Here is a 288,358-nt window from a genome sequence, read left to right on the forward strand (position 1 = left end):
CTAAGGAACTCGACGGATCCCACTAAAAGTCAATGGAATCCACCAGGTGCTGGAGGTGTCCGTCTGAGAGAACGAGCACTGCGTTGTGGTTTCCATTCAGTTTCCTAGGACGTTTCAGTCTCCAACATTATTTGTAATGCTGAATTTAATCAAAGAAAACAAAGGTAGGTGGGGGAATTTCTCTAAATCACAAACATGCATGATACTCTAGACATGCAGTATGTGTGGGTGCAGAGACACGATGTGGAGTAGGAAATGATTTATGAAAGGTCAAGGTCATAGCTCCATCTGAGAACAATCTTCTACCGAGGAATACAATTCAATGCCTGCTTGGGTAAAATATGGACAACATTTAAATAGCCGCACCAGATAAATATACAAATCATCTTTTTCTTGTCCATAGCGTTAAGTATAAAAGCAGTTAGTGTTTTAATGTAAGACCATTCTCACTGCGTTATTAGACAGAGCAGGCAGGATGTGATATAAAAAAAAATGGGGACATCCTCAGTTTATTTTCTAGATTATCAGGTAACTGAATAACTGGTAGGAGGACTGTGACAGTCTGACACTGGGACTATTATAAAATGGTTTGATCTTCATCCTCAATACAGCTGTAGTTTGCAGTTTATGATAGAAATAGAACTGAACTTAATGTACGAGAAATTTCTCAAGAGATACAATAAAATCACTAGAATGAAAATGGAATTCCTTAAAACATAACTTTTACAGTTAATTTATTTTAAAATTGTATTACATGGCGTTTACAAAATAAAGACTGTAACATATATGGCAAGCTTTATTAGCAGTTGGTTTCTTCTTCCATGTCACTTATGTACATATATATATACATATGAAGACATCTGGTAGTGCATTCAAAAATATCTTCCAAACTGATGAAATGTACACAAAAGGAGATAACAGCAATTTACGCTATCCCTTTGTGGAACAAATGCTCCATTATTGATATATGTTTGTTTTTTCCACACGTCACCTTGTATATAGTAATAGAGCCTTAGGGGCGATCAAACCCCCTACCCGTTCTGATGTAAGGTGGGTTCAAATCAGCTCCTCAAACAAGGGGACCAGGAAACCTCTCTTTTGTATTGAGTATTAATTCTCTCTCCCAATGTGTTTATTATTGACCCAAATTCATCAGGGAAAATTGGCCCTTTAGCCCTTGTGTCGTCCTTGGTTAACAGAGGCTATGAAATCCGCTGGAGCTATAACTGTTATAAATTGCCTTGCAGTGGCAAGGGAGGTTTGTGGCACATGTGTGGCCCATGTTGTGATAAACGCGTGTTCACGGCATCTGACGTCATCCCCTTTCTTATGATCGGTAGAGGTCCCGGCGGTGGGGCCCCCAGTGATCAGAAAATACTGTGAGTAGGTGATAATTTATGATTCTGGGAAAACCCCTATAAGTGATAAGTTATCACACTGCAGCAAGTTATCAGAGTCAATATAAGGATTGCTACATCTGTATTATACTCTGGGTATAGTGCAGGTAATTCAATAATTTAAACATGATATGACTGCCTTACAACCAAAGTGATGAATGTATAACTCGTGTTTTGATCATCATTCAAGCCCTTTGCTATTACCTCCTGGTGCGGGGGTGGAGGAAAATTATGCGCGCTCACGTGCTGACCAATGGTCCCTCTAAGTCTTGGCAGCACCTCAGCGGGGCAGTTAGGGAGCAGGGCAAGTCTCCATCAATGGTGGGCGATCTGATGACCAAAAGTAATACCCCCAATAAACGCTGCTATAGCGACTAAATAAGTGAATAAGAAAACTTATTTTAAATTAGTTTTAATTACTTTTTTAAATACTATAATATTACAAGTACACCAATAAAATAGACAGTTATAAACACCAATTATAGGCATCAATGAAAGAACCCCTCATTACACCACTGTCATTATAGATAGCTCCACAGACCCCCTGTAGATTGTGCCACACAGACCCCTGTAGATAGCGCCACACAGCCCCTGTAGATAGCGTCACACACATCCCCCTGTAGATAGTGTCACCCCCCCTGTAGATAGCGCCACACACAGCCGCCCCACTGTAGATAGCATCACACATTCCCCTGTATATAGCGTCACCCCCCTGTAGATAGCATCACACGCAGCCCCCTGTAGATCGCACCACACGCAGACCTCTTGTAGATAGCACCACACAGCCCCCCTGTAGATACTGCCACACAGCCCCCTGTAGATAGCGTTACCCCCTGTAGATAGCGCGCCACACACAGCTGCCCCCTGTAGATAGCATCACACATCCCCTTGTAGATAGCGCCACACGCAGCCCCCTGTAGATAGTGCCACACAGCAATCCTCTGTATATAGTGCTATACAGCAATTCCCCCCTGTATATAGTGCTACACAGCCCCCCTCTCCCCTTGTATACAGTGCTACACATTCCCCCTCTCCCCTTGTATATAGTGCTACACAGCCCCCCTCTCCCCTTGTATATAGTGCTACACAGCCCCCCTCTCCCCTTGTATATAGTGCTACACAGCCCCCCTCTCCCCTTTTATATAGTGCTACACAGCCCCCCTCTCCCCATGTATATAGTGCTACACAGCCCCCCTCTCCCCTTGTATATAGTGCTACACAGCCCCCCTCCCCTTGTATATAGCGCTACACAGCAATTCCCCCCTATATATAGTGTTACACAGCAATTCCCCACCTGTATATAGCGCTTCACAGCCCCCTCCTACCCTTGTGCATAGTGCTACACAGCCCCCCTCTTCCCCTTGTGTATATAGTGTTACACAGCAATTCCCCCCACCTGTATATAGCGCTACACAGTCCCACTCATCCCCTTGTATATAGCACTACACAGTCCCACTCCTCCCCTTGCATATAGCCCCACTCTCCCACAGCTCCTTAAAAATAAAAAAATTGTACTTACATTGCCCTGTTCCCGCGACAGGCGGAGTGCTACACTGCCTCTCCGACGGGACGCATGCGCAGACCGGCATGATGTGACGTCGTCACGCCGGTGTGCACGAATCCCAGTGCCTTATAGGCTGCAGACCTAACATGGTCTTCAGCCTATAGTATTAATTTGTATGTGCGTCCTGAGGACGCACATACAAGTGAATTTGGCTGTTGCTAGCACCGGAGCCTCCTCCAGTGCTAGTGACGCCACTGCATCCACCCGCCACCCGTGACAGCGCACAGGCTTTAAACTTTAGTGAGCGGGCGGACCGTGAAAGGTGCGCGGCCGTGCAGCCGCTTACCTTATAGTGAGCACTGCTGCTGACCCCGCTGCATACGCTACGCGTGTCAGCCGTTTATTGCAGCTGACACCCGGGACTAATGGCCTTGAACAGCGATTGCGCTCTTCCTAGCCATTTAACCCCTTAAATGTTGAGGTCAATCGGGACGGCAGCTCATTGGCGCACCCACAACGCGATCGTGGAGTTCCGAAGGTTGTCATGGCAGCCCAGGGGCCTAATGAAGGCCCCCAGGACTGCCTTCACTCTGCCTCTGTTAAGCCCTGCCACAGTGAAATAAAACAAAAAAAAACTTTTTCCAATTTTTCCTCTACAGTAATGTAAAAAATAAAAAAAGTAAACAAAATTGGTATTGCTGAGTCCGTAAAAGTCTGAACTAGTACAATAAATCATTATTAAAAACGACATCTGGTCCTGCAAATAATAAGCCCTCACACCGCTCAATCGATGAAAAAATAAAAAAGTTATGGCTCTCAGAATGTGGTGAAACAAGTTTTTTCTTTGTAAAAGCAGTAAATTTAAAAAAAAACAATATAAATTTGGTATGACCGCAATCGTATTGAGCCTCAGAATAAAGTTAAGTTGTCGGTTTTACCGTACATTAAAGCCGTAAAACGAAACCCAAAAACAATGGAGGAGTCGCAGTTTCTCCCAATATCAGCCCGCAAAGAATTTATTTTCAATTTTCCAGTACATTTTATAGTACTTTAAACTGTGCAACTCCTCCCACATAAAATAAGCCCCCACACCACTCCATTGATGGAAAAAATAAAAAAGTTATGGGTCTTGGAAGGCGGGGAGTGAAAAACAAAAATGAAAAATAAAAAAATGACACATGAATATACAATACAAATTACCATAGTACAATACAATGCAATATTCAGTTTCAAATATGTATTCGATAGATTGGTGGACCATGATAAAAACAGTATATATGATTAATGATCTGCATGTTTAATATTTGCTGCATAACAATTCTAGGCATTTTGGTAACCGTCACACAAAGGATGAACATGATATGCAGAAAATGCATTTAGCAATGTTTATTTAATAAGTTAGAATTTAGATATGAGTTTGACTTTCTACCCATTACATGAGGATAAGTCTAATTGCGGATACTCAATAGCTACTCAACAGCAAGATGTCTGCGCTGCCCTTGAGGGTATATGCTCCCTCCTATCAAAGTTATCCATAATAGTATTATAGTGAATATAGGGATTAGTGAATAGTATATACAATGTCCATTCTCTTATAATTAAAGCTATTTTCGGTGTGTCAAATCCCGATGAACATGAACACATAAAGACTCTATTGATCCAGCAATATATAAATGTTTATTTCCTTATGTCTAGAAATATATATAATATCCATTCATTTTTGATCCAATGTGCAGGTGTATAGTTTTTAGGCAAAAAAGCAAAAAGAGGTTATGGCTAACCCATACCCCCAATTGTACCTGAAAAAGCAATGTAGATAAAGCCCGGTGCCATTTCTGAAGACATTATAAACCAAAAGAAAAAGAAAAAAGATCCAGAAATATATGCAGGCACTCTCAGGTATACACAATTCATATAAAAATCCAATTTATTTAAACCTCCGAATAACCTCGTGTGAGGACAACTTAACAAAAAAAGAACGAAAAGCTTTGAAAGAATTAATAAATGAAAAAAATATAGTGATAAAACCGAGTGATAAGGGTGGTAATGTTGTCCTCCTCAGGGAAGAGGACTATGTTGGTGAGATCAATAGACAACTTAATACGAACACCTATACCCCTTTAACAAATAACCCATTGGAAAATATAACTGAAATACTAAATGGGAAGTTGGCCCTTGCACGGGACGAGGGTTTGATTAATAGAAATGAATTCCAATATTTGGAGGTGAGGGACCCACGAATACCGACTATCTATGTACTTCCCAAGGTACACAAAAATAGGGATATGCCACCGGGCAGACCCATTATTTCAGGGTGTGATGGCCCGACTGATCACCTGGGGAAGTACATAGATGAGAAGTTAAAACCATTTGTCCGTACATTGCCTTCCTTCGTTTTGGATACAGGAGACCTTCTAAACAAAATCGAGAATTTAATGATTGATGATGATGTTATCTTGGTGGGATTAGATGTCGAGTCCTTATATACATCGATTCCGCATGATGTCGGCATGAGAGCGGCTGCACACTTCCTGGAGAGGAGAGGAGGAGATTGGTCTCATCAAAATGAGTTCATCATAGAGATGTTGGAATTCATTTTGAATTATAACTGTTTCTCCTTTGATGGTAAATTTTATCGTCAGACACATGGAACGGCCATGGGATCCTCCTGTGCACCATCATACGCGTGCTTACATCTAGGATGGTGGGAGGAGTTCATTGTATACCATCATCCCCTCTTTAGGAAGTGTGCATCAACTTGGCTCAGATATATGGACGATATCCTGCTTTGTTGGAAAGGGTCTCTGGATTCTCTTAATGAATTCATTGGGGATCTTAATATTAATAATTTGAATATCCTTTTGACGTTCACTCACAGTAAAAACACCATAAGCTTTCTCGATCTCAATATTTATAGGCATGGAAATAGACTTAAAACAACTACTTATAGAAAACCCACATCGGGTAATACCTTATTGGCAGCAAGTAGCCATCATTTGCCTTCTCAAATTAGGGGGATCCCAATCAGTGAGTTCCTTCGAATTCGTCGGAATTGCACTGATTTTGAGAATTTTAAAAAAGAAGCTCAAGATCTATCCTCCCGTTTTATTAACAGGGGGTATTCTAAAAAATTAATTAAAAAAGGATACAACAGAGCACTTAGACAAAGTAGAGAGGAAATTATGAGGAGAAATAAGGGAGATAATAGTGACAATAGAGTTCGATTCATTTCCAGATTTGGGTCTCATTGGGATATATTGCGGAACCTTATGATAAAGAACTGGCCACACTTAACATTGGACAAAAGAATTAACTCAATAGTAGGGAACATCCCTAGTATGGTCCCCAAAAGGGCACCTACACTTAGGGATAAACTGGTTAGTTCTGAATTTAAGAGAAATACCCCGGAAAGGGACCTATGGCTGCAAAAACGCCCGAAGGGGATGTTTAAGTGTGGCTCGTGTAGATGTTGCAAGTATGCAACAAAATCAGATACCTTTTTTGATAGTGAACACAAAAAAGAATTTAAAGTTTATAATTTTATCAATTGTCGCTCGATGATGGTGGTTTATTCTGTTACTTGTCCTTGTGGGAAACAATATATCGGAAAAACAAAACGTGAGCTACATATACGCATAAATGAACACATCCGAGACATTACCAAAGGGGAAATAAAGAACCCACTTGCAGCACATTTTAAGACACACCATGAACAGTCACCTGTTGGTTTGAAATTCATGGGAATCTATCAATTGTTTGAAGATAGAAGAGGGGGCGATCGGAATCGTATACTCCTGCAAAAGGAGACTATGTGGATTTATACGTTAGGGACTTTAAGTCCCAAGGGACTTAACAACGAAATAAAATTCAATATGTTCCTCTGAATATACAGGGTTGGGAGCGGGTTGATCACTTCTGGGATGGCTGTCTTACCAGCGTCTTGAGCAGTCTCCACTTGCTCCCAATTATTGAAAATGGAATGATTAAATTTCTGTTCTTTATAGAATTTCCCAATACCATAGGATGACAAGATATGGGCCTTTTTTCCCCTTTCCCCCCCCCCCCCCCTTTTTCCTTTATAGTTCCCTAAAATAAATGGTGATTCCAGTATATATCAGATATCCCTATGTAAGGGTTCTAATTTTGGGATGTGATGATAATAAAAACTTTAAAATTTAAAATTACAATAAAAATAATTGAAATAAATACATAAAGTACTTCAAGAATATGGAATGATTTGATTTTGGAACATGGAGAAGATTTGACTTTTGTTCCAAAAAAAACTTCTCGTGTGATCAGAAATTTGCACAAAACGTTCTTAGGAATAGGTATTCTATATAACTAGTGGAGAAACACAAAATTAAAAAGGATTGTCCTATATGGAATGATAATAAAAACTTTGCACCAAGAATGCTTTATTAAAGGAATTTTCCTTGTGGTTATTGGTTATGGACTTGTGGACTCTTGGAGTGGGTGGGGACACAGGTTTCATTGCCTTTTGGCATGAGGCCTGGTTTCCCTGCCCTCTCCGAGAGACTATATAGTCGTAATAGTGCATGACACTATAAAAGATGAGATCTTGGCTGTATGTTTGGAATGGTCCCACTGGGGGAGGATAATTAATTCTTTGCCCGTCCCACTATTAGTTAATATATAATCTGTAATGATAGAATTATCGCAAAAATGTTCTTTATCTTTCGCTACTTATGTTTGAACCTTTGGAATATTTCAGTTCCTTTTGAAGGTGTACCACTGATCCTCCGCTATTATGCGAATAAATGGAATATTATACAGATATGGATTTATAATAAGATGAATTATCTGTTTATTCGTTCAGAATAATCTGTAAAAGAAAAAGTTTTTCTTTTCTTTTTGGAACGAATTATAAGTTGTGAATAAATACAATGTACAAAGAATCTATACACATTTTGTCTATATATATGAAATGAAGCCTCTTGATATCTGCAATGGAGGAACCAATAAAACACGTTTGGGACACTATAAATACAATGCCCTTGATTACACTGGCTAAAACGGCTCTGAGGAAATCCCGTGTAGGGATGAAACGCGTCAGCTGTTCTAATGGATCTAATCAAGCTGGACAGGTAGTGACGTCCTTACCTGGCCCTGCAAATCCCTGACCAAATTTGGAGACACGATATGGAAGGAAACACCATGTGAATAGATGTTCACTCATTTACCGGCATATGCTCTTGCCCTCCCGGACTGTGTATCTCCTCGTGCACGTTATGGACTGAGTGGATGTCGAAAGGAAAAAGTCGCCGGCCATCCAATTTTGCAGTGGAGTTTGAAAGTGGTCTGATATACGGATGATCATACAGCTTGGGACTTCTCTTTGGAAGGTCTCCCCGTCCCACTTATGAATAGACTGCTCCTGCATATGGATCACAGAGGCTGACCTGAACATCAGAGGTAAAAACATAAGCCTCCAGATAAAATCTGGGAAAATCATTCGCCCTCAAACAAAGAGGATGGAGTGGGATCTATTGCGATCTTGTGTCTATTGAATAGACTGCCTATATCTATCCATCTTCCTTAAAATATAAGGCTGCATGAAATAGGAGGGAAGAGCTTAATAACATACATATCTGCCGTCAAAACAGCTTATGTACCATAGGATTACTCATTTCCTAGATCTAAATCTCCTACGCATAGGAGTTTACTACTCAAAAAAGAATGTTACCTATTGCAAATAGGGATGGTGGCCACCCTGAAATGATAAAATTTATTTTGTCAAAAAACGCAAGTGTGAACACAACCCAGTGATTGTTCAGATTATTTTCTCTTTTCTTCTTTTTTGTCCCTATGCTTAGTGAGAACAAATGTAGCATATGAGTGAATTTATCTACATTTTGGGTGTCTTAGATCACTTGTTATCTATCTCTTATGGTCAGGAGATTTTTTTATATAATATTTGTATGTATATATTGATATATCTGGAATTATTCGGAGGTTTAAATAAATTGGATTTTTATATGAATTGTGTATACCTGAGAGTGCCTGCATATATTTCTGGATCTTTTTTCTTTTTCTTTTGGTGTATAGTTTTTAGGCCTTGGAGTCTAATGGTATATGTTAATTAATCTGTTACATTTTTCCGCTGACCATATGCCACAATTGTGGTGCAATGACCCCGGCCATGCGCCTTCCTTTCCCCCACCATCGGGCTTAAAATTAAAAAGATGTATACTCCCCACACTGCTCCTCTTTGCTTTTCTCCTCCCTATTCCCATAGAATGCTGCAGCTTATACCAGATCCTGGCGCCGAACAGCGTTAAGGTCTTATATTTGTTCACAACACTCAATGCACCTGTCGTCAGTACGTTGTATGAGCTACGGCCTGTAGTGAGAGCCTGAGGGGATCCGGAGGGGAGAAGCATAGAGGAGTAGTGAAATGAGCATCCATTTTATTTATTTTTGTATTGTTCAGTGGGGGATAGTCTAAGGACTATCTAAGGCAAAAGATTTCTATTTGTACTCTCCTGAACACTAAGGCCTCATGCACACGACCGTAGCCATGTGCACGGCCATGATTTTCGGGTCGGCCGGCCGCGGAGTCACACCCGCGAGCCGCCCGCAAATTGCGGGCCATGCACATGGCCGCATGCATTATTTCCTATGAGTCTACGGTCCAGGCTCCTGGGCCATGCATGGACCGTGGAAACCACGGTCGTGTGCATGGGCCCATAGGAATGAATGGGGCCGCAATTCTCCCGTGGATTTTCAGGAAAATTGTGGCCGCAAAAGCACATTCGTGTGCATGGGGCCTAAGTATAATGTTCTTTTGCGTACTCTTTTAAGTCAACATGTCAACTATGATATATAGTACTATATTATATAGTACTATATTACCAGTACTTAATTATATTACTATAGTACCATTACACATGCTCTAGGAGTGAACTGTAGCTGTGTTCATTTCTGTCAGTGATTCAACCTGTACTATAAATTACATAATATGAATTAGTGAGTATAATATCTCTAAGCAGGACTGAGTGACATGAAATATATATATGTCTACCATTCATTCTCAAACGGTAAAGAATTAATGATAGTTGATCCTCAGTCAAAACTGCCACCAAAGGCAGCTGTTTCTTTTCTTTTCTGAAAATCCAGAAGACCTGTGCTCTGTATAATATGTGCAATTTGTGATAGTCATTTTCAGTGAACTAGTAGCTGCAAGAAACATACCCATGACACAGTTCTAAGCCAAGGCCTGAATTTTATCTCAGCATGAGACTGGACTGTACTTTAACCAACTCCGCAAGAATAAAGTGACTGCATCTTCAATACTCGATTACAACTGAGCTGGTTCTATTTTTGTAAACGCATTATGACTTTCTGGGTCACATCAAAACTGTTCAGATACATCTTTTGTCTCTTTCTCTACTCAGCCAAAAATGGGAAATTTATAGCCACTACATAAACAGATAGTAAGGGAAGGAACTAAATGGAAGGCATTTTCCTGTATTCTAAGAAAATATACAGTGAAATATCAATTAGAAAGCAAAGAAAAATAGTTGGCAGCAGAATATTCATGTCAACAATTCTTACATTTTCTGCCCAATTATAGGTGGTAGAACAGGTAATCCAACACATAGTGTAGCTTTAAGAAACTTACTATCTGTATTGAAAGACGATGTACAGTATCCAGAAACCCAATCCACCTGGTTGAATTTGACCTCTTCTCCCAATATGGATAGCAAGTTAGAGAGGAGAAAATTGATTATACACAAGTCAAATTCTGTGTGAATTCTCCAAAAGTTTCAAACTCGGCCGACGCCATCTTACAGATTTAAAAAAGAGTCCCATGGACGCAATATGGTTTCCTCCCTCTAGCCATATATGTTGCTGTCACTTTCACATTACATGCTGGCTTGGCGTTAAAGAGCTTTTAATGGGGTTGAATCTTGATTGGATACAGTCCTGGAAGACTTCATAGTCAGACCTGAGTTTTGAGCCCAATTGGGGCACTTTCCATTTATGACTTTACTTGAACCAAAGCTGAATTGGATGGCCGATTTGACTAAGTCAGACACAAACATTTTTTTAGACGTTTGTTCATCTCTAGTAGCAAGTGTCTGTGCTGGCCAGCATGTTTTTCTGTGACTTATCTCTGGCATGGTGAGATTTTTTTTGTGATTTACGCAGAAAATTACATTTTAATCCCAAAGGCACCTCAATTGTTAAAGGTTTTTCATAGTACGTCTTAAAAATTTGTCCCTCTAGAGGAGATCTCAGGGGCTTAGGCTGAGGTCACGGCTGTTGGCTTACATAATCATACCCCTGTATGCAACACTACGCAGATCTATGTGGATGTACAGTGAAGGAAATAAGTATTTGATACCTTGCTGATTTTGTATGTTTGCCCACTGTCAAAGACATGAAAAGTCTAGAATTTTTAGGCTAGGTTAATTTTACCAGTGAGAGATAGATTATATAAAAAAATAAAAAATAAATCACATTGTCAAAATTATATATATTTATTTGCATTGTGCACAGAGAAATAAGTATTTGATCCCTTTGGCAAACAAGACTTAATACTTGGTGGCAAAACCCTTGTTGGCAAGCACAGCAGTCAGACATTTTTAGTAGTTGATGATGAGGTTTGCACACATGTTAGATGGAATTTTGGCCCACTCCTCTTTGCAGATCATCTGTAAATCATTAATATTTCGAGGCTGTCGCTTGGCAACTCGGATCTTCAGCTCCCTCCATAAGTTTTCGATGGGATTAAGGTCTGGAGACTGGCTAGGCCACTCCATGACCTTAATGTGCTTCTTTTTGAGCCACTCCTTTGTTGCCTTGGCTGTATGTTTCGGGTAATTGTCGTGCTGGAAGACCCAGCCACGAGCCATTTTTAATGTCCTGGTGGAGGGAAGGAGGTTGTCACTCAGGATTTGACGGTACATGGCTCCATCCTTTCCTCCATTGATGCGGTGAAGTAGTCCTGTGCCCTTAGCAGAGAAACACCCCCAAAACATAATGTTTCCACCTCCATGCTTGCCAGTGGGGACGGTGTTCTTTGGGTCATAGGCAGCATTACTCTTCCTCCAAAAACGGCGAGTTGAGTTAATTCCAAAGAGCTAAATTTTAGTCTCATCTGACCACAGCACCTTCTCCCAATCACTCTCAGAATCATCCAGATGTTCATTTGCAAACTTCAGACGGGCCTGTACATGTATATAACCTACAAAAGAAGATGCCTGAAGACTGGAAGTATATGAAATTGAGAAAATACTTTATTGAAAACAACATATAGACATACTAGAATAAAAAACGAATCCATAGACCAACAGGTTAAAAGGACATACAAGCCATGCAGCTCATAAGGTAAGTAATATATGAATATGGATGCATGAAAAAATGCCTGGTAGTGGACACTATCGTTATAACATTTATCACAGAGACAAATGAACTCCTACCCAACACAGTTAGTAACAACATGAAGTAAGGGAAAACATGATGAAATGATTATAAAACAGGTATGTGTGAACAAGGCAGATAGAACACATTTCTAATAAATGAACGAATAGTGATGGGAAAACTTACCCATAATGAGTCCAGGACTGGATGCACAGCAGTATGTCCACCCCAACGCGCGTTTCGGCGCTAATGCCTTCGTCTGGGGGTAGTGCTGGACAATGTACGTACCACTTTAAAAAGGGGAGACCAGCCAATGATAATAGAGTATCCAAAGTGAGGGTCCCAAGAATAGAAAGTGTGTACATACCTCGCTGTCTGAATACAGGTCGCTGCCTCGAGGTGAAGCAAGATGGCCGCGCCGCCGGAAACACCGCCGATGAGGGGCCGGACTCAGAGACGCGTCACCGCGTCAGCTGACACGGTCACGTGAGTCCGAGATCCGACACGTCACCCGCGATGGAACGGAGGCCCGTCACTCGTCCACCCAAAGGAGCGACACAGCGAGGAAGGGGTAACCCTGGGATACAAACACAAAATAAATTGGCTGGTATAGGAAATATAGAAAAATATTAGGTGTATTTGGCCAAAATCATCTGTGCAACCATACCAAAAATATGTATTTGATATAATAACATAAATTAATGAATTAATAAACAGATGCTAGCAAAAAAGTATATGAAAGTGCATGACATGAGAGTGAATTATAACACTCCACAACAAGAAACACAATATACAAATATGTGCCAAAAAAGCATGTGAGGAACGGAGTGAAGGGGGGGGGGGAGGAAAAGGGGACGGGGGGACGGGGGGGACGGGGGACAGAAGACCGTGTGGGTGACATGTGTGTATGTGTGCAAGTAACGAACAGCACCAACGACAGAAAAAACCATCGCATGGGGCCATATAATAGTGAAGATGAAAAATAATAATAAAATTTATATGAATAAACGTATGCAGTGAATGATGGAGAGTGATGGAATAAATAAATGAATGAAAAACATGAATGGAAATTTATGTTAAAAATATATAAGTGAGGTGTTGGTGCAAAATAAATATGTGTATATCGTCATAACAAGAATAAGTGCACATAAGGTATTGTGATATATAAAATATTCATATTTATTGTGTTAGAAAACAGCAAAAATAGTACAATAGTATAATTGTGATACATAAAAGATGATATTTATTATGTTTAAAAAACATCAAAAATAGTTGCAATAGTATAATAGATAAGCACAATGAAGAGGCCAGACGAATGATAATTCAAGATGGAGATCCCCAAGAAACGTGGACAAACAGGAAATCCAGATATGCTGAGAAAAATCTCAATTAAAAGAATCTAATCTGTCGAATACAAAATAAAAAATTGTTAAAATCACAAAAACACAAACTCTATGTATATACACATATCTATGATTTAGCTAATAAAAGAAACCAACACCACTAAAAATACTGGCAGTCAGAGAAATGATGAGAACCCCATGGTCTCGTTGAGACCCTTGGGGTGCATGGTTTGGAGCCTCCAAATCCATTTGCACTCCCTCTGTAGTAGACGCTTTTTAATGTCACCCCCACGCATGTCCAGATTAATGTGGTCAATACCCCTCACCTTCAACATACTGGATTTACAGGCATGATGTAGGCGGAAATGTCTAGGGATTGTTTTAAGTTGTTCAACATCGTCTGCATTTTTCGCGTTTTCAATATCCCTAACGTGCTCTCTGACTCGCAACCGTAATTCGCGGGTGGTCATGCCAATATATATCAGCGGGCACGGGCAAGTTGCATAGTAGATGACCCCTTTGGTGTTGCAAGATATGGGCCAACAGATTTTGAAGTTGTTGGTACCACTAGAGTCCAAAAAAATGTTCGACCGTTCTACATTGGGGCAGCTAATACAGTCACCACACGGTTTGCAGCCCCATTTGGGTCCTTTTGTGCCAAAAGCCTTACCAGGCTTGGTAGGTGAAAGATAGCTGTGTACCATGGCATCACGCAGATTGGGAGCTCTGCGTGGCGCCATGGCAGGGTAGCGTGGAAGAACCCTCTGTAGAATGGAATCGGTCATCAAAATGGGCCAAAATTTATTCAAAGTATCCCGCATCTCAGCCCAGCGTGAGTTAAAGGTGGTAACAAATCTCACCTTTAATTGTTTACGTTCCTTAGGAATAACCTGGAGTAGTTGTTGTCGACTCACTACTGATGCACGATGACGGGCTTTACGTATACAACGTTGACTGTAGCCTCTCTGGGTGAACCTATCTCCCAATTCATCAAAACGTGATTTAAGGTCAACTTCACTAGAGCAAATCTTCTTAACGCGTAAAAATTGGCCTACTGGGATCGCTTCAATAGTGTGTCGAGGATGTGAAGAGGTGGCATGCAAAAGTGAATTAGTTGATGTCTCCTTCCGAAAAAGGTCCGTCTGCAAAAGACCATCAATATCCTTTTTAATCAAAATATCCAAAAAATCAATATTAGAATGACTCCATTTATAAGTGAGTTTAATGTTGAGGGAATTGCTATTCAAAACATTAATAAACGTTGAGAGATCGTCTGAAGTACCCTGCCAGATCATGAAAATGTCATCAATGAACCGTGCCCAAAACAGGACACGGCTCATCGATGGCCCATGATCTGACATGAAAAGGTTCCTCTCCCACAGCCCCAGGAACAAATTAGCATATGAGGGTGCGCAAGCTGCCCCCATAGCCGTGCCCTGGAGCTGTAGGAAAAAAGAACCATTAAAGGTAAAAAAATTGTGATGAAGAGTGAAATCGAGAAGAGACAAAATGAGTTGAGAAGTTTCCTTCTCAACATCACTCATGAGTAGGAAATTTGCCACTGCATGAAGGCCGTCCCTATGTTGGATGCTGGTATAGAGGGACTCGACATCGCAAGTGACCAATAAATGGTCCGAATCTAAATGGATCCCCTCAATCTTCAGCAATAAATCAGCCGAGTCACGCAAGTAGGACGGCAGACATTCTACCAAGGGTTTAAGATGGAAATCAATCCATTTGCATGCCTTTTCAGTCAGACCCCCTGTGCCCGAGATAATAGGCCTACCTGGCGGATTTTTAGCATCCTTGTGGATCTTGGGTAACAGGTACATAGTTGGTATGGTAGGTTCTGGTACATAGAGAGAGTCACTCAGTAGTTTCGTGATTGTACCATTTTCCAAAGCATCTTGCAAAATCTTGTGAAACTTGAGTCTAAAAGATGACAAGGGGTTAAAAGTAAGTTTTTGATAGCAAACTGAGTTGCGTAATTGACGGTTTGCCTCGTTGACATATGACTGACGGGGCCACAGTACTACGTTACCCCCCTTGTCAGCTGGTTTCACCACAACATCATTCCATGATTTGATTTTAGCAAGACTATCCCTCTCTAGTTGGTTTAAATTGTCATAACTGATTTTGCGAGATATCGTACTCCACTCATCCGAGACAAGTTTCACGAACAAATCCACTGCTGGACAAATGGCAAGAGGGGGAAATTTAGTGGATTTGTTCACTATGCACTCGGGTATCTTACCTTTAGGTAAGGAATCATCCTGATTAAGTAAATCTTCCAATGCACGTAGTGTTTCTTGTTCCTGTGCTGTTGTGAAGGTAATATCATCCTCTTTGAAATACCACCTCTTAAATATCAGGGATCTCCCGAACAGCTGTAGATCCTTCACTGCCAGAAAATGGTCAAAGGAGGAAGCAGGGGAGAAAGTCAAACCCCTTCCCAACAAAGACATATCACTGGCAGTAAGTGAATGCTTAGATAAATTAATTACCTTTAGATGTTGGTGGCCTAAATTAATTTCCGGATTAAAGTTAGGATTCACTTGTCTGGGATTGTAATCAGCTCCTCTGTTGGCCCTTCTTTTTGGATATACAGAATTGTTGTAATTGACTTTACGTTTTTGTCTGGTGCTAATACGACCAGGAACCGTGTTACGTGTGGTCATTTCATATTGGTCGCTGAGAGATGATATGGATGAAATAGAAGACGAACGACTGATATTGGCAACAGGCGTTCTACGATTCCATCTGTACATCCTATTCTGTATGTAATCATCATGATCACGAATCAGTTTTTTGGTCTTAATAGACCCTATTTCCTTCTCCCATATGGTGCATTGTTGCTCCAACTGTACATTGAAAGTCTCTAAATTCTCCTTAGTCATCTCAGATTTGAAACGTGATTGAATTGTTTCCAACTCCAGGTCCATAGTATCTATCGACTTAGAGTTTAAGTCAATAAGGAGATCCATCATTTTACGTGAACAGGCGTTGCAATTATTCTCCCACGAGGATGTGAAATTCACATCCTCGATGGGAAACGATGGAAACACCTGAACACGCAAGCCCCTTGGAATGAGATTATGCTGGAGATAGTTTTGCAAAAAAGCACGATTCCACCATATTTTCATCCTTTTGTGCATGAGGTTTTTAAAATAATTCTGGGACTCCCTAACATCTCTCTGACTGCCAGCACCTGCGGTTAAGGATCCATCTCTAAAAACATTTGAAATTTGGGAGAGCCATGATAATTCCCTGGCCCGAAAGTCCATAGTTGGATTGCTGCTGTTATCTGTAAAAAACAGAAACACACAAATAATATAACCGAAAAACACAGCATGGATCAGAACAGCCCAACAGAAGTACCTTGCGGCTGTCAGCAAACAAGAAATTAATTAGTATAATATGAGCTAGATCCTGGGGCGTGTACCCACATAAGCATCCGAAACATAAATATATAACCTACAAAAGAAGATGCCTGAAGACTGGAAGTATATGAAATTGAGAAAATACTTTATTGAAAACAACATATAGACATACTAGAATAAAAAACGAATCCATAGACCAACAGGTTAAAAGGACATACAAGCCATGCAGCTCATAAGGTAAGTAATATATGAATATGGATGCATGAAAAAATGCCTGGTAGTGGACACTATCGTTATAACATTTATCACAGAGACAAATGAACTCCTACCCAACACAGTTAGTAACAACATGAAGTAAGGGAAAACATGATGAAATGATTATAAAACAGGTATGTGTGAACAAGGCAGATAGAACACATTTCTAATAAATGAACGAATAGTGATGGGAAAACGTACCCATAATGAGTCCAGGACTGGATGCACAGCAGTATGTCCACCCCAACGCGCGTTTCGGCGCTAATGCCTTCGTCTGGGGGTAGTGCTGGACAATGTACGTACCACTTTAAAAAGGGGAGACCAGCCAATGATAATAGAGTATCCAAAGTGAGGGTCCCAAGAATAGAAAGTGTGTACATACCTCGCTGTCTGAATACAGGTCGCTGCCTCGAGGTGAAGCAAGATGGCCGCGCCGCCGGAAACACCGCCGATGAGGGGCCGGACTCAGAGACGCGTCACCGCGTCAGCTGACACGGTCACGTGAGTCCGAGATCCGACACGTCACCCGCGATGGAACGGAGGCCCGTCACTCGTCCACCCAAAGGAGCGACACAGCGAGGAAGGGGTAACCCTGGGATACAAACACAAAATAAATTGGCTGGTATAGGAAATATAGAAAAATATTAGGTGTATTTGGCCAAAATCATCTGTGCAACCATACCAAAAATATGTATTTGATATAATAACATAAATTAATGAATTAATAAACAGATGCTAGCAAAAAAGTATATGAAAGTGCATGACATGAGAGTGAATTATAACACTCCACAACAAGAAACACAATATACAAATATGTGCCAAAAAAGCATGTGAGGAACGGAGTGAAGGGGGGGGGGGGGAGGAAAAGGGGACGGGGGGACGGGGGGGACGGGGGACAGAAGACCGTGTGGGTGACATGTGTGTATGTGTGCAAGTAACGAACAGCACCAACGACAGAAAAAACCATCGCATGGGGCCATATAATAGTGAAGATGAAAAATAATAATAAAATTTATATGAATAAACGTATGCAGTGAATGATGGAGAGTGATGGAATAAATAAATGAATGAAAAACATGAATGGAAATTTATGTTAAAAATATATAAGTGAGGTGTTGGTGCAAAATAAATATGTGTATATCGTCATAACAAGAATAAGTGCACATAAGGTATTGTGATATATAAAATATTCATATTTATTGTGTTAGAAAACAGCAAAAATAGTACAATAGTATAATTGTGATACATAAAAGATGATATTTATTATGTTTAAAAAACATCAAAAATAGTTGCAATAGTATAATAGATAAGCACAATGAAGAGGCCAGACGAATGATAATTCAAGATGGAGATCCCCAAGAAACGTGGACAAACAGGAAATCCAGATATGCTGAGAAAAATCTCAATTAAAAGAATCTAATCTGTCGAATACAAAATAAAAAATTGTTAAAATCACAAAAACACAAACTCTATGTATATACACATATCTATGATTTAGCTAATAAAAGAAACCAACACCACTAAAAATACTGGCAGTCAGAGAAATGATGAGAACCCCATGGTCTCGTTGAGACCCTTGGGGTGCATGGTTTGGAGCCTCCAAATCCATTTGCACTCCCTCTGTAGTAGACGCTTTTTAATGTCACCCCCACGCATGTCCAGATTAATGTGGTCAATACCCCTCACCTTCAACATACTGGATTTACAGGCATGATGTAGGCGGAAATGTCTAGGGATTGTTTTAAGTTGTTCAACATCGTCTGCATTTTTCGCGTTTTCAATATCCCTAACGTGCTCTCTGACTCGCAACCGTAATTCGCGGGTGGTCATGCCAATATATATCAGCGGGCACGGGCAAGTTGCATAGTAGATGACCCCTTTGGTGTTGCAAGATATGGGCCAACAGATTTTGAAGTTGTTGGTACCACTAGAGTCCAAAAAAATGTTCGACCGTTCTACATTGGGGCAGCTAATACAGTCACCACACGGTTTGCAGCCCCATTTGGGTCCTTTTGTGCCAAAAGCCTTACCAGGCTTGGTAGGTGAAAGATAGCTGTGTACCATGGCATCACGCAGATTGGGAGCTCTGCGTGGCGCCATGGCAGGGTAGCGTGGAAGAACCCTCTGTAGAATGGAATCGGTCATCAAAATGGGCCAAAATTTATTCAAAGTATCCCGCATCTCAGCCCAGCGTGAGTTAAAGGTGGTAACAAATCTCACCTTTAATTGTTTACGTTCCTTAGGAATAACCTGGAGTAGTTGTTGTCGACTCACTACTGATGCACGATGACGGGCTTTACGTATACAACGTTGACTGTAGCCTCTCTGGGTGAACCTATCTCCCAATTCATCAAAACGTGATTTAAGGTCAACTTCACTAGAGCAAATCTTCTTAACGCGTAAAAATTGGCCTACTGGGATCGCTTCAATAGTGTGTCGAGGATGTGAAGAGGTGGCATGCAAAAGTGAATTAGTTGATGTCTCCTTCCGAAAAAGGTCCGTCTGCAAAAGACCATCAATATCCTTTTTAATCAAAATATCCAAAAAATCAATATTAGAATGACTCCATTTATAAGTGAGTTTAATGTTGAGGGAATTGCTATTCAAAACATTAATAAACGTTGAGAGATCGTCTGAAGTACCCTGCCAGATCATGAAAATGTCATCAATGAACCGTGCCCAAAACAGGACACGGCTCATCGATGGCCCATGATCTGACATGAAAAGGTTCCTCTCCCACAGCCCCAGGAACAAATTAGCATATGAGGGTGCGCAAGCTGCCCCCATAGCCGTGCCCTGGAGCTGTAGGAAAAAAGAACCATTAAAGGTAAAAAAATTGTGATGAAGAGTGAAATCGAGAAGAGACAAAATGAGTTGAGAAGTTTCCTTCTCAACATCACTCATGAGTAGGAAATTTGCCACTGCATGAAGGCCGTCCCTATGTTGGATGCTGGTATAGAGGGACTCGACATCGCAAGTGACCAATAAATGGTCCGAATCTAAATGGATCCCCTCAATCTTCAGCAATAAATCAGCCGAGTCACGCAAGTAGGACGGCAGACATTCTACCAAGGGTTTAAGATGGAAATCAATCCATTTGCATGCCTTTTCAGTCAGACCCCCTGTGCCCGAGATAATAGGCCTACCTGGCGGATTTTTAGCATCCTTGTGGATCTTGGGTAACAGGTACATAGTTGGTATGGTAGGTTCTGGTACATAGAGAGAGTCACTCAGTAGTTTCGTGATTGTACCATTTTCCAAAGCATCTTGCAAAATCTTGTGAAACTTGAGTCTAAAAGATGACAAGGGGTTAAAAGTAAGTTTTTGATAGCAAACTGAGTTGCGTAATTGACGGTTTGCCTCGTTGACATATGACTGACGGGGCCACAGTACTACGTTACCCCCCTTGTCAGCTGGTTTCACCACAACATCATTCCATGATTTGATTTTAGCAAGACTATCCCTCTCTAGTTGGTTTAAATTGTCATAACTGATTTTGCGAGATATCGTACTCCACTCATCCGAGACAAGTTTCACGAACAAATCCACTGCTGGACAAATGGCAAGAGGGGGAAATTTAGTGGATTTGTTCACTATGCACTCGGGTATCTTACCTTTAGGTAAGGAATCATCCTGATTAAGTAAATCTTCCAATGCACGTAGTGTTTCTTGTTCCTGTGCTGTTGTGAAGGTAATATCATCCTCTTTGAAATACCACCTCTTAAATATCAGGGATCTCCCGAACAGCTGTAGATCCTTCACTGCCAGAAAATGGTCAAAGGAGGAAGCAGGGGAGAAAGTCAAACCCCTTCCCAACAAAGACATATCACTGGCAGTAAGTGAATGCTTAGATAAATTAATTACCTTTAGATGTTGGTGGCCTAAATTAATTTCCGGATTAAAGTTAGGATTCACTTGTCTGGGATTGTAATCAGCTCCTCTGTTGGCCCTTCTTTTTGGATATACAGAATTGTTGTAATTGACTTTACGTTTTTGTCTGGTGCTAATACGACCAGGAACCGTGTTACGTGTGGTCATTTCATATTGGTCGCTGAGAGATGATATGGATGAGATAGAAGACGAACGACTGATATTGGCAACAGGCGTTCTACGATTCCATCTGTACATCCTATTCTGTATGTAATCATCATGATCACGAATCAGTTTTTTGGTCTTAATAGACCCTATTTCCTTCTCCCATATGGTGCATTGTTGCTCCAACTGTACATTGAAAGTCTCTAAATTCTCCTTAGTCATCTCAGATTTGAAACGTGATTGAATTGTTTCCAACTCCAGGTCCATAGTATCTATCGACTTAGAGTTTAAGTCAATAAGGAGATCCATCATTTTACGTGAACAGGCGTTGCAATTATTCTCCCACGAGGATGTGAAATTCACATCCTCGATGGGAAACGATGGAAACACCTGAACACGCAAGCCCCTTGGAATGAGATTATGCTGGAGATAGTTTTGCAAAAAAGCACGATTCCACCATATTTTCATCCTTTTGTGCATGAGGTTTTTAAAATAATTCTGGGACTCCCTAACATCTCTCTGACTGCCAGCACCTGCGGTTAAGGATCCATCTCTAAAAACATTTGAAATTTGGGAGAGCCATGATAATTCCCTGGCCCGAAAGTCCATAGTTGGATTGCTGCTGTTATCTGTAAAAAACAGAAACACACAAATAATATAACCGAAAAACACAGCATGGATCAGAACAGCCCAACAGAAGTACCTTGCGGCTGTCAGCAAACAAGAAATTAATTAGTATAATATGAGCTAGATCCTGGGGCGTGTACCCACATAAGCATCCGAAACATAAATATATAACCTACAAAAGAAGATGCCTGAAGACTGGAAGTATATGAAATTGAGAAAATACTTTATTGAAAACAACATATAGACATACTAGAATAAAAAACGAATCCATAGACCAACAGGTTAAAAGGACATACAAGCCATGCAGCTCATAAGGTAAGTAATATATGAATATGGATGCATGAAAAAATGCCTGGTAGTGGACACTATCGTTATAACATTTATCACAGAGACAAATGAACTCCTACCCAACACAGTTAGTAACAACATGAAGTAAGGGAAAACATGATGAAATGATTATAAAACAGGTATGTGTGAACAAGGCAGATAGAACACATTTCTAATAAATGAACGAATAGTGATGGGAAAACGTACCCATAATGAGTCCAGGACTGGATGCACAGCAGTATGTCCACCCCAACGCGCGTTTCGGCGCTAATGCCTTCGTCTGGGGGTAGTGCTGGACAATGTACGTACCACTTTAAAAAGGGGAGACCAGCCAATGATAATAGAGTATCCAAAGTGAGGGTCCCAGGAATAGAAAGTGTGTACATACCTCGCTGTCTGAATACAGGTCGCTGCCTCGAGGTGAAGCAAGATGGCCCCGCCGCCGGAAACACCGCCGATGAGGGGCCGGACTCAGAGACGCGTCACCGCGTCAGCTGACACGGTCACGTGAGTCCGAGATCCGACACGTCACCCGCGATGGAACGGAGGCCCGTCACTCGTCCACCCAAAGGAGCGACACAGCGAGGAAGGGGTAACCCTGGGATACAAACACAAAATAAATTGGCTGGTATAGGAAATATAGAAAAATATTAGGTGTATTTGGCCAAAATCATCTGTGCAACCATACCAAAAATATGTATTTGATATAATAACATAAATTAATGAATTAATAAACAGATGCTAGCAAAAAAGTATATGAAAGTGCATGACATGAGAGTGAATTATAACACTCCACAACAAGAAACACAATATACAAATATGTGCCAAAAAAGCATGTGAGGAACGGAGTGAAGGGGGGGGGAGGAAAAGGGGACGGGGGGACGGGGGGGACGGGGGACAGAAGACCGTGTGGGTGACATGTGTGTATGTGTGCAAGTAACGAACAGCACCAACGACAGAAAAAACCATCGCATGGGGCCATATAATAGTGAAGATGAAAAATAATAATAAAATTTATATGAATAAACGTATGCAGTGAATGATGGAGAGTGATGGAATAAATAAATGAATGAAAAACATGAATGGAAAGTACAGGAGGAAAGTAAGTATGAACGTAATATTATTTTTTTTTGGCATGTATGTATGTTGGCATGTATGTATGTATGTATGTATGTTGTCATGTATGTATGTATATATGTGCATGTATGTTTGCATGTATGTTGGCATGTATGTATATATGTGCATGTTTGTATGTATATTTGCATGTACACTACCGTTCAAAAGTTTGGGGTCACCCAGACAATTTTGTGTTTTCCATGAAAAGTCACACTTATATTTATCAAATGAGTTGCAAAATGACTAGAAAATATAGTCAAGACATTGACAAGGTTAGAAATAATGATTTTTGTTTGAAATAATAATTTTCTCCTTCAAACTTTGCTTTCGTCAAAGAATGCTCCATTTGCAGCAATTACAGCATTGCAGAACTTTGGCATTCTAGCTGTTAAGTTGCTGAGGTAATCGGGAGAAATTTCACCCCATGCTTCCAGAAGGCCCTCCCACAAGTTGGATTGACTTGATGGGCACTTCTTGCGTACCATACGGTCAAGCTGCTCCCACAACAGCTCTATAGGGTTGAGATCTGGTGACTGCACTGGCCACTCCATTACAGATAGAATACCAGCTGCCTGCTTCTTCCCTAAATAGTTCTTGCATAATTTGGAGGTATGCTTTGGGTCATTGTCCTGTTGTAGGATGAAATTGGCTCCAATCAAGCTCTGTCCACAGGGTATGGCATGGCGTTGCAAAATGGAGTGATTATCCTTATTCAAAATCCCTTTTACCTTGTACAAATCTCCCACTTTACCAGCACCAAAGCAACCCTAGACCATCACATTACCTCCACCATGCTTGACAGATGGCGTCAGGCACTCTTCCAGCATCTTTTCAGTTGTTCTGCGTCTCACAAATGTTCTTCTGTGTGATCCAAACACCTCAAACTTCGATTCGTCTGTCCATAACACTTTTTTCCAATCTTCCTCTGTCCAATGTCTGTGTGCTTTTGTCCATATTAATCTTTTCCTTTTATTAGCCAGTCTCAGATATGGCTTTTTCTTTGCCACTCTGCCCTGAAGGCCAGCATCCCGGAGTCGCCACTTCACTGTAGACGTTGACACTGGCATTTTGCGGGCACTATTTAATGAAGCTGCCTGTGAGGCGTCTATTTCTCAAACTAGAGACTCTAATGTACTTGTCTTGTTGCTCAGTTGTGCAGCGGGGCCTCCCACTTCTCTTTCTACTCTGGTTAGAGCCTGTTTGTGCTGTCCTCTGAAGGGAGTAGTACACACCGTTGTAGGAAATCTTCAGTTTCTTGGCAATTTCTCGCATGGAATAGCCTTCATTTCTAAGAACAAGAATAGACTGTCGAGTTTCACATGAAAGCTCTCTTTTTCTAGCCATTTTGAGAGTTTAATCAAACCCACAAATGTAATGCTCCAGATTCTCAACTAGCTCAAAGGAAGGTCAGTTTTATAGATTCTCTAAACAGCAAAACTGTTTACAGCGGTGCTAACATAAATGCACAAGGGTTTTCAAGTGTTTTCTAATCATCCAATAGCCTTTTAACACAGTTAGCAAACACAATGTACCATTAGAACACTGGAGTGATAGTTGCTGGAAATGGGCCTCTATACACCTATGTAGATATTGCATTAAAAACCAGACGTTTGCAGCTAGAATAGTCATTTAGCACATTAACAATGTATAGAGTGTATTTCTGATTAATTTAATGTTATCTTCATTGAAAAAAACGGTGCTTTTCTTTCAAAAATAAGGAGATTTCCAAGTGACCCTAAACTTTTGAACGGTAGTGTATATATTTGCATGTATGTATGTATGTATGTATATATGTATGTATGTTTGCATGTGTGTACGTTTGCATGTATGTATTTTTGCATGTATGTTGTCATGTATATATATGCATGTGTGTATGTATGTATGTATGTATGTATGTATGTTTGCATGTATGTGTGTTTGCATGAATGTGTGTTTGCATGAATGTATGTTTGCATGTATGTATGTATGTATGTATGTATGCATGTTTGTATGTATATTTGCATGTATGTATGCATGTATGTATGTATGTATGTTTGCATTTATGTATGTATGTATGTTGGCATGTATGTATGTATGTATGTTGGCATGTATGTATATATGTGCATGTGTGTATGTATATTTGCATGTATATATTTGCATGTATGTATGTTGTCATGTATGTATGTATGTATATATGTGCATGTATGTTTGCATGTATGTATACATGTGCATGTTTGTATGTATATTTGCATGTATATATGTTTGCATGTGTGTATGTTTGCATGGGTGTTTGCATATATGTATGTTTGCATGTATGTATGTATGTTGTCATGTATGTTTGCATGTATGTTGTCATGTATGTATGTATATATGTGCATGTATGTATGTTTGCATGTTTTTATTTTTGCATGTATGTTTATATATATGTGCATGCTTGTATATATGTATGTATGTACCTTTGCATGTTTGTTTGTATGTATGTTTTCATGTGTGTGTATGCATGTATGTATGTATGATAGTTTGCATGTATATATGTGTGTATGTTTGCATATATGTATATTTGCATGTATATATGTGCATGCTTGTATGTATGTTTGTTTGTATATATGTATGTATGTATGTATGTATGTTTGCATGTATGTTTGTTTGTATATATGTCTGTATGGCCATGTATGATACTGTCTGCTGGCGCCCTGTATCTAAGTCAACTTCGCGGCAGGCTTCTATACACGGTATAACAGTCAGTATCACACATTAAACTTAATCTAAGCCTACGACATGTTTTATTCAATATTTTTTTTTTTTTACAGGTTTGGTGTTTGGACTACGTCGGCTTCGAGGACTAATTAGATTACGTTTTTTTTTCTACAATAAAATGGTTAATGAGGGTTGTGTTGGGGGTGCTTTATTTCAATAAAATATTTTATCTATATCTTTGTCTTTTTCTTTTCAAATTTTATTACTACCACTTTAGTAATGGCCGCTGTCTGAGTGACAACATCCATTACTAAGGCGAGGCTTAGTGTTAGCCGGTGCTGAGGCTAACACTAACCACCATTATTACCCCGGTACCCACCACCACCAGGGGTGCCGGGAAGAGCCAGGTACGATCCAGTACCCGACCATCTGTTGTGATGGTCGGGCTCTGGGGCGGCCGCAGGCTGGTATTATGAGGCTGGGAAGGGCCTAAAAGAGTGGACCTTCCCACCCTTGTAATGCTAGGCTGCTGCTGCTGTGTTGTATCTGGCTGGTTATAAAAGTGGGGGGGACCCCACGTCATTTTTTAAAATTATTTATTTATTTTAATATTTTTTTAAAAAAGACATGGGGTTCCACCCAATTTATCATAACCAGCCACATACAACACAGTGTTATTAGCCTGGGAATGGACAAAACCAGTGGCCCTTCCCACCCATGTAATGCCAGACTGCTGCGGCCTTGTATATGGCTGGTTATTAAAAATGTGGGGGACCCGTCTATTGTTAAATTAAAAAAAAAAAACGACGTGGGGGTCCCTCCCCCATTTTTATAACCAGCCCGATACAACACAGCAGCAGCAGCCTAGCATTACAAGGGTGGGAAGGTCCACTGTTTTTGGCCCTTCCCAGCCTCATAATACCAGCCTACGGCCGCCCCAGTACCCGACCATCACAACAGATGGTCGGGTACTGGATCATACCAAGCTCTTCCCGGCACCCCTGGTGGTGGTGGGTACCGGGGTAATAATGGGTGGTTAGTGCTAGCCTCTGCACCGGCTAACACTAAGTACCGCCTTAATAATGGACGCTGTCAATCAGCCAACTGCCATTATCTAGGCACTAATAAAGTTTAAAAAAAAACACAAAGACAATTATTTTTTATTGAAATAAGAAATCCCCAACAAAACCCTCGTTAACCATTTTGTTAAAATTTGAAAAAACGTAGATCTACGCAGAAGTCCAACGAATCGAAGATGTAGTCCAATCGGTACATCAAAATCTGCAACAACATAAAAAAAAACAGTTATCAATGTGAACAATACCAATACTTCTACTCACCTACACACATATATACACGCACACACAAACAAACAACCATACAAAAACACACACATATATACACAAACACAACAAGATATACACACACACATAAACAGACAAACACAGACACATATACACAAACTCACACATATACAAACAAAAACACACATATCCAAACACACACACACACACACAGTTATACACACACATATACACAAACACATATACACAAACACACAAACACACACATATACACAAACACATATACACAAACACACCCATATATACACACAAACACACACACAAACACACCCCCATATACACAAACACACACAAACATCTACACACAAACATATACACAAATACACTTATATATACACAAACACATATACACAAACACACCCATATATACACACACACACACACATACACAAACACACATAGACACATACCCAAACACACATATATACACAAACACGGTTTCTTTTAAATGCTGCTGGGGAACCCGCTCGATCCACTATATAAGGCTGCGCTACAGTGCAGCATTTAAAAGAAACAGGATCCTGACCTGTCCATAGAGTTTAAGGCAGCACAGAGTATTTCAGGAGATGAGCGTGCGGATCTTGTGCGGGGTGGTGACTTGCCAATCATGTGAAGGTGTTATTGAGGACAGGAGTGGAGGAGAGGTAACAGACTGAGCTACGTAATGGTAAGAGCAGAGTTTACAGCAGCACAGAATCTGCACGCTCCTCTCCTGAAATATTCTGTGCTGCTGTGAACTCTGCTCTTACTATTACGTAGCTCTCAGTCTGTTACCTCTCCTCCACTCCTGTCCTCAAGAACACCTTCACATGATTGGCAAGTCACCACCCCGCACAAGATCCGCACGCTCATCTCCTGAAATACTCTGTGCTGCTGTGAACTCTGCTCTTACCATTACGTGGTGACTTGCCAATCATGTGAAGGTGTTATTGAGGACAGGAGTGGAGGAGAGGTAACAGACTGAGAGCTACGTAATGGTAAGAGCAGAGTTCACAGCAGCACTGAATCTGCACGCTCCTCTCCTGAAATACTCTGTGCTGCTGTGAACTCTGTTCTTACCATTACGTAGCTCAGTCTGTTACATCTCCTCCACTCCTGTCCTCTATAACACGTTCACATGATTGGCAAGTCACCACCACGCACAAGATCCGCACGCTCATCTCCTGAAATACTCTGTGCTGCTGTGAACTCTGCTCTTACCATTACGTGGTGACTTGCCAATCATGTGAAGGTGTTCTTGAGGACAGGAGTGGAGGAGAGGTAACAGACTGAGAGCTACGTAATGGTAAGAGCAGAGTTCACAGCAGCACTGAATCTGCACGCTCATCTCCTGAAATACTCTGTGCTGCCTTAAACTCTGTGGACAGGTCAGGATCCTGTTTCTTTTAAATGCTGCACTGTAGCGTAGCCTTATATAGTGGATCGAGCGGGTTCCCTAGCAGCATTTAAAAGAAACAGGATCCTGACCTGTCCACAGAGTTTAAGGCAGCACAGAGTATTTCAGGAGATGAGCACGGGCAGCCGTTCGTTTTTCCGAGCCGTGCTCCCATTATGCACACGACCGTAAAAACACCCGTTATTGCGGGTCGTAATTACGACCCGCAATAACGGGCTCATAGACTTCTGTTACCCACGGGTACCTTTCCGTTTTCTCACGGGAAGGTGCCCGTGCCATTAAAAAAATAGAACGTTCTATTTTTCTATTTTACGCGCCGTGCTGCTATAATTATAATGACAGCACGGTTCGCAAAAGCGGCCGGCTGCCCGTGGCCGGCCGTGCTCGTAATTACGAGTCGTAATTACGAGCACGACCCGTAAAATAAAAAAATAGAACATGTTCTATCTTTTTAACGGCACGGGCACCTTCCCGTGAGAAAACGGGAAGGTACCCGTGGCTAACAGAAGTCTATGGGCCCGCTATTTCGGGTCGTAATTACGACCCGTGATAACGGGTGTTTTTATGGTCGACTCGTGTGCATGAGGCCCCATAATGACGGGTGGCTACATGTGTGCACCCGTCATTACGGCAGCGTTGCTAGGCGACGTCAGTAAGGGTATGTGCACACACACTAATTACGTCCGTAATTGACGGACGTATTTCGGCCGCAAGTACCGGACCGAACACAGTGCAGGGAGCCGGGCTCCTAGCATCATATTTATGTACGATGCTAGGAGTCCCTGCCTCTCCGTGGAACTACTGTCCCGTACTGAAAACATGATTACAGTACGGGACAGTTGTCCTGCAGAGAGGCAGGGACTCCTAGCATCGTACATAACTATGATGCTAGGAGCCCGGCTCCCTGCACTGTGTTCGGTCCGATACTTGCGGCCGAAATACGTCCGTCAATTACGGACGTAATTAGTGTGTGTGCACATACCCTAAATAGTCACTGTCCAGGGTGCTGAAAGAGTTAACTGATCGGCAGTAACTGTTTCAGTACCCTGGACAGTGACTACCGATCACAGTACCTGTAAAAAAAAAGACGTTCATACTTACCGGGAACTCCCTGCTTCCTCCAGTCCGGTCTCCTGGCCGTTGCCTTGGTGACGCGTCCCTCTCGACATCCGGCCCGACATTCCTTGATGACGATGCAGCCCATGTGAGCGCTGCAGCCAATCACAGGCTGCCGCGGCCTCTGCAGCCAATCACAGGCTGCAGAGGCCTCTGCAGCCAATCACAGGCTGCCGCGTCAGAAAAGGTCGGACTGGAGGAAGAAGAGGGACTCGTCACCAAGACAACGACCGGGTACGTATGAAATGCTTTTTATTTTATTTTTAATCAGCAGCCTCTTTTCTCTATCAGTGATTGATAGAGATAAGTGGCTGCCGATTTGTATAATGTTTTTGACCGGGTTCGGTCAAAACGGGTTCGGCCGAACCCGGTGAAGTTCGGATTCGCTGCGAACCGAACTTTTCCGGAAGTTCGGACCGAAACCGGGTTCGGTTGTCCCGGTTCGCTCATCTCTACAGGTGACCATGTAAGACAGCTGTCTGTAATGCAGGCACCAAGTTGATTTGGAGCGTGTAACTGGTCTGGAGGAGGCTGAACTCTTAATGCTTGGTAGGGGATCAAATACTTATTTCTCTGTGCACAATGCAAATAAATATATATAATTTTGACAATGTGATTTTCTTCTTTTTTTTTTTATATAATCTATCTCTCACTGGTAAAATTAACCTAGCCTAAAAATTCTAGACTGTTCATGACTTTGACAGTGGGCAAACTTACAAAATCAGCAAGGGATCAAATACTTATTTCCTTCACTGTAGCTATGTAGACAAACAGTACTGTCCTTAGCTGTGGTCCCCATGGTTTGCTCTTGGCAGCATGACAAATTGTAAATACTTTAAAAGAGGTTGTCCCACAATACATATCTATACACATGATAGGTATAAATGTTAGATCACTTGAAGCCCCACTGCTGAGACCCCCACTGATTGCTTGTATGGGTGTCCCGAGTCCCCCGTTTCTCCACAGTAACACGACCGGATTGAGGAGGAGCTTGCATGGAGCAGTAGTTAAGAATACGTACTGACTCTCCATATGAACTGTTGGGAAACAGCCGAATGAAAGAGAACGGCTATATCCATAACTCCCATAGTGTTTATATGGAGTGGCAGCATGTATGCTCGACCACTGTTCCATACAAAGTCCTTCTCACTGCAGGATAGGTGGTAACCAAATTAGGTTTATTCTGAAAGAAAAAAACTATTAAGTGCTTAGTCTATGGGGTCCTAAAGTGGTTGTCGCAACAAGACAACTTCTTATTAAAAGTAAGTAGTCGCTGCAAGTCTGGCTTCTGAAACACCTAGTAATCACCTTTAATCACTGGGGGAAGTTGTGGCCTTGCCACACATATTAATGCAGTAGCCACTATAGGAGAAATGTAAGATTACATGACGCCATTCAAATAGATGGGCATCCATGAAATTCATGGACAGGCTGAGTCCACGAGAGTTGTAGTCACTCTTTTTTAGGGCTTTTCACTTTGGCTAATAGACATGAGTGGCAAACACTCCTCTATGACATCCACGCCACTCTAGTAGGTAGTGTAATCATTGTAAGACACATTCATATAACAATACAGTGGTTACATTTATATTTATATATGTAATAGAGGCCTAGACTCTGACTTACAGGACGGAAAACGAACAATGAAATGTATAAATATAATGACAGTAGAGTGTGTTAAAAGGGCAATACAATGTATGTTGGTGTTTGATACAGGAAATGTTGCATTGTTAAAGCATTCAGGAACCACAAAGGTAGCCAGATGGAGAAGGCAAATAATATAACGGCATAAATAAACTGCTACAGAGCAGAACGTATTTGCTTTTATAAACTCATCTGATGTCATTTACTACATTTATGAGCAGTAAATAGCATGCTTGTCTCTGAAAGTTTTCCAAGAGGAAAAAAGGGTTTAGTACATTCCTTCACTTCCTAGGAAAATCTTCCCATGTCATTCACAGTTAGGGCACTGTTCACAGCTGGAACATGTCCACTAGAAAATATATTAATAATAGGTAATCCTGTCGTGCTGCCCCATCCTGTAGGAGTGTAGCTATGTGTAGCCTAGTGTTGCTGTCATAGACTGACACTGACTGGAATGTACTGTGAAGAAAAGATTTAAGGATATTTAGTAATGCCTCAACTACATCTGCTGTTTTACTTGAACTGTGAATACTTTTCAACTGACATAATGCCTATGGATTGCAAGGACAATGTGCCCTCTCTTCACAAATAGGCTGGGAATTACCACTAGCTACATGTTCAAGATCATTTGTACATATTCAAGAAAACATTATCTGAAATATCTTGAATTTAATATAAATATATAATAATAAATATCTAAATTAAAGGGGATTGTGCGGCACTGGACCCTTTTTCATACTGATAACCTATCCACAAGATAGGTCAATCAGTATATGATCGGTGGGGTTCCGACACCCTGAACCCGCAACAAACCGTATTTTATGCACTTTATGCAGTGTTCGGTGCCGGTAGCAGATGGCTCCGTACATTGCATAGCAGTTGTGCTGTAGAACTGCAACTCTGCTCCTATTCACTTGAAAAGGAGTAGAGCTGCAGTAATGGACAGCTCGGCTGCTATATTGTGACTGGAGCCATCTGCTTCCAGACAACCAATGCCCGGACATCCCCTTTACGCCTACAGTCAGGCCTATTTACTGCCCCGGTCTAATTCTTTGATTCCAGAACGGAATTCTGCTTGCATTTTACATTTTGATTTACTTTTATCTCAGATGTTAAGTTGTTGGGTCTTTCTACAACTATAGTTAAAATTTTTTTTTAGAAATAGGCTAGGGCTCCACAGCAACACAGTGTTGCAAGTCATGGAAAAAATTCAACATTACTGCGGCTAACAAATGACCTCTAAAGAAAGTTGAACGACAACTGCAATAATTCCTACATAGTAGTAATTCTTGTGGTTGTCGATAGTCGCTCGCATATTTTTCCCTCAAAGGGAAACATGGAGGTCACTTGCGAGTCAGGGTAATGTTGCAATTTTACCATGTCACGCAGGCAACCGTGTTTTGCTGTAAAGCCTTAGCCATAATGAGCAAATTCAGCCACAATGCTGAATCTGAATATTCGTAAAGAACAGGAAAAGTTTGTACCGATCAGAAGTGGTTTGTAAGAAACAGGAGAGTTATCCTTAGAAAATAAAGTACTTTATAACTGCCTATAATATGTTTATGAACTTTGTTTAAAAAGTGGATTAAATGTTGTGTATATTCTATGTATCTTTTAGGCCGGATTCACGCACAGCGTTTTGCATGGAGTTTTCTATGACATTTATGGAAAAAATGGGGACATATGCGCACCACTATGTATGAAAGAAATGTATATGGGTTGCTGCAGTAATATGCAAAAAACATGCATACTAGGAGAGAGGGAAAGGCACATACGGGAATGAATAGAACAAACTTTATTATACACTAAATAAAAAGTAAAAATGAAACTGGAAGCAAACCACAGATAGGATTCCAAATGGGACAATATGAGCCAATATCAAAAGAATACAAAAACCGTATAAATGTAATATGTACAACTAGTAAAACTGGAAGGTAACCACATGCTGAACCACACAAGAATATAAAGTGCAAGAGTGAAAGATAATATCTATTCCCCAATGAGGGGGAACTATAGGCACATAAATATGAATATATTTGCTTGGTGAACTTATCTGCAATAGACGGGTACAGCACTGACCACTCGTCGTCACAAGCATTGCGGTCCTAGGCATAAAAAGCATAAAGGCATAAAAAGCGGATGCTATTAGATCTAAAGAGAAATTATCATGATAGAGTAAATTGATACACGACCCAAATAGGTTTTGGAATAAGGACAGACGGCCCCATGCATATCGCTGCCTCTGGGTGCAGCTTCGTCAGGGGTGAATGAAATAAGCCCATAAGTGTAGAGCATAAATAGACGTTCAGTCAATTATACAGCATTAGAAACAGATGAGAAGAATGAATCACTCCAAAGATTAAACCCCAGTTGCAGTTACCTCCCAATGCAGCTCCTACACAATGTTCTCACACCAGGACGCGAGCGGCGTCCGGATATCCGCACTGCGCATGCCCAGGGCAAAAAACCGGGGCATGCGCAGCGGGCAAGCCAGCGCCGCCCGCATATGAGGGCAGAGAGAGAAATCAAAACCCAATGCCCATTCGCATTTGTACAGAATGCCACTAAACCCGAGCCCATGTAAGATGTATACTGATAATGAGTGAATGATCAGAAGCTTGAGTAATGTATCAAGAAGATACAAATAACCCAAGGAGTAGCGCTACCATTTAAGGGAAAGGTGATAGTAAGAAGTTATCAAACTAGCATAATTGTCAAGCACTAGATGGAGTGTGGAATTTTGAAAGTCAGAAAAACGCATGCAAAAATATATACATAAGGAAATTTGGTTGCTAGTTATTTACTATACTGAAGATTTACCATTGTACAAAGAAGGTTCATAAGAAAAAAAAGTAATGTGCATATAGCAGAGCTGTGTGTGTAACATATGCAGTTGTGCTGTGTGTGTGCAGTCATATAAAAAAAATTCTATGACATTTATCACTGTCTTTTATCGTCAAAATGCTGCGGCAAAATATTACGTTAAAGTCTATAGTGAAATATTGAAAATGCAAAATTTTGGTTTGTGCTGTATTGGTTTTTTTTTGTTTTTTTTTAGCTCAGTGGTGCATGCTCTATGTATGGTTCAGTATATTTTGGGTATGATGTTTTTTCTGGAGCTTCACCTATAGGCTACTCTATAGGACTTGAAAAACGCTTGTTTGAAATGTTTCAAAATAAAAAATGCCTTGTAAAAAACGCCAAGAAAAATACTTGAAATTCATGGTGTGTTTTTTTTACAAGCGTTTATAAACTATAAAAGAAGGTGAGTGTAAAGGAAGCCTAAGTCATAAAATAATGTCTGTCAAATAGTCTCTAGAGGGAAAGAACACTGAAGGTCTATCTCCACAGATGGGGAATAAACTTTTTAACCCCTTCACACAAAATCACGTAACTGTACCGCTGCATTTAAAGTGTTTGAATCAGGGGGGCGCCCCCTCAAACACGCGATCGCGCCCTCCCGCGGCACGATCGACCGGTAACAATGGTTGCTATGGCAGCCTGGGGGCCGAACAAAAGCCCACAGGTCCGCAATCTTTGTACTCCTCCGGCAGGGCTTCAAAGGAGACTGTCAGACTCACGATATACTGCAATACATTAGTATTGCAGTATATCATGCAAGCGATCCAACGATCCCTGCTTCAAGTCCCCTAGGGGGACGAATAAAAAACAGTTAAATAAAGATTTTTGTTATGTTCCAAAAACAATAAAGTATTAAAAGTTCAAAAAACCCCCCTTTTCATATTTTTCCCCAAAATCAATATTAAAAAAAATAAAAGTTAACATAACTGGTATCACCGCGTCCACAAAAGTCCGAACTATCACAATATAGCATTGTTTAACCTGCTCGGTGAATGCTGTAAAAAATATATATATAAAACACGCAAATTGCTGTTCTTTGGTCACCTTAGCGCTCCAAAAAAAAGAAATAGAAAATTATCAAAAAATCGCATATACGCCAAAATGGTATCAGTGAAAACTACAGCTCACCCCGCAAAACTTAAGCCCTCACATCAGTAAATTGATGGAAAAATAAAAAAGTTATGGCTCTCAGAATATGGCGACACAAAAGTTTTTTCTAATTTAGCAACTGGTTTTATTTTTTTAAAACTGGTAAAACATAAAACAAAACATATAAATTTGGTATCGCCGTAATCTTATCAACCTGTAGAATAAGGTGAATATGTCATTTTTACCGCCTGACGGACGCCGTAAAAACAAAACCCCCCAAAATATGATGTAATCACTGTTTTTTGCCCTTTTCACCCCACAAATAATTTGTTTTCAGCTTCCCAGTACATTATGCGGTATAATAAATGGTGCCATGAAAAACTACAACTTGTCCTAGAAAAAACAAGCGATATATATTTATGGCGATATAGACGGAAAAAGAAAAAAATTATAGCTTTTGAAAGGAGAAAAAATCAAAAGTGAAAATTTGAAAAAGGGCTGCATCCTGAAGGGGTTAAGAAAAGGAAAATTAACATTTAGAGATAGGGATGAGGTGCAGAAGATTTTAGATGCCCACCTTATTGCATATCTGTCCTACTGAATGGTTTCTGATCTGTAAACGAGAACTCCCTAAGAGCCAGAGCAGAGAGCCACTAAACAGACCTGGTCTATCCATTTATTAGACAGTAAACTTATAGTACCAGTATGACCAGAGCAAACAATGATAATAGCTGAACTCCAAGAGCCAGATTTGCAGCAATCAATTTCATACCAAAGTTTACAGAGGATTTTTTCTCACAGATTTTGTATAACTCGATTGAGCAATGTATCAATGGATGCTGTATTATGGAGATTTTCTCTTCTAGAAGTGACGCTTCTAAAACAGAGTACCTCTATAATACAGTGTCATACGAAATCGCCCTACCGTGACACATGAAGTGCATACGGCTCTGTAGTATGGAACCATTGGGACTTACTCAAATTCCCTTTGTCTAATATTTCATTGGTTTTTAGATCTGAAACCATTCAGTGTCACAGCGGACATCTTTCTTATCAGTTTACTACTTTGTGCATCAATTATGCATTCCATCCTCCATCAGCTTCTTGAGATTTAAAAAAGGCTTTCCCACTTTAGAAGTGATGGCATTTAGCTAAAGATATGTCATCACTTCCTGATCTTCAAGGATCTAAATGCTGGAAGCCCCACCAGTCCTCAGCATTTAAATTGAGCTGTGCTGCTGGAAAAAAGCCAAAGGTCAAAGGTCCCTTCATTTTCAGGATTGGCTGGTGTCCCAGAGGTCAGACCCCCACCGATCATAATCTTATGTCATATCCTAACGATATGTCATAACATTTGAACATTGGAATAACCCTTTAATGTAAAAATAGGACAGTATGTTAACTATTCAGTTCATATAAAATGTATATTTTATAAATAAATTTATAAGGAAACTGAAATGGAAAAAGTTCTTTAGAACTCATGACAAGTGACAGTGTGCAGGGATTCAGGAAGATGATCTTCCTCATGTCAGGGTCCTTGAGGAACTATGGGATAAGGGTCAGAGGGGTTTGGGTGAGGGACCATTTTACTGATTTGAGGGCACCCTCAACCAAGAACCCACCCCTCAATGACAACACTATAATGGATGTTTTCTTGGAAGTGGTCACTGATCAACTAAGGAAACTGAAGGTTGACAAACATATGAATTACAATTTGTCCTGGGAGGAAATGTTGTCTTTGCAGACCTTGGAGAAAGACTCTGAAATTATAGTCAAACCCTCAGATAAGGGGGGGAATGTGGTCATCATGGATCGTACCCAATATAGAGCAATGTGAATGAATATTCTCAAGGATAAGCTGTGCCATCACGTGTTGGCGGAAAATCCCACAGCTAGATATTTAGCAGAGCTCAAATGCATTCTTGTTGAGGCTAAGTGTGATAAGATCATTGATAGTAGCGAACTGGCATTTATTCTGGGGAACTGCCCACAGGCGGCCACTTTTTACAGTCTCCCCAAAGTCCACAAGGGACTTTCTCCCTTGAAAGGTCGACCAATTGTTTCTGGCATTGGCAGTGTCTCTCAGAATGCCAGTATCTACGTGGATAGGATCCTCAGACCTTTTGTCACAGCACTTCCGTCTTATGTGAGAGATACGATGGAGGTGCTGAGAAAATTGGAGGGTATTAAATGCGACCCCAACGTTCTCTTTGCAAGCTTTGATTTGGAAGCACTCTACAGCTCCATTCCCCACTCACTTGGGTGTGGGGCTGTTGAGTATTTCCTCCAGGATAGCGGGACCCATTTTCATGCACACAGTTTGATATTACATTTCTTTGGTTTGTATTGGAGCATCATTATTTTCTATTTGACCACAAAATCTTCCACCAGCTCAGGGGGGTGGCAATGGGAAGTCCCTTTGCCCCCACATATGCCAACCTCTTCCTGGGCTGGTGGGAGAAGGAGTTTGTGCGTAAATGGAGAAGTATACCTCCTCCATTTTGATGTGGCTCAGATTCATTGATGACGTATCTATTCTTTGGTCAGGAATATCTGGCGATTCAAGGAATTTGTATCTGCTCTAAACATCAATGATCTGGGCCTCTTTTTCACCTCTGAAATTAAATAAAGAGACATCACATTCCTTGATATCAAGATAGAGAAGACGGAAATGTTCAGAAATATAACTGCAACAAATAGTTTACGGAGATGGGATAGTTGGCACTTGATACCCCTTAAAAGAGGTATACCTAAGGGGCAGTACATTATAGCCAGACAAAACTGCTCTACACTATCAGACTTTAAGACGTCAGCGAGAGGTCTGAGAGAGAGGTTTGAACCTAGGGGATACCCCAGTGTTGTACTCAAAACCTCATACCAACAGGCCCTGGGGGCGAACTCAGAGTCTCTCCTTAATCCCAAAGTACATCCAGAGAAAGAGGAGACCATCAGAGTCATAGGGACCTATAACGTTGCACATAAGGATGTCAGGAGGATACTTCATTCCTACTGGGGCATCCTCAAAGCAGACCCAGATGTGGGTAGCCTTGTTGGGGACAGTCCTCAGATTACTTTTAAAAGAGATCGGAACATCAAAGATAGACTAGTACATAGTCATCTAGAGGCTGGGAGAACTACAATTTGGCTATCAACAAACCTTAAGGGTACGTTTCGTTGTGGCAGGTGCAAAGCATGCAGTTCCATTTGGAATACTAAAACCTTCAAGAGTAAGAACACAGCAAAAGTTTTCTATATGAGATCCTTTATCAATTGCTTGACTAAAGGGGTGGTGTATCTTATAACTTGTGTTTGTGAGATGCAGTATGTGGGGAAGACCAAAAGAGAATTTAGGCAGGGAATTGGGGATCACGTATGTGACATTGCTAGAAAGGAAGATACCTCTGTCTCTAGGCATGTATGGGAATACCATTCAGGGGACCCAATGGTCCTTAAATTCCAGGGAATGGAACATGTCCAACACCTGTTAGAGGGGGTAATTGGGATTGGAGGATTCTGCAGAAGGAGGCCCAGTAGATCTTCAGGATGCAAACCATCAGACCACTGGGCCTTAATGAACAAATATCCTAGCTCTCCTTCCTTTAAATGGGGGAATCTCTTTCCTTTGTACCTATCTCTTTGTCTCCTCTGAGACATCATAATCTCCGTAAGGTTGTATCTATTCTACGTGTCTCCATGTCACCTCACATACAAAGAATGAATACCCTTCTATCTATATAATGTAATATGAAAAGGGGTTTTCTCTATTTTTTACCCACTATATTTAATGCCTATATATTTTTAGTATCGATGCATTAAAATATTTAGGGTTAGCATTTTATTCTTATCTGTTAAGAAACCCTCTCTATCAATCTGTTACCCGGTCCAACACTCTTAGTACATTTACTTTGTATTAATTTAATTCCTCGCTGTGTTGTTTATTAGCGGTGTAGGTTCGGCAGCCTGAAGCTACCCTGGTGATCACTGATGCTGTATGCATTGACTCCATTGGTCACAACGTTACTAAGGGGCCGTCCCATCTGGTGGACGTTAGCTTGACGTAATACACACCGATTGGTGTAGGTCCCGATGATGCAATTGGAGTAAGCAGGGCTAAGACTTATTAGGCTCTAGGTTTTCCCCTGCGCGCGCTAGACCTGTCATCAGTGTCTAGCGCACGCCGGAAAACATAACAGAGCATAATATGTGCTGACCGCCATTTAGAATTATTTAGGCAATTTATACCCCTGAGGACGCTGCCCTGATGGTATAGGGGCGCAGAAATGCGTAGGGAACTTTGCTTTTCTATGGCAAACAGACCAGCATTACATTTGTTATTGCCTTTGTAGAGTGTTGTATTGGTACAAGAACGATACTATGATATCTCAGACACTTTATCAAAGGCTTGGGAATTTTGCATCGCTATGGCAAATAGACCAGCAATACAATTGACTATCCTTGTATAGTGTCGCATTGATGTATGAGCCAAGCTAACTTTGAACAAATATATTTCAGACACTCTATCAAGGACTTATGATCTCTGCATGGTCAAACTACGACTTCTAATGACCACACTGCCTGTATGAGATACCTAAAATAGCAGCTGCAGTCCGCTTTGCAAAGGACTTAGGTTTAACACATTGAATTTAAAACAATAGAAGCCGCCCTGACATGTTTCACCACCGCAGTGGCGTCTTCACGGGAAAATGGGGCTAATGGCGGCGATCGCAACAACGTTTTTTATTTTTAACCTCCCTCGTGACGTCAGCTACACTGATGCTGCCAATCAAAATGATTCTCATAGAAAGAAACCCCTAGATTAGTAGACCAACAATAGAATGCTCGAATCTCACAGTACTAGTGCCTAACCAATGAAGGAATTACCTTCACTCCTGTGGATAGATTGATTGACAGGAGAGTGCTCCAACCAAGTGGCGCTACCGCCCGACCAATGAGGGGCTCGTTTTCGCCCCTGGGCAGTTGAAAGTAATTCCACCGGATTTGAAAAATATAAACAACAGTTCACTGCGCATGTTAGTGAACTTACATATGGAGCACATACGAGTTTGTAAGTGATGTAAAACATTACCACAGGACTGCCACATGTGAAAAGAGAAAGGCCACTACAATATCAGTGGACTTGAATGCAAAATATAACACAAAGTGTGAAAGAATATATAGAGTAAATAAATTATGGGAAGAAAATAGAGCCAAGATCCTGCGCTGGGTGTGAGTTAAAATGGAACTCCTGTTCCAATTTTATTGATGTAACAAAAATTAAAAGGAACTACATAGGATAGTTCTGCGGCAGAGTACAGAGATGAGTATTAGGTGAAGGATTGAACTAAGCCCTGTTCAAATGTGCCTACGCGTTTCTGACACGACACGACTGTGTCCTTATTCATGGCATGCATGCATTCTTCCTGTTGTTTACCGCTGGTTGTGCGGGAATCCGGGCACTGTCTGTCCCCAGACACAACTAATGGTGAGCTGGAGGATTACCTCCCCCCCTCTTCCCCATTCATAATCTTTGTAAATCAATTATGCTAAGAGATAAGTTTATTACTCTCTAGGTACCTCTATGTCAGTAGCTGTCTACTCGATGGAATGTAAGATATTGGGACAATATGCAGAAATATGTATATACGTGTTGTTTAAGGATAGGCAGGAAAAAAGTTGACTACATATACAGTATGGATAAGTCCGGATATCGCTAAACATCAATAACCATATCGACAAAAGGTTAAGGTATATAGATGGATTTCCCAAAGACAAGATATTTATTTAAATATATGTGCATAAGATTTAGAAAAAATACAAGAGAAACCTCCGGGAATAGAAGCATCAACGAGGTATATATATATTTAGGGGCAAAACATTGATGAAGACAATATGCAATCGCACCATACCAAGAGATATTTAGAAAATTAGTCAATATTGACATTATTGAAAAAACAAAAAGATTTTTTAAATTTATTATTTATAGAAAGTACAGGATTGTCTGCACAGTTCATAAAGGCTTTAGTATCAATGAAATATTTATATTCACAAGAAGGCTACAAAAGTAAAGCCCTCATTGAGTCCACCAGGACTAAGTTTATTTAGGTGGTTAATCCACCATGCTTTCTCCTGCAATAACCTACAGTCCAAATTACCTCCTCTGGGACCAGGTTTCAACAAAGTGATACCCCAAAATTGGATGGATCTAGTATCATTCTCTTGCACACATCTCATGTGTCTAGACAAAGGGGTATCTTCGTTTCGTTTATGGAACTCAAATGTTTGGAGATTCGTCTTCTAAATTGTTCAATGGTTTTGCCTACATAGACTTTAGCACATGGGCAATGCGCAATATATAATGCTCCCGCACTCTGACAATTCATGAACTGTCTAATCTCATAGGACATCCCATCTAAAGGATTGACAAATTTCTTCATTTTTGGCATGAGAGGACAGAAGGAACAGTGTCCACATGGATAAGAACCAAAAGTAGGTCATGGAAGCCAGGTATCACGTGGTATAGATGGTTTTGAATAGTGGCTATGAACCAACAATTCTCTGAAATTCTTGCCTCTACGGTAAGTTAAACTTGGAGTGCTGGTTAGTACCCCGTTTAGATCGGGGTCGGACAAAATTATGGGCCAATGTTTTTCTAAGATGGTTTTCACTCTCTGGGAACAGATATCGAAAGTCCCAATACATCTAATATTAGTACTAATTGCTTTCAAATTTTTAGTTTGATTGGCAAGAAGAGCCATTCTGTCCGTCGCCCTAGCCCTGGCATAGGCCCTATGGAAGGAGTTGGGGATCTCGAGGGTAGGAGGCAGCCGAAGCTTATAGGAGAACGAGTTGATCTGTTGCAAGATGTCGAAGGGTCCGAGGAACATGGGAGTAAACTTGTATGATGGCACCCTCAGTCGGATATTTCTGGAGGACAGCCAGACCTTGGTACCTGGAGAAAACTGGGGAGGTTCTCTTCTCCTTGTGTCTGCCTTACATTTCCTGCGGTCCACCGCCAGCAGAATGGAGGATCGGGTCTGCTGCCAAATCTGCAGGAAGTCCATGAAAGCAGAATCAGCTGTGGGCACTTTGGACATAACGGAGACCGGGAGAGGAATTCGTGAGTGTTGGCCGTAGACTATGAAGAACGGTGTATTTCTTGTGGACTTGCTAGTATGATTAATGCACGAGAACTCGGCCCAAGGAAGAAGGTGCACCCAGTCATCATGCTGCTTGGAGATGAAGTGTTGTAGGTAGTTCTCCATGATTTGGTTGATCCTCTCGACTTGACCATTGGACTGAGGATGGTAGGCTAAGGAAAAGTCTTTACATTGAGGAGTTTACAGAGGGCTCTCCAGAACCTTGGGGTGAACTGAACCCCCCGATCAGACACGATATGCCGAGGCAAGCCGTGCAGGCGGAAGATGTGTTGGATGAAGAGCGTGGCCAATCGAGAAGCAGAAGGTAGACCGGTCAGTGGAACGAAGTGAGCCATCTTCAAAAATTGATCCACACCCCAGACTGCACTGCATCCCGCAGAGGGGGGCAGGTCCGTAACAAAGTCCATTTCTATATGCTGCCAGGGAGCATCGGGCACAGGCAGCGGCTGGAGCAGGCCAGCAGGTTTGGAATGAGCAATCTTGTTAGCTGCGCACACTGAGCAGGATGAAACAAAGTCCATGATGTCTTTGGGCAGCGTGGGCCACCAGAAATGTTGGGCAATCAGGTCTCGGGTCTTACTGGTACCCGCGTGACCTGCCAGCCTGGAGCTGTGACCCCAGCGGAGGATTCTCCCTCTGTCTGCCAGGCGCACAATAGTCCTCCCCAGGGGGATGTCCATAACTTGCAGAGGGTTGACCAAGAAAATGCAAGACGGGTCAATAATACTTTGTGGAGACTCCATGGTGTCCTCTGTCTCGAACGACCTGGACAAAGCATCGGCCCTCACATTCTTTTCGGCCGGATGGTAGTGGAGCTGAAACTGGAACCGGGCAAAGAACAGCGACCACCTGGCTTGACGGGGAATTAGTCGTTGGGCCGTCTAGAGATAGGTGAGATTCTTGTGGTCAGTGAATATCAAGATGGGATGAACTGCGCCCTCTAATAGATTTCTCAACTCCTCCAGGGCCAATTTGATGGCCAGTAACGCCCGATCCCCAATCGAGTAGTTGCGTTCTGCGGAAGAGAAGAGTTTAGAGTAATAGCCACATACCATTGGCTTGCCCTTGGAACCTCTCTAGAACAGAAGTACACTAGCACCAATGGAGGAGGCGTCCACCTCCAACGAAAACTGTCGAGATACATCTGGATGATGGAGGATAGAGGCTGACATAAAGGCACTCTTCAGGCTATTAAATGCGGATTCCGCTTCTGGAGTCCACACCTTGGCGTTCATGCCTTTCTTGGTGAGGGCAGAGATGGGAGATGCCAGTGAGGAGCAGTTTGGAATGAACTGTCTATAGAAATTGGCGAATCCCCGGAAACGCTGTACGGACCTCAAGCCCTGAGGGCATGGCCATTCCAGGATGGCCTTTACCTTCTCAAGATCCATATTGAGGCCTTGATCTGAGATGATGTAGCCCAGAAAGGGGAGAGCATTTCTCTCAAACATGCACTTCCCCAACTTGGCATACATGCGATTCTCCCTTAACTGCAGCAAAACTTGACGAACATTTCTCTGATGAGTCATTGGATCTGGAGAAAAAAATCAAGATGTCATCAAGATAGACCACAACACAAACGTAGAGGAGGTCACGGAAGATGTCATTAACGTACTATTGGAAGACCGCAGGAGCATTACACAGGCCGAAGGGCATTACTAGATATTCATAGTGTCCGTCACTAGTGTTAAATGCCGTCTTCAATTCGTCACCCCGGCGAATCCGGATTAGGTTATTAGCCCCCCGCAGGTTGAGCTTAGAAAATTTTTGGGCTCCTCGTATGCGATCAAACAGTTCAGAAATCAATGGCAACGGATATCTATTTTTTACCGTGATCTGGTTGAGACCCCGGTAGTCAATGCAGGGTCGTAGAGAACTATCCTTTTTCTTGACGAAGAAGAACCCAGCTCCTGCCGGAGAGGAGGACTTTCGTATGAATCCCCTCTCCAGGTTCTCCTTAATATAGGCAGACATGGACTGAGTCTCTGGCAAGGAGTGAGGATATACCCTACCACCGGGAAGGGATGCACCAGGAATCAGCTCGATAGAACAGTCATATGCCCGGTGTGGGGGCAGCGTCTCCACCTCTTTCTTGCTGAAGACATCCGAGAATGTAGAATGATGACAAGGCAATCCTGCCAAGGACCGAGGCAGAGGAGGCTGGACCGGACGAATCTGTACCAGTCAGCGGTTGAGACACTCGGGACCCCACTGGAGGACCTCTCCAGAATTCCAGTCCAGAACTGGGGCATGTAGTCGTAGTCAGGGCAGGCCCAGCAGCACAGGGTTGAGAGCCTTAGACAAGACAAAAAATGAGATGAGCTCGGAATGAAGGGCTCCTACTTGGAGCTTCAATGGCTTGGTCAGAGCTACAACCGGGTCTGGCGGAGGTAGTCCATTCACCGATGCAACAATCAAAGGCCTCTCCAGAGGGGTTGTGGGCAACTGGAGAAGATTCACCAGGTTTCTCCGAATTAAATTAGCTGCGGATCCAGAGTCCAAATAAGCAAAGACCGGGTGCGTTTTTTCGCCGGACACTATGGTCACAGGAATGGACAGTTTAGACGAAAGTCCTTCTTCACCCATGGTTGTCTCTCCAACCAACCCTAGGCTCTGGGGCTTTTGGGGGCACAGACGCACAAGATGGCCTCAGAGGCCGCAATATAGAAAGTCCCAAGGTGCGTCTGCGTTGTCTCTCCTGGGTAGACAGCTTGGACTTGTCCATCCTCAAAGACTCCTTTGGAGGAACAGCTAATGAGGACAGCAGGGGTTGCTGCAAAGTAGGAAGTGGGCTAGGTAGTCCTCCATCCCGACAAGCCTCTTGGAACCATTCTCGAATACTTATGTCAATCCGGGCGGCCAGAAGTATAAGGTCATCCAGGGTAGATGGCTGGTCTCGGGCGGCAAGCTTGTCCTTATTCAAAGGAGACAGTCCCTGCCAGAATGAAGCCACCAAGGCCTCATTGTTGCACAACAATTCTCCCGCCAGGGTGCGGAAGTGGATGGCGTGCTCTCCCACGGAAGTGTCTCCCTGGCGCAGGTTCAGCAAGGAGGCAGCTACCAACAAGACTCGTCCAGGCTCCTCAAACATTGTGCGAAATGTCCGTAGGAACCCCTGGAAGTCACGGGTCTCTGGTCCTTGTCTCTCACAGATAGGGTTCGCCCATGCTAGGGCCCTGCCAGTGAGGAGAGTCCAAAATGCCCTTGCATGCAGGCTAAAGTGGATCTGGCACTGGTTCAAAAATCCCCGGCAGGTCTTCGCGTCTCCATCATAGCGGCAAAGAAAATTTCTGGGAAACATCTAAAGGGTTAAGAAACTTTTTAAATGCTGTTTTCAATACTTTGAGGGGTGAAGTTTTTAAAATGGGGTGACTTGTTTGTTGTTACTAATATATAAGGCCCTAAAAGCCGCTTCACTACCGAATTGGCCCCTCTAAAAATAGCCCTTTGAAATTTTGTTGAAGATGTGAGAAATTGTTGCTAAAGTTCTAAGCCTTGTAACGATGAAAGCGACCCTTGGGGCAATCAGTCGAAAATGCCCTTGCATGCAGGCTAAAGTGGATCTGGCACTGGTTCAAAAATCCCCGGCAGGTCTTCGCGTCGCCATCATAGCGGGGAGGTAGCGGCAAAGAAAATAATGGATCAGCACTGCCAGGAGGTGTAGTCAGGAGGGTCTGTATTGCCAGAAGGTCTAGTAGGAGGAACGGCAGTTTGCACATCCAGCCGATGTGCAATAACGTTCAATGCCTGGAGGAGTTGGTCCTGTCGAGACCAGAGGTCTAGCATATCCACCCGCATCACTTGTGACGTCATCATGGTCTTGGATTGACCAGCGAGGTCCATGGCCTGAGTGTACTGTCACGTTGGGTGCGTGGACCCATTGGGCCGTACCGCCTTAACGGTATGGCAGCTGGCCAACAGGACACAGGTCAAAGTCTATAGTTCAAATAGGTGTATCTGTGGCAACTTCGGACAGCAGCAAGACAGGCTCGGATGAGACTTTGGCAGCAGGCAGACACCAGGCGTGGTGTAACAGGACAGGCGTAGAACTTAGCGCAGCTCGACTCCAACTCTATACGGCACTTGGTTCTGGATAGCACGGACACAGGATACAGGTAGCAGGAACAGGAACACACATAGGTAAATGACAACAACGCTGAGGCAATGCAGGAAGGGGCTGGGCCCCTCTTATAGTCAAGGGTGTTCATGGGCTAATTTGGTCTTTAATTCACCCTACGGGACACAGCAGAGTGAAGCTCACTGATCCATGGCTGCGGCCATCAGGAGGTTAGCTATGGGCATTACAGTACATATATATGAATGGATGTTACAGAGATCTTTCTATTGATCTTTTATACCTAGACCTGTAACCATGACAAGGGGGCACCCCCTACGTCTAGAGGAAAGAAGATTTCACCATCATCATAGACAGGGATTATTTACTGTCAGAGAAGTGAGACTATGGAACGCTGCCACGAGATGTTGTGAGGGTTGATTCATTCAACAAGTTCAAGAGGGGCCTGGATGCCTAATATTACAAGTTATGGGTACTAGATTATGGAGATGGGACATTGATCCAGGGATTTATCCTGATATGTGACATTTAGCATCCGCCTCATAGGGGTTTTGCATTTGTTTGGATCAGCACACTAGGACTATAGGTTGGACTTGATTGACCCCTGTCTTCTTTTACCTTAACACCTATGTATGTAACTATCGACTTATGTGCAAGGTCAAGTACAAAAATATTGAAACTAAACTAGATGCAAATAAGTCTATACATTGCACTTCCATAAAAAAATATATTACCCATTTTCTGTTAAAATGATGTTTGAGTTGATGATTATATCCTACTTTTCATATAAATGATGCCTGTGTTGACTAATAAAAAAGCAATGTGTATGTCTTTAATTATACAATTGAGAAATCTTTTAAATTCAGTGTCTGTTACACAGACAGAAGTAGTTACATTCATTGTATTTTTTTTTTTTGTAATAAAGATTTAGACTCATGAACGCACACCAAGATCATAACATGTTATATGGACTAAATTAAGAGACCTATTTTACTGCTCTTTTCTCAGTCATTGTAAAAATATATTGAAATACAGTGCACCCTAGTGGTTAATTTCCTCTAGACGACTTGGGTTTAGTGTAAATGTATTGCACTGAAGAAGCTCTTATGTTTAATGGATATAGCTTAACCCCTATCCGCACCAGGACGTAACTGTACGTCGTTGCGGGAAGTTACTTCCCGCACGAGGACGTACAGTTACTGAGTTAATCCCGGTGCACACTGTCGGCGACAGTGTGCACCGGGAACCAGGAGGTCAGCTGTCGCCGACAGCTGACACTCCCCTCTTGCCGGCCAGCGGTCCTTTGCCGCTGATTTCGGCGCATTAACCCCTTAAATTCGGCGATCGGGTGCAATCGCCGAATTTTAGGGGTTTCTAACATATCGGCAGACCCCCGTCCGAAATCGCGGGGTCTGCCGATAGTTAGTATGGCAAACGGAAGCCAAACAATGGCTTCCGGGTCTGCCATGGACAGAAGCCCATCAGGACCAACCTTCGGCTGGTCCTGATAGGCTTCCTGTCAGAGTGACAGGAAGTCACTGTGTCGTTCCCGATGCACACTGTCGGCGACAGTGTGCATCGGGAACTTGGAGATCAGCTGTCCCCGACAGCGGACACTCTCCAGTGTTGCCGATCAGCGGCTCATCGCCGCTGATTTCGGCAATTAACCCGTTACATGCGGGGCTCGATTGCAATCTCCGCATGTAGCGGGTTTGTAGCGCATCAGCAGCCCCCATGCAATCGTGGGGGCTTCTGATGCTTGTGATGGCACCTGGGGGCCAGACAACGGCCCCCAGGTCTGCCATGTATGTCAGCCTATGAGGATCAGCCTCTGCTGATCCTCGTAGACCAACTGTCAAAGTGACTGTGACGTCACACTGACAGTTGGAATACATTACACTACCTAGGTAGTGTAATGTATTCTAGCAGCGATCAGAGCTGCAGGTCAAAAAAAGAAAGTGTAAAAAGTAAAAAAAAAAGTTAATAAACAAAAATATAAAGTGTAAAAAGTAAAAAAAAGTTAATAAAAATGTTTTATAAAAGTGTAAAAATAAAAGGTTTTGTTTTCCTATAATAAATCATTTATTATAGGGAAAAAATGAAAACGTTAAAAAAAAGTACACATATTTGGTATCGCCGCGTTCGTAACGACCCAATCTATGAAACTATAATGTTAATTTTTCCGCACGGTGAACGCCACAAACAAAATAAACTGAAAACTGTCAGCATCGCTATTTTTTGGTCACCACCCCTCCCAAGATATAGAATAAAAAGTGATCAAAAAGTTGCATTTACCCCAAAATGGTACCAATAAAAACTACAACCCGTCCCGCAAAAAACAAGACCTCCCACAGCTTTTTTGACGAAAAAATAAAAAAGTTACGGCTCAGAATAGCGTGTCCCAGAAAATAAATTATTTTATAGAAACTTCATTTTATTGTGCAAACGCTGCAAAACTTAAAAAAAACTATACACATATGGTATCGGCGTAATCGTACCGACCGGCAGAATAAATTAAAACGTAATTTATTGAGCACGGTGAACGCTGTAATAAATAAAGAATTTAAAGCGCCAAAATCGCTGTTTTTTGGTCACCCTAGCTCTAAAAAACATCCTGAGGGGCCAAAATGCTCACTATACCCCTAGAAAAATTCCTTGAGGGGTGTAGATTCCAAAATAGGGTGACTTTTGGGGGGTTTCCACTGTTTTGGTCCCTCCGGGGCGTTGCAAACCCGACATGGCACTGAAAACCAATCCAGCAAAATCTGCTTCCAAAATCCAAAAGGCGCTCCCTCCCTTCTGAGCCCTGCTGTGGGTCCAAACATCAGTTTACGACCACATATGGGGTATTGCCGTAATCGGGAGAAATTGCTTTACAAATGTTGGGCGGCTTTTTCTCCTTTATTCCTTGTAAAAATGAAAAAATTCTATGTTTCCACAGAAAAATAGGTGATTTTCATCTTCACAGACTAATTCCACTAAATTCTGCAAAAAAACTGTGGGGTCAAAATGCTAACTATACCCCTAGAAAAATGCCTTGAGGGGTGTAGTTTCCAAAATGGGGTCACTTTGGGGGGGGGTTTCGGCTGTTTAGGTACCACAAGACCTCCTCAAACCTGACATGGTGCCTAAAATATATTCCTAAAAAAAGGAGGCCCCGAAATCCACTAGCTGCTCCTTTGCTTCTGAGGCCTGTGCTTCAGTCCATTAGGACACTAGGGCCACATGTTGGATATTTCTAAAATCTGCAGAATCTGGGCAATAAATATTGAGTTGCGTTTCCCTGGTAAAACCTTCTGTGTTACAGATTTTTTTTTATTACAAATGAATTTCGGCAAAAAAATGAAATTTGCAAATTTCACCTCTACTTTGCCTTAATTCCTGTGAAACGCCTAAAGGGTTAAAATATTTTCTGAATGTGGTTTTGAATACCTTGAGGGGTACAGTTTTCAAAATGGGGTGATTTATGGGGACTTTCTAATATATAAGGCCCTCAAAGCCACTTCAGAACTGAACTGTTCCCTGAAAAAATAGCCTTTTGAAATTTTATTGAAAATATGAGAAATTGCTGCTAAATTTCTAAGCCTCGTAACGTCCTAGAAAAATAAAAGTACGTGAAAAAAAATGATGCAAACATAAAGTAGACATATAGGAAATGGTAACTAGTAACTATTTTGTGTGGTATTACTATGTGTTTCACAAGCAAATACATTTAAATTTAGAAAAATGCTAATTTTTGCACATTTTTGCTAAAATTTGAAGTTTTTCACAAATAAATATTGAATTTATCGACCAAATTTTTTCACTAACATAAAGTACAATATGTCACGAGAAAACAATCTCAGAATCGCTTGGATAGGTAAAAGCATTCCGGAGTTATTACCACATAAAGTGACACATGTCAGATTTGAAAAAATAGGCTGTGTCCTGAAGGCCAAAACAGGCTGTGTCCTAAAGGGGTTAATATATGTCAAGCATCTGACATGCAAATAATAATAAATAGCTAATGCAGAAAAATGGCAGGGCTAATTTTTGCCTGAATGACTGTTTACGGGTCCTGGTTTTTGATATTCATCAGATGAAATGCAAAATATAGACTTGGGTTAAGAAATTAAGATTTTTATTGATTTGAATACTGATAATTATTGGCTGTTTTTTCATAGAAATACATCTAATTAATATAGACAAATAATGTTTATATGGTGGTATAGTGCTTACAGTTGCTATGGCCGAATACCTCCAAGATAAAGTCAACCTCTGAATTGAGTTTGTATGTTTTTAATCCGTTTCCTCTAAGACTCCATAACCATACTAGCATGTCCATTGGATGCAACGTATATAATGTACAAGTCTCTAAGGGTGGAATCACACATGCAGTTTTTTTGTGGCAGTTTTTACAAGCAAACACAGAAGTGAATCCGAAAAGAAAGGAAATACAGATATGTCTCCTATTTTTTGTATCCACTCCTGTGATTGGCTAAAAAAAACTGCACCAAAAACTGCTTGTGTGATTCCAGCCTGTAAGCATCATAAGAGATGTCATCAAGGTGAACGAATAGAAGCTTTTCTTATATATAGAATTTCACCTGCCACCTGCTGTGCGTAGACGGCCATAACATTTGCTACAGTAGCTCTGCATTCCTATTTGCTGGTACTCCTCAGGCGACAGCCAGAGGTGTAGCAATAAGGGATGCAGAGTTGAATGAGGGGGCTCAAATGTCCCTGTGCCATATAAAAATATAACATTATTATGAATGGCATATGGTAGGTGGCAGGGGCATAACTAGGAAACAGTGGGCCCCATAGCAAACTTTTGACTGGGCCCCCCTCCCCTGTGTGCCACACACAACCCGCCCTTGTAGATAGTGCTCCCCAGTAGATAGTGCCCTACAGTCCCCCCTGTAGACAGTGCTATACACTGTAGACAGTGCTATGCAGCCCCCCTGTAGACAGTACTATACAGCCCACCCTGCAGACAGTACTATACAGCCCACCCTGTAGACAGTGCTATACACCGCCCCCTGTAGACAGTGCTATACAGTCTCCCTATACAGTGGTATACAGCCCCCCCTGTAGACAATGCTATACAGCCTCCCATGTAGACAGTACTATACAGCGCCCCCTGTAGACAGGGCTACAGTCTACCCATACAGTGCTATACAGCCCTACCTGTAGACAGTGCTATACTGTCAAGTATCACAAAGTGGGACAACCGATGCAGTGCACAGCGTGGCATTTTTTTTCTTTTAAGACACGCCTCTAATTCCACCCAATCCCCGCCCATAGACACCCTGTTCAGACCACACAGCATCATGCTCCCATAGTGCCTTCCACACAGTATAATACCAAATAACTGGACCCACATATAATGAACCCATAGCTGCCACTGTATAGTATAGTGACCCATAGATGCCCCCATACAGTATAATGCCAACACAGATGCCCCCATACAGTATAATGCCCACGCAGATGCCCCCATAGAGTATAATGCCCAAACAAATTCCCCATACAGCATAATCCCCATGGCTGCCCCATACAATATAATGCCCCCATAGCTGCCACTATACAGTATACTGACCCATAGATGCCCCCATACAGTATAATGCCAACACAGATGTCCCCACACACAACACGCCCTTGTAGATAGTGCCCCCTGTAGATAGTGCCCTACAGTCCCCCCTGTAGACAGTGCTATACACTGTAGACAGTGCTATGCAGCCCCCCCTGTAGACAGTACTATACAGCCCACCCTGCAGACAGTACTATACAGCCCACCATGTAGACAGTGCTATACAGCGCCCCTGTAGACAGTGCTATACAGTCTTCCCATACAGTGCTATAAAGCCGCCCTGTAGACAATGCTATACAGCCCCCATGTAGACAGTGCTATACAGTGCCCCCTGTAGACAGGGCTACAGTCTACTCATACAGTGCTATACAGCCCTACCTGTAGACAGTGCTATACTTTCAAGTATCACAAAGAGGGACAACCGATGCAGTGCATAGCGCGGCATTTTTTTTCTTTTAAGACACGCCTCTAATCCCACCCAATCCCCGCCGATACACACCCGGTTCAGACCACACAGCATCATGCTCCCATAGTGCCTTCCACACAGTATAATACCAAATAGCTGGACCCACATATAATGCCCTCATAGCTGCAACTATACAGTATACTGATCCATAGATGCCCCCATACAGTATAATGCCAACACAGATGCCCCCATACAGTATAATGTCCATGCAGATGCCCCCATAGAGTATAATGCCCAAAGAAATTCCCCATACAGCATAATCCCCATGGCTGCCCCATACAATATAATGCCCCCATAGCTGCCACTATACAGTATACTGACCCATAGATGCCCCCATACAGTATAATGCCCACACAGATGCCCCAAACAGTATAATGCCCACACAGATGTCCCCATACAGTATAATTCCCACATAGATGCCCCCATGCAGTATAATGCCCAAACAAATTCCCCTATACAGCATAATGCCCCATACAGTATAATGTCCCCATAGCTGCCCCATACCGTATAATGCCCCATAGCTGCCCCATACAGCTTAATGCCCCCAAAGCTGCCCCCATACAACACAATGCCAACATAGGGTATAATGCCCCCTAGCTGCCTTTATACAGTATGGTGCCCCCTTAGCTGCCCCTAGTGGCAGTGCCTTTGTAGATAGTGACAAAGTGCCCATGTAGAGTGTGCCCCTATATAGTGCCACAGTGTCTATGTAGTTAGTGCCACACCCCCTTGAAGATAGCGCCAACCCCCTGTAGATAGCACCATTGGGATTCCCTCTAGGAGCAAAATCCCCGGTCAGAGCATAGGTCAGGGATTCGCAAAGATTGGTGAGGATCACCTATTACACAATATATGTCATGTCAGAGAGACCACATGGTGTACACCACCAATTTGAGCTGAGTTGAATCAGGGAAAAGGAAGGGGGAAAAGGATGTGGTCTGTGAGAAAATTTATAATTAACTTTTATTATATATGCATTAAGAAAAATGATTAAAAGGTCCAATGGTGCAAATGGTATGTGTGAGTGACCCCTCAATTCACATACCCTTGGCCATGAATTAAATGATGAGGTAATATATAATATTGCTGTCCGTTGTTCCGTTAGTAGTACTAGATGATTATACTACAGCTGCCACAGATTGCATGATAATGAATGAAACTGTAAATTAGTAGTTCTACCGATCACTCTGTCTTAAATTGGACCGGCTGTGTAGCCTGGATTAGAGTATTGACTGTTACACTATATAATACTAAGTGCAGCTGGGCCAGTGGCGATGTGCCCTGTAATGAGAAGAGGTATAATAATAAGCAAGGTGAAACCTTGCAAGCCTCTTACCCCTGCATTAGTGTTGGTATGGTGGTGTGAACAGTAAATGAACTGCACCCTCACGCTGGTGTCCCTGGGGATCAGAGCAGCAGCGTTGGGAACGGTCGTATAAAACAGTATGAACACTCTCAGCTGTCAGCTGAGAGGCAAAGTGAGAACGGCCGTAAGCAATCGTAGCTGTGCTCAGCTATAAGCCGAGAAGCAGTGTGTGCGGCAGGGCTGCTGTCAGTACCCGCAGGTGAACTGGGGTCAGCAACGGGAGCCGGCGGCAGCCCAGACAGGATGAATCACCCAGCTGATAGACTCAGCAGGGCGCACTGCAGTCACGAGCTCGGACAACCAGCAGGCAGCTGGCAGCCGTGAATGAAAGAGGATCGTGGAGCAAATAGTGGAACTTGGACAGCTAGTGCCAAGTGGTGCACCATAGGATTATTAAAATTGTTGTTAAGCACCCGAATTCTGGCGAAACGCGCGTCGGGTGCTTAACAACAATTTTAATATTCCTATGGTGCACCACTTGGCACTAGCTGTCCAAGTTCCACTATTTGCTCCACGATCCTCTTTCATTCACGGCTGCCAGCTGCCTGCTGGTTGTCCGTGCTCGTGACTGCAGTGCGCCCTGCTGAGTCTATCAGCTGGGTGATTCATCCTGTCTGGGCTGCCGCCGGCTCCCGTTGCTGACCCCAGTTCACCTGCGGGTACTGACAGCAGCCCTGCCGCACACACTGCTTCTCGGCTTATAGCTGAGCACAGCTACGATTGCTTACGGCCGTTCTCACTTTGCCTCTCAGCTGACAGCTGAGAGTGTTCATACTGTTTTATACGACCGTTCCCAACGCTGCTGCTCTGATCCCCAGGGACACCAGCGTGAGGGTGCAGTTCATTTACTGTTCACACCACCATACCAACACTAATGCAGGGGTAAGAGGCTTGCAAGGTTTCACCTTGCTTATTATTATACCTCTTCTCATTACAGGGCACATCGCCACTGGCCCAGCTGCACTTAGTATTATATAGTGTAACAGTCAATACTCTAATCCAGGCTACACAGCCGGTCCAATTTAAGACAGAGTGATCGGTAGAACTACTAATTTACAGTTTCATTCATTATCATGCAATCTGTGGCAGCTGTAGTATAATCATCTAGTACTACTAACGGAACAACGGACAGCAATATTATATATTACCTCATCATTTAATTCATGGCCAAGGGTATGTGAATTGAGGGGTCACTCACACATACCATTTGCACCATTGGACCTTTTAATCATTTTTCTTAATGCATATATAATAAAAGTTAATTATTAATTTTCTCACAGACCACATCCTTTTCCCCCTTCCTTTTCCCTGATTCAACTTAGGTCAGGGATTCCGCTCCTAGAGGGAAGCCCTGATGTCACTGTCCATAAATGGACAGTGACGTCAGTGGCTACTCTTTGAGCGGAATCCCCGTTGCCGACTCTAACCGGGGATTCTGCTCCAGGAGGAGCCCCTGATGTCAATGTCCATATATGGACAGTGACCACAGTGGTTTCCTCTAGGAGCGGAATCCCCGGCCAGGTCATCGGCAACGGAGATTCCGCTCTAGGAGTAGCCACTGACATCACTGTCCATATATGGACAGTGACATCACGGCTTCCACGAGCACAGCTCTTAAAGTAGCGATCTTCCCGGCGAGTCCTCGGCGAGCGGAGGAAATTCTGAAGCAGGGAGCTGATGGTTCCCCGCTTCAGAGTTATGTTCAACTGCATCTGCGTCCTGAGAATGCAGATACAGTTGACAGCGAGACATTCCGCCGGCCGCCCGGGACAGCAGGACACCTCCCTGCTCTGTCATAGCGTTTAACAGTATCTGCGTCTGAAGGATGCAGATACTATTGAGTGTGGAGTTGCTACCTCTGTAGCAGCCATAGTGACTGCTAACGGAGCCCCGGGCACAGGGGGGCCCGTGCCGGTGGGCGGTACGGGCCCCCTCATGCTGCTGGCCGTGTAGCAGCCACTATGGCTGCTACAGCTGTAGTTACACCACTAGTAGGTGGGGGCCCTGTTAAAGATTTTGCATGGGGTCCAAGTAGCTTCAAATTACACCTCCAGCTGCAGCTACCAACACACAAACTGGAGATGAGTAAAGAGCCAACAGCTAAGCTCCTGTTTGATTTAATAAAACTATCGTGCTATTTTTGAAAATTTATTTTTTTGCAATTGCATAACAACTAAAATAACTTGAATGGAATTGTATTCTTTCCCGGAAAAAGCCAAAGACCAAGCTTTAAAGGCTATGAAAACCTTTGAACACTTTTTTTTTTATAAATAAAACAATGTATCATGGTACTTTAAGCAACTTTTTAATTTTTTCTAAGTTAAAGTGTTGCTAAACGTTTGACAAACTTCTGACATGTCATAGTGACATGTCAGAAGTTTGGATTGGTGGGGGTCCGAGCACTGAGACCCCCACCAATCGCTAGAACGAAGCAGCTGAAGTGCTCGTGTGAGCGCTCAGCCGCTTCGTATCTGTTCGGCTTTTTCCGGAAACAAATGTATCGGTGTACATACTCAATAAAAAGTCTATGAGCCCATACTCCGATACATCGGCTTTCCGGAAAAAGCAGAATAAACACGAAGCGACTGTGCGCTCACACGAGCACTTCAGCTGCTTCGTTCTTGTGATTGGTGGAGGTCTCAGTGCTCGGACCCCCACCAATCCAAACTTCTGACATGTCACTATGACATGTCAGAAGTTTTTCAAACGTTTAGCTACACTTTAAGAACTTAAATGTGATCGATAACAGGTGGATCCGAAGCCGTCAGTACTGCAGACGTGACAGATTCGGGTTTTAGCGCAAGATACAGTTTCTATGTATCCAGGATACATAGAAGCTGTATCTCAAAAAGTAAAAAATGTGTTTTATAAAAAACAATTAAAAAATTATTTCAAATGGCATGATACATGGTTTTATTAAAAACAAAAGTGTTCAAAGTTTTACATAGCCTTTAAAAGGACAGTCCACTACTGAGCAACTGATGACCTATCATCGGTGCGGGTCCGACACTGGGACCCCGCACCGTTAAGCCGCTCCGGCTACCTCCGGGCACCGGAGGTTATGGCCCATTATGTGATGTACGGAGCCAGAAGCAGTCGGCTCCGTACATAGCATAGCGGCCGTGCTGCCGAACTGCATCTCTGCTCCTATTCACTTAAATAAGAGCAGATACAGTACGGCAGCTCGCCACTATTCAGTGGCCGGAGCCAACTGCTTCCGGCATGTATGTTCAGTGCTCGGAGATAGCCAGAGTGGCTTAACGGACCGCCACAGTGTCGGACTGCCACAGATCATGTACTGATGACCTATCTGGTGGATAGGTCATCAGTTGTCCAGTAGTGGACAACCCCTTTAAGTGTTAAACTTCAGTCTTAGCTTATTCTGTTAACACTCCATTAAGAAGTGGAGCCAGGAGTCTTGGTTTCAGCAACTTATTTTGTTTGCTCAGCAAGTGGTGGATACATGACAGCAGATTTCTAACTCTAACATAAATATAATCTCCAGCAGCTGGAAGAAAACATTTCAATGTTCCCTGCAACCCACATGAAAGAAGTAGATATAAACTTTGCTATGCACAAGTCATGAGATAACCATGTGGTGTGTGACTGGATAGTTTTATATTATAGCTTTTACAATTCTGTGACCAATGTTTATACCATTGCACCGAAAACATCTGATAATCTGGCACCTCATGGACTTTTCCAGATAATGAGGCTGACAATAAATATAATAGATCAAAAAGGTTAAAAAAAAACAAAACTATTTCTGTTGCTGAATGAGCTGTAGAAGAGTACCATTCAGGCTGGGTTCCAACGTAGCGTAAACGCTGTGGAATTTTCCGCAAGGGAATTCTGTGTTGAAATGGCGCAGCAAAGTGAATGAGATTTAACAAATTTTTGGCGCAGACTGCGGAAAAAACACACAGAAAAGTAATGCGCAAAGTGTTCTGCGGTATGACTTTCAATTCCGCAGCATGTTAATTTATGCTGCAGGTTCTGTGCGAAGATGCTACGTGCCCATAGACTTGTATGAGGAGCATAAATTCCGCAACAGATGAGTTTTATTGCAGTTTGTACAACGGAAACGCAACAGAAACGCAGGTGCACATATACAGGGTGGGCCATTTATATGGATACACCTAAATAAAATGGAAATGGTTGGTGATATTAACTTCCTGTTTATGGCACATTAGTATATGGGAGGGGGAAACTTTTCAAGCTGGGTGTTGACCATGGTGGCCATTTTGAAGTCGGCTATTTTGTATCCAACTTTAGTTTTTTCAATGGGAAGAGGGTCATGTGACACATCAAACTTATCGAGAATTTCACAAGAAAAACAATGTTGTGCTTGGTTTTAACGTTACTTTATTCTTTCATGAGTTATTTACAAGTTTATCTAGGTTTACAGCCATTGACATGTCGCAGAGGTTAACACGTGAGGAGCGGATAGAAATTGTGTTGATGTCTGGTGAACGCAGTACCCGGGTCATTGCAGCAGATTTTAATGCAAGACTCCCTACGAGACCACCCATCTCCCATGCTACAGTTTGCAAACTGCTTGCCAAGTTTCGTGAAACTGGTTCAGTGTTGGATTTGCCCAAATGTGGACGCATGAAAACTGTCACTAATGAAGAAACATCAGTGGCTGTCCTAGCTTCATTCAGCAAGAGCCCACAGCGTAGCACTCGCCGCATGTCACTGGAGAGTGGCATCAGTCGAACATCCCTTCGGCGGATATTAGCTACTCACAAATGGCACCCTTACAAACTCCAGATGCTGCAGCATCTCAACGAGGATGACCCAGATCGGCGCACTGAATCTGCAGACTGGGCAAAACAAAGATTGGAACAGGACCCTTAGTTTACACAGAACATTTTGTTCAGTGATGAGGCAAACTTTTATGTGAAAAAGTTAACAAACAAAACCACTGCTATTGGTCTGACACTAACCCACATTGGATAGATCCCTCCAAGACTGTTGGAGCACAGAAATTGATGGTATGGTGTGGTATATGGGGTACAAAGATAGCGGGGCCATTCTTCATCAATAGGTAGATTAGAAAAGAGACACGGCGCCGCAAATGAGAATCTGATAAAAATCAGAGGAATGGTGAGTGCGGTGATTCCGCTTACCTCGGGTGGTGGACACCTTAAGGTGTCAATACGGCTTGAAAAGCTGCAGCCAGGTCCACGTCACAGTCAAAGCAGGTTTGCTGTCAATGTTAGTATTGCGATTGGGTTGAGAAAAACGGGACCAACGGCGCTGCTTGGTTTAAAGATAATCCACAAACATTCCAGTGGGTAAAGAATAAAAAGGATTTATTGGTGATAGGCTACGCGTTTCGACGCCGCACCGGCGTCTTCCTCAGGCCAATGCAGACTGTGCGGTTTCAGCCTTATTTATACACTAAGGCAAGGAAGAAAGACCGCCAGAATGCAAAAGGGTCAAAGGTCATAAAAACAGAAACAAGAAAACACAAAGAGAACAAAAGAAAAAAAGAAAATATCAGCATGACACATTTAAAAAACACTTTTGTACAACGATTGGGTATATATCAGTCAAAAGAATTGCACATTTTACATGGTTCTGTAAAAGATTTGAGTTTTAGATTTATACAACCATATATTGTTTATGCCAACACACAAACTGACACGTCATTAGCAGGGTTCCACATAAGAGGGACTTTTCAGGCCAAAATGGTGACTTTTATTTGTATAACTAGTTGTGGTTACACAACAGTCATCGGGTTAGAGATAAATTGAAATTTTGGTCATTTAATAGTGTAGCGGTGTAATACTACAGGGCTTGCTGAATCGGAAGCGTCCCTGGTTACCACGGACCGTAACAAATACGGAAGCCGGGATGGATCAAAAACTTGTAATGAACCGCACAGTTGGAACGCATAAAGCTACGGTCCTCAATACAAAAGAATCGGATGGGGAACGAGGTGCCAGAACTGGTGAGTGACAATGACCCATACTAAGAATGATATGAAGGGATATTGAAATAATTAAAACTAAAGGGGGGCCCTTGTTAGAGATAGATATTATAAAAAAGCATGATAATACTGGTTTAACTGTAAGTCTAGTTTGTGTATAAATAAATAGTTAGCTAAAATGATGCAATTGTATGCCGTGGACAGAAGAACGTATGGATTTTATGATTGGAGAACACAATATGATTAGGTTGGGGTATGATCGAATAATACTATACAATAATATAATAGATCCCTGGATTTTTACCAGTAGAATAGGACATGTAATATAATAGAATATATCCAGACAGTAGATTATATGTTTAGATAGGATAGGTTGGTAATAATATTTGTGAATGAATTCTAATTTGTAACAATCTTGTCCTATACAATGACAGGGTGGTTCATATATACAAAGAGGACATCGATATTCCGTAAGAACGGGTAAACTTGGTTTCTGATTATTCCGCAATATTTTGGAGTATTTTGTATATATTTATTTTTTGACACATGGTTTGTTTGTTCAGTTTGAAATTGGTTTCAATTATTTATATATATATATATATATATATATATTTTAGATCTTAATTTAAATTATAAATTATTCTAATGCGGACTCCGTGAGGTCATTCAAACCTTTCGGATGTAGGGTTTCTAATTTGTAAATCCAGAAATTCTCTCTTTGCTTTAGTCTGGTGAATCTGTCAGGTAGGTCTAATGGTATCTGTTCAATAGGTGTGACCTTGATATTTGAGAAATTACATTTATGCTTGTACATGCAATGGCGGGACACGCTTTGTTTTAAAAAACCTTTAGTGACATTGAACCTATGTTTGTTTATACGGTTTCTCAGAGTTTGTGTGGTCCGACCTACATATTGGAGATTACAGGTGCATTCAAGCAGGTAGACGATATAAGTGCTCCCGCAGTTTAGAAAGTCTTTTATTATGAATTTTTCCCCGGTCGTTGTTGAGAAGTATTCTCTGCATTTATTTGTAATGTTATTGCAGCAAAGACATCTATTTTGGCCACATCGGTAGAAACACATCTAACCCGAGCCTAACGAGAGATTTAAAAGGTTCTTACCGATGTGGCCAAAATAGATGTCTTTGCTGCAATAACATTACAAATAAATGCAGAGAATACTTCTCAACAACGACCGGGGAAAAATTCATAATAAAAGACTTTCTAAACTGCGGGAGCACTTATATCGTCTACCTGCTTGAATGCACCTGTAATCTCCAATATGTAGGTCGGACCACACAAACTCTGAGAAACCGTATAAACAAACATAGGTTCAATGTCACTAAAGGTTTTTTAAAACAAAGCGTGTCCCGCCATTGCATGTACAAGCATAAATGTAATTTCTCAAATATCAAGGTCACACCTATTGAACAGATACCATTAGACCTACCTGACAGATTCACCAGACTAAAGCAAAGAGAGAATTTCTGGATTTACAAATTAGAAACCCTACATCCGAAAGGTTTGAATGACCTCACGGAGTCCGCATTAGAATAATTTATAATTTAAATTAAGATCTAAAATATATATATATATATATAAATATAAATAATTGAAACCAATTTCAAACTGAACAAACAAACCATGTGTCAAAAAATAAATATATACAAAATACTCCAAAATACTGCGGAATAATCAGAAACCAAGTTTACCCGTTCTTACGGAATATCGATGTCCTCTTTGTATATATGAACCACCCTGTCCTTGTATTGGACAAGATTGTTACAAATTAGAATTCATTCACAAATATTATTACCAACCTATTCTATCTAAACATATAATCTACTGTCTGGATATATTCTATTATATTACATGTCCTATTCTACTGGTAAAAATCCAGGGATCTATTATATTATTGTATAGTATTATTCGATCATACCCCAACCTAATCATATTGTGTTCTCCAATCATAAAATCCATACGTTCTTCTGTCCACGGCATACAATTGCATCATTTTAGCTAACTATTTATTTATACACAAACTAGACTTACAGTTAAACCAGTATTATCATGCTTTTTTATAATATCTATCTCTAACAAGGGCCCCCCTTTAGTTTTAATTATTTCAATATCCCTTCATATCATTCTTAGTATGGGTCATTGTCACTCACCAGTTCTGGCACCTCGTTCCCCATCCGATTCTTTTGTATTGAGGACCGTAGCTTTATGCGTTCCAACTGTGCGGTTCATTACAAGTTTTTGATCCATCCCGGCTTCCGTATTTGTTACGGTCCGTGGTAACCAGGGACGCTTGCGATTCAGCAAGCCCTGTAGTATTACACCGCTACACTATTAAATGACCAAAATTTCAATTTATCTCTAACCCGATGACTGTTGTGTAACCACAACTAGTTATACAAATAAAAGTCACCATTTTGGCCTGAAAAGTCCCTCTTATGTGGAACCCTGCTAATGACGTGTCAGTTTGTGTGTTGGCATAAACAATATATGGTTGTATAAATCTAAAACTCAAAAACTTTTACAGAACCATGTAAAATTTGCAATTCTTTTGACTGATATATACCCAATCGTTGTACAAAAGTGTTTTTTAAATGTGTCATGCTGATATTTTCTTTTTTTCTTTTGTTCTCTTTGTGTTTTCTTGTTTCTGTTTTTATGACCTTTGACCCTTTTGCATTCTGCCGGTCTTTCTTCCTTGCCTTAGTGTATAAATAAGGCTGAAACCGCACAGTCTGCATTGGCCTGAGGAAGACGCCGGTGCGGCGTCGAAACGCGTAGCCTATCACCAATAAATCCTTTTTATTCTTTACCCACTGGAATGTTTGTGGATTATCTTTAAACCAAGCAGCGCCGTTGGTCCCGTTTTTCTCAACCCAATCGCAATTCTTCATCAATGGAAACCTCAAGGCCACGGGATATCTAAAATTGCTACATGATGATGTGTTTCCCTCTTTATGCACTGAAGCTGGCACGTTCCCTGAGTTTTTCCAGCAAGATGGTGCACCACCAAATTATGGGTGTCAGGTCCGAGCATTCCTAGATGAACAGTTTCCTGGAAAGTGGATTTGTCGTCGTGGGCCAGTTGAATGACCCCCTAGGTCTCCCGATCTGACCCCCTTAGACTTTTATCTTTGGGGTCATCTGAAGGCAATTGTCTATGCTGTGAAGATACGAGATGTGCAGCAACTGAAACTACGGATACTGGAAGCCTGTTTTAGCATTTCTTCTGTGGTGTTGCTATCAGTGTGTGAAGAGTGGGAGAAGAGGGTTGCATTGACAATCCAACACAATGGGCAGCACTTTGAACACATTTTATAAGTGGTCAGAAACTTGTAAATAACTCATGAAAGAATAAAGTAACGTTAAAACCAAGCACACCGTTGTTTTTCTTGTGAAATTCTCGATACGTTTGATGTGTCACATGACCCTCTTCCCATTGAAAAAACTAAAGTTGGATACAAAATGGCCAACTTCAAAATGGCCGCCATGGTCAACACCCATCTTGAAAAGTTTCCCCCCTCCCATATACTATTGTGCCACAAACAGGAAAATAATATCGCCAACCATTCCCATTTTATTTAGGTGTATTGATTACTATAATCAATGTTTGAAACAATATTTTCAGGCAAACAGCTGCAGTTTCCACAGCAATATGCGCAGAAAAATGCAGTATTTGCTGTGACTGAATTACTTGAGCTTTTTAAAGAGTCTGCTGCATATTTTAGCAAATTTTTCGTCTGTTTTTGCAGGTGGAAAATCCACAGTGGAAGACTGTTGCAACCAAGTGGATTTCTTCCACATGCTGCTGAACATTTTCTGCTTGGAAATCAGAGCATGCTGCAGAATTTTTACATCATCTAAGGGGTTAAGCTGCTGGGATTAGAGTTTTCTCCGATCCCAGCAGTTGCGGCAGGTGCCTGGCTGTATTAACAGACGTACTCCTGACGCTGATCTCTTGGGGGTACACTGGGTATTACCCATGAGTAGGATCTATTCATCGCTCAACGTTAATGGGTTAACCCGTTAGTAACCGCCAATACGCCTTTTAACGGCGGCCACTAATGGGCTTTATTCTGATGCATATGCCTTTTTACGGCACTGCATCAGGATAAAGTAAACAGAGCAGGGAGAGTCAAATCTCCCTGCTCTCAGCTGCCAGAGGCTGTCAACCTGACGAAGGGACCAGTTCGGTCCAGGAACGAATTGTTGTTCTATTAAAGAGTACCATTGAATAATACCTCAGAAAATTTGTTCTTCTTCCTCCATGCCTGGCGCCGTTACCGCATACAATACTGATGTTTTTCCACTCATCTGTTCATTATACGTTTTGTCCCCGGTAAGAAGGATTTATCCAGGGACCACAGTGGGTGGCAGCCGGCAAAAATACATCATTCATTCCATATATGTTCTCGGAGGAGCGCCGCTGATCCCTCACCATTTTCTCTATTGTGCACATGGGCTAATTTGGCACTTTAACTCAGGTGCGCTCACTGGCCCTTTAAGAGCAGGCACGAGCGTGCGCGCGCACCCTACGGGAACCGGACGGGAGAAAAGGAAGTGAGCGCTGGCGTATGCTGAGGAGGAGATGGGGACCAGCGCTCACAGATCCATGACTGCGGTCGTCAGGAGGTGAGTGAGCCTAACGGCCTGCGGCCATGGGCATGATAGTATCCCCCTTCTTACGCCCCCTCCTCTTGGGGCCAGAGCGAGAGAGAAACTTCTTCAGAAGGGTAAGAGCATTTAGGTTCTCCTCTGGCTCCCAGGACCTCTCTTCAGGACCAAACCCCCTCCAATCCACCAAATAAAAGGTTCTTCCCCACACTCTCTTGGTGTCCAGGATCTCCTTAACCTCAAAAGCATCTGATGAACCGCTGTGAGCCACTGCAGGACTAGGAATCTTGGAGTAGCGGTTGGTTCAGGACCACAGGTTTCAGAAGGGAGACATGGATTGGATGGAGTTGGGGATCTTGAGGGTAGGAGGCAGCCGAAGATTGTAGGAGACAGGGTTAAATTTGTTGCAAAATCTCAAAGGGTCCAAGGAACCTGGGAGCAAACCTGTACGATGGCACCCTCAGCCGGATATTCTTAGAGGACAGCCAGACATTAGTGCCTGGAAGAAACTGGGGAGGCTCTCGTCTTCTTGTGTCTGCCTTTCTTTTCATGTGGTCGACCGCCAGCAGAATAGAAGATCAGGTCTGCTGCCAGATTTGTAGAAAGTCCCTAGATGTAGAGTCAGCTGCAGGTACCTAGGATGTAGTGGAAACAGGGAGAGGTATTCGTGGGTGTTGGCCGTAGACAATGAAGAATGGGCTGGAGGCATTGGACTCACTAGTGTGGTTGTTGTAGGAGAACTCAGCCCAAGGAAGCAGCTGCACCCAGTCATCATGCTGCCTGGAGATAAAGTGTTGTAGATAGTTCTCCATAATCTGATTTATTCTCTCAACTTGACCATTGGACTGAGGATGATAGGCTGAGGAAAAGTCCAACTTCACACCGAGGAGTTCGCAGAGGGCTCTCCAGAACTTTGATGTGAACTGAACCCCCAATCCGACACAATATGCAGAGGCAAGCCGTACAGACGGAACATGTGTTGGATGAAGAGATTGGCCAGTCGGGAAGCAGAAGCTAGGCCGGTCAGTGGAACAAAATGAGCCATCTTGGAGAATCGGTCCACCACCATCCAGACCATACTGCATCCAGCAGAGATAGGCAGGTCTGTGACAAAGTCCATAGCAATATGCTGCCAGGGGGCATGGTGCACAGGTGGCGGCTGGAACAGGCCAGCCGGTTTGGAGTGGGCAACTTTATTCGCTGCGCACACCGTGCAGGAGGAGACAAAGTCTGTGATGTCTTTGGGCAGCGTGGGCCACCAGAACTGACGAGCAATCAGGTTTCGGGTCTTACGGGCACACGCGTGACCTGCCAGTTTGGAACTGTGTCCCCAGCGGAGGATTCTTCTGTCTGCCAGACGCACAAAAGTCCTCCCAGGGGGAATTACTCTAACTTGCAGAGGGTTGACTGGGATGATTCAGGATGGATCAATGATATTCTGTGGAGACTCCATAGTGTCCTCTGTCTCGAACGACCTGGACAAGACATTGGCCCTCACATTCTTGTCGGCTGGATGGTAGTGGAGCTCAAACTGGAACTGGGCAAAGAACACCAACCACCTGGCCTGACGGGGATTCAGTCATTGGGCCGTTTGGAGTTAGGTGAGGTTCTTGTGGTTTGTGAATATCAAGATGGGATGAACTGCACCCTCTAGTAGATGTCTCCACTTCTCCAGAGGCAATTTGATGGCCAGTAACTCCCCATCCCCAATCGAGTAGTTACGTTCTGTGGAAGAGAAGAGTTTAGAGTAATAGCCACATACCATTGTCTTGCCCTTGGAATCTCTCTGGAACAGGAGTGCACCAGCACCAACAGAGGAGGCGTCCACCTCCAACGAGAACTGTCGAGATACATCTGGATAATGGAGAATAGAGGCTGATGTGAAGGCACTCTTCAGGCTTTTAAATGCGGATTCCGCCTCAATAGTCCACACCTTGGCGTTCATGCCTTTCTTGGTGAGGGTAGAGACAGGAGATGTCAGTGAGGAGAAGTTTGGAATGAACTGTCTGTATAAATTAGTGAATCCCAGGAAGCGCTGTATGGACCTCAAGCCTTGAGGGCGTGGCCATTCCAGGACAGCTTTTACCTTCTCAGGACCCATCTTGAGGCCTTGATCCGAGATGATGTAGCCCAGAAAGGGTAGAGCATCTTTCGCAAACACGCAATTCTCCCTTAACCGCAGCAAATCATCAAGTCATCGAATCTGGAGAAAAAAAATCAAGAAGTCATCAATATAGACCACAACACAAACATAGAGGAGGTCATGAAAGATGTAATTAACATACTCTTGAAAGACCAGGGGAGCATTACGCAGACCCAAGGGCATTACTAGATATTCATAGTGTCCGCCACGTGTGTTAAATGCCGTCTTCCATTTATCACCCCGGCAAATCCAGATTAGGTTGTAAGTCCCATGCAGGTCTAGCTTCGAAAAAAATCTTGGCTCCTCGTATACAATCGAACAGTTTAGAAATCAATGGCAATAGATATCAATTTTTTACCATGACCTAGTTGAGACCCCGGCAGTCCATGCAGGGTCGCAAAGAACTATCCTTCACGAAGAAGAACCCGGCTCCTGCTGGGGAGGAAGACTTCCGTATGAAGTCCCTCTCCAGATTCTCCTTAACATAGGCAGACATGGACTGAGTCTCTGGTAAGGAGAGAGGATATACCCTACCACGGGGAATGGATGCACCAGGAATCAGCTTGATAGGACAGTCATATGCCCGGTGTGGGGGCAGCGTTTCCGCCTCTTTCTTGCTGAAGACATCAGAGAATGCAGAATAATGACATGGCAATCCTGCCAAGGACTGAGGCAGAAGATGCTGAGCTGAACAAATCTGTACCAGGCAGCGGTTGTGACACTCGGAACCCCACTGGAGAACCTCTCCAGAATTCCAGTCCAGGACTGGGACATGTAGTCGAAGCCCGGGCAGGCCCAGCAGCACAGGGTTGACGGCTCTAGCCAGGACAAAGAACGAGATAAGCTTGGAATGGAGGGCTCCCACTTGGAGCCTCAGCGGCTTGATCACAGCTGCAACCGGGTCTGGCAGTGGTAGTCCATTCAGAGATACAACCATCAAAGGCCTCTCCAGAGGGGTTGTGGGCAATTGGAGAAGATCCACCAGTTCTCTTCGAATGAAATTAGCAGCAGATCCAGAGTCCAGATAAGCAGACATCCGGTGCTTTTTTTCCGCCGGACACTATGGTCACGGGAATGGACAATTTAGACAAAAGTCCTTCTTCACCCAGGGCGCACAAGATGGCCTCCGAGGCTTCAATATAGGCAGAGTCCCGAGGTGAGTCTGCGTTGCCTCTCCTGGGTAAACAGCTTAAACTGGTCCGTCCTCACAGACTCCTTTGGAGGATCAGCAACTGAGGACAGCAGGGGTTGCTGCAAAGTAGAAAATTCCCCACCGACAAGCTTTTTGGAACCGTTCTCGGATCCTTATATCAATCCGGGCGGCCAGAAGGATTAGTTCATCCAGGGTAGACCGTAGATCTCGGGCGGCAAGCTCGTCCTTAATCTCAGGATACAGTCTCTGCCAGAATGTAGCCACCAGGGCATCATTGTTCAACGACAATTCTCCTGCCAGGGTGTGGAAGTGGATGGTGTACTCGCCCACGGAAGTGTCTCCCTGGCGTAGGTTCCATGAAAGGGCCATGCCAGTGAGAAGAGAGACGATAAAAGCGACCCTTGCACCATCAGTCAAAAATTTCCTTGCATACAGGCTAAAGTGGATCTGGCACTGGTTCAAAAATCCACGGCAGGTCTTCGCGTCTTTATCATAACGGTGAGGTAGCGGCATAGAAAATCAGGGATCAGCACTGCCAGTAGGCGTAGCCGGAAGATCTGTACTGCCAGGAGGTGTAGTAGGAGGAATGGCAGTTTGCACCTCCAGCTGATGTGCAATAATGTTCAATGCCTAGAGGAGTTGGTCCTGTCGAGACCGGAGGTCTAGCATATCCGCCCGCATCTCTTGTGACGTCATCTTGGTCTTGGATCGACCAGCGGGGTCCACGGCCTGAGCTTACTGTCACGTTTGGTACGTGGACCCACTGGGCCGTACCACCTTGATGGTATGGCAGCTGGCCAACAGGACACAGGTCAAAGTCTATAGTTTGTATAGATGTGCCTGTGGTAGCTCAGACAGTAGCAAGACAGGCTCGGCTGGGACTTAAGCAGCAGGCAGACACCAGGCGTGGTGAAGCAGGACAAGTGTGGTACTCAGAGCAGCATGACCCCAATGCAATATGGCACTTGACCAGGATAGCACGGGATACAGGTTACAGGTAGCAGGAACGAGAAACACTGGGAACTGGAAAACACTTAGGAGACCATTTGCATAGACAGACTAGGGTAACGACAACAAAGCTCAGGCAAGGCAGGAAAGGGCTGGGCCCCTCTTATAGTCCAGGGTGCTCATGGGCTAATTTGGCACTTTAACTCAGGTGTGCGCGCTGGGCCTTTAAGGGCGGGCATGGGCGTACACGCGCACCCTACGGGAACTGGCCGTGAGAAGCAGAAGTGAGCGCTTGCGTCTCCTGAGAAGGAGAGGGGGACCAGCGCTCACAGATCCATGGCTGCGGCCATCAGCAGGTAAGTGAGCCTGGCGGCAAGTGGCCATGGGCATGACAGGCACTATGTACATGGGGCACTGTGTTTGTGTGACAAAGTGTATGGTGCTATTATAATCAGGGACACAGTGTATGGTGCTATTATAGTCAGGGACACAGTGTATGGTGCTATTATATTTAGGGGCGTAGTGTGTGGCACCATGAGAATTTTATCTTCGTTTATAGGTGCAGAAATGTTTAAAAAGTGAGAAGCTGAAGACATCTGAGCGGAAAACTGCAGAAATGGGCTGTGGCCAGGAGAAGTCCTCATAGAGGTTTGGACCAGATGTAGAAGAAAAGAGAAAAACAACAACTAGAATATGAGAAGACGTCACCTGTGAGTCACTTAATGTAAATGTTTATTCTACCTCTAATCAGTACTTTAGTCACTGTATAATCTGCAGTGAGATGATGGGTGGTATGATTTTTTTTTTGTGAAACAGCGACTCCCAGCATATCCTTACCATTGTTAGGGCCAAGCTGGGAGCTGTAGTTTTACGCCGTACAAACCTATATGGCAGGGGTTGCATTAAATTGAGCTGTATTTGTGCTGGTGGTATATTTATGTACTGAGCTTGGTTCTGGTGCTGTATTTATGTACTGAGGTTTGTTCTAGTACTGTATTAATGTAATGAGCTTGGTTCTGGTACTGTATTAATGTACTGAGCTTGGTTCTGGTACTCTATTTATGAACTGAGCTTGGTTCTGGTACTGTATTCATGTACTGAGCTTGGTGCTGGTGTTGTATTTATGTACTGAGCTTGGTTCTGCTGTTGTATTTATGTACTGAGCTTAGTTCTGATGCTGTATATATGTACTGAGCTTGGTTCTTGTGCTGTATTTATATACTGAGCTTGGCTTTGGTGTTTTGTTGGAGATGAAAGGACCAAAAAAACAGTGATTCCGGCGTTCACCATGCGGGCTGAATAATGATATATTGTAATAGTTCAGCCTTTTACAAACGCGGCGATGCTAGTTATTTTTTATTGTTGTTTTTTCTACATTGTGCTTGGAGGAAAAGTGCTCCATACTCCCCCGCCCGACGTGCGCCGTATGTATAAATATTGGGTACAGGTTAATAGATTGGACTTTTCCACATCCTTCTCCACGGTTCAATCCGGATTATTTCTGAGAGAGTTCGTACTTTCAGTTTTTATTTATTATATATGTAGTTGAACAATATATTTGGGCTATTTTTACCTTCTTTGGCAAGATTCTCTCTGTTTCAATCTTTCCTGTCTTTATTTGTCTCTTATACAATTTATATTTTTCTTTATAATTATTTAATTATTTAAGCCCTCATCACTACTGTCTTGCTTCAGCAGTTTAAATGATTTATTTTTGTCATTTATTGCACCTCTTACAATTTTATATAACCGTATTGGTTTCCTCCGGTTTCAAATTAATTTATTCCCATAACACATATCGTTCACAGAACCTATTAGAGAGGCTTTTACAAATGTCTTATTTAGCTGTGTACGTTGTCTTAGTTTATGCTATTAAATTCAGCCCTTAGCAGATCAAAATTGGCCTTCCTGAAGTCTAGTGTTATTGTGGATCCTCTACTATGGTAAGTTTAGTAGATTTCAGTAGAATCCCTTGGAAATGTTGTTATTATAGGCAATTTTTCTTACATACTTTAAATACTAGACAAGTAAAAAAACAAACCTATAATTATTGTAAAAACTGCTAGAATTTTTTTTATTGAACATATATAAATTGTGAAACAAACTGGTCATGCATGTGTTAAAGCCTAATTGTGAGGTAAAAACGAAGTAATATGGGGATGTTATGCATTAGGTTTTAGGTTATATAGTAATTTATGTAGTGGTTACATTTAATCGGTTCCAAATACCTAGAGTGGATAAAACAGTCCTCTTAAATTTTCTTTGTTCTACAGCATACTGAAGTCTTTTTTTTTTTTTTTAAATAAAAATAATAATACTCAGGGCAATTGTTATACAAAATTGAATTGATGTCATGAACCTATTACTTTGACACCTCTTTTGAAATGTAATACTGCTTTGCTTGCCCCCTACTAAGCTCAGTAACACTACGTGAAATGATCAATCATTTTCTGAGGCTCCGTGATAAGCTGTCCTACTTCATACTGTATGACTGCCCTAAAAACAGGAAAAAAGCCAAGAAAAAAACAATATAGACATTCCTGAGCACCTGACTGAAGTCTATTAAATTGAAATGATTAATGCATTGCTATTATAGAAAGGTAATGCATGTCTTATGTCATGCAGTCTTCAATAAAGTGTGAATATAATATATCACAAATGTAAATGTCAGTGTAAAAGCATGCAACGTGTTTACAGATAAGTCAAATATTTATGGATTTTGTTTAACTTTAATAATGAAATCCTCTGGAGTCTTCAAGGCAGATGAAAGCTAAACTATAGTATGCAATTTGTTTTTGTTTTTTTACATAATGGAATGTCTCTATCTATCTATTTTACTTTTTTCTTGGAGCTGTGTTCACTGACACACGTAGGTTCCTCTCACAAGGCCCGACGTAGGCTGTGTAAACGAGCGCCGATCAATGAGATCGTTGATCGGTGCTCGTTTGCTCCAATCATAAAGAGCTATCTATGTGTAAACAGGGAAACGTGCCGCCGACAACCATAATAGTTTAGGCAGCATAAACGATACAATCAGCCGATGAACCAGCGTTTTCTCGTTCATTGGCTGATTGTTGCCATGTTTACACAATAATTGTCCGATAATTGGCCCGAGTAAAAGGGTCTTTATTCTTGGTAATGCTAATAAAAGTTACCTCTTTAAAGTGTAGCTGTCCTTAAACTATGCTGCCCTATGTATATAAGGGCGGCAGAGTGTGAGGACAGGTCTGCTATTAGCCAAAATGGTACGATACGAGTCCGATATATTCATGACGGGAGCGCTCCCCCCCACCTCTCCCGTCCCTGCTCAAAGTGATTGATAGACTGCTGTGCCTGCAGATATACAACGGCTACCCGTCAATTTACGCTGGTGCGGGGGGGGGGGGGGGTTGGGAGAGCCCTCATGCATACATTGGACTCATAACTATGAGTCTAATGTATACTTTGACTCTGCTATTTGCCAAATGGCACAATATTTTTCTGTGCCACTTTGGTTACTAGGAGAGTGGACCTGTCCCCATATTATAGCATAGTCTGATGAAAGATCCGCTTTAAAGGGAACCTGTCACCAGCATTTCACCTATTGAACTTTACTTATCCCTAACTGGCCGCTGCTATCAAAATTTCATTGCCATTATCCCCTCTCCTCAACTCTTCCTCCGAATGTAAATAATGGTCTGTAAACATGTTGCGCCTTTTATCGTAATAATTCGGTGTCCTGTTGTACGCTCACCCCGGAAGAGGACATCAATGCACAAGTGTGGGATTTTGTGTGCTGGGGGAAGGCGAAGAGCTGTCAATCAAAAGTAAAGAGGCGGGGCAAACCTGGAAAGACTTGAGGAATGAAGATATGACTCTTTTCAAACAAAGATATGACTCTTTTATGCTCATTTGCATACGGTGTGGGAACACTCAAAAACTGAATACTAAAGCTACGGAGCCGACTAAGAAGACAATTTTAGGTTAAATAGAAATGATATTTCACCCACTTCCCCCTGGTATTGCTGGTTTAATCAGTAAAATGCTGATGACAGGTTCCCTTTAAGTAGTACAATAATCATACACATGTTTGTAGCTTGAGGTTCCTTGGCAACTGTGCACAATACCTAGTGGCACACTTATTCCATGATACCCTGAGTACACTTATTTTTCAAATATCTGATAGCTACTGCCGCTCTGTATCTCATTTGCAGAGACAGGTAGCGCAGAGATCAAGTTTAACAGCATCGTATTCTCCCTTAAATTGGCGTCAGCAGGAGGAGGCTGGAGCAGGCAGTCGAGAAGAGCACTCCAGCGAAGAGTTAAGCAATGACTAAGGCCGGCTACGGCACTGTGCGTCAACGTTTCCCCTCCTCAACCCCCATATCTTATTAGACAAAAGTAGGAGGGACTGGGACTCTGGATGGAGTATAGCAGCAGCGATCGCAGCAGCAGCCAGCAGGGCACCCCACTCTGCTGCCTCTGGACACATTGTCCACAAAATGATAACATTTGTTGTATGTATGACAAGAATCCTGATGTGTATTAGGAGTAGCAATCTATATTCCTTCTCTGCCTCTATGAGTTAGTGGAGTCAGAGAGGTCTAGTAGTACTACTAATACTATTACCCCACCCTCTCTGACTCCTGTCTAACTCAGAGACAGAGCAGGAATATAGTACTAATATAGTAGGAATAGTTGCGTTAAAGTTACATTTCTGGATGTGCCCCAGCCCCTCCCCCAAAAGTCCTATAGCAATAATGGTATTGGCTGCCATATTCAGTACTATGGTACAGTATGCCACAATTTTTTTTCACAGATTCCATATAAATCTGTAAGACAAAAACCTATGTGTGTCTCCATATGGAATTGGAGTCACAGGGAGACAGCCCAAAAGCAGACTATAGACTTGTACCACACAGATCTAAAATATAACATTGTTTATGTGGCCTAAGTTTCGATTTCATTTATATTGAAACATTTACTGTAAGTGTTGTGATAGAATATTACACAAGAAGCATTATATCTCTTTATGTAACTTCAGCCTAAAAATTATACTGAAGTTATACTAAATTTTAAATACAAAGACTCAAACGGTTGAATAACGGGTTAGGTGCCACTATAGGGTATTTAATGCACCTCCACAATGTATGATAGGCAAGCTTCACATATACTTGAGCAAACTTTATTAGAACCAAAAAAGCCAAAATGCCACACTAGTAATGAAAAAATACAAAATAGTTTATTGGGACATACAACACAAAAATTACAAATGTTAAAATATAAGGAGATCTAAAAGGAACAGTGTGGGATATAACCCCAGTGAATTAGGGTGTCCTACAATGATGATCTACCATGGCATGGTTGTACATGACAAGTAAACATGTTTGTGTCACAAGAATCTCATGATGTAAAGAACATATATAAAACAGTCAATCAAAATTACACTGCATATAATTGGATACAGGCACATTTAGTACATCGTATATGAATATAAGGGAAGCGCCTAGGGTATTAGGGTTAAAAACCCTGTCCTGCCCAGATGAAAATGAGTGTAAGAGAGACCGTCATAGAAAAGTACAGCCAGCCAAAGGGAAAGAATAGGAGTTAGAGATACACGTAGATCCACAAGGGATCCACTAGATTAATAACTAGTCTATATGGGATAATGCGCATTATCCCCTGAGGAAGCCGGTTTGGCGAAACGCGCGTCGGGGCGCTATCACTGCAGGCCGCAGTGTGGGAACACATACTCCTATCATAATGGGTAAGCCTACCATATAGACTAGTTATTAATCTAGTGGATCCCTTGTGGATCTACGTGGATCTCTAACTCCTATTCTTTCCCTTTGGCTGGCTGACACTATGACACTATGACAGAGCAGGGAGGTATCTGTACTACTAGGCTACTGTAACAGTGGCGTAGCAATTGCGACCAGGCCCCTAAATAGGATACTAGTCGGCTATATATGCTGTGCCTCACGACTCGCACATTATCCCTCCATGTTCATACACTCTGCACTTACACCTTATCTACTACTCACAGTCCTGAGCCCTATGCATCATACTGCCCCCTATATTTCACACATTTTATTACCACTTGTATGTTATACACTATTTATTTATTTCTTTACTACACATCCATACCCATGTACCAACACGCCACTCCCCTCAAGGCTAGTGGGAGTGGCTATTATTATTTAAAGGGGCTATGGTGTGATCCTGTCTGCTAGGCCCTGTATCCAAGCCTACCACATGGTAGGTTTAGATAAACTAGGGCCCAGCAAACAGTAATTTTATACTATATAAAAGGGCCAGGAAACTACCTTGTGGTAGTCTTAGATACAGGGTCCAACAGATAGTATCACACATTGACCCTGTATCTAAGCTTACCACATTTGTTAATAATACTTTTTTTTCATGTTTGTGCTTTTTTTTACAGGTTCAGTTGTCTGACTACGTCGGATTTTAGGACTATTTCGATGATGGCTTTTTTTATTCTCAATAAAATTGTTAATAAGGATTATGTGTTTTTTTTTAAATAAAATAAAATATTTTCTCTATGTTTTTGAATATTTTTAAACTGTATTACTACTGGCTTAGTAATGGCCGCTGGCTTAATGACAGCGTCCATTTATAAAGTGGGGCTTATGTTAGCCCGTGCAGAGTCTAACACTAACCCTCATTATTACCTCGGTATCCACCTCCACAAGGGGTACCGGGAAGAGCCGGGTGCAATCCAGTACCCGACCATCTGTAGTGATGGCGGGCAACGGGGCGGCCGCAGGCTGGTATTATTAGGCTGGGAAAACAGTGGGACTACCCACCCTGGTAATGCTAGGCTGCTGCTGCTTTTGCTATGTTGTATCTGGCTGGTTATGAAAAATGGGGGAAAAAAATAAATAATAATAATTAGAAAAAATGACAAAACATAGCAGCAGTAGGCTAGCATTACCAGGGTGAGAAGGGCCACCGTTTAAAAGTTAAAAAAAAAAATACAAGGACATGGAAAAATATTTTATTGACATTAAAAACCTCCTCACAACCCTTGTTTACCATTTTACTGAGAATAAAAAAAACTCCCCCATTGAAGTAGTCCTCAAATCCGACGTAGTCCAACAACCGAATTTGGGGTCCTTCTATAGCTAAGCCTATTATGTGTGATACTGTCTGCTGAGCCGCTGTACCCAATCCTATCCATAGCTGTAAGGTCAGAGTGCTACAGATATGCAGTCTCATATATATATATGTATATATATATATATATATATATATATATGTTCATATATATATATATATATATATATATATATATATATATATACACATATTTTTTTGGGGGGTATATGTATTGGGGCCATTGCCCCTGACATTTTAAGACCTTGGCGACGCCCCTGGCTGCTAGTTCTGCATCGTTGGGTCACTTAGGAGACCCAGCAATGCAGCTGAAAGCTGCAGGCCGTTGGCCATGAGAAGAGGTTTGGAGGGGGTACAAGATGGACTTTTGCATCGGGCCCATGAGTCTTTAGCTACGCCCCTGCTAGTAGACATTGGCGGGGGCTTTGACTATATTACTGTATAGGGACAATATTTTTCTAGTAGCAGCCTTTGGGTGTTTAGTTTTGGTTTTACAAGTTTAAAATAGTCCAACATCTCGATTACAAAGCTGTTCTACACTGCTGGTATCCCTGTTTTCACTGCTTGTCCTGACACAATCATAGCGGCTACCTGCAGCGGCCACTAGGAGGACCTCACTGCACACAGTTTTGTACTGCTCTTATTGAGATCAATATAAACTGTACACAGCGTTCCAAATTATTATGCAAATGTTATTTTTTGTTGATTTTCCTAAATAGTCGATGCAAATGACAGTCCGTATAATCTTCAAGCCATCAACCGTTGGAGTATAATGCAAATTTTATTGACCAAATCTCCTAATGATAACAGATTTTGTTTTTGAAGTAAAAAACTCAAAATGCACTGTTTCAAATTATTATGCACAACAGAGATCAAAACATTTTAAAGGTCATCAGGAGGTCATATTTACAGAAATCAAAAGCTCTTTCAATCAAAAAAACCTTAACAGGCCATGTTAACATAGGACCCCTTCTTTGATATCACCTTCACAATTCTTGAATCCATTGAATTTGTGAGTATTTGGACAGTTTCTGCTTGAATATCTTTGCAGGATGTCAGAATAGCCTCCCAGAGCTTCTGTTTTCATGTGAACTGCCTCCCACCCTCATAGATACTTTGCTTGAGGATGCTCCAAAGGTTCTCAATAGGGTTGAGGTCAGGGGAACATGGGGGCCACACCATGAGATTCTCTCCTTTTATGCCGATAGCAGCCAATGACACAGAGGTATTCTTTGCAGCATGAGATGGTGCATTGTCATGCATAAAGATAATTTTGCTACGGAAGGCACGGTTCTTCTTTTTGTACCACGGAAGAAAGTGGTCAGTCATAAACTCTACGTACTTTGCAGAGGTCATTTTCACGCCGTCAGGGACCCTAAAGGGGCCTACCAGCTCTCTCCCCATGATTCCAGTCCAAAACATGACTCCGCCACCTCCTTGCTGACGTCGCAGCCTTGTTGGGACATGGTGGCCATTCACCAACCATCCACTACTCCATCCATCTGCACCATCCAGGTTTGCACGGCACTCATCAGTAAACAACACGGTTTGAAAATTAGTCTTCATGTAGTTCTGAGCCCACTGCAACCGTTTCTGCTTGTGAGCATTGTTTAGGGGTGGCCGAATAATAGCTTTATGCACACTTGCAAACCTCTGGAGGATCCTACACCTTGAGGTTCGCGGGACTCCAGGGGCACCAGCGGCTTCAAATACCTGTTTGTTGCTTTGCAATGGCATTTTAGCAGCTGCTCTCCTAATTCTATTAATTTGTCTGGCAGAAACCTTCCTCATTATGCCTTTATCTGAACAAACCCGTCTGTGCTCTGAATCAGCCGCAAAGCTTTTCACAGTACGATGATCACGCCTAAGTTTTCTTGAAATATCCAATGTTTTCATACCTTGTCCAAGGTATTGCAATATTTCACGCTTTTCGGCAGCAGGGAGATCCTTTATCTTTCCTATATTGCTTGAAACCTGTGGCCTGCATAATAATGTGGAACGTCCTTCTTAAGTAGTTTTCCTTTGATTGGGCACACCTGGCAAACTAATTATCACAGGCGTCTGGGATTGATTACAATGATCCAAAGAGCCCTAAGACACAATACCATCAATGAGTTTAATTGAAAAACTAATAATTAAATGATGTTTATGACACTTAAATCCAATGTGCATAATAATTTGGAACACGGTGTATATACCCATATGAAGTTAGGCCCCCTTAGTGGTGGCTTTATGCATTAAGTCGGAAATATAGATTTATTTTGAAAATTAATCAGCAGTTCTGTTGTCCTAAGATAAAGTGGTGAGGATTTTCTCATTATGATAATTTATCACCTATCCACAGGATAGATGATAAATGTCAGATCAGTGGGGTCCGACTTCTGGAACCCCACCGATCCTGAGAATGGGGGATCAAGAGTGCCCTATGTGAATGGAGTGGGACTGCGCACGGTTGGCTTCCACTCTATTCACTTTCTATGTTGCTGCTGGAGATAGCGCTCAGCTAAACTGGTTATTTTTTATTTTTGGACATTTGCAACCATTAGTTCAAAATTTTAACAACCCGGATAGCCCATTTGAGTATTACACAGTGTACAATCATTTACGACAGAGCACATGTTGGTTATAGTAGTGCGGGAATTGGGTATTTTTTTTGCCTCAGTGGCTATCTGATAATTGAAATAATAAATATTTATACCCTACGGCCTGCTTGGGTTATTCAATTTCTTTTTTTGTGGTGTATAATTTCGGCCCAGGGTGAAGAAGGGGTATTCACAGAAGTGGTGCCATGGTCTATATCTTAGATAAATATTTTGGTACAGCAGAGGTTTATCTTAAATCTACATTACAGAATACATTAAAGACTAACGTAATGAGTAGTTACCTAATATATTCTAGTGTTCCATATACTGTTAATATCAGAATTCCCACCTCCAGCAGCGGAAGAGATTAGATTACAATGCATGCAAGGTTTATAGGATTTCATAAATGACCATATTCTTATTTTGTATTGGGGTGCAGTAAAGTACAACATCCTCACAGAAAAATTGTTGGCTAAAAAGGATTTTAACACATCTTTAATGAAAAACTCAATCATGGCATTAGCCCCTTGGCGCCACAGCCATTTTTCGGCTTTTCATTGTGTTCTCTTCTCCTCCGCAATCTAAAAGCCATACATTTTTTTATTTTTCCATTGACATATAAGCCATATAAGGCTTGTTTTTTGCGGGACAAGTTCTAGTTTTCAAAAGCACTATTTATTGTATTTTATAAGATTTAGAAATTGGGTTTAATTTTTACTGTTTTCACTGTGCGGTAAAAATTACTTGTCAACTTTATTCTGTCGGTCAATATAATTACGGCAAAATAATTGTGCAGTGTGAGGGCTTGTTTTTGTGAGGCAAGCTGTAGTTTTTATTGGTAGCATTTTGTGGTACGTGCAACTTTTTGATCCCTTATATTCCATTTTTCCAGTTACGTCAAATGTCGCCAAGGGGTTCAATATAAAAAAAAAATCAGCTTACACTTGTTTTTTTCCTTGTTGAAGTCCATGGTGAATAAATGGCACAGAGAAGCAATAGATCCATAGCAAACCCTAAAAACATTGGCCCCACTTATCAAACACTGGTCTTACTGCCCATAGTGACCAATCAGAATTTAGCTTATATTTGACAGTTTAAGGACCACACGCTATATAGTTGAGGTGGGCGGTTCTGGTCCTTAAAGCCTACACCCTAACATATCTATGGTGCGGACTTAAGCTGGCTGACCAAGAGATCAGGCTGCTGAATGACGGGTACCCTGCAGTCTCTGACTGTAGGGAAGATAGAAGCGGTTTTCACCAGCTGCTGTGCAGCCCCAGTTACAGTGGAAAAATAAGGTGTAAAAAGAGGAACAGAGAATAATAAAAAAAAAATAAAAGTAAAATAAAGTGCAACAAAACGAAATAATATATACACATAATATACCCACTCAAAAAAGCGTTCCCCCCGCCAATCATTTTCGTAACGCTAGCCCTGACCCATTTACCCTCAAATAGACATGTAATGTAGAAAAAAAATTGCAATAGGCAATATACTATATTATTACCAGAAAAAATTAGCTGAAAAGTAAAAAAGCTTATTTTTTTTACTATTATTTTCAAACTTTAAACCTAGAAATTCTAAAATAGCAAAAAAGGATTTGTATATAAATGATAAAAAAAGGAACCTGCAATGTCTACAAAAACAAAAAACATTGCAAAAATCACTTTGCTAGCCCAACAAATAAAAAAGTTATAGCCGTTTAACTATCGCACACTAAAAATGGCTAAACCGTGTCTGTTTTTTGTTACAGGCAACAAGGCCAGTTTTTCTGTTACATAGTTTTGACAAAAGAGACCCATTTATTATAAGTGTTAATTATGAAAGAGATTTTTACAGATCTAAGTCACTATATATGCTCTGCAGTTTTATAGGGGCACTGGGGTTGTCACTGTGGGTACTGCGGCTGTCCCTGTTATGGGTGTACTGCGGCTATCCCTGTCATGGGTGTGCTGTGGCTATCCCTGTTATGGGTGTGTTGCGGCTATCCCTGTTATGGGTGTGCTGCGACTATCCCTGGTATGGGTGTGCTGCGGCTATCCCTGTTATGGGTGTGCTGCGGCTATCCCTGTTATGGGTGTGCTGCGGCTATCCCTGTTATGGGTGTGCTGCGGCTATCCTTGTTATGGGTGTGCTGCGGCTAACCCTGTAATGGGTTTGCTGCGGCTATCCCTGTTATGTGTGTGCTGCGGCTTTCCCTGTTATGGGTGTGCTGCGGCTATCCCTGTTATGGGTGTGCTGCGGCTATCCCTGTTATGGGTGTGCTTCGGCTATCCCTGTTATGGGTGTGCTGCGGCCATGGCCGGCCTTAGATATGTTCGACCAGTGCGGTCGCACAGGGCGCCAGCCGCCACACTGCAAGAGGAGCGAGTGTGTGTATCCCCGCACCATTGCAACTACCAGCTGGGATACACACACTAACTGCAGTCGCCTTTCCACCCAGGCGCTTCTTCACTTAGTGGCCGTCGCTACCGCTGTAGCAGCCATAGCGGCTGCTAGCGGTGACACCGGGCATGATGGCGGTGGCGCCGCTAGCAGCGGCTGCTATAGCAGTAGCGATGGCACTAAAGCAGAGCAGGGAGATATCTCCCTGCTCTGCTATCTACTAGCGCCACTGTAGCTCCCTGAAGGTGCGAAATCCCCATGTGGCCGGGGATTCCGCTCCTGGAGCGCTGCTTGATGTTTCTTTCCATATATGGACAGTGACATCAGGGGAATCTTCTGAAGCGGAATCCCCGGTCATAGCGTTGCAGACTCTATGACCGGGGATTCCACTCCAGGAGAAGCCAATGACGTCATGGACACAGACGACAGGAGTTTCTCCTGGAGTGGAATCGACGGTCATAGCGTCTGCAACGCTGTGACCGGGGATTCCGCTTCAGGAGTTTTCCCTGATGTCACTGTCCATATATGGGCAGAGGCATCAAGCAGCGCTCCAGGAGCGGAATCCCCGGCCACACGGGGATTCCGCTTCTTCAGGGAGCTACAGTGGCGCTATCCATACTGGAAGGGGGGGGGGGGGGGTTGCTATCTACAGGGTGGCTGTGGGCTTTGTGGCACTACCTACAAAAAAGGACGACTGTGCAGGAGCACGCAATATACCCGGCTTTCCCGGGTATCAAAAAAAAGTGTGGAAATAAACTAAGATATAACTTTTATTTAATCTAGCTGAAAGGATTAATCCTTTATTCGGACTAAATAAAAGTTATATCTTAGTTTATTTCCACACATTTATTTGATAGCTGGGAAAGCTGGGCATTTTGTGTGCTCCTGCACAGTTGTCCTTTTTTGAATGTCTATTGCCTGACAGCTATCAGGGTCATTTCGTAGTCCTTGCACTACCTACAAGGGGGCTGTGGGCAGTGTGGCACTACCTACCTGTGGGCTGTGTGGCACTACCAACCAGGGGGCTGTGGGCTGTGTGGCACTACCAACCAGGGGGCTGTGGGCTGTGTAGCACTACCAACCAGGGGGCTGTGTGGCACTACCTACCAGGGGGCTGTGGGCTTTGTGTCTCTACCAACCAGGGGGCTGTGGGCTGTGTGGCACTACCAACCAGGGGGCTGTGTGGCACTACCAACCAGAGGGCTTTGGGGCACTACCAACCAGGGGGCTGTGGGGCACTACCAACCAGGGGGCTGTGCGGCACCCCCTACAGGGGGCTGTGCGGCACTCCCTACAGGGGGCTGTGTGGCGTACTCTACAGGGGGCTGTGTGGCACTATCTACAAGGGGGCTGTGTGGCGCTATCTACAAGGGGGCTGTGTGGCGCTACCTACAAGGGGGCTGTCTGGCGCTACCCTCAAGGGGGCTCTGTGGTGCTACCTACAAGGGGCTGTGTGGCGCTACCCACAAGGGAGCTGTGTGGCGCTGCCCACAAGGGGGCTGTGTGGCGCTACAATGGGGCTGTCTGGCGCTACCCACAAGGGGCTGTGTGGTGCTACCCACAAGGGGCTGTATGGCGCTACCCAAAAGGGGCTGTGTGGCGCTACCTACAAGGGGCTGTGTGGCGCTACCTACAGGGGGAATCGGTGAGCGACGGACTGATGGTCATTTTGCTGTGAGTGGGGGGCTGATGGTCATTTTACTGTGAGTGGTGGGCTGACTTGTCATTTTACTGTGAGTGGGGGGTTGATGCTCATTTTACTGTGAGTGGGGGGCTGATGGTCTTCAAGTGGTTTCCACCTCTGACCTCCAATTGAAATTAATAGGAGGCAGAAAATACCTACGGCGCCCGTTTGGAGCTTTTTTTCCTGCGTCTTTTGCATTTGCTTCAACAGCTTAAGAAAAACCACAAAAAAATGGTCACACAACGCTGTCAGTTGCTGAAGGAATTGTGAGGCAGATTTTTTTTGCCTTACAAACGTGTGTGAACATGCCCTACGAGTGGAGTGCTTGTTTTTAGCTGTTTTCTGTCCTTCTCAAAACAATTTTTGGTAGGGGAGCCCTGAGTAAATTTAGTTTTTCCAGTGCTGCCTCGAGTCCGAAAAGGTTGGGAAACTCTATACTAGGCTGCAGGGTCCCGTCATGGAGCAGCTCAGTTCGTCATGGGAACGGGGCCTAGGTGAGTACAATTTTTTTTTTTTTTGGGGGCACTGTCTACAAGGGGGAGGTGCGGGGACTGTATGGCACTGTCTACAAGGGGGAGGTGTGGGGAGCTGTATGGCACGATCTACAAAAAGGAGTTGGGGGATTATGGCACTGTCTACAGGGAGGCCGTATGGCAAAATCTACAGGGGGGCACTATACTGTGTGGGGGCCACTAAGCGGACATTATACTGTGTAGGGGTACTACAGATGGCATAATACTGTGGGCACAATTAGAGGACAAAATACTGTGTCCTTGAAGGGGCTGTAATATATTATATTATTAAATATTATTATTACACTGTATGGGGGCACTAAAGGGGCATTATAATTTTTTTATGGGGAATTTTTTTTAATGATGGGGTGGGGCGCCGAAAGATCATTTCGCACAGGGTGCCATATATCCTAGGGCCGGCCCTGGCTGCGGCTATCCCTGTTATGGGTGTGCTGCGGCTATCCCTGTTATGGGTGTGCTGCAGCTATCCCTGTTATGGGTGTGCTGCGGCTAGCACTGTTATGGGTGTACTGCGGCTATCACTGTTATGGACGTATTGCGGCTATCACTGTTATGGGTGTAGTGCGGCTATCAATGTTATGGACGTGTTGCGGCTATCACAGTTATGGGTGTACTGCGGCTATCACTTTTATGGGTGTACTGCGGCTATCACTGTTATGGGTGTACTGCGGCTATCACTGTTATAGGTGTACTGTGGTTATCACTGTTATGGGTGTACTGTGGCTATCCCTGTTATGGGTGTACTGCGGTTATCACTGTTATGGGTGTACTGCGGCTATCACTTTTATGTGTTTACTGCAGTTATCACTGTTAGGGGTTTACTGTGATTATCACTGTTATGGGTGTACTGTGGCTATCCCTGTTATGGGTTTACTGTGGCTATCACTGTTATGGGTGTACTGCGGCTATCACTGTTATAGGTGTACTGTGGTTACCACTGTTATGGGTGTACTGTGGCTATCCCTGTTATGGGTGTACTGTGGCTATCACTGTTATGGGTGTACTGCGGCTATCACTGTTATGCGTGTACTGCGGCTATCCCTGTTATGGATGTACTGTGGCTATCACTGTTATGGGTGTACTGTGGCTATCACTGTTATGGGTGTACTGCGGCTATCACTGTTATGGGTGTACTGCGGCTATCACTGTTATAGGTGTACTGTGGTTATCACTGTTATGGGTGTACTGTGGCTATCACTGTTATGGGTGTACAGCGGCTATCCCTGTCATGGGCGTACTGTGGCTATCACTGTTATGGGTGTACTGTGGCTATCACTGTTATGGGTGTACTGCGGCTATCGCTGTTATGGGTGTACTGTGGCTATGACTGTTATGGTGTACTGTGGCTATCACTGTTAGGGTATGTTCACACGGCAGCCTCCGTTACGTCTGAAATTACGGAGCTGTTTTCATGAGAAAACAGCTCCGGAATTTTAGACGTAATGGCAAGTGCAGGCGCTTTTCGCTGCGTCCATTACGGACGTAATTCGAGCTGTTTTTCCATGGAGTCAATGGAAAATGGCTCCAATTACATCTCAAGAACTGACAGGCACATCTTTGACGCCGGCGTCTTGTTTACGCGCCGTCTTTTGACAGTGGCGCGTAAAAAAAATGACCGTCTGCACAGTACATCGTAAAACCCATTCAAATGAATGGGCAGATGTGTGCCGTATTTTCGGACGTAATTCGGTGCTAAAATGCCCAAATTACGTCCGTAAATAGGGTGTGTGAACCCAGCCTTATGGGTGTACTGTGGCTATCACTGTTATGGGTACACTGTGGTTCTCACTGCTATGAGGGAAAAGCGGGTGTAAGTGTAATAAGGGCAATTCATCTGGCACTCTTATCTGTTCAATGATGTTAGGTCGGGACCATATAATGGGAGTTTCACCAATATTTTATGGACCGAACATAAATCTGCAAAAGTTAAAAGTACATACAGTGAAGGAAATAAGTATTTGATCCCTTGCTGATTTTGTAAGTTTGCCCACTGTCAAAGACATGAACAGTCTAGAATTTTTAGGCTAGGTTAATTTTACCAGTGAGAGATAGATTATATATATAAAAAAAGAAAAAAAGAAAATCACATTGTCAAAATTATATATATTTATTTGCATTGTGCACAGAGAAATAAGTATTTGATCCCCTACCAACCATTAAGAGTTCAGCCTCCTCCAGACCAGTTACACGCTCCAAATCAACTTGGTGCCTGCATTAAAGACAGCTATCTTAAATGGTCACCTGTATAAAAGACTCCTGTCCACAGACTCAATTAATCAGTCTGACTCTAACCTCTACAACATGGGCAAGACCAAAGAGCTTTCTAAGGATGTCAGGGACAAGATCATAGACCTGCACAAGGCTGGAATGGGCTACAAAACCATAAGTAAGACGCTGGGTGAGAAGGAGACAACTGTTGGTGCAATAGTAAGAAAATGGAAGACATACAAAATGACTGTCAATCGACATAGATCTGGGGCTCCATGCAAAATCTCACCTCGTGGGGTATCCTTGATCCTGAGGAAGGTGAGAGCTCAGCCGAAAACTACACGGGGGGAACTTGTTAATGATCTCAAGGCAGCTGGGACCACAGTCACCAAGAAAACCATTGGTAACACATTACGCCGTAATGGATTAAAATCCTGCAGTGCCCGCAAGGTCCCCCTGCTCAAGAGGGCACATGTACAGGCTCGTCTGAAGTTTGCAAATGAACATCTGGATGATTCTGAGAGTGATTGGGAGAAGGTGCTGTGGTCAGATGAGACTAAAATTGAGCTCTTTGGCATTAACTCAACTCGCCGTGTTTGGAGGAAGAGAAATGCTGCCTATGACCCAAAGAACACCGTCCCCACTGTCAAGCATGGAGGTGGAAATATTATGTTTTGGGGGTGTTTCTCTGCTAAGGGCACAGGACTACTTCACCGCATCAATGGGAGAATGGATGGAGCCATGTACCGTCAAATCCTGAGTGACAACCTCCTTCCCTCCACCAGGACATTAAAAATGGCTCGTGGCTGGGTCTTCCAGCACGACAATGACCCAAAACATACAGCCAAGGCAACAAAGGAGTGGCTCAAAAAGAAGCATATTAAGGTCATGGAGTGGCCTAGGCAGTCTCCAGACCTTAATCCCATCGAAAACTTATGGCGGGAGCTGAAGATCCGAGTTGCCAAGCGACAGCCTCGAAATCTTAATGATTTACAGATGATCTGCAAAGAGGAGTGGGCCAAAATGCCATCTAACATGTGTGCAAACCTCATCATCAACTACAAAAAACGTCTGACTGCTGTGCTTGCCAACAAGGGTTTTGCCACCAAGTATTAAGTCTTGTTTGCCAAAGGGATCAAATACTTATTTCTCTGTGCAAAATGCAAATAAATATCTATAATTTTGACAATGTGATTTTCAGTTTTTTTTTAAATATAATCTATCTCTCACTGGTAAAATTAACCTAGCCTAAAAATTCTAGACTGTTCATGTCTTTGACAGTGGGCAAACTTACAAAATCAGCAAGGGATCAAATACTTATTTCCTTCACTGTACATATGGCTACTGCATTTTTTTTTCTGTAAAAATAAATAAATAGCCGTATCTTGTGCCATATATATACTGTATCATGGAAAATATAACAATATAATATAACAATAAAATTCCAAACTAGTACCTTGGCAGGTACCTACATACATCCAGTACATGTAAAAGAAAAAACAGATTGCAAAGCTTTATACACCTTAAGAAATCTACAGTAACCATACTGTTTGCATATCTTCTTTTTAAATTAACTGAAACCAGCCATAATAGACACATGACCTGAATATTTAATCAGCCAAGGGGAAAATGCAGCAACATTTTAATATGCAGCCTTTTCCACTATGATATTCCAGTTAGACACACTAGATGGCAGTGCAGCCTCCTCTTTCTGAGTCAAGAGTCTGTTCTATTCCCATACAAACTGATATAAAAACCGATACACTGCATTTTGGGCGGTCCTAGGTAATTCACCAGGTCACATAGGAAACTATGAGCGGGAGGGGGGATTTAGCGATGCAGGCAAATGAGTTTTCTCACAAAGGCGCTTTCGGTCAGTCGGCCAGACGCAACTATGGAAGTTACACCAGAGCAGACTAAAAATACCATCAATTCTTACTGTGAGGTTCACAATCCATGGACACATTTCTAGTTTCCATGATACGGTTGATAAATGAGGTCATTTTCTACATAATACACAATTCTTATTTGTTATGTTATATGTTTGTAGCTTTCCATGATTGTAAAGCGCTGTGGAATATGTTTTGTTGCTATATCGATAAAATGATTATTGTTGTTGCTTCAGCAAAATAACTGTTATGGAATTTTCCCAATTGCATTTCTAATATGTAAAGAAATAAGATGCAAAAGTGATATACAAAATAAACGACAATAGGAATAATTTTGAAATGTGAACACGTTTAGGCTAGATTCACACATGCAGTTTTTGATGCATTTTTTTGGCGCCACAGGAGTGGATACAAAAAGAAATATAAGGGAAAGATTAATATGTTTCCTCTAATGTATCCATTCCTGTATTTGGCTCAAAAAACTGCATCAAGAACTGACACACAAAACTGCATGTGTGATTCCAACCTTACATAGAGTTCACATTTTTATAGTCCTCTTTTGTTGCATTCTTTTTTGCTGTGTGTTTTTATTAACTTTACATTTTCACGGCCTAAAATACTTTTGATTTTTTGGACACAAAAGTATTTGACATTGCATATTAACTTTACAGAAATTCAGAGAAATATGGGATATTTAAAGGAGTTGTCCCAAGATTAAATGTTATCCCCTAATCACAGGAGAGGTAACATGCTGATCGGTGGCGGTCCGACTCCAGGGACCACCGCCGATCACGACAACAAGGCTCTCAGTCCTTCGAATGAATGGAGCGCAGCTTGCGCATGCGCTCTGTCGCTCCATTCACTGTCTATGGGACTGCCGGAGATAGCCGAGTACTGCTATTGCTAGGGGATAATATTTAGTCTTGGACAACCCCTTTAAGGCCTCCACAGCTTATCACAGGCTGTGAGAAGTGGAAGTTATCACAACTATATAGCTACACTTTGCATTGCATGAAATAAAACATGGCACATGACATTTTTAAAGAATATAGTAGTAGTTGTAGTTAATGACTGTATATTAAAAAGTAATAAAAATAATTTCTTATATTCTTTGTATATCAATTACGGACCATTTTCAAGACCTCTGTGCGATCAGTAATTGGAAACATTCTTGTTTACATCCAAACGCTATATAGATGTCCTAATAATATCCAATTGACACAGGTGTACAGCTCTCTATCTTGTATGGGTACACGAGTTTGGATTGACCATCGTAATGATGTGTCAGAAAACCATGCTAAAAGTGCTACAAAAAAATGTACGTAAGTGTAACGGTTTTGCTGCAATAGCAGTTGCATTTTTAAATATTCTATTCAATCTGCAAAACAGCAACACAAACCTCAAATAAATACATACGTTTTTTTACGCAGTCTTGAAATGCAATTTGTTATGACTTTTACATACATACCAACACATGAAAGCTTTTCCACCTGAGAAAGCACCCATTTTTCTAAAATAAAAGCTAATTAGTATAAACTCAGCCGCCATTTGCAGTCCGGTTATTGGACAGTCCAGTGAAAATCGGCACTGTTGCTAAATATGCTTTTTTTATTCTACAATGCTTAAGCTTTATTTGTATAAGACTGGACAATCACTTCAAGTAGTTAAAGAGGTTTTCCAGGAATATAATATTAACTGAGCATGGACTATGACTTTCTTCCCTAGAAGAAGCCGGAAATGCCGGCGAAACGCGTGTCGGGTGTTTAGATACTCATACTTTTTAAATGCAATACAGTTCAAGGGACATTATCGCTACCATTTCTGGAGCTGCATGTGGCATACGTGCCGGTTCACTCTCAGCTCATCCCGAAGGCGGGATTGGGTTAATGGTAGCTGAATAATAGGGGCTGTACTGAGAATACACTCAGTGGGTAACTTACGGCCCACAATCTCTCACTTGCTACTCCTTGTGCTAAATCTAACATACACGGCGTTAATGCCGTTTATACGCTGTTTGCTTATTGTTAGGTTGCTCCACCGCTGGGCTACAATTGTACAGCCCGGTGAAGGAACCCCAGTCATATGGAAGGACTCACAGGACCATACTATCCAGATTCAGACCAAAGGCATTGCCTATCAATACCCAAACACAGAGATAACAGAAATCATTGATTACCAGCAGTCCTAATCGTAACAATATCGAAATAAAGATGTGATAGTACATGTGATAGATTTCTATATTTTTTTTTTTATCATAAAAAGGACATCTTTCAATGAAAAAGAAAAATATTTACAGTATTTTGGGTATACATGATTCTTCTTGACTAGGGAATGGAAAGGATATATATATGTACAAAAGGCTGCACGTTATTCTTTCTTTAAGTGGATACTGTATTCTCTTTCCATTATTTACTGCCATTTAAAAGGACTGTATTGATCTCATTTAGAAGTGTTGTAGGTTTTCACAGCAGAGTGCTTGAGCACTGAATAAACATATCTTTGGTGTTTAGTGGGCAAAAGGCTTACTTGACCCAATTACATGTGTCAGTTCTGTTGAAAAATAAGTAATACTTAATTAGATCAGACACACGTAATTAAAAGACAAATTGTGGCATTGTAACAGTGAGAGAGGCCAAGGAGCTTATTGTGTGTCTCTAGGTGATCTTAAAGAGACTGCTTGCAGAATCAGTGCCCCTCAGTATGTCTGTTCATAACAAATGTCTTCTGTTCACATCTAAATGGTGACAGTCATCCTAATTTGTTACCTAGAACAGGGGCCTCAAACTCGGCCGGGTAAATGGGCCGCACATAGAAAAAATGTGAAGTTGATGGGCCGCATTACTTTCAAATTTGATACAATACAAAATTATTTGAATTAGTATAACAATACTACATTACTATAACAATACTACATTACTATATTAATACTACCTTACTATAATAATACTACATTAATATAATAATACTACATTACTATAATAATACGTTTTAAACTTACCAGAATTTTGCGAGTTTATTCCATGTGCTTATTTTAACAATCCAAGAATCGCTAAATGCAGTCTGGTTGCTTTAGTTGGCAGCGTTTAGCAGACACAAGAATGTCAAGATTGGGCAGCCCCTTCTTAGATAGTGCCACAGTGCCCTCTGCAGATAATTTCACTGTGCCCTCTGTACATATTGCCACAGTGCCCTCTGTCGATAATGTCACACCCCCCGTAGAAAATTCCACACACCTCCTAGATAATGCCACAGTGCCCTCTACAGATATGCCACAGTGCCCTCTACAGATAATGCCACAGTGCCCTCTACAGATAATGCCACAGTGTCCTCTGTAGATAATGCCACAGTGCCCTCTGTAGATAATGCCACAGTGCCCTCTGTAGATAATGCCACACTGCCCTCTGTAGATAGTGCCACACAGCCCTCGGTGAATAATGCCATAGTGCCCTCTATAGATAGTGCCACAGTGCCTTCTAGATAGTGCCCTCTGTAGATAATGCCACACTGCCCTTTGTAGATAATGCCCCACTGCCCTCTGTAGATAATGCCACACTGCCTATTGTAGATAGAGCCACACTGCCTTCTGTAGATAATTCCACGCTGCACGCTGTAGATAATGCCACACTGCCCTCTGTAGATAATGCCACACTGCCCTCTGTAGATACTGCCACACTTCCCTCTGTAGATAATGCCACACTGCCCTCTGTAGATAATGCCACACTGCCCTCTGTAGATAATGCCACACTGCTCTCTGTAGAGAGTGCCATAGTGCTCTCTGTAGATACTGCCACAGTGCCCTCTGTAGATACTGCCACACTGTCCTCTGTAGATATTGCCACAGTGCCCTCTGTATATAAGGCCACACGCACTTGAAGATAGCGCCACCCCTCCTGTAGATAGCGCTACTCCGCGCCCGTAGATAGCGTCATTGGGACTTCCTCTAGGAGTGCAATCCCCAGCCAAAACATAGGCTGGCGGTTCCGCTCCTAGAGGGAACCCCTAATGTCACTGTCCATATATGGGCAGTGACGTCAGGGGCTACTCCTGGAGTGGAATCCCCTGCCAGAGCGTTGGCAACAGAGATTCCGTTCAAGGAGTAGCCACTGACATCACTGTGCATAGATAGACAGTGATGTCAAGAGCTTCTATGGGCGCAGCACTACTCGGCGAGTGTAGAAGCTCCCACTGCTCCTCCACTCTGAACTAATGCTGACGCAGGGAGCTGACAGTTCCTTGCTTTAGCATTGCGTTCAACTGTATCTGCGTCCTGAGGCTGAAGATACAGTTGACAGCGGGACACACCCCGGCGACCCGGGATAGCGGGACACCGCCCGGAATCTGGGACTGTACTGCTCAATCGTGGACGGTTGATAGGTATGGGGAATGTAGGGCTATCTACAGGGGGGGGGGGGACAATATCTACAGAAGGGGTTGCACTATCTACAGGGGCGGTGTAGCCGTTGCTCACCTGCCCACGTGTTTGAGACCCCTTACCTAGAATATGACCAGCAATTAGAGTACTTTACCTTATATATAGCCTAAAGGAATATACAGTTACTAAAATAAATAGTAAAGGTTAGTTTGCAGACTATGTTTTTTATATTTATAAAACTACACATAAGAACAGAAAACCAACCCTATACTGTATCTGTATTGTTTTATAAATATGCCCAGCATCTTATACATCCCATTCTTGTGCTAGAGCAGCTTTATACATAATAGATTGAGCAGTAAAGACCTGTTTCGCCTTTGGTGCTACAGGTCAGTGTCAACACAGGCCCAATCAAAAATGTCCTACCGGTTTGTGTCTACAGCTCCTGTGCAGAACTATGTGTCTCCATGGTATTAGAATACAAATAAACCCTGTGTAGTCTAATCCTGCAGTCATACTCCTTTCCATCTATTCCCCTTTTGATTCAAACATTTTGTAGGTTAACAACAAGAAGGGGACAGATAGAAGGGAGTATTATTGCAGGATCAGACAACACAGGGTTTATTTGTATTCTGTTACCAGGAAAATACATGGTTCCACAGACACAGAATGTTAGAATATTTTAGATTAAGAATATTTGCAAGATAATTCAAATTTTTCATTTTAGATGCATAGGAGAAATTTCCAAAAATGGTTGAAAAGTCAGAAATTCCCCTTAAATGTGGGCATTGATTTAGCAAATAGCAACTAGAAAATATGATCTTGACATTTGTTAATACACATCTCAGTTTAACAATAAAATATAAATAATATTTACATAACCATAAACACCTATTTGAGCCCTTAGTGACCAACGTGTATGTATATTTAGGCCCAGGTATTGCTGCTGTTTTAAATATTTGGTAGACTATTTAAAATATTTTATCTCAATTTTAAATATGCATTATACAAAAAATCTCATGCGCTTATCTAATAAATGTTAAATAAAATCACATAACATTATATAGCTAGCATAGAGAATTATGTCACAAACTTCCTATCCAATTTTGCCACATGATCCTATGAAGAAGGCAGAAAGTGGCAAAACTCAACTATTATTTGAATGGTGCTGATGGTACACACGTTCAAGGAAGTATACTCAACACTTCTCAATATGAGAGGCAACAGACTTTGACATGATTTAGGCAATGTATGATAGCTGACTGGCTTGATCTGTGTCACGGACAGGGCTGATACAGGCATTGAGCCGTCAATAGAGGCCTTGTAGGCCGCAAATGGCTGACTGCTTACTGCTTGCTGTCTGTACATATAGGAAAGCTCCTGTTCGTACCTACCACCACTCAGATGACCACAGACTCAGGCTCAATGATATGCCGTTATCACCGTGCAGCTTGTCCGAAGTTTTTATACCCCAGTTGCACAGGGAATTAGATTCTTTGGGACCAATGGCCCAAAATGGGGGTGTTCCCCTTGTGGAGGATGCATTTCATGTCCCAATATTGAACGTGCAGAAGAGTTTACTGATTCTGAGAAAAGTAAAATATTCAAAATCGTGTGGCACATTACATGTGCTACACGCGGGGTGGTATATTATGCAGTGTGTCCATGTAATAAAATATACATAGGACTGACCACACGCGATTTTCGAATCAGAGTACGTGAACATGTGCGGGATATTGAATCTGCAAAGGAGGTCCATGATACTGATAAAATAGAGAAATTGAAAACGATTCCACGCCATTTTAAACAGTATCACAATTGTAATTCTAGACTACTAAAGGTACGAGGAATAGACCATGTGGAATTAAATATAAGAGGTGGAGATTTGATGAAGAAATTATTGCGATTGGAAAGTAAATGGATTTGGACTTTGAAGACCATGCAGCCGAGAGGCTTAAACGAATCGCATGGGTATGCCGCGTTTCTCTGATCACTGTGTATGTGTTTGTGTGGCATCATTTTTTAACTAATCTCGTGATGTATTATTTTGTGTGATTTTAACATATGTTCCTTTTTCTCTCTCCTAGTTTCTCTTCCCTAGTCTACCAGATGTAGATGTGTATGAAATACCATCGATATACAGTGATGCATTATCTATACAGTGAAAGACAACAATGTATGCTGAAGCGTTGTGTTACAGTGATTGATATATATAGAACAATTTGTTCTTCAGATGTTGTTTTACTTCTATAGGAATCTATATATGGCAGCGTAGAATAATAATAAAATAATGAAATGTATAATTTTTAAACAATTTTGTAGACTTTATGAATTTTTGCACTATTGCACTTTAGTATTGAAATATATATTTCTATACTCTTAAGTACTTATTATGTTAGCACTTTTACATACAGAAAATTTCTATACATATATACATATATATATATCTTTTCACCTGACTATATGTGCATATGATTTATGTACATACAGATACATGAGCATGACAATAAACGCATATATATTTATCTCTATATTTACTTTATATGGTATGGTGTTATGCGTTTGAGATATATACTTGGATGTATGTGTATGTATGTGTATATAATTTTTGTCTGTTATATATAACACTTACTCATTTATTTATTTTATTTTCTTTTTTCACTATAAAAGATATATGTACATACACTAATTTGTACTGTTCAACACAGTATATTTTGTGACATAATGGTTTAATTCACGTTTAATTTCTTTTTTATGTCTTAATATAAAATCATGTATTTTAATATAAATCTATTATGCATTTTCTTGAAGATTTTGTGCGATATATCACATGGGTATTTCCTTTGGGTTAAAAACCATATATATTCATAGATTACTATGGTTTTTGTATAATTATAAACATTTATGAACATTGAACATCTAATTCTCACTGCACGATGTGTAATCTTTCTCTATACGTACATATTACACTTGGTGGATCTATTATCAACATGCCTCAATCTAGTGCGCATGCGCTGGCGTCCTTGGCAACTCACTAGGAGTCGGCATCTTGATGTGCGCGGGATGAAGGGCGCCGCTGTGACATCATCACGCGGCGCACTCATCGCGTATCACATGATGCCCACACCATGTGATGTTTGTCTACTGACAAACGCGGACATGACGCCACAGCTGATTGAGGTATGTGTATTATACAATGCTTTCACCTGGCCAATCATTTTTTGATTGGTCCTTAGGCTAGATAAATAGGAGGGACATATTTGTAGATGTCACCCCCAGACGAAGGCGGAAGCCGAAACGCGTTGGGGCCGGCCGCCATTCTTGGAGTCTCAGCTACATGGGTTAGTACTTTGATAGTGCTCCTTGGTTCAGTGTTTGCTGGTTCATGGTATTTGGGCTCTCTTATATATGCATGAACAACTCCCCGATATTTACACATATTTGAGCTTTTCTTTTTGGACATTATAACACGTTGTTTCTCAGTCCTGTTCTCTTTTGCATTTTCCATACATGGGAGTCTCATCCCTCTTACCGTTTTCCTGAAGCAGTTTAACATATTACCTGTAGCCTGTATACCTCATCCTATTTACATCACACTACCTACATTGTTGTCTTTGAGGTATACTGTAATGTGTCTTTACATATATGACCATATCTGATGTATATTGACCCATGTGGCGGCCATGCTTTTATTTGTGATTCATTTTTAGAAACTTGTTTTTTGTAAACAGTGTAATATTGTCAAATAAAAAGATTATGTAATTTTTGACTTAGAGACTCCTTGGTTCTTCTTTTTGGTGCAATATATTTTGGGAGTACAGTCGTAAGTTATAAGGGATGATATACATAATTTGTGCCAGATGATGCAGCATGTATGCCCTGTATATAGGATTTATTATATAGCTAGCATAGAGAATTATGTCACAAACTTCCTATCCAATTTTGCCACATGATCCTATGAAGAAGGCAGAAAGTGGCAAAACTCAACTATTATTTGAATGGTGCTGATGGTACACACGTTCAAGGAAGTATACTCAACACTTCTCAATATGAGAGGCAACAGACTTTGACATGATTTAGGCAATGTATGATAGCTGACTGGCTTGATCTGTGTCACGGACAGGGCTGATACAGGCATTGAGCCGTCAATAGAGGCCTTGTAGGCCGCAAATGGCTGACTGCTTACTGCTTGCTGTCTGTACATATAGGAAAGCTCCTGTTCGTACCTACCACCACTCAGATGACCACAGACTCAGGCTCAATGATATGCCGTTATCACCGTGCAGCTTGTCACAGCACTTCACACTTTGCAGCGGCATGTTAAACAACAGCACAATAAAACATAACCACAGGCCACACTGGCCACATAAGTGCAATAGGACGGACAGGCCTCTCCTCCTTCAGTACTCCACTTAGAGGAAAAAGACAGCATAATAAACAACAACAGCATCTGTTAATGTACACTGCATATACACAAACAAACTATATCAATGCCACTACTGGCCAAAAATACAATAAGTCCCCTTTAAGAATGGGAATTCTCCCCACACCCTTACATGTCTTCTTCAATTCACAGGCGCTCACTTGATCTCTGGCTTGGAATATATAAAAAATTATGCTTGCTGGGAGGTTCCTGTCCGTCCACCTGCCAATCACACCCTGTCTCTAACAAAGAGGCTGCTGCCACTATCCCCCGGCACAGCAAACTACGCGGGGAGGCTCCTGCCCGTCACAGCACCAAATACCTTAAACCTACCGCAGCTGCCATTGCCTGTACCAGAACAAAATCACAATATAAATGACAGTACAAATGACATGCAATATACATCAGCTAAATAAGACTTTAACCCTGGGGAGAAAAGCCCATTAGAACCTACAAAATGCATTTAGAGAAATAGTACACTTTACATGTTACTTTCATCTATATGCAATGCAAAATAAATATAGTGTGGGCCCTTTAAGGTAGGGGTTACGCCCACATTCTAACAAACCTCCCCACAAAGACCTATGAAATATCAGGCTGGATGCCCAACAAACTGGAACACAACACATACAGTCACATCCCTTAAGCGGGGGACACCCTCCACTCTACCGAAACCTCGAGTCTCATAGGTTCAACCCGGTGTGGTCAACAATCTAATTGTTGACCGGCACAGTCACAGAAACATGGACCAGCACATTGAACAAATAGTCCATTAGCACACAGTCTTCCTAGCTGGCAGTAGGACGTTTCTCACCAAAGCACAACCCTTCTCTATGTAAAAGCAGCAGCAACAGGCTCATTATCTGGCTCCAAATGCCACTGAGCCTCTGAAGGAGAAGCAGGCCCCACTGAGTGAAGGCACCGGCCTGGCAGAGTCAACTGTTGTAGTCTTATTTTGGTTGTTGTCTTGTAGTGCATAGACATACTGGGTCCTCCAGAGTTAGAGATGCTTTTTGCTTTTTTTAAATGGAGGTCTCAAATAATAAAAGTCCTGAACTATACAGACACTGCCTCTGGCCAGTTATACACCTATATTGATTGTCTGTGTTTTACCCTGCTGTTCCCTGGATTTTGCCTATTGTTTAGCCCTTTGGATTACTGCTCTTTTCTGATGCATTTCCGTGTATTTCTTGTTTTTGACTCTTGGCCTGACCTCTGACTCTGCCTTTGTTTGCTCTTTTTAGATATTAGCTTGTTGCAGCCAATTGATCTTCTGGTTTTGACGCACAGCTCTGCTAACTACTCTCAGGTTTCATCATTGCTTCTGTGTCCCGCTGTCAACCGGTGACTACTCTGAGGAGCGCAACCCCAGATCGATGGGGGTCCCTGGTAAAGAACAGGAGGATACCTTAGACTTAGCACCTCACTTTAGTCAGTACCAGACTAGTTGTAGTCACAAGGTTTTACTTTCAATGTAGGTTGGCCTAACAACAATAACTATATAAAAGATGACTTTTTATTTATTACCTTGTGTTTTTTATTATTTATCATCCCATCATGACCAATCTGGTCAGCTGGTAACCCTAACTAAATTTTTGTCAAACTGCCATCTACGAATGTAGACTTAAAGTAAAGCTCTTTTGGATTTCTTAGGCCTCATGCACATGGATGTATTCAGGATCACTATCACATGAATCTTGAATATTTTGGCGCACAGAATCCAATATGAATTTGTAATATAGGCCTGTAGGCACGCTGTGTGTTGCCATACTTGTGCACACAACAGTTTTACCAGCATAAACCATGCCGATTTCCGGTAACATTGCACACCGGTGCAGTTTTCAGCCGCAACAAGGCTGCACCTTGTCCCGGATAATGGCTACCAAGTGTGGTCTTGCCCTAAGACTAGGCTGGTTACATATGTTTCCTTCTGCATCTTCTTGTGAGATAAGCAACTTCACACCTATAAGCCTCTTTCATATGATAGTATTTCGGTCAGTATTTTGCATTTTGTATTTTGCATCAGTATTTTGATACCAAAACTAGGAGTGAACATAAACAGAGAAAGTATGATGGAAAAATGTATAACTCTTTCATGTTTGAAGGTAACTAGTTGAGGGGGCATGAAATTAGAAAAATTAAATTATTAAATAATCAAGACCTTGGTAAGAAAGTTTGCAACCAAAGTGATAGATACCATGGCACCATTTTGGATACATATAACTTCTTGATTAACTTTTATAAACTCTTTCTGGAGGGAATGGAAAAAAAACAGAAATTCTCCTTTTTTTCTCCATTATACATTTTGCGGTGAACAAGGTAACATGTAACCTTTATTCTATGGGTCAGTACAGGATATTTAGCTGATCTGTTTTTATCCTTTATCTGATCTAAAAATGGATCTGAGTAATGGATTATACAACACAAGTGTGAACTTAGCCTTATCTGTTGATCCCACTAAGGGACTTCACAATGCAATAGTATTATCGCTTCTATAATGCTTTGATATACTCAGTTTACCAAAGCATTATTGCCTATCAGTAACAAACTGATAGGCAATCTGTTAGGCTGTGCCTTCGTGGGGCGCTGATGTGTTGACAGAAGGAACCGCCCTCTGTCTAATCACCTCTAGTGACCGTGGCATTTAAAGGGTTAAACGGCTGGAAGTAACTCCGATTTTGGTCATTGTAGCAGGATGTCAGCTCTTGTGCCCGCACCATCCACTGGACATACAGTGAAGGAAATAAGTATTTGATCCCTTGCTGATTTTGTAAGTTTGTCCACTGTCAAAGTCATGAACAGTCTAGAATTTTTAGGCTAGGTTAATTTTACCAGTGAAAGATAGATTATATTAAAAAATAAAACAGAAAATCACATAGTCAAAATTATATATATTTATTTGCATTGTGCACAGAGAAATAAGTATTTTCTCCACTACCAACCATTAAGAGCAGCCTCCTCCAGACCAGTTACATGCTCCAAATCAACTTGGTGCCTGCATTAAAGACAGCTGTCTTAAATGGTCACCTGTATAAAAGACTCTTGTCCACAGACTCAATTAATCAGTCTGACTCTAACCTCTACAACATGGGCAAGACCAAAGAGCTTTCTAAGGATGTCAGGGACAAGATCATAGACCTGCACAAGGCTGGAATGGGCTACAAAACCATAAGTAAGACGCTGGGTGAGAAGGAGACAACTGTTGGTGCAATAGTAAGAAAATGGAAGACATACAAAATGACTGTCAATCGACATCGATCTGGGGCTCCATGCAAAATCTCACCTCTTGGGGTATCCTTGATCCTGAGGAAGGTGAGAGCTCAGTCGAAAACTACACGGGGGGAACTTGTTAATGATCTCAAGGCAGCTGGGACCACAGTCACCAAGAAAACCATTGGTAACACATTACACAAATGCTGCCTATGACCCAAAGAACACCGTCCCCACTGTCAAGCATGGAGGTGGAAACATGTTTTGGGGGTGTTTCTCTGCTAAGGGCACAGGACTACTTCACCGCATCAATGGGAGAATGGATGGAGCCATGTACCGTCAAATCCTGAGTGACAACCTCCTTCCCTCCACCAGGACATTAAAAATGGCTCGTGGCTGGGTCTTCCAGCACGACAATGACCCAAAACATACAGCCAAGGCAACAAAGGAGTGGCTCAAAAAGAAGCATATTAAGGTCATGGAGTGGCCTAGCCAGTTTCCAGACCTTAATCCCATCGAAAACTTATGGCGGGAGCTGAAGATCCGAGCTGCCAAGCGACAGCCTCGAAATCTTAATGATTTACAGATGATCTGCAAAAAGGAGTGGGCCAAAATTCCATCTAACATGTGTGCAAACCTCATCATCAACTACAAAAAACGTATTACTGCTGTGCTTGCCAAAAAGGGTTTTGCCACCAAGTATTAAGTCTTATTTGTCAAAGGGATAAAATACTTATTTCTCTGTGCACAATGCAAATAAATATATATAATTTTGACTATGTGATTTTCAGTTTTTTTTTTAAATATAATCTATCTCTCACTGGTAAAATTAACCTAGCCTAAAAATTCTAGACTGTTCATGTCTTTGACAGTGGGCAAACTTACAAAGCAAGGGATCAAATACTTATTTCCTTCACTGTAACTGTATGCTCATTTATGGGAGGGCACCACAAAAATGGACGTACATTTACATTCAAACGTGGGAAGGGGTTTATTCATGTATTGGATTAATTTATTTAACTGCTTTTGTTTTGTGGGTTATCTATTGACAGATTTAGGGTACATTTATTGCAAATATTTATGCATTTTTTAGATACTCACATTTTTTTGTACAATGTGCAATTTTTAGTGAGGTTCATTTCTCCTTTTTGATTGTGGTTATTTCTGTTAATGGACTTTTACTGCACCCAATCCTTATTTAGATGGTGATGCTCTTTTTTTTCTATTGTTCAGTTGAAAGATCATATTTGAAAATAATTAATAATATATTTTGCTTGTACACTCAATCTTGCTCTCACCTTTCATTTAGGTTGAAAATTAAGCTTAATTCAAACCCAAAATAGTTTATACTCCCTAGACACACAAACTTGAGGCCATCATCTTCCGATTCCAGGGGTATAGATATCCAATACAGATTCTTGAGTGCACAAGGATAAACTTTAAATAAGTAATGTACAGTGAAAAATAATAGAAAACCCCCAGAAAATAATCTACAAAGTATATATAAAACATATACAGAAAAAAATTGGAGAAATTAGCTTTAAGTGTGTATTTCAATTAGCCTGTAGTGTGCGGCATGGTAAAAGATGTGTTTCTCCTGTAAAAACCATGGAGCCCAAAACCGCATTGCAAAACTGCCAAAATTTGTGGTTAAGTGCACGTGATTTAACTATGGTGTTTTGTTTTTGAGTGGCACACTACTGGCACATAAAATACACCCTATGGTGAACCAGAATATCAGCTTCAAGTATAACAAGAATTTAATAATTGTTAATATATTGTAATGCCCAAGAAGGATATGGAGCATGAAACATCTTTATGGGATTTGTTATGATAATTGAAGAGATGGACTTTTTAACCATGCATGGATCTTTTGGGTGTACAAACATTTATTCTCTGTTCATATTGGATTTATAAACCGTAAATAAGAAATAACACGATTGTTTAAAAGTTATTTTCAGTTGACTAGCAAACAAAGGTAGTGGCCTTATACATAAAAGAGCGTGTCTACGTAGTTTATACGTTTACACGTTATTGGAATTAGAACTCATGAAAGGCAACAATTTCTAGAACCATTTATTTACACTGCATAAATCTGACTGATTTAATTCTGATCCTCTTAGGTTTCCAACTGGGTGCAGCTGTGTTCAGAAACCTTGATTTATCAGCAAGAAGCTAAATAGCAATCTGAATGTTACCTCAGTGGCACTTAAAGAGGCTCTGTCACCAGATTATAAATGCCCTATCTCCTACATAATCTGATCGGCGCTGGAATGTAGATAACAACAGTGGTTTTTATTTTGAAAAACAATCATTTTTGAGCAAGTTATGCACAATTTTAGATTTATGATAATTAGTTTCTTAATGACCAACTGGGCGTGTTTTTACTTTTTACCAACTAGGCATTGTGAAGAGAAGTGTATGACGCTGACCAATCAGTGACCAATCAGTGACCAATCAGTGTCATACACTTCTCATTGTTCCAGCCCAGTTTCTTTCACTGCACAATCACACTGGAACAATGAGAAGTGTATGACGCTGATTGGTCACTGATTGGTCACTGATTGGTCAGCATCATACACTTCTCTTCACAACGCCCAGTTGGTAAAAAGTAAAAACACACCCAGTTGGTCATTAGGAAACTAATTAGCATAAATCTAAAATTGCTCATAACTTGCTCAAAAATGATTGTTTTTCAAAATAAAAACCACTGTTGTTGTCTACATTACAGCACCGAATTTAGGTACAAATTTTTAATTTTGACAAGGAATAAAGGAGAAAAATCACCCCAACATTTGTAAAGCAATTTCTTCCGATTACGGCAATACCCCACATGTGGTCACAAACTGCTGGTTGGAAAAACGGCAGGGCTCAGAAAGGCAGGAGTGCTATTTGGCATGTAGATTTTGCTGGATTGGTTTCTGGGCGCCATGTCGCATTTGCAGCTTCTGAGGTACCAGTACAGGGGAAACCCCTTAAAAGTGACCCCATTTTGGAAACTAGACCCCTTGAGGAATTCATTGTAGTTTTCATGGGGTGCATGCAACTTTTTGTTCAGTTTTTATTACATTTTTAAGAGACGTGGTGACTAAAAAACAGCAATTCTACTATAGTTTTTTATTGCTTTTTTTTACAGTGTTTACCATGCGCTATAAATGACATATTCACTTTATTCTGCGGGGCGATACTATTACGGCGATACCATATGTTTATAGGTTTTTTTTATGTCTTATGGCATTTGCACAATAAAATACGAACGCAGCTTCTAAGTGGTTAATCAGCGGGGACACCACGATCGGTCCCCAGTGAAGGAGCCGTGGCAACTGCTGTATGAGACAGCAGCTGTCACAGCTCCTGCATGTGTCGGGAAGACGGCTGAAATGGCCGTTACTCTCGTGACGTACTATTAGGTCATGGAGCACGAACGATGCAGTTACCATGACCTAATAGTATGTCCAGGAGCAGGAACGGTTTAAATTGCAGCCATAACATTAAAACCACCTGCTTAACCCATTAACTCCTTCCTGCCGCAGCAATTTTTCAGATTTTCATTTTCATTTCTTCCTCCCCACATTCCAAAAGCCATAACTTTTTTATTTTTCCGTCGATATAGTCCTATGAGGGTTTGATTTTTGCGGGACGAGGTGTAGGTTTTCGTAGCAGCATTTATCGTGCCATATAATGTACTAGCCAACGGGAAAAAAATTATTTGTGGGGTAGAAAATGAAAAAAACAGCGATTCCTCTTTTTTGCGCTTCGTTTTTACGGAATTCACTGTGCAATTAAAACAACATGTTATCTTTATTCTGTGGGTCAATACAATTACGGCGATACCAAATATATATAGTTTTTTCTATATTTTACTACTTTTACAAATAAAAACCTAAATGTAAAAAAATAAAATGTATTTTGTGTCGCCAAATTCTGAGAGCCATAACTTTTTTCTTTTTAGGTCGATTAAGTGGTATTAGGGCTTATTTTTTTGCGGGATAAGCTGTAGTTTGTAATGATTCCATTTTGGGGTACATGCAACGTTTTGATCACTTTTTATTTAATTTTTTGTGGGCGATGAGGTGACCAAAAAATAGCGATTCCGGCGTTTACATTTTTTTTTTTACAGCGTACACCGTGCAGGTTAAATAATGATATATTGTAATAGTTCAGACTTTTACGGATGCGGCAATACCAACTATGTTTATTTTTTATTTTTTTTTACTATGCTCTAGGGGGGAAATAGGAAAAGTGGGTTTTTTGAACTTTTAATATTTTTTATTTTTTTTTATAACTTTATTTTACTAATTTTTACTTTTTTTATTAGTCCCCCTAGTGGACTTCAACCAGCGAACGTTAGATCGCTTGCACTATATACTGCAATACTAATGTATTGCAGTATATCGTGATTCTCACACGCTTCTATCAAGTCCTGCCGGAGGCAGCGCTTAATAGGAGCACAAAGATGGCGGACCCTGCGATGAGCTGTTAGCGTGGGTCACCCCCTCTTTCTAATGATTTAAATGCTGCGGTCGCTATTGACCGCGGCATTTAACGAGTTAAACGAGCGGGATCGCGCTGGAGTGCTATCCTGCTTGTTACTCTGAAGTGTCGGCTGTAACATACAGCTGACACCCGCATCGTATGGAGCGGGTTCACTCCGTGAGCCCGTTCAATACTTCCCCTACCCGACTATGACGTTTGGATGTGTCAAATGTCGGGAAGGGGTTAACATACCTTTCTAGCATAACCAGCATTATCTTCTTCAGCAATTTGTGATACCGTAGCCCTTCTGTGGGATCAAACCAGATGGGCTGGTTTTTGCTCCCACACACTTCAATGAACCTTGGGCACCCAAGACCATGTCGTTGATTTACGGTTGTCCCATCTTGGACCACTTTTGATAGGTAGCTACTACAGCATACCAGGATTATCCTGACGAAGCCATAGGCGAAAAGCGCGTCGATGTGTGCTCTGCTACATTCTCCCCTTTCTAGGATTCCTCCATTATGGCTAATGGTATGTTATGACCCTGTGTGTTATCTATCCGCCTGGTGTCATGCCTAGTTTAGATCTATACATTTATATACACTCATGTATTCTTTTGAGTAATTCTGGACTATTATCATCTTGACTTGGCATTATAGACTGGTCGCATGGGTTTTGGTAACATTAGATTGATCCTTTATCTGCTATTTTAAACATATATCCCATTCGTCCTGTTTGTCATCCTTGGTCAGTAGTGGGTATTTTTTCTATTTTTTGTGCATACTTTACCTTTGATTTATTCTACATATCTGGATTTGTTATAACTGGTATTATCTGGTATGTTTGTATGCATTGTACTAATATTATTCTAATTGGGATTGACAAGGTGTATCAAATTTCTGTGCTCTATGGAATGGACTATGTCCATCTTGTCCTCCCTTGCTCTCTGATACAATTTTAATTGTGATTTTTGATATTTCTGTTTGATTAACTTATTAAAGAGATATTTATATATACTCTGGGCATCTTATCCTTCTTTCTTTGATACATAAGTAGGTTTTGCTGTTTGTTTATGAAGGGCCCTCTATGATAGAGTTGGAGGTAATTTGACCTAAGACCTGTCATTTTGGATATGCTCTGACCCAGTCATCTAGCCATCACAATTTGGCCCTTGTCAGTAACTCAGATCCTTACGCTTGCCCATTTTTCCTTCCTTCCATTACATCAACTTCAAAAACTGACTGTTCACTTGCTGCCTAAATATCCCACCGCTTGACAAGTGTCTTTGTAACAAGATAATCAATGTTGTTCCCTTCATCTGTCAGTGGTTATAATGTTATGGCTGAAAGGAGTACAGTATTTATGTATATACAGAAATATCAGTCCCCTGAAGGCAGCATGGTCCACATCACCGCATGTCATCTTCTAGCATCTGCCTTGTGATGTCATTGTCTTCAAAATCAGTTTTCTCTAGGATGAATATGTAAATGAATTCACATCTTTTCCACTTACAATTTCCTTTCTTTGTAGATGTTCGCTTTCAAAGATGTGATAAAAGGTAACAAAGCAATCTCATGCAATTTTCAAATGCCAATAAAGTATTCTTTCTAACCTATAAATTATATTCCTAAACTAATAAAGGGGCCACTAACTTACATTCTTCTGCATAGTATTAATATTACCTCTGTATCGTAATATAAGCCAATGTTCTACAATATCAGCCCCCAGGCATAAAAGTTGTATTAGCCGACTAAAACGTCCTATACTGTGTATTGAGGCCATGACCATAGTATAGATCTGTACTGCTTCCAAGTTTTACTGAGACTTAATACAGCAACCATAGACTTTTATGGGGCTCTTCTACACCTCAGTATGCCTCTGATTTAAAACGGCAGCACATGGTTTTTTTTCTGTCGGATTCTGTATTAATCTGAAAAATCCTGCCATGTACCATCTGATGGTGTATTATGGAACTATTCTCCCCTAGAAGCATAAATACTAATAGAGACTATCTCAATGATACAGCACCATACAGAACACCGTATGGGGGCACATGGAGTGACTTTAGCTCCATAATGCAGAGCTGCAGGGTATTTTTAGTCCGCTATGCCGTCTCCAGAACATGACCCTGTAGTGTTCATGAGACTTTATGGACATGTACAGTTTGAGAGAAATTATCCCTCCTCAAGAACAACAAGTTAATTTAAAATATATCTGGGTCTGATAATATACAGTTATAATTGAGTTATCATTTTCTTCTGTGCATATACAAAGTAGCAGGCTGGACCTTCTTTGGCTCAATTTAAAGGGCAACTAAATGTTCAACAAACTTCTGCTCGTGTGAGCGCTGAGCGGCTTAGTTTCTGTTCGGCTTTTTACGAAAATCAATGCAGTGGATTACGGGCTCAATAGAAAGTCTCTGAGTCCGTAGTCCGCTACATCGGGTTTCGGAAAAAGCCAAACAGAAACTAAGCCACTTCGCGCTCACACGAGTGCTTCTGCTGCTTCGTTTTAGCGATTGGTGGGGGTCTCAGTGCTCAGACCCCCACCAATCAAAACTTCTGAGATGTCACTATGACACGTCAGAAGTTTGTTGAACGTTTAGTTACCCTTTAAGAAATTTTGGAACGTTTTCTTTTAAATGTATCTATACTGAAAAAGCTTTGACAATGTGTGGGAACTAACCTTTAGCAAAAGGTATCGTAACAATCATTTAAGACAATATTCTTATTCTCTATTCTTCTTAACTGTTATATTTTATGAAGTCAAAGCACCTGTAGTACATATATCAAGGGATTACATGTGAATACTTGCCTTAGCCACCAAACACACAAAGCAACATAAAGATTTGACATTGAAGAGTGAAATATTTTGCGTTAAACTGATTTTGTATAATTATGTCTTATCTCCCGAGGGTTTACTCAGGAATGATTCCAATAACTAATTTTCTTTTTTGAAGAAACCTGTCATAAAAGTCATGAAGCTGTTCTCCGGCAAAGTCCCAGCACTGACACAGAATGATCACATTCCTGAGCCAGATGTTAAGCACTGAGATATTTGGTGGTGCAGATGGCTGGGAAAATGTACGGACAGTGCTGGGAATAATTTGCATCAATGAAATACTTGTTTTCAGCTTTCACGTGGGAGAATAGCTCAAGAATGTAAAATATTTAATGCTTCGTGCCCCTAATTTACCTTATCAAATCCTGATGTGCCATATCAAATGTAAATAAAAAAATATTTCCAAACCTTGTGCAACATTTGCAGTACATAAGAAACATACCTGATCTTTCCTTATTGTGTTATATCACTGCAAATAAATATCTTATGTAAACAAGGCTTCCAGCGGTATAACACTTTGCCTTGATCAAAATATTTTCTACACAGGGGTTAAACAGCTGCAATAAAAAAAGGGTTGCCATGAATGTTCACTATGTATGTGCCTGCTAACAGAGGGGTAAAGCTTGTTAAAACAGCCAAGTATGTCAAGAGTCAAAAAACGGTTGTAAAATACTTTAGAACATCCTCATCTCCTCCAAATCCCATCTAGGTGCCACCAATGCAGCATAAAACAATAATAGACAAATCTATAAGAATAGCTACCAAACTCAAAATCCTAAAGTCAATGCTGTCTTTATAGCCATGGTATAAGGCCAGTGGTCAGAATGTGCAGATGTAGGCAGAGCAACCATATTATTCCAGCAACATTGACAACTTCAGATCTTGCAAGAGTAATGGGACAGCCTAACATTGTTTTAGATTGTCATGGACCCAACTATTGGATGAGGAATGCAGTGATTTTATGTTGTACTGCAAGAATGTAGTATACAGTAAAAACAACTTCACGTAATGTCTGACACTTGCAGGTCGTCTGTGTAACATAGTTTACTTATACTTATATAAACTTAAAACTAACGGCTGAAATGTTCTACTTTTGCCAGTATTCACCTTTGAACACCAATTACAGTGTACAATTAGGATTAATCTACATAAAATATTAAGAAACTTTGCAAATATACCACATTTCTTATCTTATATAATGATCCTAAATTACAGACTATATTACTGTCCTCAAAAAATTAAAATAGGACCATCAAGTGGCCATCAAGAATGCTTAAATCCAGTCCTGCTATAATGGATCAACAACCAGTCAATATTTAAAATAGGTCAGCAAAATCTTTACATTAAAGAGAAAATGCTCCTTGACTTTGCTTTTACGAGTGCCCGCATCAGACAAATGTTACCCTTGCATTGGTCATCTGATCAGCCGATATCTAGGTAATAGCAGTGTTCCTGCAAGCTATTGGATTTGCTGCCACACCTTGACAGTCCTGTTTAGAGATCTTTAAGACAGAGAACAGAAAAGACTGTGTGGAACCGCCTTTTGTAGTCACACTTGCAAGATAAAAACTTGTTAAAAAGCGCATCAGAACATCTGAAGTCTTCTTGTGGAATCTGAATAGCAACCGACTGGTTTTGCTGTGCCTTCTTCCTAAGGGGTCCTTAGCTGCTTTCACTATTCTGATGTCTTTAGAGCTGAAATCCCCAAGCATTTATATTTTTTGCACAATTTCAACACAGATCTTGCTCTGAATTCTAATCTTATAAGTAGGTTAACTTTATATATATATATATATATATATATATATATATATATATATATATATATATATATATATATATATATGTTAAAATTTGGTGAGATGCATTCAATCATTGGAAACTAATGAGGTAGTAAAAAGAATAGCATTTATGAGAGGGGTTTTAGATAGGGGAACGCAGTGCAAACATCAATATGGCACCTTTATCCAGCTGCTGGATAGTGCCCTACATTGCCCACCTGTGAACAGGAGGACTATGAGCTCGTTGACTGCCTTAGTTGTCCAACCTTGGAGAAAAGCGGGTCAATCTTAGGTTGCTCCCCCTTGTTTCATCATTTTGAGGAGGATGAGAAGGATAGAGCACTATACAGGCTTACACAGTGCTGATGGAGAAGCTGGACCCCCTCCGCTAATACATTATTGATCACACAACTAACACAAATGAATGCTTAGTAATAAACATTAAAACATAACTAATAAATGTATATATTGTGAAAGTACAAAAATAGAATAACATTCTGCAGATTATGCATTGCAATCTTTATTATGATGGAATTATCACAGCTGCAGTTGTAACAGTAGGGGAAACTGATTACTTAAGTCATTTGTATGTGCCAGTGAGCAAACCAGCATGCTTTGTTGTTAAACCTCTATTAATAGAAGCAATTTAAATTGTATCTCTTAAGAACTTGATTTCCTGCTCCATGTTCATCAATTTGTAATTCAGACACTGTCACGAGCACAAGTAAAATACATGTACAATTGGATGTATCAAATTAACTACACTATCTTTTTTCTTGATACTTTCCAATTCCAAAGCACTACGGATTCAATGATTCTGTTTAGGCATGTCCGACTAATGATCTTTTTTTAATTGGATTTTAAATGCTTTGCAAATAACTTGTGAAAATGTTGAAAAGAGTCATAATAGAGGGAAATTTGATTACAGCAATTAAAATCGTATTTGTTGAATAATTTAATAATTTGAATTGTGTTATTTGGGGAAAGTATCTTTTACAACAGAGTTCTTCAATCTTTCATCGCTTCTGAGCCTTCTTCATATTCCTAACTGTTTGAAGCAGATGTACAATTTTTGTATTGAACATTATTGGTGCTTACGTTTTGTTTTCTCCAGTGCTGGCTCCGGATGTCGGTACGAACAGGGTACTGTATTGATCAGTATTTGCAGCTTAGTTGGATTTTTTTTAAGGGAGTGTAAGTTAAATTGAAATCTACCTTCTGTCTCAACACAGATTCACAAAAGAGGGTTTATTTAAAACTTAACTTTTATTAGTTACAAAATAATAATAATAATAATAATAATAATAATAGTAAAGTTATTGCTGGTGAAGATTGAATAAGGAGTTAAATCCAGCACGTCCACGTAATAAAACACACTTAAACGTTTCGAGATAGCTTGGCCCTTAGTCATAGCAATGATAGATTATTTTTATAGTTTAATCCTAACAGATATCGTGTATTAAGTTGGGAAATCCAAAACACTTCTCTGCTATGCTCGGTAGAGAATACTATTGATGGTTTAGTCGAGGGTTTATATGAATGTATATTTTTGTTTTTACATTCTTGTTTATATGTATCCTTTAATAGTTCCACTCTAGGATTGCTTGAGACTATTTATTTTGCTCATTTAACCGGTTAAGGACTAGGCTGTTTAACAGCTAAATGACCAGAGCAAATTTCACAATTTTGCTATGCCCTTCTTTAGATGACTATAACTTAGCAGGTGAATAAAGTTCATCTTTGAATTTTACACTCTTTTTAAAGGACAGATAGGGCTTTGTTTTAGTGGCATTTGTCAGTATATATAATTATTTTTTTTTTCTCTAAAGTGGGCAAAATTGGAAAAAAATGCAAGAATTTAACAATTGCGTCGGTTTATGCTAGCATTTTTCACACACGGTATGAACCACGGCCAAAATTAATCTCTTTTCACATTCTTCCACTTCTCCCGTGCATGGGGATACCAAATATGTGTGCCTTATTCGCTGTGCGGGCATGTGCCAGGGCTTGGCATAAAAGGAGGCTTTTTGGCCTTTTCGGTCCAGGAATTTTGCATTTGATTTTAGAGCCGCATACTGTTTTCTGGGGGGCCTAATGCTGCTGAAACATTAGAAACACCCCATAAATGACTTCATTCACACAAGTAGACCCCACAAGGTTTCCTTCAAGGGGTTTATCATATTTTTAGCAAGTCCAGTTTTCTTCTGAAAGTTTCTTGAATAAGATGGAACAAAATAAAATCAGCACTTTTTTAGCAAATGCGTCAGTTTAGGCTAGTATTTTTCACACACGGTATAGACCACGGCCAAAATTCATCTCCTTTCACGTTCTTCCACTTCTCCCGTGCATGGGGATACCAAATATGTGTGCCTTATTCACTGTGCGGGCATGTGCCAGGGCTTGGCATAAAAGGAGGCTTTTTGGCCTTTTCGGTCCAGGAATTTTGCATTTGATTTTAGAGCCGCATACTGTTTTCTGGGGGGCCTAATGCTGCTGAAACATTAGAAACACCCCATAAATGACTTCATTCACACAAGTAGACCCCACAAGGTTTCCTTCAAGGGGTTTATCATATTTTTAGCAAGTCCAGTTTTCTTCTGAAAGTTTCTTGAATAAGATGGAACAAAATAAAATCAGCACTTTTTTAGCAAATGCGTCAGTTTAGGCTAGTATTTTTCACACACGGTATAGACCACGGCCAAAATTCATCTCCTTTCACGTTCTTCCACTTCTCCCGTGCATGGGGATACCAAATATGTGTGCCTTATTCATTGTGCGGGCATGTGCCAGGGCTTGGCATAAAAGGAGGCTTTTTGGCCTTTTCGGTCCAGGAATTTTGCATTTGATTTTAGAGCCGCATACTGTTTTCTGGGGGGCCTAATGCTGCTGAAACATTAGAAACACCCCATAAATGACTTCATTCACACAAGTAGACCCCACAAGGTTTCCTTCAAGGGGTTTATCATATTTTTAGCAAGTCCAGTTTTCTTCTGAAAGTTTCTTGAATAAGATGGAACAAAATAAAATCAGCACTTTTTTAGCAAATGCGTCAGTTTAGGCTAGTATTTTTCACACACGGTATAGACCACGGCCAAAATTCATCTCCTTTCACGTTCTTCCACTTCTCCCGTGCATGGGGATACCAAATATGTGTGCCTTATTCACTGTGCGGGCATGTGCCAGGGCTTGGCATAAAAGGAGGCTTTTTGGCCTTTTCGGTCCAGGAATTTTGCATTTGATTTTAGAGCCGCATACTGTTTTCTGGGGGGCCTAATGCTGCTGAAACATTAGAAACACCCCATAAATGACTTCATTCACACAAGTAGACCCCACAAGGTTTCCTTCAAGGGGTTTATCATATTTTTAGCAAGTCCAGTTTTCTTCTGAAAGTTTCTTGAATAAGATGGAACAAAATAAAATCAGCACTTTTTTAGCAAATGCGTCAGTTTAGGCTAGTATTTTTCACACACGGTATAGACCACGGCCAAAATTCATCTCCTTTCACGTTCTTCCACTTCTCCCGTGCATGGGGATACCAAATATGTGTGCCTTATTCACTGTGCGGGCATGTGCCAGGGCTTGGCATAAAAGGAGGCTTTTTGGCCTTTTCGGTCCAGGAATTTTGCATTTGATTTTAGAGCCGCATACTGTTTTCTGGGGGGCCTAATGCTGCTGAAACATTAGAAACACCCCATAAATGACTTCATTCACACAAGTAGACCCCACAAGGTTTCCTTCAAGGGGTTTATCATATTTTTAGCAAGTCCAGTTTTCTTCTGAAAGTTTCTTGAATAAGATGGAACAAAATAAAATCAGCACTTTTTTAGCAAATGCGTCAGTTTATACCAGCATTTTTCACACACGGTATAGACCACGGCCAAAATTAATCTCCGTTCACATTCTGCCACTTCTCCCGTGCACGGGGATACCAAATATGTGGCCTTATTTATCACATAGAGATGTAGGAGGGCGGAGGATAGAAGAAGATTATTTCACAAATCGCTTTTTTTCAAAGCTGGTTTTACAGAACTCAACAGAGTTTCTATAACACTTCCAAAATATCTGCTCGTCCACACTTACATTCTGCTCAGGGGTGTAGAGTTGCAGAAATAAATTATTCAGGGAATTTATTAGCGGTCTTATTTTGAACAACCGATCCCGGTTTGCATCGGTACTTGGGGGGGCCTGTGCGTTGTCATTGAAGTGGAGAAACCTCATTATTGTCTCATAACGAGACCTGGGCATTACTGCAGAATATACTGGGGTGGCTTGGGCGGGTCTTGTTGACCAGTAAGACCTAATGGAGGGCTTTTTGACAATACCCATATTTAGGGTGAGCCCCAAATTTTTTTTTAATTCCTGCAAATTGGTGGGCGTCCAATCTCTGGCATGGGTGGATGAAGGTTTCTGCCTTATATATTGCGTGGCATATAAATTTGTTTCGTGGACAATCTGATTTAGGATGTCGTCCGTTATAAATAAATGGAAGTAATCCATTTGGACAAAATTTGTATTGTCCACGGTTATGCCAGGAGTGGTCGTAAATCCGTGGATTCTAGGCCCAAAAGATGGGGCAGGTGCCCATACAAGAGCCTGGAGTGGAGGGACCAGGCTGTCCCGTGCTACAGCGCTACTTGGCCCTGCGCTTTCATGTTCTGCAGTTTCGACTGCATCAGGGACAACGTCCCCTGAAGATGAACCTGAAGTGACGCTGTCATCGTCACTACCTAAAACAGGTTCCATCTCGGACGCCATCTCTGATGCGGTCTCCGACTCAGACCACAGCATGGCGTATGCCTCCTCGGCGCTAAACAACTTCCTCGCCATAACGTAACTAACACTAACACTAACTAAACAAATTGTATTTTTTTATTTTTTTTATAAAACACACAAACTAAGGCCCCATGCACACGACCGTGCCCGCAATTGCTGTCCGCGATCGCGGGCACGGCCGGCCGCTGACTGACAGCCGCATTTTCGGGCCGTGCTCCCATACAAAGTATGGGAGCACGGCCCGCAAAATGCGAAAGAACGGACATGTTCCATAATTCCCGGAACATTTCCACGGCACTGACACCCTTCCGTAGTGCTACTGAAAGGTGTCAGCGTTCAATGAAAGTGAATGGCTCAGTTTTTGCGGACCGCAGTTGCGGTCCGCAAAAACGGAGGTTTTTTGCTGTCGTGTGCATGGGGCCTAACTGCTATATATATCTACACTACCGCTAACAAAAAAATAAACCGCTATTGCTATATATATTATATATATGTGGATATATATATAATTATATACTCCCTACCTGCCTATTCTAATAGAATAAAAGAAAGAAAGGTAGATAGATAGAAAAAAAGATAGATGGATAGATAGATTGTATAGATAGATAGAAATCTATCTATACAGAGAATGTTTTATAGTGTAACTGTTTTTTTTTTTTTCACTGTAATCTTCTGGCAGCAATTCTCCCGAGTCTCTTTTTCTCCTCAAACTGAAACAATATTTGAGGAGAAGAAAAGAGGCAGGAGATTTACTGCCAGAAAACTCAAAATAAAACAAATGTGGTCGCTGTGATTTTCACAGCGACCACATGTTCAGGGACCATCAGATTGGTCCCTGATACTCTGCCCAGTGCCCAGAGCTGTTGGTAACAGCGAGGGCACAGGGCTGTGTGCACGCGATCGCGGGCACAGGGCTGTGTGCACGCGATCGCGTGCACACTGTTTTATAAGCAGAAATGCATGTGATCGCTGTGATTGGTTGTCACAGCGACCACATGTTCAGGGACCATCAGATTGGTCCCTGATACTCTGCCCAGTGCCCAGAGCTGTTGGTAACAGCGAGGGCACAGGGCTGTGTGCACGCGATCGCGTGCACACTGTTTTCTATGCAGAAATGCATGTGATCGCTGTGATTGGTTGTCACAGCGATCACATGTTCAGGGGCCAAAAGATTGACCCCTGACATTCTGCCCAGTGCCCATGGCTGTTAGCAACAGCCAGGGCATAGAGCTGTGTGCACGCGATCGCGCGTGCACAGTCTCTGAAGTGCGGCCGTATATATACTATACGCCGGACTTTAGAGACCCTGACCGCTGGCCGTATATTTACGGCCAGCGGTCGGGAACCTGTTAAACATCTAATTGGGGTATTCCAATTTATTTTATCCTATTGTGTATGCTGTCTTTATAGCCATATAGCTTAATTGTGTGATAAAGTTAAAGTTGTTTGAGCTGGCCCTTTTAATTCTAATGAGTTCACCAGGCCGTCTTGCTTTTAATGTATGTGTGGAGTGATTACTGGTAACATGCAAAACAGTGTTGCCTGCTGAACTTTTTCTAACATGTCTTAATTAAAGAGGTAGTATAATTTGCTCTCAACTCTAGATTGAGAAAAATGATTGTATCCGTATCTACTGTGTAAGTGAACTTTAGGTTTATTATTGTTGATATATATCATGAACGCTGATTTCGGAAGCTCCCACACCATAAGGATATCACCTATGTAGCGCCCGTACCAGCACATGTTATCAACAAATATGTTTTTAACATTGAAATCAATGGATGATGGATATAAACAGATATGCCTTTTGTTTGTATCCGTTATGCATGACATTTAACAGATCAGTTAAACGTCAGAATGAGGCTCCCATAGAAATGCATTGATAGCCTGAGTTCCAGTTTACTGAAAAGCCCAATGAGCACAGACAGGTCAGAGTGAAGATCACATGGGCAGCGCCGGACCTGTAAACTACATGATGCAGGGATCGGTACGTTTTTCTGCACAAGGAACCCCACCGAAACACAAATGTGCATATTAAGGGGACAAAAAAAGAAAAAAGTGCAGTGCTTCTTTAACTGTTTTTTTTAGGGGAATGGAAAAAACAGTAATTAAACAGTAATTACACTATTCTGTTTGCATTTAAAATTTACGGCGTTGACCTTAATGTGTTAGCTATATCAGTACGATTACGGGGTCTACCATATATGTATAGTTATTTTTTCATGTTTTACTTCTTTTCACAATAATAGCAGGTTTCATCGAAAAAAAAAATCTTATTTATGTCGCCGTAAGGGTATGTGCACACAATAGCAGGCATTTACGTCTGAAAAGACAGCCTGTTTTCAGGAGAAAACAGGTGCCTCGTTTCAGTCGTAAATGCTCCTCCTCGCATTTTGCGAGGCTTCTCTGACAGCCGTAAATTTTGAGCTGCTCTTCATTGAGTTCAATGAAGAACGGCTCAAATTACGTCTGAAAGAAGTGTCCTGCACTTCTTTTGACGAGGCTGTATTTTTACGCGTCGTCGTTTGACAGCTGTCAAACGACGACACGTAAATGACAGGTCGTCTGCACAGTACGTCGGCAAACCCATTCAAATGAATGGGCAGACGTTTGCCGATGTATTGTAGCCCTATTTTCAGACGTAAAACGAGGCATAATACGCCTCGTTTACGTCTGAAAATAGGTCGTGTGAACCCAGCCTAACAGTTTTTATTTTTCCCTTGATGCAGCCATATTTGGGTTGTTTTTTTGCAAGTCAATATTTTTTAATAGAACCCTTTTGGGGTACATATAACTTATTCATTAACTTCAATTATTTTTTTGGGGGTGAGGAATAGCAAAAAAGCAATTCAACCATTATATTTTGCGGGTTGTACTTTATTGTTTGGGTCATTGTGATATTATTTATCTGTATTTTTTTAACAGTTTTACAAAATAAAACCACTTTTTATGGGAAAAGGGTTTTATTTTATTTATTTTTTGGTACAATTTTTTTTTTAAATAAATTGTATTTATTTTCATTTAATTATGTTTTAGTCCCTCTAGGGGACGTCACAATGTAATCCTTTAACCGCTTCTATAATGTCTGGACGATAAGGTAACTTAGGTTTAGAAAATGTGTTATTAAGTGAAAAAACCCTTGTCCAGAAAATTTAGATGTCAGGGCATTTGCTTCTAATACGGTAATACATGCCCGAGACGTTGTTACAACACCAACATAAATCAGAAGTGGAGGGGCATAGCTATAGGGGGTGCATCGGTAGCAGTTGCACCCTGGCCCTGCAGTCTGAGGGGGTCCAAAAGCCACTCTGCAGCATAAGAAGACACCAGTATCGATCGCAGCGATCGCATCCGTCATTTCCCCAGACCCCACATCCTGCCGCACCCGCCCTGAACTTCTCTGTTGGCGTTGGAGAGTTGTTCGGAGCGGTTGTGTCTGAGAATTGTGCTGAGAAAACTTGTAAAAAACGTACTAAAAGTTACTTATTTGTACTTCCCACTTGCTCCATCCACTTCCCACACCTGTCCTCCTCCTCTTTCTTGTGTTCCCCTTGTCGACCCCATTTTTGGTCAGTGATCTCCTATCACTGACCACTTCTTAGTCACATTTTCTTGGTCCCTGTGGATTTTTTTTTTCTTTATAAAATACAAAGAACAAAACAAAAGTTTTTTTAAATTAAAATAAAAAAAAAATGAGTTTAGAAAGTTATCAACTAGCTAGCTTAGCATTAGGGCTAGTTAGTGTCAGGGAACCATCATAAAGCATAGTTAGGTTTAGGCCTCATTTACACGAACGTAATATACGCGCGTGCGACGCGCGTGCTTTGCACGCATGTCGTACGCACCTATATTAGTCAATGGGGCAGTTTAGACGATGCGTGAATTGCGCTCAGCGCGTGTGCGCAGAAAAAAACTCACGACATGTTCTATAATCGTGCGTTTTTCGCGCACTCACGCACCCATTGAAGTCAATGGGTGCGTGAAAACCACGCATGCCGCACGGAAGCACTTCCGTGCGAACTGCGTGATTCGCGCAAGAGCTGTCAAACTCCTGAATGTAAACAGAAAAGCACCACGTGCTTTTCTGTTTACAAACATCCAAACGGAGTGTCAAATTCGAGATGAGCGCACCGAACTTTACCGGGTTCGGCCAAACTCGTTTTGACCGAAACCGGTAAAAAATGTTCGGGTACGCGACGTCAGGAGACAGTCACTGTCCACGGTGCTGAAAGCGTTAAACTGGTTCAGCACCATGGACAGTGACTTCCGCTCCGAAAATCCATGAACCTGTAAAAAAAAAAAGACGTTCTGACTTACCGATAACTCCGGTCCGACCTCCCGGGATGACAGTAAAGTCCAAGTGACAGCTGCAGCCAATCACAGGCCAAGCACAGGCTGCAGCCAATCACAGGCTGCAGCGGTCTCATGGACTGCGGCGTCATCCTGGGAGGTGGGGCCGGATGACAAGAGAGGGACGCGTCACCAAGGCAACGGCCGGGAGCCCGGACTGGGGGAAGCAGGAAGTTCTTGGTAAGTATGAAAGTCTTTTTTTATTCACAGGTTGGTGTATATTGTGTTCGGCATTCACTGTCGAGGGTGCTGAAAGAGTTACTGCCGATCAGTTAGCTCTTTCAGCACCTTGGACAGTGACGGGCGTCGACTAGCCTCATCTCTATGATGGCGGCTGCGCGAAAATCACGCAGCCGCGCATCATACACGGATGACACACGGACCTGCCAAGTGCCTTTTGCGCGCGCAAAACGCAGCGTTTTTTGCGCGCGCAAAACGCACACGCTCGTGTAAATGAGGCCTTAGTGTCAGGAAATTTAGCGTCAGGAATCCGTCACTGTGGTTAGTTTTAGCGTTAGGGATCCATAGCTGTAGTTAGGTTTAGGCCTGATTCACACGAACGCTGCGCAACACAAACGTGAAAAACTACAGTTTTTCACATCCGAGGTGCATCCGTGCTCAGCGCTGCGGGAAGCGATGTCACGCATCCCCCATATTTGAGAGTCTGTGGAGGGATGCGTGATGTGTGAAAAGATAGGGCATGTCCTATTTTCCCCACGGACCCTTCACATGGTCCGTTGAAATAACGGTTGTGTGAACGGCCACATTGAATAACATATGTCCGTGTTGTTTCAACAGCCATCCCATGGACGTTTAAAGGAACAGTGTCATCACAATTTTTTTTTTAATATGTTAAAGATGTTAGTGCTTTATTAAAAACGTTTATATTTATTTGTGTGTTTGTGTTTTACTTTTTCTTATTTTTACACTTTTTCTTCCCTATGGGGGCTGCCATTTTTTGTTCCATTTCTGTATGTGTCGATTAATGACACATACAGACATGGAATACGGCAGCCACAGTCCCATAGGGACTGCGAACGGGTCCCGTCCCATCCACTTCTGTGTACGCCGTCTGTGTGGGAACTGCGCATGCGCCGCTCCCACACAGTCCAATTTGAAATTGGCGCCGTCCGGCGCCATTTTCCTGTGGACCGGAAGTCGCGGCCGGACAATAATATTACTACTTCCGGTCGCGGCTTCTGGACTTGTGCACTTGGACCAGCGGCAGCAGACGGAGCGGACGGGCCGGAGGGAGCCGCGGCGGCAGGAGCAGGTAAGAGATTTCAATGTATGTTCGTGTTTGTGTACGTTTACTACTGTATGTAAACCTACTACACTGTGTGTTAGCTCAAAAAATGGCGACACACAGTGTAGGAGGTTAGACCGTTCAAATCCCTCATTTATCCCGGCACTAGCCAGGATAAAGGAGGGGGGGATGCTGAGAGCTCACTAGAGCGAGGGCTTTTTACCCAATTTTGCAATGCTGCAATTTTGGGAATAGCTCCATCTAGTGACCAGCAATGGTAAATATTATAAATTAGAATTAATTTATAATATTTCCTGACTCGTGAAAAAAATAAAAAAAATTAGAAGAATGTTTAATCACCTACACACTAAATGTTTAATAAAAATAAAAACAACATGTTTTTCTGGCAACACATTCCCTTTAACACGTTCGTGTGAGTCAGGCCTTAGTGTCAGGGAAGCTCGGAATAATCTAGTTGGGTTTGGTGTCAGGGAATGGTCACCGTAGTTAGGCTTAGCGTTAGGTTAAATAAAATCTAGTTAGGTTTAGTGTTAGGAACCCTCACCCTAGTTAGTTTTAGTGTATGGAAGTCCACTCATTCTATAAAAAAAAAAAAAAAAAAGCATCCTATTTCTAATTAGGAAATTATAATTTTATTTTGTTCTTTCCAAGTTTTTGAACATTTTTTTTTTTGCTGTATACATAATACATGTGTCTAAGCACACAATTTACATTGTCACACATAAATAATAAAAGATGTCCCAAAGGTCACTTTCTGCCGAAGAGGCCTATGCATTTCTTGCCTCCGACACAGACTCGTCGGATGGAGAGACTCTTTTTTATTTGTCAACCTCCTCATCTAGTGATGAAGAGGAGGGACTACCTAGGGATGTCCCAGGACCACCACCACAGTTAAAACCCCCGAGAGAAGTGACCACGTCGCAGTTAAAGCCCCCGACGAAGTGACCCCATATGGACCCCCAAACCAGACAATTATAAGCCCCAAATCCCCGAGTATATGGGCAGTCCGGGGATCAAGTTTAACATGGCAGGACTCAGTGAGATGGACATTTTCAAGTTCTTTTTCACTGATGACTTTATAGAGCTTATGGTCTCCCAGACAAATTTATATACCCAACAATATATTACTAAGAACCCCACATCATTTTATGCCCAATCCCACAGGTGGATCCCTGTAGATTCAGCAGAGTTGGGCAAGTTCTGGGGACTTCACTTGAATATGGGGCTTCTGACAAAGCCATCCATTAGGACCTACTGGAGCACAGACATCCTATACCACACCCCGATGTACTGCATGGCCATGTCCAGGATGCGTTATGAGGCAATACTTCGCTTCTTACATTATGCTGATAATGAGCAGTGCCCACCCCGAGATGACCCCAGTTTTGACCGTTTGTATAAACGGAGACCCCTATTAGAACATTTCAGTGCCCGGTTTGCCCAAGCACACACCCCTGAGAAGTGTATTTCTATTGATGAGTCCCTGGTACATTTTAAATGGAGGCTTCAATTCCGCTAGTACCTGTCGAGTAAGAGGTATGGCGTGAAGATGTATAAGCTGTGCGAGAGTGCATCAGGGTATACTTAGAAATTGAGGGTATATGAAGGGAAGGACATCAGTATTCAGCCCCCAGAATGCCCCCACTTACTGGGAGTTAACGTAAAAATTGTGTGGGATTTTGTGCACCCACTGCTGGACCAGGGTTTCCACCTCTACCTGGATCATATTTATACCAGCGTCCCACTCTTCAAGTGCCTCGCTTCCAGAAGTCCTGTGGCATGCGGCACTGCTAGAAAAAACCTGAGAGGCCTCCCTAAGACTCTGCTTGGGCAAACACTCAGAAGGGGTGAGAGCAGGGCACAATCCAGCAGCAACATATTGTGTGTCAAGTACAAGGACAAGAGTGATGTCCTTGTATTGTCAACAATACATGGCCACACAAGTACCCATGTACCAGTATGAGGTACCAGAACAAAGACCTCCAAACCAGATTGCATCCTGGACTATAATAGGTACATGGGAGGGATGGACTTGTCAGATCAAGTTTTGAAATCCTACAGCACCATGCGGAAAGCTGGCCGTGCACATCATACAGATGGCATTGTACAATGTGTACGTGCTACATCGATGTGCAGGCCAGAGGGGAACTTTCCTGGAATTTCAAGAGGTGGTTATCAAAAAGCTAATCTTTAGGAACCAAGAAGGTGGGGCACCCAGTACTTCTGGAAGCGGGGGCACACGCATCGTACCAGGGCAACACTTTCCAGGAGAAGTTCCCCAAACTGGCAAGAAGGAAAGGAATCAAAAGAGGTGCAGTGTCTGCTCAAAGAGGGGATAAGGAAGGACACAATATACTAATGTGACACGTGTCCCGATAAGCCAGGGCTCTGTATAAAAGAGTGTTTTAAAATTTATCATACATCCCTTTATTTTTAATTTACCCCAGTTTTAGCACTCCGCACAGCTTATCCCCATCATCTTTCCCTTCTGAGCCCTGCCATGTGCCCAGACAGCAGATAACAGCCACATGTAGGGTATTGCCTTACACAGGAGAACCCACATTACAATTTATGGGGTGTATATCTCTGATGGCGCATGCTGGACACAATATATTGGACACTGAAATGGCATACATATATATATATATATATAATATATATATATATATATATATATATATATATATATATATATATATATATATATATACAGTGAAGGAAATAAGTATTTGATCCCTTGCTGATTTTGTAAGTTTGCCCACTGTCAAAGACATGAACAGTCTAGAATTTTTAGGCTAGGTTAATTTTACCAGTGAGAGATAGATTATATAAAAAAAAATTTTTTTTATCACATTGTCAAAATTATATATATTTATTTGCATTGTGCACAGAGAAATAAGTATTTGATCCCTTTGGCAAACAAGACTTAATACTTGGTGGCAAAACCCTTGTTGGCAAGCACAGCAGTCAGACGTATTTTGTAGTTGATGATGAGGTTTGCACACATGTTAGATGGAATTTTGGCCCACTCCTCTTTGCAGATCATCTGTAAATCATTAAGATTTCGAGGCTGTCGCTTGGCAACTCGGATCTTCAGCTCCCTCCATAAGTTTTCGATGGGATTAAGGTCTGGAGACTGGCTAGGCAACTCCATGACCTTAATGTGCTTCTTTTTGAGCCACTCCTTTGTTGCCTTGGCTGTATGTTTCAGTTAATTGTCGTGCTGGAAGACCCAGCCACGAGCCATTTTTAATGTCCTGGTGGAGGGAAGGAGGTTGTCACTCAGGATTTGACGGTACATGGCTCCATCCATTCTCACATTGATGCGGTGAAGTAGTCCTGTGCCCTTAGCAGAGAAACACCCTCAAAACATAATGTTTCCACCTCCATGCTTGACAGTGGGGATGGTGTTCTTTGGATCATAGGCAGCATTTCTCTTCCTCCAAAAACGGCGAGTTGAGTTAATTCCAAAGAGCTCAATTTTAGTCTCATCTGACCACAGCACCTTCTCCCAATCACTCTCAGAATCATCCAGATGTTCATTTGCAAACTTCAGATGGGCCTGTACATGTTCCTTCTTGAGCAGGGGGACCTTGCGGGCACTGCAGGATTTTAATCCATTACGGCGTAATGTGTTACCAATGGTTTTCTTGGTGACTGTGGTCCCAGCTGCCTTGAGATCATTAACAAGTTCCCCCTTGTAGTTTTCGGCTGAGCTCTCACCTTCCTCAGGATCAAGGATACCTCACGAGGTGAGATTTTGCATGGAGCCCCAGATCGATGTCGATTGACAGTCATTTTGTATGTCTTCCATTTTCTTACTATTGCACCAACAGTTGTCTCCTTCTCACCCAGCGTCTTACATATGGTTTTGTAGCCCATTCCAGCCTTGTGCAGGTCTATGATCTTGTCCCTGACATCCTTAGAAAGCTCTTTGTTCTTGCCCATGTTGTAGAGGTTAGAGTCAGACTGATTAATTGAGTCTGTGGACAGGAGTCTTTTATACAAGTGACCATTTAAGACAGCTGTCTTTAATGCAGGCACCAAGTTGATTTGGAGCGTGTAACTGGTCTGGGGGAGGCTGAACTCTTAATGGTTGGTAGGGGATCAAATACTTATTTCTCTGTGCACAATGAAAATAAATATATATAATTTTGACTATGTAATTTTCTTTTTTTTTTTTTATATAATCTATCTCTCACTGGTAAAATTAACCTAGCCTAAAAATTCTAGACTGTTCATGACTTTGACAGTGGGCAAACTTACAAAATCAGCAAGGGATCAAATACTTATTTCCTCCACTGTATATATATATATATATATATATATATATATAAATATATATAAAAATGGCAAAAAAACTGCACCATCTGCTGCGCATTACCTTTTAGACAATACCTGTGGGATCATAATGCTCACTACACCTCTATAGATGAATTCCTAAAGGGGTGTGGATTTTAAAATGGGGTCACTTCTTGGGGGTTTTAACTGTACTGGTACCTCAGAGGCTTCTGCATTCATGACTTAGCACCAGAAAAGCTCCAGTAGGCCAAATGGTGGTCCGTCCCTTCTAAGCCCTGCCGTGTGCCCAGGCAGCAGATAACAGCCACATGTAGGGTATTGTCGTACCCAGGAGAACCCACTTTACAATTTATGGGGTGTTTATCTCTGGTGGCGCATGCTGGGCACAATATATTGGATACTGAAATGGCACATATATAGAAAATTGCAAATCTCAGTCTGCACCATCTGCTGCGCATTATCTTTTACACAATACCTGTGGGGTCAAAATGCTCACTACAACTCTAAATGAATGCCTTAAGGGGTGTAGTTTCCAAAATGGGGTCACTTCTGGTGGGTTTCCATTGCTTTGATACCTCTGGGGCTCTGCAAATGTGACATGGCACCCGAAAACCAATCCAGCAAAATGTGGACTCCAAAGAACACATAGCGCTCCTTTCCTTCTGAGCCCTCCAATGGGCCCAAACGCCAGTTTATCATCACAAATGGGGTATTGCCTCACTCAGGACAAATTGGGCAACAAAATGGGGTATTTTATTCCTTGTGAAAATAAGACGTTTTGAGCCAAAACCACATATTATTGGAAAAAAATAAAAAAAAAATTTAAATTCACAGCCCAATTCAAATACATTCTGTGAAAAAACTGTGTGGCCTAAATGGTCACAACACCCATAAATGAATTCCTTGAGGGGTGTAGTTTCCAAAATGGGGTCACTTCTGGTGGGTTTTCATTGCTTTGATACCTCTGGGGCTCTGCAAATGCGACATTGCACCCGAAAACCAATCCAGCAAAATCTAGACTCCAAAGAACACATAGCGCTCCTTTCCTTCTGAGCCCTCCCATGGGCCCAAACGGCAGTTTATCACCACAAATGGGATATTGTCGCACCCAGGAAAAATTGGGCAACAAAATGGGGTATTTTATTCCTTGTGAAAATAAGAAATTTTGAGCCAAAACTACATATTATTGGAAAAAATTTAATTTTTTTTAGTTCACAGCCCAATTCAAATAACTTCTGTGAAAAAACTGTGGTGTCTAAATGGTCACAACACCCATAAATGAATTCATTGAGGGGTGTAGTTTGCAAAACGTTTTGGTGGATTTCTACTATTATGGCACCACAAGACCTCTTCAAACCTAGCATGGTGCCTAAAATATATTCTAATAAAAAACAGGCCCCAAAATGCACCAGGTGCTTCTTTGCTTCTGAGGCCTGTGTTTTAGTCCAGTAGCACACTAGAGCTACATGTGGGCCATTTCTAAAATCGGCAGAATCTGGCCAGTACATATTTAGTAGTGTTTCTCTGGTAAAACCTTCTATGTTACAAAAAAAAAATGGATTCAAATTTACTTTCTGCAAGAAAAATGAAATTTTCAAATTTCATCTCCACTTTACTTTAATTCCTGTGAAATGTCTAAAGGGTTAAGAAACTTTATAAATGCTGTTTTGAATACTTTGAGGGGTCAAGTTTTTAAAATGGGAAGTTTTATGGGTAGCCAAAGCCAAAGCCAAAGCCACTTCAGATCTCAACTGGTAGCCAAAAAACAAGGCTTTTGAAATTTTCTTGAAAATATGACAAATTGCTGGTTATGTTCTAGGCCTTGTAACGTTCTAGAAAAATAAAATAATGTTAAAAAAATGATGCCATTATAAAGTAGACATATGGGAAATGTTAATTAGTAACTATTTTGTGTGGTATAACTGTCTGCCTTACAAGCAGATACATTTAAATTAAAAATAATGCAAATTTCTCACAATTTTCACAAAATTTTGCTATTTTTCACAAATAAACACTCAATGTATCAACCAAATTTTAATGCTAACATAAAGCCCAATGTGTCACGAGAAAACACTCTCAGAATCGCTTGGATAGGTCAAAGCATTCCGAAGTTATTACCACATAAAGTGAAAAATGTCAGATTTGAAAAAAATGGGCTCAGAGCCTTAAGGCCCAAACTAGGCTGCGTCCTTATGGGGTTAAAGGGGTTTTCCACCTTCTGACAACTGATGATGAAACCAAGACCCCGCACAGATCAGCTGGTCCAGAGCCTCAAGTGAATAGGAGCAGACTTGCAGTTCTGCAGCATGGCCGCTATGCTATGTACGGAGCCAACTGCTTCCGGCTCCGTACATAGCTTTATCTGCCAAAACATCTGGTGCCCGCAGGCAACCGGTGCAGCTGATCAGTGCGGGGTCCGGGTGTCGGGCCCGCACCGATGATATACTGATGACCTAACCGGTGGATAGTTCATCAGTTGTCAGAAGGTGGAAAACCCCTTTAAAGTTACTCCTCTGGTGGAAGGTTATGTTTTATGGATCAAATCAGGTGTTTTATACTATTTGAATGATACCTTATAGTTTTTTCCCCCTGTGCACCCAATATCACGCCCCAATTTCCTCTGGGAACACTGGGATCTCAGTCTTTGTCTTTTCCCTCAACCACCAATAGATCAAGGAGACAGTATTCAAGGGCAAATTTGTTGAAAATATTTGAGTGTTCTATGAAGAGGTGTGTTAGGTCATATGAGCGATACAAACTATCTAGCTGCTGGTACAGAAGCCAATCCCCACCAGTGGTCGTGCCTGAAACCAAGACAGATTAAGGTATCAATTGAGAGGGATTCAAAAGTGGCAGATGTTTGTTGATCGAGATTTAAGCTGAGAGCAGATGAATTACATATGTAGCCCCTCAGGAAACAGGATTCTCAGAGACTAGCGTCAGAGGGCCAGGTCTAGATTTGAGGTGTAGATTAAAAAAAAAGAAAAAAAAAAGGTCACTATATATTAATGTGTTAATGATAAAGCACCTAAATTTAAAGTTGGGAGGAAGTCATGAGAGGAATGTAGGAGGGAGGTAGACATGGAAGGGCCAAAAAAAACATGAATAAATCAACAATGCAGGTAGCCAATACGGCTGCATGATAAACATGGTAATCCAGTAAACCCAATCCTCAATCCTGTTTATGTTTCGCGAGGAGCAGTAGGCACAGATGTGGATATTTACGCCCCCAGATAAAGTCATTGAAAGAGAAGTGAGCTTATGGAAGATCCATCTGGGTAGCTCAATGGGTAGTGCTTGAAAGTAGTATAGGAAGCTTGGTAAAATATGAATTTTTTGGGTGATCATTCTTCCGTACCATGATAAAGTAACTTTAGACCATCTATATAAATTTGCCTCAATAGTTTTAAGTAAAAGAGTAAAATTTTAATGGAGGACCTGATCCAATTTTATCAAAACACCAAAATATTTTATATTGATGTGTTTGCTATTGAAAGGGGAAGGATACACGGAGGAAGGTCATCAACGCCTAAGGTAGGGAGACGTTAAGAAGCTCTGATTTGTGGGTATCGACCATAAGGTTACTGAAAGAATTTATTTAAGGATAACATAAATACTAATGTTTGGAGAGGAAACAAATAGGAGACGATTGTCTGCATAAAGAGCCAATTTATGTATTTCTTGACTTACCTTAAACCCCTTTATGTCAGGGTTATGCGGTAATGCAAAGGCAATGGTACTCCAGACCGAAGGAACTCCCAATAAACTCTGTCAAATGCTTTTTTATCATCGACTTATATTAGAAATAAGGGAGTCCCCCCAGTTCTAGCCCGAGGTACCACGGAGAAGGTCTTAATAGTATTGTCCCTAGCCTCGTGCACCCCTTACAAAGCTAATTTGATCAGAATGAATTCTGGAAGGCAGATGCATCTGCAGGCTGGAAATAGGGTGGTAATTACCGCATTGAGAGTGGTCCTTCCCAGATAGGGATGACTTGTGCAGATTGTGGTGGGAACTTGGCAGAGAGGGATATGGAATTACATACATTGAGGAAAATAGGAGGCAGGAGGTCAGATACATTTTTATAAAATCATGCAGTGTATGCATCAAGCGCAGGGCTTTTCCCGTTTTTCAGATCACCAGCGGCAATCTGAAGTTCCATTTGGGTGAAATAAAATTCCAACTCCTCCATCTGTTTGGTTGCCATGGATAGCAAATTTTTTTTCACCTCAGGATAGGCAGAGATTTTCGAACATATAACCATAGGAGAAATATCTCGATATTAATTTTCATAAAAGCTCCTTCGCACACGGTCTCTCATAAAAATTTACTTCTGATGTAGCAGACAGAGAAGTTCATGGTGCGCGTCTGAGAGTTCGATCCAGACTATGATTAGCAAAGGTTATTTGTGTGCCACCTTAACCCCTTGAGGACCAAGCTCATTTTGAAAAAGAAAAAGACACGGCGCCACCTTGTGCAGATCAATTGGTAAAGGTGAGACAGTACGGCAGGAAAATTGCTCACCTGGAGCCGAAGTTTTTAAGGCAAGTAAATATAAGCCACAGTGCTGCTGCCAGATCCGAGTCGGTGACCAGAAGGGACCGCTTGGGTATAGATAGTTGCAGGAGAAAAATGTGGATCATTCCAGGGGCGCTGCTGTGTGGTGGGAATAATGGGAGCGATATCCAGAGGTATAAGTAGGTTTCAATTTATTTGAACAGGTAGGCTACGCGTTTCAACGACGGACAGTCGTCTTCATCAGGCCATGTGTAAAGTTACAAACAAAATGGCTTAAATAGCATTTAGGCATGTGTCAAAAAAACCGCCAAATCTGTAAAAGGTCAAGGTGTGATCGTGACGTCACACCCGGTTTTTTTAAAAACAGCATAGCACAAATTAACAGATACATTTAAAATTGGCAAAACAGTATAAAAGGTTAAATTTAAAATAGCAAATCAAACAGACGAACGGGCAAGAGTGAGAGACAGCGAAATTACATGCATAAATACATTGTTAGGTCAACTCAAAATCATATGTCATTAATAAACAAATATAGAAACTTACAGTAGACGGTTAGCATGGTGTGGTGGGATAAATGAGGTATGTGAATAAAATGGTGGGAATTGATTTGGCATAGGGCTACAGTTGGAATAAATGTATTTGTCGGGTTATAGAGCCAGAAGCCGGGACGCGGTTTCGTTGTTAAAGCAACCGAGCGGGGAGAGAAAGGTATGTGAATAAAATGGTGAGAATTGATTTGGCATAGGGCTACAGTGGGAATAAATGTATTTGTCGGGTTACAGAGCAAGAAGCCGGGACGCGGTTACGTTGCCAAAGCGACCAAGCAGGGAGAAAAAAGGACGGAACCAATGGAAGGGTCTGTGCTTGTTGCAGGTGAAAAATAGGGGCTTTAAAAAGTATATTGTAAGATTAAAGAAAAATACATCGCTAGTGTATTAGTTCTAATCGAAATTAGGTGTTAAAAGGATGAATAGAAACTCGCAGAGCTCTAAAAAGTGAATGGTCCAATTCCCAGTATTTCTATTCTAGTTTGAAATGTGTAGTGTAGTTTAACCTCCAGTATAAAATTCTATTAGAGGAATATTCGGTTATCAACATTTAAAATTCTTTTAAAGACCGTTAAAAGCCGCAATTATATTAACAGGTTCTATTGTCGGGCAGCGGGACAAAGGGAACCCACAAAGGACGGGAACAAATGGAGCAAAACATGCTGAAGGTGAGTAGGTGATTATGGAAAATATTATTAATCTTCACGTTTTGGGAAGGTTAATTGGGCATTATTGCATATTTCATATTTAATGTTCACAATGGTTGAAGACACTGCATTAATGAATTCCTGTGGATAGTAAAGTAATAGGGGGAGAGTATAGGTCTGTTAGTGAATATTTTCATATTAGTTTGAGAAAATATTTGTGTTTAGTTTGCAATTCAACCGATATTAAAAATGTGGGTTAATCTAACGTAGATTCGGATATATCGTTTAAGCCTCCTGGGTGTAATGTTTGTAATTTAAATATCCAATAGTTTTCCCTCTGTTTTAGTTTATTGAATCTATTGGGAATATCATGTTGTATGTTTTCAATGGGTGTGACTGTGATTTGATTAAATTGGGAATTATGTACATGGGTGAAATGGCGTGAAACACTATGTTTTAAAAAGCCTGTGTTCACATTAAATCTGTGTTTATTTATTCGGGCTCTCAGGCACTGTGTTGTCCTCCCTACATATTGAAGTTTGCATGTACACTCCATCAGATAGATTATATAGGTACTACCGCAGCTTAAATATGACTTAATTGTAAAAGACTCTTTCGTAACTGTTGATGTGTAGGTGTCTTTTTTATTACTGATAGTATTGCAGCAAAGGCATCGTGGGTGGCCACATTTGTATGATCCGTTAGGTCTAGGTAAAAAGCTGGTTGATGGTGTTTTAGGTTTGCGGATTCTGCTTGGGGCCAGCATGTTCTTCAAGGTCAGTGACCGTCGGAAAGTGATGGTCGGGTGGGCAGGTATTATATCTTTGAGGAAAGGGTCACTTTTTATGATGTGCCAATGTTTGTGTAAGACTGATCTAACTGTTTTGTTACCTAGATTAAAAGTTGTAATAAAATTGATGTTGTGTGTGTTTGATTCGGATTTTTTCTGTGCAGGATTAAGACATGACACTTGGGATAACGATGAGGCTTTTCGTCTTGCCTCTTTGATTAGTTTGAGGGGGAAGTTTTTGTCTTTAAATCTTTTCTCTAAAGTGTTACATTCCGATTTGAAGTTTCCGTTGGTGCTACAATTTTTCCGTATTCTTCTGAACTGACCGAAGGGTACATTTGTCAGCCAGGGGCGGTAATGGGCACTTTTGAAGTCAATGTAGCTGTTTACATCTACAGATTTAAAGTGAGTTTTTGTGACAAAAAGCTTGGTAGTGGTATCATAGTTGATGGTGAGATCCAGAAAATTAATTGAGTTTTCGGAGAAAGTGTGTGTAAACGAAATGTCGAAGCTATTGGTGTTTAGATGGTTGATGAAATTGGAGGCTTCTCGGGGACCATGCCTTCAAAAAGAATATTCTGTTATACAGGCGTTATATAGATGACCTGTTTTTCGTTTGGTCAGGCTCAGAAATTGAAGCCTCCAATTTCATCAACCATCTAAACACCAATAGCTTCGACATTTCGTTTACACACACTTTCTCCGAAAACTCAATTAATTTTCTGGATCTCACCATCAACTATGATACCACTACCAAGCTTTTTGTCACAAAAACTCACTTTAAATCTGTAGATGTAAACAGCTACATTGACTTCAAAAGTGCCCATTACCACCCCTGGCTGACAAATGTACCCTTCGGTCAGTTCAGAAGAATACGGAAAAATTGTAGCACCAACGGAAACTTCAAATCGGAATGTAACACTTTAGAGAAAAGATTTAAAGACAAAAACTTCCCCCTCAAACTAATCAAAGAGGCAAGACGAAAAGCCTCATCGTTATCCCAAGTGTCATGTCTTAATCCTGCACAGAAAAAATCCGAATCAAACACACACAACATCAATTTTATTACAACTTTTAATCTAGGTAACAAAACAGTTAGATCAGTCTTACACAAACATTGGCACATCATAAAAAGTGACCCTTTCCTCAAAGATATAATACCTGCCCACCCGACCATCACTTTCCGACGGTCACTGACCTTGAAGAACATGCTGGCCCCAAGCAGAATCCGCAAACCTAAAACACCATCAACCAGCTTTTTACCTAGACCTAACGGATCATACAAATGTGGCCACCCACGATGCCTTTGCTGCAATACTATCAGTAATAAAAAAGACACCTACACATCAACAGTTACGAAAGAGTCTTTTACAATTAAGTCATATTTAAGCTGCGGTAGTACCTATATAATCTATCTGATGGAGTGTACATGCAAACTTCAATATGTAGGGAGGACAACACAGTGCCTGAGAGCCCGAATAAATAAACACAGATTTAATGTGAACACAGGCTTTTTAAAACATAGTGTTTCACGCCATTTCACCCATGTACATAATTCCCAATTTAATCAAATCACAGTCACACCCATTGAAAACATACAACATGATATTCCCAATAGATTCAATAAACTAAAACAGAGGGAAAACTATTGGATATTTAAATTACAAACATTACACCCAGGAGGCTTAAACGATATATCCGAATCTACGTTAGATTAACCCACATTTTTAATATCGGTTGAATTGCAAACTAAACACAAATATTTTCTCAAACTAATATGAAAATATTCACTAACAGACCTATACTCTCCCCCTATTACTTTACTATCCACAGGAATTCATTAATGCAGTGTCTTCAACCATTGTGAACATTAAATATGAAATATGCAATAATGCCCAATTAACCTTCCCAAAACGTGAAGATTAATAATATTTTCCATAATCACCTACTCACCTTCAGCATGTTTTGCTCCATTTGTTCCCGTCCTTTGTGGGTTCCCTTTGTCCCGCTGCCCGACAATAGAACCTGTTAATATAATTGCGGCTTTTAACGGTCTTTAAAAGAATTTTAAATGTTGATAACCGAATATTCCTCTAATAGAATTTTATACTGGAGGTTAAACTACACTACACATTTCAAACTAGAATAGAAATACTGGGAATTGGACCATTCACTTTTTAGAGCTCTGCGAGTTTCTATTCATCCTTTTAACACCTAATTTCGATTAGAACTAATACACTAGCGATGTATTTTTCTTTAATCTTACAATATACTTTTTAAAGCCCCTATTTTTCACCTGCAACAAGCACAGACCCTTCCATTGGTTCCGTCCTTTTTTCTCCCTGCTTGGTCGCTTTGGCAACGTAACCGCGTCCCGGCTTCTTGCTCTGTAACCCGACAAATACATTTATTCCCACTGTAGCCCTATGCCAAATCAATTCTCACCATTTTATTCACATACCTTTCTCTCCCCGCTCGGTTGCTTTAACAACGAAACCGCGTCCCGGCTTCTGGCTCTATAACCCGACAAATACATTTATTCCAACTGTAGCCCTATGCCAAATCAATTCCCACCATTTTATTCACATACCTCATTTATCCCACCACACCATGCTAACCGTCTACTGTAAGTTTCTATATTTGTTTATTAATGACATATGATTTTGAGTTGACCTAACAATGTATTTATGCATGTAATTTCGCTGTCTCTCACTCTTGCCCGTTCGTCTGTTTGATTTGCTATTTTAAATTTAACCTTTTATACTGTTTTGCCAATTTTAAATGTATCTGTTAATTTGTGCTATGCTGTTTTTAAAAAAACCGGGTGTGACGTCACGATCACACCTTGACCTTTTACAGATTTGGCGGTTTTTTTGACACATGCCTAAATGCTATTTAAGCCATTTTGTTTGTAACTTTACACATGGCCTGATGAAGACGACTGTCCGTCGTTGAAACGCGTAGCCTACCTGTTCAAATAAATTGAAACCTACTTATACCTCTGGATATCGCTCCCATTATTCCCACCACACAGCAGCGCCCCTGGAATGATCCACATTTTGCTCCTGCAACTATCCAAGCTCATTTTGGCATTCAGAACCAGACCCATTTTTTCAAATCTGACATGTGTCATTTTATGTGGTAATGACTTGGGAATGCTTTTACATATCAAAGCAATTCTGAGGTTGTTTTCTCGTGACTTATTGTACTTTATGATAGTGGAAAAATTTGGTCGACAAATTCAATATTTATTAGTGCAAAACACCAAAATTTGGTGAAAAATTGCAAAAATTAGCTTTTTTCTAAATTTAAATGTATCTGCTCCTAAGACAGGCAGTTATAACACACAAAATTGTTGCTAGTTAACATCCCCCATACGTCTTCTTTAGATTGGCGTAGTTTTTTTAACGTCCTTTTATTTTCTAGGACGTTACAAGGCTTAGAACTTTAATTCACTGAAGTGATTAATGAGTAAAACTTATAATTTTTATTAGATAACTCTCTAAAAACAGGGGTACAATCACCACTGTGAAAAGAGCCCACCGTGCTTGTTAAAAAATGTATTAAATATATACTGCAATTGCTGGTTCGTTTGTGAACCCTCCTCTAATTGAATATGCTTGAAAAAATGGGATCAGCGTTTAAACATTGGTGTATCAGTGAATGGGATCCTGCAACACACCAGAGCCTGCAGTTACCGCTCCTAAGTACCCCAGTGCTGGGGTTGCCCAACGATACCACTGTCACCTATGCTACAATCCCTCTCTCATCTGAACCTACGCGTTTCTATATATTATTTCATCAGGGGTCTGTACTTTTATCACTCTGGCTGAAGCGCCAGTGATATAGATCTGTAACAGATATTCTGTTACACACACGGAAGCGTGCTCGCATGGATGTCAGCGGCACGCTTCACTCAGGACTCAGAGTTTATATAATTAATACTCCTCCCCTGGGGCTGAGGCAAAGCCTCGAAGAAGGCCAATCACAGTCGCCCATGTCATCCGTGACGTATGGTCATGTGCCTCCCGGCGCATCATCTGATGTACCCGGAAGTCCACCACCATCATCATGACGAACGTGCAGGCGCAGAGAGAGACCTCAGAGTGCATCTCATTACTGCCCAAAGCCCTCCCATCTAGGGGACAGAGCAAAAATATTGGGGTGAGAATGAAGATTGCGGTCCAGCTCAACACTGCAATCTGGCAGACATTAATCTAGCAAAACCCTCTGTTCACACACTAGGTATGGATAAATAGGCAATAGTAGTGTTTCCTACAATAGTACATTGTGACCATATTAAAGGACAACTATACCAATATTTGAGAATTAATAAATGACTACAGATGAGTGTAAACATAAATAAAGCAAATCCAAAATCCGCTTATCTGCCTCCAATAGATAACTCTAGCGGGACATATGTTCAAATAAAGCAGGTATAATCCGTCTGCTCATTTAGACCCTCTGGCTGTGTACAAGCCAGTCTGTAGATCCACTGGGCCTCCTTTCTCAGAATTAGATTGTCCCAGTCGCCTCCACGTTTTGGAGGACGCACCAGTTCAATCGCCTGAAATCTTAAGCATTCTGCTCTACCATGATGTTTAGCATGTACATGTTTAGATATGGGAGTATCTCTGTCATTTGTCACATCTCCTACATGTTCTCTAATTCGGCGCTGAAATTGCCGAACAATTTTACCCACATAATTCAGTGGGCATGGAGATGTGATAATATACACCACCTCTGCTGTTTTGCAATTCACAAAATCTCGTATATCATACTCAATTTTGGTGGTGACACTTTGGAATTTTCTCCCATTCTGGATAAAGTTGCAAGCTCTACAACTACCACATTTGTATGTACCTGGAATCTTTCTATCAAGCCATGTTCCTTTTTGTGGTATAGGATCAAAGCAACTATGCATCACTCTGTCCCTGATATTCTTACCCCTTCGGAAGGTGACCGATGGCTGATGAGTGATCTGATCTGCCAAGTCCATATCTGCACTGAGAATACGCCAGTATCGTTTTAGTATTTTCATAATCTCTGATTGTTTGGAGTCAAAGGTCTAGTAATTTTTTCCTCTTTTCTTTTTCTTGGAACTAAGAGACTCGTTCTGTCAGAATCTCTTGCCACCTCATAAGCCTTTTTGATTACCCCTTTGGGAAAACCCCTCTCCTTCAATCTAGTAGCAAGATCTTGTGACTGCAGCTCAAAATCATCTAAAGAGCTGCAATTTCGGCGTATCCACATGAACTGGCCCCTGGGGATACCTCGTTTTAGGGGGTAGGGATGACAGCTGTTCCATTGTAAAAAGCTGTTTGTTGTTGTCTCTTTTTGGTGTACTTTGGTGCGAATTGTGCCTTCCTTAGTTTTTGTGACCTTGAGATCTAGGAATGATAGTTCTAGATCACTAATCTCACTTGTAAATCTCAGCCCTAGATCATTCTCGTTCAGAGCTGCCACAAAAGCATGAAATTCTTCGACTGTGGAATTCCAAAGTAACAGCACATCATCAATATATCTTATCCAGACACCTATTCATGAGGTCCAACTGGAAAATGTTCTTCCCACCAGCCAAGGTACAAATTCGCATATGTGGGAGCTGTGGGACTCCCCATTGCCGTACCTCGTTGCTGATGAAAAATTAGATCCTCAAAAACAAATAAAAACATTTCCAATACGAAATGTAGCAATTGCAACACAAGTTGATTGTGGGCCGCACATTGAGTACCTCGTGATTTGCAGAATAGAGGAATACAATGCCTCTACATCAAGGCTTGCCAGCATTGTACCTTGTTCCAGCATGATGCACTCTGAGGTCTCTCTCTGCGCCTGCGCGTTCGGCATGATGATGGTGGTGGACTTCCGGGTATGTCAGATGACGCGCCTGTAGGCAAATGACCATACGTCGCGGATGACATGGGCGACCGTGATTGGCCATCTTCGAGGCTTTGCCTCAGCCCAAGGGGAGGAGTATTAATTATATAAACTCTGAGTCCTGAGTGAAGCGTGCCTCTGACATCCATGCGAGCACGCTAACGTGTGTGTAATAGAATATCTGTTACAGATCTATTTCACTGGTGCTTCGGCCAGAGTGATAAAAGTACAGACCCCTGATGAAATAATATATAGAAACGCGTAGGGTCAGATGAGAGAGGGATTGTAGCGTAGGTGACAGTGGTATCGTTGGGCAACCCCAGCACTGGTGTACTTAGGAGCGGTAACTGCAGGCTCTGGTGTGTTGCAGGGTCCCATTCACTGATACACCAATGTTTAAACGCTGATCCCATTTTTTCAAGCATACTCAATTAGAGGAGGGTTCACAAACGAACCAGCAATTGCAGTATATATTTAATACATTTTTTAACAAGCACGGTGGGCTCTTTTGACAGTGGTGATTGTTTTTAGAGAGTTATCTAATAAAAATTATAAGTTTTACTCATTAATCACTTCAGTGAATTGCAATCTTTAATACTTTATGGGAGCACAAGTTAAATAACATAAAATACAGTGAATTATATAAGGCTTAGAACTTTAGCAGCAATTTCTCACATTTTCAAGAAAATTTCAAAAGGCTATTTTTACAGGGGCCAGTTCATTTGTGAAGCGGCTGTTAGGGCCTTATATATTATAAAAACGGCCAAAAAGTCACCCCATTTTAAAATCTTCACCCCACAAAGTATTCAAAACAGCATTTAGAAAGTTTCATTTTTTTTTGCAGAAATTCATTTTTAATCTATTTTTTTTTATAACACAGGAGGTTTTACCAGAGAAATGCAACTCAATATTTATTGCCCAGATTCTGCTATTTTTAGAAATATCCCACATGTGGCCCTAGTGTGGTAATGGACTGAAGCAATGGCCTCAAAAGCAAAGGAGCACATAGTGGATTTTGGGCCTCCTTTTTATTAGAAAATATCTTACGCACCATGTTTGAAGGGATCTTGCCATGCCAAAACAGTGGAAATCCCCCAAAATTGACCCCATTTGGGAAACTACACCCCTTGAGGAAATTATCTAGGGGTATAGTGAGCATTTTGACCCCGCAGTTTTTTTTGCAGAAATTATTGGAAGTAGGCAGTGAAAATGAAAATTTACATTCTTTCAAAGAAAATATAGGTTTAGCTAATTTTTTCTAATTTCCACAAGGACTAAAGGAGAAAAAGCACCGCAACACATGGACACACGGCGGAGCTTAGAAGGGAAAGAACGCCATTTGGCTTTTGGAGCTCAAATTTAGCAGGAATGGTTTGCAAAGCCCCTAAGGGACCAAAACAGTGAAAACGCCAAAAAAGTGACTCCATTGAGAAAACTACACCCCTTGAGGAATCCATCTAGGGGTGTAGTGAGCATTTTGACCCTGCAGTTTTTTTTGCAGAAATTATTGAAAGTGCGCCATGAAAATGAAAATCGACATTCTTTCAAAAAAAATGTAGGTTTAGCTACATTTTTCTAATTTCCACAAGGACTAAAGGAGAAAAAGCACCACATTATTTGTAAAGCAATTTTTCCAGAGTAAAACAATACCCCACATGTGGTAATAAACAGCTGTTTGGACACACGGCGGAGCTTAGAAGGGAACGAGCGCCATTTGGCTTTTGGAGCTAGCTCAAATTTAGCAGGAATGGTTTGCGGAGGTCAGGTCAGATTGGCAAAGCCCCTAAGGGACCAAAAAAGTGAAACCGCCAAAAAAGTTACTCCATTGAGAAAACTACACCCCTTGAGGAATCCATCTAGGGGTGTAGTGAGCATTTTGACCCCACAGGTGTTTCATAGATTTTATTAGAATTGGGCAGTGAAAATAAAAAAAAATTATTTTTCTTCAATAAGACGTAGCTTTTGCTCCAAATTTTTCATTTTCTCAACAAATAAAGGAAAAAAAGAACCCCAACATTTGTAAAGCAACTTCTGTGGAGTACGGCAATGCCCCACACATGGTCATAAACTGCTGTTTGGGCACACGGCAGGGCTCAGAAGGGAAGGAGCGCCATTTGCTTTTGGAGCACAGATTTTGCTGCATTTGGTTTCTGGTCGCTATGTCACATTTGCAAAGTCCCTGTGGGACCAAAACAGTGGATCCCCCCAGAAGTGACCCCATTTTGGAAACAACACCCTCAAGGTATTCACTTAGGGGTGTAGTGAGCATGTTAACCCCACAGGTGTTTTGCAGAAATTCGTGTGCACACGATGTGGTAGAGTGAAAATGGGAATTTTTCCTTAGATACGCCAATATGTGGTGCCCGGCTTGTGCCACTATAAAAAGAGAGCTCTCAATTATTATGCAGTGTTTCACTGTTTTAGAATCACCCTACATGTGGCACTAATCTTTTGCCTGGACATTCGACAGGGCTCAGGAGTGAAAGAGTACCATGTAAAATTGAGGCCTAATTTGGCGACATATAAAGTATTGGTTCACAATTGCAGAGGCTTTGATGTGAAATAATAAAAGAAACCCCTGACAAGTGACTCCATTTTGGAAACTGCACCCCTTAAGGCATTTATTAAGGGGTGTAGTGAGTATTTTCACCCCACGTGTCTTTTCCATAAATGATTGCGTTGCGGAAGGTGCAAATTATGCCATATATGTGGAAATAAACAGCTGTTTGGGCACACTGTAGGGCTCAGATGGGTGGGAGCGCCAAGTGGCTTTTGGAGCGTGGAATTTGCTTGGTAATAGTTTTGTTTGGAGTCTTACTGTTTTTCCGTTTATAATGTGGGGCATATGTGAGCTGGGCAGAGTACATCAGGGGCATAGTCAGATGGTATAATAATAAGTAGAGATGAGCGAACCGGGACAACCGAACCCGGTTTCGGTCCGAACATCGGGAAAAGTTTGGTTCGCAGCGAATCCGAACTTCACCGGGTTCGGCCGAACACGTTTTGACCGAACCCGGCGGAGATAGTTACTGTCCAGGGTGCTGAAAGAGTTAAACGATCGGCAGTAACTGTTTCAGCACCCTGGACAGTGACTTCCGATCACAATATACATCAACGTGTAAAAAAAAATCGAAGTTCCTACTTACCGATAACTCCCTGCTTCTTCCTCCAGTCCGACCTCCCGGGATGACGATTCAGTCCAAGGGACCGCTGCAGCCAATCACAGGCCAATCCCAGGCTGCAGCGGTCACATGGACTGCCGCGTCATCCCGGGAGGTCGGACTGGATGTCGAGAGGGACGCGTCACCAAGGCAACGGTGACGCGTCCCTCTCTTGACATCCAGCCCGATTTTGATTGGCTGCAGAAACAGATGACCTTCTTGTGAGATATTGAGGTCAACCACCTGACAATGAAACCGCTGCAATGTCCCTCCAATTCCTTAGAATAAGTTAATAAAAGGATAATGAGAAAAGGCAATAACAGAAGTAATAGTAAAACAGAAAATTGAAGGATAAAACCGTAATTACTTCTCGTGGTGCAACCATGAAAACACCTTATTGTTAACAGCTTTATTCTACATGTGTCTATACACAAGCTAAACATTTGTCAGTCATTGTTAAAAATGTCTTACTGCACACAGCTCCGCCATGAGCATTGAGCCTATACAGAGGCAGACATCGTCCTTGTACCTCTGTACTATGTAGCTATAGGCACTCCGTGTACTATTACAGGTTATCTTCATATCAGGCTGCAGCCAATCACAATCGGGCTGGATGTCAAGAGAGGGACGCGTCTGCCGATTTGCTACAAACCTCTAGGATGCAGTGATTGCAATGGATTGCTGCATCGAAGGGGTTAATGCCAGGAATCTGAGCTAGCTCCAGTTCCTGCCGATAGATCGGGGTGTCTGCTGTAACATACAGCGGACACACTGCTGATGACGCTGGCTCAGCTTCTGAACCGGAAGCTGAACCAGCGCCGTCTTGCCGATGGTACCGGAAGCGGGACATAGGAGGCTTCCATTGCTGGCAGACCGGGAGGTAAGTATTAGGCCTCCGATCGCCTTTGCAGCCACCGGCAACCCAGCGATCACGTTGCTGGGATGCCGGTGGCTAAAAACTCCTCACATGCTGCGATCTCTATTGAACGCAGCATCTGAGGGGTTAATTCGCCGGATCGGATGCTAGCTCCGGTCCTGGCCTATACCTCAGGGTGCCAGCTGTAACATACAGCTGTCACCCGGCGGTGATGGTGCGGGCTGAGCTCCTGAGCTAGCTTAATCTCCATCACGTACAGTAACGTGAAAAGGCGTTAAGACACAAGTTTTCATCACGTTACTGCACGTGATTGGGCGGGAAGAGGTTAAGGGTTTGAATTTTACGCAGAAGGGAAGCAATATATTCTGATCTAATTTTTTTCATAGGTCCCCATGAAAAAATAAAAGACCACGGAGGACACATTTAAGTGCCTCCCATTACTATGGTGAGGAAATGGAGTCAGATCCATGATCAGGAGTAATGTTAGTGATAGCTTGTTTCATCTCAGCCATTCAAACTGGGTTATTCAGTAAATTATCATAGAGAATTGAATGGATCCCCAGATTGGGGCTTGATCAGACCAGAGGATCAAGTGAATTCCGGTGCAGAGCTAACAGTGTACTGGGAAGTGTTAAGGAAGATGTAATCAATTCTACTGTATAAATTCTAGTCTTTAGTAGAAGGATGCATAGTGCGGCACACATCTACTAATTTAAGTCTTGTCAAATGTCTTCGTAATCTATGGATGACAGAAAAGGAGACTGACGAGTTACCCGAAGATATGTCTGTCAGGATTAAAGGTGAGATTGTAGTATCCGCCAAGTATGATCGACGAGCTACTTGGCGGAGACTACACATGATTTTAGTCAGGCAAGGGTGGATGTCCCAAACTGGAAATAAACTGGAAATAAACATTAGCAATGCCTAGAACTTTGGAGGAGAAGGATACACACTGGAAAAGAAAACAACCCTGTAGATCAATAATGGATTCTAGAACTTGTGGAGAAAAGGATTAATGGAAACCTATAGAGACTCCCGTGGACGTACATTGAGAATTAGTGCTATGATACCAGACAGGGTAGTTCCTATTTTGGCAGGATGGAGTGGTAGAAGAACGAAAATGTGTGTCCTGCAACACTAATATTTTATTTAAACTGAACTTTGCAATATCAACTCCAATTGTCGCATAACCAGAAGTTGCTATTAGAGCTATTATCCTGATGGTGTTTAGTAGAAAGGAGTTAAGATGCAAAATAAATTAGTGTGCAAGTTGCTTGCTTATAGGCAAAAACATCATTCTAAATAATTATAAGCTTTCAGAAAGCGCCTGAAACAGGCACAGTGACGCATGGATGTACACATTTCCTGCACTAATTATCATTATTAGTGTAGTTGGTAACATAAATAATACACTTGATGGTACATTTAGATAAAGTTATTTGGTTCACTTAGAGATAACATACATTTATCACCTAAAGGGTTAATGCTTTTATGAAATGTACTATAGTTTACCTATAAGCCCTGTATAAATGAAATTAGAGAATAGATAATTAGAATAGATTTACAATAATTTGATAGAGCGATAGATATTAAAGAAAGATAGGAGTTAGTTAGGCAGGCAGTGTCAGCTATTCCTGTGAGTAAGTGCTTCTGCAGCTGTACAATTAATTTCTTACATTAAAGGGGTTTTCCCCATCTTGGACATTTATGGCTTATCCAGAGGAGGTGGGACTCGCACCTATCTCTAGAACGGGGCCCCCTAAACCCGGTTCTAGCTTACTCGGCTCCCACTGCCTCCCGGCCACATCCTGGTTAGATGGTTGGGAGTTACAGAAATAGCCGAGCTCACTGAGCTACGCTGTTTCCATAACTCCCATAGAAGTGAGTGGAGTTACGGACACACCGTAGCATTACGAGCTACGCTGTTTCCGTAGCTACAGAGTTCCGGAAACATCGTAGCTCGTCGAGCTACGCTGTTTCAGTAACTCCCATTCACTTCTTTGGAGTTACGGAAACAGTGTAGCTCAGCGATGGGAAAACACCTTTAATCTGTGACTCACTAATCTTTATCACATCATTCACAAATCTTCTTCAGTAATATTAATCCTGGTGCTGATAGCATGCCACTGCCTTCTGAAACAGAGGTCACGGACATGATGTCGCTCATTGTTTTGCATATACCTGTATCTAATAGTGCCACCAAAAACGTATTGTTCTGAGTCAAGCATATATACAGCGCCATTATACTTCAGCCTGTGTCCAAGTGACAATTTTTTTTCAGTAAATAGACTTTATTTTAAATTGAAATCCTTGTGCTGTTAGCGTACCGATGCCTGCTGATACAGACGTCACGGACGGAATGTCACTCATTGTTTTCAATATATCTAATAGTTCCACCGCAAATTGTTGTATTTTTCTACGTCAAACATTTATACAGTGGCAGCACCGTTATACTTCAGTCTGTGTTGAAGTGACAATTTTTTTCCAATAAATAGATCTGAATTTTAATTTAAATCCTGACTCTGATAGCATGTCGCTGTCTGCTGATACAGACGTCACAGACATAATGTCATTAATTGTTTTGCATATATCTAATTGTTCATAACAGTGGCACTAAAAATTGCCATATCTGCATTAAGCAGTTATACAGTGCAGCTATACATCAGTCTGTGTTCAAGTGACAATTTTATTTCAAATAAATAGATATTAAGTTTAAATCCTGGGGTTGATAACTTGTATGAGAACAGTCAGTATTTGGACTGCGATGAGGAGGAAGATCAGGTGGAGGACATGACTGAAGTGTATAGCTGTGTTGGTGGTGATATTAGTGGAACTTGTAGCCATGGTGTTGCTAGTGGTGGTAGGGGTACTGCTAGCCATGGTGGTAGTGGCACTTGGGGCAACTATACAGGTTGGAATCATGAGGGGAAAAGTGGGGGATTTGAGAAAAGTGGCGTGGATGATGATAATGATGATGATAAATTTGATGATGATTGGGTGTTGGACAGGACCTGGGAACCGGATCAGGGTGATGAGGAGGTGATGACATCAAAGGAGGGGGGGGTGGCAACGAGGAAGAGTGGAGCTGACTTATTGCCCAAAAATCAAAACCTGCTGTGGTCAGATTGGGAGCAGGTGACGCCGCTGCTGCTGTTGGCTCAAAACCTGTCAGACCTAGAGCAAGCTCGGGTGGCGGTGGAAGAAATTTTGCGAGCTTTTCTGGTAGTGGCCTTGTGTGGGCATCTCCTTGTGGAAATTTTTTTCTGCATCACCAACAAAACCGTTGCAGTGTGCAAGCTCTGCAGACAGAGAATAAGCTGTTATGGCTGTGGCCAGCATCACTTACCCACCAGCGGCCGCGACCACAGTCCAATGTGCTCAAGCCGGCGTCTCCCTCCTCGGAGACGCCAGCTCGCTTGGCTGCTCCGTTCCTCTGCTCTGAATAGGGTGCGCTTGCGCTCATACCCGGCTTTAAAGAGCCAGCACGCGCACCTACAAAAAGCTCCCTACCCAATCCCTACCCTCCCCCTTTATAAAAAGGACTCTACCCTCTTCCTCCTTGCCTGAGCATTGTTGTGTCTGCCCATGTACATCATTGCAAATGGTCCCTTATTTGTATCCTGTATCCTGTATCCTGTAATTGTGTTTGTTCCAGTTCGAAGTCTAGTGTCGGAGTCAAAAGTGTCATCTGTGCCAAGTATCATCTGTGCCAAGTGTCTTCTGTGCCAACTGTCTGCTACATCAAACGTCTGCTACATAAAACGTCTGCTACACCAAGTGCCTACCTAATTTAACATCAAGGTACTCTTATCCTAAAGACTATTATTGACTGTAGTTTGGCCAGCTGCTTCTCCGTTAAGGCAAAGTGGCCCAGTGGTACCACATACCCATAGCCATGACAGTACAGTCAGGCCATGGGTCCCGTTGGACAAATCAAAACTGCAGTTCAAATGCAAGCAGACATGTGTGGCCTCCAGGCACGCCAGGATCAACTACTACAGATGGTAAACTCCATAATTACTCGTTTGGATATTCCTCTTGTACCTCCTCTGGCTTCTCCCACTGCAGCACCACCTGCTATCCCTCCTGCCTGCCTTGGATCTGCAATTTCGTTGCCTCTACTTCCTCGATACGACCTGCAGAGGTTTCGTCAATCAGTGTACGATCCACTTCAGAGTACGTGCTCACCTTTTCCCATGAGATGGTGCCAAAGTTGCTTTTATTATTTCTCTCTTCTCCAGAAAAAAGTCCTGGAATGGGCAAACCCTATATTGGAACAAAATTCTCTGATCTGCCACTGTTTCTTGAGAATTTCCTTACAGTGTTCAAGGAACCAGGTCAAACATCTTCTGCCGCTGCCTCTCTGCTGACCCTCAACCAAGGGGAATCAACTGTAGGGGAGTACGCCATGTCCTTCCGTACGCTGGCAGCAAAGCTGGTTTGGAATAATGAGGCCTTACTGGCAACTTTATGGCAGGGCCTGGCCTCTCATGTAAAGGGTGAACTGGCAGTTTGAGAGCTTTCTGCTACCTTGGAGGCCCTAATACTTCTGGCAACCCGGATCAATATGAGGACCCAAGAGTGCACTTTGGAAGTTCGTTTAGAGAAGAGGTCTTGTCAACGGACACCCAAACTTCAAAGGCCTCTACTGCCCTGTCCTGCTGCACCTCCGGAGGACCCTATTCAAGAAGACAGACTCCAACTATCTGACCAGGAACGTCAACGCAGATGTTCGACTGGTCTATGTCTGTATTGTGGCCACAAGGGACGTTTCGTGCGCCAATGCCCACAAAAGCTGGGAAATTTCATCACCTAGGCTTGATTGGAGAGAAAATCTAGGTGGATCTCCTGTGACTACTAAATTCTCTCTCACGACATTTTTTATTCCGGTGTCTATTGTCATCGGAGCAGGATCACACTCTGTACCTGCTTACTTGGATTCTGAAGCAGCAGCAAACTTCATCCAGCAGGACTTAGTAGACCGTCTCCACTTGGCTACTGTACCCCTGGAAAAACCTCTGGCGGTCACTTCTGTTAATGGACAACCTCTGCTGGATTCTATCCTAACTATCACCAAACCACTTCAGATAGGAGTCCTGCATTCAGAACTAATAAATTTATATGTTCTTTCCAAAGCAATAAACCCCCTCCATCTGGGATTGCCATGGCTTCGCCAGCGCGCTCCAGTTCTTGATTGGAATTCTGGAGAGGTCCTCCAATGAGATCCCCGATGTTTTCACCTCAGGTTTGTCCTGTTCTTTCTCCACTACCTCTGTCTCTCATTGGACTACCTCCACAATATGGTAATTACACTGATATTTTTATCAAGAAGGAGGCAGAGGTCCTTCCTCCTCATCGTCCCTACGAGTGTCCTATTGAGTTGCTTCCTGAAGCTTCACCTCCTCGTGGACGGGTTTATCCTTTCTCCTTGCCTGAAACCCAGGCCATTTCAGAGTATGCCAAGGAGAACCTGGAGAGGGGGTTTATCAGAAAATCTTCTTCACCAGTCGGTGCCGTATTCTTCTTCGTGAAGAAAAAGGATGGATCAATCCGACCGTTCATCGGTTACCATGGGTTAAACTTAATCACGGTAAAAAACAAGTACCCATTGCCGCTTATCTCCGAGCTCTTCAATAGGTTTTGTGGAACCAAGATTTTCACGAAGCTGGATCTAGGTGGGGCCTATAACTTGATCTGTATTCGCAAGGGTGACGAATAGAAAACCGCATTCAACACCCGGGACGGTCACTAAGAGTATCTCGTAATGCCCTTTGGACTGTGTAATGCTCCAGCGGTGTTTCAGGAGTTTGTAAACTACATCTTTCATGGGATCTTTATGTTTGTGTGGTAGTTTATCTGGACGACATCTTGATATTCTCACCTGAGCTGACGACGCAACGGAAGCAGGTTCGCCAAGTTCTGTCGCGGTAACAGCTTACATGCCAAACTTGAGAAGTGCGTATTTGAAAGAAAATCTTTGCCCTTCCTGGGCTATATCATCTCTGATCATGGTCTAAGAATGGATCCATGGAAAGTGAAGTCCGTCTTGGAGTGGCCACATCCTCAAGGTCTCCAAGCCATACAAAGATTTCTAGGATTCACAAATTTTTATCGACAGTTCATCCCATATTTATTGTCACTAACTGCTCCTATCTCAGCTCTTACCAACGCTAAGGACTGGACCCCTGTCACGAAGGGTCTATGGACCCACTGGGCTGTACTGCCTTGGCGGTAAGGCAGCTGGTCAACAGGGAACAGGTGAGAGTCTATAGTTCTATAGGTACCTGTGGCAGCTCAGACAGCAGCAGGGCAGGCTCGGCTAGGTCTAGGTAGCAGGCGGATGTCAGGCGAGATGAAGCAGGTCAGACGTGGATGCAGCATGGCACGGCTTTGGCACTGCTCAGTGCTAGACCAGGAAGATATGGAATACTAGTAACAGGAACTGGAACAGGTACAGGGACTGGAACAGGGACTGGAGCAGGGACTGGAACAGGTAACACACTAGGAGGCCATCACAAAGACAAACTATTGAACACAACAACGCTCTGGCATCGAACTAGGGGGCTGGACCCCTCTTATAGTCCAGGGTACTCACGGGTCAAAGTTCATCCACAATGTCCGGTGCGCCTTTAAGAGCCTTTAGGGATCCGGCTGAGGTGAGTAGATGCGAGCGCTGGCGTCTCCTGAGGAGGTGGCTGCGGCTATAAGGAGGGTAACGGAGCTAGCAGCCACGGACATTACAGTATCCCCCCTCTTCATGGGACCAGAGCGAGAGAGAAACTTCTTCAGAAGAGTAGGAGCATTGAGGTTCTCCTCTGGCTCCCAAGACCTTTCTTCAGGACCAAACTACCTCCAATCCACCAAATAAAAGGTCTTTCCTCTCACTCTCTTGGTGTCCAGGATATCTTGAACCTCAAAAGTGTCTGAAGGACCGCTGGAGGCAACCACAGGGCTAGGAGTCTTGGTGTAGCGGTTCAGGACCACCGGCTTCAGGAGGGATACATGGAAGGAGTTGGGGATCTTGAGGGTAGGAGGCAGCCGAAGCTTATAGGAGACAGGGTTGATCTGTCGCAGAATCTCAAAGGGACCGAGGAACCTGGGAGCAAATTTGAATGATGGCACCCTTAGTCGGATATTCCTGGAAGACAACCAGACCCTCGTACCAGGAAGAAACTCAGGAGGTTCTCTTCTCCTTGTATCAGCCTTCCGTTTCATGTGGTCGACTGCCATTAGGATGGAGGATCGAGTCTGCTGCCAGATCTGCAGAAAGTCTTTAAACATGGAGTCAGCCGCGGAAGTATCGGGCACCGGGAGAGGAATTCGTGGGTGCTGGCCGTAGACAATGAAGAACGGTGTTTTCCTGGTGGACGCTGGTATGATTATTGTATGAGAACTCTGCCCATGTTGCTTGGAAATGAAGTGGCGTAGGTAGTTATCCAATATCTGATTAATCCTCTCGACCTGACCATTGGACTGAGGATGGTAGGCTGATGAAAAGTCCAATTTCACATCGAGGAGTCCACAGAGGGCTCTCCAGAACTTCGAGGTAAACCGAACCCCCCGATCAGACACAATATTCTGCGGCAAGCCGTGCAGGCGAAAGATGTGTTGGATCAACAGCTTGGCTAACTGAAGAGCAGAAGGAAGACCGGTCAGAGGAACGAAAGTGGGCCATTGTCGAAAATCGATCCACCACCACCCAGATAGCACTGCATCCAGCAGAGAGAGGCAGGTCCGTAACAAAGTCCATAGCTATATGCTGCCAGGGAGCATTGGGCACAGGCAATGGCTGGAGCAGACCAGTAGGTCTGGAGTGAGCGGCCTTATTGGCTGCACATACAGAACAGGCAGAAACGAAGTCCATAATGTCCTTGGGCAGCGTGGGCCACCAGAAATGACGAGCAATCAGATCCTGGGTCTTATGGGCCCCTGCGTGACCTGCCAGTTTAGAGGAGCGTCCCCAGCGGAGGATTCTTCCACGATCAGCCGGGCGCACAAACGTCCTCCTTGGAGGAATGTCCCCAATATGCAGGGGATTGAGAGAGATAATGCAAGACGAATCAATAATATTCTGTGGAGTCTCCAAGGTGTCTTCTGTCTTGAAAGACCTGGACAAGGCATCAGCCCTCACATTCTTGTCGGCCGGGTGATAATGGAGCTCAAACTGAAACCTAGTAAAGAACAGTGACCACCTGGCCTGACGAGGGTTCAGCCATTGGGCCGTCTGGAGGTAGGTCAGATTTTTGAGATCTGTAAAAATCAGGATCGGATGAGCTGCGCCCTCTAGTAGATGTCTCCACTCTTCCAGAGACAATTTGATGGCTAGTAACTCCAGATCCCCAATCGAGTAGTTGCGTTCTGCGGAAGAGAAGAGCTTGGAGAAATATCCACATACCCTTGACTTGCTCTTGGGAACTTTCTGGAACAAGAATGCACCAGCACCGACAGAGGATGCGTCCACCTCCAACGAGAACTGCAGGGAGACATCAGGATGATGGAGGATAGAGGCTGATGTGAAGGCACTCTTCAGGCTGTTGAATGCGGACTCTGTCTCGGGAGTCCACACCTTGGCATTCATAGCCTTCTTAGTAAGGTTAGCGATAGGAGAAGTCAGTGAGGAGAAATTCAGAATAAACTGCCTGTAAAAATTAGCAGATACCAGAAAGCGCAGTATGGCCCTCAAGCCTTGAGGGCATGGCCATTCCAGAACAGACTTTACCTTCTCAGGATCAATCTCGAGACCTCGATTTGAGACGATGTAGACCAGGAAGGGTAGCGCATCTCTGTCAAAGATGCACCTCCCCAACTTGGCCTACAGACGATTCTCCCTTAATCGTAGCAGAACTTGACGGACATGTCTCTGGTGCGTTATAGGATCTGGAGAGAAAATCAAGATGTCATCGAGGTAGACTACAACACAAACATAGAGGAGGTCATGGAAAATGTCATTCACAAACTCCTGGTAGACCGCGGGAGCATTACACTGGCCGAAGGGCATTACTAGATACTCATAGTGTCCATCACGGGTGTTAAATGCAGTCTTCCATTCATCACCCTGGCGAATCCGGACTAGGTTGTAAGCCCCACGCAGGTCTAGTTTAGAAAAAATCCTGGCACCACGTATATGATCAAACAGTTCAGAGATCAGTGGCAATGGATATTTATTCTTTACTGTGATCTGATTGAGACCTCTGTAGTCAATACAAGGACGAAGACAGCCATCTTTCTTGTTGACAAAGAAGAACCCGGCTCGTGCCGGGAGGAAGACTTCCGTATGAAGCCCCTCTCCAAGTTCTCCTTCACATAGGTGGACATGCACATAGTCTCTGGCAAGGAAAGAGGATATACCCTACCACGGGGAAGGGATGCACCAGGAATCAGTTCAATAGGGCAGTCATACGCCCGATGTGGAAGCAATGTCTCTGCCTCCCTCTTGCTGAAGACGTCCGAAAATGCAGCATAATGACTCGGCAATCCTGCCAATGACTGAGGTAGAGAAGGCTGAGCCAAACGAATCTGCACCAGGCAACGACCTTGACACTCAGGACCCCATTGGAGAATCTCTCCAGAATTCCAGTCCAGGACTGGGGCATGCAGTGGGAGCCAAAGCAGGCCCTGCAACACAGGGTTAACAGCTTTGGACGGGACATAGAAAGACAAAAGTTCGGAGTGAAGGGCTCCCACTTGGAGCCTCAGCGGCTTGGTCACAGCTATAACTGGGTCTGTTAGAGGTAGTCCATTCACTGAGGCAACTCTCAACGGGCTCCCCAGAGGGGTGGTGGATAATTGCAGAAGATCCACCAGGTCTCTACGGATGAAATTAGCAGCGGATCCAGAGTCCAGATACGCAGAGACCTGATGCGTTTTCTCGCCGGACACTATGGTCCCAGGTATGGACAATTTAGACGGAAGTCAATCTTTACCCAAGGTTGCTGGTTGTTACTCCTAGCAACCCTAGGTTTTGGGACACAGGTGCACAAGATGGCCATCGAGACCGCAATAAAGACAGAGTCCAGATGTGCGTCTGTGTTGCTTCTCCTGGATGGATAACTTATGCTGGTCCATTATCACAGACTGTTTAGGAAGATCGACATCTGAGAACAGCAGGGGTTGCTGCAAGGTAGGAACCAAACTGGAGCAGGCTCCCTCATGTCGAACCTCTTGGAGGCGTTCCCGGATCCGTATATCAATCCGGGCCGACAGAAGGATGAGGTCGTCCAGGGTAGACGGCAGATCTCCGGCGGCAAGTTCGTCCTTAATTCTGGAAGCCAGCCCATGCTGCCCACGCCGCCACCAAAGCCTCATTATTCCATAACAGTTCTCCAGCCAGGGTGCGGAAGTGGATGGCGTACTCACTCACAGAGGTGTCTCCTTGGCGTAGGTCAATCAAAGATGCTGCTGCAGATGAGACTCGTCCAGGCTCCTCAAACACCATGCGAAAAGTCCGGAGGAAGGCTTGGAAGTCACGGGTCTCTGGACCTTGTCTCTCCCAGATAGGGTTCGCCCATACAAGAGCCTTGCCAGTGAGGAGAGAAATGATGAAAGTGACCCTTGCGCCATCAGACGAAAATGTCCTTCTATACAGGCTGAAGTGGATCTGGCACTGGTTCAAAAATCCACAATAGGTACTTGCTTCTCCATTATAGCGGTCAGGAAGGGGCAAAGAAACACGCGTGTCAGCACTGCCAAGAGGTGTAGTAGGAGGAACAGCAGCTTGTGCCTCCTGCTGACGTGGAAGGATGTTCAACGCCTGGAGGAGTTGGTCCTGTCGAGATCGGAGGTCCAGCATATCCGCTTGCATCTCCTGTGATGTCGTCATGGTCTTGAATAGACCAGCGGGGTCCATGGCCTGAGCGTACTGTCACAAAGGGTCTTTGGACCCACTGGTCCGTACCGCCTTGGCGGTAAGGCAGCTGGCTAACAGGGAGCAGGTGAGAGTCTATAGTTCTATAGGTACCTGTGGCAGCTCAGACAGCAGCAGGGCAGGCTCGGCTGGGACTAGTTGGCAGGCGGACGTCAGGCGAGATGAAGCAGGTCAGACGTGGATGCAGCACGGCACGACTTTGGCACAGCTCAGTGCTAGACCAGGAAGGTATGGAATACTAGGAACAGGAACATGTACAGGGACTGGAACAGGTAACACACAAGGAGGCCATCACAAAGATAAGCTAGGGAACACAGCAATACTCAGGCATCAAACTAGGGGGCTGGACCCCTCTTATAGTCCAGGGAACTCACGGGTCAAAGTTCATCCACAATGTCTGGTGCGCGTCCTGCCCATTTAAGAGTGGGCACGAGCGTGCACGCACACCCTATGGGATCCGGCTGAGGTGAGTGGACGAGAGCGCTGGCGTCTCCTTGCCGACTCGTGGCTGTGGCTGTCTGGAGGGGAACGGAGCTGACAGCCCATAGCCACGAACATTACAACCCCTAAGACAGAGTCGGCATTCTCCAACCTCAAGAGCACCTTCACCTCTGCTTCCGTGCTTCATTATCCTGATGTGACATGGCAATTTTCATTGGAGGTTGACGCCCCTTCCATTGGTGCTGGAGCAGTCCTGTTTCAAAAGAATTCTAAGGGTAAGGCAGTATCATGAGGATTTTTCTCCAAACTCTACTCTCTTGCAGAGTGCAACTATTCTATTGGGGATCGAGAATTAATTGCCGTCAAGTTGGCCTTAGAGGAGTGGAGACACCTGCTGGAGGGGGCTGCTCATCCCATCATCATCTTCACAGATCACCAGATTACAAAAATCTTACTTATCTACAGTCTGCACAACTACTAAACCCTCGTCAAGCCAGATGGTTATTGTTCTTCGCCAGATTTCAATTCCTGCTTCCTTTCTGCCCTGCAGACAAAAACATTAAGGTCGATGCTCTGTCCCAGTTGTTTTAGACTAACGACTCTGAGAAAAGTCCTCAACATGTTACTGACCCATCTAGGATTATTGCTGTTAATCCCCTGCAAATTAAGGACATTCCTCATGGAAAGGTTTTTGTCTGTCTTACTGACAGAAGAAGAATTCTCCGCTGGGGACATAATTTCAAACTGGTTGGTCACCCAGATGCTCATAGAACTCTGGACTTTATTGCTCATCACTAATGGTGACCCACGCTACCGAAAGATGTTCTGGATTATGTGTCTTTCTGTATGAAATGTGCCCAAAACAAGGCTACTCATTCTAAACCTGCTGGCCTGCTCCTACCTTTGCCAGTTTTTGATGCTCCCTGGCAACACATCACCATGGATTTTTTTACTGACCTCCCTTCTTCTTCTGGATGTTCTACACTCTGAGTTGTGGTGGACCGCTTCTCCATAATGGCACATTTCGTTCCTTTAACCAGTCTTCCCTCTGCTCCTTGTCTGGCAAGTTTGTTTATCCAGCACATCTTTCGTTTGCACGGCCTCCCCCTCCATATTGTGTCAGATCGGGGTGTACAATTCACATCTAAGTTCTGGAGAGCCTTATGTAGACTTTTACATAAGAAAGAGGGGGAAGGAGATCCTCCAGCTCACCGTTAGTTGCGTCTGTGGACAGACAGCGCCCGGATTCCCGCACGACCAGCGGCAAACAACAGGAGAATAAGCAGAACCTAAATCTAGCGCTGGGGGTAAGTAAAAGGAACTTCTGTTCCAATTTTATTAAAGATATAACAAATTAAAAAGAACTTGAAAGAGTAGTTCAGTAGCGTAGCAGAGTACAGAGATGCGTGGAGGGTGAAGGATCAAAAATTGCCTTGGTTAATTAGACAATTCTTCCAAGTTCTTTTAAATGTGTTCTTTTAAATTCCTCCTCAGTTTTCTCCTGGAGTTAAGGTCTAGTTGTCGTCCAAAAACATTAGTCTGAAGTCTCAAATTTGCTCCCAGATTCATCGGTCCCTTCAATATTTTTCAACAGAAAAACCCTGTATCTTATAAGCTCCGGCTACCTCCTACCCTCAAAATCCCCAACTCATTCCATTTGTTCCTTCTAAAACGTGTGGTCCTGAACCGATTTAGCAAGTCCCCTCGGTCTACAGTTGCTACCTGTGGTTCTTCTGACATCTCTGAAGTAAAAGAGATCCTCGATTACGAGGGAAGGAGGGAGGTCCTCCTACCTGGTGGACTGGAAAGGGTTTGGTCCTGAGGAGAAGTCTTGGGTGGAAGCCTGAAGAGAATGTGGATGCTCCAGCTCTCATTAGGAAATTCCTCTCACGCTCTGGACCTAAGAAGACAGGGCGTAAGGGGGGGGGGGGTACTGTTATGGCTGCGGTAGCGGACCGACGGCATCACTTACCTGCCAGCATGAATATATCTGCCATTGCTGAGAGTAGGGACTGGCTGTTTATCACCATTCCAATGATGCCACTGCCGCTGTCTGCTTGTCCATCATGTTCCAAACGTGTTAATACTCCCCAAAAAGCAATATTTTGAAATCCCTTGTTAAAAACTCCATGGAATCCTCGCAGTTGAGTTTTTGATATTTATGAGCTTCGGCTAGCTGCACCCCCACACACCGCTAATTGGCAGCTTTCCCTCTATGCATAGTATGGAGAGAAGGCTAAGAAGGGGGAAAAACAGTTCCAGCTCTGTCCACTGGAGCCTTTCTCAAGCAAATGACAAAGTGTGGGCTCACTCAATAGAACAAGGCATCAATCAAGCAATGAATTGACAGTAAAAAGTGAAAAAATACAGGATCATACATATTAACCAATACATGGCATCAGATACAGCAATAGGTATGTGTCAGAGAACTTGGGCAGTATATAAAACGACCGTATTAATACATACAGACAGGTATATTGATATAAACATATAAATATTTTGATCAAAAACAGGTGTTGTGTGGGTTAAAATAAGTACATCGCCCCATATTATGCTGCATGTGTTGTAGCCGAAAGCGGCGTCCTTGCATCGCAACTGCGCATGTCCGAAGGTAAGTCTAGTTGCGGGTAATAGGATATAGACGGCGCATGCACCGTAAAGAAAATGAAGCCGGAGCGGCCATGTTGGAGAGGGGAATATTATAGATAAAGCTAGAATGCGTATATATATATATATATATATATATATATATATATATATATATATATATACTGTATATATATATATATATATATATATATATATATAATATACCTCTCGGTCCTCCTGATAATAGAGAATTGTAAAGGAGATTACAGGCAATAGCGGGATATAGGGAAATCAAATGTATTGATGAGCCCATATTATGTGTACACGTATCTAAGTGCAACGTGAGTGTGTCTGTACACCCATATAGGTCAAGGGGCCAAAAAGCAAAGGATAGCCTCAGACACACTGGATATGGGAGAGGGGGGTGAATATAATGGCCATCGTTAGATAGTCACAGTCCACGCCCCAAAAACACGGAGTACCAGCATCCCAAGTATGCGTTAGCACACTCATCGGCTTAGAGGACTCCTCATAACTCCCTAAAATAAGTGTGGGGGAGACCACACATATGTGTAAAACAAGGAGACCAGAGAATCGCAATGACAGCACTAAACGTGACATAAATCTAATACAGATTCCTATCGGGAGACCAATTAAAGGAGAGGTATATGAAAGAGAAAATATATAAAATTACCCTAAAGTAGATAACAAGCAAAAATGTAACATAAAACACATATAAAGTACAGTGAAGTTTACCGCTCAGACGACACTGACAACTTGGCGTGGAGCAATCTTTTTGCAGAGGGTGTTGCACTATGTGTCTTCCTATTTCCATCTATTAGAGACATAAGATCCTTTTCCTACCAGGAGTTCTTTGAATGTGGAGAGTGACGATAAGGAGCTCGGTGGAACTACAAGGATAAGAATTACCATCCACACCCTCATTGGATTGCGGACTGTCCACTGCATTTTTCTGGGAGAGAGCCCATACTGAATGATATTGGACTGTTACCAGTGCCGTCTGAGCGGTAAACTTCACTGTACTTTATATATGTTATTTAGGGTATTTGTTGGATCATACCCAATTTAGTTTTGCCTGCTCCGGTCTGAGAGAGATTTTGTGGGTATTTGAGCCAAGAGAAACCACCATTATATTTGTAACATAAAACACAGATGGGATATCGTAGAGTTGACGAATATGCAGATGTGGATCATCTGAAAAAAAAAAAAAAGTATTAGTACATGTCATAATAATAACATAATATTTGGTGAGAAAAAGGGGGAGATAAGGGGGGGAAAAAGTCATAAAATCATAAAACTGAAGGCAATGTCAAAAACAGGACTCAGAGGGTACTACAGGAGACAGTTGCCCTAGACCAATCCACCTAAAGCAAAATCCGTTTGGTTTGAGTGAATTTAGTCTGCTGATCCATTGGAGTTCACGGATCTTAAGTGTATTTAGACCTATTACCCCCTCTCCTCAGAGGAGGAATATGGTCAAGGATCCAAAACCTCAGCTGGTTTTCATGGTGCCCCATGTCAGTGAAGTGTTTAGACACGGGCAAGTCCAACCTCTTTTTCCTAATAGTATATCTATGTTGGTTGAGTCTGGTCGTAAATCAATTTACAGAGACACTGGAGAACATAGATTACATAGTCACGGTCACAGGTAAGAAAATGTTGTATGTCATATGTCTTGATGGTAGTAGGACGTGTCAAAGTAGCTCCCTTATAAATACATTTACAATTGACACATTTGAGGCAAGGGAAACAACCCAATTTGGGGGGTGTAAGGTATGTCTGTCTACTCACTCTCTGGGGCCCCATATCAGCCTTCACGAGTTTGTCTTTCAGATTGGCCGACCTACAATAGGAGAATAGAGGAGGTTTAGAAAATTCAGGTATGTGTTGAAGGCAGTTGCCCTACATGGGCCAGTGACGGCGGATAACATTGGCTATCAGATCACTTTCTTCGGTGGATGTAGAGACGAACGGTATATGTTCTAGTCTAGGATTAAATGTTTTTTTTACAAGGAGTGTGTCCCCATCCAAGTTATGTACTTTGTGACGATGTTCGTTAAGTAGATGTTGCGGATAACCCCGTCTCTTAAATTTATTGATCATATTTTCAATAGAATCTTTGGAATTGTCATCGTTACTCACAATTCTCTTGACATACATAAGTCGGCTAGTGGGCAAACTTCTCACCATTTTCCTGGGGTGATTACTGTGGAAGTCAAGTAAGTTATTGCAATCAGTGGGTTTAATGTACAGTTCAGTTGAAAAGATGTTTCCCTCCAATCTGACTAGAACGTCAAGGAACTGTATCTGTTTGTCAGAATGTACCATAGTGAATTTCACAGTCTCATCAAACATGTTAAGGTAAGTAAACACACAGTACGACACATGTGGTATATTATGCCACATGTGGTTGTAAGAAGATCTACATAGGGCTCCCGTCCAGGGAATTGAGAATACGTACAAGAGAGCACGTACGAGACATCATTAAGGCAAAGGAAGTGGAGGATCTGTTAAGTTTATAACACTACCCAGACATTTAAAAAAATACCATGACTGTAATCCAAAAACATTATTGGTGCATGGTATTGATAAAATACACTGTGGCATCAGAGGGGGCAATGTAAAGAGACTCCTAGCACAGAGGGAATGCAAATGGATCGTGATGTTTGGATCCATGAGACCCCACGGCCTGAATGAAAATTTGAGTTTTGTTACATTTTTATAATCTCTACTATGTATCATCTTTTAACTTTGATTCGTCTTTTATTGGTTTTATATTTAGGTTCTTGCATAGTGTGTCCACATGCTTTCTGCCCGACTATGGATTGAGCGAATCGTCTGTCTCGTTCCTTTCAGATTCAACAACACGAATCTATAATTAATTTGTATCGTCGTATAGAATATTCTCGGATCTTCAAATATGAGTGTTACCCATGTAATATCTATAAATTTTTTATATTTATTATTTTTGTTTATTATGAGTTGTGTTAAAAATGCTGATATGTTGTGTAGATTTTGGTTTAGGGATATATATGTATATACCTATATATTATATATATTTTCTTATTACCATTATTTTGCTCAGCATTGGGACTGTAAATATATTTGACACTATTTTGTGACTAATGAATAGGTGATATTTATAAATTTTTAAGATATTTGTATATGCACATAAATTGAACTTTGATGTATGTCTTTTGTTGTTTCTGATTCCCCATTGATGTTTTATGATTTTGTTTTTGTTTTTATAGGTGTAAAAATTTATTGTTACTTTCGAGATAGTCGTTGTTGTCTATAAAATTGAGATACACATGCTTATGTAACTAGATATGGATATGTATATTTACATCTGTAGTTATTTTTACTTTTCTACGTCTGTACTACACTTTATCTGTCATTTTATAGCAACACTATGTACTATCTGTGTAAATTTTGTTTTTTTAATTTAGTATACTTTATATCTGCTGTAATCTTTGTCAGATATATCATAATATTGCACTCTTATCATTGTATATATCAATGGCAGTTGCTATTGTCTTATTCCACTTTTTTGTTATTTATTATTACCGTATATGGCGGCGTATAAGACGACTGGGCGTATAAGACGACCCCCAACTTTTACCCTTAAAATATAGAATTTAAGATATACTCACCATTTCGTGCAGGAGCGCTTCACTATGGCCATCGGCGGCAGGACCCAGGACTCTCTGTCTCTTTGAACTCGCGCATGCGCAGATAGGCTGCTTCATCGCGCGAGATCTGAGAGGCAGGGAATGAGAGGAAAGGGCGGGCCAGAGGATCTTACAGAGATGTTCCCTGGCGGCTAATACCGGCTTCCCTCAGATCCGTGGCGGATTCCGTGCATCCCGGGGGCCTGTGTACCGGACTGCAGGCTCACAAGGTAACACACAACCTGTGTGTAGACAATATGTAGACTAGGGATGTCACGATACCAGAATTTGGACTTCGATACCGATACTTCGTTTAGTATTGCGATTTCGATACCAATTTCGATACTTTTGCCAACAGTAATAAAAAAAAAATTCTTCCGTTTTCTGATGTGAGGCGCGACGTGTGATGAATTTTGAACGCGCCTTACATTAATAGTAATTAATCCCATCATGTTTCTCAGTCATATTGGGTTAATGTGCGAGGTACATGATATGGTTAATTACTATTAATGTGAGGAACATGGAGGGTAAATTCATCGCACCTCGCGCCTCACATTAATAAGTGAATGAAAGCCGTGTTTATTTCATTTTTTTACAGCGTACACATCATAAATGATGCAAAAACATTGTTGTCCGCGCCATTACTGAATGTGTGTATTTTATGTATTGAGACTTATTTTAATGTTTATTGTAAAAAAGGTGAAGGTGTATTTTTTTTAAAATTTAACAATACTTTGTTTTTACTTTATTTTTAAACTTTAATGTACTGACATATATCAGATATGTGCCAGTACATTAACCTGTGGACGGATAATACACAGGCAGTTGTTAGGACATACTTGGGTATGTCCTAACAACATGAAATATGGTAAGACAGCCCTGGGGTCCGTCAATAGACCCTGGGCTGTCTGCCCATATATGGTATGGCCCTCGATCGCGTCACAGGAATTCCCTTTGACGCGATCCAGGGGCATCCCCCCTTCTCACTTTCCCCTGAGTGCTGCAGTCAGCTGTGATCGCAGCATTCAGGAGAATAACGGCGGAGATGAGCGGTTTCTCTGATCTCCGCCGTTATAGAGCGGGGCTGCGGCTGTGTAATACAGCCATTGCCCCGCTCCTGACAGGAAGTGCGCGCGTGGTCAGCATGAGGTGATGCGGCCGGCGCTGCACTAATGAGCGGCAGTTCAGGCACTGAAGACAGAACATGGGGGTGTTTTGTAGCGCGCCCGCCATGTTCTGTCTCCAGTGCCGCCGCTCATTAGTGCAGCGCTGGCCGCATTGCATCATCCTGACCCCGCAAACTTATCATGACTCAGGAGCGGGGCTGTGGCTGAATTACACAGCCGCAGCCGCGCTCCCATACATTCATGTGTTACTATACTGAGCTGTGCGGCTGCGCAGCTCAGTATCGAAATACAGGAAATAGCGGTATCGAACCGTTTAGGGATGCACAGTATCGAAACAGTATCGAAGTTTCGATGCACCGTGCATCCCTAATGTAGACAATATCCAGCATATAAGACGACCCCACACTTTTGACATTTTTTAAGGGTGTAAAAAGTTGTCTTGTACGCCGATATATACGGTATTTTTTTGCTGTTTATGTACCCTTTTTTTTTCCATTGATAAAATTTCTCACACTTATACTTTTTTATTATTATTATTTTTATTATTTTCCTTATTTATTTATTTTATTTTTTCACACCTATTATTCACTGTTTACTATTTATATATTTTCATACTTCACATTTACTATTTCACATAGATTATCATCTTTTTAAGATATCGAGATCTTGTTTCTCGTCTATATTTATTCCCTTTAGTATTACTCACATATATATGTAGACTTGTATTGCATTATCAGCGCATTATATCGGTATACATACATACATACATAAATGAATTACATCTCACTACACATAAATTTACTCACACATCAGAAGTTCTTCTTTACGATGAGTGCGTATGCCCAGTGTCAACTGCTGGTGTGATGCTATCTCCGCTCCGTCCTCTATGGTGCACTGCGCATGTCCGGAGCTCCCGTTACGCGTCGGGAATCCGGATGTGTGCTGCAGCGCCTGGGGGCGGAAGTGGGGCAGTACTCGTTTCCGGTCGTGTCACGGCGCATGCGCTGACAATCATCGCTACCATTGTGTAGACACATAATGCTATAAAAGGGTAGCTAGATATGGCACTCACATATACACATCTCCCCCTGAGAAAGCAATTTACCAGCGAAACGCGCGTCGGGGTCATTGTGTTGGAGCGAATACTGAGAACTATTATATCTACTATGGGTAAGCTGCTGTCATTTACTTTTGCGAATCAATTGCATTAGCATTTTATTTAGTACTCTTTCTCTGATCACTTGTATGTTATATCTAGATTTAGTTATCTTCCTACCTAATGGACTTATCTAGATTTTGAAGGGGTATCTGTATAATTAAAGTCTGTATTACTATATATGACTAATTGACAGCTTTTGCTACTACTCATTTTAAATGCAAAATACATCCCAACCTTTTTTACTAGGGTCTTTTTCCTTGCAATAAACTTTGTTTTTAAACTGTTGGTTAATATATGTCAATAAAAATATTTATTTTGTATACATATATCTGGCTACAAACTCTTCTTCTTTTGTCTAGTTAATATATATTCTGGAGTTGCCTAGTTTATAATTTATGGGGGGACTCTTTTCTTTGCTGAAACGTACCTAGCCCTGAGTACTTATGCGATTGGAGCACATTTATTGATGTTAAGGTAAGTATAGAACTCTTGTAGATCTGAAAGTTCACCAGTCCAAAGTAAAAAAATTTCGTCAATATAACGCCACCATCTTAAAACATGTGAGAAATGGGGGGATGTATAAATCAGTGTTTCCTCAAGTGTATGCATGTACATGTTGGCATAGGTTGGTGCCATATTAGAGCCCATTGCAGTTCCCTGTAGTTGATAAAATAAATTATTGCCAAACAGAAAATAATTACGTCTTAGAATAATATTCAATAATTGAATCAGAAATAAACGACAATCAGTAGTGTAATCAGAGTTTTGTAAAAAGTTTTCAACTGTAGAAATGCCCTTAGTATGATCGATGACCGTGTATAAACTGGTAATATCAAAAGATACAAGTCTCAACTGGGTATCTGGAAGTAACGTAACATCTTGTAGTTTACACAGAAAGTCAGAAGTATCTCTAACGTGAGAACTGGCTTCAAGTGCATATGTAATGACATGAATATTAGTATACCATAGTATTACATAGTTAGTACGGCAGAAAAAAGACACATGTCCATCAAGTTCAACCAAGGGACGGGAAAAGGGAAGGGAAAAATTTCTACACATAGGAGCTAATATTTTTTTGTTCTAGGAAATGATCTAACCCTTTTTTAACCCCTTAAGGACGCAGCCTAGTTTTGGCCTTAAGGCTCAGAGCCCATTTTTTCAAATCTGACATATTTCACTTTATGTGGTAATAACGTCGGAATGCATAAACCTACCCAAGCGATTCTGAGATTGTTTTCTCGTGACACATTGGGCTTCATGTTCGTGGTAAAATTTGGTCGATATATTCAGTGTTTATTGGTGAAAAATTGCAAAATTTAGAGAAAATTTTGAAAAAATTGCATTTTTCAGAATTTAAATGCATCTGCTTGTAAAACAGACGGTTATACCACCCAAAATAGTTACTAGTTCACATTTCCCATATGTCTACTTTAGATTGGCATCGTTTTTTGAACATTATTTTATTTTTCTTGGACGTTACAAGGCTTAGAACATAAACAGCAATTTCTCATATTTTTAAGAAAATTTAAAAAGCCTTTTTTTTAAGGTACCTCTTGAGTTCTGAAGTGGCTTTGTGGGGCCTATGTATTAGAAACCCTGATAAAACACCCCATTTTAAAAACTAGACCCCTCAAAGTATTCAAAACAGCAGTTATAAAGTTTTTTAACCCTTCAGGCATTTCACAGGAATTAAAGCAAAGTGGAGGTGAAATTTGCAAATTTCATTTTTCTTGCTGAATTTCAATTTTATTCATTTTTTTTTCTGTAACACAGAAGGTTTTACCAGAGAAACACTACTAAATATGTATTTTCCAGATTCTGCAGTTTTTAGAAATGTCCCACATGTGGCCCTACTGCGCTCGTGGACTAAAAGACAAGCCCTAGAAGCAAAGAAGCACCTAGTGCATTTTGAGTCCTCTTTTTTATTAGAATATATTTTAGGCAGCATGCCAGGTTTGAAGAGGTGTTGAGGTGTCAAAACAGTAGGAATCCCCCAATAGTGACCCCATTTTGTAAACTACACCCCTCAAGGAATTCATTTAGGGTTGTTGTTACCATTTTGACCGCACATTTTTTTCACAGCACGTATTTGAATTGGGCTCTGAAATGAAAAAAATGACATTTTTTCCAATAAAATGTCATTTGTGATCAAAATTTCTTATTTTCACAGGGAACAAAATACCCCATTTTGTTGCCCAATTTGTCCTTAGTGTGGCAGTACCCCATTTGTGGTGATAAACTGCCGTTTGGGCCCATGGGAGGGCTCAGAAGGAAAGGAGCGCTATATGTTTGTTGGAGTCCAGATTTTGTTGGATTGGTTTTCGGGTGCCATGTCGCATTTGCAGAGCCTCACAGGTATCAAAGCAATGGAAACCCACCAAAAGTGACCCCATTTTGGAAACTACACCCCTCAAGGAATTCATTTATGGTTGTTGTTAGCATTTTGACCGCACAGTTTTTTCACAGCACCTATTTCAATTGGGCTGTGACATTAAAAAAATGTCATTTTTTCCAATAAGATGTAATTTTTTACCAAAATTTCTTATTTTCACAGGGAACAAAATACTCAATTTTGTTGCCCAATTTCTCCTGAGTGCATCAATACCCCATTTGTGGCAATAAACTGCCGTTTGGGCCCATGGGAGGCCTCAGAAGGGAAGGAGCGCTGTGTGTTCTTTGGAGTACAGATTTTGCTGGTTTGGTTTTCGTGTGCCATGTCGCATTTGCAGAGCCCCAGAGGTATCAAAGCAATGGAAACCCACCAGAAGTGACCCCATTTTGGAAACTACACCCCTCAAGGAATTCATTTATGGGTAATGTGACCATTTAGACCCCATAGTTTCTTCACAGAACTTATTTGAATTGGGCTGGGAATTTAAAAAAAATATATTTTTTCCAATAATATGTCATTTTAGCTCAAAAATTCTTATTTTCACAAGAAATAAAATACTAAATTTTGTTGCCCAATTTGTCCTGAGTGCGGCAATACCCCATTTGTGGTGATAAACTGCCGTTTGGGCCCATGGGAGGCCTCAGAAGGGAAGGGGCGCTGTGTGTTCTTTGGAGTACAGATTTTGTTGGATTGGTTTTCGGGTGCCATGTCACATTTGCAGAGCCCCAGAGGTATCAAAGCAATGGAAACCCACCAGAAGTGACCCCATTTTGGAAACTACACCCCTCAAGGAATTCATTTATGGGTAATGTGACCATTTAGACCCCATAGTTTCTTCACAGAACTTATTTGAATTGGGCTGGGAATGAAAACAAAATTATTTTTGTCAAATAATATGTAGTTTTGGCTGAAAATTTCTTATTTTCACAAGAAACAAAATACCCCATTCTGTTGCGCAATTTGTCCTGAGTGCCGCAATACCCCATTTGTTGTGATAAACTGCCGTTTGGGCCCATGGGAGGGCTCAGAAGGAAAGGACCACCATTTGGCCTACTCGGGATTTTCTAGTGCGAAGTCATGTATGCAGAAGCCCCTGAGGTACCAGTACAGTTGAAACCCGCAAGAAGTGACCCCGTTTTAAAAACTACACCCTTAAGGCATTCATCTAGAGGTGTAGTGACCATTTTGACCGGAGACCTACACCCCATAAACTGTAATGTGGGTTCTCCCGGGTATGGCAATACCCTACATGTGGCTGTTATCAGCTGCCTGGACACACAGCAGGGCTCAGAGGGGAAAGACGAGGGGGGATAAGCTGTGTGGAGTGCATCAGGGTAAGTAAAATTGGGGTAAATTATAAACCAAGGGATGTATGATAAATTTTAAAACACTTTCATACAGAGCTCTGGTTATTCGGGACACGTGTCACATTGATATATTGTGTCCTCCCTTATCCCCCTCTTATAGCAGACTTTGCACCTCTTTTGACTTTTTCCCTTCTTGCCAGTTTGGGGAACTTCCCCTGGAAAGTGTTGCCCTGGTACGATGCGTGTGGGCTCGCTTCCAGAAGTACTGGGTGCACCCCCTTCTTGGTCCCTAAAGATTAGGTTCTTGATAATCACCTCTTGAAATTCCAGGAAAGTTCCCGTCTGGCCTGCACATCGACGTAGCACGTACGCATTGTACAAAGCCATCTATATGATGTTCCCGGCCAGCTTCTTATACCACACCGCATGGCGCTGTAGGGCTTAAGGGCTTGATCTTACAAGTCCACCCCTCCCATGTACCTATTGTAGTCCAGGATGCAGTCTGGTTTGGGGGTGGCCTTTCCTTCATATATCCTAAACCTGTAGGTATACCCTGATGCACTCTCACAGCTTGTACATCTTCACGCCATACCTTGCCCTCTTACCCGGCAGGTACTCACGGAATTGAACCCTCCCTTTAAAATGTACCAGGGACTCATCAATAGAAATACACTTCTCGGGGGTGTATGCTTGGGAAAACCGGGCACTGGAACGGTCTAATAGGGGTCTCAGTTTAGACAAACGGTCAAAACTGGGGTAATCTCGGGGTGGGCACGGCTCATTATCAGTATAATGTAAGAAGCGAAGTATTGCCTCATTTATTTATTTTTTTAGGTTCCAGTTCAGTTCTGAAGTTGCTTTGAGGGGCCCATATGTTAGACACCCCCATCAAACACCCCATTTTAGAAACTAGACCCCTCAAAGTATTCACAACAGCATGTAGAAAGTTTATGAACCCTTTAGGTGTTTCACAAAAATTTAGAGCAAAGTAGAGGTGAAATTTACATTTTTTTTTTGTCAGAAAATCCTCTTTATACCATTTTTTTTATAACACAAAAGGATTTATCACAGAAACGCAACTTAATACGTATTGCCCAGATTCTGCAGTTTAGAGAAATATCCCACATGTGGCCCTTGGGCGGTAATGGACTGAAGCACCGGCCTCCGAAGCAAAGGAGCACCCAGTGGATTTTGAGGCCTCTTTTTTATTAGGCACCATGTCCGGTTTGAAGAGGTCTTGTGGTGCCAAAACATTGGGAACCCCCCAAAAGTGACCCCAATTTGGAAACTAGACCCCTTGAGGAATCCATTGTAGTTTTCTTGGCGTGCGTGCGGCTTTTTGATCAGTTTTTATTCTATTTTTAGGTGGCGCGGTGACTAAAAAACAGCAATTCTACTATTGTTTTTTTTTCGTTTTTTTTTACAGCGTTCACCGTGCGCTATAAATGACATATTCACTTTATTCTGCGGGGCGATACGATTACGGCGATACCAGATGTTTATAGTTTTATTTTATGTCTTATGGCGTTTGCACAATAAAATACGTTTTGTAAACAATCATTCACTTTTTGTGTTACCTTATTCTAAGAGCCATAACGTTTTTATTTTTCAATCAATAAAGCCGTGCAAGGACTTATTTTTTTGCGTAACGAACTGTAGTTTTGATCAGTACCATTTTTAGGTACATGCGACTTTTTGATCTCTTTTTATTCCATTTTTTGGGAGGTGAAGTGACCAAAGAATTGTGATTGTGGTTCGGTTTATTATTATTTTATTTTACGGCGTTCACCGTGCGGGATAAATAATGAAATAATTTTGTAGTTCAGGCCGTTACGGACGCGGCGATACCAATTATGTATAGTTTATTTGTTTGTTTATATATTTTTATTAATAATAAAGGACTGATAAGGGAAAAGGTGGGATTTTTACTTTTATTACTTTTAAATCTTTTATTTTCTAATTTTTACACATCTTTTTTTAACTTTTTTTTCACTTTATTACTTTGTCCCACTAGGGGACATGAGGGCAGGAGGCTCTGATCGCTATTCTAATACACTGCACTACATGCGTAGTGCAGTGTATTAGAACTGTCAGCTACTCACTGACAGCAAGCATAGTGGGTCCTGACGTTGTCAGGACCCACTAGGCTTCCGTCTATGGCATAGCCGGACGCCATTGTTTGGTGTCCGGTTGCCATAGTCACCATCGCCGGCCGCTATCGCGTAGCAGGTCGGCGATGGCAGCTTAACCCCTAAAAAGCCGCGATCTCTATAGAACGCGGCTTTTAAGGGGTTAATCAGCGGGGACACAGCGATCGGTCCCCGCTGTAGGAGCTGTGACAGCTGCTGAACAAGACAGCAGCGTCACAGCTCCTGTATGTGTCGGGAGGACGGCCGAAACGGCCGTTACTCCCGAGACGTACTATTACGGCATGGAGCGCGAATGATACAGCTGCCATGACGTAATAGTACGTCAAGGAGCGGGAAGGGGTTAAAGCCATCTACTGTCCCTGCTGTGACCAGCTCCTGCGGTAGTCTATTCCATAGATTCACAGTTCTCACAGTAAAGAAGGCTTGTCGCCTCTGCAGGTTGAACCTTTTTTTCTCCAGACGGAGGGAGCGCCCCCTTGTATTTTTGAGGGGGTTTTACATGGAACAGGATTTCACCATATTTTTTGTATGTGCCATTAATATATTTATATAAATTAATCATGTCCCTTCTTAGTCGTCTTTTTTTCCTAGGCTAAATAGGTTTAAGGCCTCATTTACACGAGCGTGTGCGTTTTGCGCGCGCAAAAAACGCTGCGTTTTGCGCGCGTTTGTATGGCGTATGCACTGCGTATACGCAGCCTTGTTGCGTTTTAAACGCGCGCACGACTAGCGTTTGCATCGCGCGTAAAAAACGCAGAGGGGATTAGTGGGACGCCCGCCTACAAATAGGCCAGCTGGCCCAACCCCTGCTTGCTGGTAGAAATCTGTTTGCAAGCTTATTTCCGCCTCTGCAGAAACCACAGTGTTTGTTTTTCCCTTCAAATTGGAATCGCTTTGACACCCAACTATTATGGCTTCGCCAGCACTGGCGCGTGTGCTTCTTCTCTGGATGATCTCACGTCGTTTTGGCCAGCGCCGACACATGCTGCAGCACCACACGCCTGGAAGAAGTCGCATTTGGGTTCATCCACTTGTGGCCCAACGTACAATAAAAGGACATTTCCATACCCTGTTTGAGGACTTACGCCGGCATCCCGACAAATTTCGATCCTTCTGCCGCATGTCTGTGGCCACATTTGACCTTCTGCTTGAGCAAACTCGCTCTGGTCTCACCTTCCAGAATACGAACATGAGACGCTGCATTTCGCCCGAGGAACGTCTGCTTGTGACCTTGAGGTATGTATGAAGCTGCTATAACTTAGTCCATGCCGCTGTCTGCTTCACCAGCCCCCCACTAACATGTGTTCTTCCTTTCTTTTTCTTTCTCTTTATTTTCTAGATTTCTGGCCACAGGCAATAGTTATCATTCGTTGCATTTTGAATTTCTTTTGGGAGTGACCACCATTTCGTTCATTGTCACATCCACCTGTGTCGTGTTGTGGCAGAGTTTAAAGAGCACGGTCATGCCTCAGCCCACGACAGAACAGTGGCTAAGTATATCAGAGGGATTTCTTAGAGCTACTGAATTTCCAAATTGCATTGGTGCCCTTGACGGCAAACACATTCGTGTGAGAAAGCCCCCACGCAGTGGCTCGCAATACTATAACTACAAGCAGTATTTTTCTATGGTATTGTTAGCCTTGGCGGACACTAATTATTGTTTCACTATTGTTGACATTGGCTCGTATGGAAGCACGGCAGATGCACGCATATTCCGTACATCAAGAATGGGGAAGCGACTCGTGAATAGGCGACTGGGGTTGCCGGAACCCTCCATCCTCCCAGGCTCCAGCGGGCCCCCAATCCCGTATGTAATCGTGGCAGATGAGGGGTTTGCACTCACAAGGCAAGTCATGCGTCCCTTTGCAAGAAGGGGCTTGGATGACCGTAGGCGCATGTTCAATCTCCGCCTGGGCAGAGCTCGGCGATGTGTCGAATGTGCCTTTGGCATTATGTCGAACAGGTGGCGTGTCTTTCTGTCAACAATGCAATTGTCCATGCATAATGTCACACGTGTTATCCAAGCGGGTGTAGTTCTGCATAACTTCTGCCGCATTAATGATGCAAACTTTGATGCTGACTATATCATAACACATGCAGACACCACTGACAATGTCCCGGTGATTCCTCTCGGGCGATCTGTCTCCTCCGGCCTTCGAGTTCGTGATACTTTGGCGGCATATTTTGAGTGCCCATCTGGACCAGCACCGTGGGGGGCTGATGACCTGTGAAGGGGTGAATGTTATTTTGACGCTTCACTACCCACCTGAGATGTGGGCATTTTTTGTTTTGTTTCTTTTGTGGGTTGGGGTTGGGGTAGGGACTCGCAAAACATGAGGACCCTTGACGCGGGTTGCGAGCTTATATCTCTCGGGGTTTGAGCAGGACTTTACACAGTTGCCGACTTACTTTGCCCATATATCCTGTTGTGCGGACTCCAGTTAGGGAAGTCCAATTGCAAGTGTACTTATTTTGCTTCAGGGCCCATGGCAGGACCTAAACTTTGCAATCCCTTTCAAGCCATGTCAAACCACGAGAGATTAACTAAAACCTCATATCACATGTCCATGCATTGGTCCAAAAGGCCAGAAGTGTGTGAGAGTGTAGGCTAAGGAAATGTGTGGCAAACCTTCTGTTGTGTGGTCTAAATGAATAATAAAACGAAATCAAACCATTAACCTTATTTTTTTTTATTTAGGGATTCGGACCAAGCCCAAATTTTGGGGACAAAAACTTAGACACCAACATGGTGTAACGAAATACAAAATAAAAACATGATCCCACAACATACGTGGCCAGGCCTGCACCACACACAACAGTGCCGTCCAAATATATTGGCACCAACACACTCAGAGGTGTTGGTATAGTTGGGCTGGGGAGGCATATGCCTGCATTTCAGCACCACTATGCTGGACCTGGAGCTGGGTAGGTTGTTCCTGGCCAGCATAGTGGTGCTGATGTGGTGGGTGGAATGTGGGCCCTGCGAAGTGGGGAGCCATAGGGCGCATGTATGGATGCGGACGGGCCATCTGGGGAACAGGGTGAAATTGGCCAGGCACCTGGGCCGTGGGTGGCGGCATGTAAGTATTTCGCCACTGCTCTATTGCCGTGAAACACGTATGGGGATTGTGTGGCGGTCTGCAAGCGTCGATCAATGTGATGATCGACGCCTGCAGACGGCCCATAAGGTCCATCGGCACCAGGCGTAGGAGGGGCACAATGCTGCGGCCGAAGGCATCATTGCCATCCTCCTCTGCGGCTCGCCTCAGATAGTCCAGTACCCGCGTATCCACCTGGGCAGATGTGGAGGGCTGTGGGGCACGAACACGCCGACTGCGGGCTCGCACGGGCCGCTCCTGGGCTGGAGAGCCAACCGGCCGTTCTGACTGGCCTGGTGCGGGCTCCTGGGGTGTCGGCTCGGGGCTGGGTGGCAGGATATTGGGAGCAGGGGGTTCGGCCACAGACTCCCCCACGTCAGTCTCCTCTGCTGTGTCCTCCAAATTGTCGGTGGTTCTACAAGGAGCAAAAAAAATATGAGTACAAAATCTAACAATGCCCACAACAACACGTTGGCAGACAGGACCTGGCCAAACACACATTACACTCATGCAACGACATAAATGCTTACGTGCGCATATCCATGATGTCCTTCAGGAACATCAGCTGTTTAGTATAAATGTAGGGCCGTTTGCGAGATGCCCCATCTCCGCTGCGTCCCTTGTCACCCATCTCTCGCCTGAATTGATCACGGCAGCTCCGCCACCGTGTCTTGATATCTTGGACTGGTGTATGTAACAAAAACATAACACGCCATCAGAACTATCACCTCTCACTACAAAATGAAGGGCCCTGCAATGGCAATGCGGTGGGACGTGGGGAAGCACCTGCTCCACCAAAGTTTCTCGTGCTCATGTGCGCAATACACATACAGGGCCCAGGTTTTCGATAGGCATGACAGGCATTGACAGAAAATGCCAGGTACTCACCCAACCGAGTGCGGTCACGGGTTCGGCCTGTCTCCCACTCTTGCCCAAAGAGGTTTTTGGCCACCAACTCCCATGCGTCCTCCTTCACCGTCCTGTTGTGATACTCCTCACATCTGTTATCCCATATCGCTGGATGCTCCTGGACAAAAAGTATGAGGCGCTCCACATCCATCCCGCGCGGCATGGCTGTAGTATATGGCTGTGAAACACTCCAAACTATCCGCAGACAACTCTCCTGGCACTGGCTAGACTTGCCCCCTCGCACTTGAAAGGCAGACACTTCCTGGATTGGAGTAGCTTTGTGTAGCTTTATAGACTAATTAGAATGGACATAACAGCTCTTGCGTGTTTTTCGCGCATGCAACGCAGGACCGTCCGTGTGGCATGCGTTGTTTTCACGCACCCATTGAAGTCAATGGGTGCGTGTTGCGTGAAAAACGCAAGAATATAGAACGTCGTGAGTTTTACGCAACGCACTCACGCAGCGCAAAATACACGCATCGTCTAAACAGCCCCATAGACTATTATAGGTGCGTACGACACGCGTGAAAAGCACGCGCGTCGCACGCGCGTATAATACGCTCGTGTAAATGAGGCCTAATTCTTTTAATCTTTCTTCATAACTTAGATTCTCTGTGCCCCTTATTAGCTTCGTTGCTCTTCTTTGTATTTTTTCCAACTCCAGGGTATCCTTTCTATGAACTGGAGCCCAGAACTGAACTGCACATTCTAGATGAGGCCTCACTAATGCTTAGTGAAGTGGCAATATTACATCCCTGTCCCGCGAGTCCATGCCTTTATTTTAATACACAACAATATCCTGCTGGCCTTTGAAGCAGCTTATTGACACTGCTTGCTGTTATTTAGTTTATGATTTACAAGTACACCCAGACCCTTCTCAACAAGTGAATCCCCCAGTGTAGCTCTCCCTAGGACATATGATGCATGCAGGTTGTTGGTACCCAGATGCATAACTTTACATTTATCTACATTAAACTTCATTTGCCAACTGGATGCCCAAACACTTAGTTTTTTTTTAATCCAATTGCAATACACGAACATCTTCCATAGACTGTATATTACATAGCTTCGTGTCATCTGCAAAAATAGAAATAGTGCTATTAATCCCATCCTCTATATCATTAATAAATAAGTTGAATAATAGTGGTCCCAGCACTGAACCCTGGAGTACACCACTTATAACCGGGGACCATTCAGAATAAGAATGATTGACCACAACTTTCTGGATACGGTCCTTGAGCCAATTCTCAATCCAATTATAAACTATATTTTCTAAACCTATAGTCCTTAATTTACCCATTAGACGTCTATGAGGGACAGTGTCAAATGCCTTTGCAAAGTCCAAAAACACTATATCCACAGCTGCCCCTCTGTCTAGGCTTCTGCTCACCTTTTCATAAAAACAGATCAGGTTGGTTTGACAACTTCTGTCCTAGGTAAAACCATGCTGGCTGTCAAATATAATACTATTTTTTGTCACATAATCCTGTATATAGTCTCTCAATAGCCCCTAAAACATTTTCCCCACGATGGATGTTAAGCTTACTGGTCTATAATTACCCGGGGAAGACCTAGAGCCCGTTTTGAAAATAGGCACCACATTTGCCCTGCGCCAGTCCCTTGGCACTATACCTGTCATTAGAGAATCCCTGAATATTATGAAAAGGGGGACAGAAATAACTGAACTAAGCTCTTTAAGAATTCTAGGGTGTATCCCATCTGGTCCTGGGGCCTTGTGCACTATTTTATTTTGCTTGGACCATATCTACATTCATCCAATTCAGTATATCAACTGATGTATTAACAGCACTGTCAGCTGCTCTTTCTTCTGTTGTATATACAGAGCTAAAGAACCCATTTAGTAACTCTGCCTTCTTTTGATCCTCTGTGACCAACTCCCCATTACTACTATCTACATGTTCAGTCCTTGGCTTTTTTGCATTAATATGCTTGAAGAATTTTTGGGGATTTGTTTTACTATCCTTGGCCACCTGCCTTTCATTTGGAATTTTTGCTAATTTTATTACATTTTTACAGATTTTATTAAGCTCTTTATTATTTAAAAAGGCTACAGCTGTACTCTCGGATTTGTGTTTTTTAAATGCCCTTTTTTTGTCATGTATTGCCCTTTTTACAGAAGGTGTAAGCCATGTGGGATTTAATTTTAGTCGTTTATACTTGTTTATAAATTTTGCACTATAATTACCCAAAGTAGATTTGAAAATCTCCCATTTATCATTTGTCCCATTATTTAACATTAGTTCTCCCCTGTCTATATGTTTTTGCCCTCCCAGCCTGTGTTTGTTTTTTACAGTATAGGTCAAATGTAACTATATTGTGATCATTGTTACCGAGGTTTTCACGAACATTGACATTCCCAACAAGATCTGCATTATTAGAAGTGACCAGATCCAACAGAGCTTCACCTTTAGACGGGTCTTCCACAAACTGGCCCATAAAATTTTCCTGCAACAGGTTGAGGAAATGTCTCTCCTTTGCAGTTGAAGCCGAACCATGACACCAATTAATATCCCGGTAATTAAAATCTCCCATTATTACTACAGTACCCGCCTGTGCAGCCCACTCCATCTGTTTATATAGCTTACCTTCCATTGCCTCAGTTATATTGGGGGGTCTATAGATTACACCAAACATAATTTTTTCTGTGATTACCTCCCTTTCTAGTTCCACCCACAAGGTTTCAACCGCCTCACAGTCTTCACCCACTATTGTCTCTTTCACACTCGCCTTCATATCACTTCTCACATACAGACATACACCACCACCTTTCCTATTTGTCCTGTCTTTCCGAAAAAGTGTAAAACCCTGTAGATTTACAGCCCAGTAGTGCGAAGAGCCTAGCCATGTTTCAGCGACAACAACTATATCTATATTTTCTTCCAGTATCAAGGCCTCCAGCTCCCCCATTTTGCTTGCTAGACTTCTGGCATTTGTGAACATACACTTTAACTTGCATTTCAGTTTTTCACTTGCATTTAACTCCCTGAGCTCCCGCTGTCTTTCCTGTGATGCACATGGCACAGGCAGTATTCCTGAGAATACAACCTTGGAGGTCCTTCCCTTCAGCTTGTAGCCTAGTTCTTTAAAATTATTCTTAAGGCTCCTCCACCTACCATTTATTCTGTCGTTGATACCGACATGGACCACAACAGCTGGATCATCACCAGCCCCTACCAGCAATTTGTCCACCCATTCCACCACATGCCGAACCTTGGCACGAGGGAGACAGCAAACCATTCGGTTGAGGCGGTCTTGGTGACAAATTATTCTATCCGTCTTCCTGATTATAGAGTCCCCTACAACTATCAATTGTCTTGCCTTACCTGCATTACCATCCCGCCAACTACTAGCTGGGCTGTTCTCCCGGCTGTTAGGGAGATCTGTATCCACTAGGGCTGCCATTTCTGAGACAGACACCCTCGCATCATCACCCAACTTGGCAATTTTGTTTGGAATATCAGAAACAGGATTGGCCTTCCTTTTCTTGGACCCCTTTCTACTGCTCCTAATTACATTAACTCAGCTACTTGCCTGATCCTGCTCACCCATGTCTTCATCCTCCAGTTCTAACCCACTAACTGCATGCTCCGTGAGCAGCAAGCTCCGCTCAAGATTGTCTATCTTCCTCAGTGTTGCATTCTGATCCTCCAGATCTCTAATGCGAGCTTCCAGGTGACCAACATGCTCACATCTGCCACAGAGGTATTCACCCTGGAACTCCGGCTCCAGTCGTGCATACATATGACAAACTGTGCACTGAAGAAAACCTCCAATCCTGCTATCCATTATCCCAGTTACCAAAAAGAAAAACAGTGAACAGTTGTTAAAGTAAAAGAAAAGAAGAGTACTTACAGGTGCTATAACTCCGGTTTTGTAACTCCACTTGATATACAAACCACTTGTTTAGCACGCCCACCAGAGCAGTTTCTCCAGAGTCCTAAGGGCTAATTTATACCACCTGGGACCAATTAACCCCTCCCCCTAATCAGCTGCTCAGCAGGAAGTAAGAATGGCCCCCACTTTGTCACACACGACCACAGCAAATCAATCCGGTTTGGTAACTCTACATGATATAAAAACCACTTGTTTAGCACGCCCACCAGAATACTTGTAAGGGTATGTGCACACGCTAACTGCATTTACGTCTGAAATTACGGAGCTGTTTTCAGGAGAAAACAGCTCCGTCATTTCAGACGTAATTGCTCGTCCTCGCATTTTGCGAGGCGTCATTGATGACCGTAATTTAGAGCTGTTCTTCATTAAATTCAATGAAAAACGGCTCAAATTACGTCCAAAGAAGTGTCCTGCACTTCTTTGACGAGGCAGTCATTTTATGCGTCGACGTTTGACAGCTGTCAAACGACGACGCGTAAATTACAGGTCTTCGGCACAGTACGTCGGCAAACCCATTCAAATGAATGGGCAGATGTTTGCCGACGTATTGGAGCCGTATTTTCAGGCGTAAATCGAGGCATAATACGCCTCGTTTACGCCTGAAAATAGGTCGTGTGAACCCAGTCTAATACTTGTTCACTGTCATGTATATCCTATTTTGTACTAGGATACCACAGTATTAAAATATAAATTATATTGTAGAATACTACAAATGCAAACGAAAACTATACAACAAAACAGTAGTTTTGTTGGCAAGAATAGCATAGTCTGCAGCACTTTTCTTTCTATAAAACCAATGGAACCGTTGCAAAAATCTGTTGGAATTCTTTATAAGTCAATGAAATCTGTCAGGATTCATTGAGATCCATTTGAAATCAGATTCATCATACAGTACCTGTCATGGTTACAGAAAAAGCAATCGCACAAGTGCGAACATTGAAAATATTTATTTTTCTGCAAAGTTTATGTTTAAAGTTTTCTTATTTTTACTGAAGCAATAATTGAGAACACATGAAAGAAACATCGTAGACTAAAGTGATCTAAGCCTTTACAAAATTGTGTATTCATTTCGTAGAGGAAAAACCCAATCTGACAGTCAACAAGAACTTCTTTGTGGGAAATACTTATTTTTTCTTATCGCTTTGTGAAGTGTAACCACTTTGAATCATATACTGAAGAATTGCATTATTAAAACACTTCATTAGGAGGCCAATAACTTTTTCTGTATTGCATAGATTGAGATTTCTAGGTAGTGTTCTTTCAGAGTACATGCTGAACATGAAAACATATACAGTAGACATGTATAGAGTACAGACCAGCTTTACAAGCAAATAGATTCTAGTAGGCTTGATATATGCCATCCTGTGATATATGCAGATAACGGTACTTATGTATGGGTCATTGCTTGTGAGTCATTCACTGATATGCAATTAGCTTCCTATTCTATTATCGTATTACAAATAGAACATAAAGGAATAATTATCTAGTGCAAAGCCTAACAAAGAGAAGATTACATGGCTTTGAGAGAACTTGTTTCCCATGAAAATCTGATGTTTTTTTTTTCGTTTGCCTTCATTCATTTAAAAACCTAACAGTAAATCCTGTAAATATGTTGTTTCTTAAAGGGGCACTAAATGTAGAAAATATGCACAGAAAAAAATTCCTATTCTATTTTGTCTCAAAACTGTGGGAAATATAAAAATAATTATTTTTTATGTGTCCCAGGAGATTAGGCATTTGCTCCTCCTTCTTTTCATAGTCCTGTGTTTGTCTGTAAGGCAACTGGCTGTAGAAGGAACCCTTCCCCACTGCTCCGACTGCAATAGGAAAGAAAAAATGTTTAGCCCCACACTTGATTAAGCCCCACCATCTTGGCCATGACTAAGCAATTGGTGGCCTGTGGACGGAATCCAAACTAAAGATGCCACCTTTCCGGACCTCTGCTGTGCAGACCAGGAGGGGAGCATTGGTATCTATAAGTTGTGCGACTATGTGGGTACAGCAGTTTGGATGGATGGTGCTAGGAGCAATGGGAGGCAGAGACAGAGAGGGGCACAGGCATGGCAAGAACCACTGACCACAGTGTCTGTCCCCATCTCTGCATGCACTGTACTGCAATTTTAAAAGTGATATTATTGAGGGGGGAAAAAAGCATAGGATTGCTGTTTGGTACATGGGGTTACTAATGTAAGGCACATGGGGTTACTAATTTCGTACCTCCATGTGTCTCCCATTAGCAACCCCATGTGCCTGACATTAGTAAAACTAATGTATGGTACATGGTAGGAAGGGAAGGTTTAGGCTGGTTCTCTACGTTTATACAAGTTACTAGTGTTATAGGGACAGTTAGTTAATTAATTAATTGAATTATTAATTCATTATATTAATTTGATTATTCATAACAATTCATTAATTTATTATATTGAATTGTTTATAAAATTAATAAATTATATTTGATCATTCATTAACCTTATTAATTAATTATATTTATTTGATCGCTCATTAAATTAATTACCATATTTTTCAGACTATAGGACGCACTGGAACATGAGACGCACCCATAAATTGTAGCATAAAAGAGGAGAAAAAAGAGGTTTTGCCTTTAACTGTACATCTCCTGGGTAATATTGAGACAATAAGGTACCACAGTGCCCCAATACAATGCCAGCCACAGTGCCCCCAATACAATGCCAGCCACAGTGCCCCAATGCAATGCCAGCCACAGTGCCCCATAACAATGCGAGCCACAGTGCCTCAATACAATGCCAGCCACAGTGCCCCATAACAATGCCAGTCAGTGCCCCAATATAATTCCAAAGTGCTTCAATACAATGCCAGCCACAGTGCCCCATAACAATGTCACACACAGAAATACAAGATATTGGCAGCTATACTGCTCTCACCAGACATCAGAGATGTGGAGAGGATGGGGTTAATGGTGTTGAATCTGCTCTTCTTGCGGCTCTGTACATAGGTGGGGTGTGGCTAGAAGGTCCTTGCAGATCAGTAGCTGCACAGATTTACTGTGCTGTGTGTACAAATATCTGGGTTATCTGCTCACTGAACAGTCAGATTTGACAGAATTCTGTGTGTAAAATGTGACTGTTAGGGTTCGTTCACACCTGCGTCGGGAGTTCGTTTATGGGTACCATCGGACCTTTCAGTCAGGGGAACCCATGAACGGAATCCAAACTGAAACCAAAGGTTTTCGTTTGCATTACCATTGATTTTAATGGTGACGGATCCTGTGCAAATGGTTTCCGTTTGTCACCGTTGTGTAAGGGTTCCGTTATTGTGACGTAATCAATAGCGCAGACGACTATGGTATTGATTCCATCAAAATAATGGAACCCTTACACAACAGTGACAAACGGAAACCATTTGTACCGGATCCGTCACCATTGCAATATTGAAATCAATGGTGATGCAAACGGAAACCTATGGTTTCTGTTTGTTTCAGTTTGGAATCCGTTCATGGGTTCCCCTAACGGAAAGGTGCGACGGAACCCATGAATTGAGTCCCGCCGCAAATGTGAATGAAGCCTTAGTGAGCAGATAACTCTGAGATTTTTTACACACAGCAAAGGATATGCTGCTTCAATTACACTGCACTGCAAGGAGCTCTGAAGCTCGGAGCCCAGTGGCTTCTTCATACACTGACAGCTGTTTGCCTTCAGGAGATAAGACGCAGCAGGAGATTACAGCACAGATTCTAAGATAAAAACTGCATCTTATAGTTAAAAAAATACGGTAATTCATTATACTTGATTATTCAAATTTTTTATGTTAACTTTATTTGATTACGACTACGGTATTCATTCAGTCGAAACAACGGAATCATTCAGTCAAAACGACCTATGGTTTCCGTTTGTTTCACTCAGAATTCCGCTCTGATGGAAAACTCTGCTGGAACGTCAGAAAGGAACCCTGATGCAGATGTGAACGAAGCCTTACCTGCAGTCCTATGTAACACAACAGATATTACACTGGGATATCTATACCCACACAGGGAGGCAGGCAGGCAGGCAGGCGCGCACACGCACGCACACACATTTTTACTTTTTGAGATACAGCTGCTTTGTTTTCTGTATACAGAGCAGCTGTATCTAGCACTGAAACCTGTATCTGGCACATATATAGACATACAGGCACATATAGACACATATATAGACATACAGGGGAATATATATATATATATATATATATATATATATATATATATATATATATATATATATATATATATATATATATATATATCTATACACACACACACACACACACACACACACACACACACACACAGGCACATATACACATGCACAGAGACACATATACACACACACACACACACACACACACACACACACACACACACAGACCCATATATACCCAAACAAGCACACATAGACACAGTATAGATAATGCAGTAGATGTTACCTGCAGTCCTATGTAATATTACAGATAAGACAGTGATAACTCTCTGAGTACAGATAATGTAGTATAAGTTACCTACAGTGCTATGTAATACAACAGATAACACACAGTGATAACTCTCTGAGCACAAATGATGTAGTAGATGTTACCTGCAGTCCTATGTAACATCACAAATAACACACAGTGATAACTGTCTAAGTACAGATAATGTCAACATATGTCTCATGGGACTATAAAGTATATGGGCTGAGTCAGACTGATTAATTTAGTCTATGGACAGGAGTCTTTTATACAGGTGACCATGTAAGACAGCTGTCTTTAATGCAGGCACCAAGTTGATTTGGAGCGTGTAACTGGTCTGGAGGAGGCTGAACTCTTAATGGTTGGTAGGGGATCAAATACTTATTTCTCTGTGCACAATGCGAATAAATATATATAATTTTGACAATGTGATTTTCTTTTTTTTTTTTATATATAATCTATCTCTCACTGGTAAAATTAACCTAGCCTAAAAATTCTAGACTGTTCATGTCTTTGACAGTGGGCAAACTTAAAAAATCAGCAAGGGATCAAATACTTATTTCCTTCACTGTACATGTCCGATATTCTATCATGTCACCAATCCGGTGAGTCTTATAACATATAGTGGAGGGTAACACCAGTAGTAAGTAAAGATAATCTTTATTCACCCACACTAGTTATATCTAAAGGACATTGAGTATTCAGCTCAGCCTGTCCGTATCTCAGATGAAAGTAAACAGGTTTACAGAGTGTAGATGGCATAACAAGTAGTTAGATTGAAGTAAAAACCTGCATATCTACTAACCCATGTGGCTCCTCAGATGTAGTAACTCCCAAGTATGGAGAGACCCCAACGCGCGTTTCGCGTGGATGGCTTTTTCAAGGGGTGTCGAGTAAATGCACAGGAAAGAGAAAATTTCTCTAAAATAAAGTGTCAATCACTCTAAGATAGTTGAAATATAGATGTACGGCAGGAGCCAGGATATACATATATACATGTCCGATATTCTATCATGTCACCAATCCGGTGAGACTTATAACATATAGTGGAGGATAACACCAGTAGTAAGTAAAGATAATCTTTATTCACCCACACGTTTCGCGTGGATGGCTTGAAAAACGCGCGTTGGGGTCTCTCCATACTTGGGAGTTACTACATCTGAGGAGCCACATGGGTTAGTAGATATGCAGGTTTTTACTTCAATCTAACTACTTGTTATGCCATCTACACTCTGTAAACCTGTTTACTTTCATCTGAGATACGGACAGGCTGAGCTGAATACTCAATGTCCTTTAGATATAACTAGTGTGGGTGAATAAAGATTATCTTTACTTACTACTGGTGTTACCCTCCACTATATGTTATAAGACTCACCGGATTGGTGACATGATAGAATATCGGACATGTATATATGTATATCCTGGCTCCTGCCGTACATCTATATTTCAACTATCTTAGAGTGATTGACACACTTTCTTTCAGAGAAATTTTCTCTTTCCTGTGCATTTACTCATAACCATTGTGATCTTATTTCTCCTCCTATACATTTGGAGATATACAGTTTTTTCGATTTGTAGTCTGTTTTAACCATGTATTTTGTATTGTCTAATAAAAATTGTACTTTTCTATGCCTTTGGCAATTTATATTTCAATAGTATTTGACTCCTTTTTCTCTTGTGTTCTATTCTAAGTACAGATAATGTAGTAATGTTACCTGAAGTACTATGTAACACTATAGATAACACAAAGTGATAACTCTGAGTACAGATGATGTGGTAGTGTTAGGCTTCATTCACATCTGCGTTAGGGTTCCCTTCTGATGTTCCGTTGGAGCTTTCCGTCAGAACGGAACCCTAGGTTTACGTTTGCGTCACCATTGATTTCACTGTGACGGATCCTGTGCAAATGGTTTTCATTTGTCTCAGTTGTGCAACCGTAGTCGACTACAGCATTCATTCAGTCAAAATGACGGAATCATTCAGTCAAAACGACATATGGTTGCCATTTGTTTCACTCAGGGTTCCGTTCTGACAGAAAGTTCCCTTTTCCCATCACTGGGTTCCCTTTTCCCATCCCTTGGTTGAACCTGATGGACATGTGTCTTTTTTCAAGGAGAAAGTAGAGAGATGATCCAGTGACCTACGGTGAGTAAAAGGAAATCCTAGTTTCCACTTTATTGAACAGTCAATATGACAGTAGACACACAGGAGGGTGAACGCAATGTAGGTGGTCTTCCAAGGCAAATAATAGAAGCCTACACGTTTCGAATACACACAGTATTCATAATCATGTCTTTTTTCAACCGTGCTATGTAACTATGTAACGGAACCCTGACGCAGATGTGAATGAAGCCTTACCTGCAGTCCTCTGTAACACTACAGATATCACACTCTGATAACTATTCCCACACAGGGAGGCAGGCAGGCACGCACACACACACGCATGGATTAATATATATATATATATATATATATATATATACATATATATATATATATATATATATATATATACACACACACACAGAAAAATATACACATACAGACACATATATAGACACACAGCCACATAGTCACGCATAACACACACATACTGGAACATATACACACAGAGACATATACACACACATACTGGATCATATACACATATACAAACACAGACACATATACACACAGACACACATACACGCAGAGACATATAGACACACAGGCACTTACATCTCTCCTTGCTGCACAGGCTCACAGGCTTCCTGCAGAGGCGGGCTGTGGGCAGAGCTTCCTTCTCTCCTCTTGCTGCCTGTGCTTCCTCCGTGTGTGTAACGAGGAGCAGGGGATATAGAGATCAAATGGCCTGCCCAGTTGCGCCCCCTACTTGCTAGGAGGCTACAGCGCCCTGTGCACTCGCACAGCACAGGTCCACACTGCTAAGACCGGTAACCCATACATTATAGTGATGTCCAATAATGATGGTAAATAACAGTAGAGTAGTACAGGTGTAACATTCTTAGAAAAAGGGTGTATAAACATGCATTAAAACATTAACCCCTTCCCGCACCTTGACGTTAATGCACGTCAATGTGTGCAGTAACTTCGTGCACCTTGACGTGCACTAACGTCAGTGCTTTGACAGTTAACCGCCGCGCGGCGCTACACCGCAGCGGCCGTTAACTGTGCAGGGTGTCAGCCCTGCTCTGCCCTCTGCCGATCAGCGGCCTGTCGCCGCTGAAATCGGCAATTAACCCCTTCGATGCGGTGATCGATTGCGATCACCACATTGAAGAGGTTTACAGCGGATCGGCAGCCCCCCGCATCTATTTGCGGGGGCTGGCGATCCTTCTCACGGCAACCAGAGGCCAGACAATGACCTCCGGGTTGCCATGTACGGAAGCCTCGGAGGATCAGCCTCCGGCCGGTCCTCCGAGGCTTCCTGTCAGTGTGACTGTCACATCACAATGACAGTTAGAACACATTACACTACGTGTGTAGTGTAATCCGTTCCAGCAGCAATCAGAGCTGCAAGTCTAAGTGTCCCCTAGTGGGACAAGTAAAAAAAGTAAAAAAAAGATAATAAAAATGTTTTTAAAAAGTGTAAAAATAAAAGTTAGAAGTGACATAAACAAAGAATGTTTTTTTTCCTATAATAAGTCTTTTATTATAGGAAAAAAATGAACACGTTAAAAAAAGTACACATATTTGGTATCACCGCGTTCGTAACGACCCCAACTATAAAACTGTAATATTATGTTTCCCTCACGGAGAAACACTGCGAAAAAAATAAACGAAAAACAGTGCCCGAATCACAATTTTTTGTTTACCAACCCTCCCAAAATATACAATAAAAAGTGATCAAAAAGTCGCATGTACGCCAAAATGGTATCAATACAAACTACAACCCGTCCCGCAAAAAACAAGCCCTTACACCGCGTTTTTGACTGAAAAATAAAAAAGTTATGGCTCTCAGAATATGGTGATACAAAAAATAATTTATTTTATAAATAAGTGATTTTATTGCACAAACGCTGCAAAACATAAAAAAATTATATACATATGGTATCGCCATAATCGTACTGACCCGCAGTATAAAATATAATGGTAATTTATAGCCCAGGGTGAACGCCATAAAAAAAAATAATAAAAAACTGTCAGAATTGATGGTTTTTGGTCACCTTGCTTGCCAAAAAATGGAATAAAACGTGATAAAAAAAATTTCTGGTACCCCAAAATGGTACCAATGAAGACTACAGATTGTCCCGCAAAGAATAAGCCCTCACACAGCTCCGGTGGAGAAAAAATAAAACAGTTCTGGCTCTCAGAATATGGCGATGCAAAATGTGCAGAGTGTTCCAAAAGCAGATAAGATCGGGCGCCATTTATCAGTGTGACACTGGCCACATATCTGCGAATTATTATTTATTTACTGCATTATTATACCCTCTTATTATACCCTGATGTACCCCGCACAGATAACATATGTCCCCACATTATAAACTGAAACACCAGAAAAAAGCCCAAAGAGAACAACTACCAAGCTACATCTGTGCCCCAAAAGCCAAATGCCGCTCCCTACCTTCTGAGCCCTGCAGCGTGCCTAAACACCAGTTTATGTCCATCGATATGGCATCGCCATACCCAGGAGAACCAGGTTAATATTTTATGAGGTATTTGTCTTCAGTGGCACAAACTGGGCATAACATGTAGTGCACTAAAATGGTATATGAGTAGAAAATTATAATTTTCACTCTGCACTATCCGCTGCACATTAACCCCTGCGCGCACCACGACATAGCATGTCGTAGTGTGGGGGGTGATGTATGGAGCATCTCACGTGAAAAATAAAGCATTTAAAATGGCAAAATCACTGTTTTTTGGTCACCTTGGCTCTACCTAAAAATGTAAAAAGTAAATAAAAAGTGCTCAAAAAGTTGTATGTACCAAAAAATGGTACCACTAAAAACGACCGCTCGTCCCTCAATAAATAAGCCCTCAAACCGCTCTATTGACTGAAAAATAAAAAAGTTGTGGCTCTTGGAACGCGGGGAGGAAAAAACTAAAAAGGAAATTGAAAAAATGCAACATTTTAGTGGAAGAAATGTCGATATTAATTTTCACGGCCTAATTCTAATAAATCCTGCAAAAGACTTGTGGGGTCTAAATGCCCACTATATCCTTAGATAGATTCTTTAAGTGGTGTAATTTCCACTTTTGGGGGGTTTCCACTGTTTTGGCCTCTCAGGGGCTTTGCAAATGCGACATGGCACCCAAAAACCATTTCAGCTAAATTTGAGCTCCAAAAGACAAATAGCGTTCCTTCCCTTCTAAGCCCTGCTGTGGGTCCAAACAGCAGTTTATTACCACATATGGCATATTTCCGTAATCGGGAGAAATTGTTTTACAAATGTTGGGGTGCTTTTTCTCCTTTATTCCTTGTAAAAATTAAAAATGGCTACCTTTTTTCAGAAAAAAAGTAGATTTTTACCTTTACAGAATAATTCCAATGAATTCAGCAAAACAACTGTGGGGTCAAAATGCTAACTTTACCCCTAGAAAAATTCCTTGATGAGTGTAGTTTCAAAAATGGGGTCACTTTCCGGGGGTTTCCACTATTTTGTTCCCTCCAGTGCATTTCAAACGCGACACGGCACTGAAAACTATTCCAGCAAAATCAGAATTTCAAAATCCAAATGGTGCTCCTTCCCTTCTGAGTCCTGCTGTGGGTCCAAACAGCAGTTTATTACCACATATGGGGTATTGCTATAATCGGGAGAAATTGCTTTACATATGTTGGGGTGTTTTTTCTCTTTTATTCCTTGAAAAAATTAAAAATGTCTACGTTTTTTCAGAAAAAAAGTCGATTTTCATTTTCACACCCTAATTCAAATAAATTTAGCAAAAAAACTGTGGGTTCAAAATGCTAACTATACCCCTAGATAAATTCCCTGAGGGGTGAAGTTTACAAAATGATGTCACTTTTGGGGGTTTTTATTGTTTTGGCCCCACAAGACCTTTTCAAACCTGACATGGTACCTAAAATATATGCTAAAAAAAAGGAGGCCCCAAAATCCACTAGGTGCTCCTTTGCTTCTGAGGCCTGTATTTCAGTAAATTAGCGCACTAGGGCCACATGTGGGATATTTCTAAAAACTGCAGAATCTGTTCAATAAATAATAAGTTACATTTCTCGGGTAAAACCTTCTGTGGTATAGATTTTTTTTTTATTACAAATGAATTTTGTAAAAAAAAAATGACATTTGTAACTTTCACCTCTACTTCCTGTGAAACGCCTAAAGGGTTAAAACACTTTCTGAATGCTGTTTTGAATACTTTGAGGGGTGCAGTTTTCAAAATGCGGTGAATTATGGGGACTTTCTAAAATATAAGGCCCTCAAAGCCACTTCAGAACTGAACTGGTCCTTGTAAAAATCGCCTTTTGAAATTTTCTTGAAAATATGAGAAATTGCTGCTAAAGTTCTAAGTCTTGTAACGTCCTAGAAAAATAAAAGAATGTTCATAAAACGATGCCAAACTAAAGTAGACATATGGGAAATGTTAACTAGTGACTATTTTGTGTTGTATTACTATCTGTTTTACAAGCAGATACATTTAAATTTAGAAAAATGCTAATTTTTGCAAATTTTCTTCAAATCTTGGTGTTTTTTAGAAATAAATATTGAATTTATCGACCACATTTTTTCCTAACATAAAGTACAATATGTCACGAGAAAACAATCTCAGAATCACTTGGATAGGCAAAAGCATTCCGGAGTTATTACCACATAAAGGGACACATGTCAGATTTGAAAAATCGGCTTCGACCTGAAGGCCAAAACAGGCTCAGTCCTGAAGGGGTTAAATGAAGGTACTTTTGTTTATGATGATAGCAAGTAAAGATAATAAATAAACAAATATATACGAGGGTGAATCAAGGATTATCCAGAGAAAAAAGTCCAACAAGGGTGCCATAAACAGCTGCCCCATTGTGGGTAACAGGGTTGGAGTTGTTTGGGCAATGTATCCGACGTATACCTCCGACATAAGGCTCACAACGCAGTGTGAAAGGGGCCTTAATGCTTATGGCCAGTTTAGAGATTAATTATATAATATCAAAGAATTAGGAGCTAAGCTCTAATTAGGTAAGTCTTGATGGACCTGTATGGTGTTCCCACAGTGAGGTGTATTTGTGAAACACTGCATTCTCCTTTAGAAGGTTTACTTCTATGAAATAATTCATCTGTAATACGGCTTGTACTGGGGCATGTTGTTTTTTTTTTCCATTAAAACCTTTGTGCAAAAATTGAAGCACACAGAGGTACAATACGGGCTTATATTGGCTCCATATTTGGGATCTGTTGTTTTTATTTGAAATAACAGAATTTACTTAAAATAACAGAGTTTAGTCTTAGACATTAGATAATTATTACCCAAAGTTAACAATTCCAATTGCATCTTTCAGCAGTTTGGCATTTTTTGTTGCTTTTGTTCATCCCAAATGCCGATTGCTCATGATGTTCCATGTTGTTGTTTTTTGTCTGATACTTGGTTGTAATCACAACGTTTTTGTGAAAAGTTACTTTACTTACACATAAAATAAACTATCCTTCTTATATAGAATGATTAAAGAATCACATTAAACAGTCATCGACATTAGATTGTTGTAGGTAGGCTAATGTCTATCCCGGCCCGTAGACACCCTTTGAGCGAGAAATAAATTCAAAAGCTTTCATATTTGTACTGTGATACTACAGTGGATATCTGGCATTCTGGCTCAACCTTCTATTCCCTATAGAGATTGAACGGCATATTTTGCAGAACAGAATGTCCATTTTTAAATGAAGATTGGTAGAGTTATGGGTGGCAAATAGCTAACTTTTAGAAGTCTCCATGTTAGCTATCTTCCTGATGATAGACTCTTTGGCGCCTTGGCTTTTTTGTATCTACTATTCTTATTGCACCAACATATTTTGAATAAACACAGAATGTAATAACACAAATTGTCTTAGTGGGGCTCACAATATAACATCAATGTCTTAAATCCATGGCCCAGTGGGTCAATACAGTGCCGGTCAGGGATTGTCTAGCCCACAGGAGGATAAGAGGCCCCCCTAATGGGCTCAGCTCCTGACAAAAAAAAAATGGTTTAGCATAGACAACCCCATTTGCAGATCTCTTAGGATGCTGGGTTCACTCATTTTCTCGATTATTTCAGAAATAATTTTGTATAGTCCTTATGGATAAGGCTGTGTGTACAAAAGCAGAGTTTATACAGTTCACATTCACTAATTCTATAATAGTTGTTAATATGGTTCAATGTATCCCAGTTTGACAGTGTTATTTTGCCTCTCTGGAACACATATGCCCAACCTCTGCTGTGTTGGTGCTTGTAATCGTTTGCAAACAGTTGGAGCAAGAATAGCAAGCAAAATAATAATGTACTAGCTGTGTTATCCATACACAATTGTGAGAAGTATGCTCTGAAAATGGATTAGCTGTTTTTCTATTATGATGTAAAACGCACTGATCCACGCTGGTCCTTATAAAGGAAAGGTTGCATTAAAACACAGCAAACTATTATTGCTAGTACCATAATGTGCCACTTAAACATGCCGTGAGTCTTGAAGTGCCAAGATACATGCATTACTCTCCAGATGTATCTTTCCTTGCAATTTCCTTGGACATTGGCAGTTAGCTATTAAGGTGACTAATACGACCATTACAAAGTTAGGCATTTAGAATTACAATTGTATGTAATGTGCATGTAAGAGACATGAGGTGTGTTTCGTAATTGAAATAGTTTTTAGCCACAAATGCTGTTAGCAGGTGTTTCTGCAAAAATAAAAAATAAAAAGTCACAATTTAAGAGTAGTTGATTTTCTGAGCTACTGGAATATTTTAATAATAATTAGTAAGCAAGAAAAATATAATTATGTATAGAAATAGGTGTTAACATTGATAGATTATGTTTAGAACAGGATAATTAGAAAACCTCCGATGATTTTGTCAAGCTTTAGTGCCCGGTTTCTTCACTCTAAACCCTCCGCAACTCCGCCCTGCTGCTCTTGAGTGACAGCTCTAGCGGACACTATGTTATGACGCAAGGGACCGCTAGAGCCGTTACTCAAGAGCAGGGGTGAAAGGTCAGGCAGGGTTTACAGCAGAGAAGCCGGACACGTCACATCTCATTAGCATAAGGCACATGTGGATTAAAACTGAATTTTCCTAGAGTTGCTTGCAGTATCATCTCCAACATAGGTATGATTAAACTTCTATCCTCTACACTTATCTACCGGTGTTATTGTTGGGACGATGCCAAAGGTAGTAACAGATTCCCTTTAATAGGGGAGTCATATGCCGAATTATCAGATTTCAGAAAAATGGTCTGTGTAAGAAAATATCTTAGGTTATGCACCTCCGAGTGGGAATTCTAGTTTTTAGTCTCAAATTTCAAAATGAGTTATCTATGCAGGCTGTACTCTCTATTTATTTATGGGGTAGAGTAGGTGGAGACTCGAATTACTGCAGCAATTTAATTCCTCCCTGCTGAGAGATTCAAACAAGAGACTCTGCACTGTGAGAGGGGGGAGAGACAAGCAATTTATTTAATACAATATTCATTTTCCAGAGGTTATTCCTTTATATTGTTATCACTTGTTTACATTGAAGGTATAATTGTATATACAGTATATAGCACAGTTGGATCTCATGTATTCCACAATGTCAACATTAATTTCTAGAGAAATTAATAAATATCATGAAAGATGAAAAAATAAACCAGATAGATAGTCAGCACTTAATACTGTATAATATTACACTATTCGCCTGTTTCCAGTGATATGTAAAGGGAAGTATGACTACAAGTTCAAAAAGTCACATTAGTTCTCTTCTCGGAAAGGCCATGTTTGTTGTCTTTGTAGATTCCTAAACCCCATGCATGATTTGTAGAAATGATATCTGATTGTTTTCTGTATATAAGATTACTGTTTTTATAGAAAATGTTACATGAAGTGTGAACTCTTCTCTACTTTCCATATTTTCCCTGATGGCATCAAACTCTTTAGCTCAGTGTGGCTCTCTAGTCACATAATGTGAGACTTTTCCTTTATACAACAACAAAAACAACAACAACAACAACAACAACAACAACAGTATGTAGATGCATTCCTTTAACCCCTTAATGACCAGCCTATTTTGGACCTTAATGACCAGGCCATTTTTTAAGTTTTTCCATCGTCGCCTTCCAAGAGCTTTAAAGTTTTTATTTTTGCGTCGACATTGCTGTATAAGGTCTTGTTTTTTGCGGGACAAGTTGTACTTTTCAATAGCACCATTTTGGGGGACATATTATTTATTGATTAACTTTTATTAACTTTTATTTGGGGGGAAATAGAAAAAAACCTGAAATTTCGCCACTCTTTTTCGCGTCTTAAATCTACGCCGTTTACCGTGTGAAATAAATAACACAATAACTTTATTCAGCGGGTTGTTACGATTGCAACGATACCAAATTTGTATAGTTTTTGTATGTTTTACTACTTTTACACAGTAAAAACGCTTTTTTTTCAAAATTATTTGTTTTTGTGTCTCCATATTTGAAGAGCCGTAACGTTTTTATTTTTTCGCCGATGCGGTTGTATGAGGGCTTTTTTTTTGCGGGACGACTTGTAGTTTTTATTGGTACCATTTTGGAGTAGATGCGAATTTTTGATCACTTTTTATCACATTTTATTAAGTCAGTATTCACAGAAAACAGCAATTTTTCCATAGTTTTTTATAAAAAAATTTACGGCGTTCACCGTGCGGGTTAAATAATGTAATAGATTTATAGTCGGGGTCGTTACGGACGCGGCGATACCAAATATGTGTAACTTTTTAACTTTATTTTGTTTTTTTAATAGTAAAGCATTTTGTGAGGGGAAAAGCTGGGTTTTTCATTTTTTTTCAAATTTTTTTTTAATTAACTTTATTAAACTTTTTTTTCACTTTTTTACTAGTCCCATTATGGGACTATAATATGCGATTCTGCGATCGCATTTATAATACACTGCAATACTTTTGTATTGCAGTGTATTACTGCCTGTCCGTTTAACACGGACAGGCATCTGCTAGGTCATGCCTGCGGCATGATATAGCAGGCATTCACTCCAGGCAGACCTGGGGGCCTTTATTAGACCCCCGGCTGCCATTGGAGACACAGACACTCGGCGATCGTATCGCCGGGTGTCGGTGGGGGAGAGAGGGAGCTCCCTCCCTCTCTCCAAAACCACTCAGATGCGGTGCTCGCTATTGCGTACCGCATCTGAGGAGTTAAACGGGTGAGATCGATACTAATATCGATCTCACCCGGCAGAGCAGGGACGCTCCCAGCCCTCAGCTGCCTCTAGCAGCTGAGAGCAGGGAGATTTGACAGCTCCCTGCTCTGTAAACATATTCCGATGCCACGACGTAAAAAGTCTATGGCATCGGAATAAGGCCCGTTAGTGACCGACGTAGAAACACGATGGGCCGGTCACTAACGGGTTAACCCCTTCCCCCTGCTTGCATTCTGGGCCCTAATGTCCAAGCCATTTTTTAGATTTTTACATTGTCACATTCGAAGAGCTCTAACTTTTTTATTTTTGCGTCGGCAGAGCTGTATAAGGTCTTGTTTTTTTGCGGGACGACTTGTAGTTTTTATTGGTACCATTTGAGAGTAGATGCGAGTTTTTGATCACATTTTTTTTAAGTCAGGATTAACAGAAAACCTCAATTTTTCCATTGTTTTTTATTTTATTTTTTATGGCGTTCACAGTGCGGGTTAAATAATGTAATAGCTTTATAGTCGGGGTCGTTACGGACGCGGTGATACCAAATATGTGTAACTTTTTTGATTTATTGTAGTTTTTTTTAATAGTAAAGCATTTTGTAAGGGGAAAAAGTGGGTTTTTCATTTTTTTTTTTACTTTTTTTTTAATTAACTTTATTCAACTTTTTTTACTTTTATACTAGTCCCACTAGGGGACTTCACTATGCGATCCTCCGATCGCTATTATAATACACTGCAATACTTTTGTATTGCAGTGTATTACTGCCTGTCCATTTAAAACGGACAGGCATCTGCTAGGTCATGCCTGCGGCATGATCTAGCAGGCATTCATGACAGGCAGACCTGGGGGCCTTTATTAGACCCCCGGCCGCTATGGAAGACACAGACACTCGGCGATCTTATCGCCGGGTGTCGGTGGGATGAGAGGGAGCTCCCTCCCTCTCTCCAAAACCGCTCAGATGCGGTGCTCGCTATTGTGCACCGCATCTGAGGGGTTAAACGGGTGAGATCGATACTTATATCGATCTCACACGGCAAAGCAGGGACGCCCCCAGCCCTCAGCTGCCTCTGGCAGCTGAGAGCAGGGAGATTTGACTGCTCCCTGCTCTGTTTACTTTATTCTACAGCAGCGCCGTGGAATGGCGGCGCTGTAGAATAAAGCCCATTAATGACCGCCGTGAAAAGGCTTATCGGCGGTCATTAAGGGGTTAATAATATATTTATATATCATTTTATATATGCCTTAATCCTATTTTTTTTCCTGTAAACATAAATCAAATCTGATATTTGTATATTTGTATCCTTAAGGTGCTCTGTATTTTCATGACAAAATTCACTGCTTGTATCAATGGAGGTTTGTGTTTATTGTTTACACATACTTCCAAACACCCACTTCTAAGGACACACTGCGTACATTGTATGTAAAGTGTTCTATGTTTACGCATACGCATTTATGTATACGCACCAACTTCAATAGATCCACTACATCCATTACAACTATGTACTTTGCGGTGGTCTAAATCGGGTTTTACACTTAACGATTATCGGGCAGACGAGCGTTCACAGAACGCTCGTTGCCAATAACTGCCCAGTGTAAACAGGGGAACAATCAGCAGATGAATGAGCAAACTGATCTGCTGGTCGTGTTGTTTTAAAATATTATCATTTTCGGCAGCACATCTCCCTGTGTAAAAAGGGAGACGCACTACCGACATGATAATAATGTATGGGGACGAGCGATCGGAGTAACGATCGCTCGTCCCCATCCATAGCTCTGTGTGACAGGAGCAAACGAGCGCCGATCATCGTTGATCGGCGCTCGCTGCAACGGCCGCTTATCGGCCGATGTAAAAGGACCTTAACTTGAAGCTCCTACAATTTGCCATTAATAATAACAGCAGTATTACCAGTATTTTTATTTGGCAGACTGTCCTTTTGGGCCCATCAGGTACCAGAGCCTGACTGTGTCTACTACCTCTGCACCTCTTATAGCCCCTGGTACTTTGATTTCTAAGTTTTCCTCATATTTATAGAAGCTGTTGCATGAGATCTCAGCTTGAGGACTAAATTTAAACATGAAGAATAGAGAGCTATATTTTTCTTTACACTACGGAGGTCTGAATCAGCCTTATAACCCATTTCTATGGAATTAAAAAGTGTAAACTGAACTCAAAACTCATATTATGTCCAATACCTGTAACAGAGAATATGAATAGCTATAGATCTAAGACTGGTTCCACTATTAGAAGTATTATTTACAAAAGGGCTAAATTATGGCAGATATTCATAAATAAAACACTAGTGCGAGGAATAAACATTGGTGTTGTGTGTACAAATAAATCACTTGTCAACGTGTATTCTTCAACCTCCATTACATAAATTATATCTGATTGTTTTCTATATATAAGATTACTGTTTTTATATGCACACTTTTTTATAAAATGACTTCAAATGTCACTGTTGCCAAAATCTCCTAATCTTTTTCACTTACTGTCAATTCCCATTCCGATGAAGGATCTAATATGAGGTTTATTGGGTACTGAAGGCTTAAAGGGGTTGTCCGGTGAAATAAAATTGGTGGCCTATCCGATACCTTTATTTATTACACAGCTTCATACTGTACAATGCTGACAAGTGAATTGGAGAAAGCTGTAATACTGTGCTCCGCCACTACAAATTTTTCAGCATTGTACAGTATGGAGCTGTGTAATAAATGAAGGAGATAGGCTATCAATTGTATTTCACCGGACATCTAATCACGTCAAGTTATGCAAATGATTTTTTTATTAGTATTAAAACTTAACTTTATTTTTCTTAACAAAGAAAACGTATATCGACAGAAGGTCAGAACCCCACACATTGCATTCAGTCTTGTACAATACCGTTTCCTGGGCTTAGCTCTTGGGCATGGAACGATGAACAAGACCTGCTTCAGCAAAAACCATTGTAGTTAGTTAGTTTGCTCATGGAAGTCTCCTCCTGAGATTACCACACTCAGGAAGAGAAGTGAAGCTTGAAAGAAAGAACTATAGTCAAATCAATTTCTGTGAGCAAGTAAATCAATATAGGTATAGCCTGCCAAACGGTATTCAGTGGGAAAGGTATTATTGAAAAACAGATGTGGCAAAAATGTAGAAGACACTGAAGCAATGCAGTACATTAGAGCTGCGTTACATGACTTTATTAAGATTTATATATAAGGCTGCGTTCACATCTGCGTCAGGGCTCCGTTCATGGGTTCCGTCTGAGCTTTCCGTTAGGGAAACCCATGAACGGAACCCTGACTGAAACAAACGGAAACCATAGGTTTTCATTTGCATCACCATTGATTTCAAATGGTTTCCGTTTGTCTCCGTTGTACAAGGGTTCCGTTGTTTTGATGGAAGCAATACATTAGTTTTATGTTACTGCAATTATTACTTTACGTTATATATGATGTAGACAAAGGGAAAGTTATTCTTAGGCTATTTTTTGGGTTAGCTGTATGGCTTCTGTTCGTAAAGGTGCTATGACAACAATGCTGTGTCTGTTTTCAAATGAATCTATTGACTAATTCTGCTGGGTTTCAGATATTTACCAATAAATAACCTATATTAGAAGGGTTAAACCAAGTTTTAGCTCATCGTGTACTTGCACAACAACCATATGTTTTTATATATGTTATATACAGTATAGTATTTCTAGGAGCTGTGAGGGCATGCAGAGGACTTCTGGGAAATGTAGTTTCCCGACTATAAGTTGGTAGGCCTCCCACTTCAGTCAATGCAGTGATGAAGAAGAACGTAGGAACGTAGGAACGTAGAAAGAAGGCACATAGTAAGCTCATCTATGCATAGTACTATGATCGGAATTTATTCAATCTGGCGTTTAATACGCCAGTCTTAACACCTTGGCACTGCAGCCATTTTTCAGTTTTTCATTTTTATTTTTTGGGTTTCGTTTTTGCCGTTCACTGTGCTGTAAAAATGACAAATGAAGTTTATTTCACAAGTCAATACAATTATGGCGATACCAAATTTATATAATTTTTTATGTTTTACTACTTTTAAAAAAAAAACCTTTGTTAAAATAAAGAGTTGTCTTGTGTCACCATTTTTGATATTGTAGACTTTTTTTTTTTTACTTTGTAGAAAAAAATAAGAGTATTTTATGGTGGTTTTTTTGTAATCTTTATTGACAAAACATTTGTTTTACCAGCTTAATTCTTTTATGTAGACTATTAATGAGAATGTAAGTAAAGTTAATATAACTGCCTTCATACTGTTTTATGAGCCTAGAGACCTTTGTTCCCTTTCCTTCTTAGTTGAGCAATAAAAAAAACCACAAGCACATTTAAATAACGGTGCCCTTTCTGACTGTTGTAATCCAGGGTTGTTGCAGCCCAGATCCAGCCATGCGGTCACCATCACAAATTGATTCAAACATCAATCGCAGCAGTCATTAAAACTGCTAGAAGTCCCAGCCAACCTGATGAATTGCAGCTGAATGTGAAATGAGACTCTGAGTCCCTTTCCCACCATCTAATATCAAAGGCTATTGTGTTCCTGAAAAGTAAAGGTCGGAGGTTCAGTATGAAGTTCAACAATAGACTCAGCCAAATGAGAGGGCCCTATTCACATTAGCATTCCACAGTGAACTTGTCTGTAAGTGGACTTTCCATATTTTGTTATGCTGTAGTTACATTCAACTTATTCCGTAGCCTGGTCGAATACATCGCACATAGAAAACTTCTACTCTGCGGGTTCATTACATATGGAGATAGCTACATGCCCTATGCATAATAAATGGTATTATTATCTTAGTTCTTATTTGGTAGAACTTACAGTATAGAAAATACAATGGTGATTTAGAAGTATGACAGGGGATCTAATAGAGAGCCCATAATCAAAATGATCTCAGTGTCTAGAAATAGTTTTGCACGCAGAAAACATTGAATTGGGGTATGTTCACACATGGAGTGTCATTTTCATTGCATTGTTTGCCTTAGTTATTTTTGGGGAAATGTTGACTGAAAAGCAAAAACGGGCAGAAGACAGCAGAAATACTGCAAAAATATCAGGTGTGTAAATTACCCTTAGGGTATATTCACACGGAGTGTTTTCAGGCGTATTTCGGGGCGTTTACGCCTCGAAAAATGCCTGAAAAAATGGAAGCAGAACGCCTCCAAGCGGACCATTTTTTTACACCTCTTTTTTAAAAAACGGCACATAAAAATAAACCTGCGAAAAAGAAGTGCATGTCACTTCTTCGGCCGTTTTTGGAGCCGTTTTTCATTGACTCTATAGAAAAATAGCTCCAAAAACGGCCGTCAAAAACGCAGCGAAAATAACGAGTGGCTTAAAAAACATCTGAAAATCAGAAGCTGTTTTTCGTTGAAAACAGCTCTGTATTTTCAGACGTTTTCGATTTTGTGTGTGCACATACCCTAACTTTGCTGTTCCTTTAGGTACATTTACCAATATAATATATACAGTGGTGAAAAATTATTTTTTTATGTGAACCAATCAATATTTGATCCCCAAGAAAGTAGTATATAGAGATAAAGGTGATGTAGACGGAAAAAAAAAAAATTAATTGACGTTTCAATAAGTTATTAAACAAAAAGTTTAGATATGTCCCTCTTTTCTCTAAAGGCCACATTCAGACGTGGCGGATTGGTCACTAATTTTTCTGTGCAGAAAATCTGTGACAATTTATAGTACAATCCATGTGGATGAGGTTTTTAAAACCTCATCTACATATAGCTGAAGCAATCCAAGTGCATTTTCAAATCAAATGCAATGGAAACGTTGAAATCCATAGAAAATCCATGTCTGAACCCACCATAATATCCGATATTGCCCCCTCTGGCAGAAACAAGCGCCAGCATTAATTTCTTATAGCTGTCTACCAATCTCTGACATCGACTAGCAACAAATCTGCCACACATCCTCCACCTCTTCCTCAGCTTTGCTGCCATTTCTTCAACTTCACACCCTTTTCTTATCAGTCATCACTCTCCTTCTATTTGCGCCCTCTAAGCACTTTTTTTTTTACCTCTTCCGGCCTTATCCTTACAGGCTCTAATAATCCTGTAGCTCCGATTACTGATTTACTGAAACACACCAGATAGGCACTTTTACCAGATGGTCTCCATGTCCTACCTAGGTCTCTATTCGCGCACTTCCAGTCGCTACAGGATCCAGGTAACCTATCCACTAGGGCCCTGCTTTTAAGTGTTATCTACTGCTACCTACTTCAATAACTATTCAATAGTCCAGTCTTTCCCATAACTACAATTACCAGGCCACGTTTGAGGCCTCCAAGGCCTTACAGGTCCAACAGTTCAGACAACACTCCAAACTCCCCCTACTAGGCCCACTACAGAGTTTCCCCAGGTTTGAGCACAGTACCACTAATTCATTTCTGGTCCCCAATCCTGGGCTGACTATCTCCACAGCCCCTAGTAGACTGCCCCAAAGCTACTACTCCAGCGTGTCAAAATAATCTGCCACTAGCAATGCTCCAGTGATGGCCCGCTTGTACTGGCCACCCTTTTCCACAGTCTACTGCTCTCCGTTCTAGACTTTGCGTATTCTGGTAACTCACCATCCGCTTCCATGACTGAGGCCTCCTATTGCACTACACACCACAGCAGTCTGTCACTCAGCTCTGCACAGGCCTGTCTCACAGGCCAAAGTCTTTTGCAGCTTTCTTGCAAAAGGCAAGCCTGCCCTGATCATCGGATCTTCAGCTCTCTCCGCTCTCCATGTGGTACTCCCGATTTCTACCAATGTGGTGGCACAGTATATTGGCGTCACAAAGCTTTCTCTCACGTGCCCATACTGGGCTCTTCCAGGGCCTGTCAGGTCCCTACCTCCTCCTCTGTCACCGCTCCAATTCCACCTTTCTCCACCAATGACAGCATCACACAATTAGTAGTGTCGCAGAGTATTGCAGCCTGCGTCCTCCAGGGACCTGCAAGACAAACAAGCAGAACAGCACCAAATCTAGATGACATCACATTCTGGCATCCGGACAGTTTCTTAAAGAGCCAGGTAACCTATTTACATGAAGGATACGTTTAAAGCGCATCGGCTGTAGTTGGAGAAGGGTTCACATAATTCACCCTTATTACAGGCAAGTATGGTTTTACTCAGGACCGCATCACAATGCATAAACAGTGCTGCCCCAAAAAGTTGAATGAGAAATTAAATTCTGCTTCCTACTTATCATGACGGAGCAGAACAATGAAAATACTGACACAAATGTGAATCAGTCTTTAGCTTTTTTTTGTTTGTTTTTGTATTTTTAGTGGGGTGACTTTTTCCATACTAATTGGACAACTGATGAAAAATTGGAATCAGCTTGTGTTAGCTTTTCAAACTGTTTTTAATTGGTTATACAGTATGTAAAATGTACACAAGAATGCTAGCATGAACGAGATCTAATTAAAGTAATTCCTTTTCTTTATACATTTAGAGACTTATTTTACTTACAATAACGTAAAGTGGGGCACATTTATCAAAACTTGGGGAAAAAGTGCAGAAGTTGCTTATAAGAACCAATCAAATTGCTTTTTAAATTTTCAAAAAAGGCCTCATAAAATGAGAGCTGTAATCTAATTGGTTGCTATGGGCAACTGCTCCACATTTCCTTTACATCAGTTTTGATCCCATATTCCTACATATAATAACAAAAAATATGGCTGTATTAATGTGAATGCAGCATGTGTCAAAATATACTAAAACTTTTGTTTTTTTTTCTCGAAAAATAAAATCGACATAATATAGAAAATATAAAGACACAGTTATATAAATGCACAAAAATAGAAGATGCCTTTAGGGGAGCTTCAGGTAGGAAATGCAGGATCTGCTTTACCTCGAACACATCAGAAGAACCGCTGGGAAAAACTGCAGGGCTATGAGTTTTAGTGCAGCGGTTCAGGACCACAGGCTTCAAGAGGGACACATTTTGAGGGTAGGAGGCAGCCGAAGCTTATAGGAGACAGGATTAATCTGTTGCAGGATCTCAAAAGGTCAGATGAACCTGGAAGCAAATTTCTATGAAGGCACATTCAGATGGATATTCCTAGAGGACAGCCAGACTCTGGTACCCAGAAGGTACTGAGGCGGCTCTCTTCTTCTTATATACGCCTTTCGCTTCATGCGATCGACTGCCAGCAGAATAGAGGACCGGGTCTGTTGCCAGATTTGCAGAAAGTCTCCAAATGCAGAGTCAGCTGCGAGTACCTGAGGTGTAGCCAACACAGGAAGAGGGATTCTAGGATGTTGACCGTTCACAATGTAGAATGGTGTGAAAGTGGTGGACTCACTTGTGTGGTTGTTATACGAGAATTCGGCCCATGGAAGAAGCGGTATCCAGTCATCATGCTGCATGGAGATGAAGTGGCAGAGATAATTCTCCATGATCTGGTCAATCCTCTCGACTTGACCATTGGACTGGGGGTGATAGGCTGAGGAAAAGTCCAATATCACATCCAGGAGTTTACAGAGGACTTTCCAGAATTTTGAGGGGAACTGAATGGACACGATGTGAAGGGACAAGCCATGCAAGCGGAAGATGTGCTGAATAAAAAGATATGCCAGCCGAGCAGAAGAAGGTAGGCCGGTTACATAGTTACATAGTTACATAGTTAGTACGGCTGAAAAAAGACACATGTCCATCAAGTTCAACCAAGGGATGGGAAAAGGGAAGGAAAAATTTCTACACATAGGAGCTAATATTTTTTTGTTCTAGGAAATTATCTAACCCTTTTTTAAAGCCATCTACTGTCCCTGCTGTGACCAGCTCCTGCGGTAGGCTATTCCATAGATTCACAGTTCTCACGGTAAAGAAGGCTTGTCGCTTCTGCAGCTTGAACCTTTTTTTCTCCAGACGGAGGGAGTGCCCCCTTGTTTTTTGAGGGGGCTTTACAAGGAACAGGATTTCACCATATTTTTTGTATGTGCCATTAATATATTTATATAAGTTAATCATGTCCCCCCTTAGTCGTCTTTTTTCAAGGCTAAATAGGTTTAATTCTTTCAATCTTTCCTCATAACTTAAATTCTCCATGCCCCTAATTAGCTTCGTTGCTCTTCTTTGTATTTTTTCCAACTCCAGGTCATCCTTTCTATGAACTGGAGCCCAGAACTGAACTGCATATTCTAGATGAGGCCTCAATAATGCTTTGTAAAGTGGCAATATTACATCCCTGTCCCGTGAGTCCCTGCCTCTTTTAATACATGACAATATCCTGCTGGCCTTTGAAGCAGCTGATTGACACTGCATGCTGTTATTGAGTTTATGATTTACAAGTACACCCAGATCCTTCTCAACAAGTGAATCCGCCAGTGTAGCTCCCCCTAGGACATATGATGCATGCAGGTTGTTGGTACCCAGATGCATAACTTTACATTTATCTACATTAAACTTCATCTGCCAAGTGGACGCCAAAACACTTAGTTTGTTTAAATCTGCCTGCAATTCATGAACATCTTCCATAGACTGAACTATATTACATTAGCAGGATAAAATTAGCCATCTTCGAGTACCGGTCTACCACCACCCAGACAGTGTTGCGTCCTGCTGAGGAAGGAAGATCAGTGACAAAGTCCATTGCAATATGTTGCCAGGGAGCATTGGGTACAGGCAGAGTTTGGAGCAGGCCGGCAAACTTGGAGTGAGCCACCTTGTTAGAAGTTTATAAAGAGAAGGCTGTCTGCAACAGCTAAGCCCAATTTCCCAGCCACCACAATATAGGTAAAATAAAAAACTTTTATTCAGCTACGTATAGCCTAGACAGACCACATGAATATTAGATTAAAATTGTCAACAGCCGAGAACCAGATACATATAAGTGCTATCTGAATAAACAGACACACACAGTATAGGCATAGGAGTGTCAGTATTTCCCTATCCAGTTAGAATTGTAACTTATAAAGTGTCCGGTGAACAACAGTAGGTCAGGTCAACGGCTGTGTTTAAAATATTAGCAGCCCCCCCGACATGTTTCGCTACTAAGTAGCGTCCTCAGGGGTCCACGGGGCTAATGGCGGCGCGGGATGAAAAGGATCCTGATATAGGTGCGTCAGATGACACATCCGAAGGTGTGTCAGGCAAAGTAGCCAATGGTGAAAGAGGAGACATAGCGACCTCTCAGCTGTCTACAACTGACGTATAAACGGCAGGATAAGAAGGTACAATCACGGACGTGAGGCGGCGCATGCGCACTGGAGTAAAAAACGAACTTAGTGCAATCGTCCTGACCTAGATCCCGACTCAGCCAAAGAGTCGCTAGCGCATGCGCTGATGGGCAAATGACAACATAGTGCCGGAGAGGCACATTCATGTACGGCGATATTGATTGTTATCACCGTCAGAGTGATGACACTAAACAAGTGTCTATCAGTGTAACCGGCCGACACTGATGACTTTTTGTCATTCATTATTAGCCCAGAATAAAGCGCGTGCGCAATATTAATAGGGCTATACTCAGAGAGAAGCACATAGAGGGAACACCTCCCATGTAAAAGTACATAGAATAGCACATTGGTTCCCAACGGGAGGAAATGTTGTGAATCCACCCGAGGTCCCTAATTTATGATAATGTCAATCATCCAACCGCCACCACAGGATCAATAAAAAATATATATATGAATAATAATAAACCGCCATCCTCATATGGTCAAATCATAATTAAATAAGCGCGTCAGTTAGTCTAACCACTCAAATTACAAGTGGCTATATCTTTTGGAAGGATTCTCCACATTAATGCAAAGAATGCAATAAAGGCAGGCAGGTAGTTTTAGGGTTTTCAGTTGTTTTTAATATAAATATGCACATAGCTCCACAGTGGTCCAATAATATAGACAAGGACAACATTGAGAAGGTTCCCACAATGTCCAACTGTAGAGTCAAAGAAAAGCGCTGAAAGTAAAACCCTCGTTCAGACCTGAGGGGGACATGGTATTAAGACGATGGATCCATCTCGCTTCCTCCTGCAAGAGTTTACGATCCAAGTTGCCCGCTCTGGGGCCCATTTTGATTTGAGTAATGCCCCAAAATTTAAGCAACCTAGGGTTACCTCCATGAAATTTAATAATATGTCTCGTAAGAGTAGTATCCTCCTTACAAGTTACTGCACTCATATGTCTAGATACACGTCTTCTAAGCTCCTGAACGGTTTTACCCACATATAATTTAGGGCAAGGACACCTGGCAACATAGACAACCCCACTGCTTTGGCAGTTCAAAAACTGCTCAATTCGATAAGACCTGCCATCGACAGGATTAGAAAAATTCTTCACGGTCGGCATTAGGGGGCAGAAGGAACATCTGCCACATGGATGAAAGCCCTTAAGTGACGATTTGAGCCAAGTTGAGGAGATGTTAGATTGCCCAGAATAATGGCTATGTACCAGGAACTCTCGTAGGTTCCTACCCCTTCGATATGTAACACTCGGATTAGCCATCACTGCATCCCTGAGATCGGGATCAGCAGTAAGAATGGCCCAGTGTCTTTGAAGGATTTGTACAACTTGAGAAGAACAAGCATCGTACGTGCCAATGCATCGGATGATATCAGATGACCCTGCTTTAGTGTCCTTCTTAACCTTATTTGACAGTAGGTCACTCCTATCAGAAGCCCTTGCCCTAGCATATGCCCTGTGTAGCCATTTTTTTTTTTGGGTAGCCACGTGCTGTGAACTTTTTGAAAAGACCGTCACATTCAGTTTGAAAAGATAGTTCGCTAGAACAATTGCGTCTGGCTCTCAAATATTGACCAATGGGTATACCCTTCTTAAGGGCAGGAGGATGATAGCTCTGCCAATGGAGAAGGCTATTAGTAGCAGTAGCCTTACGGAAGATATCAGTCTGGACACCGCCACCAGGATCCAGAGAGATCTTGAGATCAAGAAAATTAATGGTGTGGTCATGAATCTCATACGTAAATTTCATGCCAATAGAATTGGCATTGAGCATAGACATGAAGTCACAAAAGGTGCTGACATCCCCATCCCAAAGGATGAGAATGTCATCGATATATCTTCCCCAAAATGAAATATGTGAAGTGAAGGAGAGGAAATTATCAGAAAAAACTATAGTGTCTTCCCACCACCCTAAGAAAAGGTTCGCATAAGTAGGTGCACAGACAGTGCCCATAGCCGTACCCTTTATTTGGTGATAATATTTATGGTTAAAAATAAAATAATTGTGAGTAAGTAAAAAATGTAGGAGTGACAGAACAAAATCGTTGTGACGTTGAAATTGGGTGCCTTTAGTGTTGAGAAAATGCTTGACAGCATTGAGTCCCAAATCGTGCTGGATATTGGTGTAAAGGGACTCCACGTCTATGCTCGCTATCATAGTGGTGGGAGTTACATTGATCTCATGGATCCTGGTGACGGTGTCCTTGGTATCCTTAAGATAGGAAGACAATGAAGAGACAAATGGTGTTAATATCTCATTGACATAGAGACTAATACCCTGTGTCAGGCTGTCATTACCCGACACAATGGGTCTACCCGGAAGGGGAGAGGTTGCTTTATGAACCTTTGGCAACGCATAAAAGGTCGCCAAAGTAGGAGTCGGATTATAAAGGCACTTGAATTCATCACTGGTGATAAGGTTCTGATTCCTAGCACCATCAAGCAGAGTATATAGTTCGGCAAGGTATTTAGCCGTAGGGTTAGTACTCAAAGTGACATAAGTGGTAGTGTCGTCAAGTAATCTATGAACCATGCTAACGTAGTCAGCATGGCTCATGATCACGATATTGCCCCCCTTATCCGAGGGCTTGAGGACTAAATTGTCATCTCTACACAAAGTGTCCAATGCCCCTCTCTCATAGTTGTTAAGGTTACCAAAGGTGTTAGATTTCTTGTTTTTAAGTTTTTTAAGGTCATTACACACCATCCTAACAAAAGTATCAATGTGACTATATTGTGAAAATGGAGGTGTGAGCTTGGACTTAGGACGTAATGTCGAGAATGGTCCAATGGCATCTGCAACACCAAATTCACTCTCATGGAGTAAACTCTCAAGGTCCCTCAGGGTGTTAGTTTCCGCACGGTCCTGAAGAGTTCTCCCAGAAAAATTTCCCTTAAAGTACTTATGTAGGGCCAATTTACGTGCGAAGAGGTTAATGTCCTTTACCCAAACAAATTCGTCATAAGATGGAGTTGGAGTGTATGACAGACCCTTTTTAAGTAGAGTCAATTGATGAGAGTTAAGTTGACACGAGGATAAATTAATAATTTGCATCTCATCATCCCTTACTGCCTGTATGTTAGATGTTAGGGTTTTATCCCCCAGTTCAGACTGGGCGGGCCTAAAAAAGGAAAAGTGGTGAGGGGACCAGTAGATTGTTTGGTAATATTGTCCCCTCCATGTAGGCTTGGATTGGCACGGGAGACATGAGGTGTGGACGGTGTGTTCATAGAGTTTGGCATAGATGAGGGAACAGGCCCAGACAGAAAGGAAGAGGAACTTGATGTGCTGGGGGGACATTTTGTAGTATGATAAGGAGCGTTAGTTACAAATTGTCTAGACACAGTCGGAGTTCTCTTGGAAAAACTTGGTCTATTGTTCCTAATTTTACGTTTAGTGCCAAGTCTAAGACTATCGGCACTGTTTCTGGATTCCTCCGTGCCTGATGTATCCGACTCAGAGAAGTCAGTGAACACTGTATTGCGTTTAGGTTTAGAGTATGAACCAGTTTTATAGGTGTAAACTTGTCCAAGGTCAAAGTCTTTTCTATCACGGATGTATTTACGATGTTTCCGTTCCTTTATTTCTCCCTGCAATTTTTCTATGTTTTTTTGTAATTTTATTTCAGAAATGCCAAATTCAGGGCATGAGCTAAAGGCTTGTATGTCGACGATCTCCTTTTCAAGTTGAGCACTGACAGCACTATAGTTTTGTTTTTCAAAGTCCAGTAAATACTGGAGCAAACGCATAGAACTGTCAGTGAGAATTTCTTCCCAGCCCTTGATAAAGGCTGTGTTATCCCTATAGGAATTTGGTGTGATATTAATTCTCAGGCCTCTGTATATAATTTTTTGTTGTAAATAAGTTTCCAAACTTGCCACCTCCCAGCAGGATCTGATGTATTTTTGATAGGTTTTTTGGAGGTCCCTAAATGCCGTCTGAACGTCAAATTGGTGTAAGGGAATATTCCCTACAGAGAAGACAAATGCCGCATCAGCGGATAAAGTCTCCAAATCAGGCCTTCTAGATAAAAAACCTGCCATGCCAGTTAAAGTTATATTAGTAACCAAATGAATAGAGCGTTCCTGGTAGGAACAGGGTCAAGTAGAACGGGTAATTAACCCAACAGCATTAGGAAACAAAAAAAGGTTGTGACCCTTAGTGGCTGGCGGGCACAATATACATTTATAAAGAGAAGGCTGTCTGCAACAGCTAAGCCCAATTTCCCAGCCACCACAATATAGGTAAAATAAAAAACTTTTATTCAGCTACGTATAGCCTAGACAGACCACATGAATATTAGATTAAAATTGTCAACAGCCGAGAACCAGATACATATAAGTGCTATCTGAATAAACAGACACACACAGTATAGGCATAGGAGTGTCAGTATTTCCCTATCCAGTTAGAATTGTAACTTATAAAGTGTCCGGTGAACAACAGTAGGTCAGGTCAACGGCTGTGTTTAAAATATTAGCAGCCCCCTGACATGTTTCGCTACTAAGTAGCGTCCTCAGGGGTCCACGGGGCTAATGGCGGCGCGGGATGAAAAGGATCCTGATATAGGTGCGTCAGATGACACATCCGAAGGTGTGTCAGGCAAAGTAGCCAATGGTGAAAGAGGAGACATAGCGACCTCTCAGCTGTCTACAACTGACGTATAAACGGCAGGATAAGAAGGTACAATCACGGACGTGAGGCGGCGCATGCGCACTGGAGTAAAAAACGAACTTAGTGCAATCGTCCTGACCTAGATCCCGACTCAGCCAAAGAGTCGCTAGCGCATGCGCTGATGGGCAAATGACAACATAGTGCCGGAGAGGCACATTCATGTACGGCGATATTGATTGTTATCACCGTCAGAGTGATGACACTAAACAAGTGTCTATCAGTGTAACCGGCCGACACTGATGACTTTTTGTCATTCATTATTAGCCCAGAATAAAGCGCGTGCGCAATATTAATAGGGCTATACTCAGAGAGAAGCACATAGAGGGAACACCTCCCATGTAAAAGTACATAGAATAGCACATTGGTTCCCAACGGGAGGAAATGTTGTGAATCCACCCGAGGTCCCTAATTTATGATAATGTCAATCATCCAACCGCCACCACAGGATCAATAAAAAATATATATATGAATAATAATAAACCGCCATCCTCATATGGTCAAATCATAATTAAATAAGCGCGTCAGTTAGTCTAACCACTCAAATTACAAGTGGCTATATCTTTTGGAAGGATTCTCCACATTAATGCAAAGAATGCAATAAAGGCAGGCAGGTAGTTTTAGGGTTTTCAGTTGTTTTTAATATAAATATGCACATAGCTCCACAGTGGTCCAATAATATAGACAAGGACAACATTGAGAAGGTTCCCACAATGTCCAACTGTAGAGTCAAAGAAAAGCGCTGAAAGTAAAACCCTCGTTCAGACCTGAGGGGGACATGGTATTAAGACGATGGATCCATCTCGCTTCCTCCTGCAAGAGTTTACGATCCAAGTTGCCCGCTCTGGGGCCCATTTTGATTTGAGTAATGCCCCAAAATTTAAGCAACCTAGGGTTACCTCCATGAAATTTAATAATATGTCTCGTAAGAGTAGTATCCTCCTTACAAGTTACTGCACTCATATGTCTAGATACACGTCTTCTAAGCTCCTGAACGGTTTTACCCACATATAATTTAGGGCAAGGACACCTGGCAACATAGACAACCCCACTGCTTTGGCAGTTCAAAAACTGCTCAATTCGATAAGACCTGCCATCGACAGGATTAGAAAAATTCTTCACGGTCGGCATTAGGGGGCAGAAGGAACATCTGCCACATGGATGAAAGCCCTTAAGTGACGATTTGAGCCAAGTTGAGGAGATGTTAGATTGCCCAGAATAATGGCTATGTACCAGGAACTCTCGTAGGTTCCTACCCCTTCGATATGTAACACTCGGATTAGCCATCACTGCATCCCTGAGATCGGGATCAGCAGTAAGAATGGCCCAGTGTCTTTGAAGGATTTGTACAACTTGAGAAGAACAAGCATCGTACGTGCCAATGCATCGGATGATATCAGATGACCCTGCTTTAGTGTCCTTCTTAACCTTATTTGACAGTAGGTCACTCCTATCAGAAGCCCTTGCCCTAGCATATGCCCTGTGTAGCCATTTTTTTTTTTGGGTAGCCACGTGCTGTGAACTTTTTGAAAAGACCGTCACATTCAGTTTGAAAAGATAGTTCGCTAGAACAATTGCGTCTGGCTCTCAAATATTGACCAATGGGTATACCCTTCTTAAGGGCAGGAGGATGATAGCTCTGCCAATGGAGAAGGCTATTAGTAGCAGTAGCCTTACGGAAGATATCAGTCTGGACACCGCCACCAGGATCCAGAGAGATCTTGAGATCAAGAAAATTAATGGTGTGGTCATGAATCTCATACGTAAATTTCATGCCAATAGAATTGGCATTGAGCATAGACATGAAGTCACAAAAGGTGCTGACATCCCCATCCCAAAGGATGAGAATGTCATCGATATATCTTCCCCAAAATGAAATATGTGAAGTGAAGGAGAGGAAATTATCAGAAAAAACTATAGTGTCTTCCCACCACCCTAAGAAAAGGTTCGCATAAGTAGGTGCACAGACAGTGCCCATAGCCGTACCCTTTATTTGGTGATAATATTTATGGTTAAAAATAAAATAATTGTGAGTAAGTAAAAAATGTAGGAGTGACAGAACAAAATCGTTGTGACGTTGAAATTGGGTGCCTTTAGTGTTGAGAAAATGCTTGACAGCATTGAGTCCCAAATCGTGCTGGATATTGGTGTAAAGGGACTCCACGTCTATGCTCGCTATCATAGTGGTGGGAGTTACATTGATCTCATGGATCCTGGTGACGGTGTCCTTGGTATCCTTAAGATAGGAAGACAATGAAGAGACAAATGGTGTTAATATCTCATTGACATAGAGACTAATACCCTGTGTCAGGCTGTCATTACCCGACACAATGGGTCTACCCGGAAGGGGAGAGGTTGCTTTATGAACCTTTGGCAACGCATAAAAGGTCGCCAAAGTAGGAGTCGGATTATAAAGGCACTTGAATTCATCACTGGTGATAAGGTTCTGATTCCTAGCACCATCAAGCAGAGTATATAGTTCGGCAAGGTATTTAGCCGTAGGGTTAGTACTCAAAGTGACATAAGTGGTAGTGTCGTCAAGTAATCTATGAACCATGCTAACGTAGTCAGCATGGCTCATGATCACGATATTGCCCCCCTTATCCGAGGGCTTGAGGACTAAATTGTCATCTCTACACAAAGTGTCCAATGCCCCTCTCTCATAGTTGTTAAGGTTACCAAAGGTGTTAGATTTCTTGTTTTTAAGTTTTTTAAGGTCATTACACACCATCCTAACAAAAGTATCAATGTGACTATATTGTGAAAATGGAGGTGTGAGCTTGGACTTAGGACGTAATGTCGAGAATGGTCCAATGGCATCTGCAACACCAAATTCACTCTCATGGAGTAAACTCTCAAGGTCCCTCAGGGTGTTAGTTTCCGCACGGTCCTGAAGAGTTCTCCCAGAAAAAATTCCCTTAAAGTACTTATGTAGGGCCAATTTACGTGCGAAGAGGTTAATGTCCTTTACCCAAACAAATTCGTCATAAGATGGAGTTGGAGTGTATGACAGACCCTTTTTAAGTAGAGTCAATTGATGAGAGTTAAGTTGACACGAGGATAAATTAATAATTTGCATCTCATCATCCCTTACTGCCTGTATGTTAGATGTTAGGGTTTTATCCCCCAGTTCAGACTGGGCGGGCCTAAAAAAGGAACAGTGGTGAGGGGACCAGTAGATTGTTTGGTAATATTGTCCCCTCCATGTAGGCTTGGATTGGCACGGGAGACATGAGGTGTGGACGGTGTGTTCATAGAGTTTGGCATAGATGAGGGAACAGGCCCAGACAGAAAGGAAGAGGAACTTGATGTGCTGGGGGGACATTTTGTAGTATGATAAGGAGCGTTAGTTACAAATTGTCTAGACACAGTCGGAGTTCTCTTGGAAAAACTTGGTCTATTGTTCCTAATTTTACGTTTAGTGCCAAGTCTAAGACTATCGGCACTGTTTCTGGATTCCTCCGTGCCTGATGTATCCGACTCAGAGAAGTCAGTGAACACTGTATTGCGTTTAGGTTTAGAGTATGAACCAGTTTTATAGGTGTAAACTTGTCCAAGGTCAAAGTCTTTTCTATCACGGATGTATTTACGATGTTTCCGTTCCTTTATTTCTCCCTGCAATTTTTCTATGTTTTTTTGTAATTTTATTTCAGAAATGCCAAATTCAGGGCATGAGCTAAAGGCTTGTATGTCGACAATCTCCTTTTCAAGTTGAGCACTGACAGCACTATAGTTTTGTTTTTCAAAGTCCAGTAAATACTGGAGCAAACGCATAGAACTGTCAGTGAGAATTTCTTCCCAGCCCTTGATAAAGGCTGTGTTATCCCTTGATAAAGTCATCAGTGTCGGCCGGTTACACTGATAGACACTTGTTTAGTGTCATCACTCTGACGGTGATAACAATCAATATCGCCGTACATGAATGTGCCTCTCCGGCACTATGTTGTCATTTGCCCATCAGCGCATGCGCTAGCAACTCTTTGGCTGAGTCGGGATCTAGGTCAGGACGATTGCACTAAGTTCGTTTTTTACTCCAGTGCGCATGCGCCGCCTCACGTCCGTGATTGTACCTTCTTATCCTGCCGTTTATACGTCAGTTGTAGACAGCTGAGAGGTCGCTATGTCTCCTCTTTCACCATTGGCTACTTTGCCTGACACACCTTCGGATGTGTCATCTGACGCACCTATATCAGGATCCTTTTCATCCCGCGCCGCCATTAGCCCCGTGGACCCCTGAGGACGCTACTTAGTAGCGAAACATGTCGGGGGGGCTGCTAATATTTTAAACACAGCCGTTGACCTGACCTACTGTTGTTCACCGGACACTTTATAAGTTACAATTCTAACTGGATAGGGAAATACTGACACTCCTATGCCTATACTGTGTGTGTCTGTTTATTCAGATAGCACTTATATGTATCTGGTTCTCGGCTGTTGACAATTTTAATCTAATATTCATGTGGTCTGTCTAGGCTATACGTAGCTGAATAAAAGTTTTTTATTTTACCTATATTGTGGTGGCTGGGAAATTGGGCTTAGCTGTTGCAGACAGCCTTCTCTTTATAAATGTATATTGTGCCCGCCAGCCACTAAGGGTCACAACCTTTTTTTGTTTCCTAATGCTGTTGGGTTAATTACCCGTTCTACTTGACCCTGTTCCTACCAGGAACGCTCTATTCATTTGGTTACTAATATAACTTTAACTGGCATGGCAGGTTTTTTATCTAGAAGGCCTGATTTGGAGACTTTATCCGCTGATGCGGCATTTGTCTTCTCTGTAGGGAATATTCCCTTACACCAATTTGACGTTCAGACGGCATTTAGGGACCTCCAAAAAACCTATCAAAAATACATCAGATCCTGCTGGGAGGTGGCAAGTTTGGAAACTTATTTACAACAAAAAATTATATATAGAGGCCTGACAATTAATATCACACCAAATTCCTATAGGGATAACACAGCCTTTATCAAGGGCTGGGAAGAAATTCTCACTGACAGTTCTATGCGTTTGCTCCAGTATTTACTGGACTTTGAAAAACAAAACTATAGTGCTGTCAGTGCTCAACTTGAAAAGGAGATCGTCGACATACAAGCCTTTAGCTCATGCCCTGAATTTGGCATTTCTGAAATAAAATTACAAAAAAACATAGAAAAATTGCAGGGAGAAATAAAGGAACGGAAACATCGTAAATACATCCGTGATAGAAAAGACTTTGACCTTGGACAAGTTTACACCTATAAAACTGGTTCATACTCTAAACCTAAACGCAATACAGTGTTCACTGACTTCTCTGAGTCGGATACATCAGGCACGGAGGAATCCAGAAACAGTGCCGATAGTCTTAGACTTGGCACTAAACGTAAAATTAGGAACAATAGACCAAGTTTTTCCAAGAGAACTCCGACTGTGTCTAGACAATTTGTAACTAACGCTCCTTATCATACTACAAAATGTCCCCCCAGCACATCAAGTTCCTCTTCCTTTCTGTCTGGGCCTGTTCCCTCATCTATGCCAAACTCTATGAACACACCGTCCACACCTCATGTCTCCCGTGCCAATCCAAGCCTACATGGAGGGGACAATATTACCAAACAATCTACTGGTCCCCTCACCACTTTTCCTTTTTTAGGCCCGCCCAGTCTGAACTGGGGGATAAAACCCTAACATCTAACATACAGGCAGTAAGGGATGATGAGATGCAAATTATTAATTTATCCTCGTGTCAACTTAACTCTCATCAATTGACTCTACTTAAAAAGGGTCTGTCATACACTCCAACTCCATCTTATGACGAATTTGTTTGGGTAAAGGACATTAACCTCTTCGCACGTAAATTGGCCCTACATAAGTACTTTAAGGGAAATTTTTCTGGGAGAACTCTTCAGGACCGTGCGGAAACTAACACCCTGAGGGACCTTGAGAGTTTACTCCATGAGAGTGAATTTGGTGTTGCTGATGCCATTGGACCATTCTCGACATTACGTCCTAAGTCCAAGCTCACACCTCCATTTTCACAATATAGTCACATTGATACTTTTGTTAGGATGGTGTGTAATGACCTTAAAAAACTTAAAAACAAGAAATCTAACACCTTTGGTAACCTTAACAACTATGAGAGAGGGGCATTGGACACTTTGTGTAGAGATGACAATTTAGTCCTCAAGCCCTCGGATAAGGGGGGCAATATCGTGATCATGAGCCATGCTGACTACGTTAGCATGGTTCATAGATTACTTGACGACACTACCACTTATGTCACTTTGAGTACTAACCCTACGGCTAAATACCTTGCCGAACTATATACTCTGCTTGATGGTGCTAGGAATCAGAACCTTATCACCAGTGATGAATTCAAGTGCCTTTATAATCCGACTCCTACTTTGGCGACCTTTTATGCGTTGCCAAAGGTTCATAAAGCAACCTCTCCCCTTCCGGGTAGACCCATTGTGTCGGGTAATGACAGCCTGACACATGGTATTAGTCTCTATGTCAATGAGATATTAACACCATTTGTCTCTTCATTGTCTTCCTATCTTAAGGATACCAAGGACACCGTCACCAGGATCCATGAGATCAATGTAACTCCCACCACTATGATAGCGAGCATAGACGTGGAGTCCCTTTACACCAATATCCAGCACGATTTGGGACTCAATGCTGTCAAGCATTTTCTCAACACTAAAGGCACCCAATTTCAACGTCACAACGATTTTGTTCTGTCACTCCTACATTTTTTACTTACTCACAATTATTTTATTTTTAACCATAAATATTATCACCAAATAAAGGGTACGGCTATGGGCACTGTCTGTGCACCTACTTATGCGAACCTTTTCTTAGGGTGGTGGGAAGACACTATAGTTTTTTCTGATAATTTCCTCTCCTTCACTTCACATATTTCATTTTGGGGAAGATATATCGATGACATTCTCATCCTTTGGGATGGGGATGTCAGCACCTTTTGTGACTTCATGTCTATGCTCAATGCCAATTCTATTGGCATGAAATTTACGTATGAGATTCATGACCACACCATTAATTTTCTTGATCTCAAGATCTCTCTGGATCCTGGTGGCGGTGTCCAGACTGATATCTTCCGTAAGGCTACTGCTACTAATAGCCTTCTCAATTGGCAGAGCTATCATCCTCCTGCCCTTAAGAAGGGTATACCCATTGGTCAATATTTGAGAGCCAGACGCAATTGTTCTAGCGAACTATCTTTTCAAACTGAATGTGACGGTCTTTTCAAAAAGTTCACAGCACGTGGCTACCCAAAAAAAAAAATGGCTACACAGGGCATATGCTAGGGCAAGGGCTTCTGATAGGAGTGACCTACTGTCAAATAAGGTTAAGAAGGACACTAAAGCAGGGTCATCTGATATCATCCGATGCATTGGCACGTACGATGCTTGTTCTTCTCAAGTTGTACAAATCCTTCAAAGACACTGGGCCATTCTTACTGCTGATCCCGATCTCAGGGATGCAGTGATGGCTAATCCGAGTGTTACATATCGAAGGGGTAGGAACCTACGAGAGTTCCTGGTACATAGCCATTATTCTGGGCAATCTAACATCTCCTCAACTTGGCTCAAATCGTCACTTAAGGGCTAGCATCCATGTGGCAGATGTTCCTTCTGCCCCCTAATGCCGACCGTGAAGAATTTTTCTAATCCTGTCGATGGCAGGTCTTATCGAATTGAGCAGTTTTTGAACTGCCAAAGCAGTGGGGTTGTCTATGTTGCCAGGTGTCCTTGCCCTAAATTATATGTGGGTAAAACCGTTCAGGAGCTTAGAAGACGTGTATCTAGACATATGAGTGCAGTAACTTGTAAGGAGGATACTACTCTTACGAGACATATTATTACATTTCATGGAGGTAACCCTAGGTTGCTTAAATTTTGGGGCATTACTCAAATCAAAATGGGCCCCAGAGCGGGCAACTTGGATCGTAAACTCTTGCAGGAGGAAGCGAGATGGATCCATCGTCTTAATACCATGTCCCCCTCAGGTCTGAACGAGGGTTTTACTTTCAGCGCTTTTCTTTGACTCTACAGTTGGACATTGTGGGAACCTTCTCAATGTTGTCCTTGTCTATATTATTGGACCACTGTGGAGCTATGTGCATATTTATATTAAAAACAACTGAAAACCCTAAAACTACCTGCCTGCCTTTATTGCATTCTTTGCATTAATGTGGAGAATCCTTCCAAAAGATATAGCCACTTGTAATTTGAGTGGTTAGACTAACTGACGCGCTTATTTAATTATGATTTGACCATATGAGGATGGCGGTTTATTATTATTCATATATATATTTTTTATTGATCCTGTGGTGGCGGTTGGATGATTGACATTATCATAAATTAGGGACCTCGGGTGGATTCACAACATTTCCTCCCGTTGGGAACCAATGTGCTATTCTATGTACTTTTACATGGGAGGTGTTCCCTCTATGTGCTTCTCTCTGAGTATAGCCCTATTAATATTGCGCACGCGCTTTATTCTGGGCTAATAATGAATGACAAAAAGTCATCAGTGTCGGCCGGTTACACTGATAGACACTTGTTTAGTGTCATCACTCTGACGGTGATAACAATCAATATCGCCGTACATGAATGTGCCTCTCCGGCACTATGTTGTCATTTGCCCATCAGCGCATGCGCTAGCGACTCTTTGGCTGAGTCGGGATCTAGGTCAGGACGATTGCACTAAGTTCGTTTTTTACTCCAGTGCGCATGCGCCGCCTCACGTCCGTGATTGTACCTTCTTATCCTGCCGTTTATACGTCAGTTGTAGACAGCTGAGAGGTCGCTATGTCTCCTCTTTCACCATTGGCTACTTTGCCTGACACACCTTCGGATGTGTCATCTGACGCACCTATATCAGGATCCTTTTCATCCCGCGCCGCCATTAGCCCCGTGGACCCCTGAGGACGCTACTTAGTAGCGAAACATGTCGGGGGGGCTGCTAATATTTTAAACACAGCCGTTGACCTGACCTACTGTTGTTCACCGGACACTTTATAAGTTACAATTCTAACTGGATAGGGAAATACTGACACTCCTATGCCTATACTGTGTGTGTCTGTTTATTCAGATAGCACTTATATGTATCTGGTTCTCGGCTGTTGACAATTTTAATCTAATATTCATGTGGTCTGTCTAGGCTATACGTAGCTGAATAAAAGTTTTTTATTTTACCTATATTGTGGTGGCTGGGAAATTGGGCTTAGCTGTTGCAGACAGCCTTCTCTTTATAAATGTATATTGTGCCCGCCAGCCACTAAGGGTCACAACCTTTTTTTGTTACCTTGTTAGAAGCACACACACTGCAGGATGAGACAAAGTCCAAAATATCTTTGGGCAGTGTGGACCACCAGAAATGACAAGCTATCAGGTCTCGAGTCTTATGAACACCGGCATGCGTAGCCAGTTTGGAGCTGTGTCGCCAGTGGAGAATTCTTCTCCTGACTGCCAAACGAACAAAAGTCCCCCCGGAGGGATGTCTCCTAACTTGCAAAGGATTGGCAGTGACAATGCAGGACAGGTCTATGATACTTTGAGGAGTCTCCACAGTGTTCTCCGTTTCAAACGACCTGGACAGGGCATTGGCCCTCCCATTTTTGCCAGCGGGACGGTAGTGGAGCACAAATTGGAAACGGGTGAAGGACAGCGACCATCTTGCTTGATGGGGGTTTAGCCGACTGGAGATAGGCGAGGTTCTTGTGGTCGGTGTATATCAGGATGGGGTGAGCTGCGCCATCGAGCAGATGTCTCCACTCCTCCGGAGCCAACTTGATGGCCAGTAACTCCCGATCCCCAATAGAGTAGTTGTGCTCTGCGGAGGATAAAAGTCTCGAGTAATAGCCACATACTACTGACTTTCCTTTGAAGCCTCTCGGGAACAGAAGTGCACCTGCACCAACAGGAGAAGTGTCCAGACAAGTCAGGATGATGGAGGATCGAGGCTGAAGTGAAGGCATTCTTGAGACTATTAAATGCTGATTCTGCCTCTGAAGTCCACATCTTGGCGTTCATACCTTTCTTAGTAAGGGTAGAGATGGGTGCCGTCAGTGAAGAGATATTTGGGATAAACTACCGGTAGAAGTTAGTGAATCCCAAAAAAACGCTGTATGGCCTGCAGGCCCTGAGGACGTAGCCACTCCAGGACAGACTTCACTTTCTCAGGATCCATCTTGAGACCCTGATCTGAGATGATGTAGCCCAGGAAGGGCAAAGAATTTTTTTCAAAAGTACATTTCTCCATCTTGGCATACAGGCAATTCTCCCTTAATCATAGCAGGAATTGACAGACATGCCTTCGATGTGTCGTCGGATCTGGGAAGAAAATCAAAATCTCATCAAGATAAACTACAACAAAGACATAGAGGAGAAGTCGGAAGATATCTTTGACAACTTTTTGGAAGACCGCGGGAGCGCTACACAGGAGGAAGGGCATCACCAGTTACTACACCAGGTGTCTTCCACTCGTAACCTTGAGGGATTCGGATAAGGTTGTAGGCCCCACACAAGTCTGGTTTTGAGAAGATTTTGGCTCCTCGTATACGATCAAATAATTCCGAGATCAGTGGCAAAGGGTATTTTGTTTTTGGGTATTTGATCTCTAGTTGAGATCACGGTAGTCAATGCAGGGTTGAAGAGATCCGTCTTTTTTCTTTGCGAAGAAGAACCCGTGCCAGCCGGGGAGGAGGATTTTCGTATGAAACCCCTCTCCAGATTCTCCTTGATATAGGCTGACATGGACTGAGTCTCTGGCAAGGAGAGAGGGTACACACGTCCGCGGTGAGGTGAAGCATCAGGAACCAGTTCAATCGGGCAGTCGTACGCCCGGAGTGAGGGCAGCATCTCAGCCTCTTTCTTGCCAAAGATGTCCGCAAACTGAGCAAAATTAGTAGGTAGTCCTGACAACGACTGAGGCATAGGAGGCAGAACAGGATGAACCTGTAACAGGCAGCCTTGGAGACACTTGGTGCCCCACTGGAGAACCTCAGTGGGGCACCAAGGGAGCCGTCGGCAACCGAAGCTGATCCAGTAGGTCCTGTTGGATGAAGTTTGCCGCGGACCCGGCGTCCAGGTAGGCAGAGACCCGGTGCGTCTCCTCACCGGACACTTTGGTCACAGGAATAGACAATTTGGGAGATAGTCTTTTATGTAGCACCATTTCACCTATGGTTGTCTCTCCAACCACACCTAGGCACTAGAGTTTTTTGGTTTTTAGTGGCACAGACGCACAAAATGGCCTCCGAGGCCACAATACAGACAGAGTCCAGAAGTGCGTCTGTGTTGTTTCTCTTGGACCGACAATTTGAGGCGGTCTACTTGCATAGGCTCCTCAGGTGGAGCAGCTGGTGAGGGCAACAGGGGTTGCTGGAATGTAGGAGCCAGCCTAGGAAGTCTTCTGGCCGGCGAACCTCTTGAGATCGTTCCTGAATCCTCATGTCAATCCGGATAGCTAGAAGAATGAGGTCATCTAGGGTAGAAGGCAGATCTCGAGCGACAAGCTCGTCCTTGGTATCAGAGAATAGACCCTGCCGGAATATGTCCACCAAGGCGTCGTTGCGCCCACAGAGGTGTCTCCTTGGCGCAGGAATTACAGAGGTATGGCACAATGCAGAGTTCTAAGAAAATATGTTCCAGAATTTTTATTTCATGAGGAATATATTACTAAAATAGACATATCAGGAGTGGTGACAGGTCCTTTTTAATATTCTTTGTATTACAGTATTTTATGTACAAAATTATGTAGAATATCAGATTTAAAAATCTATGGTCTTCTTTACAGTAATGCTCTAGAGCAGGGGTCTCAAACTCGGCCGGGTAAGTGTGCCGCATATACAAAAAATGGGAAGTTGACGGGCCGCATTACTTTCAAATTTGATACAATACAAAATTATTGTTAATCAATTAGTTATTTGAACTACTATAACACTATATTACTAGAATAATAATACTACATTACTATAATAATAGCGCTAGGTTTAAAATTTGAGATATTTCTCCACGTGCTTATTTCAACAATCCAGCTTTCCAGTTTAAGTGTCGCTAAATGCAGTCCGGCGGCTCAGTTAGCACACATGTCAAGATTGGGCAGCCCCTTTTTAGTGCCGCAGTGCCCTCTGTGGATGCTGCCGCAGTCCCCTCTGTGGATGCTGCCGCAGTGCCCTCTGTGGATAATGCAACACACCCCTAGATAAGGCCACAGTGCCCTCTGTAGATAAGGCCACCGTGCCCTCTGTAGATAAGGCCACAGTGCCCTCTGTAGATAAGGCCACAGTGCCCTCTGTAGATAAGGCCACAATGCCCTCTGTAGATAAGGCCACAGTGCCCTCTGTAGATAAGGCCACAGTGCCCTCTGTAGATAAGGCCACAGTGCCCTCTGTAGATAATGCAACACACCCCTAGATAATGCCAGTGTCCTCTTCAGATACTGTCACACACCCACTTGTAGTTAACGCCACAGTGCCCTCTGTAGAGGCTGCCACAGTGCCCTCTGTAGAGGCTGCCACAGTGCCCTCTGTAGAAGCTGCCACAGTGCCCTCTGTAGAGGCTGACAAAGTGCCCTCTGTAGAGGCTGCCAAAGTGCCCTCTGTAGAGGCTGCCGCAGTGATGTCAGGGGTTTGCCCAGAGCTGGAGTCCCAGGCAGAGCGCTAGTAGGCTCTTCCTGGGACTCCAGCTGTGCTCCTGACATCACTGGGACTCCTGCTCTGGGGAAGCCCCTGACATCATTGTCGATGTTTGGACATCAATGTCAGAGGCTTCCCCAGAGTCCCGGAGCAGAGCCGATAATAGCGCTCTGCCCGGGACTCCGCTCTGGGGAAGACCCTGACACACTGTCCATATATGGGCAGCGATGTCAGGGAATTCCACAGAGTCCCGGAGCAGAGCCGACACCAGCTCTCTGCTCGGGACTCCGGCTCTGGGGAAGCCCCAGACATCGCTGTTCATATGTGGACAGCGATGTCAGGGAATTCCACAGAGTCCCGGAGCAGAGCCGACACCAGCGCTCTGCTCCGCTCTGGGCAAGACCCTGACACACTGTCCATATATGGGCAGCGATGTCAGGGAATTCCACAGAGTCCCGGAGCAGAGCCGACACCAGTGCTCTGCTCGGGACTCCGGCTCTGGGGAAGCCCCAGACATCGCTGTTCATATGTGGACAGCGATGTCAGGGAATTCCACAGAGTCCAGGAGCAGAGCCGACACCAGCGCTCTGCTCCGCTCTGGGCAAGACCCTGACACACTGTCCATATATGGGCAGTGATGTCAGGGAATTCCACAGAGTCCCGGAGCAGAGCCGACACCAGCGCTCTGCTCGGAACTCCGGCTTTGGGGAAGCCCCAGACATCGCTGTTCATATGTGGACAGCGATGTCAGGGAATTCCACAGAGTCCAGGAGCAGAGCCGACACCAGCGCTCTGCTCCGCTCTGGGCAAGATCCTGACACACTGTCCATATATGGCAGCGATGTCAGGGAATTCCACAGAGTCCCGGAGCAGAGCCGACACCAGCGCTCTGCTCGGGACTCCGGCTCTGGGGAAGCCCCAGACATCGCTGTTCATATGTGGACAGCGATGTCAGGGAATTCCAGAGTCTCGGAGCAGAGCCGATACTAGCGGCTCTGTGTCCCGCGGGCCGCAGATGACAGCCCCAGGGGCCGCATGCGGCCCACGGGCCACGTGCTTGAGACCCCTGCTCTAGAGAATGGTTTTCCTCTGGTGACAAACTAGAATTAACCACTGTTTAGCGTTAACAGCGTCAATGCACTGATTTGATATATTTCCTTTTGCTTATCCAGAAGGAAGTTTTTATTATTTGTAAATGACCCAAAGGCACCATGTGTCTGATTCAAACCATCACTTTTCATGCACTAAAATGCAAATGAGGCCTCATTTTTCGACCATGTTTCAATTGAAGCCAGTACATTCAATGTTCTCATTTCGCTTTATAGTCATCAGTTGCCATGGCAACAAGAGTCTGATTCATTCCGTGGTGGAAGCTGTGATTGCAGATGGTTTACTGTAAACACACATGCTCATTATGTCACAATAAATATTGTCAGTTTTTGTAATTCATTAATTTGACATTTTGCATTTACCAACATTTTGGTCACAATCCAAAAGTTAATGCCCTCGAAATATAGCCTAGAAAAAAAACTAGAAAGCAGCAGTAAACAGCAAATGTCTGAATGTCAGTATTGTTACAAAGGGTCATCTAAATGACAACTTATTAAGAAAGCATAACAATGTGAAAAGTTAAGCATGAGATACTTGGTCGTTTTTTTTTTTTGTTTTTTTTAAATCATTGTTTATTTGAAAAATATCAGATACATTATAAAAAATACCAAACAAGAACACAATTCATTAATACCCTTGTATCCTGTGCCTGTTCCTTTGTGCTTTCCAGTCTTGGAGTCGTGTTGTGTCATCTGCCACGCCTGCTGTAATACACCACATCTGGTATCATCTGCCATGCTTGCTGTATATACCATGTATGGTATCATCCGTCGTGTCTGACGTCATCTGCAACATCAGGTTCCATTTGTGCCATCCTCTGCTACTGTTTGGACTCTTACAGGTACTCTTGTACTAAGGACTTTGCCTAGACTTTATAGACTGTTGTTTGGCAAGCTGCTGCTCTGCTACGGCGGTGCAGCCTAGTGGGTCCACATCAGGGGCGAAACTAGGAAAGACTGGGCCCCATAGCAAACTTTTGACTGGGGCCCCCCTCCCCTGGGTGTCACACAAACCCCCCCCTTGTAGATAGTGCCTTTTTTTTACAGCCCCCCCCTGTAGATAACGCCATACAGCCCCCCTGTAGATAACGCCATACAGCCCCCCCTGTAGATAACGCCATACAGCCCCCCTGTAGAGAACGCCATACAGCCCCCCTGTAGATAACACCATACAGCCCCCCTGTAGATAGCGCCATACAGCCCCCCTGTATATAGCGCCATACAGCCCCCTGTAGATAGCGCCATACAGCCCCCCTGTAGATAGCGCCATACAGCCCCCCTGTAGATAACGCCATACAGCCCCCCTGTAGATAACGCCATACAGCCCCCCCTGTAGATAGCGCCATACAGCCCCCTCTGTAGATAACGCCATACAGACCCCCCTGTAGATAGCGCCATAGAGACCCTCCCTGTAGAGAACGCCATACAGCCCCCCTGTAGATAACGCCATAAAGCCCCCTGTAGATAGCGCCATAGAGACCCCCTGTAGGGAACGCCATACAGCCCCCCTGTAGATAGCGCCATAGAGACCCCCTGTAGAGAACGCCATACAGCCCCCACTGTAGAGAACGCCATACAGCCCCCTCTGTAGATAGCGCCTACGGTGGTAGTTACACCACTGCCTTTAAGGCTATATACACACATTGGCGCTATCTACAGAGGGGGCTGTATGGCGCTATCTACAGAGGGGGCAGTATGACATTATCTACAGGGGGGGCTGTATGGCATTATCTACAGAGGGGGCTGTATGGCGCTATCTACAGGGGGGACTGTATGGCGTTCTCTACAGTGGGGGCTGTATGGCGCTATCTACAGAGGGGGCTGTATGGCGCTATCTACAGAGGGGACTGTATGGCATTATCTACAGAGGGGGCTGTATGGCGCTATCTACAGGGGGGGCTGTATGGCGTTCCCTACAGGGGGGCTGTATGGCGTTCTCTACAGAGGGGGCTGTGTGGCGCTATCTACAGAGGGGGCTGTATGGCGTTCCCTACAGGGGGGGCCTGTATGGCATTCCCTACATGGGGGGCTGTATGGCGCTATCTACAGGGGGGTCTGTATGGCGCTATCTACAGGGGGAACTGTATGGCGTTCTCTACAGAGGGGGCTCTATGGTGCTAACGCCATACAGCCCCCACTGTAGAGAACGATACTGACAGCAGGAGGAGGTGTAGCAGGAGGAACAGCAAGCGAAACAGGAGCAGGTGCCTTGAAGACTGCGGCTTGAGTAGCCAGACAATGTGCAATGGTGTTCACCGCCTGGAGGAGTTGGTCCTGCCATGACTAGAGGTCTCGCACGTCTGCCTGCATTATTTGTGAAGTCAAGGTCTTAGGTTAACCAGCGGGATCCATGGCCTGAGAGTACTGTCACGATCTGTGGGTATGTGGACCAGTGGCGTAACTAACACCGTAGCAGCCGTAGCGGCTGCTACGGGGCCCGTGGCATAAGGGGGCCCGTGTCGCCCGCTGGCACGGGCCCCCACCATGGCCGAAGGCTCCGCTAGCAGCCGCTATGGCTGCTACAGCGCGGCGCCACTGAACACTAGGGCAGAGCAGGGAGGTATCTCCCCGCTCTGCCATTAAACAAAAGGATAGGGGATACATGTGTGATCGCTAGCAGCGATAGGGAGAACGGGGGACTGAAAGTCCCCCGAAGTTCTCCATGACTAACCTCTGACTTCCGGCGTCTGCGCAGCTCCAAAAAAATGAAAGGAGCGCTGGTCACGCAATGTGCACAAGCGCGATCGGCGCTCCATTCATTTCTACGGAGCTGCAGACACAGACCCCGGAAGTCCGAGGTTTGTGATGGAGAACTTCAGGGGACTTTCAGTCCCCCGTTCTCCCTATCGCTGCTAGCGATCACACATGTATCCCCTATCCTTTTGTTTAATGGCAGAGCGGGGAGATACCTCCCTGCTCTGCCCTAGTGTTCAGTGGCGCCGCGCTGTAGCAGCCATAGCGGCTGCTAGCGGAGCCTTCGGCCATGGTGGGGGCCCATGCCAGCGGGCGACACGGGCCCCCTTATGCCACGGGCCCCGTAGCAGCCGCTACGGCTGCTACGGTGTTAGTTACGCCACTGGTCCACATACCCACAGATCGTGACAGTACTCTCAGGCCATGGATCCCGCTGGTTAACCTAAGACCTTGACTTCACAAATAATGCAGGCAGACGTGCGAGACCTCTAGTCATGGCAGGACCAACTCCTCCAGGCGGTGAACACCATTGCACATTGTCTGGCTACTCAAGCCGCAGTCTTCAAGGCACCTGCTCCTGTTTCGCTTGCTGTTCCTCCTGCTACACCTCCTCCTGCTGTCAGTATTGATCCAAGACTCTCCCTGCCACTACCTCTTCACTATTTTTAAATCAATGCCAGATCCACTTCATGCTGCACGTGAGTTCATTTTGTTCTGACGACGCGAAGATCTCCTTCATAATCTCCCTTCTTACTGGTAAAGCCCTCGCATGGAAGAACCCCATTTGGGAACGTGAGGGTCCGGAGACTTGTAATCTATAAATTTTCCTACAGACTTTCTGTATGGTACTTGAGGAACCTGGGAGAGAATCTTCTGCAGCTACATCTCTGCTGACTCTTCGCCAAGGAGACACATCCGTGGGCGAGTATGCAATACGGTTCCAAACCCTGGCCACAGATCTGGCCTGGAACAACGAGGCCTTGGTGGCTACCTTCTGGCAGGGACTGTCCTCTTGCATAAAGATGAGCATGCTGCTCGAGATCTGCCACCTACCCTAGATGCTCTCATTCTTCTGGCCACCCGGATTGACATGAGGATGCAGGAACGGGCTTAAGAGGCTAGCCGGGATAGAAGATTTCCTAGATTGGCTCCTGCATTCCAGCGACCCCTGCTGCCCTCATCAGTTATTTCGCCAGAGGAACCCATGCAGCTGGACTGACTCAGGTTGCCAGTCCAGGAGAAACCACGCAGATGCACTTTGGGACTCTGTCTGTATTGCATTTTTGAGAGAAGTTCTCCGCCCTTCCTTGGCTAAATCATCTCTGATTAAGGCCTCAAGATGGATCCTGAGAAAGTGAAGTCCATCTTGGAGTGGCAACGTCCTCAGGGCCTGTGGTCCATACAAGGTTTTCTGGGATTCGCTAACTTGTACCGGCAGTTCATCCCCAATTTTTCATCGCTAACGGCTCCCATCTCTACCCTTACCAAGAAGGGTGTGAATGCTAAGGTGTGGACTCCGGAGGCAGAATCAGCATTTAATAGCCTCAGGAATACCTCTACTTCAGCCTCGATTCTTCATCATCCAGATGTGTCTCCGGGGAGGACTTTTGTTCATCTGGCAGACTGTCAGAAACTGGCTGGGCACGCTGGTGTACGTAAGACACGAGACATGATAGCTCGTAATTTCTGGTGACCCATGCTACCCAAAGATATTGTGGACTATGTCGCTTCCTGTACTGTCTGTGCTTCTAATAAAATTGCCCATTCCAGACCTGCCGGTCTACTCCAAACTCTACCTGTGCCCAACACTCTCTGGCAGTATATTGCAATGGTCTTTATCACAGATCTTCCTCCCTCAGCAGGATACAATACTCTCTGGCTGGTGGTGGACCGATTATCTAAGATGGCAAATTTTAATCCCTCTAACTGGCCTACCTTCTGCTTCTTGTCTAGGAAAATTTCTTAATTCAACACATTTTCCACCGGACTTTTCCTCAGCCTATCGCCCCCAGTCCAATTGTCAAGCCAAGAGGATTAACTAGATCATGGAGAATTATCTCGGCCACTTCATCTCCATGCAGCATGATGACTGGGTACAGCTTCTTCCATGAGCCGAATTCTCCTATAACAACCAAAGAAGTGAGTCCACTGCTTCCACGCCATTCTACATCATCTATAGCCAACACCCGACAGTTCCTCTTCCTGTTCCTGCTAAATATCAGGTACCTTACCCTGCGTTCAGGGACTTTCGTCACCTTTTGCAACAGACTAGGTCCTCTATTCTACTGGCAGTCGATCGCATGAAGCAAAAGGCTGACACACAAAGAGGAGAGCCACCTCAGTTTTTTCCTGGAACCAAAGTCTGGCCTAGCTCAAAGAAATATTCGTTTGAAGGTGCCCTTGGGAGCCGGTAGAGAACCTTAATGCCCCTACCCTCATTAAAAAATTACCCTCATGCTCTAGACCAAAGAAGAGGGGGTGTAAGGAAGGGTACAGTAATGGCCGCGGTCGCGGACCGCCACCTTCACTTACCCCTCGATGGCCGCAGAACTTTGCCTTCTTGCCAGCATCTCCCTCCCAGGAGACACCGGCACACACGGCCGCTCTGCTCTAAAGTGTCCTCTAGTGTGTGCATGCTCGTTCTCGGCCTTAAAGGCATACTATTAGCAATCACACTGGACTATAAAAAGGGCTCTGCCATTTCACTGCTTTCCTGAACATTGTTGTGTATTACCATGTTAGTCTTAGAATATTGTCTCTTAGTGTTATTCTGTTCCCAGTATTCCCGTATACTTCTTCCTGTATCCCGTGCTGTGTTTGATCCTGTGTCCTATCCAGTGTTGGAGTCGTATTGTGTCATTTGCCACACCTGCTGTAATACACCACGTCTGGTGTCATCTGCCTCGCCACCTGTAATTCACCACATCTGGTGTCATCTGCCACATCAAGTTCCATTCGTGCCAAAGCCTCTGCTACTGTCTGGACTCTTACAGGTACTCTTGTGTTAAGGACTTTGCATAGGCTTTATAGACTGTTGTTTGGCCGGCTGCTACTCCGCTACGGCTGTGCGGCCTAATGGGTCCACATACCCACAGATCGTGACACCACCCACTACACATCATTCCTTCATCTGAGGTTCTTTTTTTTTATAACCAAGCCCTTGCTAAGTCGGGCAGCAAATACCAGTTTATATACCACTCCTTTTTTCGTGTTACTCATTTTTATATTTATCATATCTCCCAAAATTGTGAATCTGTACCTGTCTACTATGTCTACATCATACACTTTTTGAATTATCTCCAAAACCTTATACCAATATCTCATGACTGGGTCACATTCCCACTATTCGTGTTCCAATTCACTCTCATGGTTCAAACAGGCTCCGGTTTTCCTACAGTAAATACTACAAAACAACCGTGCTTAATAATATAAATGATGATTTGTAAAAAATTGTGTTACCTTGTGCCCATTAGCTCTGAGCAATTCATTGCTCGATTGATATATTTTATCCCAATATCCCTCCTCTACATCCAATAATTCCCTCCCACTTATTTTTTGTTTAAATGACAATTTTTTGGACCATCTCCCCACTTAATATCTTATAAATTCGTGAAATTTTACCCTTTCTATTTAATTGCATATCCACTACTGTATCTGTGAAATAGTATGTAAAATAGTAATCTTCAATTTAACGTTCTCTTTTTTTTGTGCCCTTTTCATCTGTAAATACCTCAAACTACAAATTTGTGTATTATTTTCTTTTTTTTAAACCTCATACCTCTTAAATACACCTTCCTCACAAAATTGTGCTATTTTTGTTAAACCCGTAGAAACTAAATAGGCTGGGTCTGGCACTTTTACCACCTCTGTAAGTGAATTATTAAAAAATATTGGCGTAATATCTAAGGGTCCTTCCACCCCGACTATCATTTTAGTATGAATCCAAACCCTCCCCAATAATCCCATCAGTGATTTTTTATGAGCCATTATATATGACTTAATTTCTAAAACATCAAAAAAACTTTGTACCACACCATCCAACTTAATATGAACCCTCTTCCTGTTCCATATCAACCCATTGAGAAATCTATAAAAAAAAAAAATTATAATTTTTTATCCCCTAACCACACTGGAGAATTGCTGAGAATATACTTAATTTGTGGGAGCAATACCATCTTTATTACCAATTTTATAAAAAAAAATTGTCCACCAGAGGGGTGATGTTCAAATCCGTGTACAACCCGGGGTCAGCTGAAAGATTCACCCTCAGATATCTACAAGAACCGCCTGCTGTTACCGGTTGCACTTCTGTATCCAATCTTTGGCTTAGATCAAGAGGAAGCAAAACAGATTTTCCCCAATTTATCTCCAAACCAGAAAATCTCCCAAATGTTCTAATTTCTTCCATCGCTATCCCCAAACTCTCAACCTTGTCCCCCAGAAACAGGAGGAGGTCATCAGTATACAATGCTATTTTGTCCTCTCTTCCCCTCACCATGTATCTTGATCACTACTATTTCAATGGCCAAAGCAAACTGTCTAGTACCCCTTCCCAATCTAAAAAATTCTGACGATTTCCCATTCATGCAAACCCAAGCACAGGGCTTCAGATACAGCAACCTTACCCACTTTAGAAAGTACTCCCCCAAACCATAGGTACCACCACTCCACACTGTCAAACGTGTTAACGGCGTCCAAAGACAGTATGGAGTGGTGACCACCCAATCTACCCACCTGAATATTAGCATGGACTCTTGCAATATTGACTTGGCTTAAATCCACATTGATTTTCCCCTTGAAAGTCTGTTAGCCAGTATTTTTGACAGAACCTTAACATCAGAGTTAATCAGTGATATGGGCCTATACGATGCTTGATCCAATGGATCTTTATCCCCTATTGGAATTAACACAGTACTAGCTTCGTACATAGAGTCAGGTAGTTGACTATTAGCTAAGAATTGAATCAATACCCCATGTAGTTGTTCCACCATATTCCCTATACACATCCACTGTCAACCCATCAGGCCCTGGAGCTTTATCAGTTGCCATATCTCTTATCACCTGTGTGAAAGTGATTAGAATATGTTTAAATTATTACATTTTGCAAAGACTCCATCTTGTATGGTGGCGTCCATTTTGGATATCTGGAATCCATCTTGTGGCCTGAAGAATCCATTTTGAGATGAATAAGTCATGTTTCTTTAAAGCTAATATATCTATGTCGGCGTTGTCTGGAACAATTCTATGTTATTTGTTCTTGAGATGAATGTTTATATTTAGTCTCTCTCTCGGTACGGAGAATACAGATAAATATTTACCTATTTTTGTGTGATAAGGAGCCGATCAGAGCGGTCCGAAGAATGACATTGTTTACTATAGTGTGCTGGGTGAGCTGGAGAAAAGGAGTCTGCAAGGGCGCTGCTGCACACGGATGAGACCGAAGTGAAAACTTCGGAATGATGATAATAATATTCGATGAAAATATTCAATGATATTCAATGATAATTGAAGGTAATAAATAAAAAATTTAATGGTAATATGACTACGCGTTTCAATGCCGTACCGGCATCTTCATCAGGTCATGAAAAAAGAACACAGACATCTCAGTTTAAATAGAATCTCAAAGTTCGAAAAAACCCGCCAATGTGAACAAGGGCAGGGCGTTCAAGTGACGTCAGAGTTCAGAGGTTAAAAAATGACAGATAACGATGACCGGCACATAAAAAATGATCAAAAAATAAAATGTTAAACAAGGAAAGATAAAGTCCATGTGCTGGGAAACAATATAGGAACAATGAAACAAATGGTACAGAATGAATCGCAGGGGATGCAGAACAAAAACAAAACAAAACAAAATAAGGGGTAATCCGTGAAATAAACGGATAAATAGGTGATGGTGTCAATATAAGATATAAAACAATTATGAACAGTATAAGAACATAATAAAATATGTAAAATAAATAAACAACAAAGTCAGAAAGACAAATGGACATTAATCCTTACACATTCAAAAGAATGGAGTCGGCACTTGCCGTTAAAACATTAATAAATAGCGGCTCAACGAATGTAGAGAGAAACGATGACATATGTATAAATTTAGAATGCCAAAACATAAATGTGAGCATTGGTGAGAGAATAGGGGTATCAATACTGCATATGAATAATTTATATGAAAAATGTGAACAGTTGAAACTGGTAAGGTATAATAATAAGCTATAAAGCCGATATTTGAGCCGGCAGCCGGTAAATGCCGGTAAAACAGAAATAGCGGCTCAACGAATGTAGAAAAAAGGGATGTCAATTGTATAAATTTAGAATACAAAAACATAAATGTGAGCCTTAATTAGAGAATAGGGGTACCACTACTGTATATCAATAATTTATATGAAATTTATGAACAAATGAATCTGGTACGGTATAGTGATATGCTATAAAGCCGATATTTAAGCCGGCAGCCGATAAATAATAATAGGTGAAGAACGAAATAATAAAGATGAAGAATGATGTAGAGACAAGAGGTTGAATAATGAAATGTACAATTGTAAAGGACAATAAGTGATAATAAGCAGTATGTACTATCAATACTAATGATGGCAAAGGGCATATGTCCTAAATATATTCCAAAGAACCCAAGGATCTGTCTATAACGGAAAGAACCACTGATAATGCAAGGGAAACTTAAAATAAGCAACAATGAAGATAAAGCATTAATGGTACATAACATAAAATTGCACAAATATATTTAAAACGACAATACGGGTCAAAAAACAGTATAGCCATGAATATATAATGATGTAATATCATGAACTGAAACATAAAGCAATAAATGAAAAGAATAAGAAATATACTGTATTAGTAATTAAGCCAATTATTAATCTAAAGTGGACTCAGAGATATCATTAAGGCCATCAGGTTGAAGAGTTTTCATTTTAAAAATCCAGTAGTTTTCGCGCTGTTTCAGTTTGCTAAATCGATTAGTGATATTATGCGGAATTTGCTCTATAGGTGTAATGAGCAAACTACTAAACTGACTATTATGTGTAGTGGAGAAGTGTCGAGAGACACTGTGTTTTAAAAAAACAGTATTTATGTTGAATCTGTGGCTATTGATTCTGGTCCGTAAACATTGCGTAGTACGGCCAATGTACTGGAGATGACACGGGCATTCCAACAAATAAATAACGAAAGAGCTTCCACAGTTCAGAAAGCTATTGATCTTAAAGGATTCTTTAGTCATTGTGGATGTGTAAATGGAGGTCTTGTGAGTGATATTGGTGCAGCACATACATCGCTGCCGGCCACATTTGAAAGAGCCTAAAATTCTAGGAAGCAAAATAGAATCAGGTACCATGGGATTTTTTAGTTTACTGGGTGCTAAAATATTTTTTAGAGATTTTGATCGTCGATAGGTAATGGTGGGTCTATCCGGTAATTCAGTTTTTAAAAAAGGATCATTTCTTAAAATGTGCCAATGTTTATCAAGGACCTCTCTGATTTTTTTGTTTCCACTATTAAAAGTTGTGATAAAATTATTACTAAAGTTCTGTTTGTTTTTGATTGCCCTATCTTGCTTAATGCACGAAAATTGTGATAGTAGGGAAGCTTTCTGACGTGCCCCTTTGATCAAACTTAAAGGAAAATGTTTTTCCCTAAACCTTTTTTCCAAAAGGTTACATTCCTCTGTGAAATCAGAGTCGGTTGTGCAATTTTTTCTAACTCTTCTAAACTGTCCAAAGGGAACATTTTTAATCCATGGGGGGTAGTGGGCACTGTTGAAATTTAAGTAGCTATTTACATCAACAGATTTGAAATGTGTCTTTGTTAAAAATTTGTTAATTCTGGTGTCAAATGAAATAGTCAGGTCTAAAAAGTCGATAGACAGAGTGGAAAAAGTGTATGTAAAAGACAGTCCTAAGTTATTCGAATTTAGATGCTCAATGAAAGATGAAGCTTCGGTCTCATTGCCCAACCAAACGAAGAGGAGGTCGTCGATATAACGTTTATAAAATAGAATTTTACTTTTGAATGGGTGATCATGGTAAATATATTGATCTTCAAATTGTCCCATGTATAAATTAGCGTAGGACGGTGCGATGTAAACCTTCACGACGGGAGTTAACCGTATTCTCAATGCAGTTGTCAGAAGTTTCATTGTTAGAACTGGAGAAATTTTCATAGTCAAGACGATCTCTTTTGAACTTATTCGTTTTTTTGAGAATTAAATCTTTTTCATAGATATTCAGACGTTTGTTAATGGATGTCTCTATTTGTAAAAAATCGGGATGTTCGGAGAATCTGAGAAGATTCCCCTTGATTGTATTAGCCTCTAATTCAAGTGTATCGCTGATGGCTGTCCTTTTTGTGAGAAGGACATTGAGGATACCTGAGTGACAATCATCCAAAACCTTTTTCCAAATTATACTGAAGGAAATATCAGCAGGATAGGGGTTGCTCAGCTCAACCCTCAAACCCCTGGGGGTAATCTTTTCAGAGATATAAGTACGTAGAAACAGGCAGTCAATATTTTGTTTGGCTTCATCCATGAGACAATTTTCTAATGTTAGGAATGTATCAGTCATAATCTTCGTGAGTTCGGGAGTAAATTGATTACTCACCACGTCTGCTGGATCCATGTTGTCCATGATCCCTAAAGATTGTAGAATCCATTGTTCACGGAAGTGCCTCCTGTCGTTGATAAAATCCGTCATGTTGAAGAAGGTAGATATGGAATGTTACAATAGTCCGAGATCCAGATGATAAAGACTTAGATGATAGAGAAATCTCAATGGAAATGAGAAGAAACTTGCTTCTGAACAATTGGAGTGGCAGCCAGTGTAAAAAAGAAGAGACCGCTGAGGCGCTGTTCACACGAGGAGACCAAAACCGCAGCGAAATAACTTCACTCCAGGACGACAACTCAGAGGAGGAGAAGGTCCAGGACTCAACTGGTGAGAGAAAGCGAAACACGGCGCCACATGGTGCAGATTACCCAAGTGGGAATGGATAATTTGAGAAGAGTGATGCTTACCTTAGGGACTCGACCCAAGTAATCAGAGAACTTCACTCACTTAACATCACCAATTCTATGTACCCCATCAATTTCCTCACAGCCGATGTAACTGCCCTCTATAGCAATATTCCCCACTCCAAAGGCCTAAAGGTCATTAGCTCTGCATTATCTACTAAAACATGTATGCCTGAGAATCAAATTGCATTTTTAAACAAATGTGTTGACTTTATTTTAAATCATAATTCTTTTACTTTTGATAATCAATTCTACAACCAAATCAAAGGATGCGCCATGGGCTCAAGGTTCGCACCGTCCTACGCTAATTTATACATGGGACAATTTGAAGATCAATATATTTACCATGATCACCCATTCAAAAGTAAAATTCTATTTTATAAACGTTATATCGACGACCTCCTCTTCGTTTGGTTGGGCAATGAGACCGAAGCTTCATCTTTCATTGAGCATCTAAATTCGAATAACTTAGGACTGTCTTTTACATACACTTTTTCCACTCTGTCTATCGACTTTTTAGACCTGACTATTTCATTTGACACCAGAATTAACAAATTTTTAACAAAGACACATTTCAAATCTGTTGATGTAAATAGCTACTTAAATTTCAACAGTGCCCACTACCCCCCATGGATTAAAAATGTTCCCTTTGGACAGTTTAGAAGAGTTAGAAAAAATTGCACAACCGACTCTGATTTCACAGAGGAATGTAACCTTTTGGAAAAAAGGTTTAGGGAAAAACATTTTCCTTTAAGTTTGATCAAAGGGGCACGTCAGAAAGCTTCCCTACTATCACAATTTTCGTGCATTAAGCAAGATAAGGCAATCAAAAACAAACAGAACTTTAGTAATAATTTTATCACAACTTTTAATAGTGGAAACAAAAAAATCAGAGAGGTCCTTGATAAACATTGGCACATTTTAAGAAATTATCCTTTTTTAAAAACTGAATTACCGGATAGACCCACCATTACCTATCGACGATCAAAATCTATAAAAAATATTTTAGCACCCAGTAAACTAAAAAATCCCATGGTACCTGATTCTATTTTGCTTCCTAGAATTTTAGGCTCTTTCAAATGTGGCCGGCAGCGATGTATGTGCTGCACCAATATCACTCACAAGACCTCCATTTACACATCCACAATGACTAAAGAATCCTTTAAGATCAATAGCTTTCTGAACTGTGGAAGCTCTTTCGTTATTTATTTGTTGGAATGCCCGTGTCATCTCCAGTACATTGGCCGTACTACGCAATGTTTACGGACCAGAATCAATAGCCACAGATTCAACATAAATACTGGTTTTTTAAAACACAGTGTCTCTCGACACTTCTCCACTACACATAATAGTCAGTTTAGTAGTTTGCTCATTACACCTATAGAGCAAATTCCGCATAATATCACTAATCGATTTAGCAAACTGAAACAGCGCGAAAACTACTGGATTTTTAAAATGAAAACTCTTCAACCTGATGGCCTTAATGATATCTCTGAGTCCACTTTAGATTAATAATTGGCTTAATTACTAATACAGTATATTTCTTATTCTTTTCATTTATTGCTTTATGTTTCAGTTCATGATATTACATCATTATATATTCATGGCTATACTGTTTTTTGACCCGTATTGTCGTTTTAAATATATTTGTGCAATTTTATGTTATGTACCATTAATGCTTTATCTTCATTGTTGCTTATTTTAAGTTTCCCTTGCATTATCAGTGGTTCTTTCCGTTATAGACAGATCCTTGGGTTCTTTGGAATATATTTAGGACATATGCCCTTTGCCATCATTAGTATTGATAGTACATACTGCTTATTATCACTTATTGTCCTTTACAATTGTACATTTCATTATTCAACCTCTTGTCTCTACATCATTCTTCATCTTTATTATTTCGTTCTTCACCTATTATTATTTATCGGCTGCCGGCTTAAATATCGGCTTTATAGCATATCACTATACCGTACCAGATTCATTTGTTCATAAATTTCATATAAATTATTGATATACAGTAGTGGTACCCCTATTCTCTAATTAAGGCTCACATTTATGTTTTTGTATTCTAAATTTATACAATTGACATCCCTTTTTTCTACATTCGTTGAGCCGCTATTTCTGTTTTACCGGCATTTACCGGCTGCCGGCTCAAATATCGGCTTTATAGCTTATTATTATACCTTACCAGTTTCAACTGTTCACATTTTTCATATAAATTATTCATATGCAGTATTGATACCCCTATTCTCTCACCAATGCTCACATTTATGTTTTGGCATTCTAAATTTATACATATGTCATCGTTTCTCTCTACATTCGTTGAGCCGCTATTTATTAATGTTTTAACGGCAAGTGCCGACTCCATTCTTTTGAATGTGTAAGGATTAATGTCCATTTGTCTTTCTGACTTTGTTGTTTATTTATTTTACATATTTTATTATGTTCTTATACTGTTCATAATTGTTTTATATCTTATATTGACACCATCACCTATTTATCCGTTTATTTCACGGATTACCCCTTATTTTGTTTTGTTTTGTTTTTGTTCTGCATCCCCTGCGATTCATTCTGTACCATTTGTTTCATTGTTCCTATATTGTTTCCCAGCACATGGACTTTATCTTTCCTTGTTTAACATTTTATTTTTTGATCATTTTTTATGTGCCGGTCATCGTTATCTGTCATTTTTTAACCTCTGAACTCTGACGTCACTTGAACGCCCTGCCCTTGTTCACATTGGCGGGTTTTTTCGAACTTTGAGATTCTATTTAAACTGAGATGTCTGTGTTCTTTTTTCATGACCTGATGAAGATGCCGGTACGGCATTGAAACGCGTAGTCATATTACCATTAAATTTTTTATTTATTACCTTCAATTATCATTGAATATCATTGAATATTTTCATCGAATATTATTATCATCATTCCGAAGTTTTCACTTCGGTCTCATCCGTGTGCAGCAGCGCCCTTGCAGACTCCTTTTCTCCAGCTCACCCAGCATAGTATCTGCGGTCGTTCATCTTGAATCACCGGCCTCGAGTCCTGGCAGCAGCAGCACCTTTCTCTCCATCGCTCGATTTTCATTGCTTCAAGGTAAGCATCACTCTTCTCAAATTATCCATTCCCACTTGGGTAATCTGCACCATGTGGCGCCGTGTTTCGCTTTCTCTCATTGTTTACTATAGGGAAGGGGTCAGTCTGAATCTTAGCCTTGGAGAGTTTAATTTACTATAAGGGAGGGGGTAGTATGACTCTTAGCATCTATGACGTGGTATATTTTGGGAACTCATGGTTATACATTTGAAACGCCTACTGAGCCTATGATTGGTTCAGGACAAAACATATTGTCATTATATGCTATTGGCTAAATCAAATCCAAATGAACGTCATATTGTAAACGATTGGCTGGAATTAAGCTGCTCCTGCTTCGAAACATATTATTGTAATTGTTTGATGAATAAACGTCAGAGAAGGATTTTGAGCCTACAAGCAATGAGTCTGTGTCTCTTCCCTTCGATATATCGATAACCTATGACCTATGATTTGAAACTGGATAAATCACTGGACGGGTATAGGTTGACATACCCAATCCAAATTTCAGTCTAATATATATTTTGGGCCATGATTGCGTCAACAACCTGTCTTACCTCTTCCAGTTCAATTGGGAGATCCAACCCTTGCTGCTGCATCGGCAACAGTTTTGGAGTATCGATCTTACCTGTATACCCGTTCAATAACTGATCAGAATATTCTGCCCTCGAGCTATACAATTGTTCATAGAAGCTCTTGAACACTTCAAGTATCTCCTCACTGTCATTAACATATTTTCCATTTCTATTTCTAATCCTCATAATTGGCTTATGACCTTTATTATTAATAACAATAATGGCTAAAAACTTTCATAGTCTACCATCTTGGTCATATCTGTTCAACCCCTCCCCCACCCCAAAAAAAATTTGATTCTGTACTTTCTCATACAAATAAGATTTCAGGCTTTCCACTGATTTAACCCACACAGCTTTATATTCATCTGATTTGTTTTGATGAAAGTCTCTTTCTGCCTCCTTATTTTCTTTCTTCATTTTTTCCTCTGTTGCTCTAAACTTTCTCTTAAAGGGAATGTTTCGCAACTATATATATATTTTTTTAAGTAAGTTACTTATTTTTATAATATGTTTTACGTTTTTTTTCTTCCACATGGTGGGATGTATTAAAAATTAAATAATAATTTGACATGTTTTCCCACGTTTGCCACCAGGTGGAGCACTTCCCAGAATTACAGCAAGGTGAATAAGGTAAAGCAAGCTGACTCACAGCTACAGTAAATATGGGAGGGAATCTCAGCCCCCATCCCTACTTTTGGCTACAAGCCAGGAAAAGGTATCTTCAAATTGGTAAGCATTGTCCGGCTCCCATTTTTGGAGTGATTGTACAATGCAGCTTGTAGACGCTATAGGACACACAGTTGTCCCGCAGCGAGGCAGGGACTCCTAGCGTCATACATAACTATGATGCTAGGAGCCCGGCTCCCTGCAGTGTGTCCGGTCCGGGACTTGCGGCCGAAATACGTTCCATCCTTTACGGACCGAACATGCTCGTGTGAATCCAGCCTAACTGGGACAGCTTTAATCTTGGAATAAGTGTGTGCCAAAGATGTATGTAACAGTGAATTAACCGTTGTGCTTTTTCGATCTACAACAGTTTATAATTGGCTAGTCTCAACAACCTTCATTAGTACATCCAAAAATTCAACCCTGCGTTGGTTGTACACAAAAGAAAGCTTAATTGGTTTTGATTCAACTGTTGAATGAATTCCATTAGGTGAGTATCAGATCTCTTCCATATTAATAGCAGATCAGCGACATAACAAAACCAACACTGCACATGTTCTACGGTGTGTGCGCCATTGGCGTGGACAACCTGTCTCTCCCAAAATCGAGAAAAAGTTTTGCATATGACGGCACACATGTTGTGCCCATGGTGGTACCTTGCTTTTCACATTAAATATGTCTTTAAACAGAACTACCTTATGGGTCAAAACATATTCCAAAAGATCCCAAATCAAATTACAAGTGGCGCTGTCCCAGTTGCTCATTCCCAGGAAGTAGCTAATCGCTTTAGTCCCATCCTAGTGTCTAATACTTGTGTAAAGAGTCTCATCTGCAGTCACTTAGTACATATCCTGTTCCCACATAATCCCGTCAATGCGGAATAGGACGTCCGTTGCGTTTTTACATAGGAGGGTAAACATTCGACTAATGGTTTCAAGTAATAGTCTATAAATTTGCAGGCTGGGTTGCGTAACCCTCCCATGCCAGACGCAATTGGATGCCCTGGAGGATTCACTTGGCTCTTGTGGACATTCGAAAGGAAATACAATGTAGGAACCTTCGGGAATTTGACAATTAATCCATCAAAAAAATTTTGGGGAATAATTCCCTGTTCATAGACCCTATTTACGATTTGATACAATTCACTTGCAAGGGAGCTCAATGTAATGAACTATAGAAAAGTTTGAAATAGGTTTGCTTGTCTTGTAATTGGCGAAAGGACACCATGTGATCTTGTTTGGGTACTATTTAAAACGTTCAGGGACAGTAGGTTGGGTCACTTTGCAATGTGAGCAGACCCCTAGGAAAAGGGTAAGATCCTTTTCTCCTATATAATTACTATCTAAGCAAGCTTTTTGTATACCATTATTCATAATGACTATGCGTTAGAAACTTGGTGTTCCAGGGTGATTCACAGACCTGATTTTGTCAATTCGACACTGTAACAAATAATTGGTTCAAGAATTTTAATGTCTATTCCCCTATAATGATTTGTTGGAGGTCCTTCTTTGAATATCTTATGTTTGTAATGCTTTTATTATTGGATAAATAAAGCTTTGGTATTTTCTTATAAGAATGATAATATATAGGACTCTCTTGTATAGATGGTCTAAGATTTGTACTTCTGTAGTTTTCCTAAAATAGGCGCAGATTTTTCTGCATCGTATAAATGGATTTTGTATTTTACATTATGGGGGACTTTCAGTACAGAATTCTGCGCCGAAAAAGCACAATTACCCAATGTGTGAACTTAATCTTTCAGATATGCTCCTTCTCTGCACACTTGTTAAAAAAATATTTAGGAAGGTATAAAAAGTTTCTAAAACACATAATGCCATGTACTCTTGTGCTTTTTTTTGTGTGCGATTTGAGCACATTTTGATTAGCAAATCGTCCCCTTTGTGTCTTTAATGAACCTGCCCCAGAGTTTGTATACAGCTACTTTATACTATATACTGCCACGTCCTATCACATTTCGTTATTGCACCGTGCCTTTGAAATATATTTCCATGCTGAAACCTGATGTGTACGTATTTGTATTTTGGTTGACTGGGGTGTCTAAGTAGCCAATCTCAAAAATGTCACATACCTAGCATGTTCTCAGATGAGCCTACTAACAGTTAATATTTGCAAGTCAATCCAATCCACATTTCATAATAATGCAGCTTTTGTGGAAATCTGCGGAACCCTGTCGTTTAAATCCATATTTTATTGCTGCTTCAGCTTTAATAAAAAATACATTAAAAACTAAGTCTGATCAAAAGTCTATTTAAACAAATTTCATATACTAGAGGAACACTCAAATAGATAATACACAGAATGGTCAATAATGCTGTAATTAAAAAAAATATATTTTTTTACAATATATAACTGGGACAAGACAAAAGACTTTCATTGCATGACACCTCTGGTGGTATTGGGAAGGTAAATGCTATGTACATCTTTAAAAGGGTTTTTTTTTTTAAATAAAAAGGTCAATCAGTGTGTTTTGTGCAACTTTATAATTAGTTTTTATTAAAAATTCTTTATACATTTTGAGATACAGCTACTCTGTATTCTACATACAAAGCAGCTGTATCTTGTGCTGAATCCTGTACCCGTCAGGTCTGTGGGACTGACGGTTTCAGTGTCATTAATTAATTTAACTTTTTGAGTTACAGCTGCTTTATATCCTGTATACAGAGTAGCTGTATCGCGTGCTAAAACCAGAATCCATCACATCTAAGTTCATAACGTAGGCCCCAAGCACACGGCCGTACCCGTAATCACGTGCCCTTTGTATGGGAGCACGGCCTGTAAAATGCAAAAGAACAGAACATGTTCCATAGTTTTCAGAACATTTCTACGGAATGGACACCCATCCATAGAGATGCGGAAAGGTGTCTGCGGCCAATAGAACTGAATGGGTCCATAATTGCGGACCATGTTACGGTCCACAATTACGAACAATTTTTACTGTTGTGTGCATGGGTCTTAGATGTGATCGATTACTGACACTGAACCGGTCAGTCCCGCGGACCTAATGGATTCTGGTTTTAGCGCAGGATATAGCTGCTCTGTATACAGTATATAAAGCAGCTGTATCTCAGAAAGTAAAATTATTTCTTAATAAAAGCCACGTATAAATTTACACGAAACACACTGATTGACCTTTTTATTACAAAAAATCTTTCAGAGGTGTACATAGCCTTTAACCCCTTCGCACACCACAACGTAATAGCACGTTGTGGTGCGTGGAGTGATGTATGGAGTGAGCTCACATGCTGAGTGCGCTCCATACGCTACGGGTGTCAGCTGTGTTTTACAGCTGAGACCCCGGACTAACAGCCTGGAACAGCGATCGCACTGTTCCTGGCCGTTTAACTACTCAAATGCTGCGGTCAATCGTGACCGCAGCATCTGAGCCATTAAAAAGAGGGGGGGCGGCCCCCTCTGACTGTTCATCGGCGCCTCCACAACACGATCGTGGTGTGACCATGATTGTCATGGCAGCCCAGGGGCCTTATAGAGGTCTGCCTTTACTCTGCCTCTGTTAAGCCCTGCCTCTGCCTTATACATTAGTATTGCAGTATATTGTACCAGCGATCTAATGATTGCTGGTTCAAGTCCCAAAGTGGGACTAATAGAATGTGTTAAAAAAAATTAAATAAAGTTATTAGTAGTGAAAAAATCTATATATTAATAGTTTAAAAAAAATCATTTTTCCTCTAAAGTAATGTAAAAAATAAAAAAAGTAAACATTATTGGTATTGCTGCATCTGTTAAAGTCTGAACTCTTACAATATACCATTATTTAACTTGCACGGTGAACGCCGTAAAAAATAAATAAATAAATAAAAATTGCTGGTTGTTTTGTCAACTTAACGGTCCAAAAAAAAATAAAAAATAAGCCCTCAATCGCCGAAAAAATAAAAAAGTTATGGCTCTCAGAATGTCGTGAAACAAAACAATTTTTTTTTTTTAACAAATCGTTTTTTTTTTTTTTTTTAAAAGTAGTAAAATATATATAAAAAAACTATATACATTTGGTATCATTGTAATCATATTGAGCCACAAAATAAAGTAGTAATTTTTAGTGTACGGTGAAAGCCGTAAAAAATATATATTTTTCCGTTTCCCAGTACATTATATGGTACTTTAAATTGTGTCAATAGAAACTACAACTCCTCCCGCAAAAAATAAGCCCTCACACCGCTCTATTGACAGGAAAAGAAAAAAGTTATGGCTCTTAGAAGGCGGGGAGTGAAAAACGAAAATGAAAAAGCAAAAAAATTTGACTGCGCTATTGATTCCGTCATTAAAACTGAAACCTGCCGGAATGGTGACGAACGGAAACCATTAGCAATGTTTTCGTCACCATTGATATCAATGGTGACTGAAACGGAAGCTGTGGCTTTAGTTTGACTTTCCGTTGCGGGGTTCACCCGACGGAAACCTCTGACGGAGCCCCGGAACAGAAAGCCCTTAGTCCTGAAGTGGTTAAGGCATTTATGCGATGATCTCTGGTTGTCTAGGGTGGTGAAGGAGTTAAGGTGCAGTCATACACAACAGATTTTCTGCAACTGAAAATCCGTCCCATTCGTCTGAATGGGGGTATTTCTGCAGCAGGTACGTGGATTTTGCAAGTTCCATTCAGATAAATAGAACTGATTCTTAGTCGCCTAAATTTCTGCAAAAAAATCTGCTGCGTGTGACTGTACCCTGAGGCTGGGTTCTCATAGTGCAAATTTGCTGCAGATTTTGCCAAAACCAGAATTGGATCCGGGAGAGCAGACCTGTAAGGACTTTCTTTATATATTTCTTCTGTTTAGGTTCTGTTCCTGGTTTTGGCTTAAAAAAAACTAATGCAAAATCTGCAGCAAATCTGCACTGTGGGAAATATATAAAGAAAGGCCTTACAGGTCTGCTCTCCAGGATCCAATTCTGGTTTTGGATTACAAAATGCAGGTAAAATCTTCAGCAAATCTGCACAGTGTGAAGCCAGGCTCAAGGTGTCAATACTTCACTGTATTTTAACGATATATATATTGTGCTCCCACAAATATGAACATTTGAAAATTCACTGAAGTGATAAATGAGTAAAATGTATAATTTTTATTTCATAGCTATCTAAAAACAGGGGTACAATCACCACTGTGAAAAGCCCAACCGTGTATTTAAAAACGTATTAAACACAATACTCCCAGTCCTAGTTAGTTTGCGAACTCTTTGTGACTGGGTATGTAAACAGAGATATCAAAATATGGAATCAGCGTATAACATTGGTAAAGCAGTGGTTTGGACCCTCGTTCACATCTATGCGTGCATGCTTCCGTGTTGTGCAGTAGAATACCTGCTGCTGAAGAAATATCGCTGGCATCCTGGCCAGACTGACAGACCCCTGATGATAAGTATAGAAACGCGTAGGGTCGGGTGAAGTGAGGGAATTTTGCGTAGGGGGCAGTGGCATTGTTGTGCATCTGTACATTGGGAGAATCTGGTGCGGTTAACGCAGGCTCCTGTGTGAACGAGGGTCCACAGCCAAGTCTAAGGACGCTGAAGCCGTCCGAAACGCGTAGGCTCTGAGGATATCTCCCCCTCGCTTTCTTCACACCAGGACTCCATACTATTGGATTTTATCGAATTGGACTATTAAACTTGGAAATCGTTTCCATTTTATATTCCACCCAGCGCCGGATCCAACCACCCATTCTTTTGTTCTGACATTTCACTATGACCTGTCAGAAGTTTTTTTAGAAGTTTAGTTTCACTTTAAAGGTGTTTTCCCGTGAGGGAAATTTATGACATATCCTGTGGATCCTGTCAGATAGATGTGAGTGCCACCTCTGGGACCCGCACCTATCTCTAGAACCGGGTCCCCTAAACCCTGTTCTACCTCTTTCTGCTATCGCTGCCTCCCGGCCACCTCCTGACTTCATGGACTTTCCGTAACTTTCATTCAGTTCTTTGGGACTTACGGAAACAGCGTAGCTCAGCAAGCTACGCTGTTTCCGTAACTCCCGACCATGTAATCAGGATGGGGCCGGGAGGCAGCGAGAGCAGAAACACGTAGTAGATCATGAATCCAGCCTGTATGTCATGTGTATTCAGAATCCTGATACTTCTGAATCTTTTCTTTGAGATTTCCAGCAAGGGAAACGAAATCTCGTTTACCTCCGTAATCTCGTGAGATTACGCGTGGCTTGCGGGAATCTCACAGAAAAGATTCAGAAGTGTCAGGATTCTGAATACACATGACGTCCAGGCTGGATTTCATGTGTATTCATTATCAGGACACTCGATTAACGTTAATCTGTGTGTATGCGGCTGCACATCGCTGCTGTGTAAATCAATGGAGATGAGTGTATGACGCCGACTGGTCATTGATTGGTCAGCATCATACACATAAACACGCCCAGTTAAAAACACAATACACGCCCAGTTGGACATAACGAAAAAAAAAAGGCCCAATTGTCCATTTCAAAGCTCATTTGCATATATATAAAATAGCTCATAACTTGGCCAAAAATGAACGTTTAAAAAAAAAACAAAACACGTTACTGTTATCTACATTGCAGCGCCGATCACATGCAATAGGAGATAGGGATTTGAGAATCTGGTGACAGAGCCTCTTTAAGGGTTAAGATTCTTCAGCTCTGCGATCCATTGGATCCTTTAGGAGCAAGGACTCCTCTGAAGGAAACACAGATTTCTTTGACAATCTGGCAACAGCAAGATCAACTTTGGGCGGAACATCCCAGTTAGAACTGAACTTAGGATCTGTTTTGTAGGTGTGTTTAAACCTCACCCCTTGATAGATGCGTCTCTCCACCTTATCCCAATCTTTCTGGACCCAATCTGTAATAACAGGATGGGAGGGAAGGACTGTCTTTATTGACCGGAAAATAATAAAGTTGTTCCTTTTTAGGTTTATGAGACACATCTTTATCGGTCTCCACGGTCAGTTTGACTGCTTTAAGCAAGTGCGGGACCTTGTCTTTATCTAACAGATAAATATTCTCTAAGGGTTCGCCATCAGAGTCCTCTGAATCTAGATCCTCCTCCGATAGATCGGGAATGCGGAGAGGGCGACCGCTTTCTACCTTTAGATTTTTTCTGCATAGAAGCCGACTTAATCTCCTGAAAGGTATCTGTAAGCTGATCTTTAAACCAGGACAGAAAACCCACGGCTTCAGCATGGAAGGATTGATCAGGAGGTCTGCAAGATGAGCAGAAACTCTGGTCCCAATCCCCTGGCAACGGTTGCTGATAACCTTTACACATATTGTGCTTGGACTTCCTTTTACGTTTCCCTTGAGATGCAGGTCTTGCCATCTGGGAAAAAAGTCATGCAAATTACAATCCTATCTGTAAGCGGCCTCAAGAAAGCAAAACCCTTCTCACATTACACAATGAAAGTTTTGGGTACCTTAATCTCCAGGGTCGAGCAGCTGCACCAGCGCCGTACCCCGGATTCGCAGTCCTTTCTTGAACCGCCGGGATCCCGCGAGATCTCCGTTCTCTGGAATCCAGCGTACACCTTACCTCAGTGGTGGCCATCTTGGGACACCCGACAAGTAAGACCTGTATGCCGCTCCAGACTGGAAGCGTGGCTTCTCATTACCTCCAAGTAAGATTTTTAGAGGCCAGGCCGAGGGACCGAGAAAACCCCCAGTATACAGCCTCCCATGTTCTCATGGGTCGCAGCTTAGGGACAGAGGAACACCCTCTGTATAAAGCATTTTGGTATAGATGTCTTCTGTCTTCAACTATCCATGTTCATAGAAGAGAAAAAATACGCTTTCTGAAGGGATTTGAGCTCTATTTAAGGTTACCTGTTAAGGTTTAAGGTTAATTGTTTAATTGATTACCGATGAGTAATATGTCTCTTCTATCCGGTCAGATGAAATATCTTAACTCTTAAGGCCTGATTCACACGAGCGCTGCGCATCTTGGATGTGAAAAATGAAAGTTTTTCAGGTCCGAGGTGCATCCGTGCTCATCGCTGCGGAACGCGATGTCACGCATTCCCCATAGATGAGAGTCTATGGAGGGATGCGTGATCCGTGAAAAGATAGGACATGTCCAGTGGCGTAACTACCGTCGTAGCAGCCGTAGCGGCTGCTACGGTGCCCGCGGCATGAGGGGGCCCGTGTCGCCCGCCGGCACGGGCCCCCACCATGGCCGGAGGCTCTACTAGCTGCCGCTATGGCTGCTACAGCACGACGCCACTGAACACTACGGCAGAGCAGGGAGGTATCTCCCCGCTCTGCCATTAAACAAAAGACATGTATCCCCTATCCACAGGATAGGGGATACATGAGTGATCGCTGCCAGCGATAGGGAGAACGGGGGACCGAAAGTCCCCTGAAGTTCTCCATCACAAACCTCGGACTTCCGGGGTCTGTGTCGGCAGCTCCGTAGAAATGAATGGAGCGCCGGTCGCGCTTGTGCGCATGCGTGACCAGCGCTCCTTTCATTTTTATTGAGCTGCGCAGACGCCGGAAGTCAGAGGTTAGTCATGGAGAACTTGGGGGACTTTCGGTCCCCCGTTCTCCCTATCAATGCCAGCGATCACACATGTATCCCCTGTCCTGTGGATAGGGGATGCATGTTATTTGTAGGACACACTATAGGTCACATTTTTTTGGGGGGTTGGGGACGCTGCATGGGATTCCCTACAGGGGGGGGCTGTATGGTGTTCCCTACAGGGGGGGGAGCTGTATGGCGTTCCCTACAGGGGGGGGGGGCTGTATGGCATTCCCTACAGGGGGGGCTGTATGGCGTTCCCTACAGCGGGGGGGCGCTGTATGGCGTTCCCTGCAGGGGGGCTGTATGCCATTCCCTACAGGGGGGCTGCATGCCGTTACCTACAGGGGGGGGGGCTGTATGGCGTTCCCTACAGGGGGGGCTGTATGGCGTTCACTACAGTGGGGTGGCTGTATGGCGTTTCCTACAGTGGGGGCTGTATGGCGTTCCCTACAGTGGGGGCTGCCCCCTCTGTAGATAGCGCCATACAGTCCCACCTGTATATAACGCCATACAGCCCCCCCTGTAGGGAACGCCATACAGCCCCCCCTGTAGGGAACGCCATACAGCCCCCCTGTAGGGAACGCCATACAGCCCCCCCTGTAGATAACCCCATACAGTCCCCCCTGTAGATAACGCCATACAGTCCCCCCTGTAGATGACGCCATACAGCCCCCCCTGTAGATATCTACAAAGGGGGCTGTATGGCGTTATCTACAGGGGGAGCTGTATGGCGCTATCTACAGTGGTCCCAGTCATTCCTAGTTACGCCCCTGGACATGTCCTATTTTCCCACGGACCCTTCACACGGCTCATTGAAACATTGTGAACGGCCAAATTGAATTACATAGGTCCGTGGGACGGCCGCTGTTTCAACGTGTGAATCAGGCCTAAGTGTGCTGCCGTAGGACGATCAGGAAATATATATATCAGTTAGTTTGTGTATGTGTGTATATATATAAAATAAAATAAATATAGAAAAAAAATAACAATTGTTTGTTTAGTTAGTGACATTATGGCGAGGAAGTTATTTAGCGCTGAGGAGGCATACGCCATGCTGTGGTCAGAATCTGAGACCGCATCAGAGATGACGTCAGGAATGGAACCTGCTTTAGGCAGTGACGATCATAGCGTCACTTCAGGTTCATCTTCAGGGGACGTTATCCCTGACGCAGTACAAACAGCGGAACATGAAAGTGCAGGGTCTAGTATCGCTGTAGCACAGGACAGCCTGGTCCCTCCAGTTCAGGCTCTTGTATGGGCACCTGCTCCATCTTTTGGGCCTAGAATCCACGGATTTACTGCCACTCCTCGCATAACTGTGGACAATACAAATTTTGACCAAATGGATTACTTCCATTTATTTATTACAGACAACCTCCTAAATATGATTGTCCACTAAACCAATTTATATGCCGCTCAGTATATCAGGCAGAAACCTTCATCCACCCATGTCAGAGATTGGACGCCCACCAATTTGCAAGAATTAAAAAATTTAAATAAAATTGTAATAATCCCCATAAATAAGGGTATTGTAAAAAAAAGCCCTCCATTAGGTCTTACTGGTCAACAAGACCCACCCAAGCCACCCCATTGTATTCTGCAGTAAAGGCCAGGTCTCGTTATGAAACAATAATGAGGTTCCTCCACTTCAATGACAATGCACAGGCCCCCCCCAAGTACCGATGCAAACCGTGTGTAACGTCCGTGGTCGCTGACCACAAACTCCTTCCATCCAGTTGACGCCCTTCTCTCCAGAGACATCTGAACATATGGCCGTCCTGTTCCACAGTGACCACCAGGGTGCGCTCGCGAGCTCAGTCCAGACTTAAGAAGCCAGAGCGCACGCATGTTGGAAATTGAGCTGATTGCTCCCAGAGCACCCTGGGCTATAAGAAGGTCCCAGCCCCATCCTCCCACGCCTGAGCGTTGTTGTCATATTCCAAGTTTGTCTTGCAAATGTTCCCCCGTGTTTCCTGCACCCAGTGTTCTCTGTTCCTGTATCCTGTAAACTGTATCCTGATCTAGTGCCGCGCTGAGCTGTAGCCGTGCTGTGCTGTATACCACTCCTGTCCTGCTACTCCACGCCTGATGTCTACCTGCTGCCTAGTCCCAGCCAAGCCTGCTTTGCTACTGTCCGAGCTGCCACAGGTACCCTATATAAACTATAGACTCTGACCTGCGCCATGTTGGCCAGCTGCCATACCGTCAAGGCGGTATGGCCCACTGGGTCCACGAACCCTACGTGACACCTTGATTGGTTGTTCAAAATAAGACCGCAAATAAATTCCATCAAAAATTTATTTCTGCAACTTTACACCCCTGAGCAGAATGTAAGCGTGGACGAATCCCTCCTCAACTTCCATGGAAGACTTAGCTTTCGCCAATATCTACCTTCCAAAAGGGCAAGATATGGCGTTAAGCTTTATAAATTGTGCGAAAGCGGGTCAGGATATACTACCACCTTCAGAATGTATGAAAGGCGGGTCCGCTCAATAAATGTTCCTGGATGCCCCCCGATCTTTCCACCAGCAGAAAAATTGTGTGGGAGATAATGCAGCCTCTGCTTCACAAGGGGTACCACCTGTGTGCCTCTGCTGCAAGGACCGGGTCATGTGGTACCATGCGCAAAAACCGAATTGGTTTTCCACAGCAATTAGTGGGGAAGCGCATGGTAAAGGGGGACTCCTGTGCTTATGCATCTGAGGCATTGCTGGCGGTCAAGTACAGGGATTGCAAAGACGTATATGTGCTAAGCACAATACATACCGCAGGAAAAGTGGCAGTGAGGGAAAGAGTGGAAACATCGGACAAGCACAAACCAGTGAGCGTGTCCAAATATAACAAGTACATGGGGGGGGGGGGGGTGGATTTAAGCGACCAGGTTTTACAGCCCTATTTAGTAAAACGCAAAACAAAAACCTAGTACAAAAATGTGGCCATTTATCTTTTGCAGGTGGCAATTCACAACTCATTTGTGCTCTATAAAAAAAACAGAGGCAGAGACACATATCTGGATTTCCAGGAGAAAATTATTGAAGGCCTCATATTTGATGTTCAGGACACCAGAGAATGCCCCCAGTCTGAGGATGTCAAATGACTGGCTGAAAGACATTTTATCAATCGCATTCCCCCAACACCAACTAGAAGCAACCCCCAGAAAAAGTGCCGCATCTGCAGAAAAGATGGGCGCCGCAAAGATTCCCGATATTTCTGTCCCTCATGTCCCTCGCAACCAGGCCTGTGCATTCAACCATGTTTTAAAAAAATACCACACTGTTCTGCATTATTAGATTTTAGTTAATTAGTTGAAAATATATTTGCCCTACATTACATTTTTATTTTTCCCCTAATTTTACTCCAAGGGTGAAGGAGGGAATGGGCGGGGTGTGGATGTCATATTTGCATATTTTCTAAAGTTCAACTGCTGGATAGCTCCATTTGCACAAACCTGCAATTTCTTATTTTAGGAAACCCCCAAAAATAAATTCCCATTATACCCCTAGATGAATATTTTGGGATCTCTGCTTGAAGAGCAGATATTTTAAATGTGTTATAGAAACTGTTGAGTTTTATAAAACCAGCTTTGAAAAAAGGTGATTTGTGAAATAAGCTTCTTAATAATAATCTTTATTTATATAGCGCCAACATATTACGCAGCACTTTACAATTCTTCTATCGTAAGCCTTCCTACATCTCTATGTGGAAAATAAGGAACACATATTTGGTATCCCCATGCACAGGAGAAGTGGCAGAATCTGAAAGGAGATTAATTTTGTCCATGATTAGAGATGAGCGAACTTATCATAAGTTCGTTTCGGCTAGTTCGCCGAATTTGCCGAAAAAGTTCGATTCGGACCGAACTAGTTCGGACCGAACCTGTAATTTCCGTGCGCCGAGCATGCTACTGTCCAGGGTGCTGATAGAGTTAATGGACTGCACTAACTCTTTCAGCAACCTTGACAGTACATGCTCGGCGCGCGGAAAATAAAATTTTAATGTAATAAAAAAATAATAATAATACGTTCATACTTACTTTCCTCCTGTCCGGCCTCCAGCGATAACGTTTCATCCATGTCGCCGCTGCAGCCAATCACAGGCTGTAGTGGCGATCACGCACGTCAGGATGACGTCAGAAGGCCGGCCTCCAGGGATGACGCTTCATCCCACGTGACCGCCTCTGCAGACAATCTCAGGCTGCAGCGGCGACATGGATGAAACGTCATCGCTGGAGGCCGGACAGGAGGAAAGTAAGTATGAATGTATTATTTATTTTTTTGGGCATGTACCGTGTTTCCCCGAAAGTAAGACAGTGTCTTACTTTCTTTTTATCCCCAAAAGCCCCACTATGTCTTACTTTCGTGGTATGTCTTATATTGGAAAAAAATTGTCGAATTATTATTTTATTTTTTTTCACAAACTTTATTTAACTGTTTTACATTTTTTTTTTTAGTCCCACCAGGGGACTTCACTTTGCGATGTGCCGATCGCATATATAATGCTTTGGTATACTTAGTATACCGAAGCATTATTGCCTGTCAGTGTAAAACTGACAGGCAACCTATTAGGTCATGCCTCCGGCATCGCCTAACAGGCAGATGCTGAAGGCAGACCTGGGGGTCTTTGTTAGACCCCCGGCTGTCATGGAAACCCGACGGCCATCCGCGATTTGTTTGCGGGGGCGCCGATCGGGTGACAGAGGGAGCTCCCCCTTCTGTCAAACACATTAAATGCCGCTGTCACTATTGACAGCGGCATTTAATGGGTTAAACTGCCGGAATCGGCGCGCGCTTCGATTCCGGCAGTTGCAGCAGGAGCCAGGCTGTGTATAACAGCCATGCTCCTGCCGCTGATCGCGTGGGTACAGTCTCAGTACCCGCGCCATCACAGGACGGCGCGGTGACGTATGGAGAGGGGGGCGGCGCGGAAGTGGGCAGGAGGCGGCAATACCCCCGTGTTTCCCCGAAAGTAAGACATATGTCTTACTTTCGGGGTACGGCTTATATTAGCCGACCCCCCTGAAACCCCCGATACGTCTTACAATCGGGGGTGTCTTACTATCGGGGAAACACGGTATGTTGGCATGTGTGTATGTTGTCATGTATGTATGTATGTATGTATGTTGTCATGTATGTATGTATGTATGTATATATGTGCATGTATGTTGGCATGTATGTGTATATGTGCATGTTTATATGCATATTTGCATGTATGTATGTATGTTTGCATGTATGTATGTTTGCATGTATGTATGTTTGTATGTATGTTTGCATGTATGTATGTTGGCATGTATGTATATTGGCATGTATGTATGTATGTATGTATGTATGTATGTATGTTCGTATGTATATATATGTATGTATGTTTGCATGTTTTTATTTTTGCATGTATGTTTGCATGTATGTTTATATATATGTGCATGTATGTAATTATGTTTGCATGTATTTATGTTTGCATATATATTTGTGCATGCTTGTATATATACAACAACCTAAAAGAATTGAGTCAAAGACCAAATTTAAATAAAGAATTATAATTTTTATTATTGCACAATACAAGAAATAAATATATTTACTCACAAGTTTAAAAAGACAAGGATGACTACCACAGTGTGGAAAAAGAAGCCAGACACATGTGTATAATGGGGCTACTGTAATAGCATATGCATAACAAGGATATATATAAGAGACCAAGGTACATAAATAGATTAATAAATAAATAAATTAATTAATTACTAACACCTGGGTATACTTATCAAAAAAGGCCCCCGGACGAAGGCATTCCTCGCCGAAACGCGCGTCGGGTGTGATGCCAGACTACAGTGTGTTATAATATGGGTAAGCTGCTCTCACTCAACTGCATGTGCACTTTATACTAATGATTTATGCATTATCAAATGTTAGGCTACATTAATGAGTATAACCATATACCATCATTTGGGACCTTACACAAGCCTTTTTTGATAAGTATACCCAGGTGTTAGTAATTAATTAATTAATTTATTAATCTATTCATGTACCTTAGGACTACTTAGATGACGTTTTTTTTTTTCTACAATAAAATGGTTCATGAGGGTTGTGTTGGGGGTGCTTTATTTCAATAAAATATTTTATCTATATCTTTGTCTTTTCTTTTCAAATTTTATTACTACCACTTTAGTAATGGCCGCTGTCTGAGTGACAACATCCATTACTAAGGCGAGGCTTAGTGTTAGCCGGTGCAGAGGCTAACACTAACCACCATTATTACCCCGGTACCCACCACCACCAGGGGTGCCGGGAAGAGCCAGGTACGATCCAGTACCCGACCATCTGTTGTGATGGTCGGGCTCTGGGGCGGCCGCAGGCTGGTATTACGAGGCTGGGAAGTGCCAAAAACAGTGGACCTTCCCACCCTTGTAATGCTAGGCTGCTGCTGCTGTGTTGTATCTGGCTGGTTATAAAAGTGGGGGGGACCCCACGTCATTTTTTTAAATTATTTATTTATAAATTTTTTTTTTTTTTTTAAAAAGACATGGGGTTCCACCCAATTTATCATAACCAGCCACATACAACAGTGTTATTAGCCTGGGAATGGACAAAACCAGTGGCCCTTCCCACCCATGTAATGCCAGACTGCTGCGTCCTTGTATATGGCTGGTTATTAAAAATGTGGGGGACCCGTCTATTGTTAAATTTTGTTAAATTTAAAAAAAAAACGACGTGGGGGTCCCCCCCATTTTTATAACCAGCCCGATACAACACAGCAGCAGCAGCCTAGCATTACAAGGGTGGGAATGTCCACTGTTTTTGGCCCTTCCCAGCCTCATAATACTAGCCTACGGCCGCCCCAGTAACCGACCATCACAACAGATGTCGCGTACTGGATCGTACCAAGCTCTTCCCGGCACCCCTGGTGGTGGTGGGTACCGGGGTAATAATGGGTGGTTAGTGCTAGCCTCTGCACCGGCTAACACGAAGTACCGCCTTAATAATGGACGCTGTCAATCAGCCAACTGCCATTATCTAGGCACTAATAAAGTTTAAAAAAAACCACAAAGACAATTCTTTTTTATTGAAATAAGAAATCCCCAACAAAACCTTCGTTAACCATTTTATTAAAATTTGAAAAAACGTAGATCTACGCAGTAGTCCAACGAATCGAAGATGTAGTCCAATCGGTACATCAAAATCTGCAACAACATAAAAAAACAGTTATCAATGTGAACAATAACAATACTTCTACTCACCTACACACATATATACACACGCACACACAAACAAACAACCATACACAAACACAACAAGATATACACACACACACACACACACACACACACACACACACACACATAAACAGACAAACACACACACATATACACGAACTCACACATATACAAACAAAAACACACATATCCAAACACACACATATACACGAACACACACATATACACAAACACACACACACACACACACACACACACACAACAAGATATACACAAACACACACAGACAAAGAGACAAACACACACATATACACACACATATACACGAACTAACACATATACACAAACACATATACAAACAAAAACACACATACCCAAACACACACATATACACAAACACACACATATACACAAACACACACATATACACAAACACATGTACACAAACAGACCCATATATACACAAACACACATATACACACAAACAGACACACACAAACATATACACAAACACATATACACAAACACACCCATATATACACAAACACACACACATAAACACACAAACACACACCCATATACACACATATACACAAACACACATATACAAAAACACACACACAAACATCTACACACACACACAGTTCACAGCAGCACAGAGTATTTCAGGAGATGAGCGTGCGGATCTTGTGCGGGGTGGTGACTTGCCAATCATGTGAAGGTGTTATTGAGGGCAGGAGTGGAGGAGAGGTACAACTGAGCTACGTAATGGTAAGAGCAGAGTTCACAGCAGCACAGAATCTGCACGCTCATCTCCTGAAATACTCTGTGCTGCTGTGAACTCTGCTCTTACCATTACGTGGTGACTTGCCAATCATGTGAAGGTGTTATTGAGGACAGGAGTGGAGGAGAGGTACAACTGAGCTACGTAATGGTAAGAGCAGAGTTAACAGCAGCACAGAATCTGCACGCTCATCTCCTGAAATACTCTGTGCTGCTGTGAACTCTGCTCTTACCATTACGTGGTGACTTGCCAATCATGTGAAGGTGTTATTGAGGACAGGAGTGGAGGAGAGGTACAACTGAACTACGTAATGGTAAGAGCAGAGTTCACAGCAGCACAGAATCTGCACGCTCATCTCCTGAAATACTCTGTGCTGCTGTGAACTCTGCTCTTACCATTACGTAGCTCAGTTGTACCTCTCCTCCACTCCTGTCCTCAATAACACCTTCACATGATTGGCAAGTAACCACCCCGCACAAGATCCGCACGCTCATCTCCTGAAATACTCTGTGCTGCTGTGAACTCTGCTCTTACCATTACGTGGTGACTTGCCAATCATGTGAAGGTGTTATTGAGGACAGGAGTGGAGGAGAGGTAACAGACTGAGAGATACGTAATGGTAAGAGCAGAGTTCACAGCAGCACTGAATCTGCACGCTCCTCTCCTGAAATACTCTGTGCTGCTGTGAACTCTGCTCTTACCATTACGTAGCTCAGTCTGTTACCTCTCCTCCACTCCTGTCCTCAATAACACCTTCACATGATTGGCAAGTCACCACCCCGAACAAGATCCGCATGCTCATCTCCTAAAATACTCTGTGCTGCTGTGAACTCTGCTTTTACCATTACGTGGTGACTTGCCAATCATGTGAAAGTGTTATTGAGGACAGGAGTGGAGGAGAGGTACAACTGAGCTACGTAATGGTAAGAGCAGAGTTCACAGCAGCACTGAATCTGCACGCTCCTCTCCTGAAATACTCTGTGCTGCCTTAAACTCTATGGACAGGTCAGGATCCTGTTTCTTTTAAATGCTGCACAGTAGCGCAGCCTTATATAGTGGATCGAGCGGGTTCCCCAGCAGCATTTAAAAGAAACAGGATCCTGACCTGTCCACAGAGTTTAAGGCAGCACAGAGTATTTAAGGAGATGAGCACGGCTGGGCACGGCCGGCCACGGGCAGCCGGTCGTTTTTCCGAGCCGTGCTCCCATTATAAAATATATTACCCGTAATGACGGGTGGCTACATGTGTGCACCCGTCATTACCGCAGCGTTGCTAGGCGACGTCAGTAAATAGTCACTGTCCAGGGTGCTGAAAGAGTTAACTGATCGGCAGTAACAGTTTCAGCACCCTGGACAGTGAATTCCGATCACAATATAGAGTAACCTGTAAAAAAAAAAGACGTTCATACTTACCGAGAACTTTCTGCTTCCTCCAGTCCGGTCTCCTGGCCGTTGCCTTGGTGACGCGTCCCTCTCAACATCCGGCCCGACCTTCCTGGATGACGATACAGCCCATGTGACCGCTGCAGCCAATCACAGGCTGCAGAGGCCTCTGCAGCCAATCACAGGCTGCAGAGGCCTCTGCAGCAAATCACAGGCTGCCGCGTCAGAAAAGAAGGTCGGACTGGAGGAAGAAGAGGGACTCGTCACCAAGACAACGACCGGGTACGTATGAAATGCTTTTTATTTTATTTTTAATCAGAAGCCTCTTTTCTCTATCAGTGATTGATAGAGATAAGTGGCTGCCGATTTGTATAATATTTTTGACCGGGTTTGGTCAAAACGGGTTCGGCCGAACCCGGTGAAGTTCGGATTCGCTGCGAACCGAACTTTTCCAGATGTTCGGACCGAAACCGGGTTCGGTTGTCCCGGTTCGCTCATCTCTATCCATGATCTATGCTGTGTGTGAAAAATGCTGGCATAAACTAACGCATTTGCCAAAAAAAAAGCAAATTTTATTTTGTTCCATCTTATTCAAGAAACTTTCAGAAGAAAACTGGACTGTCTAAAAAGATGATAAACCCCTTGAAGAAAACCTTGTGGGGTCTACTTGTGTGAATGAAGTAATTTATGGGGTGTTTCTAATGTCTCAACAGCATTAGGCCCCTCAGAACACAGTATGCTGCTATAAAATCAAGTGCAGAATTCCTGGACCGAAAAGGCCAAAAAGCCTCCATTTATGCCAAGCCCTGGCACATGCCCGCACAGTGAATAAAGCACACATATTTGGTATCCCCATGCACGGGAGTGGAAGAATGTGAAAGGAGATGAATTGTGTCCGTGGTCCATACTATGTGTGAAAAATGCTAGCATAAACTGACGCATTTGCTAAATTCTTGCATTTTTTTCCAATTTTGCCCACTTTAGAGAAAAAAATAAAAATGATGTATACTGACAAATGCCACTAAAACAAAGCCCTATCTGTCCTTTAAAAAGCGTGTAAAATTCAAAGATGAACTTTATTCGCCTGCAGATTTATAATCATCTAAAGCATAGAAAAATGGTGAAAATTTTCTCTGGTCATTTAGCTGTAAAACAGCCTAGTCCTTAACCGGTTAAGGCCTCAGAACAGGTAATGATGTCAAAAGTGGAGGCATGGTAAGCAGTGACATCACAAGGATTACTAACCCTATAAAGATTGACCACTGAGACCAACAACTGCCAGACAGGGGTGGTCAAGGCCATAATTTTACAGTAGGCTGGTCAGGGACAAGAGCTTGTGGGTCTCCTGTAGAGCACCAGTGCATGTAATGAAAACCACAGGGGTGGTGATTCCATAGAGGTATTGATGTCACAGGGATGATGGCATCTCAGGGGGGATGATCCTATGGCCCCAGAACGGATGATAATCTTACAAGTGATGTAACAAGGGGTGCCAGTCATATATAGTGTGAGACTCTTTATGTTTTACATGTTAAAATAATTGCAGTAGACAATGTAAATGTATAAAAATATTAGAAGACATTAATGCACAATAAGTATTTTATCCTAAAATTTTGTATACAACAGGTCAAAATAATGGATATTTCCTGTTGTAAGCAAAAGCTTTATATAAACAAGTGTATAAAATTGATCACTGAAATGTACTTTATAGCATTGTTTCCATTGATTTAGACACACAAAGCTCTCTTCAAATGAGATCATATGTATCTGCAACAACATATCCAATGTCACAGCAAAGTTTGGAAATATACTATTGATGAAGCTGGTGAGTCAAGCTTAACGGATAGATCTTTAAGGTCATTGTTGGTTACTAAGCAACACTGTTGAAGCACAAGTGTAAAGTGAGTTTCAGTAATCTTCTCAAACAGTTTTTATATGACTTCCTTTAGCAGTGTAGGAGAAAAATATGCAGCCATACAGAAAGCTAACAAAGTTTAGTGTTAGGCCCCCATGTAACATGGTTAATCCCTTACTGACCGGCAATATGTCTTTTTACGACCGTCACTTTTTACAGCGCATTGGAATAAGCCTGCCACGGGTGCCTGATGACAGCAGGGCTCCTGCTCTAAAAGCCGGGATTGGAGTTACCTCCAATCCTGGCTGTTTAACCCTTTAGATACCGCAGTTAATAGCAACTGCAGCGACTAAGTGGTTTACAGAGGAAGGGGGTTCCCTCTGTTATCCATTGGTGGCCGTAAATGCAATTGTGGGTGGCCAATGGATTGTTATGGCAGCCGGGTGTTTAACCAAGACCCACAGACTGGGACTAAAAAAAATTCATTAATGTAAAATTAAGGCTATAAAAAAAGGGTGTTTAGTAAGAAAAAAAAACAAAACATTTTTTTCAATAAAAAGTGGTTTGATTTAGTAAAAGTGTAAAAAATAAATCCAAGTACACATATTTGGTAACGTCCCAATCTTAATGACCCAAACAATAAAGTTAACACGTTATTTAAACCACATGGTAAGCGGCGTAAAAAATAAAAACACAAAAATCGGAATTGCTTTTTTTCCTCCAAAAATTTTTTTTTTAATGAAGGTTAATAGTAAAAATAGTACCAATGAAAACAAAATCTAGTCCTGCAAAAAAACAAGCCCACCTATAATTACGTCAATGAAAAAATAAAAAAGTTATGGCTCTTGGAATGTGACAATGCAAAAAAAATAAATCACTTTTGCATAAAAGTACGTTTACTGTGCAAAAGTAGTAAAAAAACAAAAAAACTATGCATATTTAAAATCGCCGTAATCGTACCGATCCATAGAATAAAGGTAACACCACTACCACAACATTATTTACAAGGGAGGGTATAAATTATGTCACCAACATGTCGCAACCCCTTGAAAAGGTCACACGATCACTCAGGCGCCGTAGCTGTCTGTAATTTTGCACACGCCCGTAGAATTCTGCGGACAGGAATATGTTCTATATTTTACGAATCATTTCTATGGCCCGGCTACACATCCGTAAATATACTGAAAGGTGTCCGTGGCCTATAGAAATGAATCGGTGCGCAAATTATCCGTAATTACGGATTCTGTAATAACGGATGAAAACTACGGAAGTGTGCATGTGGCCTTAGAAGCATTACTTAGAAAATAGCTCCACATATACTCACATATATGCAACTCTGGGGGGGACCTTGTCATTTGATCATAATATTCTTTACTCAAAATGTATAAAATAGCACTTTTATTCAATTCCATCATATGATATCAGCATGACTATCTTTTAGCAGCTTTGAATACAATATTAACAGTACCAAGCACTAGCAGATGTTCTGATATATGAATAACAATATACTGTAACTACCAGTATCATCTTTTACTTATTAAAGTGGTTTTCCAGTCCCTAAAAATTGATGGCCTATCTCCAGGATAGGCCATCAATAGCTGATCGGTTGGGGTCCGTCTCCGGGACCTCGCCGATTCAGCTGTTTTTAATGGGGTGCAGTGCTCGTACAGCTGATCGGCAGGGGTCCTGGGAGTCGGACCCCGACCGATCAGCTATTGATGGCCTATCCTGGGGATAGGCCATCAATTTTGGAAACCCCCTTTAATATCAATTCTTTCAATAATTGTGCCCAAATATATTAAGGCAAGTCATGATTAAATTGATGTATATTTAGTGGGTTTTTTTTCTAAGGGGAGGATATAAAGTAAAACACATGATTAAGGAAAACTGGAACTTCTACTATTTCCATAAAGACTTCCAATTTATATAGACTAAAATACTTTAATTACCACTTGTGCGTATTTTAATTAAGACTGGAAGTGAGCGATAGAAGCGAGTATGAATAAGTCTGCACTAGTTGCCATAGAAACAGTTTAAACATCTGTAAACTAGAATGATATGGATTTAATCGTTCATGCTATTTTTGCTTTTTAGATAAAGAAAATCATGCTAGAATGCTGTTAAGCAATGCTCACTTCAACTCCTATAATTGACATGATCAGCAGTGACATCAAGCACTTGGAGCACGCAAAAGTGCTCTATTATTTTAATACACTAAGCTTATGTTATAAGAGGCTCTCTATATTACTATGGTAAAACACTAGATTCTTGGTAAATTACTAATATTTACACAAATGTTTAATATATAATTAAATGTATTTTTTTTTCTTTAAATAAATGATAATAACAAACTTCTTATATATTGCCATTTGCAAGTCATGGTCTACTTTAAACGGAACCTGTCAGCAGTTTTGAGGTCTCGAAAAGTGTAAGTGCTCCTGCACTGCACGCTGCAAGCTGCACCTCTCTGCTCTAAGTGACAGCTCTGGCAGTTTCATGTTTGGTCACTAGAGTGTCCACAGATCAGAGTTGCACTGGTGACTACAGCGTCGGGGGAATCAAACTTCGGTTTCTCAATCATTCAAGTTGCATGACCGAGAAAAAATATATGTTTAAAATGCCATTCCCCTCCCCTATATCGCTCCTTCAGCAGTTTTGAGGTCTCATCTCAAATCATAACCTATGCCAGTTAAAATTTAATAACTGCTAAATATTAACATAAAATGTTTGTGAAAAAGCAGAGTAAGCAAAAAGATAATAATGTTTCCATATTTCCATATTTCTTAAGTTCATATATTTGCTATTGATAAACGTGAATATAAAGTTGACTCAGTACAAATGGAATTCTAAAATATTCACACTTTGTCCACTATATTTAATCATTGTTTTTTTCTCATATTTTTCAAGTAAGAGAAGACAATTTTTATACAAGCAAAATTTACAATCATGAACAAATAAGAGATCCACAGCACATTATTTAATGATCTGGAAATAGTTTGGTTGTTAGGGCTAGCGTGTGGCATCTTTGCAGGCTCACAAGGCTACTTTGAAGATCTGATCAGAGGTCAGCAAACAGCAGCTGCCTTCTGGGCTCTCTCTCTTGGCGCCAACCATGGCGCTGCACTGAATATGACACACGTGGCATTATGTGTGTGTCAGACTTCAGTGTAGCTCTGAGGCCGTAGCAGAGAAGGAGTGCCCTGACATGGTACACAACAAGTATCTAATCTATCATGTATCCAATCTATCACAAGATATGCACCACTCTGATAAAATTGGCACATTATCAGACCCTAGACTACTTTTTTGGTGGACCACTGTGGTAACTAACAGCAACCGATGAAAACTGATGGTTTTGTAGTAGAAATTGTGAAGAAGCCTGATGGCAACTGATACATTTTTGCATCAATTGTAATCACTTGAGAGACAAAAAAAACTGATGCTGATGCAACTGACATGTCAACGCACCCTTAAAGGGGTTGTCCAGTCCCTAAACATTAATGGCCTATCCGGGAGCCCTCGCCAATCAGCAGTTTTGAAGGAGGTACAGCGCTCATACGAGCGCTGCTTCCGCTTAATTTCCCTTACTTGCTCACACTGAATCGCTGACACGTCCATTTCGGCGATTCACAGTGTGAGCAAGTGACAGAAATGAAAGGGAAGTAGCACTCGTACGAGCGCTGCGGCCCCTTTAAAACAGCTGATTGGCGGGGGTCCCGGGAGTCGGACCCCGACCTATTAGCTCCAGCAGCCAGTAATATTAAACTTACACTCCTCTTCGGCCGCAGCGGAGGTCTTAACTCCATCCAGCGTCGGGATGCTGTGCGCTGCGCACATCATTGTGACGTCAGGACTTCCACTGCGCTCCGGATTGAGGAGGGTAAGTACAGTCAGTTATTATAGTAACAGGGGCCTGTGTAGTTTATTACATAGGCCCCAGTTACTATAGTAACATTTCATTGATGTGGTGCAGGGGCCTGGTCGCAAGTGGGACCGCTGCCACCGCTACAGTAACGCCACTGGTCAGAAAGCGTCATCAGAAGCCAAACCATGTTTTTAGTTTGGATGATTATTCTAACACTTGATTCCTCATAATACATTTATTCCCAGGGAAAAAAAATTTGTAGCCAAATTCTCCATCATGTGTTTGTAAACTAAATGACCACCCTTTAACCCCTTCCCTCTTTAGCCACTTTTGACCTTCCTGACAGAGCCTCATTTTTCAAATCTGACATGTGTCACTTTATGTGGTAATAACTCCGGAATGCTTTCACCTATCCAAGCGATTCTGAGATTGTTTTCTCGTGACACATTGGACTTTATGTTACTGGCAAAATTTGCTCGATATGTTCAGTATTTAATTGTGAAAAACACCAAAATGTAGCGAAAAATTGCAAAAATTAGCATTTTTCTCAATTTAAATGTATCTGCTTGTAAGACAGGCAGTTATACCACCCAAAATTGTTGCTAATTAACATCCCCCATATGTCTACTTTAGATTGGCATTGTTTTTTGAACATCCTTTTATTTTTCTATGACCTCACAAGGCTTAGAACTTTAGCAGCAATTTCTCACATTTTCAAGAAAATTTCAAAAGGCCATTTTTACAGGGGCCAGTTCAGTTGTGAAGTGGCTTTGAGGGCCTTATATATTAGAAACCCCCAAAAAGTCACCCCATTTTAAAAACTTCACCCCTCAAAGTATTCAAAACAGCATTTAGAAAATGTCTTAACCCTTTACACATATCACAGGAATTAAAGCAATGTAGAGGTGAATTTTACAAATTTCATATTTTTTTGCAGAAATAAATTTTTAGTACAATTTTTTTTATAACACAGAAGGTTTTACCAGAGAAATGCAACTCAATATTTGTTGCCCAGTTTCTGCAGTTTTAGGAAATATCCCACATGTGGCCGTAGCGTGCTACTGGACTGAAGCACCGGCCTCAGAAGCAAAGGAGCACCTAGTGGATTTTGGGGCCTTATTTTTGTTAGAATAAATTTTAGGCACCATGTCAGGTTTGAAGGGCTCTTGCGGTGCCAAAACAGTCAAAATCCCCCAAAAGTGACCCCATCTGGGAAACTACACACCTCAAGGAAATTATCTAGGGGTACAGTGAGCATTTTGACCGCACAGCTTTTTTACAGAAATTATTAGAAGTAGGCCGTGAAAATTAAAATCAACATTTCTTCAAAGAAAATGTAGGTTTAGCGATTTTTTTTCTCATTTTCACAAAGACTAAAGGAGAAAAAGCACCGTAAAATTTGTAAAGCAATTTCTCCCGAGTAAAACAATACCCCACATGTGGTAATAACGGGTTGTTTGGAGACACGGCGTGGCGGAGAAGAGAAAGAGCGCTATTTGGCTTTTGGAGCTCAAGTTTAGCAGGAATGGTTTGTGGAGGCCTTGTCACATTTACAAAGCCCCTGAGGGGACAAAACAGTGGAAACCCCCCACAAGTGACCCCATTTCGGAAACTACGCCCATTGAGGAAATTATCTAGGGGTATAGTGAGCGTTTTGACCCAACAGGTTTTTTGCATAAATTATTGGAAATAGGCCCTGAAAATGACAATCTAAATTTTTTCAAAGAAAATGTAGGTTTAGCTAATTTTTTCTCATTTCCACAAGGACTGAAGGAGAAAAAGCCCCGTAAAATTTGTAAACCAATCTCTCCCGAGTAAAACAATGCCCCACATGTGGTAATAAACGGTTGTTTGGAGACACGGCAGGGCTGAGAACGGAAAGAGCGCTATTTGGCTTTTGGAGCTCAAGTTTAGCAGGAATGGTTTGTGGAGGCCTTGTCACATTTACAAAGCCCCTGAGGGGACAAAACAGTGGAAACCCCCCACAAGTGACCCCATTTTGGAGACTACACCCATTGAGGAAATTATCTAGGGGTATAGTGAGCTCTTTGACCCCACAGGTTTTTTGCAGAAATTATTGGAAGTAGGCCCTGAAAATAAAAATCAACATTTTTTCAAAGAAAATGTAGGTTTAGCTTATTTTTACTCATTTCCACAAGGACTGAAGGAGAAAAAGCACCACAAAATTTGTAAAGCAATTTCTCCCGAGTAAAACAATGCCCCACATGTGGTAATAAACGGCTGTTTGGAGACACGGCTTGGCTTAGAAGGGAAAGAGCGCTATTTGGCTTTTGGAGATCACATTGAGCAGGAATGGTCTGCGGCGGCCATGTCACATTTGCAAAGCCCCTGAGGGGAAAAAACAATGAAAACGCCCAAAAAGTGACACCATTTAGGAAACTACACCTCTTGAGGAATTCATCTAGGGGCGTAGTGAGCATTTTGACCCCACAGATGTTTCATAGATTTTATTAGAATTGGGCAGTGAAAATAAAAACAATCCTTTTTCTTCAATAAGACGTAGCTTTAGCGCAAATTTTTTCATTTTCGCAACAAATAAAGGAAAAAAAGAACCCAACATTTGTAAAGCAATTTCTACCGAGTACGGCAATACCCCATATGTGGTCATAAACTGCTGTTTGGGCACACGGCAGGGCTCAGAAGGGAAGGACCGCCATTTGGAGTGCAGATGTTTCTGGATTGGTTTCTGGGCGCCTGTGGGCCCAAAACAGTGGAAACCCCCCAGAAGTGACCCCATTTTGGAAACTACACCCCTCAATGCATTTACCTACGGGTGTAGTGAGCATGTTAACCCTGCAGGTGTTTTGTAGAAATTAGTGTGAACTCGATGTTGCAGAGTGAAAATGGGATTTTTTCCACAGATATGTGGACAATATGTGGTGCCCAGCTTGTGCCACCATAACGAGACAGCTCTCTAATTATTATGCTGGGTTTCCTGGTTTTAGAAACACCCTACATGTGGCCCTAATCTTTTGTCTGGACATATGACAGGGCTCAGGAGTGAAGAGTACCATGCGGAGTGGAGGCCTAATTTGGCGATTTACAAAGTATTGGTTCACAACTGCAGAGGCTCAGATGTGAAATAATAAAAATAAACCCCTGGGAAGTGACCCCATTATGGAAACTGCACCCCTCAAGGCATTTATTAAGGGGTGTAGTGAGCATTTTCACCCCACAGATCTTTTCCATAAATGAATGCGCTGTGGATGGTGCAAATTAAAAATTTATATTTTTCCCTAGATATGCCATTCAGTGGCAAATATGTCGTGCCCAGCTTATGCCACTGGAGACACACACCCCAAAAATTGCTAAAAGGGTTCTCCCGGGTATGACGGTGCCATATATGTTGAAGGAAACTGCTGTTTGGGCACGCTGTAGGGTTCAGATGGGAGGAAATGCCATTTGGCTTTTGGAGCGTGGATTTTGCTTGGTAGTAGTTTTGTTTGGAGTCTTACTGGTGTTTCCGTTTATAATGTAGGGCATATGTAAGCCGGGCGGAGTATATAAGGGGCATAGTCAGGTGGTATAATAACGGGGTAAAAAAAACCAATAAAATAATCCATAGATGTGTGTTACGCTGTGAAGCAATCCTTTCCGCACCGGCCGGTGTCGCACTGATATATGGCGTCCTTTATTATCCCCCTTTTGGTCCGCACTCGGCACCTTTGTAGTTTGGGGAATTTTGCTGGGAAAGTGTTGTCCTGGTATAATACGGGCACCGTCGCTTCCAGCGGATATGTTTGGGCTCTCCCCTTCCTGGTTCCCTAATTTTAGGTCCTTGAAAAATCGCCTCTTCAAACAGAAGAAATGTTCCCCTCGGGCACAACTGCATATTTTTTTATTTCCTGACTTATTGGAGCCATAACTAATTTTATTTTTCATAGACGTAGCGGTATGAGGGCTGGTTTGTTGCGGGACGAGCTGTAGTTATTATTGGTACCATTTTGGGGTACATGTGACTTTTTGATCACCTTTTATCCTATTTTTTGGGATGCCAGGTAAACAAAAAAATTCAATTCTGGCACAGCTTTTTTCGTTTTTTTTTTATACAGCGTTCACCATGCGTTATAAATTACATGTTAACTTTATTCTGTAGGTCAGTACGATTCCGGCGATACCTAATTTATAGAACTTTTTCATGTTTTACAACTTTTTGCACAATAAAATTACTTTTGTAAAAAGAATGTATTTTTTCTGTCGCCAAGTTGTGAGAACCATAACTTTTTAATTTTTTTGTCGACGGAGGTGTATGAGTGCTTGTTTTTTGCGGGACGAGCTATAGTTTTTATAGGTACCATTTTTGGATACGTGCGACTTTTTGATCACTTTTTATTCTAATATTTGTAGGGCAAAGTGACCAAAAAACAGAAACTCTGGTAACGTTTTTTACGGTTTTTTTTACGCTGTTCACCGCGTGCAATAAATAATATAATATTTTGATACCTCCGGTCGTTACGGTCGTGGCGATACCAAATACATATGGTTTATTATTATTTTTCAATAATAAAGGACTTGATAAATGTAAAAGGGGGATTGTGTTTTATTTGATTACTTGAAACTTTTATTGTTTTCAAACTTTTATTTTGTGCACTTTTTTTTACACTTTTTTATACTTTTTTTTACACTTTTTCTCAAGTCCCACTAGGGGACTTGAAGTTCCAACGGTCAGATTTTTTTTTTTCTAATACATTGCACTACCTATGTAGTGCAATGTATTAGATCTGTCAGTCATTCACTGACAGCAAGCCGATTAGGCTTCGCCTCCCGGCGGGGCCTAAATCGGCTTCCGTAATGGCAGAGCAGGAGACCATTGTGTCTCCTGTTGCCATAACAGCAGTCGCCAGTCCCGATTGCCTGTCAGGGCTGGCGATCTGCTAGTAACCGCTACGATGCAGCAATCGCTTTCGATTGCTGCATCGAAGGGGTTAATGGCAAGGATCGGAGCTAGCTCCGGTTCCTGCCGTTACAGGTGGATGTCAGCTGTACAGTACAGCTGACTTCCACCGCTGATGACGCCGGATCAGCTCCTGACCCGGCGCCATCTTGCCGACAGCTACGGAAGCCGATCAGGCTCCGCCGCCGGGCGGATCTTGACCGGCTTCGGTGCTAGGCAGACCGGGAGGCCAGTATTAGGCCTCCGGTTGCCATTGCAGCCACCGGAACCCCGGCAATTTCATTACTGGGGTTCCGATGAGCTGAAAACACCTTAAGTGCAGCGATCGCGTTTGAGCGCTGCATTTAAGGGGTTAATGGCGGGGATCGAAGCTAATTTCGGTCCCCGCCGTTACAGCCGGATGTCAGCTGTAAGATACAGCTGAGATCCGGTGATGATGGGACCGGCTCAGCTTCTGAGCCGGTCCCAAACATTTGGCGTACATGTACGGCAAGATGCGGGAAGTCAGTACTTTCCATGACGTACATGTACGGCAAATGTCGGGAAGGGGTTAACAAGAGATTCTATTTAAATAAGTCCGAAATTATGTGATGATTACTTTCATAGTATAACTTCGGTCAGAGTTTCTATTTTTCTATTAGGCTGGATTCACAGTTTATTAACATACATAACATCAAGAAAAAAATACTAAACTTTATTAAATATCAAAATACGAAACATTTCAACTACTCTGCCAATCATTCGAAGGAAAGGAATCCTTGGAGCTAAGAAGAGGATCTGGCCCCAGCCAATCTGCATAATTTTTTAGGCTCAGAGGCAGCGTGACTATCCGCTACTAATTCACACCACCAAAACGAAACCAGAGCAGGAGCCCAAAAAAATGCCAGACCCTCCATATTGTACAATTTGGAGGGACCATACCCATAAAGAATCCCTCCCCCACTAATTTTAACAACAACTCCAAGGACCCCTAACCCGCTAACATGAACATACCTTGAACATCCTTCAAGTATGAGAGCTTCCATACACTCAATTCCCTCCTGTATCCTGAGAGCCCAGAGATTAATGCCTACTGCATTAAGGTGGACCCCATCGGCCAACCAAAAATTCCCCCGGCCATCCTTAACCCCTTAACGACATCCAATGTATGGGTACATTGTTGTCATTAAGGACTTATCGCAACACAACCTATGGGTACATTGTGTTGCTTGTCCGGGCTCAGAAGCTGAGCCCGCACCATTGCCAGCAGATGTCAGGTATACAGCTGACACCCTACTGTATGGCCAGGACCGGAACTAGCCTCCGATCCGGCTGATTAACCCCTTAGATGCAGTGCTCAAAAGCGAGTGCCGCATCTATGGTGTTTCCTAGCAGATCAGAACCCCACAATGCAAATCGCGGGGTTCCGATGGCTGTTCTGGCAGACCGGAGGCCTAACAATGGCCTCCTGTCTGCCAAGTACGGAAGCCTGCCGGTCCCGCGCAGAGGTGGGGCCTAAAAGGCTTCCGGTCGCTAAAGAAAGATGGCGCAGACTCAGAGGCTGAGCCTGCGACATCAGCCTCCGGTGTCAGCTGTATGTTACAGCTGACACCGTGCTGTAATGGCAGGGAATGGAGCTAGCTCCGTTCCCTGCCATTAACTCCTTAAATGCCGCCATCAAAAGTGATCGTAGTTTGTAGCGATCGGCATCGACACGATGTGATCGTTAAGCTGCCAATCGTTACTATGACAACCGGAGGCCTAACAATGGCTTCCTGGTCTACCACGTACGATAGCCTATTAGACCCTGCCCATAGATGGCTCCTAATATGCTTGCTGTCAGTGAATGACTGACAGCTGTAATCCATTGCGCTACGTGGGTAGTGCAATGCATTATAGTAAAGATCAGAAGTGCAGGCCCTCATGTTCCCTAGTGGGACAAAAAAAAAGTTTAATAAAAGGGTAAAAATAAAAGCTTCATCTTAATAAAAACTAACATTGCCTTTTTTTCCTATAATAAGTCTTTTATTTTAGGGAAAAAATGAACACGTTAAAAAAGGTACACAAATTTTGTATCGCCGTGTCCGTAACCACCCAAACTATAAAACTATAATATTATTTTTCCCACACGTTGAACACCGCAAAAAAGAAAAGTAAAAAAGCATGCCAGAATCAATTTTTTTATCACCACCCCTCCCAAAACATAGAATAAAACGTGATCAAAAAGTCGCATGTATCCCCAAAATGGTACCAATAAAAACTACAACTAGTCCTGCAAAAAACAAGCCCTCCCACAGCTTTTTTGACTAAAAAAGAAAGAAGTTATGGCTCTCAGAATATAGCGACACAAGAAATAAATAAAATGTAAAAAAAAAATTGATTTTATTGCGCAAACGCTGCAAAACATAAAAAAAAGCTATATACATTTGGTATTGCCGTAATCGTATTGACCCGCAGAATAAAGTAAAATTGGCATTTATAGCCCACGGTGAACGCCACTTATTATACCCTGATGTACACCTCACTGTTTAAATATGCCCCCACATTACAACATGAAATATCAGCAATGCCCCAAACAGAACTACTACCGTGTTTCCCCGATAGTAAGACACCCCCGATTGTAAGACGTATCGGGGGTTTCAGGGGGGTCGGCTAATATAAGCCGTACCCCGAAAGTAAGACATATGTCTTACTTTCGGGGAAACACGGGGGTATTGCCGCCTCCTGCCCACTTCCGCGCCGCCCCCCTCTCCATACGTCACAGCGCCGTCCTGTGATGGCGCGGGTACTGAGACTGTACCCACGTGATCAGCGGCAGGAGCACGGCTGTTATACACAGCCTGGCTCCTGCTGCAACTGCCGGAATCGAAGCGCGCGCCGATTCCGGCAGTTTAACCCATTAAATGCCGCTGTCAATAGTGACAGCGGCATTTAATGTGTTTGACAGAGGGGGGAGCTCCCTCTGTCACCCGATCGGCGCCCCCGCAAACAAATCGCGGGTCGCCGTCGGGTTTCCATGACAGCCGGGGGTCTAACAAAGACCCCCAGGTCTGCCTTCAGCATCTGCCTGTTAGGCGATGCCGGAGGCATGACCTAATAGGTTGCCTGTCAGTTTTACACTGACAGGCAATAATGCTTCGGTATACTAAGTATACCAAAGCATTATATATGCGATCGGCACATCGCATAGTGAAGTCCCCTGGTGGGACTAAAAAAAAAAATGTAAAACAGTTAAATAAAGTTTGTGAAAAAAAAAAAAAAAAAATTAGACAATTTTTTTCCAATATAAGACATACCCCGAAAGTAAGACATAGTGGGGCTTTTGGGGATAAAAAGAAAGTAAGACACTGTCTTACTTTCGGGGAAACATGGTACCAAGCATAATCTGCACGCCGATAGCCAAATGGCGCTCTCTCCCTTCTGAACCCTATAGCATGCTCAAACAACAGTTTACGTCCACATATATGGCATTGCCATAACCGGGAGAACCAGCTTAAAATTTTATGAGGTATTTGTCTTCGGTGGCACAAACTGGGCACAACATATTGTGCGCTAAAATGGCATATCAGCGGAAAATTGCAATTTTCACTTTGCACTATCTGCTGCGCATTAATTTTCTTATGAAAAAAAAACTGTGTGTTGAAAATGCTCACTACACCCCTTAAAATGCCTTAAGGGGTGTAGTTTCAAAAATAGGGGTCACTACTTGAGGTTTGTTTAACTATTTGACCTCAGAGCCCTGCAATTGTGGGCCAATGGTGTGAAAATCACTGAAATATAACTCAAATGAGCATGGTGCCGTTTCTAAAATGGGGTCACTTCTTGGGGGCTACCACTATACTTACCTTAGGGTTTTGCAAATGCAACATGGCGCCCAACAACCAAGCCAGTAAAATCTCCATGCCAAATAGCGCTCCTGCCTTTCTGAACCCTACAGTGTGTCCAAACAGCAGTTTATGACCCCATATGGGATATTGCCTTAATCGGGAGAAATTGCTTTTCAAATGTCAGGGTGCTTTTTCTCCTTTATTCCTTGTAAAAATTGAAAATTTCCACGTTTTATCAGAAGAAAAGTCATTTTTAATTTCACAGCATAATTCCACTAAATTCAGCAAAAAAACTGTGGGGTCAAAATGCTCACTATACCCCTTGATAAATTCCTTCATGGGTGTAGTTTCCCAAATGGGGTTACTTTTGGGTGGTTTCCACAGTTTTTTTTCCCCTCAGGGCCTTTGCAAATGTGACATGGCACCCGAAAACCATTCCAGCTAAAATTGAGCTCCAAAAGCCAAATGGTGCTCCTTCCCTTCAAATCCCTGCCGTGGGTCCAAACAGCAGTTTATCACCACATATGGGGTATTGCCGTGCTCAGAAGAGTTTGATCTATAAATTTTGGGGTACTTTTTTCTCCTTTATCTATTGGCCATGAGTCCAAACAGCAGTTTATTACCACTTATGGGGTGTTGCCGTAATCGTGAGGAATTACTTTTCAAATGTTGGGGTGCTTTTTCTCCTTTATGCCTTGTAAATATTGAAGATTTCTACATTTTATTGGAAAAAATGTAGATTTTAATTTTTACATCCTAATTCCACTAAATTCAGCAATAAAACCTGCTGGGTTAAAATGCTCACTATATCCCTTGATAAATTCCTTGAGGGGTGTAGATTGCCAAATAGTGTCTTGTTGGGGGGTTTCTACTGTTTTGGCACCACAAGACCTCTTCAAAGCTAACATGGTGCCTAAAATATATTCTAATAAAAAGGAGGCCCCAAAATACACTCGGTGCTCCTTTGCTTCTGAGGCCGATGCATCAGTCCAGTAGCACACTAGGGTCACATGTGGAATATGTCTAAAAACTGCAGAATCTGGGCAATAAACATGAATTTGTGTTTCTCTGGTAAAACCTTGTGTATTACAGAAAAAAATGAATTAAAATAGATTTTCTGCAAAAAAAAATTAATTGTAAATTTCACCTCCACTTTGCTTTCATTCCTGTGAAACACCAAAGGGTTTAGAAACTTTCTAAATGCTGTTCTGAATACTATGAGGGGTGCAGTTTTAAAATGGTTTTATTGGGGGTTTCTAATATATAAGGCCCTCAAAACAACTTCAGAACTATACTGCTCCCTGAAAAAATAGCGTTTTGAAATTTTCTTGAAAATGTGATCAATTTCTACAAATGTTCTAAGCCTTGCAACGTCCTAGAAAAATAAAAGGATGTTCAAACATTGCTGCCAATCTAAAGTAGACACATGGGAAATGTTAATTAGCAACTATTTTATGTGGTATAACCATCTGTCTTACAAGCAGATACATTTAAATTGATAAAAATGCTAATTTATGCAATGTTTCACAAAATTTGGGTGTTTTTTTTATAATTAAACACTGAATGTATCGACCAAATTTTACCAGTAAAATAAAGTCCAATGTATCACGAGTAAACAATCTCAGAATCGCTTGGATAGGTAAAAGCATTCCAAAGTTATTACCACATAAAGTAACACATCAGATTTGTCATAAGTCACTAGAACTCTAGGCTTAAAACCAAAAGCCAATGCCTTCACAAAACGATTGACCTTTGAGATAGACCAGCCTGCGGCCGACACGTGTCCCAAGAAACCCAATAACGCTACCATACGAAAAGCATCTGAGCATATGGCATTCAGACAAGCCACTCAATTAACCCATTCACGCCACGCTATCTCATAGGAACGCAACATCCCAGGCGCCAAGGATGAATGGATGAGATCACCTGCCCACCATAGACCAAATCCAAGAGAATAATATTTGATTCCCATCACATCCACATACGGGGCAAACAACCAAAAACGATCCCGTTGCCAACGAGAGAGAGAGAGTTGGCAATAAAAAACCTGGCACGTGCACCGCCACTACCCAGGCATTCAATGACAAGCACATAAGGACCAAACGATGTAACAGCCCAACAATCACGGGAGAAGAGGCGGACACGTTGTTAATTGCCAACACCACTCCCATGGTATCGCAATGGAATCACACTTATCACAAAACCTGTCGCCCCATATCGCCATCGCAACTACAATGGGAAACAATTCCAGGAGGGCGAGATTATGGACCAGGTCCTCCTACACCCACCTCTGAGGCCATTGATCCACACACCTTTGAGCCTGACAGTAAGTAACAGTGCATTTGCCCCACCTCCTCCCTGAGATTCAGCCATTTGTCCATGGAAGCCGACATTCCATACGCTCAGAATCGATCGTGATACCGAGAAAAATCAACATAGTCCTGAGACATTCTGGCCCAACACAGAGTAAATCATCCAAGTAGTGGATAATGGATGCAACCCCTGCCGTGTCGCACACCACCATTTCAGGAACGAAATGAAAGCCTCGAATTAGGCGCACGATATCGAGCAGCTCATCGGGAGAAACCTGCTGCAAAATAAGCCTTATCCCAATAACACCATAACAGATGTCTAGGTGTACAGGGAGGAGACAAAAAGCCAACTAAATATCCGTCTTGGCCATGAGAGCCCCCTTTCCATAGAAGCAAACAAATTCAACCACTGAATCAAAAGAAGTATAAACCTTCGAAAATAGGAGTCCATTCCGTCATTGATAGACAAACCCCTGGTGTGAGACAGAGGATGTAGGAGCCTAAATGTGTTTGGCTCTTTTTAGGTAACACCCCATGAGGGAAACCACCAGATTAGAAGGAGGGGAGGAGGGAAAAGACCCGCCATCCTGCCCAAGGAGACTTCCTTGCCCAGCTTCTCCAACACAACAGCCGAAAATTGGTGGGAGGACTTCAGGTTACGAAGTGAAAAGAGCATCTCGTAGGGAGGGCAGGGGATCCTGAATCCATCCCTAAAACCCTCCTTCAAAAGGACTGCCCTCTCCCGGTCAGGAAACCTACTTAGATATGGCAGCATCCCCTTGGCCACTTGCACTACTGCCTTTACCTTTTCCTTTTTTAAAACATTTAGAAGCGCCATGAGAGACTCCTCCACAGGAGGAGCAGGAATGCTTAAATTTACCCCCGCGTCAAACTTGCACTGGCCTTCATTAAATTTCCAGTACAGTCCTGGTTTACCCCCGGCGATGAAACCCCCTTCATCTGCCTGTCCTGACTGGCCGGCTCCCCCGCCCCCCCCCATGAAAGGACTGACCAAAACGCACTTGGGCCATGACTGGAGACCAAAGCCTAATGTCCTTATAATCCCATCTGATACTGGGAGGAACCGCCTTCCGTTGCCTGAATTGCTCGTCATACCTGAGCCAAGGCAGACCGCCATAAACCCTGTGCGCCTCTCCTATCACATCCATATAGCAAAAAAGAGGGGAACAGTTCTCAGAGGCCTTTTCCCCTATGACCCTAGCCAAAGTGGCAAACGCCTGTAGCCAATTGGTGAACGTTTGCGGAATCAACCTATATTTGCACTTTTCATCTTCCTCCTTCTTACTCCGCAGCCACTTACTTTTGTGTAAATTAAATTTTTCCAAAAGGAGGAGCAAAAATATCTCTATATATTCATCCTTCCATATTTTTTTGCGCACTTCTTGTTTAAAGTACGCCACCAATGGGCCCTCGAAACAGACGTAAACCTCACCGTTTGCCTTATCGTCCAACCGTACACGATCCCCCTCCTTATCTGATTCTGTTCTTCACCGCCTCCGCCACTCCGGTTCACGCAACGACAACCCAGCAAACGCCGCCTGACCTTCCGCGGATGAATGCAGGTCCCGGAGAAACCACTCAAACCGGGACTGGCGACAAACCACTCCCCACCTCTATCAAATATGGGCCAAAAACTGCCTGACACTACCCAATAACTCCTGTACATTCCCGTATTTACGAACCTGAGACTAAGAAGGCAGGGATGTGTTTAATCCCTACTGGTGTGTGCAGGAGCACTGGAATAGTGAAGCACAATGTCTCTTTCTTCTGTACAGGAGAGAAGCACCGAGGACCTAGAACAAGCTCTCCTTCCTTGTCTAGGCTCTGGAGTTTCCTGGCCTATTGGGACAGGAAGCTAATAGGTGACCGGATGCAGTGCAATACAGGCACAAGTGATTTTTTACTCTGTTCTCACGTTTCTCCGGTGACAATTTTGCTCACCCAAGCTGCATTGGTTCTTCTGGGGGAACCTCAGGTGCTTGGAACTTTGGAGCTAACTTGAAACTGAAACGTCTGGATCTCCGCTGCTCAATAGCTCGCTCTCCGAAACGGATATCCACTTTGTTAGATAGAGCAATCAACTCATCCAATGACGGAGGTAGTTCACGAGAGAACAATTCATTGGATCGGACAACCCTTGCCAGAAAACTGCCACGAGAGCCTCGTTGTTTCACTTCAGTTCAGAGGCTAAAGTCCGAAACTGGACCACATACTGGGCAATGGTCATGGATTCCTGAAGGAGACGTAGCAAGGAGACTGCAGTAGATGACCCTCTCCCCGGTCCGTCAAAAATCTTCCGGAAGGTGTCCAGAAAGGCCTGACCGTTGTATAATACAGGGTCGTTCTGTTTCCACAAAGAAGAGGCCCATGCCAGGGAGTGGAGCCTCTCGAGGATAATCACTGATGTGAAAAACAGATGCCACATGGAAAGCACACTGATGGCACACAGACATGAGATGCAGGAAATATGGTCAATTTTTTGTCGGAAAATCGCATACCCTCGTGTGAATGTAGCATTAATCTCACATTTTCTCTTCTCATTACCTACTTTTTCAAAGACAAATTCTTTTAGTATAGGTGAATATTTTTTTTTTTCATTTCCAACTTTCCAGAGTGTTGTCCTGTTGTAAATAATGTTTATTTACCAGTTGCATGTCGAGTTTCTGTGCAAACTAAGCGTCAGTTCACATGTTGCGTAAATACTGCGGTTTTTCCCCAACGGCATTCGTTGTGTAAAATCAGCAGCAAATACACTAGCAGCAAAGTGGATGAGATAAAACAAATCTCATTCACACGCTGCGTAAATAGTGAGCGGAAAAAACTAAATTGAAATTGGTGCAGAGTTTGGTGCATGTCAATTGTATTTGCGTAAACGCTGCTTATTTGTTGCGGGTTTTCTCCATTAAATTCAATCGGGAGATTAATCCCGCAAGAAATAGATTCCGCCGCAAAAAAAAGAAGCTCAGGAAAAAAAACTTCATACTTACCAAGAAGTTTGTGTTTCTCCCTCCAGTGCGACCTCCTGGGATGACGTTTCATCCCATGTGACCGCTGAATCCAACTCCAGGCTGTAGCGGCGGTCACATGGGATGAAATATCATCCCAAGAGGCCGATCTGGGTGACGTCAGAGGGCCGGCCCCCTGGGATGACGCTTCATCCCATGTGACTGCCGCTTCAGCCAATAACAGGCTGCAGCGGTCTCCTGGGATGAAACGTCATCCCGGTCTGCTAGGGGCGCACAGGGCGGATATGCTGTGTGCTTTTACGCAGCATATCCGCCCTGTGTGAACTTATTCTTAGACACTGCATGCATAGAACGAAATGCATCTAAAGACTTTTCTGCATGGGCCTGCATATATGAATAAATTATTTTTTCCTTAGACGCATACATAGTCTCTGAGAACTCAGTAGTGTGAATTACATACTGTAGGTTTCAAGTCTCATGACTTTATGTGCTGACTTATATTAAGATAATTGAAATATAGTATGGAACCCCTTCAAATATACTTTTCCATTTGTATGTTTACATAGCCCTATATATGCTATGTAAACCTTTGAAAGGAATTATTATTTTTTTTTAATAAAAAGGTCAATCAGTGTGATTGGTGCAACTTTATAGTTAGTTTTTATTAAAAATTATTTTTACTTTTTGAGATACAGCTGCTCTTCTTTCTCTATACAGAGCAGCTGTATTGTTCGTTAAATACTTCTCCCGTCAGGTCCGTGGGACTACTATATATTTTATTTCAGGTCCCTGGGACTGATGGGTTCAGTGAAAGTGGGTCCTGCCTGTCACTAACCTGTTATCCATCACAGCTGAGGTTTTAGTTTGCCGTTTCGTTGAGGGGTTACCCGACGGAACCCCTCAACGGAAGGGCAACGCTGATGTCAACACAGTCACGTTAGGCCTGCAGCCTATAAGATGCTGGGACAGATTGGGATCACGCTTGCCTATGCATGTGTCCTGTCTGGGGGCCATGGAGCAATCCGTCCGTCACGGGAACGGGGCGAGTTAAGTAATTTTTGTTGGGGAGTTGAGTATCTAAAATGGGGGGCTGAGTATCTAAAACGGCCACTGGCTGAGTATCTGATATCGGGGGGATTGCTGTGTGGCACTATCTACAAGGGGGCTGTGTTTCTAAAACGGGGGAGATTGCTGTGTAGCACTATCTACAAGGGGGGCTGTGTAGCACCATACAGGGTGGAGGGCTGTGTGGCACGATCTACAAGGGGAAGTGGAACTATACAGGGGGAACGTCTGTGTGGCACTATCTACTACGGGAGGCTGTGTGACACTATACAGGGAGGGCTGTATGGCATTATATGTGGGAGGGCTGTGTGGCACTTGCTACTAGGGGAGGCTGTATGGCACTATCTACAAGGGGGGTGTGGCACTATCTACAAGGGGGGCTGTGTATCTTAAACGGGGGAGGATTGCTGTGTGGCACTATCTACAAGGGGGGCTGTATGGCACTATACAGGGAGGAGGGCTGTGTAGCACTATCTACAAAGGGGGTGTGGCACTATACAGGGGGAGGGCTGTGTGGCACTATATACAAGGGAGGTTGTGGCATTATCTACAAGGCAGGGGTGGCACTATCTACAAAGGGGTGGCTGTGTGGCACTAACTACAAGAGGGGGCTGTGTGGCACTACCTACAAAGGGGGGGCTGTGTGGCACTATAAAGGGTGGAGGGCTTTGTGGCATTATCTACAAGATGGGGCTGTGTGTGAGGTGCTATCTACAGGGGACTGTGTGTGTGGTGCTATATACAGGGGGCTGTGTTTGGCGCTATCTACAAGGGACACAGTGGCACTATCGACAGGGGGCACAAAGGGGGCATTATTTCTGTGAGGGGGCACAAAGGCGGCATGGTTACTGAGGGACAATTTTATTGTATCGAGCACTGAGGGATCATTATTACCATCTGAGGCCCTGTGCATTACAAGTTTGTTTAGAGGATGGGGTATAGGTGTGGAGGGTGCTGGAGAAGTGAGAAACCAACATGTCTGTGTGTCAAATTCTGCAGAGACGAGTCGTGGCTGGAATAAGTCGTCACAGTGGTCTGGGCCAGATGGAGAAAAATAAAGGGAAAGTGAACAACTCTAATCAGAGAAAACATCACCTGTGAGTCACTGGATATAAATGTGCTGTAATCACTTATATTGTCTGTAGTGCTCCTGTGTATAACTGACATCTACCACTATATGGTCACTATATGGCTATATGATGGTAATATTGGTCTTTGAATAGTAGTTTTTATTCAGTAACAGTATGGGGGTATTATTCAGTCTCTATGTGGTTATGGTGTGGTGGTACTATTCAGTAACAGTACGGTCGTATTATTCACTCTCTATGTGGTTATGATGTAGCGGTATTATTCAGTAACAGTATGGGGGTATTATTCAGTCACTATGTGGTTATGGTGTGGCGGTATTATTCAGTTTTAGTATGGGGGTATGGTGTGGAAGTATTATATTGTGTTATTATTGGTAATATTGGTCTTATAATAATGAGTTGTGTTCAGTAACAGTATGGAGGTAATATTTAATCTGGTAGTAGAATTATTTAATAACTGTATATGTATATAGATAATTTTTTTTCTGTGAGAGGAGACATATGCTTTGGGCTTGCAACACTCCTTGAGGCACTACAAATCAGCGATGCCGTTCTCTGCACACTGCCTTCTGAATTTACTGCATTATTAATACAGTAATTCAGCATTTGGGGCCCCACTTTTTTTAAAACCGGCCCTGGCACCCGGCAACTCTGCAGCAGCCTTCCGGCCCATGCACTTCTTCTCTGCTCTGGTTCCGACGCTGCACTGAAACTGACACGTGACGTGTCACATGACATTACAATGCGATGTATGTCATGCTCAGTGCAGCTCCGGGGCTGAAGCAGAGAATGAGCGCACAGTGGTGAGTGAAAACAAACTACCGCTCACTCCCCGGGCCTCCAAGGCCTTATTTATACTTTCTGGGGAACACTTGGGGGACATTATACTGTGTGGGGGCACTAAAGGGGACATTACAGTGTGGAGTAGGGCAATACGGGGAATACTGTGTGAGGGCATTAAAGGGGGCATGATACTGCATCGTGGGCACTAAAGAGGGGTATTATACTGTGTGTGGGGCACTAAAGTGGGTATTATACTGGGGGCGTCTGTGGGGCATTATACTGTATGGGGCAGCTATGGGTGCATTATACTGTGTGGTGGGCACTAAAGGGGCATTATACTGTGTGTGGGGGCATAAGTGGGTATTATACTGTATGGGGCAGTAAAGGTGGCACTATACTGTGTGTGGGGCAATAAAGGGGTCATTATACTGTGGGGGGCAGCTCTGGGGCATTATACTGTATGGAGCAGCTATGGGAGCATTATACTGTATGGGGGCACTAAAGGGGTACTAAAGTAGTCGACTGCACTATTCATTCCGTCAAAACAATGGAATCCTTACACAACGGTGACAAACGGAAACCATTTGCACCGGATCCGTCCCCATTGAAATTAATGGCGATGCAAACGGAAAACCTATGGTTTCAGTTTGGATTCCGTTCATGGGTTCTCTTGACGGAAAAGTCTGACGGAACCAATGAACGGAGTCCCGACGCAGATGTGAACGAAGCCTTAAAAAGGATTTGTCAGTTCTCTTGACATGTCTGTTTTCATAAATTCTTGTATTCCCCATGAAATAATGCTAAAGCACCTTTTTTTTTTTTTTTTATAGAACTCTGCATTGTGCTATTCTTCTATTATTCCTCTTGAGGGTATATAAATAAAAAACAACAACTTAGTGTTACCTTTCCTCCCTTGAGAAAGGGAATAAGCTGCTGGCAAGAGAAACTAATATGAGGAGAAATGTCCTAAATTGGACAATCCCTTTGATGGACTAGTAAAAACGCATAATTCTTTTCAGATCATAGGAGACACGAAACGTCCTTTAGGAGCAATCCATGTCGTTTTCAGGGCCAGTATGTCAGGTATTATTGTGATATACATTACATATTATTATATTTTTGAGCATGTGTACGTTTGTCTTCACCTACGCTTCTCATTAAAATGTAAAATTTCGCTTTACTTTCTGTCACAGCTCCTGGAAACCACCTACACATTCCAAACATAGATTTCTATTTACGTAATTTTGCAGTTGCTGTCACTGAGACAAGAATGAAAGCTTTAGTTACATCCAATAGCCAGAGCTGGTCTAGTCCTACACTTTGATGTGCAACAGATTGATCCATGATGGTTATACAAAACACATTTATGACTAATTATACGTTTCATATGTCTTTTTAGTTCATACAAATAAAAGGCTATTTAAGCTAGTATTTCCCCAACTATTTAAGCAACAGTAGTTTAGTGGAATTTAACAAGGATGTGACTCCGTTCATTTTGGATGCTATCATTATGTAAAAGAAACTGGAAACTGCTTAAGGCAAATACAAGATAAGCTATAGCTCGCTGTTTTCAGCCACCAGTATTGCTTTGAAGAGATACTGTATTATTTTGCTACTTCCTCTTTGATTACTTTAACACAGAAGACAGGATTTGGGATTTCCACAGCCATTTTTTCTAGCAAGTGTAAGAAAAAAGTTATTTATATATGTGACATTTAATATTATTGGTTGGTTTTAATTTAAAATTAGCTATGAAGTCTGCTTGTCTAGGGGCCTAAAAACCGCACCCATACTGTAGTCCGGTGGAGTCCTGCCACGCTTTTGCGTGAAGCAGTTGATGACTTGTTTTGGCTATTCATGGTTCATAATATACAAAATGAGTGCTACTGTGCTTTATAAAACCTGAGCTTATTAAAAAACCTGAGCTTACTAAACATTAACTTGACTTTGAAAGCATTTCTTTTGTTCAACACGGATCACTAATATTGCATTATGCTACAACATATTAAATATTTCATTTTTTTAATAAAGCTTAACTCTATCCAAGATCTAGACCCAGTCTGTCTGTACATGGATGGCCATTAATTTAAATAGTGTTATACTACAATTTGACCTTTAGTGGCTGCTGCAGGGGAAATGTGCAGCCAATGCTAACTTTCCCCCAAAAATCAGCTTTTTTCTGTAGGTCTCAGCAGGCGGCTTTCATATTTAAGGGGTTGTCGATTATGAGGCAACACCTTAACTTTAATATCCGATTCCTCATGTCATTATCATAAATAACCAGGAAACTGGTATAAGATAATTTTTTTGGGGCATGGTCCTCAATCTAGAAAGCTTGTATGCATGTCTGTATGTTATGTGTTATGCCCAGTGCAAGGTCTGAAGGGATGCTGCATGACAACTCTCTTCTTTGAATCATTTATATCCCTTTGTCATGCACCCTGCCCCTCTCAACCCTGTACTTGGGATACAGCCCTTTATCAATTTTGTCTTGAGTATTTCTTCAAGTGAGACCCATCAGCAGTCATGAAAGACAGTATGCCCTGTGTACGATTGAAAAAGGTTTATATGAAACACCATTCTTCCTAGAGAGATCAATATAGCTTAAGAGGATCTGTCACCAAATTATAAGTGCCCTATCTCCTACATAGTGTGATTGGCGCTGTAATGTAGGTAACAACAGTGGTTTTATTTTGAAAAACTATAATTTTTAAGCAAGTTATGAACAATATTCGATTTATGCTAATTAGTTCCTTAATGCCCAACTGTCATTCACAGCGTGATCTCGCAAGATCACGCTGTGCTGTATGAGAAAGTCCCACAGAAACTTTACCGAAGTGTCGGTAGTGTGAATAGACATCGCATCCTGGCTGAAAGTGAGAACTTTAGTCAAGATATTGCTATCTCGCAGGAGTCACCCCATGGAAGAAATCCCCATAACTCAGCTACTAGATCCTTGTCATTATGGCAAAGTTATTGTGATATAACTGTAGCCCCACCTACATATTCTGGTTTACTTTATGTTTATGTTTTATGTATGTTGTGTACAATATATACGTATATAATAATCATACCGTTCAAAGTTTGGTAAGGAAATATAATAAAATCTGAAGGTTTAAGTTTATTGAACTTATATACTGTAATATGGATTTGGATATACAGCTATTCCCTAAATTTATATCTTTCATCGGAAATGCTCCTTTTATAAACGGGGGTGTTCTGATAAGGCTGCTTTCACATCATTGTAGTATCTTGGTCAGTATTTTGGATCAGCATTTGTAAGCCAAAGCCAGGAGTGGAACATAGGCAAAGAGAAAGTATAATGGAAAGATTTGCACCTCTTCCAAGTTTTTCTGTCCTGAGAGCAGAGCAGCAGTGTGAAATTCAAATTCACTGCAGTTTCTCTGTAAGCCTTTCCTCAGACATAGGCCATTCTATGATATTCTTCTGATGAAATCACTGGGTAACTGCTCAAATGCTGGGCACTGAAGGATGGAGGGCCCATTGCTACTGTCTGCTCTGCATTTGTGTCCTGTGCAGTTTTTCGTACACAGGACAGTAGGAAATACTACACAGAACATTGCTGTAGCCCCTCACTGTCTTTTCCTGCACTTACACACCAGATAGGGGGTCTCAAACTCTCAAACTCAGGACTTACTGTATGGAAGGCAGAGAGACTAACAGAGAGCCACAGGCTGCAATGTTATCTTTTTTTTTTTTTTTTTCATATTTAATACACTTTAATAAAAGGACTTCACAAAACAGTGAATTACACATTTTCATATTTGGTATCCCCTTAACTTAAACAACCCATACAATACAGTGAACACATAAATTATGATCGGTAAATGACATAAATAAACAAGGTCGGAATTTATTTATTTTTCTGTATTTCCCCCATGATAAAAGTTGATATAAATTACTTAAATTACTTACTCTTTCTTATGTGTAGGGCAAAATGAGGCCTAAATAAACTACAGATTGTCTCGCAAACAACAAGACCTCATACAGGTATGTTGATCTAAAAATTAAAAAGTAATGCCTGTTGGAATGTGGGAAGGCAAAAACAAAATATAGTCTTCTGGCCGCCTGAACAAATACAGCACCCATATTTGCAAGAGTTAAAGAGTAAAAATACAAACTTCGTGGCATGCAGCTGCTCGTCTCCCGTCTCCTCCATTTTCACTGGGGGTTATTTTTATGTTCTTTGGTAAAAATGACAAGAATATATATATATATATATATATATACACTACCGTTCAAAAGTTTGGGGTCACCCAGACAATTTTGTGTTTTCCATGAAAACTCACACTTATATTTATCAAATGAGTAGCAAAATTACTAGAAAATATAGTCAAGACATTGACAAGGTTAGAAATAATGATTTTTATTTGAAATAATAATTTTCTCCTTCAAACTTTGCTTTCGTCAAAGAATGCTCCATTTGCAGCAATTACAGCATTGCAGACCTTTGGCATTCTAGCTGTTAATTTGCTGAGGTAATCGGGAGAAATTTCACCCCATGCTTCCAGAAGCCCCTCCCACAAGTTGGATTGGCTTGATGGTCACTTCTTGCGTACCATACGGTCAAGCTGCTCCCACAACAGCTCTATGGGGTTGAGATCTGGAGACTGCGCTGGCCACTCCATTACAGATAGAATACCAGCTGCCTGCTTCTTCCCTAAATAGTTCTTGCATAATTTGGAGGTGTGCTTTGGGTCATTGTACTGTTGTAGGATGAAATTGGCTCCAATCAAGCGCTGTCCACAGGGTATGGCATGGCGTTGCAAAATGGAGTGATAGCCTTCCTTATTCAAAATCCCTTTTACCTTGTACAAATCTCCCACTTTACCAGCACCAAAACAACCCCAGACCATCACATTACCTCCACCATGCTTGACAGATGGCGTCAGGCACTCTTCCAGCATCTTTTCAGTTGTTCTGCGTCTCACAAATGTTCTTCTGTGTGATCCAAACACCTCAAACTTCGATTCGTCTGTCCATAACACTTTTTTCCAATCTTCCTCTGTCCAATGTCTGTGTGCTTTTGCCCATATTAATCTTTTCCTTTTATTAGCCAGTCTCAGATATGGCTTTTTCTTTGCCACTCTGCCCTGAAGGCCAGCATCCCGGAGTCACCTCTTCACTGTAGACGTTGACACTCGCATTTTGCGGGTACTATTTAATGAAGCTGCCAGTTGAGGACCTGTGAGGCGTCTATTTCTCAAACTAGAGACTCTAATGTACTTGTCTTGTTGCTCAGTTGTGCAGCGGGGCCTCCCACTTCTCTTTCTACTCTAGTTAGAGCCTGTTTGTGCTATCCTCTGAAGGGAGTAGTACACACCGTTGTAGGAAATCTTTAGTTTCTTGGCAATTTCTCGCATGGAGTAGCCTCCATTTCTAAGAACAAGAATAGACTGTCGAGTTTCACATGAAAGCTCTCTTTTTCTAGACATTTTGAGAGTTTAATCGAACCCACAAATGTAAGGCTCCAGATTCTCAACTAGCTCAAAGGAAGGTCCGTTTTATAGCTCCTCTAAATAGCAAAACTATTTACAGCGGCGCTAACATAATTGCACAAGGGTTTTCAAGTGTTTTCTAATCATCCATTAGCCTTCTAACACAGTTAGCAAACACAATGTACCATTAGAACACTGGAGTGATGCTTGCTGGAAATGGGCCTCTATCACCTATGTAGATATTGCATTAAAAACCAGACGTTTGCAGCTAGAATAGTCATTTAGCACATTAACAATGTATAGAGTGTATTTCTGATTAATTTAATGTTATCTTCATTGAAAAAAACTGTGCTTTTCTTTCAAAAATAAGGAAATTTCTAAGTGACCCTAAACTTTTGAACGGTAGTGTATATATACATATATATATACATATATATATATATATATATATATATATATACATATATATGTATATATGTATATATATATATATATATATATATATATATATATATATGTATTCATGCAAAGTTCTCCCGGAGTGTATTCAGAAGAAAGAGAGGCAGCACACCAAATAAATTTGTTAATTCACCTAGTGCAAAAGGTGACGTTTCACCTTCTCAATGAAGGCATTATCATTTTCCGGGGACCTTTGCATGACTTTGTCTGGTGGGATCCATAGTCCAGATCCTTGAGGTTCAGCACCCATTACCCTTCCTGCTGTGCAGCTCCGACCTTGCTCTATTTGGACAGCATGTGAACTTGTATTTAGTGCCACTGTGCTATTATTGGTGTATAGTAAAGTGTAATGAAGTTGAGGCATAAGGGGGCCCACTGTGACTATCACCCAAGGGCCCACATAAAGCTAAATCCGTCTCTGTGCACGAGCCCTCTACTATACCTCTATATTTATCCGATTCCATATGGAGGTTTCTTCTGTCGGATTCTGTATGAATATGACAGAAAAAATCGTGGCAGGCTCCATCAGACGCCCTATGTACAGAGGTATTCTCGCTTAGAATCACTGCTCATTTGTGATACACTACTGTGCAGAATTTTCATATAAGATTTGTTATTACTATTATATTATGGTTTACTCGTGGGAGAAACACTATTGTTCTTTCTTGTAAGAAAATTCTGCTTAAATAGAATAAAAAACTGTTACAAAATAGATGAAGAAAATAAAATGCAAATAGCAACCATTTATAATTGGATTATTGCATCTCAGATATTATTTTGGAGACAGAAATCCTACAGACAATACATACCGTATTTTTCGGACTATAAGACGCACCTGACTATAAGACGCACCCAGGTTTTGGACAAAAGAAAATAGGAAAAAAATTTCATATTTGACTACTACTTTTACAAAGCAAAAACTATTTGTTAAAAAAAATAATTTGTTCTGTGTTTCCCCACATTTTGAAAGCCATTTTTTGGTACCTAAAATTTTTTTTATCACTTTTTATTTCATTCCTTTTTTTAAATTGTACATTGTGCTTGGGAAAAAAATGGGAAAAGGTATTTTTTTGTTAACTTTTAATATTTTTTTTACACTCCAGAAAATGTATCTAACTTTTTTTTTTTTACACATTTTATTAGTTCCACTATGGGACATGAACCAGTGATCATTGGATCGCTGGTACAATACACTGCAATACATGGATGAGTTACGAAAACAGCGTAACTCGCTGAGCTACGCTGTTTCCGTAACTCCCATAGTAGTGAATGGCAGTTACAGAAGCAGTTGTATGGGAGTTACGGAAACAGCGTAGCTCAGCGAGCTACGCTGTTTCCGTAACTCGACCATGTACGCTGTTTCCGGAGCTACCGAGTTCTGGAAACAGCGTAGCTCGCGGTTCTACACTGTTAACATAACTTCCATTCACTTCTATGGGAGTTACGGAAATAGCATAGCTCAGCGAGCTGTTTCTGTAACTCCTGACCACCTAACCAGGAAGTGACCAGGAGACAGCAGAGCCGAGTAAGCTAGAACAGGGTTTAGGGAGCCTCGTTCTAGAGATAAGTGTGGGACCTGCATCTATCTGACATTTATGGGAAGACCCCTATAAATGCCGCGGCCGCTATTGACAGCAGCATTTAATTAGTTGAACGGCCAAGAACATCTCCATTGCTGTTCCTGGCCATTAGAGCAGCATGTCAGCTGTAAAACACAGTGGACACCTGCAGTGTATGGAGCGGGCTTAGTGCATATTTATTTATATTTAGTGGTTTAGGTGGCATTAGTGTCGCAGGGTGCTGTCACCATTCTATGTTTGCTGTATATCTGCAGTCATGGGTGTTCTTGCACCTGCATACATTTTGTATCATTTAGTTGGAATGTGCTGTTCAAATTTTTGTTGTGCTTATGGTATCCATATATGTGGGGTTAGTGACTGCCTCCACTTGTTGTTCTTGCACTCCTCCCATTCTGCCCTGGGTGATTTTAATCAGTTCAATGCTGGATCCTACCATCCCCAGGTATATATGTAGGCTTAGTCCCAGTTCTGGGTGTATGTGCAGCGTAGGTTCCCACCTTACAGAGGTCGCCTTGTCGTGGCAGGTGGGCTAACACTTTTTGATCAAAATGTGCACTAAGAACCTCCCTATTTGTAAGTAGATTTAGCTTTAGTGCATATTTATTTATATTTAGTGGTTTAGGTGGCATTAGTGTCGCAGGGTGCTGTCACCATTCTATGTTTGCTATATATATATACATATATATGTATATATGTATATATATATATATATATATATATATATATATATATGTATTCATGCAAAGTTCTCCCGGAGTGTATTCAGAAGAAAGAGAGGCAGCACACCAAATAAATTTGTTAATTCACCTAGTGCAAAAGGTGACGTTTCACCTTCTCAATGAAGGCATTATCATTTTCCGGGGACCTTTGCATGACTTTGTCTGGTGGGATCCATAGTCCAGATCCTTGAGGTTCAGCACCCATTACCCTTCCTGCTGTGCAGCTCCGACCTTGCTCTATTTGGACAGCATGTGAACTTGTATTTAGTGCCACTGTGCTATTATTGGTGTATAGTAAAGTGTAATGAAGTTGAGGCATAAGGGGGCCCACTGTGACTATCACCCAAGGGCCCACATAAAGCTAAATCCGTCTCTGTGCACGAGCCCTCTACTATACCTCTATATTTATCCGATTCCATATGGAGGTTTCTTCTGTCGGATTCTGTATGAATATGACAGAAAAAATCGTGGCAGGCTCCATCAGACGCCCTATGTACAGAGGTATTCTCGCTTAGAATCACTGCTCATTTGTGATACACTACTGTGCAGTATTTTCATATAAGATTTGTTATTACTATTATATTATGGTTTACTCGTGGGAGAAACACTATTGTTCTTTCTTGTAAGAAAATTCTGCTTAAATAGAATAAAAAACTGTTACAAAATAGATGAAGAAAATAAAATGCAAATAGCAACCATTTATAATTGGATTATTGCATCTCAGATATTATTTTGGAGACAGAAATCCTACAGACAATACATACCGTATTTTTCGGACTATAAGACGCACCTGACTATAAGACGCACCCAGGTTTTGGACAAAAGAAAATAGGAAAAAAATGTCATATTTGACTACTACTTTTACAAAGCAAAAACTATTTGTTAAAAAAAATAATTTGTTCTGTGTTTCCCCACATTTTGAAAGCCATTTTTTGGTACCTAAAATTTTTTTTATCACTTTTTATTTCATTCCTTTTTTTAAATTGTACATTGTGCTTGGGAAAAAAATGGGAAAAGGTATTTTTTTGTTAACTTTTAATATTTTTTTTACACTCCAGAAAATGTATCTAACTTTTTTTTTTTTACACATTTTATTAGTTCCACTATGGGACATGAACCAGTGATCATTGGATCGCTGGTACAATACACTGCAATACATGGATGAGTTACGAAAACAGCGTAATTCGCTGAGCTACGCTGTTTCCGTAACTCCCATAGTAGTGAATGGCAGTTACAGAAGCAGTTGTATGGGAGTTACGGAAACAGCGTAGCTCAGCGAGCTACGCTGTTTCCGTAACTCGACCATGTACGCTGTTTCCGGAGCTACCGAGTTCTGGAAACAGCGTAGCTCGCGGTTCTACACTGTTAACATAACTTCCATTCACTTCTATGGGAGTTACGGAAATAGCATAGCTCAGCGAGCTGTTTCTGTAACTCCTGACCACCTAACCAGGAAGTGACCAGGAGACAGCAGAGCCGAGTAAGCTAGAACAGGGTTTAGGGAGCCTCGTTCTAGAGATAAGTGTGGGACCTGCATCTATCTGACATTTATGGGAAGACCCCTATAAATGCCGCGGCCGCTATTGACAGCAGCATTTAATTAGTTGAACGGCCAAGAACATCTCCATTGCTGTTCCTGGCCATTAGAGCAGCATGTCAGCTGTAAAACACAGTGGACACCTGCAGTGTATGGAGCGGGCTCAGTGCATGAGCCCGCTCCAAACATCATCCCCTCCCCGCTCCATGATGTGCCGGCACATCATGGGTTGGGAAGGGGATAAGTAAGAAGCGGTCAGGCTGCTGGGGCCCTTGATTACGACTATAAGACTCAGGGACTTTTTAGCAAGATTTATTCTTGCTAAAAACGGTGTCTTATAGTCTGAAAAATACGGTAACTACTTGGCTGCCCCTCAACTCTTTCTAAAAGTGTAATGATGGGGGTAGGGAAACAGACAAGTGAGCCCTAATCTACCCGCCACTCAGTCCCTGCCTACTTGCAACGACCCGCCCTAGGCGACGGGGTACAACTGGGCGACGGTCCCTACGCTCAATAAGTGCACGACAGACAAACAGACAAGGGTACACAGAAGATAAGGGAAAAGGGGAAGTTGCCCACGGCAACACCGTGAGCAACAAGAGTGGTGAACGAGCCGAGTCAAACCAGGAGTGTACGAGGTACCAAACGCAGAGCAGGAGAGTAGTGAACAAGCCGAGTCAAACCAGGAGTGTACGAGGTACCAAACGCAGAGCAGGAGAGTAGTCAGTAAGCCAGGGTCAATATGAAGCAGGGTCAAATAGTTCAAGAAGCTTCAGCAGGGCCAGGAAACCAAACGAGAAGAATCACAAGCAAGGAGGAACAGGAAAGGCAGGTATAAATAGACAGAAGGCGGGAGCTAGCTCTGTCTGGCCAGGCTGTGATAGGCTCTCCCACTCCTAAGCCTGCCATCCTGAGTGGTGGAAAATGGAGTCAGTCTCACAGACATAGAAGCAGGTGCAGACTGATTACCTATGGGCGTTGACACAGAAACTGTGCCTGGCAGATCCTTTACAGTACCCCCCCTTTTATGAGGGGCCACCGGACCCTTTCTAGATGGACCTGGTTTATTGGGGAAACGAAGTTGGAACCTCCTGACCAATACCCCAGCGTGAACATCCCAGGCGGGTTCCCAAGTCCTCTCCTCAGGCCCGTATCCTCTCCAATGGACCAGGTACTGGAGGGAGCCTTGGACCATCTTGCTGTCCACAATCTCGGCCACTTTGAATTCTACCCCCTCAGGGGTGAGAACGGGGACAGGAGGTTTCCTCGAGGGAGCCAAGGACGGGGAGCAGCGTTTAAGGAGGGAGGCATGAAACACGTCGTGTACTCGAAAAGATGGGGGCAACTCCAGTCGGAAGGAGACAGGATTGAGGACTTCAATGACCTTGTACGGCCCTATAAACCGGGGAGCAAACTTCTTGGACGGGGGACTTTAAGGCGCAAGTTCTTTGACGATAGCCACACCAGATCCCCGACCATAAACAAGGGGTTAGCAGAACGTTTTCTATCTGCCTGATTTCTTTGTATTCTCTGGGACGCCTCTAGGTTCTTCTGAACCTGGGCCCAGACTGTGCACAGTTCCCGATGAACGACCTCTACCTCGGGATTGTTGGAACTACCAGGTGAAACGGAGGAGAACCGTGGATTAAACCCAAAATTACAGAAAAATGGGGAGACCCCTGAAGAGTTACTGACCCGGTTATTAAGGGAAAATTCGGCGAGGGGAATGAATGAGACCCAATCATATTGACAGTCAGAGATAAAACACCTTAAATATTGTTCTAGAGACTGATTAGTCCTCTCAGTTTGGCCATTAGTTTCAGGATGGAAGGCAGAGGAGAAGGACAGATCAATCTCCAACTTTTAACAGAAGGCTCTCCAAAACAAAGAAACAAATTGTACCCCTCTGTCAGAAACAATATTGACAGGGACCCCATGGAGACGCAGGATGTGTTTGACAAACAAGGTAGCTAACGTCTTAGCATTGGGTAGTTTCTTGAGGGGCACAAAGTGGCACATCTTACTGAAGCGGTCTACTACAACCCACACCACCGACTTGCCTTGAGATGGAGGCAAATCGGTGATAAAATCCATGGAGATATGGGTCCAAGGTCTCTGGGGAATGGGCAAAGAATGTAGTAAGTCTAGCCTAAAAATGAAGGTCAATTAACACTTAATTAAATAGAAAAATGAAAAAAGCTTTATTTGACATGAATAAACATACAAAGTACATGGATAAAAATAGAACCATGCAGTGCAAACAGATGTCCTGCAGGCGGAAGCAACATGGGAAAAAAAGGAATACCATATGATGAATGGATATATTGACATAAAGTGACGTAATGCTGTTTCTATGTTCCTACCTAAAATCAATGTATATAAATGTAATGACATAGAAAAGAGCCAGATGTATGGCCACAGAACAGCTTACCCATGTATGTATGCTCCAGCAGCCTGCAGAGACACCAGACCCGACGCGCGTTTCGGCAGGACATCTGTTTGCACTGCATGGTTCTATTTTCATTCATGTACTTTGTATGTTTATTCATGTCAAATAAAGCTTTTTTCATATTTCTATTTAATTAAGTGTTAATTGACCTTCATTTATAGGCTAGACTTGTGTTCTCATAGGTCAATGCACCAAGTTAATACTTGGTTTTACATCAAACCATTTGTTTCTGGTTATCAGTTCTAACAATTGGTTTGTTCCTGAATGTACAAATAGGTCATTTATTTTTTAAAGAATGTAGTAAGCCTGCTGGTCGGGACCTGGGAGTCTTGGACCTAGCACAAACCTCACAAGCAGCGACGTAGGCCTTAACGTCTTTAGGCAACCCAGGCCACCAATAGTTTCTGGCAATGAGGTGCTTGGTACCCAGGATGCCTGGGTGACCAGATAGTGCGGAGTCATGATTTTCCCTAAGTACCCTTAGCCGGAATTGCAGGGGAACAAACAGCTTGTTCTCAGGAAGGTTCCCGGGAGCTGAACCTTGATCAGCCGCAATTTCAGAGACTAAATCAGAATCAATAGAGGAAATGATTATACCTGGAGGCAAAATACAAGCAGGATCTTCCTCCGAAGGAGGGCTGGCCATGAAGCTACGCGACAGTGCATCAGCCTTAATATTTTTAGACCTTGCCCTATAGGTAACCCAAAAAGTTGAATCTGGTAAAAAATAACGCCCATTGAGCTTGTCTCGGGTTTAGCCTCCGGGCAGATTCTAGGAAAACCAGATTCTTGTGGTCGGTAAGGACCATTACCTGGTGCCTAGCCCCCTCCAGGAAGTGGCGCCACTCTTCAAATGCCCATTTAATGGCTAAGAGTTCGCAGTTGCCAATATCATAGTTACTCTCAGTGGGCGAAAAGTTCCTGGAGAAGTAGGCACAGGGACGGAGATGGGTGAGGGACCTGGTACCCTGGGACAAGACAGCCCCCACTCCCACCTCGGACGCGTCAACCTCCACTATAAATGGCTCCATTTGATTGGGCTGAACCAGCACCGGGGCCGAGATAAAGCACTTCTTAAGGACCTCAAAAGCCTGGACAGCCTCAGGAGGCCAGTGGAGGAGATCAGCACCTTTGCGAGTGAGATCCGTAAGAGGCTTAGTGATGACCGAGAAGTTAGCAATAAATCTCCTGTAATAATTAGCGAACCCCAAGAAGCACTGTAACGCCTTCAGGGAGGCAGGTTGGACCCATTCCGCCACAGCCTGGACCTTGGCGGGGTCCATGCGGAATTCATGAGGAGTGAGGATTTGACCCAAAAATTTTATCTCCTGCACCCCAAACACACATTTTTCGGTCTTCGCAAACAGTTTGTTTTCCCGAAGGACCTGGAGCACCTTCCTGACATGCTCAATGTGGGAGGACCAGTCCTTGGAAAACACAGGTATGTCATCAAGGTACACTACAAGAAATACCCCCAGGTAATCTCTTAAAATCTAATTTATGAAATTCTGGAAGACCGCGGGAGCATTACACAACCCAAAGGGCATGACGAGGTATTCGAAATGACCTTTGGGCGTGTTAAACGCAGTCTTCCACTCATCCCCCTCTTTGATGCGGATAAGGTTATACTCCCCTCGTAGATCAAACTTAGTGAACCATTGGGCAACCTGAACCTGATAAAAGAGATCAGGAATCAAAGGAAGGGGATACTGGATCCTTACAGTGACCTTATTCAAGTTATGGTAGTCAATGCATGGCCTAAGACCACCATCCTTCTCCCCCATGAAGAAGAAGCCAGCACCTACCGGAGAAGTAGAGGGGCGAATGTAACCCTTGGCCAGGCATTCCTGGATATACTCTCTCATGGCTTCACGTTCGGGACAAGAGAGGTTAAATATCCTACCCTTAGGGAGCTTAGCTCCTGGTACCAAATCGATAGTGCAATCGTATTC

Source organism: Rhinoderma darwinii, chromosome 4 (assembly GCF_050947455.1).
Source record: "Rhinoderma darwinii isolate aRhiDar2 chromosome 4, aRhiDar2.hap1, whole genome shotgun sequence".
NCBI lineage: Eukaryota > Metazoa > Chordata > Amphibia > Anura > Rhinodermatidae > Rhinoderma > Rhinoderma darwinii.